The 234,925-nt window shown below is 37.0% G+C and overlaps 17 protein-coding genes, 21 long non-coding RNA genes and 1 other non-coding gene across 50 annotated transcripts; 12 read left to right on the forward strand and 27 right to left on the reverse strand.

Moving 5' to 3' along the window:
- Positions 1–1,259: 1,259 nt before the first annotated feature.
- Positions 1,260–37,758, reverse strand: tacr3a (tachykinin receptor 3a). Its single transcript, XM_032564195.1, has 5 exons — positions 37,089–37,758; positions 31,828–32,016; positions 29,114–29,264; positions 6,733–6,929; positions 1,260–6,301 (listed from the first exon to the last, which is right to left on the reverse strand). Exons 1-5 carry the CDS (start codon positions 37,454–37,456, stop codon positions 5,977–5,979), a joined length of 1,230 nt encoding a protein of 409 aa, XP_032420086.1. The 5' UTR covers positions 37,457–37,758; the 3' UTR covers positions 1,260–5,976.
- Positions 37,759–48,515: 10,757 nt separating this feature from the next.
- On the reverse strand, positions 48,516–51,850 carry cnga1a (cyclic nucleotide gated channel subunit alpha 1a). The gene is made up of 5 exons (XM_032564297.1): positions 51,669–51,850; positions 51,484–51,588; positions 51,158–51,264; positions 49,851–50,461; positions 48,516–49,760 (listed from the first exon to the last, which is right to left on the reverse strand). Exons 1-5 carry the CDS (start codon positions 51,848–51,850, stop codon positions 48,771–48,773), a joined length of 1,995 nt encoding a protein of 664 aa, XP_032420188.1. The 3' UTR covers positions 48,516–48,770.
- Positions 51,851–52,056: 206 nt separating this feature from the next.
- LOC116719516 (uncharacterized) lies at positions 52,057–53,819 on the reverse strand. The gene is made up of 3 exons (XR_004339199.1): positions 53,645–53,819; positions 52,248–52,352; positions 52,057–52,111 (listed from the first exon to the last, which is right to left on the reverse strand). It is a non-coding gene; the product is annotated as an uncharacterized LOC116719516 (long non-coding RNA).
- Positions 53,820–55,410: 1,591 nt separating this feature from the next.
- enam (enamelin) lies at positions 55,411–57,915 on the reverse strand. 2 transcript variants are annotated; one of them, XM_032561900.1, is made up of 8 exons: positions 57,848–57,915; positions 57,607–57,670; positions 57,486–57,509; positions 57,263–57,325; positions 57,097–57,135; positions 56,980–57,003; positions 56,837–56,902; positions 55,411–56,352 (listed from the first exon to the last, which is right to left on the reverse strand). In XM_032561900.1, exons 2-8 carry the CDS (start codon positions 57,658–57,660, stop codon positions 55,981–55,983), a joined length of 642 nt encoding a protein of 213 aa, XP_032417791.1. In that variant the 5' UTR covers positions 57,661–57,670; positions 57,848–57,915; the 3' UTR covers positions 55,411–55,980. The 2 variants fall into 2 exon arrangements, with proteins under 2 accessions (XP_032417791.1, XP_032417790.1); XM_032561899.1 differs by having other exon boundaries at positions 57,263–57,328; positions 57,848–57,914.
- Positions 57,916–65,526: 7,611 nt separating this feature from the next.
- scpp7 (secretory calcium-binding phosphoprotein 7) lies at positions 65,527–67,617 on the reverse strand. The gene is made up of 9 exons (XM_032561851.1): positions 67,482–67,617; positions 67,291–67,355; positions 67,003–67,047; positions 66,847–66,894; positions 66,710–66,751; positions 66,484–66,540; positions 66,238–66,396; positions 65,929–66,012; positions 65,527–65,794 (listed from the first exon to the last, which is right to left on the reverse strand). The coding sequence occupies exons 2-8, from the start codon at positions 67,342–67,344 to the stop codon at positions 65,974–65,976; spliced, it is 444 nt and encodes a 147-aa protein (XP_032417742.1). The 5' UTR covers positions 67,345–67,355; positions 67,482–67,617; the 3' UTR covers positions 65,527–65,794; positions 65,929–65,973.
- A 1,976-nt stretch (positions 67,618–69,593) lies between these two features.
- Positions 69,594–71,901, reverse strand: ambn (ameloblastin). Of its 2 annotated transcripts, none has more exons than XM_032564214.1 (8): positions 71,739–71,901; positions 71,486–71,650; positions 71,282–71,413; positions 71,105–71,161; positions 70,499–70,648; positions 70,359–70,394; positions 70,212–70,250; positions 69,594–70,075 (listed from the first exon to the last, which is right to left on the reverse strand). In XM_032564214.1, exons 1-8 carry the CDS (start codon positions 71,790–71,792, stop codon positions 69,767–69,769), a joined length of 942 nt encoding a protein of 313 aa, XP_032420105.1. In that variant the 5' UTR covers positions 71,793–71,901; the 3' UTR covers positions 69,594–69,766. The 2 variants fall into 2 exon arrangements, with proteins under 2 accessions (XP_032420105.1, XP_032420104.1); XM_032564213.1 differs by having other exon boundaries at positions 71,468–71,650.
- Positions 70,967–81,025, forward strand: LOC116720789 (uncharacterized). Its single transcript, XR_004339459.1, has 5 exons — positions 70,967–70,984; positions 79,945–80,027; positions 80,114–80,187; positions 80,625–80,669; positions 80,778–81,025. It is a non-coding gene; the product is annotated as an uncharacterized LOC116720789 (long non-coding RNA).
- LOC116720790 (uncharacterized) lies at positions 73,319–74,763 on the reverse strand. The gene is made up of 3 exons (XR_004339460.1): positions 74,512–74,763; positions 74,350–74,397; positions 73,319–74,238 (listed from the first exon to the last, which is right to left on the reverse strand). It is a non-coding gene; the product is annotated as an uncharacterized LOC116720790 (long non-coding RNA).
- A 2,019-nt stretch (positions 81,026–83,044) lies between the features above and the next one.
- LOC116720615 (uncharacterized) lies at positions 83,045–83,948 on the reverse strand. The gene is made up of 4 exons (XR_004339429.1): positions 83,801–83,948; positions 83,461–83,499; positions 83,244–83,346; positions 83,045–83,149 (listed from the first exon to the last, which is right to left on the reverse strand). It is a non-coding gene; the product is annotated as an uncharacterized LOC116720615 (long non-coding RNA).
- A 1,286-nt stretch (positions 83,949–85,234) lies between these two features.
- Positions 85,235–85,721, forward strand: LOC116719518 (uncharacterized). Its single transcript, XR_004339201.1, has 3 exons — positions 85,235–85,346; positions 85,479–85,552; positions 85,666–85,721. It is a non-coding gene; the product is annotated as an uncharacterized LOC116719518 (long non-coding RNA).
- A 102-nt stretch (positions 85,722–85,823) lies between these two features.
- On the forward strand, positions 85,824–86,174 carry LOC116719519 (uncharacterized). Its single transcript, XR_004339202.1, has 2 exons — positions 85,824–85,926; positions 86,066–86,174. It is a non-coding gene; the product is annotated as an uncharacterized LOC116719519 (long non-coding RNA).
- A 9,765-nt stretch (positions 86,175–95,939) lies between these two features.
- LOC116719517 (uncharacterized) lies at positions 95,940–96,896 on the forward strand. The gene is made up of 5 exons (XR_004339200.1): positions 95,940–96,067; positions 96,201–96,274; positions 96,388–96,438; positions 96,546–96,648; positions 96,788–96,896. It is a non-coding gene; the product is annotated as an uncharacterized LOC116719517 (long non-coding RNA).
- Positions 96,897–97,946: 1,050 nt separating this feature from the next.
- LOC116720563 (uncharacterized) lies at positions 97,947–98,242 on the reverse strand. Its single transcript, XR_004339409.1, has 2 exons — positions 98,160–98,242; positions 97,947–98,013 (listed from the first exon to the last, which is right to left on the reverse strand). It is a non-coding gene; the product is annotated as an uncharacterized LOC116720563 (long non-coding RNA).
- Positions 98,243–100,721: 2,479 nt separating this feature from the next.
- On the reverse strand, positions 100,722–102,749 carry LOC116719450 (perforin-1-like). Its single transcript, XM_032561964.1, has 2 exons — positions 102,205–102,749; positions 100,722–102,096 (listed from the first exon to the last, which is right to left on the reverse strand). The coding sequence occupies exons 1-2, from the start codon at positions 102,729–102,731 to the stop codon at positions 100,917–100,919; spliced, it is 1,707 nt and encodes a 568-aa protein (XP_032417855.1). The 5' UTR covers positions 102,732–102,749; the 3' UTR covers positions 100,722–100,916.
- A 6,496-nt stretch (positions 102,750–109,245) lies between these two features.
- LOC116720750 (uncharacterized) lies at positions 109,246–110,186 on the reverse strand. The gene is made up of 5 exons (XR_004339458.1): positions 110,075–110,186; positions 109,868–109,941; positions 109,704–109,754; positions 109,494–109,596; positions 109,246–109,354 (listed from the first exon to the last, which is right to left on the reverse strand). It is a non-coding gene; the product is annotated as an uncharacterized LOC116720750 (long non-coding RNA).
- Positions 110,187–117,047: 6,861 nt separating this feature from the next.
- Positions 117,048–117,570, reverse strand: LOC116720711 (uncharacterized). Its single transcript, XR_004339447.1, has 3 exons — positions 117,506–117,570; positions 117,296–117,398; positions 117,048–117,156 (listed from the first exon to the last, which is right to left on the reverse strand). It is a non-coding gene; the product is annotated as an uncharacterized LOC116720711 (long non-coding RNA).
- A 1,707-nt stretch (positions 117,571–119,277) lies between these two features.
- LOC116720673 (uncharacterized) lies at positions 119,278–120,176 on the forward strand. The gene is made up of 4 exons (XR_004339438.1): positions 119,278–119,420; positions 119,722–119,760; positions 119,875–119,977; positions 120,072–120,176. It is a non-coding gene; the product is annotated as an uncharacterized LOC116720673 (long non-coding RNA).
- A 1,722-nt stretch (positions 120,177–121,898) lies between these two features.
- Positions 121,899–125,291, reverse strand: LOC116720479 (uncharacterized). 2 transcript variants are annotated; one of them, XR_004339393.1, is made up of 5 exons: positions 125,273–125,291; positions 122,903–122,985; positions 122,743–122,816; positions 122,259–122,303; positions 121,899–122,150 (listed from the first exon to the last, which is right to left on the reverse strand). It is a non-coding gene; the product is annotated as an uncharacterized LOC116720479 (long non-coding RNA). The 2 variants fall into 2 exon arrangements; XR_004339392.1 differs by lacking the exon at positions 125,273–125,291 and having other exon boundaries at positions 122,903–123,004.
- Positions 125,292–129,824: 4,533 nt separating this feature from the next.
- LOC116719496 (uncharacterized) lies at positions 129,825–133,302 on the reverse strand. The gene is made up of 4 exons (XR_004339193.1): positions 133,175–133,302; positions 133,016–133,089; positions 132,652–132,696; positions 129,825–130,119 (listed from the first exon to the last, which is right to left on the reverse strand). It is a non-coding gene; the product is annotated as an uncharacterized LOC116719496 (long non-coding RNA).
- A 1,067-nt stretch (positions 133,303–134,369) lies between these two features.
- LOC116719498 (uncharacterized) lies at positions 134,370–134,721 on the reverse strand. The gene is made up of 2 exons (XR_004339195.1): positions 134,616–134,721; positions 134,370–134,544 (listed from the first exon to the last, which is right to left on the reverse strand). It is a non-coding gene; the product is annotated as an uncharacterized LOC116719498 (long non-coding RNA).
- An 827-nt stretch (positions 134,722–135,548) lies between these two features.
- LOC116719497 (uncharacterized) lies at positions 135,549–136,492 on the reverse strand. Its single transcript, XR_004339194.1, has 4 exons — positions 136,364–136,492; positions 136,205–136,278; positions 135,840–135,884; positions 135,549–135,731 (listed from the first exon to the last, which is right to left on the reverse strand). It is a non-coding gene; the product is annotated as an uncharacterized LOC116719497 (long non-coding RNA).
- Positions 136,493–137,558: 1,066 nt separating this feature from the next.
- On the reverse strand, positions 137,559–137,910 carry LOC116720749 (uncharacterized). Its single transcript, XR_004339457.1, has 2 exons — positions 137,805–137,910; positions 137,559–137,733 (listed from the first exon to the last, which is right to left on the reverse strand). It is a non-coding gene; the product is annotated as an uncharacterized LOC116720749 (long non-coding RNA).
- An 827-nt stretch (positions 137,911–138,737) lies between these two features.
- On the reverse strand, positions 138,738–139,681 carry LOC116720648 (uncharacterized). Its single transcript, XR_004339436.1, has 4 exons — positions 139,553–139,681; positions 139,394–139,467; positions 139,029–139,073; positions 138,738–138,920 (listed from the first exon to the last, which is right to left on the reverse strand). It is a non-coding gene; the product is annotated as an uncharacterized LOC116720648 (long non-coding RNA).
- A 1,056-nt stretch (positions 139,682–140,737) lies between these two features.
- LOC116719626 (uncharacterized) lies at positions 140,738–141,085 on the reverse strand. Its single transcript, XR_004339234.1, has 2 exons — positions 140,999–141,085; positions 140,738–140,923 (listed from the first exon to the last, which is right to left on the reverse strand). It is a non-coding gene; the product is annotated as an uncharacterized LOC116719626 (long non-coding RNA).
- An 852-nt stretch (positions 141,086–141,937) lies between these two features.
- Positions 141,938–142,919, reverse strand: LOC116720580 (uncharacterized). Its single transcript, XR_004339416.1, has 4 exons — positions 142,850–142,919; positions 142,691–142,764; positions 142,327–142,371; positions 141,938–142,218 (listed from the first exon to the last, which is right to left on the reverse strand). It is a non-coding gene; the product is annotated as an uncharacterized LOC116720580 (long non-coding RNA).
- A 425-nt stretch (positions 142,920–143,344) lies between these two features.
- Positions 143,345–143,930, forward strand: LOC116719456 (uncharacterized). The gene is made up of 2 exons (XR_004339180.1): positions 143,345–143,771; positions 143,838–143,930. It is a non-coding gene; the product is annotated as an uncharacterized LOC116719456 (long non-coding RNA).
- Positions 143,931–144,167: 237 nt separating this feature from the next.
- odam (odontogenic, ameloblast associated) lies at positions 144,168–146,871 on the reverse strand. Of its 3 annotated transcripts, none has more exons than XM_032561968.1 (10): positions 146,764–146,871; positions 146,601–146,666; positions 146,476–146,511; positions 146,346–146,393; positions 146,014–146,259; positions 145,845–145,901; positions 145,641–145,760; positions 144,581–144,604; positions 144,410–144,493; positions 144,168–144,334 (listed from the first exon to the last, which is right to left on the reverse strand). In XM_032561968.1, exons 2-10 carry the CDS (start codon positions 146,661–146,663, stop codon positions 144,299–144,301), a joined length of 714 nt encoding a protein of 237 aa, XP_032417859.1. In that variant the 5' UTR covers positions 146,664–146,666; positions 146,764–146,871; the 3' UTR covers positions 144,168–144,298. The 3 variants fall into 3 exon arrangements, with proteins under 3 accessions (XP_032417859.1, XP_032417858.1, XP_032417860.1); XM_032561967.1 differs by having other exon boundaries at positions 144,581–144,607; XM_032561969.1 differs by lacking the exon at positions 144,581–144,604.
- Positions 146,872–149,522: 2,651 nt separating this feature from the next.
- Positions 149,523–151,004, reverse strand: scpp9 (secretory calcium-binding phosphoprotein 9). Of its 3 annotated transcripts, none has more exons than XM_032562140.1 (9): positions 150,875–151,004; positions 150,773–150,787; positions 150,561–150,683; positions 150,415–150,486; positions 150,266–150,331; positions 150,101–150,178; positions 149,969–150,052; positions 149,834–149,884; positions 149,523–149,739 (listed from the first exon to the last, which is right to left on the reverse strand). In XM_032562140.1, the coding sequence occupies exons 1-9, from the start codon at positions 150,920–150,922 to the stop codon at positions 149,680–149,682; spliced, it is 597 nt and encodes a 198-aa protein (XP_032418031.1). In that variant the 5' UTR covers positions 150,923–151,004; the 3' UTR covers positions 149,523–149,679. The 3 variants fall into 3 exon arrangements, with proteins under 3 accessions (XP_032418031.1, XP_032418030.1, XP_032418029.1); XM_032562139.1 differs by having other exon boundaries at positions 150,089–150,178; XM_032562138.1 differs by having other exon boundaries at positions 149,969–150,178.
- A 3,825-nt stretch (positions 151,005–154,829) lies between these two features.
- sparcl1 (SPARC-like 1) lies at positions 154,830–161,611 on the reverse strand. 2 transcript variants are annotated; one of them, XM_032562010.1, is made up of 11 exons: positions 161,389–161,611; positions 160,512–160,567; positions 160,354–160,419; positions 159,047–160,042; positions 158,409–158,517; positions 157,346–157,467; positions 157,155–157,275; positions 156,937–157,073; positions 156,439–156,587; positions 155,660–155,808; positions 154,830–155,436 (listed from the first exon to the last, which is right to left on the reverse strand). In XM_032562010.1, exons 1-11 carry the CDS (start codon positions 161,594–161,596, stop codon positions 155,408–155,410), a joined length of 2,142 nt encoding a protein of 713 aa, XP_032417901.1. In that variant the 5' UTR covers positions 161,597–161,611; the 3' UTR covers positions 154,830–155,407. The 2 variants fall into 2 exon arrangements, with proteins under 2 accessions (XP_032417901.1, XP_032417900.1); XM_032562009.1 differs by having other exon boundaries at positions 161,385–161,514.
- A 3,377-nt stretch (positions 161,612–164,988) lies between these two features.
- On the forward strand, positions 164,989–169,496 carry scpp1 (secretory calcium-binding phosphoprotein 1). 2 transcript variants are annotated; one of them, XM_032562223.1, is made up of 9 exons: positions 164,989–165,226; positions 165,613–165,667; positions 165,891–165,935; positions 167,121–167,174; positions 167,361–167,387; positions 167,513–167,554; positions 168,332–168,373; positions 168,456–168,515; positions 168,606–169,496. In XM_032562223.1, the coding sequence occupies exons 2-9, from the start codon at positions 165,614–165,616 to the stop codon at positions 169,119–169,121; spliced, it is 840 nt and encodes a 279-aa protein (XP_032418114.1). In that variant the 5' UTR covers positions 164,989–165,226; position 165,613; the 3' UTR covers positions 169,122–169,496. The 2 variants fall into 2 exon arrangements, with proteins under 2 accessions (XP_032418114.1, XP_032418113.1); XM_032562222.1 differs by having other exon boundaries at positions 164,994–165,226; positions 168,603–169,496.
- Positions 169,497–169,953: 457 nt separating this feature from the next.
- trnai-aau (transfer RNA isoleucine (anticodon AAU)) lies at positions 169,954–170,027 on the forward strand. The gene has a single exon. It is a non-coding gene; the product is annotated as a tRNA-Ile (tRNA).
- An 873-nt stretch (positions 170,028–170,900) lies between these two features.
- Positions 170,901–173,712, reverse strand: aptx (aprataxin). 2 transcript variants are annotated; one of them, XM_032562220.1, is made up of 7 exons: positions 173,500–173,712; positions 172,816–172,862; positions 172,421–172,699; positions 172,242–172,301; positions 171,925–172,151; positions 171,444–171,547; positions 170,901–171,336 (listed from the first exon to the last, which is right to left on the reverse strand). In XM_032562220.1, the coding sequence occupies exons 1-7, from the start codon at positions 173,627–173,629 to the stop codon at positions 171,182–171,184; spliced, it is 1,002 nt and encodes a 333-aa protein (XP_032418111.1). In that variant the 5' UTR covers positions 173,630–173,712; the 3' UTR covers positions 170,901–171,181. The 2 variants fall into 2 exon arrangements, with proteins under 2 accessions (XP_032418111.1, XP_032418112.1); XM_032562221.1 differs by lacking the exon at positions 172,816–172,862 and having other exon boundaries at positions 172,421–172,582.
- A 1-nt stretch (position 173,713) lies between these two features.
- On the forward strand, positions 173,714–182,734 carry dnaja1 (DnaJ heat shock protein family (Hsp40) member A1). The gene is made up of 9 exons (XM_032562217.1): positions 173,714–173,821; positions 175,311–175,462; positions 175,561–175,753; positions 176,963–177,067; positions 178,288–178,515; positions 178,607–178,721; positions 178,941–179,056; positions 180,828–180,928; positions 182,150–182,734. Exons 2-9 carry the CDS (start codon positions 175,331–175,333, stop codon positions 182,381–182,383), a joined length of 1,224 nt encoding a protein of 407 aa, XP_032418108.1. The 5' UTR covers positions 173,714–173,821; positions 175,311–175,330; the 3' UTR covers positions 182,384–182,734.
- LOC116719654 (uncharacterized) lies at positions 182,529–183,508 on the reverse strand. Its single transcript, XR_004339237.1, has 2 exons — positions 183,205–183,508; positions 182,529–183,039 (listed from the first exon to the last, which is right to left on the reverse strand). It is a non-coding gene; the product is annotated as an uncharacterized LOC116719654 (long non-coding RNA).
- A 1,580-nt stretch (positions 183,509–185,088) lies between these two features.
- On the reverse strand, positions 185,089–197,804 carry LOC116719647 (WD40 repeat-containing protein SMU1-like). The gene is made up of 12 exons (XM_032562216.1): positions 197,675–197,804; positions 196,379–196,589; positions 195,369–195,521; positions 195,159–195,275; positions 192,782–192,904; positions 192,238–192,357; positions 191,871–191,987; positions 191,608–191,735; positions 189,540–189,666; positions 188,303–188,464; positions 186,841–186,993; positions 185,089–186,657 (listed from the first exon to the last, which is right to left on the reverse strand). The coding sequence occupies exons 1-12, from the start codon at positions 197,698–197,700 to the stop codon at positions 186,559–186,561; spliced, it is 1,536 nt and encodes a 511-aa protein (XP_032418107.1). The 5' UTR covers positions 197,701–197,804; the 3' UTR covers positions 185,089–186,558.
- Positions 197,805–198,625: 821 nt separating this feature from the next.
- LOC116719649 (perilipin-2-like) lies at positions 198,626–203,193 on the forward strand. Of its 2 annotated transcripts, none has more exons than XM_032562218.1 (6): positions 198,626–199,200; positions 199,355–199,562; positions 200,335–200,417; positions 200,491–200,743; positions 200,815–200,951; positions 201,963–203,193. In XM_032562218.1, exons 1-6 carry the CDS (start codon positions 199,177–199,179, stop codon positions 202,284–202,286), a joined length of 1,029 nt encoding a protein of 342 aa, XP_032418109.1. In that variant the 5' UTR covers positions 198,626–199,176; the 3' UTR covers positions 202,287–203,193. The 2 variants fall into 2 exon arrangements, with proteins under 2 accessions (XP_032418109.1, XP_032418110.1); XM_032562219.1 differs by having other exon boundaries at positions 202,092–203,193.
- A 289-nt stretch (positions 203,194–203,482) lies between these two features.
- rps6 (ribosomal protein S6) lies at positions 203,483–207,736 on the reverse strand. Its single transcript, XM_032562225.1, has 6 exons — positions 207,669–207,736; positions 206,975–207,106; positions 205,776–205,986; positions 204,962–205,108; positions 203,947–204,104; positions 203,483–203,616 (listed from the first exon to the last, which is right to left on the reverse strand). The coding sequence occupies exons 1-6, from the start codon at positions 207,672–207,674 to the stop codon at positions 203,521–203,523; spliced, it is 750 nt and encodes a 249-aa protein (XP_032418116.1). The 5' UTR covers positions 207,675–207,736; the 3' UTR covers positions 203,483–203,520.
- A 2,298-nt stretch (positions 207,737–210,034) lies between these two features.
- acer2 (alkaline ceramidase 2) lies at positions 210,035–221,247 on the forward strand. The gene is made up of 6 exons (XM_032563680.1): positions 210,035–210,462; positions 210,755–210,869; positions 212,650–212,791; positions 213,427–213,564; positions 218,501–218,638; positions 219,306–221,247. Exons 1-6 carry the CDS (start codon positions 210,349–210,351, stop codon positions 219,490–219,492), a joined length of 834 nt encoding a protein of 277 aa, XP_032419571.1. The 5' UTR covers positions 210,035–210,348; the 3' UTR covers positions 219,493–221,247.
- A 1,321-nt stretch (positions 221,248–222,568) lies between these two features.
- On the forward strand, positions 222,569–232,680 carry LOC116720347 (tetraspanin-5). Its single transcript, XM_032563550.1, has 10 exons — positions 222,569–222,993; positions 225,746–225,796; positions 226,693–226,839; positions 226,932–227,102; positions 227,231–227,356; positions 228,785–228,832; positions 229,844–229,960; positions 230,052–230,113; positions 230,900–230,945; positions 231,054–232,680. Exons 1-9 carry the CDS (start codon positions 222,910–222,912, stop codon positions 230,910–230,912), a joined length of 819 nt encoding a protein of 272 aa, XP_032419441.1. The 5' UTR covers positions 222,569–222,909; the 3' UTR covers positions 230,913–230,945; positions 231,054–232,680.
- Positions 232,681–234,925: the final 2,245 nt, after the last annotated feature.

Genomic DNA, 234,925 nt, shown 5'->3' on the forward strand with positions numbered 1-234,925 from the left:
ATTGACAACTTCAGAAAAATATTTTTATAAGATCGATGTGTAATTTCTCAGAACAGAAAAAAGCGGTTCTTTCACTTCAAAGCCAATGAATTTTCTGTGACAGTGCATGCAAATGGATAAAAACTGTTGTAAAGAGAACAAGGACTGCAAAGCCACACAGAAGCTGTTTGTCATATTCCACAGGAAATGTGGAGCAGCAAACACAACTTCTGCTGCCATCAAGGACAATTCTAAGCATCACTTACAAGCAATAGCAACAACTGCTCTCAGTGTTCAGGTAACATCAAAACCAGAGCATGAATGACTGAAGTGTTTTTTTCAAAGATAAAAAAGGAAGACGTAAATAATTTAAACTACAGCACATAAAGTGTTTATTTTTCCCCAGCAGCAGCGCTCAGGGAAATTGAGAGCTTTGTTCCCCAAGCTCTTGTCACTGTGGTGGGTAAGAGACAGTTCTAAAAATGACTGACACAGACCAGCACTCCTAAAATGCATGCAGCAGATGCTGATTTCCGTGGAACAATGTCCTTATTTAGTGATGCGAACCATGCCTGATTGCGATGCAAAAAATCCAAAACAATTCTTCTTAAAAATAAATACACCCATGTCACGTGAAGGAAATAATGTTCTCAATGCAATATATTAGGCCCAGAAAGAATTTAGAAAACGATTAATTCATTCCCCAAAGTAAGATAAAATAAATTATTTTATAGTAAATAAAACATTCATACATCCACTGAGAAATCTGTGTCTAAAAGCTTAAATCTCCATCTAAATGGTAAAGAGTAAAATGCCCCCAAAGGGAACTTTTTAGAGTATCTCTCATTATTGATTTACTTATAATAGCTTATTAAAAACCTGCAAGTTTTGTAAAAATTTGTTTTTTACATGTTTGTTAAAACTGTCACTATGCCTTGACAGTGTATTGTGAGACGTAAAATCTGTGGAAAAATCAAGCTCCACTGTCTTTTCCGTGGCCCTACAGCTAACTACAGAAATGCACCGTTCAAAGTCAGAACAACCAATCAGATATACAGTATATATATATATATATATATATATATATATATATATATATATATATATATATATAAAAAATATATATATTTTTAAAATATTGATTTTGTTTATACGTGGGAATCTAAACTACTATTACTAACACAACTGGGAAGGAAAAACATTACGGCTGATGGCATATGCCATTAAACATTGTTAGATGGTGTTATTTTCTTCAATTGGGTCACATTGCTAACAGCGCTGAGTGTCACAAATTTGGGTTTATTTGAACAAAGCAACTTCATATGCTTGTCCTAGGACATGTTATAGCCTTTACAAGCTGACACAGTTACAGTTTGAATTTATTAGGTAATCTCGTACATCAATACAGAGAAAACAAGAAATATTGGCACTTTATATGAGGTCAAATTGTATAATACACAACATTTGTATAATCTCAATTGTGACTACTTTATTGTTCAGGCAGAATCAATGACATGCATTTGTACTTACAGAATCGATCATCGAACCAACATTATTATACAGTTGTGTCACAGCAGTTTACTAGTAGAAGGGAGTGCAAATTAATCCATTACATATTTCTATTATTTTTTACAGAAAAACTGAAAGGAGGCATTAATTGGAAATTAGAAAGCAAGCTTAGGATTCTTCTTTATTAGACCCAACATTACAGAATTAACTTTCAATGATTCTTCAGTGGAAGTCCAAATTTGAAGAGTTAGGTGCTCTGAGATTTATAAATGTTGTGAATTACTACAATATCTCCCATTGTTTTTGATAACCAACATCAAATAATAATTACTTTACATTTTCTTTTTTTCTTCTGATACTGCAACAAGCCACAGCTATGTTGTATCGTACACATATCAAGACACATGTAAACATGAAACTATGCAGAGGACCATTGCAATAAACCTACATAAAGCAGAAAAGATTAATACTGTCTGATGCAAAGCAAATACAAAACATTTCAGGCTCAGTAAAAGTAGTATGATACAACATTGAAATTGTGTAGAAACATTAGTTCACCATTCCACATAATCATAATACTAATTCTATTTTAATGTAAAGCTTCACTCTACAATATAATTATTATTATTATTTATTTCTGAGCACTTGCTTAAAAGGATAATACAGCTACTTTCAATCTGAGTTTCCATTTATTTTGCAGTTTTGCAAAAGCAACATAAATGTTATTCAGATGAGATCACATGATTTATTGCATCACGGTAAAAAATGAGAACCAAATGAAACTGAGCTGAGATCAACACATTATCCTTTAAAAGCACAACAACAACAACAAAAAAAACAGTTACCCTTCAACAGATAGAGGCACATTGTACTGTACATTCCAACACATTTAAAAAGAAGGATGTTAAAATGCCTTAGAGGGCATATATCACCATATTTTAGAGCCAAATAACCTAAAAATATTTAATGTTTGAAACATGCATGAATTACCACCAGCCTTTCCACTGGCTTTTATTTTTAAAAACCCTCTTCTGAACTAAAAAGAGCCTTTTGAGTCAACTACAACAGAAAGGCACTATTGTGTATGGATGGTGACATTGGATCTGTAATGTGTGCAGACACCTAGAAGCCTTGAAGTCTGTCACTCTCTATGACTGCGGTCAGAAAAAATACTTTTAAGGGAACTGTGAGAAATGGGGGACGGTGAGGTTTGCACAATGCCTAAGTTGGTACCACTGCTGCCTTGCTACAAGAAGGTCCTGGGTTTGAATCCCATCCTGGGGCTTTTCTGCATGCAGTTTGCATGTTCTCCCTGTGCACATGTGAATTCTTTCCATGTACTCCAGCTTCCTCCCACAGTCCAAAAACATGTTAGATTTAATGGTCTCTCCAAATTGCCCTTTGGTGAGTGAATGTGAAAGTACATGGTTGTTTGTCCTGTGTGTGTTGACCTGTGATGGACCTGTCCATGGTGTACCCTGCCTCTCGCCCAATGGCTGCTGGAGAACAGCAGGTGTAGACAATGGATGGCAAATTGGTGTGTCAATACTTATAAAATTACAAAAAGAATGGAGTTAGCACTTTTTGTTAGAATGGTAATCTGTGGAAGTGTGGGTGAGCATTGTGGAACTAAATACAGGCAAAGACGATGAATATCTCCTCACCCACCAAAAACAAACAAAAACATCAGATGGGTAAAAATGGGTGATCACAGCTGTTGTTTGTGAGCACAATTTTTATTGGATAAAATAATGCTTTTTAAATAAAGTAAAAGGAAATATAGCGTTGAAGGAGATGAACTTAAAAGTTGAGTGGAATGAGACGTGGACCTTTTTGCAAAATATTAATATTAGTGACGTTAAAACCTTAGGAGTAAAGTATGGGATCTAATGCAAGAAAATTAAGACTCTCTCATAAACTCCATGACACGAAGTATAAAGTATTATGATGCGTCAGCAGTTTTCAGAAATGGGAGAACTGATGTTCATCAGCATTAGAGTGATAATTCCGATGATCACAGTATGAACAGAGACTATGTCTATCTAAATGCTTCTATATCTTGAGTTTTAACTATTTTGCATTAATGCTAGCATTCTACTCAATTCCATCACTCACCTGCAACATTCAATCTCTTGTGCTTACTTTTTTCTTTGTTCTTTTTTAAAATCTCGTTTATGGAGATTATAGTCATTGTGACCTACGAGTCTGAACACAACTAGGAAGAGAAATAAATAAAAATAATGGTATACGCCTTTTACATTACCGTCAATAAAAAGTTGAACACCTTCCACAAAAATGATCTGACAACAGCTTAGAAATGTAAAACACTCATATGCACAGAGCATTTCTATTTCCCCACATTCTTATGGTAATACTTTCATAAAGTCTCCAAACATTCAAATTTATGTTGACTTGTAACCATAATGTACAAAAGTAAAACTTCAACAAGTAAATCAATATAATATAATACAATAAAATCAGTGTTATCTTTCAGTCAAATAGTCTAACATGTTTAAAAAAAGAAGAAGCTGTTTTTGGTTTCTTTTATGTTTTGTACTGTAAAAAATGTATTGTGTGCATTCTAACATTTACATTAAAATTTGTTTATGTGACCTACATATTAAATAAAACAGATAATCTCCAAGTAAATTTTAGAATTCGGTCACCATAATGCTCCAAAAGTAAAATAAAAAAATAATATATAATATTCATTTTTATAAGATTTGTTACGACTGGCTCAGGGTCATAACAGAAAAAGGATTTATTAACAAAAACTATAATAGAATGTGCATGTCATTATCAGTGGCGTAATGCACATACTTGGATGTGCTGTATGTATATGGAAGTGCTAAGATGCAAAAACAAAGACGTATGTGAATGAGGAGGTGAGATGAGGCCTAGCAGCAGAGCACCACATGCATGAGGAAGCAGAGTGGGTGATGAGAGTGACAATGAAGGAAGAAACAGCCGGCCTTAAATATTCTGTGCTCTGGATTAGCAAATTCACAACCTGCTTTCCTATCTGACAACTTTCAAATAAGACCATTAGAGCCAATAAAACGTTAAAGAAGAAATCACACACAGGGTGAGTACAATCCTGTCAGACTAAAACACACACAGAGTAAAAAACCCATGGAGTCTAAGTGATCCCTTTCCTTAAGACTGCAGAAAGGTTAAATGTGTACAAAAAAGCTCATGTTATTTCACATCAGTTGAGCCTGATAGACAACATAATGTCTTCAGTCAGATCTAATCTATATGTAAACTTTTTTTCTTTTATTCTCAAATCCTTCTTTTCCCCAAGCGGCATTTTTACTTTGACTAATTGATTCTAATCGAAAAATAAAGCAAAAAATAAAAACATTGTGAGGTTTGGCCAGCTTTCAAACTAGATAAAAGTCTTTAAACGTGGTAAATAGGTAATTACTAGTAAAAAAAAAAATGAAAGAAATATCCAGTCAAGTTGTTAAAGCCAACATGTTTTACTGGATACAAACAAGTAGAAGAAAATATCAAAACTGCCCCAAGACTGCATTATAGTAAGTACAAAAATGATAGTAAACCTAAACATGAACAATAATTGCCCAAAAATCTTGTTAAAATTGTCTCACTTTTAACATGATTCAATATAAGTTCCAACTACTGAACTATTCATCTAGCATAAGACTGCATATACTAGTTAGTAATACTGCATTTGCAACAACAAGCCAAAACCATTAGGCTTTCTGAGAATTCACTGTAAAACCACAGAAAGAAACGAGCTGCACTTAACTGAGGAAATTCACTTCATTGGAAAACGCGGCTCTGAACTGGTTTGTTAGGTTTCCGTCAGTAAGACTATCCCTCAGCCTGTGTATTGATAAGCTGCAAATGAATACTAGATTTCACCGCTGGCTTTTTGACAGTTAGTGGGGCACATCCCGTTCAATTGTTACATAACCGAGAGTTAAACTCAGAGCCACATATGGAGTTAAGCAGAGTTCAGTCAACAGCTTTTCCACTGATAACTCTGCAGAGGCTTGTCCATGTGTGGCCATGCATGGCCACGGGGTGAAAAGCTGGAGAGGGTGTACTGTAAATCACATTATCTTATGGTTTTACAATGGCATGTATAAAATATTTCATTCTTACATAACTGCTAATATGTACTTTCAGATTACTTGTTTTTACAGGTTCTAATGCTGTGAGATTACTGTGAGATTTTTTAACTAACATTTGAACAACAGTGGCTATGTAAACATGCAGTCAGAACTGCATGTTAGGCTGAGAAAGTAGGCAGATGATTATGGTTTGCACAGCCTCTCTACAAGAGTCCACTTTTAATCCTAGACATACTGCAGTGTTTGAGCCAAGCTACTGCAGCATGTGCCTGTTTTTGAACAGCCTATGCTGCTTAAAGTTCTTTATGTACACACACAAACATTTATATATATATATATATATAGTATATATATTAGGTTTTTATGTGAATCTCAGCAAATGTGCTCTTCAAGAAAATTCCTCAATTTCGGCTTTCGGTGCGACCCCATTTTGTGATCCTACACCACTGCTACTGGAGGTAATGATCTCCGACTGGCGTGAGGTAACGTAGCTTCTCTTCCTGACAGGCAGGGAGTGCTCGCTTCCTCCTGCTCCGCCGTTGCCTTCAGCAGGGTCATAGACCACAACCATGGTGGTATCCATCCGCGTCAGCGTGTACATGCTACTCTGGCGCGTTTGGTGCAGTCGTATTGAACGTAATTCCAGCTCGTCGTAGCTGGATGCCTTGATGAAGGGGCACCAGCGAAATGCCCTCTTGAAGCCTGTTCGAAACCTGGGACCAGACAAGGAGAAGGGAATAATTGTTGACAATATAAGAAGGTGAAGCCGCAGAAGCTGAAGCACAAAACAAAATCTGTTTGATGTGCATTTTTGAGGCATTTCTTCAATAATATTGAAGCTTAAATTGTTTACTGATACTGGAGGCATGTAGCTTTCTTGGTAAGACTTTAAAGTGCTTTGCAAAAGTAATTGTACTTGTTTAACTTTTCAGTTAACTATTATGCTTCACTTTGTCCAATTAAATCCCTACAAAACACTTTCAAGATTGAGGAAGGCACATAAGAAATGCTTTTACGAGACCCTGTAGTTTATTCAGCCCGTGTTCCATAGTAACATGTAATTTTCCTGAAAAATAAAGGGTTAAAAGTTGAAGCTGAGTTGAAGCTTAAGTTATAAACCTTGAAATATCTTATGGGAACCCACCTGCTGTTGAGGCAGCAGTAGATAACAGGATTATACATGGTAGAGCTCATGGCTAGCCACAGCACTGACAGGTAAACCTGCTGGATGTATTTCCACTTCATCAGACGTTTATTGAGACCGGTTGCTATGAAGTAGAGATGATACGGCAACCAGCAGAGGGCAAAAGTCACCACCACAATGATCATCATCTTTACCACCTGTAACAGAAACAGAGGGCAGCAGTGAGGAACATACACAGTATTCTGCATGCCTGTAAAAGTTACAAATGAAAAATGGTTCATGTGCATCTCTCTAAGTCCATCAGTTTATCATTTTGGCCATCACTTGGACGATTGTAAGAAACCAGAAAAAAATTATTTCGTAAATTATAATGTTTGTTTAGTTTATTTAAGTGGCTGCACAGTGGCGCAGTTGGTAGCACTGTTGCCTTGCAGCAAGAAGGTCCTGGGTTCAATTCCCGGCCGGGGTCTTTCTGCATGGAGTTTGCATGTTCTCCCTGTGCATGCGTGGGTTCTCTCCGGGTACTCCGGCTTCCTCCCACAGTCCAAAAACATGACTGTCAGGTTAATTGGTCTCTTTAAATTCTCCCTAGGTGTGTGTGTGTGTGTGAATGGTTGTTTGTCCTGTACGTCTCTGTGTTGCCCTGTGACAGACTGGCGACCTGTCCAGGGTGCCTGGAACACCTCCCTGCCTCTCGCCTGGAACGTAGCTGGAGATAGGCACCAGCAACCCTCCAGACCCCATTAGGGACAAAGGGTGAACAGAAAATGGATGGATGGCTAGTTTATTTAATCTTTGTTTAATTTATTTGTCCCGCCATAACAGGGTAGCTGTCTGCAGTCAGTAAATATGAGAACCTCATTCCTGTTTGTCAGACAAGGACTCAAACAACACAAAACTCTTTTTAGAGATCGATTTCTCATTGTAAAAATCCCATGCTGACAGAATTTTACCTTAGTGACACAGTCTACATTGTGTCAGTTGATGGCAGCGGTGGAAGACACTTACAGAATGGGAAGCTTTGGGCACTCAACAAATGCTGTACTCATCTTTTAAGCTTTTCTTTCCCCTTTACCTCAGATGTTATTATAATCCATTTTGTACGCTGAAGTAAAATATAACAGAAAATGTTTGGACAGTGTTGTTAATTATTTATTTAAGTACACAATGTGCCAGGTCCTTCTAGACAACTAGTCAGATGCAAAACAGACCCACTCCTGCAGTGCTGCTTGTGTGTTAACATGACAGCATCAGTTGCCCCCGTGGACATAATACTTAATACTAATATCTGTCCTGGTAGATTCAGATGAAATTAGATCTCGCTAAATGCAACAATTCACCTTCTGAAAATTTGTCCTGAATTTTCAGATCTTCCACAGGTACAGCGCAAAAACATATAAACATAAGAAATTTATTCTATACCCTCACTATTTACTATGCTAAAGATGCACATTTCTCTACTTTAATCCTCACTGCCCTCATCCTGATTTTAAGGATTCTCTCATCCTCATCAGGCCGACATCCTCCTGACAAGAGCTCTTGCAGCTTCTCATCTTCATCACTACTTGATTCTAATTCACCTTCACTATGCCTATGAACAGTTTGGATTAGGTCTACTTTTTTTTGACAAATTTGCCTGTAAAGATCAGTCACGGATCGTCTTGAAGCACTGCGTGGGAATGCGGTCCTCGTGACGCAGGCTGGTTCTCAGAAGTGCTCAGCAGGGATTCTTGTAGAGGAACCACTAGAGACAAAGCAGCCTACTTTGAAATCCAAACAGTGGTCTTTGTTTTGAGTGAAGGTTTCAAAAAGGTTTATGGTTTAACACAAGTCATGTTGTAAACTGCACTGTGTGGCTCCATGAGAGTCATAAAATGGTATTTTATTTAGTTTTTTTGTGTGGACATGAAATAGAAGCACTCAGGACAATATAATCCAATGTTATGGGAAAAGGGATCAAAGATTTTAGGTTGACAGCTCACCCCACTTTTTTTTACAGCATTTGCAGTGAACTTTCACAGAAATACACATCTGTATATTTTAACGGACATGTGCCGTTTCAGTACGTGTAGCTCCAATTTCTGTTACTGGGAAAAATCAAGTTTGTTAAGACTAAGTTCTTTGTTTTTTCTTAAGCCACATCAGGCCTGACATTTTGTGTAGTTGTGACACCGTTCTGGAGGGGACCCTCAGAGGAGTCACATTAAGTGTTCTTAAGAAGGAGAACACTTAATGTTCTCCTTCTATGGATAATGCATTTGGCCCTGTCTTCATTTTTTTGTTTCCTTTATTTAACCAGGTAAACCCCATTGAGATCTAGATCTCATTTTCAAGAGGAACCTGGGCAGAAGTCTGCCATACACAGCAACCTGGTTACAAAATAAAACTAATTAATACATATGCACAAATCCATGTCATTGTTTAACCATGACTAAGCTTTTGCTTTTTCATCCTATACACTTGATAACAGGCTTGGAGTTTATTTGCTAAGTTTTTTTCCTAAGCGAAGCCTTAAACAACTGCTACTGCAGTTATTTATTTTACTTTTTTCAAGGAAAGTATTCCTAGGTCTGTACTTCTGTGTTCTTTATTTTTGTGTCTATGCTATGTCTTGTTTAAGCCCTAGTTGGTTGTGGCTGATCGGTATTCATACTGAGCTAGGTGCTGTTGGGGATATGTATATATATATATATATATATACACAGTATATATATATAAATTCTCCCCATTAAAGGGGAATTTTCCTCTCTGATGTGGTTACATCCATATGAAAGAAACCAAAGCCATAATTGTTTATTGTCCTAATATCTGAATTTCTGCAGGTTTCAACTTGGTCACTAATGGTCTGTACATTAGTGTACAGTCTTCAAATAGACATGGATTTCATGCTCAAACTATAATTCCTGATATTTATGCAGCTAATTTTGAGATTTAGTTATGAGAAAATTATTTCTTTTTAAGATTTCCCCAAGATGAAAGATGCTAATTATGGCACCCAAAATAAATGGATCAGCCTTGTGTGAAACCAATAGGCCACATAAACTAATGTGAATTTTCTCTGCTTACCATTCAGATCACAGACTGAAATGCCCTAACATTTAAAAGTCTGCCAGCAGGAGAAAGACAAGTCAAAACATTTTCAGTCTGAGCCTGAATACCTGATTGATAAACCCAAGGCCTTAACTAGGATATAGATTTGAGGTCCCCAGTGGTGTTTTTGCATTCAGGCAATCCCACAGAATTACAGCACCAACTTCAGGCCCCTTTCACTTATTGCCCCCAACACAAGGGCTGACATGCTTTCATCAAGGTATTGTGTGGAAGTATTGAGGTAAAATGACAGGTGGAAGCTGAACTACCATTAAAAACACATCTAAGCTGGCAACAGAGGCATTCACAGTGGGTGTGTAAAAAAGGAAACAGTATGTGCTGCAGTTTAATGAACAGTACTGTTGGCATCCAGCTGATTCTACGATGGCAGATTGTTCTGTGTAACCACATAGGATTGAATCACCTCATTTTGGTATGTGGGAATTACCAAACAAAACCAGCTTGACAAAAAATATGCTGCTTTTTGTGCTGATTATATTTAATAGTGTGAAAAGAGCTTTGGTTCTACTGCATTGTGTGTGTTGTGAAATAAAATACTGGCAAATAATTGGTTTACAAAACGTGAAAAAAAGTGATACATAAAAAACCTTCACCAGCTAACCTTTATTTATCTTTTACTAGCTAATAAAGCTACAACTCATTTTTGAGAATGTTCTGTCCCAACATAGTGTTTATCTGAAGCACTCATCCATGCTTTTCCAGTTCGCTCAGGTCATCTGCCGTCGGCCTTTTAAAAATACCAAGTGTCAGCTACAAAACCACCTTGCTTTCTGTGAACTGGTACAGCCAAACAGTGGAGTTGAATGTGCTCTATCACATCCTTCAATGCAAAATGGGGAGCTTTTACATGTTTCAACATAAACTCAGCTGTCTAGGATTTATTATTTCCTCAATAAAAAGAAAACCTCTGTTCATCTTTTTTGTTTATCTAAGGCAATTTCAATTTGTCTTGAGCTTAAAGAAAATCATCTTTTCACTCTAACCACAGAGCATACAAAAAATGTCTAAATATGTCTCAAGAGGTAAAGAAGCCATAGATTAACTCATAATCAAGATAAATTACATAAGATACTAGTTCAAACTGCAGTTTTTAAAGACATCAGTTTGTACATTAGATAAAATATAATTTATGTAGTAAGCATATAAGCCAAATGTAAAACAGAGGACAGATGTAAATCTCAAAAGCTATTTTGAAACACTGTATGCAGCCAACTCTTAAAACAAGATGGTCAATACTGTTGCCATGCAAGAGGTTTGAATTCTGGAGTTTTGCAAATGTCACAACAACTAAGGTTCTTAATCAACTATGGTCAGAAACAATTTATTTTGACCTGAACTGAAGTTTGGTGTTGCAAACTGACAAAAACTATATTCAGCATAGGTTTCTAGACAAGAAGAAAAAAAAGCTGCAGAAGAAGAGTTTTGATTTTGGAAGGAAATTATATGAATAAACAATGTAAAGGTTACTGTAAAGAATACACAGGTTTTAATGAAACTTAATAGGAAACCTCTGATTTTTATCCAATTAAAGCTCTCCTCACCAGGCCTTTAGTAAAGGTGGACAGCCATGTCTTGAAAGTTTTGAAGTTCTTCCCAACTTTTTAAAAAAAAATAATGTTTTAACACTGCTCTGTGACATGTTTGGACTGTATGATATTGTTTTATAGCCTCTCCGTGCTTTAAGTTTATCCACAACTTTACTCCTGACTTGTCTGCTGTGTATCTTTGTATTTATGATTTCGTTTGATCACCAATGTTCAAACGAAATTCGTGACAAGCCTTTCACAGAAGAGCTGGATGTATGCTGAGAATAAATGAATCACATAATTTACTAATTCAGAGAATTCCAGAGAGAATTGGATTCACTCAATTTTATATATGGGTTTAAGATTTAAGTCATGGTTGTCAGATTTCTATTTTTAAAATGTGTACAACCTTCCTTCAATATTTTATGTTGGTCTAACACAGAATCACAATAATACACACTTACAGTTGTGGTTTTAATGTGACAAAATGGGAGAATGTTCAAGGTGTCTGAATGGTTTTACAAACGATTGCACCTGTCGACCTCTAAGATGAAAACCATGACATTTTTATGGAGAGAGCAGAAGAGAAAAAGTTGTGAATCCTGTTGGTTCATCCCTCTCTGCAGAAGAGAAAGCTTAGGTTTGTTCATTCTTTTTCATGAGCTAAATTGATATAATGCTTAAGGACTCAAGGCACTTACTTATACACATATTTTGCCATTACCTATTTATCTGATTGATCTGGTTGATGTTTTGTTCTCTGGCAGAGTTGAATGTGTTTTAGCTTTATTTCACAAGTATAGTGTATGGGACTTGTTCCACTACTTTCTCCTGCTTTTCTGAAAACAATCATTCTTATAAGTTTAAAAACTGCACAGTTCTGAAGTTCCCATTAAACTGCACGACGCTCTTCAGATCAACTTCTAATTGATCAGATCAGTATTTCACCACTTTATTACTCTTTATTATTTCTTACATCTTTTTTCATGCAATGGCCTAAACTGTCCGAAGCATTCAACATTCTCCTTCTCTGTGTTTGTACAGCTAAAAAGGAAGTACAGAGATTATAATAAGATCAAGGCCTTGTTCAGGCCTGTTTAATTTCCTGTAGAGCTGGCTCTCAGAATTACAGTGTTACAATCTAAAGGATATAAAATCAGATTTCGATCTACTGCCTCAAGTCACATTTAAGGTTGCGACAGAAAACCCACAATTTACTTGTTCCTGAATAGTGTGACATGTAGCAGTTCAATATTTTTTTTTATTACACAGTTAAATTGAAATGAATTTATCTACTTTATTGTTCTCAACAAAGAAAGTAGTTTTTCCAATTAATGAAGCTACCAAAGACAAAGAAGAACAACATGTGCTATCTGAAATTAGAAAACCCTATAAGATGAAATTTTGCCTTCATTTTATGAGAGACTTCAAATTTCATCAAGCAATCACCAGCATTTCAATTTCACAGCAAGATGTGCCTTTCGTCAGGAAACGTGGTCTATTCAGTCAAAGGAAAGCAAACGATTGTTCAGGACTGTAGTGCTGTCACTTCAGCTGTGAAATACTAATGTATTTAAGAGGCATTAGTCCACATGACAAAGGGGAGGAGTTCATGGGTGATGGAGACATAAAAATTGGCTTCAAGTCCTTTTCTGAAAACTGAGCTCTACTGGTACTTTACATTTAGTCAGTTTAATTAACTTGCAGAAGCTGCTTCACTAATTATGAAATCTGTCCTAAGGGGGGAGATATTAAAAGTAAATATAGTGCCTTTACCTCTCTCTCACACACACACACAAAAAAACACCTCATTTTATTTGGGAACATTTATTAGGTTTTAAGATAATCGTACATTAGATTAGAAATTATTTATTTTGCTTCTATAAAATTATCAATGTCACAGCTAAAAGCACCCCAACAAATTCTATAAAATAAATGTAATATATTTTTTCAAGCTGATCAGCATTTTTAGGGAACTTTAATTAGAAATGCACAGAATGCTGTTCCCTATAACTATATGATTTGACACAAAGCTGTTTCTCTATTCAAAATTGAAAAGATTTGAGCCCATTCAAGTAGCATCTATGTTTTCATAGCTGTTTGCTAAAACCTTTTCCATATCTACAGTACGAACAATACTTAAAATATTTTAGACATACAGAGAGATGGTCAGAAAGGTCAAATAAATCTGCCAACACATGTTGATAGAGAACTACACTATTTTGTGTGAGATGATACCAGTCTGGTAAACAATGTACTTAACAAAAATTTGTTACTTATATCTACTAAGGAGGTCAATTATTTCAATGTGAACTGTTTAATGGTTTAAACATTCAAATTTAAGATGGTGGCCATTAGATAAATCACCATGACTTGTACTTGAAAGTAGTTTGCAAGAAGTCTCTAATATTCTTTATGGCCGGGGTATCAAACTCCGGTGTTTAAATGTGTCTCAGGTCCAACCCACCTGATTCAAATGGCCGAACTGCCTCTTCCTCACCATCGACACACATACAGATTTGATTATTTGATGCGAGTGAGTTGAAGCAGTGACACATCTAACAGCTGCAGTTCACTGGTCCACAAGGATCAGAGTTTAAGACCCCTGACTTATAAAGAGTTCTATCAGAGTCTTGTTGGCACAAAGATATGACAATATTTATGTCACAGCAGCTTCATGGTTCAGTGGACAGTAGAGGAAAAGGTTGTGCAGAAGCCTGAAGCAACATTAGCTCATAAACTAATATCCTAACATTGATGTTTTGCCATTCTCTTTTTAAAAATGAAAAAAGTGTGGCACAGCTGCAATCTTAAGAAGATATGGCCATCTACCTAAACTGACAGGCAGCACAAGTAGATATTTATTTACAGAGAAGCAGCCAAGAAGCACATGGCACTCTTGAGAAGCTGCACAGATCCACATTCCACAAATCGTTTATATAATAGTGGCAACAAAAAAGGCATCAGAAGTCCTATTTAAGGTTTGATGGCATGTCGAAGGCATCGCTGTGGTCGTACCAGTTGTGTGATGGATAACTAACAACCTTGAACGCATCATGCTCATATTTATAAATGTTGGTGGGAGAACCTCTGCCATGCTCGAGACCGAGGTGGAGGTCGACTTTCCAGCAGGATAATAACACTAATCATAAAGCCGAAGCTATGATGGAAAGGAATAGACCAAAGCATGTTAATCAACAAGAACTGCCTTGGCCTCATAGAAAACATTTGGCGATATTAATGCTCACAGTTTTTCTCTGTAAAATGCGACTGAACTTGAGCTTTTTTCCAAAGAATAATCACCAAAAGATTTTGTCCCTAGATGCACAAATGCTGATGGAGACACGTTCAAAGACTTAAGCAAAATGTGGTTATAGACACACTTCAGATTTTTATTTCTAAAAAATTTTGAAAACCATGTATAATTTTTTTCCACTTTACTTTCATGCACTAATTTGCTTTGCAAGTGTAGGATCCTCTGAATATATTTCTGTGCCTCTTCAGAGTGCTTCCTTGATCTTGCGATTAAATTAAATTAAATTCAGATGAAATGAGTTCAGTCAGAGCACAGAGAATAAAATATGGGTGGCGAACAAATAAGAGATTTACATACTGTGGAGCAGAACCCAGAGGGCCAGTGTCAAACATTCTTTTACTATGTTCCTGTTTTATGAATCCTAAAGCCAGTGATGATAAATTGTACAAAGAAATAAAAGGAAATGTCAAAGCAATATGTTGGTGTAGGTTGTCAGTCATCGAGGTCATGGCAATGCTGAATTTGAGGATCCTTCACGTCTCATTTGATAGACTTCAGCTCAGACTAATTCATGAAGTTTAATATTTAAAAGCTAATAATTAGACACTGTTAAGGAGGAAGTTATTAGGTTAGCTTAAACTTTTGGAAAAAGCATGGCTCTCCTCTCCTCCTGTTAGCCGGGTCGCGAGCGGATGTCGTCACAGCTGGCAAGGAGACGGCAAGGCACAATGACGTCACAGATCACAGAGTTTAATTCATACACAGCACCGCATGAATCCGTTAACAGAGCTGCAGAGGTATAAAGATATACAATTGATCACAAAATAAAACACACACAAGGGAAAACAGACACACACGAAACACATAAGACAGACAAAGGGCCCACGTGAAGAAAAGATGGAAAAAAACTCTAACTCTGTTTGCTGGCCTGGAATTTTTAAACAGAAGAGGAGTTTCCCTATTTAATATATGCAAAGAAGGCGTTCCGTTCTTTGACCAATTAGAGACCTTGTTCGGCCCCCCAAAGAACCCCGGAAACTCCCCTGATTACAGCTCCGATGTCTGGTTTTTATCTAAGTAAAGGCGGACCACTTCGTGCCCATCTCCATCCGACCCGGGCCGAGAGGCGCCAAGAAGTCTCTGACCCCTTTCGGACTGTAAATTTTATTGCTCTGTGTGTCAGCGGGGGAGGAAAGGGCCCTGCTTTGTTTGAATGTCTGCTATTGTGAGCTCCCCCATGCTCCACAGAAAACTGTTCCAAATAAAGTGTTGGCTATCCCTTTACACATGTCGTAAGATTAAGTGTATTTTTAGCATTAAATAATCATTTTCCTTAGCAACACTCACACTCAGGAATGATGAACAGGGATATCCTTAATTACTTCATTACTCTGTTGTAAAGCATTTATACTGTTAAGTGCCTAAATTTCTTTTATTGCTCTCTTTAGACAACCGCTTCTCCTAATTGTTAGAATTTGAACAGTTTAACCAAGTTCATGAGTTTGTGTCGTTTAAAACTTTGGGGTGGATTCATAGAAAACAATGCTAGAAAACGTGGTCATAATGAAGAGGTTATTACCCTTTCACAGACACATACACTGTATGTTGTATGTATCTGGACATAATGAAAGTGTTTTGGTCTTTATAAGAATTATGGGATGCCACCCAGAAATCAAACCATCAACAAGTGTGACCAGTGACCGCCTCAATACAAGCAGGAGCTTTGCTAGTGTTACAGTTACAGCAATATTAGCAACTGTAATATTAACAAACTGTTTAGCCGTTTCTACATTTAAAGGATGAAAGGAGAAGCTTCTCAGTCTAGAGTGTAGATTTATAGACCAAGCGACCTGAACCCTGAATTTGGCCCTGGTCACTTCAAACAGAAGTGAACAAATGTGGCACTTTTCTTTCCTGTTGAGTTTACTTAAGACTTTCGCCTTTGATTAGAATTAAGTAGTCCTGTTGGATCGGGCTTGGACACAGTGTTGCGTCAGGTTGGATTTTTTGGGGCCCGATTTAAACTCTATGCCATACTTAATCTTGTTCCGTTTTGTGGAAGGAGGGGCTGGCACACTTCCCAAAATAGATTGCACCAAGACAAAAAGAACATTATTTGGAAATATTGAAACAACACCTCAAGAAATCAGCCAAGAAGTCAAAGCCTGGGCACAAATAGGTCTCCTAAATGAACAATAACACCAAATTAGTCACATATAGGCTAAAGGGCAATAAAATCAGTTGTTGTTGGAAATATTTTATGCAGGTTTTGGCTATCCTGTAATAGACTTCATGAAATTCTCATAAGGTAATGCGTTTCACTTACTTATCTCATGGTGCCTACAGAAAGGAAGGAATGCCCTGACCTTTAGATTGATGATGCTTAACTGCTAATGCAGAGGCACATAAAATAACAGAATTATTTTCTCAAGGCCTCGCTTCATGTGAGGAAAAAAAAAAAAAGACAAATGCTTTAACTGAGCAGGCAAGGAAGTAATTTATCATTGGGAAAAGCCTGGTAATCTTGTGGAGATTGAAACATCTATTCAATGCTTAATGTAGCTCCCCCTCTGTTTCCCAGCAGTATTCACACCTTGAAACGTGACAAAATATATTTCACATGTTGGCTGGATAGGTAAACAACTCATGGGTGTCAATGACCCATACGACCCACAGGATGAGCAGGTGGGTCAGTGACACATGTGACTTCAATGACAAGTGTGAATGTCCCAGTAGCTACTAACCCGAAACGCCCTCTTTGTCCCACTAAACCAGCCAGGGACTTCAGATGTGATAAAGTATCTTTAAGAAGCATAGGATGAGGTGCTGCAAAACATCTGATGATAGAATTATGTAAAAATAAACTTAAATATACAATTATTCAAAGGTGAAGTTTGATCAGTAACATATCCATAATATTTTTGCAATGAGCTTTACAGAGACAGAAAAAAAATTCAAGAAAGTGACATGTCTAGACAAAGTGACAAACTACAGTTAAACCTGCAAGCTACTGTGCAAACTCTAAGCATGTATATCTCTGTGGGAAAAGCTTTACTTTAGGTGGAAAACTTATGCTACTATATGTCCATTTTTTGAAAATAATCACACACACTGCATTCACAACACAGATTGCATTAAGTAAATGGATGCAAATCCCATGACGTCCAGCAAATATGAACAATTTGCATGTATTTTGATGACTGTAACTCACTTCAGCAACCGACACAGCAGGTGCAGAAGTGATCAAAGAGTAGAGAACATTTATTTTTTCCCTAAAGACACCAGGCCATAAAAATATTGAGGCACTTCTGAAAATCTGTTCTACTAATGATGGGGTTGAGGTGCTGCCTACATGCAACGTGTGTACCTCCATCTAGAAGCTTACAAAGCCATGACATAATCATTTGGGCTTTTCCAAATCGTTTAAAGGCTTAGCAAACTTACAGTTTAGAAATGTGTCTCGTTTTTCTGGCATTTAGAGAACAGAAAGCCTAACTAAGCTAAATGATTCTGAAATGGCATTGCCTCACAGGAGAAACTTCCAAAAACAGGCCTCTCTGAGATCAAATTTGTCCATGAAAACATTTAATTTATTGGAATATGGCATAGCTTTCAGTATCAAGCGAAAATAAGAAAACATGAACCAAGACACTATATGACTTCATGGAGAAGGCAAATTGTATACGGCTCAAGGTCTTTCTGTATGTATTGAAATACAATGAAGTTAAAAGCAATAATCAAAGGAAAATTGCAGCCTAAATGGAATCTGGAAAAAACTAATGAAAGCAATAAAGTGTTTTGTATCCTTGGGTAAAGATAGGAGATGAGATTTTTTATATCAATCTTGTCTTCCGTGTTAGGTTCTTTAAAGCCTTCTGTATAATTATAAGCATTCACACTTAACAGACATTTTTTATGAATATCAAACATATTTACTATAATTAGATAATTTCAGCTTTGCAAATGGCAGTCATGGTCTAGGAGCGTAAACCTCTCACATTACTAGAAAACCTGAGAATTAATAACTGAGCTCAGAGCAAATTTTTTCTCTGAATCTGGGAAAAAATCGTATTACTCCAATTGGCATCTATCCTTTCCTTCCACAGATTAAATGCACCGGTGCCACTACTTTCATTGAAAAGGAAATTCACCGTTTATTTTAATTAGTTTATCTTTACTCCAGTTCTTTATTTAATTGGTGTGTTCTTCGTAACGAGGAAATGAGCCTCACCTTAATGAGGCTTATTCTAAATGAGTAAAAACACTAGGACACTTTTGTTTGTAAACAGAACCCTCTGAATATTAGGAAAGCCTCTGTCGCCCAGGGTTATAGCTTGCACTCATGCTGGTGTCTCACAGCAACATCTTCTAAATGTAAATATGAAATAGAGTCTTTCAACAAAACACCAGTTGTTAGGGTTCACTCTGAGCACAGACAAGAAACAAAGCTGAATTACAAGTTAGTAATTTAAAAAATATATATATATTTTTCATGCGAATTTTCTCAGTATAAGTGGCTGGCGCAGACACGCTGTGACATGGTGTTTGGTGAAATACCTGTGAAAAAAACAATCTAATTCTATCTATGCTTCTGAATTGAAGGCAAAAATATTTTTCACAGATTTCTAGAAAAATCAAATTTACCTGGAATTACTGGAAGCAATTCCAGATTGCATTAAGTAAATGCAATCTGGAATTGCATTTACTTAATGCAATTCCATCTTTCAAAGTTGCACTTTGAAAGATGAAAGTGCAGTTATAAGCTAAATTTAAGATTTGCTGCATGAGAAAGGCAAGTAGAAATGACTATGGTATGAACTTTTGTATTAAATGTCAAGGTCCTCACTGAGTAGCTGGACTTGAGTTGTTTGTTTGTGCAAAGCTTGAGGGGGGGAATGGCATAAAATAGTTCAGTGACACTTGAGAATCAGCCTGAGAGCAGAAAATGACATAAAATGGCAGAACCATGGTACTGCTGGAGCTCCAGAGATCCACAGCTCAAGTGGGAGAATCTGCTGACAGAGATGTCTCTGCCTGCTTTTTTTCCTTAGCAGGCAGAGACGACTACATGGTCGGTAGGAGGATGCAGGCAGTTTAATACAGGGCAATATCGAAAAAAAAAAACTGTGCGGGTGGTCACTTTCCTGAAGGCTAGCAACTCTAAACATACGGTTTAAATCAGAGCAATTCTTTTTGTCAGAATGACCCCTGATAATCTGTAGTAATACTTTTATAATGGGTTTCCATTAAGCTTTAGAGTGAGATGGAGCTACTTTACCAGAAAGAATGGGCAAAATAAATTTGTCTCTTGATGTGTAAAGCTGGTAGAGAAGTACCGAGAAGACTTCCAGCTATAATAGCAGAAAAAGGTGTCATGACTCAGGGAGCTGAATTCACATATATGCCTCGCACATCTTTATATATTCTTTTTCTTTTTTAGTTTTGAAAATCTAGTCCAGTTTTCTTTCCATAGAATTCTGTGCCTTTTTGTGTGTTGCTCTCCTATAAAGCGAAATACTCTAAAGTGTGTGGCTGTATAATGTGTAATATATGATTATAATGTGTAGTATATGATTTTATACTGATTAAAATACTCAAGCTTGTGTTCAGAACCAGTCAAAGTCATCCAGTATCATCTAAGACAATTAGCAGGTATAAATGTACATAAAACATCTCTGTTTTCTATCAACCTCCCTTCAACAACTAAATGATGGTGTGGATGGCTGAGTAGAGCTTTAAACGACATTTTCATAGATTAGTTTAGTGTCACTGCTGGGAGGAGGGAAGCAAAGTGAAAGGTGGAGTGGGAATGAAATTTGTGAACATAAAGGAACATTTTACTGAAGCTCTAATTTAGAAAAACAAAAACTAATGTCATTGACATGCTAATGAGTTTTTTAATGCCTTAACTTTGTACTTGGTTAGAGTATAGTCTGGAGGCTTGGCACGTTACTAGATTGATGTTTCTTCATTAATGCAGTAAATGAATACCCATTAGTTCACATGGAAGCAAAATGGGTCTGGCGATTAGTTTGGAACATTTGGAACGTTTCCGTTCCAAATCTTTAAACTCTCAGAGATTAAAACAAGAGAGACATGCAGTCAAATAAATTTAATAAGTTTATCATTGCACAAAAAAATTTGGAGCACTGTATAAATAACATTTACTTGAAACATCAACTGATTTAAGAATACCAGGATTTGTTTTAGTTTTTGAGAAAACAAAAAAGCATTTTTATTTATTATTTTTTATTCATTTATTATTTTATTTAACCACCTAAATATATTTAACATTCATTATATTGGCGTTGGTAACTGTTAGAATTAGTCACTTTTAAAGCATTTCTGATTAGTTTCTTTTATATGATTGCCTATGTGTTGGATTCACTCCTCCCATTCCGCTAGGGGGCTCTGTAGTTGTTTTTGCATTGGCTGTGGAGGGGAGGTGAAACAAGAGAAGAAACTTACGGCAGGCCAGTAATACACCGAGACTGCCGTTAGCTGAAGCTAACAAGCTGAAGCTACAATAAAAATCATATTCTACTGGCGTTCATGAGTGTTGCCCAACGTGGTGAGTTATTAATGCTGTAAGCTGTGGGGAGATTAGTTTTTTGTTATCTGTTCTAAGCGTGAGGTTGCTGAATTTGCTAGTGCTAATTAGCCCAATGCTAGCTGTGTTTGCTGCACTGATAGTTGAATGCCGATGTTTATTATATGACGAAGTGTTCTAAGAATAAACTGCATTATAACTGGTTAGTCAAGCCTAGCTAATAAATCTATGTTTAAGTTTGTGTTGATTGTATTCTGCAATACTAAGTATTGATGTTTTGTTTTTTCTTACTTTATTTACAGTTTAACCGGACGGTACGTCCGTGTAAAAGCACTCGGCAATAAAATTAACAGCAACAACGACTATCTTATGTTCTTTGTAAACACCTATTGATCCACTAAACACTAAACTAATATGTTCAGTGGATCAAACTGGACTGGAGACAGTCCTGTTCTAGTGAAGTTTGACTTCATTTCACAGAAATAAGGAATATTTTCTTGGAAAAGTAGCTGTCAGTCCGGCAACATAAGTCAGTAGAAAACCTGCAAGCATCAGTAAACTTCAGTGGTGGATTTAAAAATTGTTCATATTATTACTGAGGATGGTTTTTGAGCTATGAGTGAATTTCAAGCAAGAAAGTGCCTCTCCTTTTCGCCTTAGAGGACGAAGAGCCATGATTTCTGGCAGGCATTTTTTAATAGTAGTCTAGTTTTACTCTTTTCTGTGAATTAGATTTAATAGAGAGCAAAGCCGCAAGGCCAAATATTTAAAGTACATGGTTTGTTTCTATGGTATAAAATAACTTTTGGATGAAGCAACAAACCCTTCACCAGGAGTTGGTCTGTTACCCATGTGAAGTGTACAAAAGTTTCAAAACGGCTCAAATTTTCCGTCTACTTGACAAAATGTCAGAGAAACTATGTAAATAGTGAAGTGACTCACCAAAACAAACCAATTTACATGTTTCACATGAAGCTAGTGGTATAGATATCATAGCTTAATGAATTTACATTTCTGAATGTTAGTACATTTTATTTGTATAGCCCCTTTCTGCAACAAAGCATTTCAAAGTGCTTTATATCATTAAAACACAAAAATACAAAGTAGTAGTAGAGTCAACAATTGAAGAATTACATTTTGTCAAGTGCCGTCATTACACGTCGGATTGTTGATTAATGTTTCATTGATTACATTTCAAATTGCACATTAATCATCATATCATATTTGCAGCAGTTAAATTATTTGTTGCTTCTCTCATTAAAGAAAATCAAAGTCATATTTTAGGTCTTGGTGCAAATACTGTGATACCCTGGAGTTTTGGTAGTTTTACTTAATCTTATTTCATCTCCAGACTCTCCCACTGGTAAAGTTTAGAGTTTGTTTTAAGTGATTTTTGAGTGAATTGTGATAGTCAGAATAGTTTTTGTTTTTTTTGCTTGAATACAGCGTTTACCTACAAAAAGATAAAAAAAACAAAAATACACACACACAAAAAAAGAATTTAGATATATGGTTAGAATATCTTCCATACTCTCTGAAGCTGCTTCAGCTGAACTGCACAGAATTGAGCCTTTCCCCATGTTGGGGAGGAAATACTATCACAGTCACAGCAGTTTATTTCCAGGGTTCCTAATTTCTATCCCTTCAGCTTTCCTTCCCCCTGTGTCGTCTGTCTGTCCACCGCTGTGCTCCTCGGGGATGTTGTGGGGGTGTGGCATTTAGATACTGAAGCAGCGGTTATCAATCAACCTGGCCCCTGCAGGATATCTGCCTTGGATTTCTCACCACTCCTCTCCAAATTGCCGTTAAACTCTGTTGAGCATCACACTGGACTCAGTAGAGCTCAACTGTGCAGTGAACATTTTTGTGCTTTTTTTGATTGAAAATGAACTCTTATCTCTTGGGTTCAGGACCGCTGCCACTGCAGCTATCCTGCCTGGCTGTTTGCTCTCTCCACCATGTTAGTCTGCCTGCAATTTTCAGTTCACCCAAATCCTGGGCTTTTCCTGTGCAATCATCAGCGTAACTACTCCACACGGATGAAGCTATCCCTTCAAATACTTTCGCTTCATGGCGCACCAATCACATGTGCAAGCCACTGCATGATGTAGTGACAGATTTATTTGAGAGTAAACATCCAACCATTGTTGCTAAAATCTGCTGTGCTTAAAGTTTAAAATACGGCTTATTTTATTTTCACCTCTTGTAATTTCTGGTGCGGAGAATAGCTGGTTATGTAACCATCGCAGTTCATAATATTGTCACATTAGTGTACTTGGATCAACCTCCCTGTAAAGAAAAAAAACCCTTAGCCACAGGTCATTCATACAGTTCTATGCTTCATCACAGACATGTACTAACACCTGTCAGTAAGAAATTTACCATTACAGCCAGTGCTGCTTTGATAGTGGCACACATGATGGCTTAGCATTTTAATTCTTATGAGAAAAAAAATCCTCTTATGAATGTAATCTATTCCACCCATCCCCTCAAACACAGGCAAAATTAATCAGGAAGGTAATGGGCAATCAGAAATGTCTGCAGTAAAAGCTCAAACGCAGAACACCTCAAAGAACTGTTTTAAGACAGTTCATTAGGACTCCTTCTTAAAATGACATTTCCATTGCAGAGCCCCAGGCATGAGCTTAAAATAGAGCACCTGTGGCATAGTGATAGTGGCAGAGTGGATTAAATCAAAAGTGATTTTCTTTTATCCAACATCAGTGAGAATAAATAAAGGATGAAGGCTTCTATTGCTTCATGGAAAATAAATGAATCCAAGCAAGTGGAATTTGTCAGCATTGTGACAAAGTGAACGAATTCTGGCACTTATGTGGTAATATTTGCCTAATATTCTTTTCTCAATACCACAGGTATTCTTTCTTTTCTATTTAATGGTCTATAATTATCACTCATAGTCACTGATGAAGTCCATATGTTATTTTATAAAAGTAAAAAATATATACAGTATGTCAAAAGTGTATCAGATCCACAGGTTGGATGTTGGTCTGCTTAACGGTGTGTTCCCACTGAGGAAGGCCTTAAGGTACATCAGGGCAGAGAGAAGTATCTAAGAGAGCTAAGCAAGTTTACCTAGATTCAAAACTTTCTCTTTAGATTTAGGACAACTCAGGTGGAATGAAGCTTAGTGACAGTTCAGACACAACTCCAGAAGACCAGACAAAAATCCACTGGCACCCCTGAACCAAGATATCATCCAGCCACAATCCACATTGAAAGACAGTCTCAGATCTTCTACTCTGCCAATATAAGGAGTTGGCAACCATAATCTCTTTGGGTCTGATTCCTAATAAAAAGTGATAACTTTGCAAGAGCATAAAAAAATTGCACATGCAGTAAGCGCGAGTGTTGAACTTAATCTAAAAAGTTTGCATGTGCAGCTGATAGCTTAATTTAACTCCACAGCCTCTCACCCGCACAATCTCCTCCCATAGTGGGAGCCATGGACAGTTCTTTAAATGTAAGCTTCTTCAGCAGCCTTGCTTACCAGCCATCCTACTTGGACGTGTTCCCGTTAACTAATGGCTTAATTTTCTTCTCAGCATTTCGACAAGTTTTGTTGATTCAAATCGGGTATGTTGAAGCAGGGAAGCATATAAATCTTGCCAACTCACAATGCTACACATCACTGTGCTAATATAATAATTGATCTGGTTACACTGCAAATAAAAAAAAAAAATCTAAATGGATCACAGAAAATTTGCATTGGCGTTGAAGGACTTTAAAGGTAGAATGATAGTTTTTATATTTTGTGATGCACTGATTGACCGCTGCACCAAAATGGAGATTCTTATATGGAATTTTGCAGAAATTATATCAAATGACTATTTGCCATTGAGTTAATCACAAAAGATAAACTTATTACAGATTATTCAGGTGAAACAAAGGTGATTCCATTAAGCATTAGCAAACTTCCAACTTTTCAACACACAAAATTTTGCTGTCTGAACTAATCTTTAGCATTTTTCCTGTGTACTAGTTAGGATAATGATGTTGGTACTTGGCCCAAAGCACTGCTGTTTCTGTGTACTGCTGAGCTTCAGAGCAACTGAGGCACAAACAGAAAATATATCTGCCTAACCTGATCTCTTTCCGAACAAGAAGCCCCACAGTCCCTTATTCATCACAAAAAATTTTTTGTGAAACAGACTTTCTGTGGCACAGCTCATTATTATCACAGTACATTCATAGAAAAAGTAACAGAATGCCTGAAAGAAGTATTAAACAGAGAAATAAAGCTGATCAATATTATTCCACAAAGTCGGTAACAGCTGACCTGATTTCATCAGGCTGCTTTTTCCATTACCATCAGGCTCTGATTGTGAAGCTCTATCGCCTCTTGTTTGCAGTGATGCCTCCTTAGTAAATCTCATTGTACAGTAAGAATATATGAACTTTAGAGACCAAATATAAAACAGAGGTCATTACACAAGAACACCCAGAAAAACAAACTAGTCCTCTGAAACCTTATACAAAATTTATATTTTTAAGATGGTGAAACAATGAAATGTCAAACAGTACAGTGTGTTACACAAAACAAACTATTCTATTAAGCATCTTTGCAAAGGGCTTTTTGTTTTCCAGAAGTCATAGCTGAGAAAATTGTAAAAAAGATTTTTGAACTATTGCCAACTTGAAGAAATATTACAGTTTGACATTTTTCACACAGGGGCCTGTTTTAGTGGTAGTTTTTAACATTATATTGTCATGTTCCTTCAGTTTGGATTTGAATTTTTATTTCAGAGGTAAAATTTCAGAGTGGAACAAAAGAAGTACAGACTTTAATAGAGATTCAGTAGATGCAGCTGAGGGTTACGGTAATGACCTTCCAACGTTTCAAGATTGAAGTGAAGCAGGCAAAATGTTTGTGAGAAATTACTTTAAAAAAGGTCTGGTTGTTATAATGCTAATTAAAATTATTTGAATTGATTATCAATAATGAGATACAACAAAAAATATCTTTTGACATGCCAAATGCAATAAAATGCAAAGAAAAGCTGAAATTATTGTTTGAAAAATGTACATTTCTTTTACATTATTTTATCTTTTGAGAGATGCAGGTCTTTCCTTTTGTCTAAAATCACCCTAATAGTGCAGAGTGACATTAGACAACCCTGGAGGTTAACATCAGAATGTTAACCTCGTATTCTATGTTATTTAAAATGGCTTTAAAAGATACAGTTTGATTAATGTTCTTCAATGCATGTTCTGTTCTCCAATAAATGAGTCACAATGATTTAAAAAAATCTGCAAAATAGCACAGATAATTAGAAAAACCAGTGATAAATGAAGGAATCTGAACCATGAGACAGTACACAGATTGCCAGTTACCCAGAATATGAATCATTTTGACTGCTTAACTATATAAAACAAATTGCCTTTAGCAGTCATTGAATTTTATTTTTCTTTACAAATTAATTTACGTCACTGTAAGTCCAGAAAATAATACATGCCTAATTTGTTGACACTTGACAGCATTGCCTACTGTTGTTTTCTTCTTTCTTAAGCCTCTTCTGTTCAGAGCCTGAGTACTGACCTATACGTCTACCTATACTTGGCATATACTGCTGACACAAAATGGAATTAAATCAAAACCCTTTCCACAAGGAGCAGCACGCATGTCGAGGCACAAAATAATTTCTTGTCACTTATTGATCTGCTCAGTCTCTCAGCAAGACGTCCCCTGAGAACCATTCTCTAAAAACGTAATGGACACCATGAGGAGACGAGCAACGATTCCCAGAGAACATAAAGCGGGCATAGGGTGATAAAAGTTTTGACTGGATGGTGCCTTGAGACATTTATTATATTTTATAGCAGCTTTCTGTGACAGGCCAACACAAAATAATAATAAAATAATTGTAAACTGGAGAGAATAAAAGGCATCATGAAGATCTAGCACACAGCAGTCAGATCATGGATGAAGTGTTGGGGTTGTTAAAGCAGGATTAGGTAAAAAAAAAAAAAAAAAAACTATTAAGAGTAAAGAGCACTGCTGGCTAGTCATCCGAAAATGGAAACAGTATGGTACAGCAGCAAAGCCACCAAGATATGAGTGCAGAGCTGCTGCTAGTCCTTTGGGGTGCCTGAAGCACATATGATATAATAAATGATTTCATGTTCCTGCGCTAAAGCACATCTTGGATTAAATGAAACAACGTCACTCAGACCTCAGTGGGTGGAATGCTATAAGTCAGTTTATTTTTGTAAAACATGGTTAGCTGTTGCCATTTAACTGCTTATAAATAGATTTCTTGTTCAGAGATAAATAAAAAGAACTTTGAAATCAACACATAAGCAACTATTGATAAAACTGAATATCTATATGGTGTTCTGTTACTTTATGTATACAGTATATATGTATTACCACCTAGATATCACATCTGATTAAATAAACATAACTGACTGATGACTTAAGACACTCTTGGGGATTATCCCATTTTGCGGTGCAATATGCCAGCACTTATTGTGACTTCAGTATTGGGGCCAAGGGAGTCATGCTGCCGCTGTCAGGAGAGTGACAAGCAGGACTTTGTTGGACCTATGGAACATTTTGTTCAGTCACTAATACAGTATATTCAGACAGCTGAAATATATCATTCTTCAAACATTTCTATGCTTCCGCCATAAACTGACTTAGTCATTTACAAATATTCATGAAGCTTAATGAGCTTTATTTTTCTCTCACCACACCTAAAACATTCCCCTTAAGACACAAAACTAACACATTTGTTTTGAAGTTTTTCAGTTTTAATAATTGCCACAAATCAGGGTCCTTTATAATGTCACCTAAAATTTAATGAATAATAGATGTGATTAAGCTAACCAAAGAAAAATATGTTGTTTTTAATCTAATAGAGGACATGAAAGAACATGGTTTCATACAATGACTTTTAAAGAGAGAGTACAACAATGATGCTGAAAGTATGATTATTTGTTATCCTAATCAGGCTCCAGAGTCTTCTCACATGTGTTTATTCTCTGTAATAGTTGCCAACAGCTCCAGAATGAAGACATGTCTGTAAGAAGATGCTGACTCCTCAGGATAGAGGAGAAGGTGCTAGACATGCAGACAAACTCATAAACCCTGAAGACAGGCCTGTCCAGTTGCATCGACAATAAATGACAATCAAATAAGTTGGGGTCTGTTGAATTAAAGCTTTTGTTCTCTGAAATTTTGACAGAGCAATACCTGCCTCTTCAACAGATTTATGATTGCCATAAAGTGCCAGAGCCAACATTTGCACTTTTAGGTGGGAACATTCGTCATTGTGGCCTGCATTGTTAAATATTTTAGCACAGTCTACTAAATTACAGCTCTTTTTAATAGGCCTGAAAGGACGTGAGATGATGTATGCTTAATATAGCTGAAGCAATCAAAGTCTAGAATATACTTGGTGCAGTAATTTTTTTTAGTTTTAATAAAGTCTTAGTGCTTTTACATAAGATATATGAACACAATTAACGACGTAACAAAAAGCTTATATAGGGCCTTAAGGCTTAACCTTTAATTTTACTAAGATGCTTTGTATTCATGTCTTTATCTGTAGGATTGACTTTCATAAAACATGTTGCAAAAAAAGGTAATGGAGAATGAATGGTTTCAGCCACACTAGTTGCATTCAGACAAATAAGCTTAAATGCAAATTCCTAAGGGATTGTCCAGAGACCTGTAATTATTCGGTATGCTTGAATCATGACAAAATGTCAAAGTACTGCTTCCAAATATCTTGATCTTAGCTCACTTTATGATTAAAGATCAGAAGAGCAGGTTACCTGAAAGTTTGTTACAGGCAAATAAACACAGTTTATTCCCCGTTTGCAGCATTTTAGCTTTCAGTTGCGCTGCTGTTTGAAGCAACACAAGTCATGCTTCATTTCCATCTAAAAGCAAAAACCATCATTAAGCTTGCTTACCTTCCTTTTAGCTCTGAGCTGTCCATGATAATTGTCAGATGAGTCTCCAGGAATCTCACTACCCCACAGTGTCACCCCCACGATGGTGTAAGTGATGCCCATCACCACTAAGGGCAGCACATATACTAGCACAGTCACTATGATATGATACCTGAGGGGAAAGAAAGGAAATGTCACAGGGTGTAGGAGAACATAAAAAGTGTTCACGTTAAAACATTGCGGTTAATCCTTTGCAAGTACTGGCTAATCAGTTTAAGTGTAGAGCAATCACAGACGGCACTGCTACAGAGTGGTTACAATCCTTTTGAACTCAGCTCCCATTTCAAAATCTGCAATCCAATTTAGCAAGCCAAGCACCAAGAGAAGGTGGCGGGTGCGACAGAATTAATTTTGTTCCTGGCTTAGATTTTTTTTTTATGTTCCACTTTAAGCAGTAATTCACTCACAGCTAACAATGCCCTGTTACAGCCCTGATGAGAAGCTTACAAGACTTCATCTTGACCATAAACCCTCACGGTTATTTGATTGAACCAGTGACGTGGGGTGAGGCACTGCAAAGCTGGTGAGGCACTGACTTAATCATAATCAGATATACAAATGTAGACCACCTGCACCTGAAATTTCGCGCATGCGGACAACGCTGGAGGGCAAAAAGACAATTCTTTACATGCCATCCATAGTCGCGCTGCCGCGGTAGATTAATTCTGTTAACTCAATGAAACTTGGAAATGTAGATATTATTAATTTCGTCCTATGCTCCACAGCAAAGGGAAAACCCGTTGAAGTACAACTCAAAATTACGTCTTTCTCGCTTTCTGCATTTGAGAGTCTACACACACACACACACACACCCAGACTTGTTGCCATAGCAACTGACAACAACGTCCCTAAAAAAACAGAAATATTTCCCACGCAAAGAGCAGAACATTCAGTCTGTTGCAGTAGTATGGTTTTAGGCTTAATGTTTATTTTGCGATTATTAATAAGTGATTGCTGTGGTAAGAGGAGAAAACTATAAATATATCGCTGCACTTGACTGTATGGCTAGCTCGCTGTTACTGTTTCTTACTCTGCAGTTGTGGAGTCACAATGTTTGGGATCATGAGCGCCCCCTGCCATGAGGCAAGAGAACTGCCAGCCTCACCTCGAATCTGTTCTCTGCCGTTTCTGATCGCTCTTCAGCACACGAAACACGTTACACACACAGTTGGTGACAAAAAGCACTGTACATTATATACGTAAGCTAAATTATGGAAAATCAGTTCATATATTAAATGTTCTTTTGCCATTTTATTGGCGACGTACAGACAGGAGGAGCATGCTCCCACAGAATGGCAGCCAGTGCAGTTAGCGAGAGGTTGCGCAATCCAAGGTGAGGCTCAGCTTCCTGCTGCCTCACCAGCTTCTCTTCCGAGCATTTGAATGGGAAAATGCAAAAATTCAGCGATTTTGAAGAAAAAATAATCAAAATTGGTTAAGCTAAATAAAAAAAATAATACTTTACAGTACAAACCACAGGGTGAAAATAGCAATATAAATTATTTTATCATTATATTTTTCCATTATGACAGGTCTGCCTCACTTGCCTCCCCTAACCGCACCACTGGATTGAACGTTCCTTTTCAAGTGGCATCTTGATCACACATTTTTTTTATCCATTAAGAAGCTTCTGGCATAATTGCAGATGGATATTTGACCACTGTTCTTGATCATTTCTGTAGTTTATTTAAATTAGTTGGTTTTCTGGCACAGCTTTTAGGCATAGAGCACAAATTATTTTGAGTAGGGATTCTGATAACAGCATTTCCATTCTTAATACCAACATGGTCAGCTATTCTACAACTAGCTTTGATGACTTTCTTTATGCCACTTTATCAAAAACGATCAACCTCAGAAAGAAAGTATGAGAATAATCCATGATTCACCAAGTATAAGCTGACCATAAAGTGAAAGATGTTAGAATATGAGTGTTGTAGTGAAGAAAGTTTAACATCAAAGCAGTTCTAAATTAGATGGCATCAGAAAAAAAAGAACACTTTCAAGTAAATTTGCAGCTTCCCAGAAGGAGTTGTGAAACACCTTTTCAGAAAAACATTTATCAGAGGATACAATGGTTAAGCTATTTGAACAGGAAGCATTTGCTGAGAAGAAAAAGTTGATGCTTAAGTGTATTGGTGGCAGCATCATTTATGGTGTGTTTTCTATCAGTGCTAGTGGTGCATTGCAGACAGACGGCAAGATAATTAAGAAAGATGACAATCTTCAACATCACCTGAAATTATTAGCCAGATGGTTGAAACTTGGACATACAGTAAATGGACTTTCCAACGAGACAATGATTCCCACTGAACATAAAACTATCCTTCTGGTGTGGATCAAGCAAAGAAATTACCAATAAATTTAAGACTGTGCACCAAATACTTGTTTTTAATTTTAATTAATGTTGCATATTGTTCAGTCAAACCTTTGATTAAGATTGTATTTTAACATTTTCTCACAAGAAAAAGACAAATGTCAAAAACTAATAGCGTTATATGTCATCATATGTAATACAATTACATTCTTTCTACCAGTTTGATTAAAAAAAAAATAGCAGGTATCCCTATGGTGGTGGCTTTAACTCAGCCACCACCATAGCTCAAGCGGAAACCTTTAAACCTCTGAAAATTACATGGAGAGAAACAAATAATCTTTCTGAAATTATATTTCCTCACATAAAGTGGTCATCTGCCATGCGAGGCCAGGCGACATAGCAGATGGTTCTGTGCGGTTGAGCTCGAGTGGTGGAGAAATAGCACAGAGGGAAAGCCAGTACCACTGCCATGCTCCAGATACTGACGATGACTCCCATGGTGACCTTTGCTGAGAGACGGGGCTTCAGTGGGTGGATGATGGCCATGTATCTGTGGAAAGAAGGTTGGCATTTTTAAAGATGGTCTTTGTGCTTGGACACACAACATAGTTAATTACTGACTAATGGATTTAATCTTACTGAACTCAATGTTTGTTAATATTCCACACACAAAAAATTGTGTCTTCTGGAAATAAGAAATTTGTGTGAAAATGATAATATAATAAGAAGAAGGAAATTAAAACAGAGCAGCCTGTAAAGGACGTAATTTTGTAAGGTTTTGACCGGGTGGAATGACCTAATGTACCAGTTTTACTACAACTTCACTGAACTGTAAGGAAAAATGTTGGATCTGTTTGTTGTAGTTATTGTATGCATTGTCTGTTGTGTTGAGAAGCTACATAATTTCCATAAAAATGATTATTTCATAAGGTTTCACATGCAAGTTTATTGGGTGCAATACATCTGGAGTGTATTTTAAAACAGTGCTTTATTCTGTGCAGCACAGTGGGCAGAAGCACTGCTTCTCTTCTTTCAGGAAAATAAACGAGGCTTTCCTTTCAAAACATTACTGAAACTCTAAAAGTTACCAGTTACACAAACCCCATTTTGGACGCTGCATGATTTTCAAACTGCTGATCAAAAAGCTTCAGAGCTGCAAATTCAGTTTCACTGAGGAGGTAAAAAAATTGGCTTTTTCTCCGTTACCAGAGCAGCTCCCTGAGGGGCAACAACAAAGATGCTTCATCCAATCACAAGCAATTGTGTGAAACTACATTACACTGGCCCCAACACTAGATCCCTAATCAAGTATTTGCAGCAGGGTGATTTATGAACCAAGATTGAAAGACAATGTTGGCTGATGTGATGGAGTTGAAGGCACTGAGAAATACAGCAGTAGTTATGCAGCACCAGTATATGTTGAAATAAAATGCAGAAACACCTAGAAGCACATACACTGATTTACACAGTTTTTAGGCTGCAGGAAATTAATAAGTTATATTCACGAAGTAGAATAGCAAATATTTCTGAATTTGTAATTTGGCCAGTGGGAATGAAATATTCACGAAGACGATGTTGTGAACCTAGAACAAGTTACCTTGGAAGATACTCACTCTAGCAGCTAAACATTATGCAATCAGTTAAAATCTAAGTCTTCAAGACTCAACCCTGGTTTAGATTTTCACACTGGAAAACATTGCAGTAATGGTCCCCTTTTTTATCCATATTTTCTGTACAAGCCCTGAATTGGCAAACTATTGAATATTTATTACACTTTGAATAAGGTCACTGACCAGAAATTGACCCCTTTTCCTTTGGGATAGTGGAAAAGCAATCTGGATGGACTGAAAACAGCTGCAAAGTTAGTCACTTTTAGTCATGTTTTGGTCCAGTTCTAAAAAAACGGTCTATTTAAAATCAGTGACAAATTTGATGAGATGGGTTCCTTTGCTTAAATATTATTCGTATCGCAAATTTTATTCAAATTGTTTTGTTTACGGACATTTTTGTTGTCAAAGAAAAATAAAAGCATTTTTTTAAAATAAACATTTTAGTTTAAAGGTCAAATCGTCTTTGAAATGTTGATGCACATTTTTATTGGTTTAGCCGCTCCTGCTAAAAACAGAAATGGTTTAGTTTTAGCTTGAAATACTGATATTCTACAATTTACTGTTTTAATTTGAATCCATTCATTGATTTCCTTGCGAGATGGAGAACTTAATAAGTAAGTGCTGTTAAAATAATGCAATAGTTATACTTTTAGCAGAATTATTCAATGTTGCAGATCTGTACGTCCAGATATGTGTGTGAAGCTCATTAATGAACATTCTGGCTGACTAGGCACAAATATAAGAAAAAAAACTTCACATTAGTGACACTCCACAGCTAGAGATATCTTTCCCAAAGACAAAGTTTGTTATGATATCAAAACTTATGGTCATCTCAAATAATTACTTAAGGAGCATGAATTTCCATTTTTACATAGTGTCATGTTAATGGTAAAACATGAATTTAGCATCAGGACTGTGAAAAAAGCAACAACATCAAAGCAGTGAGATAATAATAATAAAAGGTATTACTGATCACAAAGTGTTCATATCGGAAGAATGTTCAAAATAATGATTTTGTATTCAGATCAGGACGAACAACCTTTTGCCTCTGAGTGTTTTGTTCAACACAGAGTAGAGGAGGAGAACTTTGTATAATTTGTGAAATTTACAGAGTTAGTGTCATTGTTTGGGATAAAACTTAGCTTTGTCCAAAAATAGTTTGGGAGCATTAGCCAAAGCATAAATTCAAAGCTGTGTTGGTAAGATAGAAACAGAAATGGTATCTGTTTGGGAAATAAATCTCATCAGAATGTGAATCGTGTAAAAGAAACATGAGACTTAACACACAAGTGGTTCTACAAAATAATAGATAAAGATGAATTAAGTTAATGTTTTGGAATGGCCAAGTCAAATTCTTGACCTAAATCCAGAGGAAAGGTCGTGGAGGGAACTGAAGCGGACGGTGCATACGAGTTGAAACTGTTCCGCACAGCTGAATATGAATATGCATGACTGATCAAGTTTCACTAGAAACTTTACATTGTAATGTTTTCAATATGTATTAGTTTTATTTAATTCTAAGTATCATCTACTTCAAACACTCATAATTAAGCCTATATTTATAAACAATTTAAGCATCACTATTTATGGAGGGAGTGCTGTTCTCAAGCTGACAGTATATGTATGTGCAATAACTTAGTTGCAATAAATAGTTGGAATGCCTGCTGTAAATTCACTCTTTATGCAAAAACTTGTCTTCTGCAGCAGTCCCCATAAAAGCGCCTGCCTGCAGAGAGATTGCAGGAAGGACAAATTCACAGATGATCACGAACTGTGGCTTCTGCCATTTCAAGACATCAGAGCGGAGACAGTGCCATACCAGGGTTAAGGAAAGCATGACCGGAGGTTACATCTGCATCATGTAGGCTAGGTCATTGCAATGTTCTCTTTCTCAGTAAACAAACTGTGAGTTTCAAGGGGCACTGCAGGCCAAAAATACCAATTGTAGTTGCAGTAGAGGAGCCAAAACAGGCTTTGCTCGAGGAAATACATTGTTTTGTGTCAAGGGGAAGCACTGTGCTGAGAAGACACCTCACACAACATCACAGCATGCTCAACATGCAAACTTAACAACACTGCTATTCCTTCTTTGCATCTTTTGTCTTCATCTTCAGCGAGTAGATGAAGCTTTCATAGAATAGAATAGAATAGATCTTTATTGTCCCCTATAGGGGAAATTATGATAGTTCAGTAATTAAAGCCCAGCTGAAAGTGTTGAATTTCCAAATAACTGGAAACCACAGAGCAATAAGAAACAGACGAAGAAGCAAGAAAGGAGAAGGAATGTGTGAAAGAGAAGAAAGGATGACTGCATGTGACAGAAAACAAAAAGCTTAGAGCGTTAAAAATGGGAAATATTTTCTAACATGCTGGCACAAACTCCCATTCACAAAGCTACTGATTCAGCCTGATTGTGGTGTAACAAAAATAAATATATTCTCAACTATTATTGTAACTATTTATTTTCTAATAAAAATCTAAAAGGTATGACATGCCTATGTATGCAGCCCACCTGACTTAAGATTTGTAAGACCACCTTCTGATATAACTTTGCTGATTTTTTTTATTCATTTGTCATTGAAACAAAGCTCAAGTTCAGTGAGAGTATGTGGTGAGCATCAGCAAGCATCAAGAATTGCCACATTTTCTCAGTTGGATTTAGAGCTGGGCTTTGACTAGACCATTTTAACTAATTTCTATGATTTCAATTAAACCTTCCCACTGTAACTCTGGCTCTTAATGAGGTTTTCCTGCTGGACGATAAACCTCTATTTATGTCTAGCATCAGGTTCTCTCCAGAGATCTCATGTATTTAGTTCCATCTACTTGACAATCAGCCAGTTTCCCTGTCCAAGTTGAAGGAAAGCCTACCGACAGTCATCACCATGTGTTGAGGCTGGAATTGTGTGCAGAGTTGGTTTTACTCCAAGCATAATATTTTGCACGAATGCCAAAGAGCAAAATTTCAGTCTAATTTGACCAAAGCAGTTTCTTTCACAAGTTCACTGAGTCTCTTACACCTCACAATCAAATGGCTTTGTTTCCACAATGGCTCTGTTCTTGTTACTCCTCCATAAAGGCCTTAATTGTAGAGAGCACAACTAATTGTTCTGCTGTGAACGGATTATAATCCCAAGATGTAAACCTTAATTGGCCAATCTTTCTAGGTGGACAACCATGACCTGCCCGGTCATAGCTGTGATGGTTTACATTTATACCATTCACTTTTAATTTTCAGATTACTGACCAGAAGCATAGAATAATTGCAAGCGTTATTCTATGCTTGCAATATTGATTTAAGAGCTAAATTTCCCAACAACTTGTTCCTGACCTCTCTGCTGTGGTTCTTGGTGTTTGTGATGTTGTTTCTTTAGTGATGCTCTTTAACAAACCTCTGAGGCCTTCTTGGAACAGCTGTGTTAACATGAATAATACGCAGGTGAACTCTAACTCTATGAATTCTGAAAGCAATTTGATGGGCATGGTTTTATTTAGGGGCATCATAGTAAAGAGTTTTGCATTTCTCAGTTTTCTTTTCGTTATAGAAAAAGGTAAAACAAAAGTAATAATTTACCTAAACTTCCAATTTGCTCAACATGTTATGTTTGTCTAAACCTCAATAAAACCACTCTACGTTTGTGGTAGCAATAGGGGAAAATGTGAAAAAACAAAACAAACAAACAAAAAAACACCGGAAAAAAAAAAAAAACATGAGGATGTCCTCTAGTGGAAAATAAACATCAGGGTGGCTAATGAAGAGAGCAAGAAGATAATTGGGAAGTTCAATTCAAACCGAAGTCTCGGAAAAGACATAAAAGCCGAATAAACCGCAGTTTATCTTCAAGAATTAAATACGAGAAATAATCAAGTCTAATTCAATTCAATTTTCTACCAGCCCTGGTGTAGCCCTGCATAATTAAATTTAATGCAACCATACTGGCTTATATACAACATAGACTAAGAATCACTGCATTATCTAAACTATTATTAATGTTAATTTCCATAGACCCACCTGTCCACAGCTATTGCAGTCATGGAGTAGATGCTTGCAAACACAGATGTCACTGGGAAGAAGTTTTGGAATTTACAGTAGGCATCCCCGAAGTACCAGTCTCCATGGGCAGCGTAGATAAAGTTTATCAAAGTGTTAAAAGCGGCCATCGACGCGTCCGAAAAGGCCAAGTTAAGCAGAAAGTAGTTGGTCACCGTCCGCATCCGCTTATGGGCGAGAATGATCCATATCACGATGAGGTTTCCAAACACGGCCACCGCCAGCACGGAGCTGTAAGCGACCGACCAGAGAGCGATGCGCCACGGCGGCTGCACGAACTGGTTGGTGTAATTCGATGTTACATTGGATCCGTTGTATGGCGTCCCCATCCTCCTCTGCTTTTATCCGAACTCAGTTAAGATCTAATCTATCAATATATGTTTTTTTTGTCCTTTAATCTATTTATTGAAGCGCAAAACTGGATTGGCAGAAGAGGATTTGCGCATAGGCGCCATTGCGCGCAAATTAAAGAGTCCCTATCTTCCTCGATGTCGGTCTGCAGTCGCTCTGGACAGCTCTCCAATCCGTGCGTAAACCAGTTGTGATCCGGTGCCTGTTGAATGTGGGTGTGAACTCACAGCCTCCTCCGTCCGCAGCAACAGGCGAAGTGACGCACAAGTGCACCGAACAGTGAAACAGATTGATCGATAGTTGTGTGGCTGCTGTTTCAAACTTCATGAATAACAAACAACATGAGCTGTCCGTCTCCGCAGTGTATAATCTGTCACGGAACACTGAGGTTTCTTTATCTCCAAAATGATGTTGTGACAGCAGCGTTCCAGATACAGGATATGAAGTGTGGCAGGAATACTTTTTTTTCTCTAACACACCTTTTGAACAGTTAATTGTGGTAGAAATCCTCTAATTTATTATCACAAAGTAAATTTACACCTTACACCTCGCTAAAGTCTTATTGATGTGAACCTTTTCACATAGTTACAGCCACAAACTAAACAATGAGTTCAGAGAAATTAACATACTTTTCAGAATCCTGGCACTTCTCTTTGAAATATCCTTTATTTATTCTTATGTAATATTCTAATTTTCTGAGACCTGAAATATGGATTCTCATTTTCTGTAATCCACAGTCTTCCAAATTAAGGTTTTGAAATATTTCATGCTTTGTGTAATGAATGTATACATCAGTTTCATTTTCTGAGAAATTGTTGAACTTTTTCTTGATAGTCTATTCTTTTGAGCTGTGCTTTTATGTAGGTAAGTAAAATCCATTTCAATCAGCCATGTTCAGAAGTCATCTAATTAGTAACTGGAGTCCATCTCAATGGAGTGCATAATTTCACCGAACACTGTTCAATCTATTATCCAGAAATGGAAAAAGTGTGACACAGGTGGAAGAATCTAACGCTGGCCAGAAGTCATAGTTGAAACAGCAAACATGTTGAAGGTTCTCTGATCAGATGAAACCAAAAGTCATCTAAAACAACATGTGTGGAGGAAAACTGTCATACTGAACAGACCATGTTAAATGTAAAACATGGTGGCAGAATCATGCTCTTTAGAAAAATTGGAAACCAGGTTCTACAATCATTTAATCAATCTTTGTGATATATTTTCATTTCATTCATGTCATTTATTTTCATAAAGTTAGGTGTAACACAAAGATTTAATGCTAAAGGAGACATTGAACCACGGGCCACACTAAACATGTCAAATTAAATTAACCGATGAGAACAAATTATAATCTTGATAATAAACTGTCAAAAGTGCTAGAAAATCATACAATTGTAGAAGCAGATAAACTGGAGTAGAATTGTTTATATCAAAGTACATTCATATGTCCAAATGGTCCAGTCAAAGTTAAAGACCAGAATTGAATTGAGATTTTGTTACTCTGTTGAGAATTATTGGTCACAGCTGTTCTCCAGCTGATCCACCTGAGCTAGTTTTCAAAAAGGAATGGGTAAACAATTTAATCTCTAAATGAAGAAAACTGGTAGAGACATAACTAAAAATATTTTCAGGTTTAATTGTAGTAAAGGGTGATGCTATAAAGTACTGATAAATGAAGACTTAAGACATACTGTATGTGACAGCCTTCAGGTACACATTTGTAAAAAACCTTGAAAAGCATGTAATTTCCCTTCAGTTTCATAATTATGCAATACCTTGACATGGTGTATCACACATAATTCCACAAAAATACTTCTATGGACATAAAGTGATAAAATATGAGCTAGTCCAAGGGGTTTAAAGACTTTTCAAGACACTGTATATATATGCAACTTGCAGTATCAATTTTAGTATGGAGCTGTCTTAAGACTACAACTGATGGTGGAGCAGGAGTGAAGTCTTTTCTGCCAGGGCAGCACACATAAACAAGCTGAAGTCCCCTACAGACACCAAACTGGTCACATTAGATAAAGGCTCTTCATCCGCCTACGTAGCAACCGGAATAAATAGTGTGGGTTACCAGCATTTCTTTCCAGGCTGAATAAATTCAATCAGTCAAGTAAAGCTTTTGACTGCAGCCCACAGGTGATTTTACTCTTTATAAGCCACATCAAGAAACATGCTTTCATTCAAAGGTGACTCGCAGTGAATGAGGATGTCAATGAAAGTTAATTTAAAGGTAAAAAGTAAAAATAATTTACTAATAATTTTGGAAGGTAATTTTTTACTCAAATCAAACATAAATTTTCAAAAGTATTTTAGGTAAAAGTTTAATTCTAACGTCATTACCTTTCTTATTTTGGTAAAAAATAAAATCCATCCATCCATCCCAGTTTTTTTTCTATAATACATTTGTTTATGAGAAAAATCCAAACTACTTTCATAGGTTTAGAATAATAATTTAATGTTACATTTTTCTTTTGACTGGTTGTAATAGCAAGATCCAAGTTGACAATCTACTTGAATCTGATTGTCAAGTTTTTTGCTCTCTTAAGCCACCTCAGGTTTTGCCCAAACTTGAAAAGGTTTTCTTCCTCCAAAGAGATGCAGGAACAACTCATCTCAGTGACATCTTTTATTTATCTTTTCTTTTCTTTAGATCAAGGGTCTCAAACTCCAGTCCTCGAGGGCCGCTGTCATGCAGTTTTTAGATGTGCCACAGGTACAAAACACTGGAATGAAATGGCTTAATTACCTCCTTGTGGAGATCAGTTCTCCAGAGCCTTGCTAATTACCTAATTATTCTATTCAGGTGTGGTGCAGCAGAGGCACATCTAAAAGTTGCAGGACTGCGGCCCTCGAGGACTGGAGTTTGAGACCCCTGATCTCATTGACAGCATATGAACAAACATGTGGTCACATGAGCAGTGGTTCACATGAGTAGTTCAGAGTAGTCAAAGAGTAGGTTGAAAACCCTTCAAATAGAAGAAATATTAATTACAAATAACAATGAGTTCATTTTAACTTTAAGTAATTTACTCATTACTCAAGTAATTATTTAATAATTTACTTGTAAGTTAACAGTGAATGAATAAAATAAACTATTCCAAACAGTGCAATTAATTTGTTTCCAAACACATGTAAAACATTGCATCAAACAAATCTATTTTGGTCTTCTGAATGCAAGTTGAATGATGTAAACTGAGAATAATGTCCATTCCTACCAGTGGTGTCTTTGAGGAAGCTTTCAGTTGAGGTTCTTTGTCTGAAGAGAGATCATTGTGAGCACAGGTGTGCCAAGTTACCTTATAGATTTGGCTGCTGAGCTTGAGAAGTGAAAGGGATGGGTGCGCTTGATTCTTCGTGAGGTGCATGCCAGTTGGGTGGAGATGGTAAACACATTCAAAAGTGTACCATTTGCTGTTTGAACTCGACACTGATAAAGAATTTGTTGAAGGAGCTAAATATTAATAATGGCCAGAAGGACCAACCTGAAAGACTTGGATTTCATCAACAAAATACCAATTATAATATGCAAGTGCAATTACTACAATTACAAGGAGGGATGATTGTTATTATGTCAACAAACATAGGGTGTACATGTTTTTGGCATACCTTTCTTTAACTGAATATAAACAAAATGTTGTTTTTTTTAAAATTGATTCCTACTTTGCATTGCTTTATCATCTGAGAGGTGCCAGTCTTATTTTTAACAGGCTTTTTGGTCAAAAATAGTTTTAAATATAAACCTGAATGTATCTGATATATTTATTTGTCTTTTTGCTGTTTAACTTGCCTCATTTCCACTCAGAAATACTGATTAAAAACTAGTCAGCCAAAAAGTTAGCAGATTGTTATACCAGTTTTATATTATTAAATTCTAACAGTTTTATTCACCAACTTTAACCTTAAATGGACTGCGTCTAACACAGACTTGTATTTCATGGGGTTATCATCAGCCAGAACATTTTACTTGTTTTGCAAAACCCAGTGCTGCAGGAACAGTACGCTTCTGTGGAAATTACCTCAGTAGAAAGCTACACAAATGATCCGGGCCATTAGAATTATACATTACATTTCCTTTCTGCAAGTTTAGTTTCTCTGTTTAAATCACACTTTGGAATTCCACCTACAGAATGTAACCAATTATGCTGGAGTAAAATGCAACTGCGGGAGGGCTCTGTTGCAGAAGCAAAATCTGTAATACCTATAATTTAAAGAATCACTGAAACACATCAGATGTCGGAATGAGAGACGCTGTATGAAAAAGGCAGATGTATATTCTGATCTAGCCTGCTTGAAAGAAATAGTATTAGTTGACGTAGATTCCAGATGAATTTCATAACAGAAACTTGTAACTTTGGGGTTTAATTGTTGGAATTTGTTAATGAAAATCACTGCTAGTCATAAACCAGTGCAGAGAATAAATATCACAAATAAGCAATTAGTCACACGTTTAGATGAAATGAATCCCTGCTATTTGTACGAAGTCTGGGACATGTGCTTGTGAACTGTTTGTGACAAGTTTATTATTTTTCTGAAATGTGAAATATGGATATATAATGAAAAAGTCCCTAATAGAAATACTGAGCCTTTATTTTCACTCCGCAGACTCAATTACTCCGATAAACAAAAACTAAATCACACATTTCTTCTGTTTTAACCCTCAAAGGTTTGCTAGAGAACATTAGTGAACAAACAGCATTATGAAAACCAAGGAATACAAAAGACAGATCATTTATAAAGGTGTGAAGAAGTTTAAAGCAGATTTAGGTCACAAAACAATATCCCAAACTGAACCTTTCATTCTCAAAATGTGGAAAGAATATGGAAAAACTCTAAATCTACCAAGCCATGACAGTCCATATAAACTGACAGACTGGAGATTGTGAGCATTAATCAGTAACTTCCTTTTGTCAAGAACTAATTTAATTGTTGGCTGCCACCTTAGCAGCTGGCCACTTAACAAACTCTACACTGTGCTATTTAAAGAACGCTTCTCAGCACTGACAATGCAGGAGCTCCTATGAATTGCCTTTTGCTTACTTATTAAGTTTGGCAACCTTCCTAATCATACAGTTAGCCACAGCACAATCATAGACAGCCCATCATTGTCTGTTCATGTAGCTATAACTCTGATAAGCTGAGATTGCCTCATCCTGTTTCCAGGCCCCTGCAAAGAGAGAATATATTAACAATCAGCATAATACGGCTTAAAAAGCAAATAGTGTATTACTGGTCTCTCACAGTCATTAGGCGCAGTTTTTATTGTTTCTGATACAATATTTGACAGTAGGAGTTCACCCTGGGTCACTGGGTTGATTCCCAGTCTGTCCGCCTCTGTCATTGTGTCCATGGGCAAGACACTTCCCACACTTTTCCTACTGGTGTTGGTCAGAAGGGCCAACGATGAGAATTGGCAGACTTGCTTCTGTCAGACTGACCCAGGGCAGCTGTTGCTACAATCTAGTAACTTATCATGATCAGTGTGTGAATGTGTGCATGAAAGGAAATGACTGGTTTCATTATAAAGCATCTTGGAGGGTCCAGAAAAGTGCTATATACTGTAAGTCTGATGACATAATAGGTAAATGTTCAATGTTCACAGGGGGGCAGAGAAAGAAGTGACAGATCAGACAAGAGGCTGGAGATAAACAAGGGAAGACGATACTGAACAAAATTGTCTGACAACGTGGAGAGCACAGGAGGAACAAAAACTGTAGCAAAAGAGTTAAGCGCAAAGATAACATTTGAGTCCATTTTGTCGAAATACCTGAGATTCTACAGACCTGTACCTCCTGCACCCTTTTTAATTAAAGAACTAATAGTAAGATAACATTTCAATGCAGTTAATGAGTAAGTATTCAGCTGTTTTGTTGTGTGTAAACCTTGATTGAAAAGGATCAGGAGATTGTAAAATCACAAAGAGGGGAACTTCATGTGCCATGGACCAGTAGGTCTCCATAGCGACAGGGCATTGAGAAAGTTGGTGCAGAGAATTTGGGGAAGTAGGTGTGCGTGCTCTAAGAGAAAACTTTTTCATGTTTTAAAATGAAATGCTATTTGCTTATTCTTCTCAATGAATAATCAAAGTTGATTACACTTTATTTGACGGGTTGTGAATAAGACTGTCATGACACCTGTCATGAACATGATATGACACCTGTCATGAACATGATATAACACCTTCATGTTCATGTCATGAACATGAGTAAGTCTTCATGAATATTTATGACTGTTGTCATAAAGGGTCATTCGGTAAATCATGACACTTTTGATACAAAGTTGACATTATTCAAAATGTCTTTGTTATGACAACTTGACAGTAAAGATTATGTAGCTTTATGTTATTAAAGCTAAAGTTTAATCAATAATACTTTTATAACAAATTTATGTCAGATCATGATTTCTTGGTTATTTTGTCAAGTTGTCATAACAAAGACATTTTGAATAAAGTCAACTTTTTTGTTTTTGATTTTTGTTTGGAGTAAATAAATAATCTACAAACAACTTCATCATCTTTTAAATTATCTAAATATATTGCAAAAGAATAACAAATAGTATAAAACCAATCATAAGTGTTGCAAAACAACAACAAAAAATTATTTTTAAAAGAAAATCCACCCTTTTTAATAGAAACAACAAAGTTAAATATTTGTTTGAGGCTTCCTGCCAAATCCTTGCCTGGCCATTGCTTTGCTAATGTGCACTGCTTGGAAAAGATATGATTCCCATAAGCTAATTCTAATTGAATAATTAGCTTCCAAGCCCCAGTTCAGAATGTGCCTTTGGCATTTCTCTCTGAGCACATTTCTTGCGAGACTATCAGAGCAGTAGATTTGACACTTCAGTCACATCCCTGTTGTCAGCTTTCGTCGGGTCTGCTTTAGTGCTCTGCCACAACTCGGGTCAGCGCTCAAGGCTATTTGCTTTGATTAACTAAAAATGCAACCAGGAATGGCAGTTTATTTGCTAAAGGAAGAATAATGGACCTCCATTATTTCCTAATTATTCGTTAACTGGTATAAAAAAGATATGCTTTTCTTGAAGAATATCAGATGTGAGCTTCATTTTGCAGTTGTTTAAGTGGGAATTTGTATAGGTTATAGTGACTATTGATCAACAGCAGACTGGCAGACAAAAATCAATGGGATGATGGCAGAGGACATAGTGGCACAGAACAATAATTTCAACACAAACTCTAAAGAAATTGCACAGACAAGAATTGAGCACACAATTGGCTTCCTGCAAACCGTGAAATAAATGCACTTAAAAGCATTTGCTTTAGGCCTTAATACTTGTTTTCTTTCAAGCATATTTTCTAGATGAATTGCAGTAACACAGTTGGTTTAAGCACTATTGATTTTTAAGGGGTCGTGTGAAGTGGATTTCAGATGACACATTTTGTTTAATAAAACTCCTATAGCATTTAATCTTGTTTAAAAGTTTAACTATCTTCTTTATATCATCACTACTTTTTATGAAAACTGAATCTTAAAGCTTGAACAGCTTGATGTGCTGTTTGTAAACCCACAGTGATTTAAACAAGCAGGTAGACTGGAAGTGGGAGTGGACAGGGAAGTGTTTTTAGATCAACACTAAGTTTTGTTTTATTTTCTAAAACATTTGCTTCAGTATCAGTGAAAGTGGGTGATAGTGGTTCAGGATAAGGCTTTATTAGTTAACTAAAATAAGATACAATTTAGAAGTCAGAGTTATTGTTTCTCTTTTTTTGTTAGGTTTCTCATTTCCTTTAAATTTGCCTTCTTGGGCACAACTTTTCTGTCACACTGCTTGTGTTAGAAACATCTCTGTGGTTTGGGGGCTTATTGTAAAACAAACCTCGTAGACTCAAGGATGTTAAAGTCTCAGTACTGAAACATAATAAGCTGATTTTTCACCATGACAAGAGTTGAGTAAACAAATGAAATGTGATTATTTTGAAGAAATCTTCAAATGTTTAGACTCCTGCAAATATCTAATTGAAGGAGATTTTCCCGATATGCTGCACAAAAACTGCTGCAATTGTGCCAGCTGAAGTATCTAACAGTAATCCTTTTGTGAGTGCCTCCTCTGTAATTACAACAGTGCTTGTATGAGTCACTTCAAAGATTGTGTACACACTGATAACAACTGCCTTAATGAGTATCTTGTTCAGGACTAAGCTAAATGGTTGCTTTCATTTTGTCAAAGCTATATAGTGTGTATCTCTCTCTCTGTGTGTGTATGTGTGAGATGGAGCCTTTATTGGTGAGAGACACAAAGAACAATTGATTACCTCCTTCTTATGCTTCACATGGATGTTGAAAGGTGTAAATACGTGTGCGCCCTTAACATTTTTTTTTAAATATGAGACTAATTCTATAGTTCTGAACAAGATGTAGAAAATATCTGCGTGTAGAGGATTTATAACTTTTGATTTTATAGTTATTTATTAAACCTTAGATGAGAAGGTTGGACGTTAACATGCATAAACATACAGTACATGCATGCATCAAGCAGCTCACACAATGAACTAGAGTAATTTGGTGTAAATTAAAAGTAACTAGAAAAGTTACATTTACAAAATATTACATTCATCAATCACATTGGTGGGTATACTTTGCTAAGATGAGGTTGGACCTCTTTTCAGATCCTTCTTTGTAACTGCAAAAATCATTGTAAATCACTGAATTTGACCAGACCTTCAATCATCAACAACCATGCTCCACTTAAACTCACCTGGATCCCATTATTCTCCATCGTGATGCTCAGTTTAAGTTTAATTAAAGTTTCTTCAGAAAATAAAGTGCTGGTGGGTTTTCATCTCCATGCCCTGCCATATTGTCTAAGGTTTTAAGCAGTTTTTGAAATTATTTTGCTGTAGAAAGGACCCGCCTACCTGATACAGAAAATGTTCACATTCCATATTACTACATCGGGAAAAGATAAAGTGCTTCTATGATAACCACAGTGTAAATGGGACACAATTATTTCTCTTTTCACTCCAAAACGTCAGCATTTTTGACTTTAAAAAATAATCAACTATAAGATTGATGCTGAATGTTTCAAATAAAATCTTTTTTATTTATTTATTTTTTTTAGTGTTAGTGTTGTGGTGCATTAGTCACACTCGCTGGTTGTGACCTGCCAGTACAAGCCATGTTCACAACAGTTCTCACATGAGCATCAGAGAATAATCACATAATTAGATGCAGACGTTGTCAACAGATTCCTATTTACACATGCATCAGAGAGCAGTGGACTTTCAGTGCATGAGACAAGCTCCCGCAGGTTTTCTGGACAGCTTATGAATAAGTGATTCCACAGGAGTTGTGTTGATGTACATTCATGTGGTGCATTTATGAATCGTGACAAAAATGTTGGAGAAAATGTAAATATAGCAATGTTCATGTCTGTATATTCTGGAAAATATCCTAGAGCTGATATATGTAAATCAGACCTTACCCATCATTAAATTGATAGAAAAACAACACAATTTAACCATTTGGTACCAACTTCTACTTAGAATAGATATGTAAGGTTTGTCTAATTTCCTGTTAATGGATGAGTGAGGATAATTTTTGTTTCAATGTTAATTTGTTAGGGAAAGTAATCGTTAATCATTCTTGGATTCGGTTTTAATTATGTATTCATGCTCTTGCCATACTCAATTAATTCCCTGTTGTTCATTACAATCTGTCCATATTAGTTAATTCCTCTGTGAAACCATTTAAGTTATTTCTTGTAGTCTCTTCTTTGCACATTGTGGTTCATTCTACTAGATAGCAGATAATAGTATCTGTGCTTATTTTTCACCTTCTGTCATAATTTCTGTTTTGTCTTTCTCCACAGCTGTTCCACGTTCCCTCTCATCTAAGCTCACCTAAATCCTACACCATTATATCTTTGCTATTTAATTAAGAAGACTGCTTATCTTCTGTAAGCCTTTGTATTTGGGCCCTTTAAGAACATCAGTATGACATTTTGGGCTTTAGTTCACTTAAACTTAAGGCATCTGCTAAATTATATAATTTCTTTGAATTATTCTGTGTTGATTTCTTAAACTTCTTTTTTTCCCAGCTGGTCTGAGTGGTAATAGTTGCTTCTGGTTTTCTCAAGGTGCTCTGTGTGCACCCATGTGTCACATACATGAGCAGAGTCTCAGCTGACAAATGTCATGCTGGAACATGCAGCTATATGCAATTATTGTTTGAAACATATTTCAAACGATAAATGACTCTTATGAGAAACAAAAAGTCTAATTTAAGGTGGAGAAATTAAAAATCTTCACTCCCGAAAGAAAGCTCTTATGCTAGAGGTGGTGCAGAATTAAACCAGCACATGTGGTTTTCATTTAGTCATAAAAACAAGAAGACACATCCTATTGCATCACTTGTAGCCGTCAACTGGGAACCAGTGGCTGCCAGACTGGAAGTAGTCATGGACGTTTGTGTCCACTTTAGCTGCCATCTTTTTCTACAGCTACCATAAAGCAGTCTCATGTTGTGTTTCTCTTAACACTGTCAACTACTACTGCCGTGCTGTATGTCCCCATCCAACACATTTAGCACAGATTTTTGTAGTTTGTGGTTTTATTTAGGTGAGAAAAGCTACCAGTTGCCATCAGAGCAGAAATGTGTTGAAGGAACATTTAAACATACCTAAACTTCAGTTCACTAGGATTTCTATGCAGGTACTGACTTTGACTTTTGTCTTTCAACACATTTTTGTGATATAAAAATGTCGGCTCTGAACTTAAGTGGTTTTTCCTAAGCAGTAAAGTGCTTTTGATAAAATGATCTGTCAAATAATTTAATGCAAATGCAGCCTTTTTGTCTCATTAAAATACAGTTTCACTCCCATCAAACACAGGTGGGTGTTTCTTACCTGCAACATTTGATGCATGAATCATATTCATCTGGTCCAACAGCACTTATACTCACAGCACTTATAAGGACGCCAGCTAGTGCTGCTGTGCTGCAAATAGCAGAAGGTCTTTCCAGACTCAGTGTACATGAAGTCTTTAGAAATTGACAAACAAATGACAACAAACGGAATAGTTGGACAAAATATAATACTGGACAATAACTAGTTTTATGGACATATCTGAGTTGATAATTTAGCAATCGTCTTTCCTTTATCCCTTCTGAGTTGGCCAGAAAGCCTGACAGGATGAATGACAGCAATCCTTTCAAAAATAGTCTTTCAGACACCAAATGTTTGTTTTATCTTTTACTCTTCTGTCTTATCGTCTTTTGCTTCTCCATCTTTTACTTCATCAGCTTTTGCTTCTCCTTCTCCACCGTTATCCTATTCTGTTTTTGTTACCTCACTTTTGTCTTCGTCTGTTCTTTCTTCTGCTTCTTCCATAACTTTTTCACCAGCTCTTTTCTCTTCTGTTTTTTCTTCTGTTTCCACCACGTCTTTTTCATCAACTCCTTTCTCCTCTTCTGCTTTTTCTTCTTTTTCCTCCACAACCTTTTCATCAGGTTCTTTTTCTGCTTCTTTCTCTTCAGCCTCTTTTTTCCCTTCATCTTCCTCTTCCTCTTCTTCTTCCACCTCCTCTCCACTCAGGCGCTCCAGATCTGTAATCCGCTGTCTCAGGGCTTTGCCAGTATTTTTGTAATTTCCCAAAATCTTCTTAAGCTTCACCTGCATCAGCTCCATTGTGCTGTACAGTTTGGTGACTTTCTCCTCCAGCTCCTTAACTTCAGGCTTAATGTTGGCGGGGTCCAAGTCTATGAGACCATCTTTCATCAGGATCTGCCGGCCTTTCTCCTCTAGCATGGCTTTGGCATCTGGATATTCGATCAGTGACTCCATCAGGTCATCTTTGGAAAGACAAAAGAGGTCAGAGTAGCCAATGCTTCTAATGTTAGCAGTCCGCCTGTTGCCTGCTTTACTGCCTTTAATATTAAGGATACTAATTTCACCAAAATAGCTACCACTTCCCAGCACTACAAATTGTGTAACTCCATCATCGGCAACAACTGCTAGTTTTCCATCTTTTATGATATACATCTCACGACCAATGTCACCCTTTTTGCAAATGTAGTCTCCAGGACTAAAGACCTGCGGACAAAGTTTGAGCACGAGTTGGATCAGGAGGCCTGCCTCACAGTCCGCAAAAATCCGAACTTTCTTCAAGGTGTCCATGTGAACTTGGATGGCTATTTCCGCTCGTAGCTTGTCAGGAAGATATCTCAGCACCTCCCTCTCATCCTGTGCCTTGCCGTTATTCCACAGGTAGTCAAACCACTTAATAACTCTAAGCTCAAGTTCTTTGCTGACTTTTCGAACCTATGAATTGAAAAAACAGTATATTGTTAATATCCCTTCAGGTAATTCTATAATTGAAGCTTCTCATTCAGACTTCAGTATGATATTCACCTGCATGTATTGTTTGATGTTGTCGATACGGGCCTGGAACTGGGCCTGTGCAGCATTCATATTGGAAATCATGGTGGCAATGTTTCCCACAATGGTAGCAAAGATCAAGACTCCAACTAAGAAGTCGACCACATGAAAGAGAAACTCTGAGTCAAGAGCAGGTGGTGGAGTTTCACCAATGGTGGTCAGAGTCAGTGTGGACCAATAAAGGCTGAATGCATATTTTCTCATAGGCTGCCCAAACTCAGGCTCCTCTGGATCATCGAGAGCTGGGTAGACCCAGTCATCAGCACCAAAACCAATCGACTTGGAGAATGAAAAGTAGAAGCATGCATTCCAGTGGATGATAATGAGAATGTACATGATTAGGTTTGCAATGCGGAAGATGTTTGGATAATTGGTTTTAGTCTCCGTCCTTGTGAAGAACTCCATCATTCGGCCAATTCTCAGCAGCTTGTTGATACGGATCTCGGGGTAGTGAAGGCCAAAGACAAAATAAAGTAAGTCTGTTGGCAGCATGGAGAGAACATCAAGACGAAACTGGAAGCTCTTAACGTAGTTATCTCGAAGCAACTTCTTATCTTTCACCATCAGGCCTTGCTCAAGATACCCTGCAAAGAAGGAGATGCAATACAGAAGCAGGGTCAGTTTTAATTGTAAAGTTTATGTATACCAAATATATATTTTGGTTACAAATAGTGCAAATGAGCTTCTCTTGTTTTACAGCACAGTAGTTGAGTTTGCAACTAGCACTGCGTAGTGCCGACCTCAGGTATAAGCAGTTTGTGTCCAGGATACATGAAGACAGTACTGTATTCCCTTCTTTATCCATCTGCCGTCTGTACCAGATTAATTGTGTTCATCTTCACCCGGGGCATAAGCCTATTCTAATAGTCAACGGGTGAGACTCGGGATAAACTCTGGACAGCTTGACAGTTCAAGACAATACCAAGACAGGAGCTTCTTTTATAGAAGACTCCAAATCGGGACTTGGGTGGCTTCTCCCTGTGTGTGTTTTCTAAATAGAACAAGGCAACAAGGAGTTGAAGTTAACCTGCAAGCAATGTGCCCCACCTCCTATCCATTGACTACTGGAGAAAGGCATCAGCCCCACAGCCACCGTAGAAAGCAAAGCAAGTATAGACAGTGGATGGATGAACAATGAAGGAAGAGGGTGCCTTTATACTCAACATAGAACACATTATCTTTATTATTTTAAATCTGACATTTAAACATTTTTTGACAAACTCTTTTTTTCTAATTTGGGGATTTTTTTGGTACATGAGAAAACTCAAGTTTGTTTTCACCTGTTCTGGTTCTGACGAACATATCCGCCAGGTAAATTAGATCAGAGCTGCAGTCCAACAAAACCCAGTAGAGAATGTAGTCCTGTTGCAGCTCCTCAAAGCATGCCCTGTTGGAAAATAGTAATAAACTGTTTATCCCCTTAACATCTAACAGAATAGAAATTGTGACATTCTTGACTGCTCTAAATTGTAGCTAAATCTAGAATTTGAGAAAGAACCTTGAAATGACTTGGCCTCATTTCATGCAAAAGTTAGATAGTGCCATTGAATAAACACGTGACAAGAAAGGACAATGTAGCAATGAATTAGCTAATTAGCTAATTTACCTGGCTATAATCATCGTCCAATTATACATGACTGGCATTGCAATGATGAAAAGCCAGTTGTAATACAAATTCCCTGCAGGATTGATGACGAATATTTCCTTGAGCCTGTGAACAAGCAGAAGAAATCATCCACCTGAACGAACATAGCAATTATTTCCAGATATTCTTCCAAATTATGAACCTACTTGTCTTTGTCCTTTTCCTTTGCTTTTTCCTTTTCTTTCTCCTTTTCTCTCTCTTTCTCCTTTTCTTTCTCTTTCTCCTTTTCTTTCTCTTTTTCTCTTTCCTGTTCCTTTTCTTTTGCTTCTTTTTCTTCCTTCTCCTTTTTCTTTTTTCTGCAAGATTCAGTGAAATGGGCAAAGACCATAAGATTTCCTCAAATGCTTGTGACATTTCTCAAGACTTTCTAATGTAAAATAATTACTCTTTCTTCTCCTTCTTGTCTTTTTTCTCCTTTTTCTTTTTCTTTTTTTCCCTGGTGAAAAAAAAAGTCATTTAACAACTGAGTCCACATGGCAAATCAAAGAAAAGTGAAGAGCTCAGACATATTTTCAGAACTTCAAACTGTACCTACTCTTCATTGTTGTTGTTATTCATGTTGGCTAGACAATTTGATTGAGGTGCACTTCTGAAAGAAACACAGCATGTTACACATAAAGTTAATTGATGGGAAAATCTGTTGTCTTGTTTCATTCTTATGATTTGCGCATTTGACTCAACAAAGGTCTGCCTTTGAGTGGTAAAGTATTTGAAGTATGACTTACAGGTCATCCTCACTTTGCTCTTCACTGTCTGTGGTAAGTTTGCAAGCTGTGTGACCTGACATTGCATTGGTGGACATGGTTATTACAGCAAATGTTTGATCTGCCCTGCAAAGATCAAAGAAAAGACAGACATTGATTAATGATGACTTAATTCAAACTTATCATGTTAATACTGGCTAATGAACTTTTGAATGTTAGAGTATGAAAAGCCTCACAGTTGTTCTACATGCCTTGAAACCAAAGCAGGGTGAAAATGTAACACTACCCAAAAAGTGTTGGATTTGAGATTACGTACTCAAGATGAAGGGATCCAAAATGGTATGCTTTACATTTATGCCAGTGGCGGAGGAAAGAACAAATTAAACAGCTACAAATTCTTAAAGGAAAACTAAGGGAGATCTGGAGCTTTTTCAAGAGGAAGATGAGAGACAACACCTGACCAAACAATGCAAATCTGGCATTGTTTGGCAGCTCTGCAAACAACGATCAAAGCAACCTGGACCTCCATTACATCTCAGCAGGACCACAGTCGGATCACCTCCATGCCACACTGCTCATTCATAAAATTCATAAAAGGAGTCTCAACCTAGTTTTGAGTGCATAGAAGAAAATATGCTTTTTAGAAACCCGATGTACATTAAGATTTGCAGTTGTAACATAACAAAATGTGAAAATCCTCCAAAGCCTTTAATTTAATTCCCTTTTAAAGCATTGCACTTCAAAGGAGCACTATCTGAAATACAGTCAAACAATGGGAATACCAAGCAGGAGTTTGAAGAAAAATGATATAATCGCACCACATTGATAATTTTTTTTACATAACCCTGTAATTATGAATTCATGTGTTTGGAAATCAGGTTACCAAAATAAAGCATTCTTCTTTCCTGGAAGCATTGACTGACAGGTTTTCAGATTTTTCTAAAAGTAATTTAAATCACAGAGACTTATCAGTCAAAAGTTTCTCTGTTTCTTGTTTTGCTGTTGGATTTTTAATAGCACATTTATTAAGCAGCACAAAACAGCAGGAAGGGTTTCCTTCACAAACTTATGCAGCAGAGAACTTTAAATTACAAGATTACATCTATACTCATAAATAACACCCAAAACAAAACAGAGAATTTGCATGTTTATTGTTTTGCCTGTATCATTTTACTCTTTTTCCAAAGTTTGTGATGATAAATTGGTCGTGATTCTGACCATGCATGACTATCTTCAATATTTCAGTAAAATCTTGTCTGACTCAATTTTGTGTTGGGCCACAAAAAATAACATTAAACAAAACAGAAAAGACAAATCATTAATATTGTACCAGTGCAGTGTAGATTCATAGTACTAAAATGTTTCATTTAATGTAGTCCATAATAATTTAGCATGTAGTCAAATATAGCTGATCTTACCTTTTCCAGTCCTTAATTTATTAAGTCCATTTCCTTTAATCCTTTTGTAACTTCCTTTTAACGCTAAATAAAAAAGATATGTCATGTAATAATACTATTATTAGTGTCAAGACATAGATAAAAATTGATACCTCTGAGTTTGAAAGTCTGAATGAGTGTCAATGAGTCTGAGTGACCCTCACAAGGATTTGGGGATTAGAGTTAGCTGAGAAAAGGAAAGACACCATCTTAGTTTGTTCACTTGTCAGTCAAGCTTTGAGAAAATGAAGTTAGATGATTGGATGACTCCTAAACCGTTTCTGTGTCAGTCAAATTCTCATTTTTATAATTTGCAAATATCAGTAATGCTCCTGCCATTTGTGAAATAGCATAGGATTTAGTCTTGCAGTGAGCTCATACACAGACACACACACACACACACACACACCCCTGCTGCTTCATCAGCATTCTCAGACATATCCTGTCCTGATCCTATTAGACCTGCACCAGCAGAACAGATTTCAGATCAGATAGATCTGCCCCCTTTAAATGCATAAGAAAGGTGGAGTAAAGTTGAAGCTGACCTCTGGCAGCACAGAAAGTTGGGCGTACATGGTGGCCTTCCTGTGGTAGAGTGGCTCACCCTGTTGGCAAGCCTGATTCTTGCAGCTTATTCCCAGTAAATATTGTATTTAAATCAAAAAACTGAAGTGCTTATTTGAACTTTATTTCTCTTCCAGTTTAACACAGAAAGAGATTTTAGGTTTGCAAATGATCATAGACAAAGGAGGTCAAATTTATTTCCATTTTTCTCTTTGACAGTTGTCAGAAAGGAAAGTGGGTCATAAGAGAAGGAAAAAAAACATGTGACAAAGGTTGACAGGTCGGGACTGGATCCTGTGATGGTTTCCTTGTTATTGGAGACCAAACTAATTTAAATTTCCTCTGCTGGTTTTTCCTAAAATCAGACATTCTCTCCGTAGCGACAACATCTGACAAAAGATTTTTTTTTTTAAATAAAATTCATTTTTAATTTTTTTTCCATTTCTTCAGCATTTTTTTGTGCAACGTAAGAAGGGTGTGACTATTTATTCCCAAATCTACTTTTGTGATGTCCCCAAGAAGGAAAAGTACAGAACACCCTTGATAGTGTACTTTGGGCATTTTGACAAGTCTTTACATACTTTTGACCAAAAACCATAAATGGAAGGACAGTGCCAGACAGCCTGACTCTCCAAACTGCATCTCCCATGTAGTTTGTGGATCTGTTGGTAAGTGGGAATCTCATTTGGAACATTTTTTATCCCGTGTAAAGTGTGTAATGAAGGGTTATGTATTGTATCAGCTGAGGCTCGGCATTTCTAGTCACTGAAGTGCATCGAAGCACAGAGTCTAACTGCTTTTCATGCCTTGTAAATTTCACAGTCTTGTGCCTCCAATCCTCTCCAGACTGTGGTCATGTTTGCTGCTTGTGTAACTTTTTATACCGCACTTTTTCTCCTCATGGAACTTACAATAATTTGCCTTATGAAGGCACTTCATGACTAGCCAGCTTTATCAATGATCTATTTGATCTTCTACATAAATGCCGTCAGTATCAGTTTCACAGTTGCCAAGTTAGCAGTCTCTAAAATCATTATTTAGCCTAAAATGTCAGTATTTAAAATCCTTTTTATTGCCTTCACCATCAAAATAACAAAAAAAATGCTTGAAAGATATTACGCTGTGTAATAAATTTATATAAAAGCTTTTGAAATAGAAATAATGATATCAATTAACCATAGTCATGTGGTGACACAGAAATATTACGTTTTATTAGGATTTGTCTTGTAAGAGATGGAGGAGTGTACAGATTCTCCCTCATATGAATAAAAATCACCCAAAATAAAACATTGAGGAGCCCCACCTGGGATTTTATTTTTATTCCAAATCAAAATGGTCAGACACAATTGTACTCAGTCTGAAAATATAGCATTATGACTCAGATAAAAAGTTTACATGGCAACATGTGTTCAGCAAGAATATTTGTTTTAATTTGTAACAATAAAATGTGGATACAGAAAAAAAACAAAACTTTTTCTGACATTTTGTCACTCACTCAGTGGACACAACTGAAAAATTGCAAACCAATTAACATTTTTTTGAGGAAAGAAATGTAAAAAGGGGATAAAAGAAAAATAATCCACATCAAGATTTTGGCGTAGATGTGGACAAGCAACATCTTTACTTATTCTTTTGTCATGGCTTCTTCCAATGTTCATCCAAGAAGCCTACAACTAAGTAAGCTAAGGGTGTTTCAAGCTCCAATTTTCTGTAAACACACAATACACCTTCGCAGACAAGGGAGAGGTGGATAATTACAGTGTTGCAAGGACCTCAGCAGCTGCTGTGGCTGCAGGAACATCAACAACATCAACGTCAGTAGCGACAGGGCCGGCCACATCGACAGGCACCTCAGCAGCTGTGTCCACAGGAACAATGTCAACAGGGGGCACGGCAACAACAACACCATCAACTGGTGCAACATCTGGAGGGATGTCAACCACTTCAGGTTCAGCAGCTGCTGCGGGGTCTGCTGCCGGGGCTGCTGTGGTGTCAGCAGGTGCGGTGTCCACCACAGTCGGCTCAACCTCCGCTACCTCCGTCTCTTCAGCTTCCTCCTCTTCGTCAGAGTTCAGAGGAGCAGCAGGAGCACCGGGCACTGCAATTCTAGGAGCGGGGTTCCCATCCTAACAGAAAAAACAAACAAACAAAAAAAAAAACTGTGTGAAGGCCACACCATATTTCAGAAATACGGTGTGGAATACTTAATGAGCAAAGGAAAATTAATGCAAAAGGTAATGTTCAAAAATGTTGGGATGTGCATGAGAAGTTTAAATTATTCTAAATGAAGTTGGCACACATTAAGTCTGGTAAAGTGCACACAAAAATGCATTTACTCCTAGAAGTTTTTAAACTTGGTTATATATGAACATACTGAATTGTTTAGCTATTTAAGTTTGAGGATGTTTATATTGACTCACTGTCCCACTTTGTGGCTAAGTGGAGAAAAACACATTATAAGCTACACCTATGATTTGTCTCCATTGAAAGTACAAACTGTCAACTGACAAACACATGAAAGTAAAGTCAGCAAAATGTTGAACACAGTCACTGTTGCAACTCGCTTAAAAACACAAAATATTTGGCTTAAAGTTTAGTCTAGAACCGCACCTCGGTTTCCTCGTCTGAGACGTCCTCTGCAGGGGCGGGAGCCAGCTGGGCTTGAAAAGCAACCACCTGAAATAGATGTTGTTTTCTCTCTTCAAATGGAAAGTCTTGGCATATAAATGTCCTAATGCTGTCGTCATACTTACCTCAGGCGCAACAGCTGAATTAGCCTTTCCAAAAAAAAAATCAAAAACCTTTTTGTTTATTAATTATTAGCTTATTATCTGTTAGTTTATGCAACGTTTTCATATGATTTAACTTACAGGAGCATCAGCAGCTCGAAGGAAGGGATTTGCAAGCCCCTGAAAAAAACAAAAAAAGCAGATTCGCACTTGAAGTTGATGCTTAATGCCACATTATCTAAACAAATTAACAAACCACTGATATTTATTTGTATAGGATGTCAAAAGGCCCCCCTTCTTCCCCCACCTGCTGCTGGTATAGCCTGTACATCTCCATCAACCTCAGGGCCTCATTAGCGTGTGCTGCAGCCTGCTGGAAATTTAGAAAAATACCAGACATCTCCAGACATGAGCTACAACAAAGCCAATTATTCCTCCCTCTCAGACACCCATCATGCTGTTTAGCTGACGACAAACCAAAGCAATCAGATCCAAATCGGAACTGAAAAGGAGGAGAGGAATCCTCTTACCTCACTACTCTCACTGCCTGGTGCCTGCAGGGAAGTGAAGAAACATTAATTAGTCTGGAAGAACAACAGTTTTTAAGCGTTAAATAAGTATATATCAAACAGTGAGACTGGCGAGACTTACAGGGGCAGCAAAGGTGGAGACCAGAAGGCACAGCAAGATTAAAACCTGCTTCATTGTGATGGCTGGTAAAGAAAAATGTAGAAAAGAATATAGAACATTTCCTGTTTCATTTACTTTAAATGAAAACAATGGAACCATTGCATATGTTTAAGAAATAGCTTGATAGAAGATCATTTGCACTATAATTCAGAACTGCAAAAGTATGTCAACAGTGAGCTCTGTGATAAAAATTCAACTCACCTTTTTTTTCCTTGGAACTGCAAAAACGTTAACACGTGCCTCCTCAGAGAGGGAATGAAGTCTACTTTATGCCTCCCATGGATGCCCTTTATATCCTCTAATAGCCAATCACATCCACTAAAGCATGCATAGCTATGTGTTTGAAGATTCTTACATGTCAAAACTTTAAAAAAATGGTATGTGGGGCTGAGGCCCTTGTTATTGTTAATTACATGCTGTGCAGGCTTGCTTAGCAAACATACTCTTCTTTATTGCCCTAAGACCAAATATGGAGAAAGTAGAAAGAGGGGGATGCCATATAGAAAACAGGGGCATTACAGACTGACTGAGAAATACAAACTGAAGTTAACTTTCTTTATAATGTTCATCTAAAGCACTGAGATAACATAATGTTCTTTACAAGACAGAGAAAAGAACTCAAAATGTGAAAGTAAACAAAACCAGGTGAATGAGATGAAATGAATAAGATGTTTAAAATCGGTTTTAAACTTGCAATGAGCCATTCATAAAATAAACTACAACAGAGGAAATAATTAAAGGTAAAAAAAATATTCAAAAGATAAATAAAAGCATGTAAAATTAGAATATATAAACAAAAAACTTTTAGTACTAAAGAGAAATGCAAAACTTGCGCTTCTAACCTAACAGTTATGAAACTAAAGTTTCTTGTAGTTTCATAAATATCAAAATGATATATGTCAACATCTACTTGAAGGATGTTTCAGATTAAGATCTAAAAGATAAGTTTTAGTCAAATAGAATGTAGTTCTGACATTTTTAATTGTAGAATTGGAATGCATAGTAATTCTACACAGTCTAAGAATAAAATCAAAAAGCCAATGTGAAGCTATTTGAGTGGACTGTAATTAACTCGGGTTAGGCTGAATTCAGATGTCTAATAGACAACTGGGGACTTTTTGTCTTCAAGACAGCCTTACAAGCTTATGTCCTTTTACGCTTTCACAAGCTATCTATGGAAAAGGAATGTCCTCATCATAACAATTTATGGATTTGATGAGAGAGTTTCCTTTAATTGCTGCGCAGACATCTCCCATCCACCTTGATGGAGCTTGAGAAGAACTGCAAAGAAGAATGGCTGAAACTCCCTAAAGAGAGGTGAGATAAGCTTGTGGCATCATATTCAAAAAGACAAGATTGTAATTGCTGCCAAAGGTTTAAAAAGTTTTAAGGAAAGGCTGTGAAAATGTGGGATCTTTTGGTTTTCTAATGTCTTTTATTTCTATTATCATTTCTGTAAAGAAAGAGATTAATTCGATGCAATTTGGAATAACAAAATGTAGTGAAAAACGTAGCATTATGAATACTTTCTGGATGCACTGTGACTATTTAATATATAAACTAAATAGTTATTCATCCAGATGGCTATGCAATAGAGTACAACTTTATGAATAGATCATTGCCTCAGTACAAACAAATCTAGAGCTGTCTTTGATGTACTCAAGATTTATTTTTTCGTTAGGATGTTCTAGTCAATGTTATCAAACGTATCCATAAGACAGAATCTGAACAATTACCACATTTTCACAGGCAGTAGGGCTATAATTAAATGTTGCTAACTTTATGTCACACAAATTGCGGCACATGAACAATATTTAAAAAGAAATCTGGCTGGACTGTGGAAACTGGTGTGTCATCAGGTTAACTGTTTACAAGCCCTTAAAAATCATGAGACATGTCTGGTTATGCCCAAACCTTAATTAAAACCAGTGCCAGCCTTTGTAGTGAAATGAATAAAATACTCTTAGAAACAAATCCCAAAATAGTAAGCCAAGCATAAAATGCAAAACTATTGGTTCTTGTATTTAGTGGAAGTTAAAGTATTTATAATCCACTGGTCAAAGGGCTGGTCTCTTGAAGTGACATCCAATGATAATCCATGTATTTCCGGGTTTTTAAATGAAAACGTTTGTTTAGCAGAAACAGTCAACATCTGAGGAGTTTGTTTTTCCCTGTAGTTAAAGAAACCTTTGTGGTTTAGAAAAAATAATAGCTTTGGAGGTCTTCATATTTATTTTTCTTTTCTTTTTTGTTTCAGATCAGATACTCTAAGATTTACTGTGTAATCTGTCAAACTTCATTCCAGACAGTCATGACTGAAATCTGCTGAGATAATGAGTTCCTCTGATAGATAACAATCACTTCATTAGTTCTTCAAAGCCCTTCTGTTCCTGTGACGCCACACTGAGATTATTTTGTGAGTTTAATGAGGTGAAGAAGACATTGTTGTCTGTTCAAACAGGAATATTTGTAATTCACCATCCTAATTAAACTCTGCTTTGCGCCACAGAGGGGCAATAGCATGCAATTCTCATTATTAGCATGCAATTCTCATTATTTGTCTTTTTTGATGCATGTTCTCAGAAAGAGATTTGTCGTTTAGGATGGTAAGTGAAGTGGGACATCAAATTATCATAATAAAATTACATTGTATATCCTTATGTGTAAAACGGCTCTCAAGCTAATATTTTTTTTAATTTTTTGTTCATTGTTTCTATAATTTTGAACAATATTTCTCAGTGTCACAGTTGAAATAATGTAAATATATATGTTTAACAGGAATATGCTACCTGTTTGATTGTTGGGGGTGTGTAAGGGAGAGATCTGGGGTAGGGGGCTGGATTAGCCATTTTTCCACTCTGCTTTAATTTTTTTTTATTGTTTAATTCAATAACGTTACTTAATGTTTCAATAACATTCCCTAAAAAGAAGAGGAACCACTTTGGGTAAATATTAAAATGCTTCAAATGAGCTTTTAACACTTCCGCTCTCCCTGCTGACAGATGTTAATGATGTTCCAGGAAAGAAAACATGTAAAGAAGAGACTGAGTAGTGTGAGTGGATGGCGCCTGTCTCTTTTGTTGGTGCGTTTTAAGAGGAAAGCTTTAAAGCCATGTTGCAACAGGCTTTTGTCCCCAGGGGGGCAGTTATTTGATGGATTTTTCCCTCGGTGGTGTTACGTTTTTATAACAGTAAAATTTCACTGTGGGGAAATCTGCTAAACCACTGAAACTGTTTGTATTAAGTGTGATATCCTGCAGCACACAAGATGTCAAATATGCTTTTGCTGTGTTGCGTACACCATGTTTAGAATAGTTTTAGTCTTTCAAAAGCATGTTGATATTTTGACTTGATAAATTTCCTTTGTTTTCCCATCATAAATTTGACTTGTTTTCTGTTTATTCAATAAATTCCAATAAACATTTTTGGTGAGAATCATTTTTGGCAACAGATTTTTTGTTTTCAAACCTCTAAATAGAAAAAAGTGAATAAGAATGACACTTTTTTAAGTAAGTATTATATGTTAACCTAATCCATCCTACAAAAGTATTCACACCAGTTGAATTTTCAACATGTTGTCATGTCACAGCCAAAAGCTTCAATTAGACTAGCACAGTATCAGACAAATATAAGGACAGTGAAGTGATGATTTTAAATATTTATTTATAAATGCAAACCTGTCAAGTGTGGCATGTATTTGTATTCAGCCCCTTTTATTCTAGTAACTGCCCCCAAAATAATTCCAGTTGACTTCAGAAAACACCAAATCAGTAAATTCACCTGTGTGTAATTTGATCTCAGTCTAAACACAGACGTTCTAAAATGGCCTCAGAGGTTTGTTAGAGAACAGCTGGACAGTGATCACCCCAGGTAGTTAATGGGCAGCAGTAGAGTATTTTTAAGTACTTTAAAAGTGGAGTAATATGGAGTACTCTAGTATCAATTGTGTTATATCCTATAAAGTTAGGTATTAAGCAAAATCCCAAGCTTTGAACAAATCAAGCATTTAAAAGCAATTCTGGTTATCACCCTTAACACCCCTGAGGGAATGTTTTTCTAAAGCAGGGGCAGGGAGTTTGTCACAGTTGATGGTAAGGGGCATAATAAAGGGCAAGACATGAAAAAAACACAGCAAGATGCTGAAAAAACGTGCTTGCTGAAAAACTTCATAAAGGGATGGAGGTTTATTTTCCTGGAGGACAACATTTTCACATTTCAAAATATAACTACAAAGAAATATTTTAGATCAATTATGTGTTATAATGTCTGTTCAGTGATTTAAGATTTTATTCGTTAGAAATGTAAACCTGGTAGACAGATGCCCCCAAAGAACTACAGCTCTAATTGCCTTATGGTGATCTCATAAAGATGCATGCCACACGTTTAGGTTCTGACTTCTTTATAAATCCCAACAAAATACATAAAATGATGTACCCTTAATGCGTAAAACATGTGGATAAAAAACTCAACGTGCGTTAAAGCCAAAACACAGATCTAAATAAAGATGCCTTTAGATTAACTCTCCAAATAAAGAGTAGTATTCACAGAAATTTGCTTAAAACTTTTTATTTTTAAAAAGAAAACAACAGTGAGAAAAGAAAAGGAAAGAACATAGACACTGTGAAAATGCAGCATGCTGGGTGTAACATTGTATCACAGTCAATAATTCTAAAACAGCTATTGTTATTAAAAAATTAATTTAAAGTCTTCTCAGGTATCTAGAGAGGTTATCAACATAGTTTGCTAATGTTCTAAAATGTTACTTCAAGCTGATTCTTCAATTTTACGTGTTTGATGTCGTTCACTCATTCACATTTTATCAGGTGCCTGAAAACACAGAAAAATAGCATCCAATTATTTTTTTATGCATATTTGTGACATTTTTTGTGAACATTTACTAACTGTGCAAAGTTAATTAGTGAAGTGATTTATAGTTTGGTCACCTGGCTTGTTTGGACAGGTTTGTGCTGCAATGGATCCTGCGATGGTTGTGCATTCACATCAAAAGCTGGCATCTAAGAAAAAAAAAAACACAGATACATGTGAAGCAAAAAAATGTGGAGACATTGTAGAAAGCATATTACTAATACTCTGCTCTCACATTCACTGGTTGCTGGGGAATTCCTTGAGGAGGAAATCTAAATGGGGGTACCTGAAAAAAAGCACATAACATTTATGTTTATGATGTATTTTGAGAGTAATAGGAAAAATCAAATAATAAAAAAAATCTATTACATTTCCCAGACTGGGCCCATTTGACACAGGAGCAGTGTTCTGAATTATCTGAAACAAAAATAAACCTGCTATTAGAATCATGCACTATACATATTATTAGGTTTGTAAGGATTCATTAAGTTACCCAAAATATTTACCTGGTTCTTAGCGAAGTCATAAGGGTAGAACTGCAAACATAAAACCACAAAACCACAAAAATGTTAATAGTCGCACTGTATGCCACACATAATATAAAAAGTAACAGATCAGCACATACAACTTCAACGCTCTGTCTGCCAGGAGGCTGTGGGATGGAGTACTTGATGAAACCGTACTGAGGGAAGGTCTGTTGAAACAAAATTAGTAAAATGTAAAAGCAGTTGTTGTCATAGTTTAGCAAACATACATGCATGTGAGAAAACTCTTACTTGTCCTTGATTTGTTCCAGCTGCACCAGTACCAAACATGTATGGAAGCTTGGTAAAACATACAAAATACACATAAATGATGTAAGTAAAAATTTAATAATTTGATTTTTACAGTTAAATGGAAACATAACATTAAAGAATTGGGACCTACAAATTCCACACTATAAACTCCTGGGCCTCCAGGTTGTGGGAAACCACCGGCGAAAGGTGAGTTAATCTGCATGAAAGTTGGGGAAAAAAAACTTTTATTGGTAAAAATTAAACTTCGATATTTATTTTCTTAAAGTTCCATCAAGCATGTAAGATAAAACTAAGGAGGAAGAGTTTAACAAACTCAGCACACCGTATGCATGTTTACCTGTGTCGCTGGAGCCCGGGGTCTAGATCCTGTGTAATGCGGCAAGTATTGGAACTAAACGCAGAAGCAGAAACATTTAGAGGAGTGAGCAGGACACTTTGTGTGATAGTTTTAAAGTTTTTGCTGTTTAAAATAAAATCTAAGACTTACGGGCACAGCACAGGCAGTGCCAGCCAAACATAGGCACAGGAAGATTGCTTTCATTTTCGCCCTGAAAACACAACATTCACCGTTGTAAAATCTATGAAAGTCACACAGGATGGTTGGTTTCTGTTAGCCAGGTATACATGTACTCACCCACTGCAATAAAAACAAACCAGAGAGAGAAGATGAAATGTTGAACTCAGAGGATGAGGTGATGCTAAATGATTGTGTTGTAGCTCAGAAAGGGCAGGTTTGACTTTTATAGGGTGTCCCTTCACCAAACAGTTAATTACAGTCGAAGGGAGTGAAGTCACCCAATGAGAGAGTACAGATCAGGTGTCTGGCCCACAGCTTAACTAAATGACCAGTGGCCCAATCCACTATCTGAGTAATAGTAGAGTCAGTTTGATTACACAGTCGGTGGCTTAGCACCTTCACTCACCTCAACCTGCATTCAGCCATATAGTGAGTGTTGGATTTCATAGTTTTATAGAAATCAGTGTATTTTCAAGTGATTTGGAATTACTATAAGTAAGATGTTGCAGAGTTGTTGCTCATGAGGTATAGACTTACTAATGAAGAAATCAGAATCGAGGTAAAACCTCTGCAGTTTACATGGCAAATTGCGATTGATACAACCTGTTCCAGCTGCGCCTGACAGGCACTTTAGTTTATACACAAACTTTAAATAGTGTTGCATAAATTTGTATTAGTGTGTTGTTTTATTTGTTCTGCGTATTGGGTTTTTAGAAAGACACAAGATGCAATTTTAGGAATATTTTTGAAAAATGAAACAAAACAAAATAAAGGTTTTTGTCGTTATTATGCAACAGTTTTATTTGTAATTTTTTTGTAGAACTCTGTTTATACTTTGACATTAAAGAGATTTCTTAGCATTTTTTTGTTTTCTTTTTTTGTCAAAAAAGCCACATTTATTGATCTTGATTGGGGTAAAAGATCCAAGGGATGAATAGTTTTAAGCACCATATACATAATAGTGCCATATAGTGGTATATGGCACTATTTATACCACTATATACCACTTTATACCACTATTTATAGTGGTATATGGAACTATAAATAGTGCCATATACCACTATATGGCACTATTTATGCTCCAGAGTCCTGGAGCTATAATTTGAATGACTGCAGAGCTGCTTCTACTTATAACATGATAAATAAAACAGATATGTTAACACTTGATGGTTGTTTGGAGATAAGTCAAAGATTTATTATTTATGGTTACTGACAGCTAACATTCCTACTCCTTATTAACCTGAAACTCACTTTTATGACATTTTATCAATCAGCAGTGTCGTTTCTGAGGTACAACAGTGGAAGAAGATTTACAGTGAAATGTTCTGTGAGAGACAAGCCATTTACCATGCGAGTAGAAGACATGTTTAGTCAAAAAATTTAAAATATATCTCCATGTCACCCATATTCTCTAAATTCCTAAAAGATATTAAGTAATATAGTAAACAGTGACCAGATACAATTTAATATCTACACCGCAAGTCTGAACACAAAGACTTGCTAAAAAGGAATCTCATCAAACAAAAATTCAGTTTTATTCAAACTATATAAAACTGTCGGGCCAATTCTTAAAGAAAAATCAAGGTTGTTACATACAAAAACCTTTTTATGTGAAATATTTAAGAACTTATTGATATTATTACTTACTTATTTTCCTATATGTAGTTATTAGTACAAGACAAAACAACACAAGGACACTGATTAATGCATTCATTTCATTTATTGTCTGAGCTTCTTAATAGAAAGATCACAAAGAGGAATAGTGGAAAATAGGACAATCATATTTCACAGCAAACCACTATTTTGCATTTCGTCACATTATATTTTTTATTTTGTTGAGGAAGAAAACAAAGCACCATCTGGACTGGAATGATGTCCATAAAGTGTAGCACCAAATTTGTTAGAGGCTATAAAGAGCAGCATCGTTGTCTGGTTTCTATTCCTCTGAGCTGGTTCCTGGTTTCCTCATCTTAAAAGAAAAAAGAAACAAACTAAGTCAGCTGTGAAAATAATTAAAACTTATGACACAAACGTTTCATGAAGAGTTCATTGTATAAACTGTCTTTTCCTTTCTTAAGTTGTGTGTGCCTGTGTGTATCGTACCTCTTTCTGCACACATGAGCACAACTGCTGCTGACTCAGACCTTTTTAGTCATCTTCCTCGTCATCATCACTGGGTTTGGCAACCTGAAATCACAGAGGCTTGTCATGAGCCAATCAGTAGGGAGGATGAGCCAATGCTTCTAGAAAGCTCAGCTAAAAATGGGCTCTTTTTTTCCCAAGCAAGAATAATTTAGTTGAATGAACTTACTCGCCTCTCCATCTCTTTAAATATGTCTTCTGCTGCTGTTATCAAAACATATGAAACCATTCAGATGTAATGTCCATATAGAATACTTAAATAGCTCTTACGGGTGCAGCGATGATAACAACAGGAGCAACTGGTGCTACAGGAGCAGCAGGGGCAGCAGGGGCAGCAGGGGCAACAGGGGCAGCAGGGGCAACAGGGGCAGCAGGGGCAGCAGGGGCAGCTGCAGCTGGAGCTGGCTGGTCAAATCCAAAGGGGTAGTACTAAAACGGAAGACGATGAAATGAGATGAGTACGACGACAAACATTCTGCAACAACTTTCAGTCAGGAAGATGTTAAATGCACTTACAATCTCATCGTCTTTGCCATCTGCCCTATGGATCTCCTGCTTGATGAATCCTTGGACCTTCCAGAGAAAATTCATTTAGGGATTAATATGTGCAGTTAAGCCACAGCAATGCAAGAACAACCAAACTTTTACTTAGATTTTTGTTCACAACTTCTTTTCCTCCACAATTCTAAGTACAAAGTACAAATGTGGCGCTGTTAACATCCAGCTTTAAAATGTCACTTACTGGTCCTCCAACATATTGCCTCTGGCTGTTAACTGGGAGCAGCTGAAATTGGAAATAGCCACAATTATCACATAAAAGAGTAATCGCCGGGTATAAATGTGTATTGAAAGGATGAAATAATAATATGCTGTTCTTACAACTTCCAGGGACCCCACTGGGGCTCCAGCAGGGATTGCTTGGGCCGCCTGTGAAGAATAGATCCACAATATTAACCTTCACACCACTGGATCATTTGTAAAGGAAGGAAAAACTATACTGCAGTTGCTGCGAAACATTTTTGTTGCTGTTTTTACCTGAGGAGGGGCATGGTGAAGGTCAAACTCCATGTACATCTGAGGCTGTTTTGTGGGAAATTCATACACACATTTATACAGGCTCATTACTATGCAAATCAAAAATAGTTGAGCTAAAATGCTAAAAAAAAAAATAAAAAATTTAGACATAGCAAGAAAATGATCGGAATTCATTCCTATTAGATAACATACTGCTTTGTGTAATTGGATTTTTAGTTGCTTGTGCTGCAAAAGTTTTATGTCAAAAATACTAAACAAATTTGAGGAACAAATGTGAGTTTCCCTTACAGGAGCACTGAAAGCCATCCCAATGATGCAGGCTGCTAGCAGAATGAGCTTCATTTTGAATTAAGCTGTGGAAACAATTATTTCTGGATTATTCCATGCTAGTATATTCAATACAGATCTTTTAAAAGAATAAAATATAGACATCATGCAACAAATCCTTCAGTAATTCTATGTAATTTAAAGAAATTTACCTTTCCTGTCCGTCCACTTGTGAGTACAGAAGTATTCTTGAAGAAGGATGTGTGATGAGCAGAGGGAGATCAGCTCCTATTTATTTGCTGACAAAACAAAGACCTTGCAAACTTTTGACAGGCATTGGTCATAAGCCAAAGAGTTTTAATTTTATGATCACATCACTGACAGCTCTGTGTCTGGGAGAAACCCCTTTAACACATTTTTGGCTTGGAGCACACATTTATGACATATGATCCTTCAGGAGCGTAATTTATGAGGTACAGAAGTGCAAGAACCCAGTAAACCCAAGTCCCAAGTGTGAAAATATGATTCTAATATGTAAACATTTTTATTCTTCTTAAATATCACTGTATTTTTTGTCAAAAACTAATGGAAATTATTGACAATGATACAATGATTAAAAAGAAAATCACTGTAAATAAATTGTTGAGTCTTTAAACATTATAAAAACCCAGATGACCCAGAGAGAACTCATACATGCTTGGAGAGAACAAGCAAAATCCAGGCACCAAGAGCTTAGACCAGTTTTGACACTTGTCAAAAGTCGTAGGTTCCTTGGTTTATTTAGGAAAATATGTGTTTTCTATCAGACTGATTTATCCACAGGCTCAAGTCTACTCAAACACAATATGCATATGTCACTCAATAAAGTCTGTATAAGATATGCATTTATGATGCGCATGCCCATCTATGTACGTCTCATTCATCTGTCCACTGTATCTGTTTTGGATTATTCAGAGCTGAGGATTATACTGATGGTAAATGGGCAACAGGTTATAGAAATCCCAGACAGGTCCATTGCTCAGTCGCCATAGAGATTTTCTAAACAAACCAACACACACATTGAAATTCACTCCTATGGTAAATTCTGAGTTGCCAATTAAGCTAATTTGTTTGGTTTCACACTGTGGAGGAGACCACAGTATCTGGGACAAACCAATAGTCATGCAGGAAGATCATGAAATTCCACACAGGTTGAACCTCCAACCAGGACTGGAACTGAAGGAAAACTTGAGGTGAGGCCTACTGAGGGTAAATGCCCTATCATCCACTAACAAATAGGTGTGTAATGATACATTCAGCTCACAAAATGAGACCAAAGATGAAACTGGGTTAACAAAAATGAGACATCAATTTTCATTAGACAAAAAGCAATTTGCTCTGCCAGTTTCAAGTGGTATTTAGTTTGATCATTTAAATTTACAATACTTTACAAATGTATCATTCTGTCTCATTTCAGCCAAAACCTTTAATGGGTTCGACTGAGATTGAAGCACAAACACAAGTAGGAAACACAAGTAGAGCACAACTGGAACATTAAAGGAAAATAATATATGGTTTGCACATTGTTTAATGTGTAAACCATTAAACAACTGAAAAGGTTTTGTATTCCTCAATTTATTTTGGGACACCCAAATGAAAATGCAACTAGGCCTCACAGGTTTGTTAGAAAACATTAGTGACAAAAGAACAAGAAATTCACCAGTGATAAAGTTGTTGATAAAGATGAGCTAGCTCATAAGAAAACATTAACCAAACCTTTTGACATCTCACAGAGTCCAGTAAGACCATTTATCCTTTTTCTGCTTAAGAAATAGGGTCCACCTTGCATTAGTCAATAATGTACAATCCCAGGAAAATAAATAGAGGTTTTGTGGTTCTAACATGACAAATTGTTAGTAAATCAGGAAAGGTTCTCAAAACTAGTTACCTAATAAAGCCCCAGGCTTTTAATTCCACCAGACAAAACTTTTTACAGAAAATCCTGTAAAAACCATCTGTCCCCCTTCTGCCAAACACCAGGCATGATCTGTATTAACAGCTTGCTACTACCTGAGGGAAGGAGTTATAGACAGACCTTTTCTTTTCTTTTCTTTTCTTCTCTTTTCTTTTCAAAAAGGAGTCAAACACCTGGAGCTACAAGAGCAAATAAAGGACTCCATATAAATAGTAACTTTTTTAAAGACTTCTTGTGAATTTTGCAACACATGGAAGTAGTATTGGTGTTCACCCAATCAAATTCTGACATAATGATGTAATGTGGAAATTAAATGAAAGCAGATAGATGAAATAGTAGCACACAGGACAGCATTGAAAGACAGAGTCAGTCTCTGATTGTCTTCTTTATTTAACATTGTATATAAAAACACCGTACTAAAGGCAAAAAATAGCAACAATGTTAGGCATATTCTAAAGACACCTTAGTGATAAATTGCTAGCCTTTTATTTTGCAGTTGATATTTTAAAACATCATGAGTAAGTGTTAGCAGCTGCTGCAGTTTTAAGCCAGGTTTCTCTGTGTGGGCCGGAGTTTGGGTCGATCCGCTGATCGGACTGTGGGAGTTTTAGGCACTGCTCTCTCCAGACCTGCAGGCGGGTTGTTAACATTCAGCTGTGATCCAGAGCAAGGTAGACCCTGTAATGGTTGGGCTCCAGAAGCTGAGGTCCCTGCAGTTTGTCTGGCAGCCCGTTGGTCTGGGTTTGTGATTCCGGCGAACTGACTCTGCGCCTGAACAGCTGCTGCTCCAGCAGGAAGGTTCGCAAGCATGGTGGGCATAAACATGCCCAGCTGGCTCAGTTTTGCTGCTATCTGAAACAGAGAATAATGTATAGATAATATAAGACACATGGAAGGAGAAGCAATTTTAGGATTTGGGATCATCAAGTTCACTGAAACAAAGTGTTTGCACATGTTGAGAGTCAGACAAAAATCTTGGCTGATTTACCTCCAGTTCCTCTGAGCTAAGACCTCCAAGTGAGGGATTCTAGAAAGCCATGACAGTTTATGTGAGATGAAAAATGATCTGGCAAAAATTGTGAAGCAACAAAGACTGTTTCATCATCCAAGCATAAAAACACCAATTCATATCTACCATGGGTTGCTGGAGCATGTACACGACTGGGGGATTCTGTGAAAGAGAGTTTGACAGTCTGATCATGCAGTTCCACTTTTAACTTCCAATAAAGTCAATATTTATTACTCCATGGGATCAGTCATGTCAAATTAAGGAACCTGTTGTTGTGTTTGTTGAGCTGCAGCCATGGAAGGTGCAGCTGCCCCTGCAGCATTTTCTGCTGGCAGCACTGGACCGTTGGTGAGCTGATTTATTGGAGTTTGAGGGAGGGGAGACTCAGAAACCTTCGGGAATCCATATGGGGAGAACTTTGCGGGAGAGAAAATGCATGCAATATTTAATTTGTGTTCATGACTTGTGCACTGAGTACACAAAGACTTGAACAGTACTACCTTGCTCTGAATTAGGAGGTTAAATAATCAGCACTTGCAGCATTATAATGTTAGTTGCTGTCTCGGCATCATAAATCAACCAGTAATTATGTTTAGAGACAGATGTCTGTATTTGCACAACACTGTCTCTGGTGAGAGAGTTTGAGGTTGTCTCTGGTTTCCTTTGAGAGCACTTGAAAGAGGGAAAAAAAACTTTCATTAAACTGTTGAAAACTGTTCAAGACACCCACAGGGGGAATCTTTCAAGTTAAAGTAAGTTGTGCTGGGAAGTTTTTTCTGAACTTCGATCTACGGTGAGCACATGCAATACTTGAAACTATGTGTGGGATATTGCTGAAGGCACAACCTGTGTGTTTGCTAATAATATCTTACCAGCTGATTGCTATAGGGTGAGGGGAATACAGGCATGAATCCGTACGATGGAAAAATCTAGTTAGAAAAATGGAAAGAACACAGACACCATTGGGATTTATTGTTTTAAAATTAGAAGGCAGAAAATCAGAAACCGTCTTCAATCCAGATTGTATTGTAAACGTTCTTATTTCTTACCAGAGGCTGCTGAGCAAGGGTCAGCTGGTTAGGTGGTAGAAATCCAGCGACACTCTGAGGAAGGGGCAACATCACTGGGCTGCCCCCTTGTGGAAACAATGCGTAATGCTGTAATGAATGTTGGTTGTTGGCCTGTTGTTGGTTGTTGGCCTGTTGTTGGTTGTTGGCCTGTTGGTGGTTGTTGGCCTGTTGGTGGTTGTTGGCCTGTTGATCCGGCTGCTGGGGATTTCCAGGCTGTGGTTGGTCCAAGCTGTGAGGAAGAGACGGGTCCATCTGAGCCTCAGGTTTCCTGATTGTGGCATCAACAGGTTGACTTCCATGATTGACTCCCTTCTGTGACTGCTGCAGAGGACGAGTTCTTGGACTAACCTGTTAAAGAAAATAATTAAATGTAGCATGTTCAATTAAGCGTTTGATAATAAGCTAACATTTTATTATTATCATTATTATTTCTTACCGGTATTGCAGGTACTATTATAGCCAAACATGAAAGCAGAAATATGATGAACATTTTTACGAACAAAGTGAGGCCACCTTTGCTCCCAGTTCTTCCCTTTCAGTCACTGGAAGCGTTTGAGTAATGTCACCATGGAGCCAAATAAATTGACTGAAAGTGAAAGGACAGGAGCAGACACTTATGCGTCTGTCAGAAGCTGAAATGACCAATCACAGCACAGAAAGAAAAGCTCAAAATCCACCTAATTATCTCCTGTGAATGAAGCAGTGAGCTGGAAACCACACAAATTCTCCTGAATGAACTGAATTGCAAGTTTTCTTTCAATTATGATGGTGTAACGTCTATAGAAATGTATAAACAGCCAGTGAAGAGTTCAGACAGTGTTGCTTCCTGATACTCAGGACACCTGTGGGTGTGGCTGATGTCACTGTCTGACTGCTGTAATTATCCTTAATTATGTATGTTATGTGTGTGACATGCGCAAAAAAGCATGAGAAAAGTTAGCCTTTCTGAAGTTGCTTAACCAGGATGAATTATGGCTGACTCATCCAAATCCAATTATAAATTCATTATGAGGTGTATGGACTTTTAAATTCCTGTAAAGTGCGGATGAGCCAATACAGTGATTGCAAGTACACTCAAAAGCATTAAAAGTTTTAAATTCATGTCTTTGAAGTAGAAATGATGAAAAGCTAAAGTATCGCTGTACATTAAACACAAAAATTGTGTATATTTAATGCCATTTATATATTAGAATCACATTATACCACATCACCTTTAAAAAAATTAATTAATAAATTGAAATTTGTATTTTTGTTTATGGAACAAATCTGTCTAAAGAAACCAATGAGAGTGGATCAATTTTTACTTTTTAGAAAAATAAAATATAATATTCTATCATTCTATTTGAGGTATATGGAAACAGTATAGTGCTGCGTCATTACAAATATATTTCTTTTTTCTTTTTATATTATTATTATTTTTTATTAATACCCATTGCCTGTTTTGTGTTTAATATGGATGGCTGACTGATGTTTGCCGCTTATGGTTTAGTGAATTGACGTTTTAGAAAAGGGGTGGGCTACACAGTACTTTTCATTTAAAATTTTTGTTTATGTCAATGGTGAAATATTCATTTAAATTAAATAAACAAACAAACAAATAAGTAACACGTGACAAAATATAACAGCCATGACGTCCGGGACATTATGAAAAGTTGAAAGTTATCTGGTGAATTAAGTTTTCATGTCTGACAGTCAATAAGCACAATGTCAGACTCCTCCTATGATCTTCTAGTGTGTTTTTGTTTTAGCATTTCCGCAATGGGGGAACTGTGTGATGGACTGAGTGTGTATAATCAGGAACTGCTTGTGTTTCTGTAAATCTCTGGAAAACTTCATTTGCTGTTGATGTGGCTCCCATAACATAGTAGCAGAGCAGAGAACATGGAGCTTCTTGAACTCGTAGTCAGTGAGATCATTGAGAAATCTAAGAGAGCTTGCACAGGATATAGCATTCTCATTTGATTTATCATTTAATGTTCATATTGATTCATATAAAAACTATAACTAAATTTTATCTTGGCAAATATCTTGTCCATTTTATTATATTTTATTAGAACCATAACACTTCACCTGCAGCACACAAAAGATCAGTCAGTACACAGTCATAAGTAAAAAGAAATATGAGTTCAGAAAAATTATGAAGATTAAAAAAAATAGAGAAAAAGTACATTCAAAATCAGATTTTTTGATAATACAGTGTTTAGGCACATCAAATTACATCAAACACAAAGTAATTGATTAGAAAAAAACACACAATGTATTTCAGTCAAAGTCTTTGGTATCAGCAGTGCGTGTTGGTCAGGAGGGTGATTCAGGAGAGCAGTATGACAGACTTGGCAGAGTCTGGCTTTTAGCAGCTTACACTCATCCCTTTTCTTAAGCAGTCAGCATTCAGGCTTGTCTGTGTGAGTTTACTGAGTGGATGTTACACTGGTGTGTTGTCAGAGTCTTCTCGTTGGTGGGTCCAGTCTCCATATGATTTTTTTCACCATATGGACAAACGTTATCAAGACTTTACATGGAAATACAAACAAAAAGTGTGATAGTTAAAATAAGTGCAATCAGCAAAATATAATAGGAATGGAAAGGAGGCACAAGAAACAATGAAATTGTAGCTAGTTCAAACTAATACATTCGTTTTTATATAAGCCATTCGATTCTGGTTTTGCCAATGGCCTCACCAAAATAAAACACCATTTTATTGATCTTATTGCAAATCAAAGTAAATAAATTCTTCCCATCTTTCTAAATATTGCTCGTGTTGGATTCATTTTAGAGGCTGTAGCTTATCAAATATCTCCTCGGGGGGTGACCGAAGTCGTGATTGCCTTTGTTGTCGTTGTGGCTTTTGTTGTTGTTGTTGTCGTTGTAGTCGTTTGTGAACACAGAGTCGGAAACAGAGTGCAGATAAGTGAAGGCAGGTCTACTGAGTTCCTCTGAAGCAAAAACAAACAAACAAACAAACAAAAACAGGAAAGAAATTTAGACAATACTGATAAATACTAAAAATGATCAAAATAAAAAGTTATTATTATAATATTAATTACCTCTTTACTGTCCGACTCACTGCTAGTACCGTGCTTACCATGGCACCTCTTCAAAAATTCACAAAGAGAAGAATTATTTCACTTTAACATATAACAGAAAAATGTTCAATAGTTTGCACAACTTCAAGTAAACAAAGCAGTGCCTAACAGTTTTGTACTTACAGTTGCATGGGCACTGATGCAAAGAATAATCATCAGAAAACACACCATCCTGGACTTCATGCTGTCTTAGTCTCCGTATCACAGTCGGGCTCGAGAATAAAAAGCTTAATGATGAATAAAAGATCACGCTCATCAACTCAGTCTGCATATGGGTGCCTTAAGAAACCCAATTAGCTTTTAAACAGCTCTCCTGTGTCGACATTGCCTGAAAACTTCACAGGTGTTACCTCATCTCTGATGTGTCAGCCTCAAGCAAAACCAACAGAGGTGTGAACAGAGTTTCGGCTTTAGGGTTGGGCTGGGTTTTTATAAGATTAAATGTCCACATCCTGTTATGCATCTGAGTGGATGTGTGAGAATGTGCACAAACACAGGCAGATAAAATCCATCTTCAAAGAAATGTTTCAGGTTTCAACGTTTAATGTTTGCATAACAGGAACTTTTTTTATCAGAGAAGAATTCTTAGTTTCTTCTTTTAAAGTCTGGAGCCGCTCATTTCTTTCATAACGACTCCATACTTGCGAAACAGTTGTGTTTGTTGCTTAGAGCTCCCTGAAAACAGTGCTGGCTCTGTTCTTTCCTAACATTATAATTATCTTGTTTATGGATGTATACATGTTGGACTTAGTCTATATTTTTTTTCTATTGCAGGTAATAAATATGACACACTGTTGCAAATGTTTCTGGGATTTTTTTGTCTGAGAGGCTCTCATTACCTTGGCGTAATAATATCTATCATGACATATCTGTGTCCCCTACAGTAAAGTCAGAGTTTTTTAATTGCCTGCACAGGTTTATGGTTTGAAGTAAGTAAGATAATGCATGGGTGTTAAGTCGTTTTTATCTTATTTTTTACAAAACGTATAGGGGTTTTTGCCTTTGGGTAAAACTTGACTCGACCTGCATGTGTAGAATATTTTCTTTCAACTGGAAAGCTGTGGGGTCAATTCCAGCCTCCTCCTGCCACATGTTGATGTGCCTCTGAGCAAGGTGAAATATTTTGGTGTAAAGGGCTTTGAGTGATTAGTATGACTAGAACAGCACTGCACAAATTCCATCAATATACCTTTTATCTAAACTAAGTTTTGACACATTTACAACAGATGTTTTTATTACTTTATGAATGAGTTATTTGCATGTGACTTTTGTATTTTGTAACTTATTTTCATTGTAATATATTGCAAACATAAGGCTGCCATCTGTTCTCTTGATGCTTAAAACATCCTTGAATTTAAACACACCTAACAAACCAACTTTGGATGGTTGCACTTTCATGAGAACCCTAAAATTACATTTATTTTTAGTTGTTTCTCAGATGTAGCTCAACAACTTGCTAACATAAAATGAAAGACAATGTATATTTTAAAGCTTCTGTTCAAATTCGAATTACCGTACACATTACATGATAAAAGACATTTATGTTATTTCATTTTATTCCTGAGCAAACGTCTTCAGAAACAAGAACAAAACAACGTGGAAAAAATAAAGTGCCTTGCAAATATATTTAAACTCCTTGGACTTTTTCTTGAACATTATTATGCCATAGGTAGTTACTTTAATTTAATTTATTATGATTTTATTGAACTTACCAACACATGCAGAATAATGATGGTGAAGAGAAAGAAAGACGATAGACAGTTTTCAAAATATTTTACAAGTAAAGATGACCCGCTTCCCTGGCCCTGGTGAAGAAAAGCATTCCCATAGCATAATGGGACAAGTTTTATTATTCACCACTGGGCTGTTTTTCTACAATATAATTTATACTGAGACAAATTATACTACTGCTGCTGGAAATTGAATTTCCCAGAGGAACTTTCCAGAGGGATTAATAAAATTCTACCTAAACTAGACTAAACTAAACCTCAAGGAATAGTTTGACTATTCATCATCAGATCAGCATTTGGAACATCTTCTGATCTTGAAGCAGAATCCCATCTGTTTCCAGTGTGGATTCCAGTTTTAGCTTAGAGGTGAACCACAAATCCATATTCAGCAGAGTAAATTTCTCTACTAAACAGCAAAAAAGTTTGTTCAGCCATTATGCTGCCATGTTTTCTGCTGAGCCCTTATCCTCCTGCTACGCCACCCAGTCGGTAACCTCAGCTTCCATAGCACATATCACACAGACAGCACATTAAACTGAAGTACAGTAAAGCTAGCTGTGTTTAAATGCACCAACCAGTTCCTTATTTCTGCCTCTGTTTTGTTGTAAGTTCTTGAACCCACTCTTAATTCCGACTGTGAGAAGAAAGAGATGAAAAATATGTAGAGGGGAAAAAATATGAACAAGTCTTATATTAATATCAACAAATCAACACAAAAACATTTGATTCGGGATTTCTATGGGTTTTTCTTATCTAAATGCCATGCATATTGCTTGATAACATAAACACAGCATTTTTTCTAAATGGTTTTACTGATTTTCATCACTTCCATATACTGCATTACCCATATACTTCATTGAGTTCTGAGTTATAAATGTAATATCTCTTGCATTTGAAATTTGTCTTCAATAAAAATGTGCACAGTGGGTGTGAAAAAAAGTCAATTAACTCACTTTTCACTCACAAACACATTGAGACCATGTGTATTCAACTTGTACTTTATTGAGGAAACAGCATGAGGAATTAGGAGATGTTATTTGACATATCTAGTGGGGAGAAAACAATCTTTATGTTGTAGCTGCCACCGTGGTAGTAGCTGCCACCGTGGTAGTAGGAGCTGCTGTGGTAGGAGCTGCAGTGGTAGTTGCAGCAGTAGTAGTGGTGGTGGTACTGGTGCGCAGAATCTGAAGAAGCTGCTGAAAGACATCCTCAGTTATACAAGGACGGCCAGGTTTACCATGAGGAGGACCATGGCCCTGAAACAAAAATCAAGGTCAGGTTTATTCAGATTCAGGAAACAAATTCTGGTTTAGTAACAGTGCTTCTCTACTCCAGTAAAATTAGTACAATAAACTTACCCTATCAAAATGAGGGCCCCCAGGTGAGCGCTCCTCCCGGCTGGATGCCGAGTCATCCTGTTAAAAAAGATAATAAAAAATATTTACAATTCTTCTGTAGTGGCTGCACCAACGAAAAGAACATTGATTCAGTCTTTTTAAATATCGCACTTACGGAATAAGCCAGAGTGAGACACAGGAGGCATCCCAGCACAAATAGTACCTTCAGCATTGTTTCACTGATTACCTGCCAAAATAAGAAAATAATAATAATTTTAAGATTACTATAAGTAAAAAAAATAACCAGTACCATGAAGGCACTGAGTTAATGTCTGACAGAAAAAATCAAATAGAAAACAAAATGAATAATTATAAAACAAATTTGCAATTACAGTCTTCTCTTCACAATCTGTCCCAGAGGAGGTCAAGGCAAATCTGATGGTGTGTTGGTCGGTAGAGCTTTTTATACGCATGCAGATGGGTGGATTTAAGATCCCTGGGATGTCAGGATGTTGGGAAATGATAACTGTTAGGAAACTGTCTGCTCAACATTTCAAGTCGTAGATGGAAATGTTAGGAAATAGGTGAAAGAATAATGAAACGTGAATGCTTTGGAAGATCACAAAAGAGTTGGGCACTACTGAACAAATTAAAAAAACATGTAACTGGTTTAGTGAGTAAAATATTAAATAATCTTTTAAATGAGTTAAGAGAAACGTAAAAAATAACAAGTGATATGTTGTCTTATATTTAATAGGGGGAAAAAAGCACCAAAAAAATGTTTTGCTGAAATAAAACTTGTTAAAGAGCCTTGTTGGAGTAGGTAAAACTTTTAAGTTTGTTTTTTTTTTTTGTAAAAATTGCTAAGGGAAAAAATTTAAATATTGCCAAAAATCTTTTACAAAAGTGCTCGATGTAACTCTTTGAACATTTCAAAATTAAGCCAAAGAGCAGTGTTGTGTTTTTTGGATTTGTCAGATCCAAAAACAGTGTTTTGTTTTTGTGTGTTTCCAAAAACACTCACAAAATTGAATGTTTTTGTGTGGACTGAACAACTGTGAAATTCTAAGTCTTTGCTTTTTTCTTTTCAAATAATTCAGTATTTAAATATCTATCAGAACCTTTTGCTATTAATCACATTATTTTTCCTCCTCATTTTTTCTCAGTCAATCGAAAGTGTCAGTTATGTGTCTACTTATATTACATACTTATGTCAAAGAATGCAGTGTGTAGAATTTCTAGGAAAGAAATTTATGCAATGCAATTTAGAATAAAACTGGAACATAACAAAAGTTAGAAAAGTTAAGCGTTGTGAATACTTTACAGATGCACTGATTTTTATTTATTTATTTTTTGTTCTGGAATAACAGAAGAACAGCAAATCATCATGGAAAGCCTTAAGTAAAATAAAAAAAATCATAGTCTGACAAATAAAAAAAGATACAAACTGAGCATTCAAAGGTGTTGTCTGAACTCGAGATTAATTGCTGGAAAGCAAATCTAGTGGAAAAGCTTAATAAGCTCTTTAAATGCTCTGTATTAAGTACTGCATCATCTGGTATTATGAGTGGTTTTAATATTTCCACATGTTTTCTTTCATCATTGCACATTTCTGTTGCTCTATGTCTTTTTGCAGAGCCAAGCTGTCAGGACATTTAAAGTAGATCATGGAGTGTTGACCAGATGAAAAAAGGCTAAATAACTTATGGTGTACTTAAAAAAAAAAAAAACGGAAATTAGAATCTCAATGCAATTATGGAGAGGGAGCGATGCCAGACAGTTTATGAAATAATTATTTAGTTGTGTCACTGAGTTGGCAACAGTGGGGTGAATATTGTTAACTGCAAAAAATTCAGACCTGACCTGGTGCGTCTGTCTGTCAATAACACCTTTCACTGCAGAGCAGAAGAGGACAGAGGCTGATTTTTAAACCTTTGCTGACAAAGATAAGATCAGCAGATAAGATGGTCTTCACATGTAAGTATCGGCCAATCACAATACCCCAAAATTAAGGAAATTGGCGCCCAGAAATCGACTGGTCGATAAATCAGTTGGCCAATAAATGTATCTTATTATACATCTTTTGTCTTTTTGAATAAAGTTGGAGAAATTTGACAAAAATCTGTTTTTTAATTTTCCTAAAATATGGATCAAACCTGCTATCATCCTTGGTATCTTAATAAGCTTTATCAATAAATGGGAGCAGACGGCTGCTGGTGATCATTTCTACAAGCACAAATGCAAATTCCACCGGGTGTTGCCTGCACTAAATGTAACCCAAAGGTCTGATGTCAACATACTAATTTGTTTCAACACTAAGGGACCAAGAATGAACCAATCTTGCGTTGTAATTTTCTGGACCTGCTGTGGATTATATAGAATAACATTGGATTGTGCTATTACACCAAACAGCTGTCAAGGTGTTGTTTCTGTGTCTAACCACACATTACAACCAGGTTGCATTTTTAAGTATGACAATTTCCCAACAGCTCTGATCCAGATACTGTATATAAGAGAGTCCAAATTTCAGCTCAGCACAACAACCTTCTTATCAAGTCAAGCAGAGAAGACGGTGATTATATGAATTTATGTTTCATTTCTTTTACTCTATAGAAACAATTTATTTTATTGATAAAGACTTTATTTATGTTCCAACAGCTGAAATCACTGCAGCCATGCTGAAGGTAGCACTTATCCTTGGATGCCTCCTGAGCCTCATTGTGGCTGCACCAGTAAGTGACAAAATTATAAGCAATTTTTTTAAGTGGACTTAAAAAATGTGCAAAGAAGTATAAATATGTAGTTTTGCCTGCATTTACTTTGCATTGAAGACTGCATGAACTCAGATTTCAGTCATTATACAAGTGTAATTTCTTGTTGCAAACCTCTGACATGTTTGTTCTAAAGTAATTTTTAAATGTTACCTCTGCAAGAAACATCCATGGTTTGGAGTAGGAATAAACCCAAGTTCAATATGACAGAAAATCTGTGAAGGGATTAGATTAGAAATTAGAGTGAAAAATGTGAAAAAAGAAAAATTGTAGAATAGAAATGTTGATCAGCAATTATAAAGAGTTTGATTTGATTTTTATTAAGAGGGATATGAATTATTTTTTACATTACTTTTTCTGTTGAAAAGTAAACAAAGGCAAATAAATATTTTTTTCAGATGGAGGACCAGCGATTTGCTCGCTCTAGATCGAACTCCAATGAGGTGAGAATATTTCTTGTCTCTGTAATAAACCACATATCAACAGCATCTACTGTATAACTGATGCACAGTTTTGCTAAATTTCTAACTATCTGTATGATTTTCTTACAGGTCTCAACAAACAACTTGTCCACCCTGCTATCCCTGCTTGCCAAGCTTCTTGCCACCACTACCACAACTACAACAACTACAAAAGCACCTACAACAGCAGCTGCTACTACATAAGATGGAGTCTTGAACATCAGCAAATTTGTCATGTATTGCTGAGAAAGTTATCTTCTTTTTCTTTTTCAGTTTTAAATACTGATTATCAGTCATGCTCAATAAAGTTTAGCAAAGAAAAAAAAATCCTGTGACAACTCTTTTCTTTCTTTGCAGACTCTGAATATATTCATATTGTCACCTTCCTAAACAATGGCCTTTGTTTTTTGTTTTTTTTTTTACCAGAAGTGATTTTGACAAAAAAGAAGTAAAAAACCCTCTTTCTTTCTGAAATATGTATTTGTCAAAAAATGACTTATGCCATTATTTAGGAAGGTGACAATATGGAGAATCTTAAAACACATTTTCATGAATAATTTACTTTAAACCTCCCTGTTTGTGACTGTGAATGGATGACAAGATGAAGAACCAAAGGGGAACTTTTTCTTAGTTTAATAATATTTCATTTCATCTGCCAGAGTTTGTATCAGTGAATAGCACAAGTGCTAAACAACCCTCAGTAGTACCTTTTCCTGAGAATGGAAACCTGTATGTTGCTAGAGAGTCAAACTAAAGGCTGATAATCCCTGATTGTCCATTTGACCACATGAATAATCGACTCAACAAAAATTCACAAGTGCAGCCTCTTAAACTGCACAACTGACGAGTGAGACCACACTTCTCTGAAAATCACTTGCTAGTCCAGCTGAAATATTTTCACAGTACCATGTCATTTCATACATTGTTTACTAATTAGTTTTTTATTGTTTTTAAGGAACAAAACATCAAGAGTGGTCCAATAGTGTTTTTACTGTTATTAACTAAATTAAGCACCATGTTTCAGCAGTAAAACTAAGCTAATCTGCAATATATTAACTATTTCTGTTAAAAAAGAGAGCAAGAGAAGGCAAGTATCCATCCACAAAGGGCTGAGTCTTGCCTGTGGTCCCCACAACTAAGTCTTGACTTTTAGATTTACATTGACAATGTAAATCTTTTTGAATCAGAAAGCAAAAACATGTCCACGTGATTAAAATGTACTCCAGCATACATTAGCCAATAATTGAGAACAGAGTGTGCAGACATGTCCATGTGTGCCTGTTTCCAATCACATTAAACATATGGACTTCTTTATTTGTGCAAGTTCTAGACATTTTGAGTCTGCCGTGGCAACCAAAATATAGCATAAGCATTCAGCTCACATGTGCTAGAAAAAGATTTATGTACATTTACTTATATACATATTGTGGAATGGATTTATCATGCAATAGACAAGGATTCTGGCAAACTATTGTATTGAGTTTTGGTGTAATATTTGGCACAAGTAATATGCTAATTCCACCAAATAACTTCAGCACACCTCCAACAAACAAAAGGTAAAACAAAATCCTTTTCTCAATCTTCTCTCATTGTTTAGCATATAGAAATATATTTGGTAATCTGTACTGAGATAAACCAAGGAAACTTTAAGATGATCTGAGATCAGACACTAAGAAGAAGATACAAATATGTATCATTGATAAAGTGACTGTCAGGAGTAGGTGGTTTGAGGTGGTGAGGCAGACGCGATGGAACCAGCTATAGCAGGAAAATGATATTTTAATGGTGAAAACAGTCCAACATAATCCAGAAAATCAGGCAGCATGACTGAGCAGAAGCCAGGGCTCAACGCCGGTAGCAACTGATAAAACGACTGGACAACACGAAGGACTGAGCGCACATTAGACAAGGACCCGACAAAGACACAGACACACAGGTGACACAGGGGGTAAATAGGGAACGAGAAACACCTGGGAGTAATCGAGGGGAGAACAGGACAACACGGAGACACAGAGACACAGAAAACTCGAAATAAACACACAGAAAAACACGGAACATGACAGTGACAGGAGCTGGACCTCCAAACCCAATGGTCAGATGGATGGATGGATAGATGGATGATGGATGAGATTAGATGAGATTTTCACTAATTCTTATACACTGAATACATGTGCTAAAAATGGAGTGAGAAGTAACAATAAAAGGACAATATTGTCATGTATGATTTATTAAGAGATAAATGGTGACCTGTACAGGGCGCACTCTGCCTCTTGACTGCTGGAGAAAAGCACCAGCTCTGCTCACCATATCAGACTGGATGGGTGGATGATTATTAAGAAATAACAGCACAGAGAGGATTTTCATTCTTAAGGTTTATTTGTCATGCCAACAAGCAGAGGGAAAAAATGTTTTCCTGAATGTTGAGTGAAAAACCTTTCTAGTCAGAAATGCTGGTTTGGAACCTGAAATGAGAAGAGGTGAAATAGTCACATAAAACTCAACCACCTCATCAGAAACAAGTTTAACATCGACTACTTCAAACAATAGGTCACTCACTGACTGGTCACTGTTAACATTCCAGGCTTTATGCTGCAGTTGCAGCTATAATTGCTTGTAGAAGAGTGATGAGGTTGGTCAGCGAGAGAGAAGTTGAGCTTGTCTTTAAGGAAATCAAGAAGATTATCAGGATACACACAACTGAGGCTTTTCTCTGTGATGATACAGTAACTTATGTTCAAGATTGTTTTAAACGTAAAGCAGAGAAAGTCCTCACCTCATCAGAGTCAGAACGGGCAAAGCGCTGATGCTCCATCTGTAGGTTGAACATATTCTGCTTTATTACAACAATAACACGATAACCGACAAACACTATAATTATTAATATTTATTAATAATTATATTATTATATTATACTATTTCTAAGCATTCAGTGATAATGAGAAATGGGTTAAAAGTAAGCAAGAGAAAGCAGTCACTCCAACAGAGTCAAAGCATGCAAAACTCTCCTGCGCAATTTGTAGGTTTAACACCTGCTTTATACTTTATTAGAACAAAAATGATAACAAAGATGTGATCGCTGCTAGTTTAATTGAATATAATAATTTTATACTTACAGGCACAGCCACAATTAGACTCAGCAGGCATGCAAGAAAAATGACTACCTTCAACATGGTTGCAGTCATTGTTCCTGACAGAGAAATAAATAAGTACAGATATATTCTAATTCAAGAAGGAGAAAATAAGAGAACGAATTGGAAGATCGTTGGTTGTTGATCCGAATGATCTTTCCTTTTATACCTTTGTAGGAGCAAATACATTGGTAAATCAAATCTTTGAAATCTACATTAACTCCTTAATACCAAAACAGTTATACGTAAGTCAAAGGATCAATGAGGACACTTTCATTATAGTTAATTAATATGTTGCACTAGTATAATTTCTCACTTTGCAAGTGTTAAGCCATGAGATGTAAGATAAAAAAATATATAATAATTTTAGTTTCAGGAGAATATGTGATCCAGTTATGACACTCCTTGGTAAAAAGTTACAAAACCTTGATATCACAATTTTCTTAAAAACAAATTATGTGACTTAGTAGTTTTGTTTCACAACACCCAGTGAAGCCTGCATTCTGCTTGTCATGTCATGTTTTAGGAAATAAGTTAATGCTGTGACTTAACCAGTGAAAAGATTTGCACACAGGCATGTAGAAGGATATTTTATATAGTAATTAACTTTCAAGGTAGAACTCAACATTATAAACCTTACAAAAAAACTATTCTGAAAATGTGAAACCTGCAAAACATTAGTAGATGCATATTTGGAACAGAGTTATTCGTTCTGCATCAATGTATAATAATGTCTTGATGTAATGTATGATTAACAGGGAATCTATGCAAAGAGACAATTCTAAAAGTTAATTTAAATAGAAGATGTGGCGTGTTAAAGTATTTTGATTTTCATAAATATCTTGAAATTATTACAGATTATTTTTAAAAACAAATATTAAAAACATGAAAAAGCTGTGATGAGGTGTTGGGTTAAGTTATCTGTAAGACATCTAAAAATCTGACCACTATCTAAAAATAATTCATCAATAAAACATAATTAAATAAAATCACTTATGAACTTTATCAACAACAAAGTGGCTGAATTTTAAATCTGAATAAGCAAATTTATGTGTTTATACACATAAACAAAGCAAAAGAAAGAGTAAGACAATGTTTTTTTTTTGACAAGCCACTCTGTGTTATGATTATTATTCTCATAAAAACCTGACAGTTTCCACAGAGGAAGCTCTCTACATCTATTTTAATATACACCTCAGTCATAAAACTTAGTGATGTTGAAAATCAGCTGCTGTGTCTCTTGCGGTGCACCAACAATAAGCTGTAACTGTTGTAATCACTGGTTCTTTCAACAGGTTTTCACAATGTTATTTAGACACTCAAATGCAGTTAAACCTGAATGTTATTAGTGATATTTGTCCACAATTGAATAACTTAAAATCACTAATTCTCAGCCACACCTTGAAGCATAGGAAAATTGCAATCACAGTTTTGCAACAATTCTGCATCTGTAAAGGTATAAAAGAGAAGCTCAACATCCAAAGAGCAACACTACATCCTCTTCTCTTGTCTCTGAGAAAACCTACTGAAGGTGTGATGACTTCTTGCTTTATTTAGATTATTGTTTTGGTATTTGTACAGTGAATTTCTTCACTGCTGTATTCTACTAACTTGTTCTTGAACATGTTGTTCAGAAAGTAATTTTGATCTTCTGTTCTAACAGGTAAAATCACTGCAACCATGCTGAAGGTAGCACTTATTCTTGGATGCCTCCTGAGCCTCATTGTGGCTGAAACTGTAAGTATAATATTATCATGTTTAAGATGATATCAATGAGTATATATGGTATATAGATATTATTACTATTATTGTGAAAAAGTTTACTGCATGTAATGTCAAACCTTGTGCAGATGGAAGAACAGCGTTTTGCTCGTTCAAGCTCTGGTTCTAACTCCAGAGAGGTGAGTGTTCTCTCTGCCTAACCTTTAGATTAAACCTGAGCATAAGTTACTGTATCAGTATTGAAAAAATCCTCTGCTACTTGTAATCTCCCTTAATTTCCTTAAAGAAAACCACGACCACGACTACGGTCGCAGGAGCAACTACAGCTTCATTAACTCTGACCCAGCTCCTGGCCCTGCTCCGACAACTACTCAATCAGTAATGATCAAGTGAGTGAAAAACACAGAAAAATAGTTTTTTGACAATATTGCTGCAAATAATCATTGATATTTAACTTAGTCTGTTTTTAGGAAGTTGTTGAGTTTTACAGAGAATCTATAACTGTATTATTTTCTCGTCTCATTTCAGATTCTGTGGCTGCTGTTTTAACCAGATGCCTTCTATTCACTCAACAATTGGACAAATATCATTCTTCACCAAGTTTTGACTAAAAATAAACATGTTCAGTGCAAACTTTTGCTATGTTGTCTTTCATTATATTTTGCATCCATCCATCCATCCATCCATTTTCTTCCGTTTTATCCGGGGTCGGGTCGCAGGGGTAGCAGCTTCAGAAGGGAGGCCCAGACTTCCCTCTCCCCAGCCACTTGTTCCGGCTCCTCCGGGGGAATCCCAAGGCGTTCCCAGACCAGCAGAGAGACATAGTCCCTCCAGCATGTCCTGGGTCTTCCCTGGGGCTTCCTCTTGGTGGGACGTGCCCAGAACACCGCACCAGGCGGGCGTCTAGGAGGCATCCTGACCAGATGCCCGAGCCACCTCAACTGGCTCCTCTCGACGTGAAGGAGCAGCGTCTCTACTCTGAGTCCCTCCTGGATGACTGAGCTTCTCAACCAATCTCTAAGGGAGAGCCCAGACACCCTATGGAGAAAACCCATTTCGGCCGCTTGTATCCATGATCTCGTTCTTTTGGTCATGACCCAAAGCTCATGACCATAGATGAGAGTGGGAACGTAGATCAACCAGTAAATCTAGAGCTCCGCTTTTTGACTCAGCTCTCTCTTCACCAAGACGGACTGGTATAGCGCCAGCTTCACGGCAGATGCTGCACCAATCCGGCTGTCGATCTCCATCTCCTTCCTTCCCTCATTCGTGAACAAGATCCCATGATGCTTGAACTCCTCCACTTGGGGCAAGACACCATCCCCGACCAGGAGAAGGCACTCTACCCTTTTCCTGCTCAAGACCATGGCCTCGGATTTGGAGGCACTGATCCTCCTCCCGGCCGCTTCACACTCGGCTTCGAACCGCTCCAGCGAGAGCTATATTTTGCAATTCACCATCAATACATGCATGTTTACTGTAAGAGCAATAGCAAAATTATGTTGAAGAACTTTACCTATCTTTAGTAATCAATATTGATATAGGCTTATGTATAACTGGAACTTAGGAAAAGGAAATAAAATTTAGCTTTTATTGATATGATGTATAAATGAACCAGGATGAGACATTTGAGTTACAGCAAGTGATCCCAGCTCATGCTAGAAAGCAAAACTGACAGAAAATTCAGAATTTTTAACATCAGAAAGCATCACACTCCAAGTGATGAGCTCAGTTTGTGCAGAACCTTTTTCTGTTTACAACGATTACAGCTTGAGTTGGCTTTATCAGACTAAATGCGTACCAAAAGTATTAGTTTATGTACAACTATATATGTTTTTTCCAGCACTGTTATACAAAAAATAATTTTAAAAATAGATATACCTGAATGGGTGAACTACAGAGTAAAGTGGGAGACTTGCAATGTCAATTGTTGATCCCAGGAGTTTTCAGCAGCTGTTTATAAGCAAAGTAGAGCAAGAGCTTAATTACAACAGAGACACTCCAGGAAGGAGGAAAAGCACAAGAAAAGACCTGTGAGAACCGTTTAGTGCTGACAGAAGTCTTACAGCTATGTATAAACTGTAAATAGATCATCATAACAAAACTATATCATTCAAGAGGGAAAAAAAGCATCCAACCAGTTTCACTCACGAGTCAAATAATGGTGTTTCTGCAGAACATGGGCAAGTTCCTTCAGTGTTATCTCAGGATGGATGGCAGCTTATGTTTATTATATTACAGAATCAAAACAGAAAACTGTCTGAATTAAAACTGTGTAGAAGTGAAACACCAGGCACAGGAACCTCCATCTCTCTTTCTCCAACCCAGAGTTGACCTTTTCATTTCATCAATTTTCCCAGTGATGGGTTTATATTCCCCTCTGCTGCTGTGTCTGTAATACTAAATTTAAACAATAAATCACTCTATGACAAACACCTTCCACATAAAATGTAAAACCTTCTACCCATTTTGCTCAATACATTTAGATGATTTGAATACAAATAGATGTGAGATTTAAAAATAAACTTTAATAAAAATGTGTTTAGTGTTTTTTTTCACTTCACGTGACAATTTCAAATTTGTACCTGAAATTAGAATATCTATGCAAATACGGAGAATGAACAATGCCAGATAACTTATGAAATAATTACTTAAGTGTGTCATTAATTTGTTATAACTGGAAATTACTACAGAAATAATTTATTAACTGTAGAATTAATTGTCTCAGTTGTATGCACTTATTTTATTCTGAAATCTAGAATTATTTAAGGAATTAATAAATTTATGTTTTTGTGCTGAAGCACATCATTTATTTAAAACTGTCAAATTCACCCATCAAACTCAGGAGGTGGGATTAGGGCTGCTTCTATAAACCCAGACATCTGATTGGCTGACTGAGACAGTTTCTTCCTAGTTATGAGCAAGGAGGTTGTATAAGGGGGGAAACGTTATGACAATTCTAAGGGCCCTGACCAACAGGGGGCCCTCCACAATTTATTTATTTATTCTTTGTTCATAGAAATTAAAAAAAAATTGGGGCCCTGTCAATTACAAAATTAATCATATTGTGTTTTCCAAGATTGTTTTTAGCTGTAAAAATTTTATGTTCCCCCTCCCACACCAAAAAACACACATCCATATTTGCCCTAAACACCAACCTGGATCTGCATGAAATGGTTCGTTCCTGCTTGGACGTGTTCAGCAGCAGTCAGTTGAAGACACAAACGATTGTGGCGGTTACTATGCTGCTAAGAAAAATGATAAAATCAGGTTTTAAAAAAAATTGAGAGAGAGAAAAAAGCAAGAGCGTCAATTTATAACCCAGTTTTTCTCCAAGAGAGGAGGGTAGTGTCATGAGGTGGTGTGTTGAGGTGGTGAGGCAGACGCAGCGGACCCAGGTATGATGAAAATGTTGATTTTAATTATAAATAAACCCAGCAACAGGTAGTACACACACTGACAACGGATAGACTAGACATTGACGAGGACCCGACGAGGAACAAGGAACACAGGTGGAGTTAAATACACGGGAGGGTAATCACAGAGACGAGACACACCTGGGAACAATCAAGGGGAGGACAGGACAACGAAGAGACTAAGGACACAGAAAACTCTAAATAAACACAGAAAAACACAGATCCTGACAGTACCCCCCCCTCAAGGGCGGCTACCAGACGCCCAAAAAACAAAAACACAACAAGGGTGGGCGGAGGGGCGCTGGACGGGGGGCCAGAGTCCAGAAAAACAAAAAACTACCCACCATCGTGGGCGGAAACACAAGAAGGGCCAAGAGTCCATAAACAAACAAAAAACTACCCACAGGGTGGGCGGAGGCAAAGGAGGCAGGAACCACGGAGGTGGTCCGGCGGTCGTCCGCGGCGGCGGGAACCACGGAGGCGGTCCGGCGGCCGTCCGCGGCGCTGGAGGCGGGAACCACGGAGGCGGTCCGGCGGCCGTCCGCGGCGCTGGAGGCGGGAACCACGGAGGCCGTCCGGCGGCCGTCCGCGGCGCTGGAGGCGGGAACCACGGAGGCCGTCCGGCGGCCGTCCGCGGCGCTGGAGGTGGCGATGAGTCCCGGGGGCCGCCCACAGACGGCGACGACGAGCCCCCCGAGGCAGGGTCTCTGGTGGAGCACAGGGGGTCTCGGTCGGAACGCTGGGGGTCTCGGTCTCGGGTGGAACGCAGGGAGTCTCGGTCTCGGGTGGAACGCAGGGGGTCTCGGTCTCGGGTGGAACGCAGGGGGTCTCGGTCTCGGGTGGAACGCAGGGGGTCTCGGTCTCGGGTGGAACGCAGGGGGTCTCGGTCTCGGGTGGAACGCAGGGAGTCTCGGTCTCGGGTGGAACGCAGGGAGTCTCGGTCTCGGGTGGAACGCAGGGAGTCTCGGTCTCAGGAGGAACGCAGGAGGTCAGGGTCTCAGGAGGAACGCAGGAGGTCAGGGTCTCAGGAGGAACGCAGTAGGTCAGGGTCTCAGGAGGAACGCAGGAGGTCAGGGTCTCAGGAGGAACGCAGGAGGTCGGGGTCTCAGGAGGAACGCAGGAGGTCGGGGTCTCAGGAGGAACGCAGAAGGTCGGGGTCTCAGGAGGAACGCAGAAAGTCAGGATCTCAGGAGGAACGCAGAAAGTCAGGGTCTCAGGAGGAACGCAGGGGGTCTCGGAAGGAACACAGGGAGTCTCAGTCGTCTCGGAAGGAACGCTGGGAGTCTGAGTCGTCTCGGAAGGAACGCTGGGAGTCTGGGTCTCGGAAGGAACGCTGGGAGTCTCGGAAGGAACACTGGGAGTCTCGGAAGGAACACTGGGAGTCTCGGAAGGAACACTGGGAGTCTCGGAAGGAACACTGGGAGTCTCGGAAGGTGCGCCGGCTGGAACGCCGGCTGATTCGGCCTCGGGTGCGCCGGCTGGAACGCCGGCTGATTCGGCCTCGGGTGCGCCGGCTGGAACGCCGGCTGATTCGGCCTCTGGTGCGCCGGCTGGAACGCCGGCTGATTCGGCCTCGGGTGCGCCGGCTGGAACGCCGGCTGATTCGGCCTCGGGTGCGCCGGCTGGAACGCCGGCTGATTCGGCCTCGGGTGCGCCGGAGCGAAGCCTTGGAACCGGCCGCGTAGGCGAGCCGCAGCGAAGCCTTGGAGCCGGCCGCGGAGGCGAGCCGCAGCGAAGCCTTGGAACCGGCCGCGGAGGCGAGCCGCAGCGAAGCCTTGGAACCGGCCGCGGAGGCGAGCCGCAGCGAAGCCTTGGAACCGGCCGCGGGGGCGAGCCGCAGCGAAGCCTTGGAACCGGCCGCGGGGGCGAGCCGCAGCGAAGCCTTGGAACCGGCCGCGGGGGCGAGCCGCAGCGAAGCCTTGGAACCGGCTGCGGGGGTGACAGCTCCGGAAGGCGACGAGGGGCCGGGTCCACCGGCGGCTCACGTCGCTGTCTCCGGGCTGACCGTGGAGGTGGCGGCTCCGGAAAGCGACGAGGGGCCGGGTCTGCCGGCGGCTCACGTCGCTGTCTCCGAGCAGACAGCGGAGGAAGTGGCTCCGGAAAACGACGAGGGACCGGGTCCACCGGCGGCTCACGTCGCTGTCTCCGGGTAGACAGCGGAGGTGACGGATCCGGAAGGCGACGAGGGGCCGGGTCCACCGGCGGCTCACGTCGCTGTCTCCGGGCTGACCGTGGAGGTGGCGGCTCCGGAAAGCGACGAGGGGCCGGGTCTGCCGGCGGCTCAGGTCGCTGTCTCCGGGCAGACAGCGGAGGTGGCGGCTCCGGAAAGCGACGAGGGGCCGGCTCCACCGGCGGCTCAGGTCGCTGGCTTCCCGGACGGAGGTATCGACGGGGGCCGTATCCGGGGGGTGCCAACACCAGCCTTGTCCCCCGGAATAGCTCCCGCTGCAGGTCGGCGAGGGCTTCAGCTAGCTCCGTCTCCTCCCTGCTTGATCTCTGCCTCCCTCCGCTCTGCCTTTTTGGAGGGAACCTCACTCCAGCTGGGTCCATTTTTTTAGCAGCCTCACCGTTCGGTATGGTCGGGTCCTTCTGTCATGAGGTGGTGTGTTGAGGTGGTGAGGCAGACGCAGCGGACCCAGGTATGATGAAAATGTTGATTTTAATTATAAATAAACCCAGCAACAGGTAGTACACACACTGACAACGGATAGACTAGACATTGACGAGGACCCGACGAGGAACAAGGAACACAGGTGGAGTTAAATACACGGGAGGGTAATCACAGAGACGAGACACACCTGGGAACAATCAAGGGGAGGACAGGACAACGAAGAGACTAAGGACACAGAAAACTCTAAATAAACACAGAAAAACACAGATCCTGACAGGTAGACTGTGTGAGATTATCAACCATTTAGCATAGTAAGTTTAGCTACATACTACTGTTTGCCTCAATTTCACTAGCATCTAATGAATGAAGGAAAAAAATTACCAAGATATTCATATATTTAACGTGTCCCATTTAACAGATGAGTCTGACAGCAGTAGCTCTGGCCCACGTCCCTCCGGACCCATCCTCTCCTGAGTGAAATTAAAGCTGCAGTTTGTAACTCTTATTAAAAAAAAAAAAAATTCCACATATTTATTAAAACTGTCATTATGTTGTGACAGTATGGTATGAGAGATAATCTGTGAAAAATCTATTTACTCTGTCAATCACAATCTCATGTGGCTGCTCATCCTTCCTCCCCCTCGCTATGTGCTATGCTGCAGCTAGCATAGCCTGTTGTAAATACTGAGTCTAGTTAGCATAGCTACCTGTGATGGTAGATAAACATTTTTTCTGTAATGATATGTTGTTTCTCCACCATTAGCACATTTAGCAGTGAGTGAATGAAGTTGATTGACAGCACTTAGACCCTCCTCCTGGTTCTGATTGGTTGTTTTGGCCGGAATGTTGCATTACTATAGCCAGCAATAGTAGCTCAGGGAGGAGGTGGAGGAGATTGATTTCACAGATTATCTGTCTCATAACAAACTGTCACCACATGGTGACAGCTTTAACAAATATGGAGAAAACATATGTTTTATTAAATTATATACTGCAGCTTGAATAAAATGCAACTACATAGCATCTTTTGAGAAGTCTGGATTGCTTCATGTATATTTTGCACGTTGCCTATGAATGTTGGTCGTGGGGAGAGATATTTCAGTAATCTAAAACTAATAGAAAAAAAAATAAGCAACCTACTTACATACTGTATGCGGACTGTTGGATGTAAATTTCATGAGCAGTAGATATTGTGCTAGTATCAGTATTGGACCAAAGAAAGCAAGGCAGTGCAAGCCTTTAAAATTGTGATGCTTTTGATGGGTCAGATAGACTCAAAAAATTGTAACAGCAGTTGCGTGGGAGGGGGCAAATACATTTTTTGCCAGGGGCCCAAGATTCCTGGCAGCGCCCCTGCGCACAGTAAGTCACGCGACGTCCAATCCACTAGATCGCTGAGTGGACTTGCCATTTATGTTTTACAAAGGAAATTTAAAAAACATTACCTGGCTGTTAATGCGTTGAATACAACGTGCAGCTGCTGCTGAGTTACATAGATGAAGGCACATAAAGAAAAAAAAGTTCAGGAAATATTGATGGGGACTGTCCCCTTCATGCCAGAGTTGGTGGGGACATATCCACACCAGTCCTTCAGGTAGTTACGCCTATGGTAATGTCTCTAGAATTTGAAATTTGTCTTCTATAAAAATGTGCACAGTGGGTGTGAAAAAAGTCAATTAACTCACATTTCATTCACAAACACATTGAGACCATGTGTATTCAACATGTACTTTATTGAGGAAACAGCATGAGGAATTAGGAGATGTTATTTGACATATCTAGTGGGGAGAGAACAATCTTTATGTTGTAGCTGCCACCGTGGTAGTAGCTGCCACCGTGGTAGTAGGAGCTGCTGTGGTAGGAGCTGCAGTGGTAGTTGCAGCAGTAGTAGTGGTGGTGGTACTGGTGCGCAGAATCTGAAGAAGCTGCTGAAAGACATCCTCAGTTATACAAGGACGGCCAGGTTTACCATGAGGAGGACCATGGCCCTGAAACAAAAAACAAGGTCAGGTTTATTCAGATTCAGGAAACAAATTCTGGTTTAGTAACAGTGATTATCTACTCCTGTGAAATTAGTACAATGAACTTACCCTATCAAAATGAGGGCCCCCAGGTGAGCGCTCCTCCCGGCTGGATGCCGAGTCATCCTGTTAAAAACGATAATAAAAAATATTTACAATTCTTCTGTAGTGGCTGCACCGATGAAAAGAACATTGATTCAGTCTTTTTAAATATCGCACTTACGGAATAAGCCAGAGTGAGACACAGGAGGCATCCCAGCACAAATAGTACCTTCAGCATTGTTTCACTGATTACCTGCCAAAATAATAATTTTAAGATTACTATAAGTAAAATAAAAAACAGTACCATGAAGGCACTGAGTTAATGTCTGACAGGAAAATCAAATAGAAAACAAAATGAATAATTATAAAAGAAATGTGTAATTACAGTTTTCTCTTCACAATCTGTCCCAGAGGAGGTCAAGGCAAATCTGATGGTGTGTTGGTCGGTAGAGCTTTTTATACGCATGCAGATGGGTGGATTTAAGATCCCTGGAATGTCAGGATGTTGGGAAATGATAACTGTTAGGAAACTGTCTGCTCAACATTTTGTAAAAAATTACCAGTGATATGTTGTCTTATATTTTACATGGGGAAAAAGCACCCATAAAACATTTTGATGAAATAAAACTTGTTAAAGAACCTTGTTGGAGTAATTAAAACTTGAATATTGCCAAAAATCTTTTAGAAGAGTGCTCTATGTAACTTTTTGAACATTTCAAAATCAAGCCAAAGAGCAGTGTTGTGTTTTTTGGATTCGTCAGATCCAAAAAACATTGTTTTGTTTTTGTGTGTTTCCAAAAACACTCACAGAATTGAATGTTTTTGTGTGCACTGAACAATTGTGAAATTCTGAGTCTTTGCTTTTTTCTTTAATAACTCTTAGGAAACTGTACATAGGTGGAAATGTTAGGAAATAGATGAAAAAATAATTCATTTTTCTCAGCCAATCGAAAGTGTCAGTTATGTGTCTACTTATATTACATACTTATGTCAAAGAATGTAGTGTGTAGAATTTCTAGGAAAGAAATTAATGCAATGCAATTTAGAATAAAACTGGAACATAATAAAAGTTGGAAAGTGAAGCATTGTGAATACTATACAGATGCACTGATTTTTTTTTTTTTTTTTTTGTTCCGGAATAACAGAAGAACAGCAAATAATCATGGAAATCCTTCAGTATAATAAAAAAAAAAATCATAGTCTGATAAATAAAAAAGATACAAACTGAGCATTCAAAGGTGTTGTCTGGACTCGAAGTTAATTGCTGGAAATCTAATCTAGTGGAAAAGCTTAATAAGCTCTTTAAATGCTCTGTATTAAGTACTGCATCATCTGGTATTGTGAGTGGTTTTAATATTTCCACATGTTTTCTTTCTTCATTGCACATTTATGTTTCTCTATGTCTTTTTGCAGAGGCAAGCTGTCAGGACATTTAAAGTAGATCATGGAGTGTTGACCAGATGAAAAAAGGCTAAATAACTTATGATGTATTAAAAAAAAAAAAAAAAACGGAAATTAGAATCTCAATGCAATTATGGAGAGGGAGCGATGCCAGACAGTTTATGAAATAATTATTTAGTTGTGTCATTAATTTATTAAAACTGTAAATAAATACAGAAACAATGGATTTAATATAGAGTCAATTGTCTCAGTTAAATGCACTAATACTGTTCTCAAAACTATATATACTTTAAGAGTTTAGACATTATTTGTGTTTGTACTGAAGCACATCATGAGTTGATTTAAACCGTCAGCTTCAGCCATCAAACTCAGGAGGCGGGATTAGGGCTGTGAGTATTACACAGAGATATTAATAACATAAAATAATTTTTAATCCAAAAGAAATCAGAAATCTGAACACTATCTATAAACATTTAATCAAGAAATGCATTCAAATAAAACTAATGATCACTATTTTATTTCACCACAAAAGTATCTGAATCTCAATTTGCAGAAAGAAAAATAAATCAAGTTTTAAGCAATAAAAAAAGAGTAAGACAATGCCATTTTTGTTGACATGCTGATTCAAGTTGTGATTATTATTCTCATAAAAAACTGACAGTTTCCACAGAGGAAGCTCTCTACATCTATTTTAATATACACCTCAGTCACAAAACTTAGTGATGTTGAAAATCAGCTGCTGTGTCTCTTGCGGTGCACCAACAATAAGCTGTAACTGTTGTAATCACTGGTTCTTTCAACAGGTTTTCACAATGTTATTTAGACACTCAAATGCAGTTAAACCTGAATGTTATTAGTGATATTTGTCCACAATTGAATAACTTAAAATCACTAATTCTCAGCCACACCTTGAAGCATAGGGAAATTGCAATCACAGTTTTGCAACAATTCTGCATCTGTAAAGGTATAAAAGAGAAGCTCAACATCCAAAGAGCAACACTACATCCTCTTCTCTTGTCTCTGAGAAAACCTACTGAAGGTGTGATGACTTCTTGCTTTAATTAGATTATTTGTTTTGGTATTTGTACAGTGAATTTCTTCAATGCTGTATTCTACTAACTTGTTCTTGAACATGTTGTTCAGAAAGTAATTTTGATCTTCTGTTCTAACAGGTAAAATCACTGCAACCATGCTGAAGGTAGCACTTATTCTTGGATGCCTCCTGAGCCTCATTGTGGCTGAAACTGTAAGTATAATATTATCATGTTTAATATGATGTCAATGAGTATATATGGTATATAGATATTATTACTATTATTGTGAAAAAGTTTACTGCATGTAATGTCAAACCTTGTGCAGATGGAAGAACAGCGTTTTGCTCGTTCACACGGTAGTTCTAACTCCAGAGAGGTGAGTGTTCTCTCTGCCTAACCTTTAGATTAAACCTGAGCATAAGTTACTGTATCAGTATTGAAAAAATCCTCTGCTACTTGTAATCTCCTTTAATTTCCTTAAAGAAAACCACGACCACGACTACGGTCGCAGGAGCAACTGCAGCTTCATTAACTCTGACCCAGCTCCTGGCCCTGCTCCAACAACTACTCAATCAGTAATGATCAAGTGAGTGAAAAACACAGAAAAACAGGTTTTTGACAACATTGCTGCAAATAATCATTGATATTTAACTTAGTCTGTTTTTAGGAAGTTGTTGAGTTTTACAGAGAATCTATAACTGTATTATTTTCTCGTCTCATTTCAGATTCTGTGGCTGCTGTTTTAACCAGATGCCTTCTATTCACTCAACAATTGGACAAATATCATTCTTCACCAAGTTTTGACTAAAAATAAACATGTTCAGTGCAAACTTTTGCTATGTTGCCTTTCATTATATTTTGCACTTCATCTTCAACACACTCTTTTATAGAACGTTAGAAAAAAACCTGTTGCACATATTTACTCTCCTTTTGTAATTTTTTGTGTATTTTAATATAAGTCTATGAATATATAGAAAGATTAATATAATTACAGATGACTTTTTTTAATCTTATTGATATGCTGTACAAGTGGACCAGGATGAGACATTTGAGTTACACAAAGCGATCCCAGCTCCTGCTAAGAAGAAAAGTTGACAGAAAATCCTTAGTTTTTAATATCAGAGAAAATGCAACACCAAGTGATGAGCTAAGTTTGTGCAGAACCTCTTACTGTTTCTAATGATTGATAGATTGATCCAATGTCACTGAGTATTTAGAGTATCTTACAGTGTGTATTTTCATGGCTGCAACAAACTGACTACCCAATTTTCTGTTTTAAAGTGCATCTGTGCGCTTCAATTGGCTGTAACAAAGCCAAGTTTCAACAAATTGCACCATTATCTCGCCAGCAGTAGTCTGAATTGAGGATCATTGGATCAATCTATGTTTGAAATTTCCTAATTTTTGTGAGCTTGGACAAATGGACCTTACCAAGCACCGCCCACAACCGGCCTAGAAAATCCCACTTGGCCGCAAGTCTCACAAACAAAGCCTCGCGGTGCGTTGTTTCTACTTCCACTTCGACCGATTCTCTGCAGTGTATTTCTGACTCGATTAGTGCATCATTTCTACCGGATTTTCACAATATTTCAGCTACTACAATGGACAGAGGAATTAAGAAGTTCATGTCATCTTTTCTGGATGAGATCAAGGTGTTTGAACCACGCGATGCCTCCGACATTGTGCACATCACAGCAAAATGCTTTCGCTCGATGAGCGAAATGGCAGATCCACACGGTCATCAACCTGAGTGTAGTTGGCCCCCCCACCTTCTTCAAATCAGACAAAATTGGTGTCAATCACCTCTGCTACGTTTGTGATGGTTTGTGCAGCAAAGATTTTCGTTTGTGTCGCTATCATTTTAAAGATATAACGAAATGTTTCTAGAGGTCATCAAAGGTCAACCAGCCCCCCCACCTTCCTCAAATCAGACGAAATGGGTGTCAATTAACTCGACCACTTTTGTGCTTGTTTTGTGCAGCAAAAAATGTTGTTTGTGCTGCTTTGGCTTTGAAGATATTAATGAAAGGTTAAAGGTCAAAAGGCCAACCAGCCCCCCCACCTTTTATAAAATCAAGCAAAATAGGTGTCAATCACCTCTGCTACGTTTGTGCTGGTTTGTGCAGCAAAAATTTTCGTTTGTGCCGCTATCATTTTAAAAATATAAAGAAAAATGTTCTCCACGGATCATGAGAGTTCAACCACTCCTGTGGCCCTGCTCACATTTGCAAAAATAAATACATTTGGTGTCAATCAACTGTGCTACGTTTGTGCTGGTTTGTGCTGCAAAAATTTTCGTTTGTGCAGTTTTGGCTTTGAAGATATCAATTACAGTTGAAACTTTTTGATGTCAGGCGTGTTGGTTTTGCTTTGAACATCTGACTGAAAACTTAAATCAGAGAAGCTTCTATGAGTTATGACTAACTCATGATCACAATTGTTTACAAATGACATTTTTTTATCTTGATTATCTGGCTTTACAATTCATAGCACAGAATATTCAACAAAATTGTACAATAAAAGCTTAATTTGTTTAAAGAACACTACATTCAACCTTTATTTTTTGTGTCACCAAGCGCTCAAAGTTGCCCTTCTGGTGCATGAAATGTTATTTTCGGTGTTATCAATGTTGAAAGATCAAACATAAATCCCTGTCATCTTATGTTCAGAGCAACATATGTCTAATTTATTTAATGTGAAAGATTGCTAAACATATACTTGAATTGAACATTGAACATCTTTTTAAATAAACTATGCATTCAATTGGTCAAAAATGTTAATATTCTGGTTACCAAAATACAAAACTACAAGAACAATGAAGGGAAGTGTCTTTTGAACATATATTTATATATATATATATATATATATACACTATATATATAGTGACTATTAGGTGGTCTTGCAACTATAAATTGACATTGCCATGGGATATTTCTCATCTGTTTTTAAATAGTTTTAGTTTCTATTTTTTAATAAGCAATATCTTCTGTCATGGGGCCTGCCATGTCTTGCACGGAGCAGGGTCGGCCCAAGCCTCCATCTGGCCCTAAGCGAAAGGGTTTGGGGGCCCTTCCTTGTTTCTGCTAACAATGTGGACTGGCTGCAATCAACAGTTAGACGATTAGATCATTCGCACACCTGCTATAAACTTTTTGCATCTCTGATGGATCTGTTTGCATTATATCCTATGCATATATAATATAGGATACATTTATCGGCCAGTCGATTTCTGGACGGCGATTTCCTTAATTTTGGGGGATTGTGATTGGGCAATACTAACAAGTGAAGTCCATCTTATCCCCTGATCTTATTTTCATCATCAAAGGTTTAAAAATCAGCCTCTGCCCTTTTCTGCTCTGCAGTGAGAGGTGTGAATCATGTCTGAATGTTTACAGTTAACAATATTCGCCCCACTGTTGCCAACTCACTGACTTTCTTCCTATGTTTAGCAAAATTTCAGACAAAAAAAAAATTGGTATCGGTCAAAATCGGCAGGTCAGGCTTTTTAAAGATTGGTGATCTGCCAGAAAACTGCAATCAGTGCAGCCCTACACACATATTTATGAAATTCCATGATTAAATTAATTTCTCTTAAGCTTAACTCCAAAGCTAAATTTAATTTCAGATTACCTGTCTCATACTGTCATGATCTGGTAATAGTTTTAAGAAATATGTAAAAAAAAAAATAAAGTAAAAGTTACATACTATGCAGCCTCAAAAGTTTTGAAAACAAAGTTGGGATTAATAAAAAGGGTTGTCATGTTCAGTATCCACATGATAGTGCTATTGTGTAACAACTGTTGTGGCACAAATAGTTTTGTTTATCACACTGATTTTTACACTTCTTTAAATCAAATAACCACTTGTAGTATATAGAAAGTCTTATTATTAATACGACAAATCAAAATTAGGCTGCTAAAATTGTTATATCTTTCAAAATTTCTAAAACTAGAACTGTGTACAGGATGAGAAGGATTACATTGATCTCTGAATTTTAAAGGAAGCCGTTGCATTAACACTAAAATAAAATAAATGTGGGTCTTTTTCATATTTCCAGTCAGATCTCCTACTGCAGGCTGAGGGATGAGATGGTAGACTTCAAAAATAACTATTTGGACATTTAGTTAAGTTTGCATCGCAATAATTGAGCACACAAGTTATAAATGCAGGTACCAGATTTGGATATCATTTTAAATATGACGAACATAATGGGCCAGACATTTGAGGTATTGTGCAGGTGAAAGAAACCAGATACTACCCCAACATGTCTTGTCTTAGTATTCCAGTCACACCTTGCAGATAAGCTGGCCGTCTTTATGTGCCAAGACAATTTTGCTCTGTAAAGATGTCATATCAAGATGCCATCTTGAAGATGGCATGCTAAATTTTGTTAAAGGGCCACTATTATGTGTCAGAAAATTGAACTTTCTACACACAATTAATTTTCCTTTTCTTGTACAGCAGAATTCAGACTCAGTACACTTTTGTCATTTTAATGTAAATCCCACATTTTTGATATACTGTGCAAAAGAATTTGAATATGTTTCTAAAAAATATGAGCAACAAATTTTTGTGTAACTTTCTGTTGATCATGTGCATTGGAGCTTCTTAAGTTAAAATATTTATTGTCATACTCAAATTACAACATGGAAGCAAGTGTTGTCTTTATGAATGCTTTATTGCAGTAATTTGCAAGTACAAAGGAAGAAACAGAGAGAGAAGTTATCAGTACAGATTATCCCATTTAGGCTGAATTTGCAAACTATGTCATTTTTATTCATATAAAAGTCAAAGACAGAAATGCTACAAGCAAAAATGATTCAAATCAAAATCCTTGTCATTTGTCCAGTCGTCTCACAGCTGGCCCAAACCTGGCTGAGGAGCAGATTTAGCAAACCTCTTATTTAAATCTCCAAGCAGAACCCCATTTCTGGAGTAGAAAACTTTAGCCAAAGACGGATCCATGGGAGAAGGAATGTACTCCTCACACCGGTTGCCACCAAGGCTTGGTGCACATTCAACTGAGTAGCTAAAATAAAAGGTACCATGATCAAACATGCAACTGTTAGAAACTATTCCTCTACGGAGATCAATGGAGCAGCTACCAAGCAGGTCCCTTTTCCAAAGTATATCGTCGTCATAAACCGTGAATGTCAGTTTGTCATGGCTGTTTACAACAATGGGTCCAAAATCAAATGACTCTGACCATTTGGGGTTGTCATTATTATCTATGCATTGAGTACGCTTTTCCTGGTTAGTATATTTAACAACCACTGAACCGTCTGTCTGAGAGCAACAATCACCATACAGTCCCTTAGCATAAAGATTGTACACCCTCAATGTTGCAAGACCTTTCCCAGCAGGACAGCAGTTTGACTTAATATTCTGGTTGCCGTTACACACACAATCACAGGGATCTCTGCTGTTGGATCTCTGTCCAATTTGACAGGATTCTGAACATTTTCTTACCACTGCATTGTCCTTAATATACTTTTCCACCTCTTCTTTAAGCCCACCTTTAGCAGGATGACCATCTGGCAGAATTGTGTGCAGAGGCTTCAGATTGTAACTCACGATGTCAGGTGTAGTTTTAAGAGACTCTTTCCACCTGATATGGACACTGGGATCATCAAACCCTTGGAAGAACACAACATCATTTTTGTCCCCACCAACAACTTCAGTGATACGTTCACTAAACTCAGTGTTGAAACTTTGACCATGGGTAAGTTTCTGTTTTTTTGCCTTACAGTTTTCATACATAGCCTTAATGCTTGCCATACTATCAAAGTTAACTGAAGCTTCAACCGACAGACAGTCACTAATTTCTGTTGCTGACAGCCCATTCAGGGATGCCTGGCAGGTTTTAAACGATGTTGTTGCTTTTATCTCCCCTCCTAGAACAACCTGTGTGATGTAATGTGTGCCATAAGTATCGATCAAATTGCGATATGGTAACCCAGAAGAATGTGGAGGAAGAGACTTCACAGCCGTTTCAAATTCTTGATGCAAAGGAGGGCTTGTTGTCAGTCTGTAGCTATGAAGGAATGAAAACAGATAAAACAAGTTACTTTTTGTCACAGTAATACTTTATGCAAATCAGCTTAATGAAAAGTTGTACAGTAAGGTCTGTCTTGACACTCACTTGTAGTAGTTACAGCTAACAGAATGGCAGGTAAAGGTGTAGCGGTCTTTTCTTGACTTTGCCATGCCAAATTCAGCCACCCTGGAATGGGAACCTCCAATAGCAAAACCAACTGAGGCAATAGGAATATTAAGACCGATTTTCCAGTCGTTGGATACAGATGATGTGGAACTATTGATGAGAGATTCAACAGAATCATAGACCATACTGGAGACCTTCAAATTGCATTTCGGGACGCTTCTCCAGTCCACCACAGAGACAGGGACCTTTTGTTTCTCTCCATTTTGGTAGCTGTTTTCGTACATTCTGCAAGTACCATTTCCAAGGTTCCATGTTTCAGTGTCGATGACATAGGCAGCTTTTCTTTGCATTTTGACAATGTCGAAGCCTTCTCCACCCAGGTTGTAGCCTGGAACAAAGTGAGCAGTTTTACATTGCTCTGGTGAACCAGTGAAACTCACAGTGGTTGAGAGACACAGAGGACTGAATGTCCAGGTCAGGAGCAAGAGCTGCAGAAGTCTAGTCATCTGTGAAAAAAATAATTTAAATGTTTAAATTGCATAGCAAAAGATTCACAAACATACACATATGCACAGAAAAATACTGCTTCAGGATTTTTAGTAAATAGCCCTATTATATGGAATTTGGAACAGCAAAAATTCCAGTTTAGGAGAAAGTTTTTAAAGTCTTACTCTGACAGAAGACTGCAAGCTCTGATTGTCTGCCTGGGGTCTGGCTGATCTTATACTATTGATGTGAAGGTGGAGCTTTTCTTATCAACTTAGTTTCACACCTAATCCACCCACATGGACACTTATGCAATTTATTTTCCTTACTTCTTTCAAACTTTAATAAATACATGGGGAAGTGGTTAATCAGTGTTCACATCTCACTTGAATTTCCTCTAACTGTTTTGCAACTTCCAACATTTTATTAACCTTTCTGTGCTGGTTAATAAAACAACTTGGATGGTAGTTATCGATTATTTTAGCATTCAAGTAACCTAGTGATTATTTTTTGGTTAATCGAACAGTAGATACTTTTAGTAAAACATGCCCCAATAATCAAGTATTTAGAATTTTAAAATACAAATTCACAGTACAACATGGCATGGCAAAAAACCCCATAAAAGCTTGAATTTATTGCCCAGAAAATAGCATTTTCAAAATATTGATTTTAAATTAAAGGTGCCAATACATTTTTGTTACATTTGTAAGAATAGTGAACAATATTTATGACAACCTAGCTTTATAGATCAACTTAAGAGTAGAAGAAAATGTCACTATAGTCAGCATCTCTACATGCTCAGAACTTAGACTTGCTCTGCCATTAGTACCTGTATTCCCAGCAGCTGAAAACAGTCGTTCTGATGGTGAAGGTGACAGGAATGCACAGAAAGGACTTTGCCTGTTTTGCCAGAGTTGGACAGCATCCTTCATCTGTTTTCCACCAAAGGAGTGGGTTTTATTTTGGATTTTCATCATAACTTGCACTTGAGTCAGATGATGATTGCCGTACATTGTCCAGGAACAAGTTTTCTTCTTGTTGTCTGCTTGTCCACTGGAGTTTAGATCATTACTTGTTTGCATTGATTTCTTCACTTGAAGGGTCATGGTTTGCACCATGCTTTGTACTTTGAATACTAATTCAGGAGGTAAAATTTAAGTCTCCTGAATCTGGGATCAAACACAGCAGAAATGAAGATGGTGTATGGGCATTCTGGTTTGAACACAAAGTCTTTATCCCGCCTTAATGTAATATCATGTCTGGAGGACCTTCACTGGTGCTGCTTGAAAGTCTGAACCCTTTCTTTAGGTTACGAACAAGCTGTGGGAGTGCAGGCAAGGTTGCATTCTTATCCACTCAGTAAAGCAGTTGCCCCCTCAAATGGAACAAGGGCCTGACTTAGTTCTTCTGCAAGACATGACTGTTCAGGTGTCAGATCTAGATGACTGTGTTTATCTTTGGGAGTTACTGTTGGATCTGACAGTGTAACTGGCCAGGAAAGCTGGTGCTTAACGATTGAACTGTGTCTCTTGTGCAAACCAACCCCCGGTTCCCTTTGGGTATTTGTCAAAATTTCCTCTTCCTCTTTCTGCAATATGCATGCTCCAGCTGGTATATTGCTTATCTGCTTTTGTTCTGTATCCTATGATAACAAGAATGAAGCCTGGTCTTATTAAGAGCCTCTTATTGTGTATTATCTTGTGAACAGGGTGTACTGTTACATCCCTACCAAAAACATGCAAGCAGCATAGTAATCTTAATATATGCTCATTTAAATGCCCTTGTAATTATTTAGTTCACAATGATGTCTGTTTAGCAGATTTCTTTTAGCAACTATGATTCACAACAAGACAAATTGAAGCTATTTTCCTGCAGACAAAAAATATTTTTAGCATTATTGTAGTAAAATATAGAAGGAAAAAAAGCAATAAATGACAAGAGGCTCATGAGATGCATTTCACATTTTTAGTCACTGATCTCAGAGTTGCATCCTTCTAAAAGCAAATTGCTGAATTAAATTGTATAATATAATCAGACATCTTGTTTATGAAAAGGTCATAAGTTTGACAGGCAATGCTCCTTAGAGGAAGTGTTTCTACAAAATGGTGCCAGACACATGCAAATTATCTTTAACAGCTTTAACTTAAGAAAACCACAAAAAATCACACATCTTGTTTTTGGTAAACTTTTAGCACTATGCACTTTTCACAATTTGACCTTACTTTTTAGAATGAAGAAAGTTGCCATTTCTGGTGTAGTGAGACTACTTAGTAAATAAAAATATTTCTCTTCAAAATAAGACCAAACATCTTCTATAAGTCACATAGTAAAGTGGAGTACTGTTGATGAACTTTTGCCTGTATTTATCATGAACTATTGTCTAAACCTGATCTTTCTTTAAATATTTTCTAAAACTCCATCTGCTTTTATGTAAGCTTTAATGAATGCTGTTTTTCTCAAACATCTTGATTATATGATTTTTAAACCATTATATTAAATTTAATCATGGATGTAATCTGAAAAGGGGTTATTACTTAACTGAAAAAAGACTGATACTTCTTTCTAGTATTTTATGTGTCTTTTTTTTATATCACATGGTACAAAATGCTACAATGGCTCAATACACAGTGGGGCCTGCAACCCTGCTGCTTATGATTTTCATACTTAAGATAATATAGCAAATGATACTAGCAAAGTCCAAACCAACATTCAGTTTCAATGTGATCTGGACAGTCAGTCAAACGCAAAAATAATTTCACAAAACAAAACTTTTCTCTTCAGGGGTTGTCACAGAAACTATCTGTCTCAATGTAGTCCTGTCCGCTGCGTCCTCCACACTAACACTAACTAACTTTATGTCCTTTTCCACCACTTCAATAAATCTCCTTTTTGGTCTTCCTCTCTGCACTCTTCTCTTTTACCCAGACAGCTTACTCAGTCAAAAGTGAAAAGCCATTGTGCTTGATCCACTCATAATACTATTTTATTTAATTAATTTTTTATTTTTTTTTACCTTTTTAGGAAATCTATTAAAATGAGCATGGTGTGACTTTAAATGTGCACTAATGCCTAATTTAAATAGGTCTGTTTTCCCTTGCATTTTTTTAACTTATCTAGTTATGGCCTTCTTTAAAATGTACTGGTTTCCTATGGTGTTGCAAAATAGTTTTGTAAGTGTGTCAGATTTTCATCTTTTAGCTTTGTTTGATAATGTATAAGCTTTTCATTGTTTTAGTATAAGTCATTATTCTTTATAACAAAGAACCCAAATCCATGATTCGGCCGGCAAATAGACCAGCAACTAGAAAGTCTTTCTAGTTGCAAGCAGTTAGTATGATCATTGTTTTTAAATTGTTTTTATTGTATTATACTTGTGCATATGTATTAATTGTTTTTATCTTGTAACCAGGTTGCTATGTATTGCAATTTTTTTGCTCAGGTCCCTCTTGAAAATGAGATCTAGATCTCAACGGGGTTTACCTGATTAAATAAAGGAATATGATGACCACACCTGATGCTTAACGACTGAACTGTGCCTGTAGTGCAAACCAGCCCCCCATAAGGTAAATAATGAATGAATTTGTATTTAAAGAATACATGCTTTTTAAACTCTTTGCAAATTAAAATCTGAAAATGGTTGCATGTAGCCTTCTTTGATGTAAAACTCAAACAGCATTTAATTCACCATATTGTCTTCAAAAGTCACCTGATCAGTAAAAAACAATTGTCCTTTGCGTCATTTAATCTCAGTATGAAGGCAGATGTTCTGTGAAGGCCTGAAGGTTTTATTTAGAGAACATTAAAAGCAACATGAAGACCAAGGAACACAGAAAACAAGTCAGGAAGTAACTTCTGGTGATGTTTTAAGCAAATATAAAATATAATGCAAAACAATATTCAAAGTTGTATCAGTGCTGGGTTTTGTGAGTAAATCAATAGCAACACAATTTCTGTGCCTATCAATAACTTCTGTGGTACATGTACCAAACTCAGCTTTGACTAGAGGCCAATGTCCTGATTTTTTTCTTTTAATATTACTTTTAGTATTATGGTAAAACTGTCCTCTTTTTCTATTCTCTATTATTCTTTACAAATTGTTATCTCGTGATGAAAATTTAACATGATTCTCATATCATAAGATTTTGCTTAGAAGACTGCAACATCAGAATGGGGATGTTTGTTTATGTGTGGTTGTTTCTTTAAAGATTGCACTAGATAAAGGCAAACTAGTCTCTGTACATGAGCAACAAATTCACACATTCTGCCTGTGGTCAGCTTTGCTTCTCTGTTTTCAGGAGATCATATCATCTCATATGATCAAACTTCTTCCTTGTAAAAAGGAAGACATGCAGCAGACTGGTCAAGGAGAATTTTGTAGAAAGATTTAAAGAAGGGTTAGGTTATAAAATAATATTCCAAGCTCTTAATATCAGACAGAGCTCCTTTCAATCTATCATTTGAAAGGAGAAATCATTTGAAATAAATGCAAAATTACCAATTTATGGCCGCCTAATATGACAATGCATTAATCAGAGAATGCCAAGTGGCCATAATGACTTTAATCATTCTATCAGTCAAGTTTATTTGTATCACACATTTCAGCAACAAGGTAGTTCAAAGTTTTACACCATAAAAACACAAAAAATACAAAGTCATAAAAGACACCAAACACCTGAGTGAAGTTGTCCGCCCCACCTTCTTCAAATCAGACAAAATTGCTGTCAAGCGTTTGTGCTACGTTTGTGCAGCAAAATTTTTTGTTTGTGCCGTTATCATTTCAAAGATATAAAGAAATGTTTCTAGAGGTCATCAAAGGTCAACCAGCCCCCCAACCTTCCTCAAATCAGATGAAATGGGTGTCAATTAACTCGTCGTTTGTGCTGCTTTGGCTTTGAAGATATTAATGAAAGGTTAAAGGTCAAAAGGTCAACCAGCCCGCCCACTTTTATAAAGTTAAACAAAATAGGTGTCAATCAAATGTGCTACGTTTGTGCTGGTTTGTGCAGCAAAAATTTTCGTTTGTGCCGCTTTCAATTTAAAGATATAAAGAAAAATGTTCTGCAGGGGTCATCAGGGTTCAACCACTCCCGTGGCCCTGCTCACATTTGCAAAAATAAATAAAGTTGGTGTCGTTTGTGCAGGTTTGTGCAGCAAAAATTGTTGTTTGTGCTGCTTTGGCTTTGAAGATATTAATGGAAGGTTAACGGTCAAAAGGTCAACCAGCCCCCCTCCCCCCCCCACACACACACACTTTTATGAATTCAGACAATATTGGTGTCAAACGTTTGTGCTACGTTTGTGCTGGTTTGTGCAGCAAAATTTTTTGTTTGTGCCGTTATCATTTTAAAGATATAAAGAAATGTTTCTAGATGTCATCAGAGGTCAACCAGCCCCCACACATTCCTCAAATCAGTCGAAATGGGTGTCAATTAACTCGAATACTTTTGTGCAGGTTTGTGCAGCAAAAATTGTCGTTTGAGCTGCTTTGGCTTTGAAGATATTAATGAAAGGTTAAAGGTCAAAAGGTCAACCAGCCCCTCCACTTTTATGAAATCAGACAAAATTGGTGTCTTTCGCTGCCTTTCTCCGTCTGAGTCTCTCCAGATTGAATTACAGTTTGGCTGGTCTTGGCTCATTCTTCTGCATCAAGATTATTCTGATAGCCAAACCTTTTTGCATTGTGGTAATATCAGCTTGCTTTTGAATCTGAATGTATGGATTGGTTCTTAAGAATATATTTAAAAATTATCTAGATTAATGTGTGCCTTTAGACCTTTAAGCAATTGAGGGGTTCAGGCATTTTTTTTAGCCTCAAAGGTTCAATCTAAAGAAAAGCTTTCTAAAGTTGTTGCAAATTTTAAAAAAAGCTTCAGGGCTTGAACTTACTAAAGAACAACTCTCACATTTTCTCCTTCAAATTCCTGTCAACTTGTGAACAATATTTTTACTGCACATTTGTTTCACCCTCAATGTCAAATGGACTTATCATTAAAATTATGGGAATATAGTACAGTTTTGAGCACACACAATATTTATTTATTTATTTATTTATTTATTTATTTATTTATTTATTAACTACTACTTTTAACTAGAAAAAATGTAGCATCTTTGGTGTTGCTCAAGTTACCGTGCAGCTGCCTTTCTTCATGCATTGAGTCTGAAAATGCCAACTCAAGCTGAAATCATTAGAAACCGAAAGAAGTTCTGCACAAACTGAGCTCATCACTTGGTGTTGCATTTTCTCTGATATTAAAAACTAAGGATTTTCTGTCAACTTTTCTTCTTAGCAGGAGCTGGGATCGCTTTGTGTAACTCAAATGTCTCATCCTGGTCCACTTGTACAGCATATCAATAAGATTAAAAAAAGTCATCTGTAATTATATTAATCTTTCTATATATTCATAGACTTATATTAAAATACACAAAAAATTACAAAAGGAGAGTAAATATGTGCAACAGGTTTTTTTCTAACGTTCTATAAAACATGCATGTGTTGAAGATGAAGTGCAAAATATAATGAAAGGCAACATAGCAAAAGTTTGCACTGAACATGTTTATTTTTAGTCAAAACTTGGTGAAGAATGATATTTATCCAATTGTTGAGTGAATAGAAGGCATCTGGTTAAAACAGCAGCCACAGAATCTGAAATGAGACGAGAAAATAATACAGTTATAGATTCTCTGTAAAACTCAACAACTTCCTAAAAACAGACTAAGTTAAATATCAATGATTATTTGCAGCAATGTTGTCAAAAACCTGTTTTTCTGTGTTTTTCGCTCACTTGATCATTACTGATTGAGTAGTTGTCGGAGCAGGGCCAGGAGCTGGGTCAGAGTTAATGAAGCTGTAGTTGCTCCTGCGACCGTAGTCGTGGTCGTGGTTTTCTTTAAGGAAATTAAGGGAGATTACAAGTAGCAGAGGATTTTTTCAATACTGATACAGTAACTTATGCTCAGGTTTAATCTAAAGGTTAGGCAGAGAGGACACTCACCTCTCTGGAGTTAGAACTACCGTGTGAACGAGCAAAACGCTGTTCTTCCATCTGCACAAGGTTTGACATTACATGCAGTAAACTTTTTCACAATAATAGTAATAATATCTATATACTATATATGCTCATTGACATCATATTAAACATGATAATATTATACTTACAGTTTCAGCCACAATGAGGCTCAGGAGGCATCCAAGAATAAGTGCTACCTTCAGCATGGTTGCAGTGATTTTACCTGTTAGAACAGAAGATCAAAATTACTTTCTGAACAACATGTTCAAGAACAAGTTAGTAGAATACAGCAGTGAAGAAATTCACTGTACAAATACCAAAACAAATAATCTAATTAAAGCAAGAAGTCATCACACCTTCAGTAGGTTTTCTCAGAGACAAGAGAAGAGGATGTAGTGTTGCTCTTTGGATGTTGAGCTTCTCTTTTATACCTTTACAGATGCAGAATTGTTGCAAAACTGTGATTGCAATTTCCCTATGCTTCAAGGTGTGGCTGAGAATTAGTGATTTTAAGTTATTCAGTTGTGGACAAGTATCACTAATAACATTCAGGTTTAACTGCATTTGAGTGTCTAAATAACATTGTGAAAACCTGTTGAAAGAACCAGTGATTACAACAGTTACAGCTTATTGTTGGTGCACCGCAAGAGACACAGCAGCTGATTTTCAACATCACTAAGTTTTGTGACTGAGGTGTATATTAAAATAGATGTAGAGAGCTTCCTCTGTGGAAACTGTCAGTTTTTTATGAGAATAATAATCACAACTTGAATCAGCATGTCAACAAAAATGGCATTGTCTTACTCTTTTTTTATTGCATAAAACTTGATTTATTTTTCTTTCTGCAAATTGAGATTCAGATACTTTTGTGGTGAAATAAAATAGTGATCATTAGTTTTATTTGAATGCATTTCTTGATTAAATGTTTATAGATAGTGTTCAGATTTCTGATTTCTTTTGGATTAAAAATTATTTTATGTTATTAATATCTCTGTGTAATACTCACAGCCCTAATCCCGCCTCCTGAGTTTGATGGCTGAAGCTGACGGTTTAAATCAACTCATGATGTGCTTCAGTACAAACACAAAAAATGTCTTAACTCTAAAAGTATATATAGTTTTGAGAACAGTATTAGTGCATTTAACTGAGACAATTGACTCTATATTAAATCCATTGTTTCTGTATTTATTTACAGTTTTAATAAATTAATGACACAACTAAATAATTATTTCATAAACTGTCTGGCATCGCTCCCTCTCCATAATTGCATTGAGATTCTAATTTCCGTTTTTTTTTTTTTTTTAAATACATCATAAGTTATTTAGCCTTTTTTCATCTGGTCAACACTCCATGATCTACTTTAAATGTCCTGACAGCTTGCCTCTGCAAAAAGACATAGAGAAACATAAATGTGCAATGAAGAAAGAAAACATGTGGAAATATTAAAACCACTCACAATACCAGATGATGCAGTACTTAATACAGAGCATTTAAAGAGCTTATTAAGCTTTTCCACTAGATTAGATTTCCAGCAATTAACTTCGAGTCCAGACAACACCTTTGAATGCTCAGTTTGTATCTTTTTTTATTTATCAGACTATGATTTTTTTTTTTATTATACTGAAGGATTTCCATGATTATTTGCTGTTCTTCTGTTATTCCGGCACAAAAAAAAAAAAAAAAAATCAGTGCATCTGCATAGTATTCACAATGCTTCACTTTCCAACTTTTATTATGTTCCAGTTTTATTCTAAATTGCATTGCATTAATCTCTTTCCTAGAAATTCTACACACTACATTCTTTGACATAAGTATGTAATATAAGTAGACACATAACTGACACTTTCGATTGACTGAGAAAAAATGAATTATTTTTTCATCTATTTCCTAACATTTCCACCTATGTACAGTTTCCTAAGAGTTATTAAAGAAAAAAGCAAAGACTCAGAATTTCACAATTGTTCAGTGCACACAAAAACATTCAATTCTGTGAGTGTTTTTGGAAACACACAAAAACAAAACAATGTTTTTTGGATCTGACGAATCCAAAAAACACAACACTGCTCTTTGGCTTGATTTTGAAATGTTCAAAAAGTTACATAGAGCACTCTTCTAAAAGATTTTTGGCAATATTCAAGTTTTAATTACTCCAACAAGGTTCTTTAACAAGTTTTATTTCATCAAAATGTTTTTTGGGTGCTTTTTCCCCATGTAAAATATAAGACAACATATCACTGGTAATTTTTTACAAAATGTTGAGCAGACAGTTTCCTAACAGTTATCATTTCCCAACATCCTGACATTCCAGGGATCTTAAATCCACCCATCTGCATGCGTATAAAAAGCTCTACCGACCAACACACCATCAGATTTGCCTTGACCTCCTCTGGGACAGATTGTGAAGAGAAAACTGTAATTACACATTTCTTTTATAATTATTCATTTTGTTTTCTATTTGATTTTCCTGTCAGACATTAACTCAGTGCCTTCATGGTACTGTTTTTTATTTTACTTATAGTAATCTTAAAATTATTATCTTCTTATTTTGGCAGGTAATCAGTGAAACAATGCTGAAGGTACTATTTGTGCTGGGATGCCTCCTGTGTCTCACTCTGGCTTATTCCGTAAGTGCGATATTTAAAAAGACTGAATCAATGTTCTTTTCGTCGGTGCAGCCACTACAGAAGAATTGTAAATATTTTTTATTATCGTTTTTAACAGGATGACTCGGCATCCAGCCGGGAGGAGCGCTCACCTGGGGGCCCTCATTTTGATAGGGTAAGTTTATTGTACTAATTTTACTTGAGTAGAGAAGCACTGTTACTAAACCAGAATTTGTTTCCTGAATCTGAATAAACCTGACCTTGTTTTTTGTTTCAGGGCCATGGTCCTCCTCATGGTAAACCTGGCCGTCCTTGTATAACTGAGGATGTCTTTCAGCAGCTTCTTCAGATTCTGCGCACCAGTACCACCACCACTACTACTGCTGCAACTACCACTGCAGCTCCTACTACCACTGTGGCAGCTACTACCACGGTGGCAGCTACAACATAAAGATTGTTCTCTCCCCACTAGATATGTCAAATAACATCTCCTAATTCCTCATGCTGTTTCCTCAATAAAGTACATGTTGAATACACATGGTCTCAATGTGTTTGTGAATGAAATGTGAGTTAATTGACTTTTTTCACACCCACTGTGCACATTTTTATAGAAGACAAATTTCAAATGCAAGAGACATTACCATAGGCGTAACTACCTGAAGGACTGGTGTGGATATGTCCCCACCAACTCTGGCATGAAGGGGACAGTCCCCACCAATATTTCCTGAACTTTTTTTTCTTTATGTGCCTTCATCTATGTAACTCAGCAGCAGCTGCACGTTGTATTCAACGAATTAACAGCCAGGTAATGTTTTTTAAATTTCCTTTGTAAAACGTAAATGGCAAGTCCACTCAGCGATCTAGTGGATTGGACATCACGTGACTTACTGTGCGCAGGGGCGCTGCCAGGAATCTTGGGCCCCTGGCAAAAAATGTATTTGCCCCCTCCCACGCAACTGCTGTTACAATTTTTTGAGTCTATCTGACCCATCAAAAGCATCACAATTTTAAAGGCTTGCACTGCCTTGCTTTCTTTGGTCCAATACTGATACTAGCACAATATCTACTGCTCATGAAATTTACATCCAACAGTCTGCATACAGAATGTAAGTAGGTTGCTTATTTTTTTTTCTATTAGTTTTAGATTACTGAAATGTCTCTCCCCACGACCAACATTCATAGGCAATGTGCAAAATATACATGAAGCAATCCAGACTTCTCAAAAGATGCTATGTAGTTGCATTTTATTCAAGCTGCAGTATATAATTTAATAAAACATATGTTTTCTCCATATTTGTTAAAGCTGTCACCATGTGGTGACAGTTTGTTATGAGACAGATAATCTGTGAAATCAATCTCCTCCACCTCCTCCCTGAGCTACTATTACTGGCTAAAGTAATGCAACGTTCCTACCAAAACAACCAATCAGAACCAGGAGGGGGGTCTAAGTGCTGTCAATCAACTTCATTCACTCACTGCTAAATGTGCTAATGGTGGAGAAACAATATATCATTACAGAAAAAATGTTTATCTACCGTCACAGGTAGCTATGCTAACTAGACTCAGTATTTACAACAGGCTATGCTAGCTGCAGCATAGCACATAGCGAGGGGGAGGAAGGATGAGCAGCCACATGAGATTGTGATTGACAGAGTAAATAGATTTTTCACAGATTATCTCTCATACCATACTGTCACAACATAATGACAGTTTTAATAAATATGTGGAATTTTTTTTTTTTTAATAAGAGTTACAAACTGCAGCTTTAATTTCACTCAGGAGAAGATGGGTCCGGAGGGACGTGGGCCAGAGCTACTGCTGTCAGACTCATCTGTTAAATGGGACACGTTAAATATATGAATATCTTGGTAATTTTTTTCCTTCATTCATTAGATGCTAGTGAAATTGAGGCAAACAGTAGTATGTAGCTAAACTTACTATGCTAAATGGTTGATAATCTCACACAGTCTACCCTCCTCTCTTGGAGAAAAACTGGGTTATAAATTGACGCTCTTGCTTTTTTCTCTCTCTCAATTTTTTTTAAAACCTGATTTTATCATTTTTCTTACCAGCATAGTAACCGCCACAGTCGTGTGTGTCTTCTACTGACTGCTGCTGAACACGTCCAAGCAGGAACGAACCATTTCATGCAGATCCAGGTTGGTGTTTAGGGCAAATATGGATGTGTGTTTTTTGGTCTGGGAGGGGGAACATTAAATTTTTACAGCTAAAAACAATCTTGGAAAACACAATATGATTAATTTTGTAATTGACAGGGCCCCAATTTTTTAAAAATTTCTATGAACAAAGAATAAATAAATAAATTGTGGAGGGCCCCCTGTTGGTCAGGGCCCTTAGAATTGTTATAACCTTTCCCCCCTTATACAACCTCCTTGCTCATAACTAGGAAGAAACTGTCTCAGTCAGCCAATCAGATGTCTGGGTTTATAGAAGCAGCCCTAATCCCACCTCCTGAGTTTGATGGGTGAATTTGACAGTTTAAATAAATGATGTGCTTCAGCACAGAAACATAAATTTATTAACTCATAAAATAATTCTAGATTTCAGAATAAAATCAGTGCATACAACTGAGACAATTAATTCTACAGTTAATAAATTATTTCTGTAGTAATTTCCAGTTATAACAAATTAATGACACACTTAAGTAATTATTTCATAAGTTATCTGGCATTGTTCATTCTCCGTATTTGCATAGATATTCTAATTTCAGGTACAAATTTGAAATTGTCACGTGAAGTGAAAAAAAACACTAAACACATTTTTATTAAAGTTTATTTTTAAATCTCACATCTATTTGTATTCAAATCATCTAAATATAGTGAGCAAAATGGGTAGAAGGTTTTACATTTTATGTGTAAGGTGTTTGTCATAGAGTGATTTATTGTTTAAATTTAGTATTACAGACTCAGCAGCAGAGGGGAATATAAACCCATCACTGGGAAAATTGATGAAATGAAAAGGTCAACTCTGGGTTGGAGAAAGAGAGATGGAGGTTCCTGTGCCTGGTGTTTCACTTCTACACAGTTTTAATTCAGACAGTTTTCTGTTTTGATTCTGTAATATAATAAACGTAAGCTGCCATCCATCCTGAGATAACACTGAAGGAACTTGCCCATGTTCTGCAGAAACACCATTATTTGACTCATGAGTGAAACTGGTTGGATGCTTTTTTCCCTCTTGAATGATATAGTTCTGTTATGATGATCTATTTACAGTTTATACATAGCTGTAAGACTTCTGTCAGCACTAAACGGTTCTCACAGGTCTTTTCTTGTGCTTTTCCTCCTTCCTGGAGTGTCTCTGTTGTAATTAAGCTCTTGCTCTACTTTGCTTATAAACAGCTGCTGAAAACTCCTGGGATCAACAATTGACATTGCAAGTCTCCCACTTTACTCTGTAGTTCACCCATTCAGGTATATCTATTTTTAAAATTATTTTTTGTATAACAGTGCTGGAAAAAACATATATAGTTGTACATAAACTAATACTTTCGGTACGCATTTAGTCTGATAAAGCCAACTCAAGCTGTAATCGTTGTAAACAGAAAAAGGTTCTGCACAAACTGAGCTCATCACTTGGAGTGTGATGTTTTCTGATGTTAAAAATTCTGAATTTTCTGTCAGTTTTGCTTTCTAGCATGAGCTGGGATCACTTGCTGTAACTCAAATGTCTCATCCTGGTTCATTTGTACATCATATCAATAAAAGCTTAATTTAATTTAATTTTCCTAAGTTCCAGATATACATAAGCCTATATCAATATTGATTACTAAAGATAGGTAAAGTACTTCAACATTATTTTACTATAGCTCTTGCATGTATTGATGGTGAATTGCAAAATATAGCTCTCACTGGAGCGGTTCGCAGACGAGTGTGAAGCGACCGGGAGGAGGATCAGTGCCTCCAATTCCGAGGCCATGGTCTTGAGCCGGAAAAGGGTAGAGTGCCTTCTCCGGGTCGGGGATGGTGTCCTGCCCCAAGTGGAGGAGTTCAAGTATCATGGGATCTTGTTCACGAATGAGGGAAGAAGGGAGATGGAGATCGACAGCCAGATTGGTGCAGCGTCTGCCGTGAAGCTGGCGCTATACCAGTCCGTCGTGGTGAAGAGAGAGCTGAGTCAAAAAGCGAAGCTCTAGATTTACCGGTCGATCTACGTTCCCACTCTCATCTATGGTCATGAGCTTTGGTCATGACCAAAAGAACGAGCTCGCGAATACAAGTGGCCGAAATGGGTTTTCTCCATAGGTTGTCTGGGCTCTCCCTTAGAGATTGGTTGAGAAGCTCAGTCATCCAGGAGGGACTCAGAGTAGAGCCGCTGCTCCTTCACGTCGAGAGGAGCCAGTTGAGGTGGCCCGGGCATCTGGTCAGGATGCCTCCTAGACGCCCGCCTGGTGCGGTGTTCCGGGCATGTCCCACCAAGAGGAAGCCCCAGGGAAGACCCAGGACATGCTGGAGGGACTATGTCTCTCGGCTGGCCTGGGAACGCCTTGGGATTCCCCCGGAGGAGCCGGAACAAGTGGCTGAGGAGATGGAAGTCTGGGCCTCCCTTCTGAAGCTGCTACCCCTGCGACTCGACCCCGGATAAAGCGGAAGAAAATGGATGGATGGATGGATGGATGGATGGATGGATGGATGGATGGATGGATGGATGGATGGATGGATGGATGGATGGATGGATGCAAAATATAATGAAAGACAACATAGCAAAAGTTTGCACTGAACATGTTTATTTTTAGTCAAAACTTGGTGAAGAATGATATTTGTCCAATTGTTGAGTGAATAGAAGGCATCTGGTTAAAACAGCAGCCACAGAATCTGAAATGAGACGAGAAAATAATACAGTTATAGATTCTCTGTAAAACTCAACAACTTCCTAAAAACAGACTAAGTTAAATATCAATGATTATTTGCAGCAATGTTGTCAAAAACCTGTTTTTCTGTGTTTTTCACTCACTTGATCATTACTGATTGAGTAGTTGTCGGAGCAGGGCCAGGAGCTGGGTCAGAGTTAATGAAGCTGTAGTTGCTCCTGCGACCGTAGTCGTGGTCGTGGTTTTCTTTAAGGAAATTAAGGGAGATTACAAGTAGCAGAGGATTTTTTCAATACTGATACAGTAACTTATGCTCAGGTTTAATCTAAAGGTTAGGCAGAGAGGACACTCACCTCTCTGGAGTTAGAACCAGAGCTTGAACGAGCAAAACGCTGTTCTTCCATCTGCACAAGGTTTGACATTACATGCAGTAAACTTTTTCACATAGTAATAATAGTAATAATATCTACATACCATATATACTCATTGATATCATATTAAACATGACAATATTATACTTACAGTTTCAGCCATAATGAGGCTCAGGAGGCATCCAAGAATAAGTGCTACCTTCAGCATGGTTGCAGTGATTTTACCTGTTAGAACAGAAGATCAAAATTACTTTCTGAACAACATGTTCAAGAACAAGTTAGTAGAATACAGCAGTGAAGAAATTCACTGTACAAATACCAAAACAATAATCTAAATAAAGCAAGAAGTCATCACACCTTCAGTAGGTTTTCTCAGAGACAAGAGAAGAGGATGTAGTGTTGCTCTTTGGATGTTGAGCTTCTCTTTTATACCTTTACAGATGCAGAAATGTTGCAAAACTGTGATTGCAATTTCCCTATGCTTCAAGGTGTGGCTGAGAATTAGTGATTTTAAGTTATTCAATTGTGGACAAATATCACTAATAACATTCGGGTTTAACTGCATTTGAGTGTCTAAATAACATTGTGAAAACCTGTTGAAAGAACCAGTGATTACAACAGTTACAGCTTATTGTTGGTGCACCGCAAGAGACACAGCAGCTGATTTTCAACATCACTAAGTTTTATGACTGAGGTGTATATTAAAATAGATGTAGAGAGCTTCCTCTGTGGAAACTGTCAGGTTTTTATGAGAATAATAATCATAACACAGAGTGGCTTGTCAAAAAAAACATTGTCTTACTCTTTCTTTTGCTTTGTTTATGTGTATAAACACATAAATTTGCTTATTAAGATTTAAAATTCAGCCACTTTGTTGTTGATAAAGTTCATAAGTGATTTTATTTAATTATGTTTTATTGATGAATTATTTTTAGATAGTGGTCAGATTTTTAGATGTCTTACAGATAACTTAACCCAACACCTCATCACAGCTTTTTCATGTTTTTAATATTTGTTTTTAATAATAATCTGTAATAATTTCAAGATATTTATGAAAATCAAAATACTTTAACACGCCACATCTTCTATTTAAATTAACTTTTAGAATTGTCTCTTTGCATAGATTCCCTGTTAATCATACATTACATCAAGACATTATTATACATTGATGCAGAACAAATAACTCTGTTCCAAATATGCATCTACTAATGTTTTGCAGGTTTCACATTTTCAGAATAGTTTTTTGTAAGGTTTATAATGTTGAGTTCTACCTTGACAGTTAATTACTATATAAAATGTCCTTCTACATGCCTGTGTGCAAATCTTTTCACTGGTTAAGTCACAGCATTAACTTATTTCCTAAAACATGACATGACAAGCAGAATGCAGGCTTCACTGGGTGTTGTGAAACAAAACTACTAAGTCACATAATTTGTTTTTAAGAAAATTGTGATATCAAGGTTTTGCAACTTTTTACCAAGGAGTGTCATAACTGGATCACATATTCTCCTGAAACTAAAATTATTATTTTTTTTATCTTACATCTCATGGCTTAATACTTGCAAAGTGAGAAATTATACTAGTGCAACATATTAATTAACTGTAATGATAGTGTCCTCATTGATCCTTTGACTTACGTATAAGTGTTTTGGTATTAAGGAGTTAATGTAGATTTCAAAGATTTGATTTACCAATATATTTGCTCCTACAAAGGTATAAAAGGAAAGATCATTCAGATCAACAACCAACGATCTTCCAATTCGTTCTCTTATTTTCTCTTTCTTGAATTAGAATATATCTGTACTTATTTATTTCTCTGTCAGGAACAATGACTGCAACCATGTTGAAGGTAGTCATTTTCCTTGCATGCCTGCTAAGTCTAATTGTGGCTGTGCCTGTAAGTATAAAATTATTATATTCAATTAAACTAGCAGCGATCTCATCTTTGTTATCATTTTTGTTTTAATAAAGTATAAAGCAGGTGTTAAACCTACAAATTGCGCAGGAGAGTTTTGCATGCTTTGACTCTGTTGGAGTGACTGCTTTCTCTTGCTTACTTTTAACCCATTTCTAATTATCACTGAATGCTTAGAAATAGTATAATATAATAATATAATTATTAATAAATATTAATAATTATAGTGTTTGTCGTTTATCGTGTTATTGTTGTAATAAAGAAGAATATGTTCAACCTACAGATGGAGCATCAGCGCTTTGCCCGTTCTGACTCTGATGAGGTGAGGACTTTCTCTGCTTTATATTTAAAACAATCTTGAACATAAGTTACTGTATCATCACAGAGAAAAGCCTCAGTTGTGTGTATCCTGATAATCTTCTTGATTTCCTTAAAGACAAGCTCAACTTCTCTCTCGCTGACCAACCTCATCACTCTTCTACAAGCAATTATAGCTGCAACTGCAGCATAAAGCCTGGAATGTTAACAATGACCAGTCAGTGAGTGACCTATTGTTTGAAGTAGTTGATGTTAAACTTGTTTCTCATTAGGTTGTTGAGTTTTATGTGACTATTTCACCTCTTCTCATTTCAGGTTCCAAACCAACAGTTCTGACTAGAAAGGTTATTCACTCAACATTCAGGAAAATATTTTTTCCCTCTGCTTGTTTGCATGACAAATAAACCTTAAGAATGAAAATCCTCTCTGTGTTGTTTTTTCTTAATCACCCACTCATCCAGTCTGATATGGTGAGCAGAGCTGGTGCTTTTCTCCAGCAGTCAAGAGGCAGATGGATATCTGCCTTTGATCTCCATCAAGAGGCAGATGTAATTGACATGGTGACCTGTCAATTTACATTGACATCCATCTCTTAGTATATCATACATAACAGTATTGTCCTTTTATTGTTACTTCTCACTCCATTTTTAGCACATGTACTCAGTGTATAAGAATTAGTGGAAATTTTTCCATTCCAAAAAAATTCCTAATCTCATCCATCCATCTATCCATCCTTCCATCTGACCATTGGGTTTGGAGGTCCATCTCCTGTCACTTTATCAATAATACATATTTGTATCTTCTTTTTAGTGTCTGACCTCTGATCATCTTAAAGTTTCCTTGGTTAAACTCAGTACAGATTACCAAATATATTTCTATATGTTAAACAATGAGAGAAGAATGAGAAAGGGATTTTGTTTTACCTTTTGATTGTTGGAAGTGTGCTGAAGTTATTTGGTGGAATTAGCATATTACTTGTGCCAAATATTACACAAAAACTCAATACAATAGTTTGCCAGAATCCTTGTCTATTGCATGATAAATCCATTTCACAATATGTATATAAGTAAATGTACATAAATCTTTTTCTAGCACATGTGAGCTGAATGCTTATGCTATATTTTGGTTGCCACGGCAGACTCAAAATGTCTAGAACTTGAACAAATAAAGAAGTCCATATGTTTAATGTGATTGGAAACAGGCACACATGGACATGTCTGCACACTCTGTTCTCAATTATTGGCTAATGTATGCTGGAGTACATTTTAATCACATGGACATGTTTTTGCTTTCTGATTAAAAAAGATTTACATTGTCAATGTAAATCTAAAAGTCAAGACTTAGTTGTGGGGAACACAGGCAAGACTCAGCCCTTTGTGGATGGATACTTGCCTTCTCTTGCTCTCTTTTTTAACATAAATAGTTAATATATTGCAGATTAGCTTAATTTTACTGCTGAAACATGGTGCTTAATTTAATTAATAACAGTAAAAACACTATTGGACCACTCTTGATGTTTTGTTCCTTAAAAACAATAAAAAACTAATTAGTAAACAATGTATGAAATGACATGGTAGTGTGAAAATATTTCAGCTGGACTAGCAAGTGATTTTCAGAGAAGTGTGGTCTCACTCGTCAGTTGTGCAGTTTAAGAGGCTGCACTTGTGAATTTTTGTTGAGTTGATTATTCATGTGGTCAAATGGACAATCAGGGATTATCAGCCTTTAGTTTGACTCTCTAGCAACATACAGGTTTCCATTCTCAGGAAAAGGTACTACTGAGGGTTGTTTAGCACTTGTGCTATTCACTGATACAAACTATGGCAGATGAAAGGGAATATTATGAAACTAAGAAAAAGTTTCCCTTTGGTTCTTCATCTTGTCATCCATTCACAGTCACAAACAGGGAGGTTTAAAGTAAATTATTCATGAAAATGTGTTTTAAGATTCTCCATATTGTCACCTTCCTAAAAAATTGGCATGAATAATTTTTTGACTAAAGCATATTTCAGAAAGAAAGAGGGTTTTTTTCTTCTTTTTTGTCAAAATCACTTCTGGTAAAAAAAAAAAAAAAAAAAGACAAAGGCCATTGTTTAGGAAGGTGACAATATGAATATATTCAGAGGCTGCAAAGAAAGAAAAGAGTTGTCACAGGATTTTTTTTTTCTTTGCTAAACTTTATTGAGCATGACTGATAATCAGTATTTAAAACTGAAAATGAAAAAGAAGATAACTTTCTCAGCAATACATGACAAATTTGCTGATGTTCAAGACTCCATCTTATGTAGTAGCAGCTGCTGTTGTAGGTGCTTTTGTAGTTGTTGTAGTTGTGGTAGTGGTGGCAAGAAGCCTGAAAAGCAGGGATAGCAGGGTGGACAAGTTGTTTGTTGAGACCTGTAAGAAAATCATACAGATAGTTAGAAATTTAGCAAAACTGTGCATCAGTTATACAGTAGATGCTGTTGATACGTGGTTTATTACAAAGACAAGAAATATTCTCACCTCATTGGAGTTCGATCTAGAGCGAGCAAATCGCTGGTCCTCCATCTGGAAAAATAATTTATTTGCCTTTGTTTACTTTTCAACAGAAAAAGTACTGTAAAAAATAATTCATATCCCTCTTAATAAAGAAATCAAATCAAACTCTTTATAATTGCTGATCAACATTTCTATTCTACAATTTTTCTTTTTTCACATTTTTCACTCTAATTTCTAATCTAATCCCTTCACAGATTTTCTGTCATATTGAACTTGGGTTTATTCCTACTCCAAATTGTGGATGTTTCTTACAGAGGTAACATTTAAAAATTACTTCAGAACAAACATGTCAGAGGTTTGCAACAAGAAATTACACTTTTATAATGACTGAAATCTGAGTTCATGCAGTCTTCAATGCAAAGTAAATGCATGCAAAACTACATATTTAAACTTCTTTGCACATTTTTTAAGTCCACTTAAAAAAATTGCTTATAATATTGTCACTTACTGGTGCAGCCACAATGAGGCTCAGGAGGCATCCAAGGATAAGTGCTACCTTCAGCATGGCTGCAGTGATTTCAGCTGTTGGAACATAAATAAAGTCTTTATCAATAAAATATATTGTTTCTATAGAGATAAAGAAATGAAGCGTAAATTCATATAATCACCGTCTTCTCTGCTTGACTTGATAAGAAGGTTGTTGTGCTGAGCTGAATTTTGGACTCTCTTATATACAGTATCTGGATCAGAGCTGTTGGGAAATTGTCATACTTAAAAATGCAACCTGGTTGTAATGTGTGGTTAGACACAGAAACAACACCTTGACAGCTGTTTGGTGTAATAGCACAATCCAATGTTATTCTATATAATCCACTGCAGGCCCAGAAAATTACAACGCAAGATTGGTTCATTCTTGGTCCCTTAGTGTTGAAATAAATTAGTATGTTGACATCAGACCTTTGGATTACATTTAGTGCAGGCAACACCCGGTGGAATTTGCATTTGTGCTTGTAGAAATGATCACTAGCAGCCTTCTGCTCCCATTTATTGATAAGCTTATTAAGATACCAAGCATGATAGCAGGTTTGATCCATATTTTAGGAAAATTAAAAAACAGATTTTTGTCAAATTTCTCCAACTTTATTTAAAAAGACAAAATAAGGTTGATGTTGAAAACATCGCCAGGCATATTGATGGCGATGTGCTTGAGTATTTTTTTTTTGTTTTCTAGAGGGTTTTCATAGCTTTCATGATAGTACATGTAGTACTATCAGGTATTACATCTACCTGATAGTGGTTGGCAATCATTTTTTCTGCCACTTGCATGTTGATAAAAAACCCACTTCTCTTGTGTCTTCTTCTCTTCTGTTCTCTTCTTCTCTCAAAATGTGCATTTTCTATTTTAGACAGTGAAACATATTACACAAAAGCATGGAAACAAATATAGTGGCAGAGACACAGGCGACATTCAGTTTGGATTTATGGACACATCATTCTCGTTATTTAATAAATAATTACTGTATCTCAAATTAGTTTAGTGCAGAGATGTTCTGTCATTTTTTTCAGACTGCATGCAACAATTTTAACACAAGTCAGTCAAATTTCTAATGACTGACAAACATTTTCTCATTAAATTTGGTGCAAGTTCAACCTGGCATTGCTGCAGATTAGGAGTCCTGACTTGCATTGTTGTCCCTAAGCTTAATCACCATATGATCACATACTAACTGCCTTTAACTTTCTTATTTTAATAAAAATATTGATCTAATCTCTTTATATTTAGTTCAGCATGCAAACAACGGCTTAATGATGCCTTATATTTTTTTTGAAAATTTGTGAAATCTCAATGTAATATTTACCCTATTAGCAGGGCTGGCCCAAGCCTCCATGGGGCCCTACGCAAAATCTGGTTTTGGGGCCCTCTAGTTCTGTTAACAATGCGGACTGGCTGCAATCAGCAGCCCAATCATTAGATCATTCACACACCTGCTATAAACTTATTGCATCTCTGGCAGTGCTGTTTACAGTTTATACTGTAAACAGCCAACTGATTTGTTGACCAGTCGATTTCTGGGTGCCAGTTTCCTTAATTTTGGGGTATTGTGATTGGCCGATACTTACATGTGAAGCCCATCTTATCCGCTGATCTTATCTTTGTCAGCAAAGGTTTAAAAATCAGCCTCTGTCCTTTTCTGCTCTGCAGTGAAAGGTGTTATTGAAGGTCTGAATGTTTGCAGTTAACAATATTCACCCCACTGTTGCCAACTCACCGACTTTCTTGATATATTTAGCAACATTTCAGACAAAATAAAATTCATATCAGCCAAAATCAAAATCAGCTGGTCAGGCTTTTTAAAGATCGGTAACCAGGGATCGACCAGAAAACTGCAATCGGTGCACCCAAACTTCAGATGAAATACATACACACATATTCATCACAGTCTTTGATTAAATAAATTTATTTTAAGCGTTACTCCAATAGCTAAAAATGTAATTTATACCAGGTGGGTATTTCTCCCCCGGAATGTGGACCGGTACCGGTACTGGACTGATTCTGAGCCTTCACATGATTTTAACAGAAGTTTCACATAACTTAGAGGTTGAGGTAAAAAAATAATGTTTGTTTTAGCCACAAAATGATTATGCTCAGCAGCAAACAACATATCTCCAACTACAGCATAGAGTAGCTCATCGATGTAGCAGCCATGTAGCCTGATGTAAAAACATTTTGCTAGACAATGTCAAACATTGAGAAGTTTTAATTGTTGTTATCAAACACAAAAATACCTCAGAAATATACAGAGCCAACCATGAGAATCAATTCATTTAAAGTTTAAACTCAGTTTCACACAAACACAAAGATGCTAGCATAAATGTTTGACTGTTGACTATCAAGCTAATTTTCTATTAGCAGCTTTACAAATATTTCACATTACATTACACATTAAAACAAGCCTTTATCTTGACTTTTTTTCTATTCTATCTCCTTTCTCCCTCCCTCCAGGATAAATAATTTTTTGAGACATTGTTTTGCTTACTTAACTTCTGACCGGAGCTTTGGACGTTTGGATGCTCACTGCAGGGCAGCTCATATTGCCGGAGAAGAGTGCGGTACCTACTGCGACCACCAGGGGCCCTTAAGAGCAATTTATTTGTTTTTTTATCAATAAAATAATAATTTCTACATACGTTATTGTAAAAACAAATCACCTCATGGTGAAATTGTGTGTTTTTGATATTATTACAAAAAAAAAAAAAATCAGCTCCATTGAGGGGGCCCCTTAGTGACTCTGGGGCCCAAAGCGGCTGCTTAGTTTGCTTATGCCCTGGTATTAGAAATGTAAATTTTAATTAATGACCGAAGAAAAAAATTAAAAAAGAGGTTTAAATCTGTTAAGGTTACATTGACTCAAAGGGTTTGTTTGTCTTTGTGACGAGTATGTTAATGCTTGTTTATCTCTGTCTTCATACTGCTGACTCCTTTATTAAATATTGCACAAACCAGGTTTGGAGGGTTTTCTTCTGCTTAATCTGAGCTGGAGAACAACATTGGGAAACAATTGTCTGAATAGACATTGACAAGCTTTGCTTTTATTTCTATTTATTAAAAATGTTCAAACATTACAACATAGTTGTCTGGGGTAAAGTGTAAAAAGTAAGTAAATGAGTGTTACACTTTTGAATAAACAGAATTTGTAATGTTAGCAAAGAAATTATGTCAAAGAAGATATAAAGATTCAGAGTTCTGCAACTTTTGGATCTTGTCTAGTTTTTACCTTTTAGGTGGATATTGTTTTGTTACTTTAACCATTTTTTTAAAACTTTTTATTTTCAATAACTGTTTTTTTATCAACACATACACATGTCCACCCCTGTCACAATTCACATCTTATTTACGCAGACCATTCCAGACATTTAACCCACACCAAGCAAACTGGTCGTACAATTCCAGCTCTGCCAAAAGTCTTCCAGGGAATGTTGATGGAGGAAACAGTCCAACAGAGATACATTTCCTTCAAATAGACATTGGACCCGTTAAGAGACACTTATATTCATCAACATCCATGGATATATACATTACAATAATTACACTTTAGCCATTTTTAGGCCTGAAAGTCGTTTGACTCAGCTCTCAAGTTCTACAGTGTGTTTGTTTTGTTCTCAAATTATCAGAAGTCATTTAAAGCAGCTTTCACAGACTTATGAGAGCCATTAATAAAAAAAAAAAATCAAGACTGGACTACTGTAAATCTTTACAGTCAAGAAGTCCACAAAATGCACTTAAATGCCTTCAGCTGATCTAAAATGATGCAAATTATAAATACATTTTTGTTCTGTTTTGACTTCCTTTCACTGGCTCCCTGTTAAATCCAAAATACAATTTAAGATTATCCTTCTCACATATAAAGTAATAAAGTTCTGATTGTTCCATAGGTCCTAACAGAGCACTTTGCTCTTAGACTGTAGGTTTACTAGTGGTTTCCACAATTTTTAAAAGTGCAATGTGATGGCAGATCCTTTAGTTTTCAGTCTCCTGTTTTGTGGCAGCTGCCCTTGCTTAAAACTTTACTGGTACATAAAATTTAATGTTCTGTAGAGACAGTTCTCCCTGACTCCTCTTTTCTCATGAGCCACTGTAAGATGTTAGTTTATCTTGAGCTGTCTTTGTAGTTTTGCTGCTGTATGCTTACCCCAGACTTACACCTCATCCACTCTGCTTCTCTCTGACTCAAACTCTGCAGTAAGATTCAAATTTCAACTCAAAACATTTTTTTCCGGATGCTGGAGAAACTGTGCTGTCAATCTACAAAGATCACACTGCACTAACAGAAGAATGAAAAACACAATTTTTTAAAACACAAAATTGTACTGGTTATTTCTTCAAATAGGTGTTTTGTATCTACAGACAAGTTTGTCCTTTAGTAATTCCAAAAGCAGCTGCACAACTGGAAACAGGTGAGGACCAATCTGCAATGTCAACAACTCATTCCTCCTTCTCAACACAATCAATTGGCTCAGAGAAAAAGATCTCGGTCACACAGCCAAGGCAGAGGACAATAACACCAGTACTGCAGCCAACCAGCCAGAACAGAGGAGACTTTCAATGCTCTGACATTGGGGATTGGCTACAGGAGACAGTTCAGAGACCCTATTATATGCCTGAGGGGGCTGTTAACTAGCCATATCACTGTTCTAATATTATTTGGACTGAAGACATCCAGGAGACAACAAGCCACATTGAACATTTTTAATATTTTAGTAAGACATTTAATATAACAGCAATAATTAAACCCTACCCCCACTGCCACTATTCAGCCTCCAGCCGCCCATATGTACACATCAATCAGCATCTCTACTGGCATCCCACCCATTGCAATGACCACTGCAACAGCCATATCCTACGGCCTGCAGCACATTTCTGAATATTCGGTCCTCAGCGTCCGGCCTACAGAGAGGAGAAGGCGCAGAGCTACAATACACAGGTTTGTAGATTTCTTCATTTAAATTTATAAATGTTTGTGTTATTTTTGACAGGTATGTTTTGTGTGAGTTTGCAGTGAAATAAATATCCACATTTATTCTGAATGCTACATATAACAACATGTGAAATCGCTTTTGTGAGGTTTTGAGTTTTCTGTGTGTTTATTTTGGTTTCTGGGTCAGTTGAGTCTCTGTGTTGTTACTTGATTGCTCCCAGCTGTGTCTTGTTGCCCTGATAACTCTCTGTGTATTTAAATCCACATGTGTCTCTTGTTTGTTGTGTGATGTCATTGTCTCTAGCTGTGTTACCAGTCGCTAGCAGTGTCTGAGCTCTTAGCCTTCTGCTCACCTGTTCTGCCTGGATTTTGTGCTTTATTCTTCATTAAACCATTATTTTCTCTAATACCTGGGTCCAAATCATAACAACTTTCCTAAAACAGTTTTTGTTTTGGTTCAAAGATAATTTTGAATGTTATAGACTATTTTCTCATCACAGGACACAAGAGGGACAGAAGTTCATCCAACATGATGGGTGGAAATACTGGTGATGCCTGGAACAATCATAGGTAATGCCTATGACTGTCCAGTTGCTCCACTGGTGCTGCTACAATTTCCATCAGTAAATGGCTAAAGGAATAAATTGAATTGATCATCACAGGCACATCCTTTCACAGTCTTTAGAGCAAAAGTTGAAGCTGTATCTGAAGACTTTCAATTTTGTGCCTTAAGTGGACCTTTACCCAGAGTCTCTCAACCTTCAGTTGTCATCTCTGGTGTACTGTCCCTGAGTGTGGAAACAACATTTCTATCACTCTTAATTCTTTACAAGATAGTATGAAAATTACTGTACCTCCCACGCTTTTTTGTTGCAAGAAAAAACAAACAAAAAAGAAAATGTGTGAAATGACATTGTAGTGTTAGCATATTTCAGCTAAAGAGTGGTTTTCAGAGAACTGCAATCTCACTAGTAAGTTGCAGTTTAGACAAAATAAGAGGCTGCAGTTGTGAGCATTTCTTCAAACGATTCTTCATGTGGTCAAATGGAGTTTTTTCTCTCTGGCAATGTGTGACAAAGTGGTTCAGTTGTGTTCACCACTTGTCCCTTATTCTTATTTCTGATACATTTACTATTGGTTGAACTTGTTTATTTTGTTTCAGAGTATATTCATGGTATTTGTGTTTCTTTTTACTTACCATTGTTTGTCCCTTGCAGATCTGCAGCAGGGCAGGAGTGTGGGAGGGGCCGGCCCAGTTGTTCCTGCTTAAATGGCTAGATGATGTCACTGATTGCCTTGCTGGGTTCTACCAATTAGAGGGTTTTCTTTGAATATTGATCTGTTTGTTTTTCTTTAAAGTAACTTTTTGAGTTATCTTACAGGGTTTATTTTGCAGACCATTTCATTATGTAGATGAGTTTGTAAATTAGATTAATAATTGTATTTTTGTTTCTGTTTAGACTTTGTTTTTTTGCTGTTTTTTACCTGTTTAATTGTGGCTTGGTCCACTCATGTGCAGGTGTGTTGCCAATTGGCTACACAAAGAGTGTTTTTGGGAAGCTCAAGAGAAAAGGTGGTTGTCAGAGTGTGAAGAAGCAAATAAAAATTAATCAGAAGACTCTGGAAACTGGTGGCTGGTGCTGTTCGTTTTTGTTCACCTTGTGACTCCTTGACCACACTATTTTACACAATGACTTGTTTTTATTTTCAATAAAATGTCTTACTCAGACATTAGTAAGACATTTTATTGTCTTACTAAAAAGACAATAAAATGTCTTACTAGTAAAACATTTTACTAATAAGTAAAATTAGTAAAATTAGTCAAATTTTACTTATTAGTAAAATTTTACTAATGTTGTAGGTGCTCCACATGGAGCTAAGCAGCTTCATATGGAGCTAAGCACATGGAGATGCTTAGCTCCATGTGACATTCACTATTAAAGTCCATGACAGATGTTTAAAAATGTGATGAAACTAAGTAAACCTCAAAAACACATATATTTGAAGTAAGCGGTTCATAAAAATGTGTTTGAAATTTTATAACCTAATTGGATTCTTCACATGAATGTACACAGAGGCTTTAATGATAGAAACGAGTCATCATAATTTTTCTTTTTTTGCTGAACTTTATTGAGCACAAAACCAAACATGACAGCAGGTTTGATCCATGATCAAACTTCCAATGATCTTGGAAACTGATTTCCAATATCATTGAAAATTGAGAGTGAAAAACAATGACAACTTTCTCAACACATGACAAATGTTCTGATGTTCAAGACTCCATTTTATGTAGTAGCAGCTGCTGTTGTAGGTGCTTTTGTAGTTGTTGTAGTTGTTGTAGTTGTGGTAGTGGTGGCAAGAAGCCTGAAAAGCAGGGATAGCAGGGTGGACAAGTTGTTTGTTGAGACCTGTAAGAAAATTATAAAGACAGTTGGAAATTTAACAAAACTATACATCAATTATGCAGTAGATGTTGTAATTTTGTGGTATATAACAGAGGAAATAAATGATTCTCACCTCATTGGAGTTTGAGTCAGAGTTAGAGCGAGCAAATCTCTGGTGCTCCATCTGAAGAGAACAAAGAAATTCAGTCATTCTGCAGTTGACTTTGACTTCAGTAGACCAAATTAACTTCTTACTATTTCATGTTTAGTGGTTTTACGTTTCTGTACTTGCTAATACACATACATGTCACCTGTCTCATTTAACAGAACCTTTACAGCAGCCATTGGTGGCTTTCCTTTCCAATAAAATCTAATTGTCAGCAAACAGAGTTTAGTTGAACAGAACCCTTGGAGGAGTACAAAATACAGTTCTGCTAAGAAATATTTTTACTTTTTTTCTATTAATTTCTTTACCATAACACAATCAAGAAATGAAATGGGAATCTTCTAAATGTCAATGTAAAACTGTAAAACTGTCTCTAAAATGATCTGCTTTTGTTGACTTTTTCACGTAAAAAATTATTTATGCTATTCAATAGATTTTACAGCAATCAAACGCTTCTTGAAATTGCTTGCCCTTATAATTGAGGTTCAAATACTACATGGCTTACATGTGCAATAGGTGCTTGAAAACTCTATTAGAAATTAAATGAGTGCTAATAAATGTATTGAGATGTATGTGAAACAAGAAAATAAACTGCTGTCATGACGCACAAGAGGAGAATCAATATTCACTGCAAAGTAAAATTAAAATTTACATATTTAAGCTTCTTTACAGTCCATTAAAAGAAAAATTGCTTGTCACTTACTGGTGTAGCCACAGTGAGGCTCAGGAGGCATCCAAGAATAAGTGCTACCTTCAGCATGGCTGCAGTGATTTCAGCTGTAGGAACATAAATAAAGTCTTTATCAAGCAAATGAATTGGTTCAATTGTATAAAGAAATTAAGCATAAATTCATATAATCACCTTAGAGTCTTCTCTGCTTTGAATGACTTGACAGGAAGGTTGTGTTGAGCTGAAGTTTGGACTCCATTTATATAGAGTATCTGGATCAGGGTGTTGAGAAATTTTCCATTTTAAAAATGCAACCTAGTTGTAATGTCTAATCAGGGATTAGATACGGAAACCACACCTTGACAGCTGTGATAACATGACCACATGTTTCTTTTTTTACATAATCCATAAATCCACAAAATTACAGCAGAAGATTTTTTCATTCTTGATCCCTTAGTGTTGAAACTAATTGATGCCAGACCTTTTGACATACATCACAGGCAACACCCAGAAGAGTTTGCAGTCAGAGATGTCCACTCATGTTTTTTTTTAAATGTATTGCAAAATATCTAGATATTTTCTCTTCAATCAGCTTGAATTGTATTATGAAAACTTCTGTCATGTTTGTATCAATAATATTCAAAATGTTATAAATGGGACAGCACAAGTGCAAGTCAAATCTTGCACATATGCAGTTAATTACAGCAAAAGTTCATGTCGTTCCTGAAGTCTTTCATTTCAACATTGAGTTGGCCTCTGGTGTATTGTTACTGAGTGTGAAAACTTATTGTATAATCATTCTTAACTTTTCTCTTGCCTTGTTTTGTTGCTAAATAACAATAAATTAATTAGTAAACAATGAATGAAGTAACATTGTGGTGTGAATGTATTTCAGCTTGGCTAACAAGTGGTTTTCAGAGAAATGTGGTCTCACTTGTTGGATGTGCAGTTTATAAAAAAAAAACAAGAGACTGCACTTGTTCATTGGATAATTATTCATGTGATCAAAAGGACAGTAAGGGTTTTCTATCTTTCATCTCTCAATATGACAATATGACTTGTTTTTATTTTCAATAAAATGTTTTACTCAGAGCTGCTTAGCTCCATGTGACATTCACTATTAAAGTCCATGACAAATGATTAAACATGTTATGAAACTAAGTAAACGTCACCCATCTGTTTATCATTTGCCTTCAATTCACAATCAAACACACATATAATTGAAGAAAGCGGTTCAGAAAAATGTGTTCAAAATGTTATAACCTAATTGGATTCTTCACATGAATGTACACAGAGGCTTTAATGAGAGAAAAGAGTCATCATAATTTTTCTTTTTTTGCTGAACTTTATTGAGCACAAAACCAAACATGACAGCAGGTTTGATCCATGTTTCAATGATATTGGAAACTGATTTTAAAATATCATTGAAAATTGAGAGTGAAAAGCAATGACAACTTTCTCAACACATGACAAATTTGCTGATGTTCAAGACTCCATCTTATGTAGTAGCAGCTGCTGTTGTAGGTGCTTTTGTAGTTGTTGTAGTTGTGGTAGTGGTGGCAAGAAGCTTGGCAAGCAGGGATAGCAGGGTGGACAAGTTGTTTGTTGACACCTGTAAGAAAATCATACAGATAGTTAGAAATTTAGCAAAACTGTGCATCAGTTATACAGTAGATGCTGTTGATATGTGGTTTATTACAAAGACAAGAAATATTCTCACCTCATTGGAGTTCGATCCAGAGCGAGCAAATCGCTGGTCCTCCATCTGAAAAAATTATTTATTTGCCTTTCTTTACTTTTCAACAGAAAAAGTAATGTAGAAAATAATTCATATCCCTCTTAATAAAAAAATCAAATCAAACTCTTTATAATTGCTGATCAACATTTCTATTCTACAATTTTCCTTTGCTGATCACTCTAATTTCTAATCTAATCCCTTCACAGATTTTCTATCATATTGAACTTGGGTTTATTCCTACTCCAAACCATGGATGTTTCTTGCAGAGGTCAAACCATCTCAGCATAAAAAATAAAAAAAACCTTGAGAATATCTGACTTAGTTCTTCTACAATATTGTCACTTACTGGTTCAGCCACAATGAGGCTCAGGAGGCATCCAAGAATAAGTGCTACCTTCAGCATGGCTGCAGTGATTTCAGCTGTAGGAACATAAATAAAGTCTTTATCAAGCAAACAGATTGGTTCAGTTGTATAAAGAAATTAAGCATAAATTTAGATAATCACCTTAGAGTCTTCTCTGACTTGAGTGACTGTCCCACAGGAGGTTGTTGTGCTGAGCTGAATTTTGGATTCCTCTTATATACAGTATCAGGATCAGAGAAGTTGGGAAATTTTCCTTTTTAAAAATGTAATCAGGTTGCAATGTCTAATCAGGGATTAGATACACAATCCACACCTTGATAGCTCTTATGTGTAATAAAATTGTTCAATGTCATAATCCATAATAATTCCATTAAATTACCACTGTTTGCATCATTCTTGATCTCCCAGTATTCAGACAAATTAGTAAGCTGATGCCAGACCTTTTGATTAGAAATGAAGGGCCTTTCAATACAGGGAACACACATATGTGTTTGTGTTCATGAAACACATCTGAACACAAACACATCTGTTTGTGTTTGTGTGTATCTAGATATTTTGCAAAAATATCTAGATATCAACTGGTCAATCAGCTTGAATTGTATCATCAAATTTTCTGTCATAATTTTGTGTTAAGAATAGTAACCTGTTATTCTGATGCTTTATCTAAGTGATTATTAGGTTGTCTTTTGAAATATTTGATCTGACATGCTATAACATCTAATTTAGTTGCAAGTACACAACAAAGCAAAATTGTGAATCTTAAATTGTATTTAATATTATTTTTTTAAAACAATAGATTTGGTGTCCCCTCCAATGCCTTTAGTAAAAGCATCACTGAAACTGCAACTTTGTATAAAACAAAAAAAATAAATTAACTAAAGGTCACTTTAAAGAAATATAAGATCCAGTTCATTGCTAAATATCTTCAATTCAATAAATTGAAAAAATAAATAAAAATTCAAGTTACTAGTACTCTAATTTAGAGTAACTTGGTGAAAAGATGGAACAAACTGTCTGTTGGATTTTAACATGTTCATTTGTCATCTCCTAACGCAACTTTGCACTTTTCAAAATGTCAACTTTTCATGCTTTTTAATGTCCTTTTGAAGAAGTGCTAAAGGTAATTGTTGTGACATTTGCAACACAAAATGCTAGTAACATACTTAATCTTAAGAAATACATGAAGTGGCAGCATCACCTTTTACGGGTAGTCAGGATTGTTGTATTTACTTATCTATTTATTTCGTTCTATGCCATATTTCTGAATGCAATATTATTAAAATTGAAATTTGAGACAGATGCAAAATCAAGGAGATTCACATTCAATTGAAAACAATTTCATTTGACAAAATTATTTATTTATTTATTTATTTAAAATGTAGTCAAAGCAAAGAATAAGTTTCAGTTAAGTTGTGGCAAATATTCCCCCAGGCCTTTTCCCCTCAGCAGTGATGTTTCTTCTTTCCTCGTAACATCTATGGCTCAAACAGGAAGGGAAAGCTGCCATTACCCTGAAGAAAAAAAAAAATTAAGTATGGGGAAAAAATTCTCAACAAATAGTTTGCATATGTGAATAGAGTACCTCATCAGTCCCAGGACCAGTTGCATCACTGCGGGGATCAGGGGGAACAGTGGTGGACTCTTTCTTAGGCCCTGCTGGCCATGTCTGGCAAAGACCACAGAGAAAGTTACGGAATGATACATTTTGAGAGCAATTGTTTAAAACAGAAAAAAAACAAAATAAATATTTTGCAAATATCTAGATATTTTCTCTTCATTCAGCTTGAATTGTATTATGAAAACTTCTGTCACGTTTTTATCAATAATATTCAAAATGTTATAAATGGGACAGCACAAGTGCAAGTCAAATCTTGCACATATGCAGTTAATTACAACACAAGTACATGTCGTTCCTGAAGTCTTTCATTTCAACATTGAGTTGGCCTTTGGTGTATTGTTACCGAGTGTGAAAACTTATTGTATAATCATTCTTAACTTTTCTCTTGCCTTGTTTTGTTGCTAAATAACAATAAATTAATTAGTAAACAATGAATGAAGTAACATGGTGGTGTGAATGTATTTCAGCTTGGCTAACAAGTGGTTTTCAGAGAAATGTGGTCTCACTTGTTGGATGTGCAGTTTATAAAAAAAAAACCAAGAGACTGCACTTGTTCATTGGATAATTTTTCATGTGATCAAAAGGACAATAAGGGATTTTATCTTTCAGCTCTCAATATGACAATATGACTTGTTTTTATTTTCAATAAAATGTCTAATCATTTGTCATGGACTTTAATAGTGAATGTCACATGGAGCTAAGCAGCTCTGAGTAAAACATGTAATGAAACTAAGTAAACGTCAACCATCTGTTTATTATTTGTGATGATGATGAGAGAAAAGAGTCGTCATAATTTTTCTTTTTTTGCTGATCTTTATTGAGCAGAAAACCAAACATGACAGCATCTTTGATCCATGTTTCAATGATATTGGAAACTGATTTTAAAATATAATTGAAAATTGAGAGTGAAAAGCAATGACAACTTTCTCAACACATGACAAATTTGCTGATGTTCAAGACTCCATCTTATGTAGTAGCAGCTGCTGTTGTAGGTGCTTTTGTAGTTGTTGTAGTTGTGGTAGTGGTGGCAAGAAGCTTGGCAAGCAGGGATAGCAGGGTGGACAAGTTGTTTGTTGACACCTGTAAGAAAATCATACAGATAGTTAGAAATTTAGCAAAACTGTGCATCAGTTATACAGTAGATGCTGTTGATATGTGGTTTATTACAGAGACAAGAAATATTCTCACCTCATTGGAGTTCGATCCAGAGCGAGCAAATCGCTGGTCCTCCATCTGAAAAAATAATTTGTTTGCCTTTGTTTACTTTTCAACAGAAAAAGTGATGTAAAAAATAATTCATATCCCTCTTGATAAAAAAAATCTAATCAAACTCTTATTAATTGCTGATCAACATTTATATTCTACAATTTTCCTTTGCTGATCACTCTAATTTCTAATCAAATCCCTTCACAGATTTTCTATCATATTGAACTTGGGTTCATTCCTACTCCAAACCATGGATGTTTCTTCCAGAGGTCAAACCATCTCAGCATAAATTAAAAAAACAAACTTGAGAATATCTGACTTAGTTCTTCTACAATATTGTCACTTACTGGTTCAGCCACAATGAGGCTCAGGAGGCATCCAAGAATAAGTGCTACCTTCAGCATGGCTGCAGTGATTTCAGCTGTAGGAACATAAATAAAGTCTTTATCAAGCAAACAGATTGGTTCAGTTGTATAAAGAAATTAAGCATAAATTTAGATAATCACCTTAGAGTCTTCTCTGACTTGAGTGACTGTCCCACAGGAGGTTGTTGTGCTGAGCTGAATTTTGGATTCCTCTTATATACAGTATCAGGATCAGAGAAGTTGGGAAATTTTCCTTTTTAAAAATGTAATCAGGTTGCAATGTCTAATCAGGGATTAGATACACAATCCACACCTTGATAGCTCTTATGTGTAATAAAATTGTTCAATGTCATAATCCATAATAATTCCATTAAATTACCACTGTTTGCATCATTCTTGATCTCCCAGTATTCAGACAAATTAGTAAGCTGATGCCAGACCTTTTGATTAGAAATGAAGGGCCTTTCAATACAGGGAACACACATATGTGTTTGTGTTCATGAAACACATCTGAACACAAACACATCTGTTTGTGTTTGTGTGTATCTAGATATTTTGCAAAAATATCTAGATATCAACTGGTCAATCAGCTTGAATTGTATCATCAAATTTTCTGTCATAATTTTGTGTTAAGAATAGTAACCTGTTATTCTGATGCTTTATCTAAGTGATTATTAGGTTGTCTTTTGAAATATTTGATCTGACATGCTATAACATCTAATTTAGTTGCAAGTACACAACAAAGCAAAATTGTGAATCTTAAATTGTATTTAATATTATTTTTTTAAAACAATAGATTTGGTGTCCCCTCCAATGCCTTTAGTAAAAGCATCACTGAAACTGCAACTTTGTATAAAACAAAAAAAATAAATTAACTAAAGGTCACTTTAAAGAAATATAAGATCCAGTTCATTGCTAAATATCTTCAATTCAATAAATTGAAAAAATAAATAAAAATTCAAGTTACTAGTACTCTAATTTAGAGTAACTTGGTGAAAAGATGGAACAAACTGTCTGTTGGATTTTAACATGTTCATTTGTCATCTCCTAACGCAACTTTGCACTTTTCAAAATGTCAACTTTTCATGCTTTTTAATGTCCTTTTGAAGAAGTGCTAAAGGTAATTGTTGTGACATTTGCAACACAAAATGCTAGTAACATACTTAATCTTAAGAAATACATGAAGTGGCAGCATCACCTTTTACGGGTAGTCAGGATTGTTGTATTTACTTATCTATTTATTTCGTTCTATGCCATATTTCTGAATGCAATATTATTAAAATTGAAATTTGAGACAGATGCAAAATCAAGGAGATTCACATTCAATTGAAAACAATTTCATTTGACAAAATTATTTATTTATTTATTTATTTAAAATGTAGTCAAAGCAAAGAATAAGTTTCAGTTAAGTTGTGGCAAATATTCCCCCAGGCCTTTTCCCCTCAGCAGTGATGTTTCTTCTTTCCTCGTAACATCTATGGCTCAAACAGGAAGGGAAAGCTGCCATTACCCTGAAGAAAAAAAAAAATTAAGTATGGGGAAAAAATTCTCAACAAATAGTTTGCATATGTGAATAGAGTACCTCATCAGTCCCAGGACCAGTTGCATCACTGCGGGGATCAGGGGGAACAGTGGTGGACTCTTTCTTAGGCCCTGCTGGCCATGTCTGGCAAAGACCACAGAGAAAGTTACGGAATGATACATTTTGAGAGCAATTGTTTAAAACAGAAAAAAAACAAAATAAATATTTTGCAAATATCTAGATATTTTCTCTTCATTCAGCTTGAATTGTATTATGAAAACTTCTGTCACGTTTTTATCAATAATATTCAAAATGTTATAAATGGGACAGCACAAGTGCAAGTCAAATCTTGCACATATGCAGTTAATTACAACACAAGTACATGTCGTTCCTGAAGTCTTTCATTTCAACATTGAGTTGGCCTTTGGTGTATTGTTACCGAGTGTGAAAACTTATTGTATAATCATTCTTAACTTTTCTCTTGCCTTGTTTTGTTGCTAAATAACAATAAATTAATTAGTAAACAATGAATGAAGTAACATGGTGGTGTGAATGTATTTCAGCTTGGCTAACAAGTGGTTTTCAGAGAAATGTGGTCTCACTTGTTGGATGTGCAGTTTATAAAAAAAAAACCAAGAGACTGCACTTGTTCATTGGATAATTTTTCATGTGATCAAAAGGACAATAAGGGATTTTATCTTTCAGCTCTCAATATGACAATATGACTTGTTTTTATTTTCAATAAAATGTCTAATCATTTGTCATGGACTTTAATAGTGAATGTCACATGGAGCTAAGCAGCTCTGAGTAAAACATGTAATGAAACTAAGTAAACGTCAACCATCTGTTTATTATTTGTGATGATGATGAGAGAAAAGAGTCGTCATAATTTTTCTTTTTTTGCTGATCTTTATTGAGCAGAAAACCAAACATGACAGCATCTTTGATCCATGTTTCAATGATATTGGAAACTGATTTTAAAATATAATTGAAAATTGAGAGTGAAAAGCAATGACAACTTTCTCAACACATGACAAATTTGCTGATGTTCAAGACTCCATCTTATGTAGTAGCAGCTGCTGTTGTAGGTGCTTTTGTAGTTGTTGTAGTTGTGGTAGTGGTGGCAAGAAGCTTGGCAAGCAGGGATAGCAGGGTGGACAAGTTGTTTGTTGACACCTGTAAGAAAATCATACAGATAGTTAGAAATTTAGCAAAACTGTGCATCAGTTATACAGTAGATGCTGTTGATATGTGGTTTATTACAGAGACAAGAAATATTCTCACCTCATTGGAGTTCGATCCAGAGCGAGCAAATCGCTGGTCCTCCATCTGAAAAAATAATTTGTTTGCCTTTGTTTACTTTTCAACAGAAAAAGTGATGTAAAAAATAATTCATATCCCTCTTGATAAAAAAAATCTAATCAAACTCTTATTAATTGCTGATCAACATTTATATTCTACAATTTTCCTTTGCTGATCACTCTAATTTCTAATCAAATCCCTTCACAGATTTTCTATCATATTGAACTTGGGTTCATTCCTACTCCAAACCATGGATGTTTCTTCCAGAGGTCAAACCATCTCAGCATAAATTAAAAAAACAAACTTGAGAATATCTGACTTAGTTCTTCTACAATATTGTCACTTACTGGTTCAGCCACAATGAGGCTCAGGAGGCATCCAAGAATAAGTGCTACCTTCAGCATGGCTGCAGTGATTTCAGCTGTAGGAACATAAATAAAGTCTTTATCAAGCAAACAGATTGGTTCAGTTGTATAAAGAAATTAAGCATAAATTTAGATAATCACCTTAGAGTCTTCTCTGACTTGAGTGACTGTCCCACAGGAGGTTGTTGTGCTGAGCTGAATTTTGGATTCCTCTTATATACAGTATCAGGATCAGAGAAGTTGGGAAATTTTCCTTTTTAAAAATGTAATCAGGTTGCAATGTCTAATCAGGGATTAGATACACAATCCACACCTTGATAGCTCTTATGTGTAATAAAATTGTTCAATGTCATAATCCATAATAATTCCATTAAATTACCACTGTTTGCATCATTCTTGATCTCCCAGTATTCAGACAAATTAGTAAGCTGATGCCAGACCTTTTGATTAGAAATGAAGGGCCTTTCAATACAGGGAACACACATATGTGTTTGTGTTCATGAAACACATCTGAACACAAACACATCTGTTTGTGTTTGTGTGTATCTAGATATTTTGCAAAAATATCTAGATATCAACTGGTCAATCAGCTTGAATTGTATCATCAAATTTTCTGTCATAATTTTGTGTTAAGAATAGTAACCTGTTATTCTGATGCTTTATCTAAGTGATTATTAGGTTGTCTTTTGAAATATTTGATCTGACATGCTATAACATCTAATTTAGTTGCAAGTACACAACAAAGCAAAATTGTGAATCTTAAATTGTATTTAATATTATTTTTTTAAAACAATAGATTTGGTGTCCCCTCCAATGCCTTTAGTAAAAGCATCACTGAAACTGCAACTTTGTATAAAACAAAAAAAATAAATTAACTAAAGGTCACTTTAAAGAAATATAAGATCCAGTTCATTGCTAAATATCTTCAATTCAATAAATTGAAAAAATAAATAAAAATTCAAGTTACTAGTACTCTAATTTAGAGTAACTTGGTGAAAAGATGGAACAAACTGTCTGTTGGATTTTAACATGTTCATTTGTCATCTCCTAACGCAACTTTGCACTTTTCAAAATGTCAACTTTTCATGCTTTATAATGTCCTTTTGAAGAAGTGCTAAAGGCAATTGTTGTGACATTTGCAACACAAAATGCTAGTAACATACTTAATCTTAAGAAATACATGAAGTGGCAGCATCACCTTTTACGGGTAGTCAGGATTGTTGTATTTACTTATCTATTTATTTTGTACTATGCCATATTTCTGAATGCAATATTATTAAAATTGAAATTTGAGACAGATGCAAAATCAAGGAGATTCACATTCAATTGAAAACAATTTCATTTGACAAAATTATTTATTTATTTATTTATTTAAAATGTAGTCAAAGCAAAGAATAAGTTTCAGTTAAGTTGTGGCAAATATTCCCCCCTGGCCTTTTCCCCTCAGCAGTGATGTTTCTTCTTTCCTCGTAACATCTATGGCTCAAACAGGAAGGGAAAGCTGCCATTACCCTGAAGAAAAAAAAAAATTAATTAAGCATGGTTAAAAAATTCTCAACAAATAGTTTGCATATGTGAATGGAGTACCTCATCAGTCCCAGGACCAGTTGCATCACTGCGGGGATCATGGGGAACAGTGGTGGACTCTTTCTTAGGCCCTGCTGGCCATGTCTGGCAAAGACCACAGAGAAATTTACAAATTGATACATTTTGAGAGCAACTGTTTAAAACAGAAAAAATATATATATATATTTTGCAAAATATCTAGATATTTTCTCCTCAATCAGCTTGAATTGTATTATGAAAACTTCTGTCATGTTTGTATCAATAATATTCAAAATGTTATAAATGGGACAGCACAAGTGCAAGTCAAATCTTGCACATATGCAGTTAATTACAACACAAGTTCATGTCGTTCCTGAAGTCTTTCATTTCAACATTGAGTTGGCCTCTGGTGTATTGTTACCGAGTGTGAAAACTTATTGTATAATCATTCTTAACTTTTCTCTTGCCTTGTTTTGTTGCTAAATAACAATAAATTAATTAGTAAACAATGAATGAAGTAACATGGTGGTGTGAATGTATTTCAGCTTGGCTAACAAGTGGTTTTCAGAGAAATGTGGTCTCACTTGTTGGATGTGCAGTTTATAAAAAAAAAAACAAGAGACTGCACTTGTTCATTGGATAATTATTCATGTGATCAAAAGGACAATAAGGGTTTTTATCTTTCAGCTCTCAATATGACAATATGACTTGTTTTTATTTTCAATAAAATGTCTTACTCAGAGCTGCTTAGCTCCATGTGACATTCACTATTAAAGTCCATGACAAATGATTAAACATGTAATGAAACTAAGTAAACGTCACCCATCTGTTTATCATTTGCCTTCAATTCACAATCAAACACATATATAGTTGAAGAAAGCGGTTCAGAAAAATGTGTTCAAAATGTTATAACCTAATTGGATTCTTCACATGAATGTACACAGAGGCTTTAATGAGAGAAAAGAGTCATCATAATTTTTCTTTTTTTGCTGAACTTTATTGAGCAGAAAACCAAACATGACAGCAGGTTTGATCCATGTTTCAATGATATTGGAAACTGATTTTAAAATATCATTGAAAATTGAGAGAGAAAAACAATAACAACTTTCTCAACACATGACAAATTTGCTGATGTTCAAGACTCCATCTTATGTAGTAGCAGCTGCTGTTGTAGGTGCTTTTGTAGTTGTTGTAGTTGTGGTAGTGGTGGCAAGAAGCTTGGCAAGCAGGGATAGCAGGGTGGACAAGTTGTTTGTTGACACCTGTAAGAAAATCATACAGATAGTTAGAAATTTAGCAAAACTGTGCATCAGTTATACAGTAGATGCTGTTGATATGTGGTTTATTACAAAGACAAGAAATATTCTCACCTCATTGGAGTTCGATCCAGAGCGAGCAAATCGCTGGTCCTCCATCTGAAAAAATAATTTATTTGCCTTTGTTTACTTTTCAACAGAAAAAGTAATGTAGAAAATAATTCATATCCCTCTTAATAAAAAAATCTAATCAAACTCTTTATAATTGCTGATCAACATTTCTATTATACAATTTTCCTTTGCTGATCACTCTAATTTCTAATCAAATCCCTTCACAGATTTTCTATCATATTGAACTTGGGTTTATTCCTACTCCAAACCATGGATGTTTCTTGCAGAGGTCAAACCATCTCAGCATAAAAAATAAAAAAAACCTTAAGAATATCTGACTTAGTTCTTCTACAATATTATCACTTACTGGTTCAGCCACAATGAGGCTCAGGAGGCATCCAAGAATAAGTGCTACCTTCAGCATGGCTGCAGTGATTTCAGCTGTTGGAACATAAATAAAGTCCTTATCAAGCAAACAGATTGGTTCAGTTGTATAAAGAAATTGAGCATAAATTCAGATAATCACCTTAGAGTCTTCTCTGACTTGAGTGACTGTCCCACAGGAGGTTGTTGGCTGAGCTGAATTTTGGATTCCTCTTATATACAGTATCAGGATCAGAGAAGTTTGGAAATTTTCCTTTTTAAAAATGTAATCTGGTTGCAATGTCTAATCAGGGATTAGAAACACAATCCACACCTTGATAGCTCTTATGTGTAATAAAATTGTTCAATGTCATAATCCATAATAAATCCATTAAATTACCACTGTTTGCATATCTTCAATTCAATAAATTGAAAAAAAGGGGAAGAAAATTCAAGTTACTGGTACTCTAATTTAGAGTAACTTGGTGAAAAGATGGAACAAGCTGTCTGTTGGATTTTAACATGTTCATTTGTCATCTCCTAATGCAACTTTGCACTTTTCAAAATGTCAACTTTTCATGCTTTTTAATGTCCTTTTGAAGAAGTGCTAAAGGTAATTGTTGTGACATTTGCAACACAAAATGCTAGTAACTGTCAGGGTTCCTGTGTGCGTGTGTGCGAGTAACGCATCTATTCCAGCGAGGATCTTGGTGGAGAGCCTGGGCAGCCTTCACAGGTGGAGCTCATTGGCCTCATCAGAGTGCTGGGGATAAAGGAGCAGCAGAGCCTTCACTCAGCGCTGGATGATTAATGTCTACTGGTAGTCATTCTGGCCACCTCTTGTTGTCGGCTATTTTTAGCTTTTGATCAGTCTCTTGAGAACCAACCTGAAGTTCATAGTTCTTGTTTTTGCTTCCTTTAGGTTTTTGTCACTGGATCTCTCTAGAAGAATCAGTTCAACTGTTTCCCCTCCTGTGAAACTCCCCAGCAAGTACCAACCTACCTGCCTGCTCCACCATTCCCCCTCATCTCCGCACAGGACCCCTGGGCACCTTTCTTCCACGCTTCACCAAGTCCATTCAAAAGTAAGCTTTTTACATTGCATCTGATCAACTCATTACAGGCCACCAATAACCCAACTCTCATTCCAGACGCCACGGATCGCATGACACTGCCACTCCCTGATACATCAAGGAGACCTGTAAATTGTTGCTTGTTGTTTGAGGGAAATAAAACCTATACCTAATTGAACTTGTTGATTTCTTCATGTGGGTCAGAAGATTAAATCCGAACATGTCAGTAACATACTTAATCTTAAGAAATATATGAAGTGGCAGCATCGCCTTTTACGGGTAGGCAGGATTTTTGTATTTACTTATCTATTTATTTTGTACTATGCCATATTTCTGAATGCAATATTATTAAAATTGAAATTTGAGACAGATGCAAAATCAAGAAGATTCACATTCAATTGAAAACAATTTCATTTGACAAAATTATTTATTTATTTAAAATGTAGTCAAAGCAAAGAATAAGTTTCAGTTAAGTTGTGGCAAATATTCCCCCAGGCCTTTTCCCCTCAGCAGTGATGTTTCTTCTTTCCTCGTAACATCTATGGCTCAAACAGGAAGGGAAAGCTGCCATTACCCTGAAGAAAAAAAAAAATGTAATTAAGTATGGGAAAAAATTCTCAACAAATAGTTTGCATATGTGAATAGAGTACCTCATCAGTCCCAGGACCAGTTGCATCACCGCGGGGATCAGGGGGAACAGTGGTGGACTCTTTCTTAGGCCCTGCTGGCCATGTCTGGCAAAGACCACAGAGAAAGTTACGAAATGATACATTTTGAGAGCAACTGTTTAAAACAGCAAAAAACCAAAATAAATATTTCACCTTTTCTGTCTGTACCTTAGAGCCCTGCTAAAATAGAAGGTGAATTACAGTTAGATCAGCCGATTTCAAATGTGTATGCGCTAATCACAACGCAGTTTGCAAATTATTAAAAAGCACAGAGTTGATTCAATAAAGAAAAGACGTAAAATTTCCTAGAATTTGTATTTCAAAAAATACATAATTTCTGTTTCAAGCCTGAAGTGCATAAAATGTTGCTGAATAGATAATATCTCCTTATTAAATAATAAAAAAAAAAATCACACTTTAGTGTCACTGGATCATACATACTGCAGGTAAGCATTAGAAGAAGTATAAGCGAGTGGTCAAAGCTGTCAGTGGTGCACCAAGCAGACAGATTAGCTGTCTGGTTGGTTTAGTAGCCAGACGTCATTACAACACACTTACCACATCCACGCTGCTCTGACTCAATAGACTCAGCTGTTATTATCATTAAGCCTTAGCGTTGAGTAATCTAAGTTTATTGCTCAAGCTTTTAATTCAAAGTGATACACACAGTAAAATGATTTCATTGGTTTAATTTAAACCACAATGACCACTGAATGATTTTCTAAGAGAATCATAAAATTAAGGTTATCATAGCTCCGTAGCCATGCATTCTTGGTCTATGTTTATGTCCTAGATTTGTTGTCCTTTTTCATTATTCCTTGTTGTAAAGCACTTTGTGATTCTTTAATTGCGAAAGGTGCTACATAAACAAATTTACTTCCGAATTACAAGAAATCTTATTTGAATAGTACGTATTTCTACATCACCTTTCCCAGATAACAGTAAAAATATAGTAAAAAGCAGCAAAAGCAATAAAAATACAAAGAAAGAGACATTTACTAAGGTGCATCTTAACAACATAAAATTCTCACAGCAGGAAATGTACCAGTCAGGATAAAATGCTTGTTTAAAAAAGAATGTCTTTTTAAAACACCAGTAGAGTCCAACGATCATAAATAGTTTAGGAGTTAATTCCCCAATCTTGGAATATTTATCTATTCACAAATATACAAATATATATATATTGGAAGGTATTTTCTTTTTTAAAAATTACCTGCAGTGGGAGTTGTGGTCTTTGTGTGGTTCTTTCCAGTTTTTGCTGTCCATTGTTGGGCAGAACTGCAGTGTTCCTCTGCTGGGCATAGCCATACCGGGGTATAAAGTAAGAGTAGCCCTAAAAAAATAATAATAATAATTAATCATCTAAATTTTAATTAACATGATGCTTACAAATGGGTCAGGTTGTGTAAATAAAAACCTGCTGTCTGTGAAGCTGTGGGAATCCAAAAGATGGATACTGAAACTGTGGATACATCTGCAAGAAACATTGAAATAAAAAATAAACTCTTATCAGTGTGGAGATCCTTGCGTCATGTGCATTGGTCAAACAATCTAATTGTGTGATCCTTAAGTTGTTGGTCTGTTACCTGGACCGGGTTCTGGGCTTGCTGAGGACCGTTGGGATTGTTGGGGTCTTGTGCTGGTCCAAGCTGGTCTTGCTGCCCGTTAGGGACAAGCATGGGTGTTAGCTGGTTGCCTTGGTTGGGAAGCAGCAGCTGTGGCCCCTGGGGACCAAAAGGACCTGCCAGCTGGGGGTTCAAATTCAACACCTGTGGGGTGAGCAAGACGTCCGGGGTTTGCTGCTGCAGAACATACTGGGGTAATATTGAGCCCTGGAGAAAGTAAAAGCACATTTTAATCCATTGTTTTAAATGTAGAGAACAGGAAAACGGAAATGTTTTAGCAGCTTTTTAAGCACCTGTGTTTGTCCAAGAGCTGCAAGAGTCAATCCATTCAGTCTCAGGATCTGATCAACAAAATGGTGAAATTAGATCAACTTATTTCATTTATTGCATAACAACAAATGCAGATATTTAAATGTGATTTACCTCATTGCTGTTGCTTGCAATAATTCCAATCTGAACCTTCAAGAAGACGTGCAGAATATTTAATCTAATGTTGAAATAACATACTTTGTTCTTGTGTAATAATGTTGGATCTAATTGAAACTCACTGGCAGAGCAAGGCTTGACCTAAGAAGGCAGATTACCAGAAGGGCACTTTGCAGCTTCATCATGTCCTGCAGTGAGCCAAAACATGCACATTTTGTTAAAGGTTCATAAAATACCAGTCGCCTCAAACTTCTACAAAATCTGGGCGTGTCAAGCTCATCTTACCGTTGCTCTTCTCTTCTCTCCCTTTCAGTGTCTGCCTCCTCTTTCAGGTTCAGATGCCTTTTAAATTGTCAGAATGTGAGTTTTAATAGTCCACTAGCAACGCATCCCGACAATATGCGGTCAGAATGACAGACATTTCTCATGACAACAGACTCAGACACTTACAACATAGAACTGCTAAGTCTGTCATTAAATGTAAGTCATGTCTCTGAGCACCATGACATGCCCTGTGTGGAGTTGTTCATAACTCCGCAGAGATTCATAATCTCTGACTGTGTGTACTTTCTACCTGCAGCGATGACAGAATCTGCAGACTGTCTTAGTTTTTTGCATCTCGTTGACACTTTTTCATATCTTCGACAAACTTACTCAAGACGCTCATTCTCTTTGTGATTACATGCATGTGTTAACACTGGTAGCATCTAATTAAGTGCATTAGGAGGAACACAATTTTTTGCATGTCATGAGAAAAAAGGGAGCAGAGAGCTCATGATCAGACATTTGAAAAAACATTCGTGCCAGGTGGATAGATCCTGATGTCTAAAGGACCACAGTTAATTCTGTTACAGTAGATCCTGTCTGCAGATTTATCTGCTATACCTGCTTTATCCTTGTTAGAATGACCCAGTTAAAATCTGGACGTAAATCCAATTGAGGACCTTTAGGAAGACATGAAAATGAAAGTTCACAGATGCTTTCCTTTGCAAATAATAATGGTCTAAAAGTTCAGTCTTTAGATGTTTAAAGCTGTTAGAGAAAAGACTTACAGCTGTAATTGTAGTTCTGTAATGCACAGTTCAATTTGTGTGGTGACTCACACTTTGATTGAAACCCAATCAATTTTCTTTCCAATTCAGATTATGCACTAAACCAAACGTGTGACTTTCACACATTGTTATAACCACAAACTTCATTTTGAGGCCGTGGCATAGTGCAAAAGTTGCAAAAGTACACTTTTTCACAGTCCTTTAAATAATGGTTTCAATCAGCCTTCAGTAAAAAGGCTTTCGGCCAGTCTCTGGCTTTCCCTAGGAGCATTTCAGTTTTCTATTTGATTGATTTTATTTCATATTGTAAATCCATGGATTTTTTTTCAATTTGATCTGTGTTCTGGTTTATTTCAGTTTGGAGTTTTTTTCGGTTCTCAGGACAGACCATGTCCCAGTTTTATAACTACCATAACTTTCCCTCATTGCATATCAAACTGTATAGCATTTATTTGTAGTTCTTTTTGACACACTCTCTTAGCTATCTTTCATGCTGTATCTCACCTCAGTTTTATTTATGACTTGCCCTGTTGGTTTATGTTTTAAAAAAAAAATGCAGCTTCAGATTCTTTTAAATTCACATTGAACTTTTAAATTTAAAGTTCAATTGTTTTCAAAGCCCTTGTGTGTAATGCATTTTTAGTTTCCATTTTGGACCTTTATTCAAAAAGGTCCATCTAAGCAGTAACATTTCAAGCTATTCTCACTTTTTGGGCTGCTGGAAGTCCTAAAGTTTGTTGAAGACAGGTAGAGGTAGCTGAATCAATACAGATATTTCAGTGGAATAGGCTGAGCATTTCTAAACTATCCAGTTTTTTTTTTGTTTTTTTTACAACCAACCAGTTATAAAACCTACATGTTGAAGTTAAAACCTAAGTACACGTTGGAGCACAGAAAGGAGTGCAGAAGAGAACAGGTATTAAATTTCTCATCTGTGATATAATTGTGAAATCCAGCATTATGGCTACAGCTTCATTTTTATTTTACTGATGCTCATCTTTAGCAAAGGCTGTGAGATTAAATAGATCAAAAGACAATCACATACACTTTTAAAGCAAACGTTGTGAAAACTTTACTACGGTGGTCAGCTCTTTAGCCAAATGCATTAGGGTAAGAACTTGATTAATATGACGCAGCATAAAGCAAACACAGAGGCGGCCTTGAACAAACACTGTAAAAACTGGGTTTGGACCAACTCTCAGTGGTCCAAACCCAGTGTAGCATTTCTGAAGAAACATGTTTATGTTTGAAGGAATAATGTAGCTTGTAAGCTTGCAAATTGTCACTGACAACCTTTATTGCCTTGCAAACGTATTCTAACTCCGTGTCTTTTACATTTTGTCACAATACAGTTAATACTCAATTTATTTTATTGGAATTTCATGTAAGTAACATCAAATTGCAAAATAGAAGAAAAAAGAATGAATGTTCCTTTTTTTTTTTTTTTACAAATAAATATGAGACGTATAGCATACTTTTTCTATTCCCTTTACTTCAGTAAGCCTAAATAAAATCCAACCAGCTGCCTTCATGTCACCTAATCAATATCAATAAATAAATTTGTGTGTAATTAAATAATAAGTCCAGCAGTTATGGAGGATGGACACCAAATACTCCAGATTCATGTGATTCTTTTTAATTTACTGTTATGTTGGTCAGGCACATACCAACAAAATGTTTTGAAGTTTGTGTACATGACCCAATGTGAAAAGGGATGTGAATACTTTTGCATCCCATTGGCCACATGCCAAACAAACACTCTTGAAAATGTATGTAAGCACAACATAGAAGTATTTTAATTGGTTATCAATACAATTCTACTCTTCATTGTCATGTCCTGATATTATACCCTTTTATAAATCTTGTAGCTATTTCAGAATGATAAGTTCTTTGAGTTTTGTTTTATTTACATTAAAATGATTTTGCCCTTTAGATGGCAGCAATGACCAACAACTAATAACTCATAAATGAAGCCAAGTGATGAACTGCTTGCTGATTTCAACATAATTTCTTTATTGGAAACAAAGGTACAAAAACTGATTGATTTTGTTTTTGATTCAAATCATGAAGATACAGTACATAGAGTAAGACAACATGAGACGCCTCTTTGTGCCATGGTGTAGGATTTTGACATATTACCAACATGAACTTAATTAGCATCCTTATTGTTACAAGGAGAAACTGTTGTGGACTCAGTGGGACGTGGAATCTGTAGGCATATGTAGGAAACAATGGAAAACTTAATAAACGTGCATGAATGGGCTCACAACTCAAGAAAAATCAGATGAAATTCAATGTTATACCTGTGTGTCCACGGAAGACTTTCCTGCATTTTCAGATTTCACAGTCTGACGCTGCAGAGAAACATTTAAACCCATGAAATACGTACATCTCACAGACACTCTGAGTTCTACTTATGCACATTCTCCACTTCTTACCCTGAATCTTCGGAGTGGATCAGGCTGAACCAGAGGCTGAGCAGGAGGCTGAGCAGGAGGCTGAGCAGGAGCTTGAAAAGGAGCCTGAAAAGGAGCCTGAAAAGGAGCCTGGAAAGGAGCCTGGAAAGGAGCCTGGAAAGGAGCCTGAAAAGGAGCCTGAAAAGGAGCCTGATAGGCAGGCGGCTGCTGCATGACACCACCAGCCATTCCCTAAAACAAAACAGAAAGTCTTCACAATTCTAGGAATTTAATCCTAAAATAATAATATCTGATCTTCAGAGAGAAGTGAATGATTACCATTTGAAGTTGCTGAGGAGGATTCATTTGGGCCATTTGAGGAATACCCATCACTGGGAACTGGTACTGAACAAGACAGACAAAAATATGAGCTTTAAAAGTCTGAAACCGCAAAGGGGAAGTTTTGTGTCATTGTTGCGACTGCTAACCGGATTGACTGCTGCAGGGAACATGTTAGGAACTGGAGCTCGAAGAGCAAAGGCAGGGAGTCCAGGAACAATCTGTGAGAAGAAAGATGTTCAATTTGTCACATATCTTCATATTAGAGTAACAAGAGATGAGCCTGTGGACTAACCTGAGCTAACTGGGGCTGCCCAATTAAACCAACTCCACCACCAGCCATCAGAGGGGGGTTCAAACCTCCTCCCATCATCCCATTAAGCATCCCAGCATTCATGGCTGCCAACAGTCTCGCGGTCTGCAGAAAACATTAGATTATTTTTTTCCAGTTGTCTTCGGCCTCCTGATAAGTCACAAATTATGCCTACATTCATGATTGTTTCTCACCTTGCCCCCGCTGACCTGCAGAGAATGAGACAAGATATTACATGACTGTGCAACAGAAAGTCACCCAAACTAAACAGAAAGATGCAGACAAACTACACTTACACTGGAGGTGACTGCTGCCACAAACACAGCGAAGAGAAAAAGCTTCATTTTAGCACCTTGAAATCTGCAAAAAACACTCTTGCTCCAAATATTGGAGGACAACTATATCTTTCTGCTGTGAGAACACCTTTTTATGTGTCCCAAAGATTATTATGAACCAATTAGAGAGAAGAAAACTGGTGTTTTTGTACTTTGTATCTGTCACCTGCGTGTCATGGGAAGCTGTGAAATGACATCTTCATTATGAAAAGCTTTAAGGAAGGGTAAAAGTCACAAGTTACTATTTTTTTTTTAAGATTTTACCTTGGTAACAATTGTTCTCCAAGCAGGTGAACGACCACAGAGAGATGACAGAGGATTTTGGTGTCTCACATGGAGCTTTAGAGGTTGGTGGAAGCCACTGACTTACAAACCAGTAAGATCCCCTTAATTAAATGTTGTGGATTGTGGTTATTGAAGAAAAACATATGACATCATAATTGTTTTGTATCTAACCATGAAAAACTAATTTAAATGTCTACTTACAGTGGATTGCCAAATCATTTATATCTCTTGAACCTTTTTATTTTTGTCATGCTGTGACCACAAACTTCAGTGTACTTTTTGTGACTTTAGAGGTAATGCAAAATTGAGAAATAGAAAAAAATGTTTTTTGTTTGGGGGAAGGTGCTGGGAGACCAATTTGTTTTCATACCCGTTTAATTTAATACCAGTAAATAAAACCAGGAGAAACTAAATACCTTCATAAATCAGCTAGACTCCACCTGTGTGTAATTTAATCTCAGTCTTACTGTAGCTGTTCTGTGTTGGCCTGAGGAGTTTGTTAGATCATTTTAGAGAACAAAAACATCATGAAGATCAAGAGACACAGCAGACACTTCAGGGAGAAGTCGATGATAAGATTAAAGGTGAGTTGGGTTAAAAAAACTAGATCCCAAGCATTGAAAATTTGAGCGAGAATTAATTACTCAACCCATCAACAAAAAAAATGGAAGGAGGATTGCACAACTGCGAAGGCTCGTGGTCACTCTGGAGCAGTTGCAGAGATCCAAAAGTCAGGTGGGAGAATCTACTGACAAAATGGCCTGGCCTTTCTCTGGCAAGAAGAAATGCCATGCATTTCAGGGTTTTCATTAGAAAAATATTAAGAAACAATGTATTTAAAATATCAAATAAAATCTAAGATTGGGGATTTTGTTTGTAATTACCTAATTCATATTCACTTAAGATGAAAAAGATGCATGCAATTTAATTTCTCCATTATAAGCTTTGAGATGAATTCATTATTTAAATGCCAATCTTGCCAACAGCTTCACATTCATGTCACCAGGATCAGACCGTATGAAACTTTACATCTGCTGTTCATCTCAACATGCTTATAGACATTGATGCATTTCCTGTGCATAGCCAGTGCTTTTTTTTTCTCACACGGAGGCTGTCTGGGAATGGTGTCTTTGCTGCTGACTGCGCAGCCCACAGTAACACACATAAACACCATGTGGGGAGTCTGGTCTGGACATTTAATCACACACTGCGGTCGTGTTCCCGGTGAGGAATATTTTCTTGCTTGGATTTTTACATTGTGAAAAATGGTATTTCCCAACTTGAATATGATCATTTCTCTCATGTAGGAGATTGGATTGGTTGTGTTCAACCCGTCTGGTCTTTAATTAACAACACAAAGTTTCTGCGCTGAGCAATGATGTGAATGTTGTGGCATGTTTTCATGCAAGCCAAATGAGCAGGTTTCAGCCTGGGAATATACTGGAAATAGGAGTTTGTGTCTATATTTACTCAACTCTGACAAATAAATAACGGCAATCTTTGGCTGTTTGCATCATAATGGTGGTGTATGTTCTTTAAAGTTTTATTTACATGGATATACTTTTAGAGCCAGATGAAATATAAATAAAACAGTCGGCAAAGTCAGAGAACTTCAGTTTTTAATCATTTTATTGACCATTTGTTACAATAACAATTATTTTATGAGGCAAATCTCTGAATGCTGTTAATGCAACAGATCTGTGTTGTATAAAGATTGAATAAATCATGAGAACAGCATGGTCTCATTACTGCTGTTTCTCCTCTGTGTCCATCCCGGAGCATTCTTCCTCCTCTTCATCGACGTCAGCTTTCGTTATAGGAGGCTGCGTCCCCCTGAGACGAGCTGCCACCGAACGCAGAAACCTCAGTCTTCCTCTCGCCTGCGCACCACCGCCGCCAGCAGCAACGCCCAGTTGCTGCTGCTGCTGGTTGCTGGGCCCAGCCACTGAGAACAGCTGCACTTGGCCAGGAATCTGCATGGGAGGCTGAGGGTCCGTTCCGGCGTTATTCTGGGGTGCCACAGGAAACAGCATCACTGGCATACCTCCAGCTTGTTGAGCGATCTGCAGATTCCCATTTGCTCCGCCGCCCTGTCCCACAAGAAAAGTCCCACCCTGCTGGAGAGCTGAAATGGGAATAAGCTGCTGCAATGGTGGTTGACCGGGATTTCCAACTGGCTGGATAAAAAGTGACCCACCGATTTGGACTAAGCGTGCCATGATGGCCTCACCAGCCAGCGGAACTCCATTTTGAACCCCAGGATTGGCAACATTCCCAGCGGCTGCAGCACCCCCTCCATTGTTTTTGAGAAGCGCCTCAGCGCTCCCGGAGGACACACCACCCTGCACCACAATGGCCAGAGTGGGAAAAATAACCCACAGCATGCAGAACATGTTTAATGTCAGCCACAGAAGACGGTCGAGCAGGTACTCAGCTGAGTCCTGTTCGGCTTATATAGAGAGGCACAGATTCAGAGGTGAAGCAGAAACAACCAATCAGAATCCAATAATTTATCTGAAAACAACAACACACTGCTATCACCATGACTAAGGTTTCTTCTTTGGGTTTGTTGCTTTACAGAGAACCATTATTTAGGATTAACTGGCAGCCAAAACCACGGATGAGTGACTTGCAGTTTCAAACCTATTGTTGTTGAAGACACACATTAGTGTCATGCAGTCGAACAGAAAACTGAAAAAATGTTCAAGTATATTGCCAGAAACAGGATTCCTTCTTAACAACCTATCAGAGATGGGCAAAGTAGCCAAAAATTGCACTCTAGTAAGAGTAAAGAGTAGGCATGTAAGACCAAAAAGACTAATTAAGTTCTTAGAAACTGCTCATCTGTTTTGATCATTCAATATTTAACAATGATATAAACAGATGTACAAAATTTAAAGTTATGTGCATGTTCTGGTATTTTAAAGACTAAAATAAAAAAAAGTAATAGAAACAAATAACATATTTACAAAATGACACATTTTAAGTGGAAGAAACACTTCTTCATATTTTATTTTCATTAACGTCTGATACTAACACCTATTGCAGGTAATGTGTACCTTTTATGAAAGGGTAAAATACTTCCAGTAGCAATGCATATTCACTACGCTCAAATGGCTCATCAGCCTCAGCAGATAGAAATCAACATTAAAACAACAAAGCTTGAGTAAAAACAAAAAGTGTCACTTTAACATAAATTGCATGTTTCATTAATTTTATGTTAAAGTATGTTTGTTCTTCATTCAGTGAAGTTACTCACAGTGGGTTGAGATTTTACACAAGTTAACATATCTGTGCTTCATTATAATATTAATTAAGAGTAAAAACTATAGTGTAGTAAAACTAATCCTGAAATTAGAACTTTCAAAAGCAAATTCTGATTTTACATGCAGTCATGAGGTCTGATGGAAAAAAGTAGCAAGTAATAATTGTTACTTCAAATGAGGAAGTTCAGTGCATTTTTTGTTACTAAAAGTCTGTTCAGTCTTCTCTAGATAAGATAAAAAACTGACTGCAGCATTTTGTTGAGATAGTGGTGTAAATACAGCATGCAAGTCTGAGCATTAAATTTGAAAAGAAAGCTTTCAATTATAAAAGCATACACTGGTGCCTACCAACTGGGACCCACCCAAGTGTGAAAACAACTTTATTTCAGGACATCAGAGAAAATAACAGCTTTTCAGTAATGACAGGATGCAGAGAAATAGTCTGTGATCTTTTTGAGATGTTTTTTTTTTTTTTGTAACCAATTAAGCTTTTACTCAAAAAACATAAAATCGCAAGACATTTACTAACATGTTACGTGACACAGATACACATTTACAGTAGTATCATTACATAAGGGTTTGAAATTACACTAACTTTAAGTAATTTTAATGATTAATTCTACTCTAATTCACTCTACATATATTATTTTAATCTCAGCATCACAAAGTGTACAATCTCTTCTCTGTTAATGCATAAACTTTACCCCCGTGTGGAATGCATTAGAAAACAGTATTTGGACAACACTAGCTAAAATCAAATATAACATTCTCGGAAATAAATGTATTGCTCTAAGCTACAAATTCCCTAAAAATAATTAATTGACCACCTTCACCCTAATGCAGGGTAACAACAATGATTACCAACACTCTGCTATTCCTTGTGTGGAAAATGTCTTTAAAAGTTTCCAAAATTCTCAGTGGGAGGTGAGAGCAGAGGTGAAACTCAGAAAAGCAGGTTGACGTCCACATCCTCTGTGGAGAAATAGGTTTACAGAGAACAGTGAGCCGGACTGATATATATTGACATATGTTCATGTATTGACAATTAGCTGGAGACAGGATAAACATATATTAACATTTGGTAAAATCTTCACCCTACCTGTGATTAGACCATAATCATAGGTAAAAAAAAAATAATTAATAATATTCAAGCTCACAGTAAATGATATAGTTTCATAAGTGGTAATGCTCTCACCATCTTTGATGCCAAAGCAGGAGGTCCACTCTTTCAGGGTAACTTGTTTGTCCTTGTCAGCATCACACTCCTGGAAGAAGACAGAGGTGCAGTGCTCCATCGGCACCAGGGGAACCCTGAGTGGGGCCAGCTCTGAGTGGGACAGGGACCTGCACAGGATGAGCAGCGGGTGGATTTTCATCACGCTGATCAGATATAGTTTAAGTAATCACATGTTTTTGTTGTTAATGCAACAAAAAACATTAATAACATAAACGTGTTCTTTTCTTTTGTGAAATACACAGGAACAGTGGCTCTCAAAAGTGTACATCTTACCAATTAGAAATTATACAATAGCAGGATTTTACATAGTTGTAGGGAAATACAAACAATTTGTTAAAAGAACACAAAAAGAGATGCATTCACCAATTTAAAATGTCAAAGGCAAATTATTTTTGAGCGAAAGAATATTGAGAACATATGAAGAAGCAGCTTTGTTCATAAACAATAAAATCCAGCTTTTGTTTTAAATGTAATACCAAGATTGGTAGTAATTTTGATTAAACTGATCATCTTTTATTGTGAATTATTTAACAAAATGGATTCCTAGCATACACTATGTCGGGATTACTTAATTAATTCAATTTGAAATAAAGACAAATATTTCTTTGTTTAATTTAGACCAAAGAAGCAAATACTACAGAGTATTTTTCTTTATTTCTAAACCCAAACTTTCATTTCGCTTTTGGAAACATTTGTCCCAATTAGCTGTGAGTGAAGCATGGATGGTGAAAATGTACCTGTCAGAAGGATGCTGGTCCAGCTGAGCAAACTGCCAGTGAACCGGATATATGTACATGTTGTAGTTCTTTTCAAAGTCCTGCGCAAGGAGCTCAACAGAGTGATTGCCAGCGTGAAGACGTCTCTCGTTTTCAAAAATTTTCTTCACCTTCAAAAATGAAACAAAAAACAAATACATTTCAAACAAACAACAAATCTACAGCTGATGTTTCTCATAAAAAAAATGTATAGAAAATAAAAAAAAGTCAGTTACAAGGTCAATAAAAGCAACATAAGTCTGAATCAGGTGAAGGTTTTTATGAATTTTTCAAGGTCTTGCTATGGTCTGTTAACATTGTTAATACCTGCACTATCCTAGTATGGGCAAGAAATGTCAAAGTGTGGTGGTAAATAATGTTTTTTACTAAGAAAATGCTGGTCTAAAATGAAAAAAAAGATACATTCAAACTCAAAAAGAGAAGAACAAGCTTCCATTACAGAAAAGTTGTGTGTCTTACTCTAAAACGCTGTTTTGGGGTGAGGAAGCCCGGGGAAATGGAGTCATGCTCATAGAGCTGCAGAAGCACGTTTTTTAGCCAATCTCTCATTCGCAGAGGAAACTGGACCAGTTCATTCTTCACACACTGAGGAATTACTGAGAGAGGAGGACACACAACAAACAGTTCAAAGGTTTCCCCCAAAAGTTTTCTTCAACAGAGACCTGCCTAGTTCTCACATTTGCATGGGCCAGTGTAGTCCAGATGAAGCTTGTAGCCTCTCTTTGTGCCCTCCAAGTTACACTTAGTAGCAAAAAGCTCACACGACGTATCATATGTTTTGTTATCTGTCCCACAAACCTGAACAGACATAAAGACCTTTAATGATGAGACTCTCCAGTTGAATCAGTAGTATTTTGCACATACTTACATGTTCAAATGTATGCATGCTGCTTGGGCACTCTAATGGGTCTTGACACACACATCCAGGTTTACTATCCGCATCCAGTTTACATGTCTTTCCTCGCTTGCACCGAAAATTGTCACATGGATCTAGAAGAAAATGCAAAAACTCCATTTGTTAACCATACATCAGAATTACAACAAAATGGCTTATTTTATGGATGGTTCTTCTTGTGGAAACCAGTGAGCAGTTACTGGCTGCATCACCTACATTCCTCTATCATTAGAGCTGGTACAGTCATTAATTTCATACCCATCTGTCTGATTCACTCCTTAAGCTATGGAGCTCCATATTAATCCTGCAGAACTTTGTTTTGGCAGTGACTATGAAGCCATGCAGGCACTATTCATGTGGAAGTTGGACCAAAGTGGTCCAGTCAGCAGATTCCCTGTGAGACTGTTGGGATAAGGCATTAGTCACTGGGTGGTGAACACTGCTGGTCAGAGACCATGGAAGACATTTTAGTCCCCAGGATAAACACTGTTCATTTTATCTTCCATCATTATATATTTTGGTTTTTAAAGTTTCCATTTAAAAGTAACTCAACTAAGTTTATCTATCAAATTTATAGTGTCAACCACTTACAATTAGCCGTTTCTTAAGACTTTTGCCTTTGTTTTAAAATTTATAAAAGCACTTTTTAGGTTATACATTATCCTCTTGGATTTTTGTCTTTAAAGTTAGAAGTATGGATTTACATTTACAATAAGCACATTCACCAGGTGTCAAAAATATAGCTGAATAAAAACAATGGTAATTCTTATAATTTAATTGAAGATATTTCAAATTACACTAATTTAAATTATAAGTTGGTCTGATCTGAGAAGCCTATAAAGAGCACAAGGCTCATTTAACACACATCTGGTCTGAGCCAAATCCGTATGTAGTATACCATATAAATTTGCTTGATGGGAAATGCTATTTCTTACTTCTAAGTTGTACTTCTTACAACTTAGTTGTGATTAACATCAAATGAATATTATAATTTTTTTCTTTTTTTATGAAAAATAATCAAGCATTAAACACAAACCTGGTGGAGTTCGTGAAAGATGTATGTCCCCACTCGAAAAGGACCTGGACCGAGGATACAAATCCACTGACCCTCTGATCTGCACTGGATTCACCCCCACTAAGGGACCCTAGAGAAAATGATACGTAAATAAAAAAGTAATCATAATGCTATCTACAATAGCATCATGTTGTGAAATAGCACAGCACTGACAAGTCACTTTTGATGACAATATAATGGGCAGATTCATTCTTTATCTTTTAAACCTTGATATGGTAATGCTATCCAATTTCCTCATGAATCCTCACTACTGACTGGATCAGAAAGGGGGTTCTATTCACTTTGTGTGTACAGCTGTATTATGTTCCTAACCACAGTTTTAGTTGAATTAGCTTTTTTATAACTTACACCTCTGGCAGTTCTACATAGACCTGTGTTAGATCTGCTTGTTTCCTTGATTATGCCATAGGATACTCTTTGCTGTACCTTTATATAGTAGGCTATTTTTTAACTGAAATTTGCTATCTGAATGGTCAAAATAAGAGTGATAAAACCCAGTGTCTCTCAAGCATTTATCCCAAATTTTTTTTCTTGTGCCTTACTGAATAGAAAACATTGGTTAGCCACCTTAAGGACAGCAAATTTACAAATACTTTTACCCATTTTCCGTTCCATTTCCTCTTAACTTTGTGAACTACGTTCTCAGTGCTGCTGCCCTCAGACTCCTCACTGTTCAGTTGGCCCTGGTCTTGTATAGGATGTGTTTCATTCCTTTGTGGAGAGTGCTTCCTGGGTCTCTTGTTTTTCTTCTGTTTCCTTGTCTTTCTCTTAGAGAAAGCTCCACTGTCACTCTCATCCTTCCCTTCTTCCTTTTCAGACCGTCGTAGACCAGAAATAAGCCCAACGCTGCTTTGAAATTCTTGATGGTCCATGGTTGCCTCTGGTTTTTCCTTACTGGTGTGTTTTTCTTTTGATTTGGTCGATGAATCCTTGCTCTGATCAGTCATTTCTTCCCTGTCTCCTGCTTCAGGGGATGGCATGTCTTGCATGAGAAGTTCTTTCTCACCCACCTCTTTCTTAGTATATTGAAGATCCTTTTTTGATGGAGACTCTTGGTTTTCAGTTGAAGGGTTGAGATCTTCTGATTCCACCTGAGTAGGTATTAATATTCCATTGTCAGTAGCATAATCAAGGTTCACTGGAAGTTCTGATTCTGTGCTGCTCTCTGTTTCCTCCAGTAAGCCCACCGGACCACTTCTTTCAGTTAGCTTGAATGCAGGTTTTTCAGCCTTATCTTTTGCTTTGGCCTCTTTTTCTTCACTATCTTCTTTCTTTTTTGCCTCATATTTTAACATTTTCACTGCTTCTGAACTGTTGTTAGCTTTCTTTTCGTCCATCATTGTTACCTCATCTTCTATTTCTTCTGCTTCTTCATCTTCTTCTGCTTCCTTCGTCAAAAGACCTACCAGTTCTTCTTCACTCAAAAGCACTGCTGTGCGTTTCTCAATTTTTTCTTCCACTTCTTCTCCCTCTTTGTTGGTATTAGTATCATATGCAGAGCTCACTTCCTCATCTTCCGGTTCCTGACTGCTAGTCTCAATGTTGGCCAAAGTGGAAGAGATCTGTGGCCTGTTGCCCTCCATCGTGATAACATCCTTAACCAGGAGAGAGAAGAAAACATCCAATTTACAGTGCTTTGCAAACATATTTGTGTTGTTTTCAATTGTTCACAATTTATGATGTTACAACCACTAACTTGTATATTTTAGTGGGATAAAATTATATTAACCAAAACAAAGTAGTACCAAACTATTAAAAATCTCATCTATGGCATGCATTTATATTCAGCTCTTTTACCCTGATAATCCTGAATACAATCCAGTTGAACATTTACCAAGAACATTGCAGTGTTAAAATATCTGATGGATTTTTGCTCAAACCTGTTGTGTTTTGTACGAGAGTTTACCTTTTCTGTGGCCGAGTGTGACGTCTCCTGCATTCCATCTTGTTTTCCATGAGATTTACATGTCACCTAATCATAACAGGAATATTGATAATTCATCCCCATATTTTTTTAAAACGTGTCACTTGATAAAGAAAGGGATGTAATACTTTGCTACTCACAGATGGAGCAAACGTTGCACCTAGAAAGAAAATGAATATCAAGGAGACCCTCATATCTGAAACATCACAAAGAGTGGAAACTTTTAGTCAAAGAAACAAATTGAAATTCACAGCAAAGCTGACTTTCTACAAGACTTCAACTTGTATTTTGTTTTTCCAGATTAAAACAGAATGCTGCATATGTATGCAGCCAGCAACTTGGTACTCCACTGTTGTCACAGCTACTGGCCTAGTAGATAGGCCTCACTCTCAAAAGTCACATTCATGGGTAAAGTAAACAGCAGAAGCTACCAGACTGGAAAACGTTGACTAAATCAACAAAGTGAGTGCCAGGACGGAAACAATACAGACATCAGTGGATCTGTCCAGTGGAATTAAAGCTTTGTGGCTGAGTGAAATAAGGCTGACACATGGAAAAGCAACAGGGGTATGTGTGTGAAAATGCATTAAATGTATGAAAACTCTACTTATATCACCTAGTAAACAAAAATACACCTCACATTATTTCAAAATGAGCATGATCTTGTTTGAAACTATTCAATATAAAATGTGTCATTGTAATTTGTGTGAAATTTGTGCATTACTCCATATATGTAACTTTTTATTTTACTATCAACAGTATATTAGTAAATTACAATGTTAATTGTGCATCAGCTGTGCTGTCATGCACAAAAGCATTACCACAAGATGTGACTTTCAGTGGAATAGCAAAGTCCACCAACCTTTCTTAAATGAGGTAACATTTTAACAAGGCAAGAGGCACTGAAAACATCATTCAGCAGTTTCACTTAATGTTTTTTAATACCTTCTTTTTTACTCACCTTTAGACTGCTTTGAAGAAAAGAATCACAAATACTTGCAAATAGATTTTACCTGCCTTTTGCTGGAACAAGGAAATTGAGAGTCCTGAAAAAACACCAGAACTTGCTGATGTTGAACCCGTGAAGCTGTCCTTTTGTATGCAATGCTGCACTCACTGTCCTGCTCAAGCTGAAATGAACACAGGAGTTGTTTTTTTTTAAGGTCCGGGATGCCACTGCTTTGGGAGGGTCTTTGGGTTGCACACAAAGGTAACATGGGGGCATCCGAAACTGAACCTAAGCTTGGTCAACTGCCTAAAAAATGAACATTATTTTCTCCAAGGCACAAGAAGTTTAAAAACAGTTTATGTATGTTTTCATTTCACCTGTAGCACATAGGTACATTAAGTAATGTAATTGCCAATATCTCATCTTGGAATAAAGTGTATGTATGTTGTTTCATCTTTCAGTGTTCCTGCTGCATGAAGTTTTTATATTTTGTTACATTAAAACCGCAAACATCAATATATTTATGCTAATTTTATGACTAGTGGTGCAAAGTACTCAATACCCATCCATCCGTCCATCCATCCATCCATCCATCCATCCATCCATCCATCCATTCATCCATTTCTTATTCCCACTTGTTCTTGTAAGGCTAAGTGGAAGATTATAGCCATGTTCATGCAGACTGTCCATTCAATCCTCAGTGAGCTCAAGGTGGTTTACAAAGAAGAATGGGAAAAAGATCAGTGTTATATTAGCACTATTTTATGTTGGTTTGTTACAAAAATAATAAAATACATGGACGTTTGTGACTGTAAAATGTGGAAGCAAGGTAAAGTTCATCTGGTCTGGATTTTTTTGACAGAATTTAGTCGAACACTGCAAATGTTGGCCACTAGATGTCACTGCATACCAAGACTGTACTCCTGAAGAATATTAAGCAGCATTGACAGATGACGGAAAACAGGATGGAAATAATCTTTAAAACCACTCCCAGAGCAGAACCTGCAGGTACAACTATTGTTTTGTGCATTTGTTTAGAGAATATGCCTCAGATGGCCAAGTGAGTTTGTAAAAGCAATGTGTGTGGTTTAGAAAAAGCTGCTTTACGCAAACAGTAACAATTTAACACCTTCATCTAATGCTGGGTCATTACAGCCAGAGCAGGAAAACACTGTCGGGGATAAAAGAACGTGCAGCCGTCCCACTGACTGGGTTTAACAGACGATACAGGAGACTTACATGGTGAAAATAGGTAGAAGATTAAATGATTGATAAAAATGGTATTCTTACAAATTTTTTATGCGTATCTGATTTGTCTAGCCTGTATACTGCTTTGAAGAAAACTAAGTATAGAGTATAATAAACTTATTCTATGCTCATTTTTGTATGGTTAATCTTTGTCTATTTTTGTTACTGCAGTTTCTCATTGTAATATTTTTAAGTGTGTTATGCGCTTCTTTACAGCTCCTCCTTATTTGCATATCATCAAAACTGTTTTTGATTCAGCTGAGTGTCCTAGTTAAAAATGGCTTGGCTATTTTCCTCAGTAAACCAATTTGGCCTATGTTTCATGGAAAAAATTCAAGTACAGAACCTTTTGTTTTGACCTCTCATCATGCTCTACCTTCAGATTTATGCCTCTGTTCAAAGCAACTGCATAACATCAATTACTGTAGGGATTTTAACACAAACAAGTCTAAGTTTTAGGAAACAATTTATCCAGTGTATTTTTACTTGCTAAGGCAATTACTTCTGTCACTGATTGTATTTTTACATAAAAATGTCTCTAATATTAGTGAACACCCTTTGTGTTTTCTAAGTTTTCTCCCAGCATCAGACACCATTTGTTATGAATCCATAACAAAATGAATTTGACAAAGAGGTCACTGCAGCCAGCTATGGTTTCTTGCCTACTGGTGACATTTCAGCACACAAAAGGGTTACAACACATTTTTAATTTTTATTTTCAATTAAATCTTAATTTTGCCGTTTTAAATTATATTTACACAATTTCACAAGGAATGTATAGCAGACATTCCTATACTGGCCAGTCTTTAAATCTGAAATGGAGAGATGGATGAATACACCTTCTAGAGAATGAGGCAAGGAATAAGCTTCTTCCATAAGGGCTACACTCACCCTTAGAGATGAAGGGTGAGGAGTCAGGTTAGGTAGCTCAGGTATCTGATTAGGGCTCTCCCAAAACAACTCTCTTTGGGGATTTTCTGGGATTGAAGGATGAAATTGAGGCAAACAATTCTTTGCTAGACTCATTATCCGCAAATCGGAAATGGATGAATGGAATGTGGTATAAATTTTACTCAAAGAAAACTTAAATTCTATATTTTCCAAACATTTCCACACCGCACTAGAACACTAAATATAGCAACATAAAAAAATGTATCCAAACACTGAACCTTGTGGCGCTCCAAAACTTTAGAAATAAAATCTTTTCTATTAAAACTTTGCTCAGTACGTCGCAAATTGCTCCACAAGTAGGCTTTATCGACACAGGATAATTTTCAAAATGCATAATAGATCTGACATAATTTACACACTCAATATCCGTTTTGATTTGCTAAAACGTTAAATGATAATGCATTTTGTTCTTTTAAAGGGATATTTACACAAAGCAGTTTAAGAGTATCAGAACACGATATTGAGAGAATGAATACAAATTTTCATCTCTTCCATTAGTTACAGCACAAAGATGGAAATCCCTCATACATATATGCACATAAGAGAAGGTTCCTGTTTTTCAAACAAGATCAAATTAAACACAGAGTTCTAGTAATAAAGCCCATATAGGCTTATTATCTGCACTCACTGCAGTAGGTGTGCGGTTGAATACGATGGCACAATATTAAAACTCTGTCACCTTGGAGTGAACAGACATTGCTGACGGTCTGTGTGCCACAACATGCATCAATCAATCTCCACCCCACTCCTGCCCTGTGGTTTTAGTGGTTTTCTCCAGACTGGTGAACATCCAGGCTAATTGCAGGTTTCATCCTCTCAAAAGAAATCCAGTGTGGGGTTAAACATGGGATTTTGTTCACTTATTTTTGGTCTAGCCATATAAGGACATCCTGGAAGTAATTATGAGCCTGGGGGAGAAAAAAATAGAAGGGCTTCCATTGGGACTTTGTACTGTAGATGCATTATTTTTAAAAATTAGTCATATTTAATAGTACATACCTTGCCCTGTGTACTGGCTAGATATATTAGTCCTAAGAAAAGTGCCTGACTTTTGCAAGGCTTTAATCCTCCTCACAATTTTGTTCACTGATACAATCAATAAAGAAAACACAAAAATGTTGCTTTTCCTGTGAATTATTCAGGTAGCTACTTGTAGCCCACACTTTACCTCTGCCTTGTGATTTATTATGCCAAAACAATCAAAGCTTCAGTTGGAAAATTCACCGGAAACAAGCATTTGCTGCACTGAGCTGCTTGTCCCTCTTTTTCTCTCAGTGGGTGAGTTTGTTTTTCCTGCAGACCACAAACCTATGGTTTGGTAGACTAAATTACATTTCTCTTTAGACATGAGAGGGGGCGGAGGAAATTTATGAGAGTGAATGTGTGTTTCTTTGGCCCTGCAATCATCATCATCATCATCATGCCAGTCTGAGTTTGTTTTCAGCTCACTTTCTGGAACAAATACACCTTTGTGTGTCTGCTACACACACAGAGAGAGAGAGAGACCCGGAAGGAAGTGATGCAATGAGCCCAATTAAGGAATCATATATACGGCGGTGTTTTGGGGTGTTGTAGCATTTCCATACATCGTGCATCAACTACCAACTTTGGTACGAAGCTCAGAACAGGCATTGGATTTTACTTAGTGCCGTTGTCTTTACTATACCTGGATTGCTGCTGAAATCTCCTACACAGACTGAATCTGAGGTATAAAAATTTAATTGATCTTCAATTTACTGGCATTATTTTTGACTTTGTGCTTTAATATTCAGCTTTCTTTTTAAATAGTAGAAATAATTTATTTCTGGTCATTTCTGATATCTGTGCATTTGTTTGTTGGTCAGACTTGGTTCTGTCTCAAACATGTTTTAAAGTCAATGCTGCTGAGCTCACATTTAGATTTGCAGATTCAAGATGTTAGTTTATTATTTCTTATTTACTATGTTAAGGCTTGCCAGTAAATTAAAATGTAATGGATTGGAACTGAACCTATCTTTTTCGCATGCAGGAATGGCTTCCGTAATGAACTGGTGGGAATTGGTTGCAGGGATAAACACTAACTTATTACTAACATTTGTGTTCTTCTGTTGCAGAATGAAGCTTATCATTATAACATTTTGCCTTATTGGAGCAGCTTTTGCTAACCCAGTAAGTATAAAACTCATTTAAAAAAAATCAAAACTCTTGAAACAGGCCAACATTTCTGACAACATTTACTTAATGTTTTGCTTTTAGTTTTTAAAAAATATATTGTGTCAAGAAAACTGAAATAAGAGAAGAGATATTCTGAGATATCTACTCAATGAAAAAACAGGAACCTTCTGAATACCTGAGTGTATGATGATGTCCCTCTTTGTTTTGTTTTTTACAGATTTTACACAACATTTTGGTATCAACTGAGTCTGAATCAAACTCTGTAAGTAATATTTCCACCCTTCTCCCTGAATTTAATTACCCTGAACCCTCAACCTCCCCAGAGATGCTTGACTGTTTTTACTACTAAATGTAAATGTTAATGCAGTTGGAATCATCCCTCCTAAGTATCTGCTTGCACTGTTGCTATTTAGGAGCAACTATGCTTAGGGGCAAAGTGACTCCTGATATAAAAAATAATCAAACTTTATCTTTAGCTTATTAAATGCAAGAAAAGCAGCAGTAATACCAGTTACTCTTTGCTAAAAAGGCTAAAACCCTTTGTTCATGCTCCGTCAGTGAGCTGAGGAGAATGATCAGAATCGCTCTCTGCATCAAGAGAGGCAGCACATAAAAGCAGCAGAAAACTGTATAAGCAGATTATACTCCAATATTAAACTCAGGTTTTAACTGAGTTGCGCTGATTCAGAGTGTGTGTGATATAAAGGATGTTTTCCAAACATCCTTTATATCACATTATTATTTAGAAAATAATGACGTGAATTTTGCACTTCTATTTACAAAAACCTAAGATAAAAATATGCAAGATTGGGTAGTAATTAAAAATGTTTCCCTTGTAAATATATGTAGCTTACATAAAGTCCAGAAATATTTGACATCTTGAGTATCCAATAATTCAAATGAAGGTAAATGAGTTTGGGATGACTGAAAATATAACGCTGCAAAATTAGACCTTGAATATGAAATACTCAGCACCCTCCCGTCATTAAGCTCCACCTACAATGTTCAGGGTGATACTAAAAGTACTTTTTCCACTTTCCACAAGAACTGTCCCAGAAAAAAACACTTAATGCCTGAAAAAGTGTCCTGAAGCAGGAATACATTTTCATGCACACATTTAATCAGAATTGTGTGTTAACAGTGCTGTGAACAACTTATCTTAATGGGCATAAAAATGCTTCTTCGACAGAGTCAGCAGGAAGGCTAACAATAGGTGTGGTACAGACCTCAAGACAATTCCCACTACTGACATTATATTGTTTGCAAGGATGCATATCTGTCTCCAGACATTTATGCAGCAATAGCTCTGCCTGAGCCTGAGCTTGTCAAGAAGGAGGTTTTTAATGAATGTTTTGGTTGTTGATATTACAGTCATGATGTGTAATTAAATCTAATTAAAACTACTGGGGTGTGTGCTCATATAGGTTTCTTTTTTTTTCTTTTCCAGACTGAAAGTTTGTCAGATTTAGAGTCTTCTGAAAATAACACATCAGAGCTTCAGGTAAATATATATATATATATATATATATATATATATATATATATATATATATATATATATATATATATATATATATATATATATATATATATATATATATATATATATTATTTTTTTTAAGTTCACAAAAAACATTCTCCATTTTTAGTTAAATGTGGTTGTCTGTTTTTACTCTTTGGGATACAGAGCTCTGAGGAAAACACCTCCAACCAGGTGAGATATTTTGAATTCCAGAAATGAGCTTGATCCATGAAGAAAGTGTATTTTGCATAATTGATGCCACATAACTCTAAAACATTTTGAAATGATGTGCTATAAATGTGTCTCTTTGTAAACAGAGTTCAGAATCTGAATCAGTAGAATCCACTTCAGAGGACAAGGTGTGTTGGTCAATCATTCATATTCACTGTCATCAATTTCCTCAATGTTGTTTATGTTTCATACATTCAGAGTTAAAAGAAAAGTGCAAACCTCAAATCTTGGTAAATGAGCCAGAGAAACAACAAATGAAACTATATAAAGAATCTCGCAAAAGATTTCAAACAACATACATTTTTTTCAGGGTTTTTTTCTTTCTTCTTTTGACATGATGTGATAGACAGATAAAAAGCAGGGCTTGATTGTATGTGTTTCTATTGAACCACCCAACTTTAAACTTCTCCATAACTTTATTCCTCATTTATTGGTGTACTCCTTGTCATGCATAATATGGTTTGCTTTCTAATGTCTGCTAACCAACACCCACAACCTCCACAAAACAGCTCTGAGAGTAAGTTACTCACTGGTCTGCGCCATTTACTGTTTAAGTGCATAATAAAGGCAGTTTGGTTGCACAAAATTTTATTTAGGAGCATGAAAGTCTAGGGGACAAAAGAGAAGAATAGCAATGTTTTCAAAGATATTAAACTCCTTAAATAATTTTTCTTCCATTTGATAATTATGTCCTACTTTGTGTTAATCTATCACATCAAAGCCAAAAAATATAAATTGAAGTTTTGAATGTAACAAAATATAAAGAAGTTCAAGGATTACTTTTGCAAGACACTGTGACTCATAGAAACACAACCTTTGCCTAAATTAAACACAAATATAATGTTAGTTTTGCTGCATTACTATAAAACATTGTGCTGACTACCTAAAACTGTCTTCAAAAACAGACGTCAGAGGAGAGCGACAGTCAGTCGGATGAGAGTGATGGGGTAAGGGAAAAAGAAAAATAGTCGCCCACTAAATCTTCTCCATAGCTGTCAATTACTCATACATTTCATAATCTCTGCTCAGATGGACTCCATGGCTGAAACCAAAGACAACAGCATGGGCAGTGAGGAGAATGTTCGAAAGGTTGTAGAAAACATATTTTACGTTCTTGATTTTAAACTAAACCATAATTGCACCGATGTAAACCTGGGCTTCCTTTAAACCCTGCAGCAGAGTTGGGTGAGAGTGTTTCCAAGTGTCATCAAAGAAGGAAGTGGAGAAGACAACACGAGCACAGAGGTCACAGGTCACCCAGGACTCCTGAACAATGAGCTGAGCGGTAAACAGCCAACTCACACCAAGAAAGTTCAGATCCGCACCAAGCAACCTCTGTTGGAAAAGTCCACCGACGGCAGCGACGCCACCAGCGACAGCGCAGACGCCAGTGACAGCAGCGATGTTTCAGCTGCTTCAAGCGACAGCACTGACAGCAGCAGCAGTGAAAGCCAGGAGAGCCAGGAGACAAGCGACAGCAACGATAGCAGCACTGCCAGCAAGAGCACAGAAGACAGTAATGCCAGTGACAGCGCCGAACTGGAACAAGTCAGGGCCAAAAACTGTGTGAATAGTACGCAGAGCTGTGAAAGTGAGGAGTACTTTCTGCAGAGTATAGGAGATGATGCTCATTCACCGAGTGAGCATCTGCTGGTGCCAGACGAGGATGACAGGGAACTGAGTCTCAGGAGATGATAAAATGCAACCTCTATGTTTGTCATATCAGAGTTTTACTTAATGACCAGTTAAAAGACTAACGAGTGTTCAACTCTGAACATTGATTCTGCCATAATGCGACCTGCCGCTGATTCACTAAGTGTAAAAAATTACTGTGGTAATATAGCCTACACATATATTTTGCTTTGATAACATGTGAGAAATAAAATTAATATAACCATTGTATTCAGGACTGTTGTGCTGGCAATTAGACCTGCACTATTACACAGAGACAATGTATCAGTACGCAGGATCTTGCATTTATTGAAATAGAGATCTTTTTTTGTCCATCAGTCAAGAAATTCAGTAAATATGCTACAATGTTTTTGTCTAATAAATTCTTTAGGAACATACTGTACTGTTTTCCCTTAATTACGCGCAAAACAATGGTTGCTAAGAGGAAAAATGTGTGCTAAGCTTTGTGATGAAGCTTTCATGTGGCAGCATAAAAAGATAAATATGGAGTTCATTGCAAAAGTTTTGAAATCCCTTGAAATTTTTTACTACAAACTTTAATTTATCTGAATCAAAATATACGTCACTAGGCAACACATATCAATGGATAATTTTGAAGCAAAATGAAATGAGATACAGGTATATCATTTGTATTTGTCTTAAAGACAATCTGAAAAGTGTGACATCCATTTGCACTTAGCTCCACCGCAGTGAAGTTAGTTTCAAGAATGTTTTAGGGCTGTAGTCCTGCTGTAAGGTGAACCTTCAGCCCAGCCCCACGTCTGTTACAACCTAAAAATGTCTATTTACCACAACATTCAGCTATTTAAACATATATTTGACTACACCACAACATGGCCGGTTAGCTCAGTTGGTTAGAGCGTGGTGCTAATAACGCCAAGGTCGCGGGTTCGATCCCCGTACGGGCCATCTCTAACTTTTCCCTCCTTTTAAAATGCGTTTTCTCATTTATTTAATTTGAATTTAAACAGAGTGACGCAATGGTCGCATTAACTTCAGAAACTTTTGGCTACGGTCTGTACCATTTTTCCCCTGAAATTGCTGTTTGGAAATGTTACCACTAGAGGGCGACAACGGCATGTTTATTCTGTTTCCCTTTTGAACGAGAATGTACAATGTATGTATCTGTCTTGTTCAACTACAGTAGGTCCTAGGTTTAGAATAATATTGCAAGAATCATGTATGTAAATGCAAGTTTAAGGATGGTATTATTTTTACTTCTTAATTCAGTCATATTTTTTAGCAAGGTTCTGTTCACTCTCCAATCGAGTAGTTGTCTGGGGTTAAAAACGCACTTCGATATACAGCACCCCCAAAACAAAATTAAGCACATAGAGAAAGATAGAATCATTAGTTGTCATAATAGTAAGGATAATAAAGCTCCAGTGTGTGATCATTACTTGCAGTTAAGGCTAAATTATCTTATTTGATTAAACTTGGTAAATAAGTATTGTGAAACTGGAAATCACTCAATTTTTGTGATGGTTGCAAAGTAAAGAAGTGATGTAAGGCCAAATTGTAATGAATTTGTATGCATTTGCATACATTCTGAATATTAATAAAGCACCTCTTAAAAGTTCTATTATTATCTGACAACTATAAATGTAATTTTTAAAGCACAGCACATCTGAAGTAATACAAATACTTTTTTAGATTTTCACTGTGAAAAACAGCAAGTTAACTATAGACCTAAAGCATTTCAAACGGCCAGAACTTCTTCCTTAAGGATGGCATAAAACTGTTTTCTTTCAGAACATAATACAGGAGTTGAAGAAAAGTGTATAAAGTCTCTAGAAAACGTTTATTGCATCAGAATGAAGAACTAAACCTATCTGAAAATGAAGTGTACAAACAAAAATAAAGTTAGAGTGGATCAACATTTGACTTAGGACTGACCAATGCACTCTAGACAAGCATATTTTTTTGTACATTTTCAAAACTGTACAAAACAAGTGACAAGTTTTCAACTTGCATAATTACAACGCTTAACGCAAAACAACATTTTAGAAAAATACACTAAACACCATTAAACATGTGTTTACTTCTCTGTTAAGGTCACATAATTATCTGGGAAAGTGAGATTTCAAGTGTTCCTTCAGAGAAGGTATTGTAGGAAACTCTTTGTGGCACACATGGCAGCGGAGAGGTAGTTTCAACAATTCACTGGAACCTTCTTTAACAGTGACTTTTCCACATGTCTCAAGCATCTGAATAACATCTGTTGGGGGGGAAAAATAGATTATGCATTCTTTCAAATACTGTAGTTAAGCTATTAAACACAGTGAAATATGCAGAAAATAGTAACAGACATAAATGTATTCCCACCATCAGAATCAATGAAATACTCCGTTGTAAAAGAGTTCCAGTGCTTCTTGTTCTTCAAGCAAGGAGAGTCAAAGTCCTGGCTGATCACATGGAGGTGGATGTGACTGTAAAAGAAAGTAAATAAGTATTTCTTTATCTGTTCAATCAGATCAGGCATTAACATAAATATCTTTTGTGAACAAGAACATGTTGGTGAAGTTTATGACCAACATGAAATGTATATTTTCCTGATATAATAAACTAAAAAGACATTTCAAGATTTCAAAAATTGAAGTGTAGAAACAGAACACTGTTTGTAAAGGCCGAGAGACATGTGTGTATTCCAGTAGACTTTACAAGTTTATCTAAAAATATGAAGCCAATATCATGTAAATAAACAGCTAATGACTGAAAAAAACAGTCATTAGCTGTTCAGGTTTTTACTAACAGCAGTCACATTGCTAGGTAACAGGAGTACCGTAATAACACAGCCTTTGCTTACCTCATACTTGGGATAGCGTGGTAACCTGACCGGAACCGAAGTGTGCTGGAATCTGGGCACTGCTGGATCATGCGGTCAGCAACCTGCTGCATGTGTTTCAGAAGATCACAGTGCTCTCCACGCAAAGCCTTCAGGCTGGGAATCGACTGCCATGGAAGGACTAACCAGTGGTAGCGAGCTTTGGGGTATTTGTCTGTAATCACAACAACCTTATCATCCTTGTAAACCTGAAAAGCAGAGAAAGTTTCACTTCATGGTACAAATTAGGCTGTGGGAAAGCATGACAGAGGTTTTACACCATTTTTTAAGGTACCGACCTGCATCTGAGGATCTTGCATTGAAGTTTTCAGACCTTGGCTCCAATGTCCGACATTTTCCTACAACAGATGAGGAATCAAAATTTTTAACATTTTATCTTGTTAGATGTTCAACAGACTGCAACACAATCAAAATAATAAAAGCAACATCTTAAGCACAAGGACATATTTTTTCTCACATTTGTTTTTGTGTTTTCTGCATGACGTACTGATGGAGAGCCATTTGTGTTCTGCTTAGGAGCTTTTAGAGTCTGAACATTTTTCTGGCCATCACTGTTCTCCGATGTTTGCTCTCTTGGACTTTTGATGCTGCTGTGGTGCCCAGAGAGATCTTCTTTGAACTGTATAGTGTACGGGTAAAGCTGATTAACAACATGGAGCGTCTGTCCAGGTTTTATTCTGACCTCACTGCCTTTCCCCACCACCACACGGTCTACTGAGGTGGGGTTTAAGCCCAGCTTTAAAAAAGAAAAAACAAAATTGTGAAAGTAAGAATTAGTTCATAAGCAGTAAAGGAATTTTAATCCAAAAAATGTTTCAGCAAACGTGATGAATCAAAATTTTGCAGTCTTACCTGTTTAACTTTGACATAACCTTTGTTGCACTCAGCTTTCAGTTCAACTGGGAAGGAAGGGATAGCGGTCATTTAGGTAAAGCTCAATTAGAGAATGTGTCTCTACATTATTATCACTATACCTTCACAAAACATAATATAGGTGCTGGACATTTTCCCCATTCACATTTTGTACATTTTATACTTGACTTGAAAGATATACAAAGGAGCCATTTTCTATAGAACATTTAAAACCCACCTTGACGGTGGGTAATTGTTGGGAGATTATGTCTAACCCAATTCCGTCCACTTTAATGAAATATGGTTATGTGACTCCAACTCCAGCAAAAAGCTGTTTAAAGTTATTAGAGATTATGACCCCTGATAGAACCAAACTATAAATACAGAAACACAATCCCTAAAACAGTCACACTCCTCCCTAAAAAGACAAGTCTTTCCACCTTAACAGGTGAAATGCATGAGAGCCAATAAACATAAATAAAGAAAAAAACATTTTCTTAAAATATTTACCACCCCACCATTTCCTACTTTACCTGTTGCCCACTATGCTGTTATAGGATTTTATTACTGACCCAAATACCTGGCAGTGATTGTTACTACTTTTGCACCAACATGTTTATCGAGTAAGTAGCATTCTAAGCAATATAGCACATTGATGCTAGCATGCAAACTGATGTTGGGTACCTTGCTGCCGAGAGCATTTCTTGTCTTTAATTGTCGTTTCTGGGCCTCGCCCAACAACAACCGCACGTAAATGAGGTAACGGGATTGGTTTATGGGTACCTTCTTCACTGACAAGCCAGCAAATAGGCATTTTATCATTTTTTAAAATCTTTTTTTACCATTAGCAAGATATACGTTGCAGTCCCCGCTTGGTGATGACTGGGCTAACGTCTCGCGAGATTATAACGTGAACTGGGCTGGTGTGTTTTCGCTTGGCACGCGGGTCAGAAGATTCTGGAAGAAAGGCTTTCTGTGAGGCTGCCGCTTGTTGTCTTCATTTAAGGTTGGAAAACAGTTATTATCACACGTTTTATTTCTGTCACTGTCAGCTGTGCTTAGCTTGGTCAAAGGCCAGATGGGCATACTAGCTAGCAGTTTAGATTTGACCTGGTCAAGTAGCTAAATTAGCTACGAAGGGCCTCATCAGTTTCAGTTTATGTGTCGATCCAACCAGCGGTTTAACCTGCGATTGTGTGGAAGGTTAATACTCAGGCACATTAAATCATATACAATCGTAGAAAAACACTTGTAATTGCCCAGGAATCTTTCTTCTAAAAAAAAACCCAACCCCAGCTATATTATATCTAGGAAATACTCAAAACTAGTTTCACCAATGTTGTTATTATGAATCGAAACTTAAGCCTTAATTGGCACCCAGATTCAACCTAACGACTAGAGACCAGTTTGGCACATTTTATAATTCGCTTAACGCGAAACGTGTAACGTTTGTTGATTTATGAATACGACGACCAATAACTACCAAATCATTCATGAATAAATCTTGTCATAAACAAACGCTTGCCAAAATACAAAGAGGAAATCAATTTGTTGTGGAAATTATTTGCGTTGTGTTGTAAAAGAAAAAAAAAACTAAGGAGGACTTCAAGTATGCAAACGTTAAGTTGCAGCATTTTAAGGCTAAAATTCCCTGAAACATTACCAAAAAAGGCTTCATTTCTAACTTTCTTATGTACTGTTACATGATTTTTCTACAAACTTACATGAATGGGTTGATTTTTAGGTGCAGAATAACTGTCCTTTTATTTAGCCCAAGCTTTCACATTCCTTACCATGAAGTACGATATTTTTTTTCTTCCCCAGTTAAAGTGGCAGAGAAAATTCTGCCAGGTAAAACAAGTTGCTTTTCTTCAGTATGTTGTCATTTAGGTATGGCTTTGAAATAACCAATACTTATTAATTATTAGTTCATATAATATGATGGTTCATGTCATCAATTTAAAAATGTAAACAAAACAATGCTTCCCTGAAATGTTAAGCAGATTGTTGGGGGTAACAGTTTTGTGTCAGTGTAACTGTACTCATGAGATTTAGCTACTGGAATAGAAGGGGGAAAGCATGTGTTTAAAGGCTTAAACTTGGTTATTTCACACAACAGTTGAAGTTTCTGACAAGAGTTCAAATGTTCATAGCAAGTTGTGTCCAAAAAAGCCCCACATTGTTTCACTCCCTGTGGAGTTTACTAGCGTTTAAAACACTTGGAACAGGAGATGGTGCTGTGTGTACTGGACTGCCTGTTGTATGTGGGTATTTTGTCTGAGCTGGAAGAGTTGAATTTGTTAGGTTCTGAAGAGAAACACTCAATTTAAACTACGAGAATTTAATTTTTACCAAAATTGTCTTTTGAAATTCTCTTAAAATTTTTGCTTTGATGTTGCTATGCACTAACAGACTAAGTTAATTTCATTGGGTACTTCAAGATATGATTCTTGACACTTATGGGTTTTTTTTTTTCTCTTTTTCCGTTTCTTAAGATCATCTGAAAGAGGCAACGATGGTGAAAGAAACAGGCTTTTATGACACACTTGGTGTGAAACCCAATGCAACTCCAGATGAACTTAAAAAAGCCTATCGCAAATTAGCCTTGAAGTATCACCCTGACAAAAACCCTACTGAAGGGGAAAAGGTTTGTCCCCTTGATGTTGTTATCAATAACCACAGCAGCTGTGGCGGTTTTTTAATCTTGTTTTTTTTTTTTTTTTTGTAATTTTTTTTCCCCTGAAGTTCAAACAGATCTCGCAGGCATACGAGGTTCTGTCAGATGCCAAGAAGAGAGAGGTGTATGACCGTGGAGGTGAAAAGGCTATAAAAGAAGGAGGAACAGGCGGCGGCAGTGGTGGCGGTGGTTTCACATCACCCATGGATATCTTTGACCTATTTTTTGGTGGAGGTAGTCGAATGCACAGAGAACGAAAAGGTGAGAGCAAATGTTTGGAAAAACTCACAGTGGCTCCTGAAGACATGAAGTGAATGCTGCGTAGTATTTCTAAATAATATACATCAGAATTTCTATTAAGAGAAAGGAAAATAATGTCGAATATTGTATAATAATGAACAGTACAAATAAAAAAAGTTAATTTATCTGCCAGATAAAGGTGGTTGGTGCTGATATGTACAATGGTATGCAGAATTGGGCAAACAATAGGATTCTTATGTAATGTAGTTCATAACATTTGCCACTAGAGGACAGAGCAGGAAGGTTAGTGCCACTGTTGCCTTCAAAAAGTTTCTTGTATTTATTTTTAACTTTTAGTAATTCCCAAACCTGTCATATTTTCTTCCTTCTGAACATTAAGAAAGACGAGTGATGAACCTGTCAGATGTTTGAATGTGCTGCTTTTTCATGTTGAGAAACAGGAGCTATATTTTCTGAAAGTGTTCCATCTGGCATTGTATTGCCCCTCTCAAGATATATTGTCATGAAAATAAGATGGTGCTATGCAAGTCATCAGTTTTCACTATACTGGGAAGCAATAGTGGATTCATTCACACATAGATGTTTGGTAGAAAACATGATGTTGGCTGAATCTTGGAAGATAAATTAGAAAAAACATGAGGAAAGGTTGTTCCTTGCTCTCTTTTTTTCCCTTCCACTTACTTATGCATTGAGTTTTTCTTGGTGGTTGCATTTTATATGCATAAAACCAAACCACTGTTGAAATAGCTTCTGTATATTTGTACTAAATGTTCGTACTTATACAATTAAAATGGGCTGAAAATTGATCGAGAACGCTGTAAATTTGAGTCTGGAAAGTTTAGAATAATAAAGATGCGTAGAGACCCTGGTAATAGTAAACAACACACCATCACTATAAAATATTTTGTGAATCCTCTCTCAACAGAATCATGTAAGAATTTTGATGGGTTTTCTTACAACATATCAGTCTAGTGAACTGACCCTCGAAAATTGAAGAACAAAGTGGATTTTGCATACAATAAATAACAGATAGTAATCAAAGGTTGGTGACAGATCTTTAGATGATGTATCTAAATTGTCTAAAATATTTTCCAAGTTATTGCCCAAAATTAAGCCTTTTTATGTAGATATTAAGGTGCATAATTGTTGTGAATCTTATACCCAAAGCCTGTGAAATGTTTTACAGTGATGTGTTTTATTTCACCACAGGAAAGAATATAGTTCATCAAATCACTGTGACCTTGGAAGATCTTTACAACGGAGCAACAAGAAAACTTTCTGTACAGAAGAACTGCATCTGTGAGAGATGTGAAGGTAAACACTTCTATAGTTTTAAGTCCTGAGGTTTGCAAAAATATTCTTATTACACACAAAGTAGTTTGTTTTACTCATTGAATGATGGTGTTTGTTTACTGTCAAAAACTAAAGCAGTCATTATTATTGACAAAAACTAATCCACTATTCCACATGTGGCATGAACTTAACATTTTTTACGGTAAGACTCCAAATCTCTCAATCAAGATAAAACACCTTTCTTCTATAATGTTAAAAGTACTATTTTATGAAGATTAAAGAAGTTAGGAATTAGAAGTTAGATTTTTTTATTTTTTCTTGGGTCAAAAATAGTGATTTAATGCTTAAACATTTTTCCCAATCTCATAAGACAAACATTGTGTTGTCACCAGAAATCATTTCATAATTCTTAGTGGATGTCATGAGCATAACTTACCCAGCAGAGCAAATAACATTTAGGTAGCGATGTTTAATAACAAAAAGAAAATCCTTAGTAGCTCAAGTTTTATATAAAAGCTAGATGTGGTGCTGAAAGCCTTTTTCTGATGCTGCGGCGGATCAGCATTCACACAGTCGCCTTCACAAACTGCCCTTTTCAGATTCTCCGTCTGCTATAACTCACAAGCTCATGAAATATTGTGTGCGTTTGAGGTTAATAGCCATATTTCATCTACAGTTGTGTCATCACTCTGATGCAGAATGACCTTTAGTTTCTACCATGTCTCTAAGGTTTACCTTTGGCAGAGAATCTGTGAAAACATCAAAAAGCAGGGATGTTTTCAGCAGGCGAATCATTAAAACACACAAAGGAGTCGTTATCTGAGGAAAAGGTTGAGGCTTCCTCCAGCTCCTCGGTGGCCTGTGTGCTTCTGGAATGATGGAAGTTAACTGTTAACTGACTCACATGTCAACCAAGTAATTATTTAAAAGGTTCTTTGTTGGAACAGGTTCAAAATGTTGAATTCAATTAGTATGGCAACAACCTTTTAAGCCGGTGACAAAATGTTTTTCTTGCTTGTTTTTAATTCCTGAGCTGCTTGTAATAAAATGTTGAAAACGATTCAATTCTACTTCACACTTATGTGCTAATATATGTTGGTACATCACATAAATTCCCACAAAATCCATTTAAATACATGATTATTTAAATGCCACTCCTATCCCATGTCAAGAATGTGCTTATTTTTCCACAGTCCTGATGATTTTTTTAATTTTTTATTTGTCCTTTTCCTCCATGGCAGGTCGTGGAAGTCGTAAAGGAGCTGCACAGATGTGCATGTCCTGCCATGGCACGGGTGTGCAGGTACGCATGCATCAGTTGCTCCCAGGTATGGTGCAGCAGGTTTCCACTGTGTGCCACAACTGTCAGGGACAAGGACAGAGAGTCAGCCAGAAGGACCGCTGCAAAACATGCGCAGGACGCAAGATCATGCGACAGAAAAAGATTCTGGAGGTTCACGTTGACAAAGGTGTGACTTAATGAGTCTGTTTAAAAACCAAAAAGTGCTGTAAAGTTGCTGAGACCGACGGTTGAACTTGTGAGCTGATGTTTTTCCACAGGAATGAAAGATGGGCAGAAAATAGTTTTTCATGGTGAAGGGGACCAGGAGCCAGGGCTGGAACCAGGTGATATCATAATCGTCCTCGACCAGCAGGAACATGCACTTTTCACCAGGTACAAAACAAAATAGGAAAAGACATGTTTTTCTGGACATTGTAGGTTAGTTTAGGAAGGTTTACATTATAAGGCGTTACAACAATATGTATACAAAATTTGAAAACTACATAAGTCAAGACAGGAATAGTAACATGTTATTTTGTCTTTTAATGTGTTGTCTGCTCAGAAACATCAAAATGAAATGACCTTAGTTGCTAAAGTTGTTTCTGTCCTCAGGAGAGGAGAAGACCTGCTCATGTCGATGGAGTTGCAGCTGGTTGAGGCTTTGTGTGGTTTTAAGAGGCCGGTTCAAACACTGGACAGCAGGACTCTCCTCGTTACGTCTCATCCAGGTAAATGTACCCATCAAACACACAGCAACCTGGATTTCTCGGATCGCATATGACGATCTGGTTTAATAATTGAAAATGCAATTTATTTAGTTGTTTCTAAAGGGTTTAAGTTGATCAACCTGTGGGAGTTTGTAAAGTATTCAAGACTGGACTGGATTTACATGGAAATAACTGTGAATCACCTGGGGCCTCATGCATTAAGTGTGTGCAGTTTTCACACTAAAACGTGGCGTACGGAAAAAATTAGAAAAGTGCAGCGCACAAAAAAAATCGGATGCATAAAGCCGTGCGCACGCACGTGGCCGCGCACCTTTCCTTTATAAATCCTAATTTGCGGCAAATAGAGCGCAGCTGCTGGTCCGCTCTGTCGCCTCCATAAATACATATGTAAATTAGTATAAATACCCGGAAGTCTGCTACCACGTTAAGCAATAACCATGGCAACGTCCTTGTTTGAAGCAGTTTATTATTTATGATAATAATAATAATTATATATCTTATTTAAAAGGTACTTTCTGGGCACATAATGTCACCTCACAAAAATAAAAATAGATTTTAAAGGAAAAAAAATCCAAATTAAGATCGTGCAAATGCCTGTTTGAACAGTAGCGCGTTCAGCCGGGATTTAAAGACAGAGCGTGTCAGAGAGTCCTTTGAGTGGGGAATGTGGACGTTTATTCTAAATAGTAGAATCATGTGCATGTGTTGTACATTTACAGAATAAAGATGCTGTATGTCCATAAGGCGCATTCACAAAGCGGGCATGGCTCTGGCTCGACTGAAGGATGACTGCAGCCGGACCGGTACCGGTACCGCACGGCTCCTTCTTTAAGTTTTGCTCAGAGATCCAGGATCTTGATCAAGGATCAAGATCTTGATCAGGCTGAGCAATCTAGACGCTCATAGACCATCATCAACATTTCTCAGCAGATCAATATGATCTCTGAACAAACTCTCCCTCTGAATCCTTCCATTCTCCATGTTCTCCATCAGAGCCAAAGAGCTCCTCAATTACGCGGCTCACCTTTGCGCAGCTACTTATATACGTGTGATTGCATACACACCTTGATCACCTTAAAAATAGTCAAACCTGTTGATTATTTTTAATCAGCAGGTTGGAGTTAATCTGCTGATCCAACCCTGTTTTCTTTTTTTAGTGAGAATGAAATTACCCCATAGATGTATTTCATGCGCTTCGGCGCACGGACCGAAGCGTTACATCTTTATGAGACAAAAACTGAGGAAAGTACTATTTACATTGGAGTGAGGTTTTCACATCCTTTTATTTTTATTTTCTTTATTTTGTGTGCGTGTTATGTTGTTGTCTGAGGATAAATGCGGTTCAGTTTCATCATTTACGTTTAAACAATAAAATATTAAAATCATGAAAAATGTCGGGTTTGATGCTTCTTGGTCTAAATAACACCGAATGTAGTCAGAATTCAGTTTATTTAGGTGAGTTTTGACACTTCGTAGTTTGATATTGTCCATAGAAAAAGTTTGTGTGGCTGCCGCACATTTTCATGCCAGCGAAAGTGTGCGTATATTTACGCACACTTTGACCCAAAGTTCATTTTTACACATGCCAACTTGTGCGTAAAATATGGCGCCGCACATTTTTTGTGCGCACGCACGCTTTGTTCATGAGGCCCTGATCTTCTGTAGTAGAGCAGCAGAAACTTATTCATTGTTTCTGAATTTTATTAAAGACTCTTGATGGAACATCCTGTCAAGTTTGCTATAGCCAATCTCCTTCTGTTTCCAACTACAGGGGAACTAATCAGGCCTGGAGACACCAAGTGTGTCCTCAACGAGGGGATGCCTATGTATCGCAGACCTTTTGAGAAGGGACGTCTTATTATTCACTTTTCGGTAAGAGCTGTAGGATTTTATTTTCACTTCAATAAAAGCAGACTAATCCTTCCTGCTCCTTGACAGCAGACTGACACAGCTCTTCCAGAGCATCAGGCAGTAAAAAAGGGCTTAATATCTAACTAACATAGATATTAGTTAGATATTAACAGTAATGGTTAGTCATTCCCCACAATCATTAGTTATATGTGTTATGTTCATATAATCAGGTAAATATGTTATTTTAGTTGTTCTTGTTTAAAATCTTTGGACAGAGCTTCACGTGTTCATTCTCCCTGTAGGATTAGAAACTCATTGGCTTCACCAAACTGGGACAGATCACAATGTTTAAGCCTCGGCAATATTTTTAACAACTGTTTGCGGTTATTGCTGTTACAAAAAGCAATATATCAATTAATATCCTAGTAAATTAAAACAACCTTCGTCATTTTCATTCGCATAGAAATGTTCCATTTGTTTGTTTTGTTTTTCTTGTTTGTCTCTTTCTACCAAAGACTGGATGAGGCAAGGCTTAAGTCTGGTGCTTTGGTGTCAACTAGCCACTTTTCTTGAATAAAAATGTTGTTTTTGACAGAGACTTCAGTATCACTTTATTTGTTGTTTAAATTGTTTTATGTATTTTGGATATTTAATTTTTCTTCCAGTTCCAGCATTAAATGTTTGTTTGAAATTAAAGTTTATTTCTCTTTTAGAGAGAATACTAGCATTATGCTATTGCTATTACATTATTTAAAAATGATCTCAAAATAATGTTACCATTTATCACAATAACTTTTAACATTAGTTATTCTGACAGGCCTACAGATTATGTCATGCTAGCTTTAGTTAGCATTACCATCGCTGCTAAGGTAGGAGAGGCTCAACTTGTGAAGTAAATCAATACTAAGATCTTGAGCACAGAAAAACAGTTGCAGTAGTTAATAATATCCCTGTTTTGAACTACCCTGTTTGCATAATCATTGCATCTTTTCACTATAGACTGGTCAAGAATAAATTAGGATTTTATTCATGTGAAAATGACACATCTGAGGAAATATCTACAGTAATTCCTGTTTGAGTCGTACAGGATTTTATGTGACCGACGGGAGCAAAGTAGAGCATAATTGCAATATAGCAGGGAAAAATGTTTTGTTTTTGTTTTTTGAAGGTTCTCAAAACAACAATTACAGAAAGTGTGTGTAAACAGCCTCCCTGAGTCAGTGCTCTGCTCATGTCCACTAGGTGGTGTTCCCACCAGCCAATTTCCTCCCCAAGCACAAGCTGAAGGAGCTCGAGCGTTATCTCCCCGGAAAGATAGACACAGAGCAGACGGACAGCATGGACGAGGACCTCTACATCTACGCTGACCTGGAGGACTGTGACTTGGAGAGCAGAAGAAGACACAGACATCAGTACTACTACATGGACGAGGACGACTACGCCAGCACCGGGGGCGTTCAGTGCCACGCGTCTTAAACCCCAGCTTGAGACTCTGCCTTTTCCAAAATCCCCCATTTCTGATGCAATGCACCTTGTTGAAAGTTTGTGCACCTTTTCATCCGGTAACTCTGTCTTAGTTTGAAATTCCCCTCTAGCTCAGTCTTAAGAGTCCTGGCTCACACTTTTTTTTTTTTTTTTTCACCCAATTGGTTTTGGACTCGGTGTTGGACTGCTCATTCCTTATGGGACCATATTTCAATTCTTTCTTCTTCTTTTTTTCTGTAGCACTGTGGTTAAACATGAGGGCTGATATCACAGTGTCTTTAAAAGAAAAGAAAAACTCTACTTGCATTTACACTAAAACCGATGCCAACATTCATTTTAAAATGTTTTTTTTTTTTTTTATTGTGGTGTTGCTTAATCTGTGGTCGTGAACAGCTCGTTAATGACTCTGTTAATTGTTTTTGAGGACCCACAGTTCAGATGGAGGACAAGGCAGATTTATGTTGATACTTGATACTTTTTTTTTTTTTTGCTGGTTTACCCTTTAAAGGGCTATTTTAAAACATTTCTAAACAATCTTAAAAATATGACTGGAAGATGTGAGTTTGAAGAAAGGGAGCAGTACTGTTTTAGGTTCAAGCCACTAAATTGTAGATATTTCAAACTAATATTTAATTTTAGTATTTTACCTCTGGCGTAGTCGTCCTCGTCCATGTAGTAGTACGCCTCGGGATTCCCCCGGAAGAGCTAGAAGAAGTGGCCGGGGAGAGGGAAGTCTGGGCCTCCCTTCTGAAGCTGCTACCCCCGCGACCCGACCCTGGATAAGCGGAAGAAGATGGATGGATGGATCTTACCTCTTCTGGGCTCAATTACTGTCTTGGGTTGGATATCGGACTGTTTTCTATGTGAAATTATTTTACGAAAGAAAACAATTTGCAGATGTTTAAAACCTTCCAGTTCCTTGAAAGCAACTGTTTTCTGGACAATTTGAAGATAAATTGGTAATGTTAATTTATGTTCATGCTGGTAATATTTGTTACAACAGTTGTAAAAAAAAAACAAAACAAAAAAAAACCCATGGGTATAAAGTGCCTGTTGTACCTACATTGTCAAAGAAAGATTAACCAGTGCCAGAATCCTCTCTGTAATTGCATGGTTTTGAAATCAGAAGAAAATATTGCATTCACATGTGGAACTGAGATGAAAAGTCAAAGTAGAACGTTGCATATTTTGATGTTTTGATGTTGGTATCGAAGTTGATTGTGTCTTATTCTTGTGCAACCCGGTCAGATCCAGGGAGGGATTTAAGATGGGGGAGTTTGAAGTGTGTGTGTCTGTTTCAACGCCTTATCATAACTCAACTTGAAGTAACTTGATTATGCAGGTAGTTTAAGTGATGATCTTTTCCCTGAATATTGTATGACCGTTCTGTTCGGGCACCTTCAAGAGATCTGCTTCTGACAGCAGGTCTGTTTCTGAAAGTCTGAGAAGGTAAAACTGAGATAAGTTAACTCGAGTTTTAATTTAACTTAATCGATGTTTGGACCAAGAATGTTTGTGATCATGTTTTGTTAATAAATATCATTTTGGGGTCTGATCTGCGATGATATCTGGGAAACTTTAGTCATGCTGTAGTGCTGGGCAAATGTTCACAATGGTCACAAGCTGGTGTGAGATTTTCAATGTACAACTTTGAGTTTGAATTTCAAAGACTCATGATATTAACACAAACATTAAAATGTATAACATCAAATTAATTTCAGTCAAGATATAAAAAGCTACCTTCTGCTACTAAACTATTACTGTACATTCATTACCACATGAGCTATCTTGGACAAGAGTGATGGATTCTGATCCTCTGGTTTCCACAACACACTTTTACCATCAAGAAATCTTTCTTCTTTGTTGAGGAAAAGTGTGATGGGCTCCTTTCATTAAGCTAGCAACAGGTGGGGGAAGGGAGGTGCACTGTTAGTCTACACTCCTTACAGCCATCTCATTAAAAGGACAAACTAGAAAATGAATGACGGGGAACTTTTACGGATTTGAAGAAACTTTTTAGCAGCTTGATGCTGGGAAGCAGCTAACAAATGTTACCCAAAAATACACAAAGGTTTTTGACAGAAATAAGCATTTAGGAACTGTTGGCAATTTTAATTTAAATCCAAGATAATTCAATAAAAAGTATATTCTGTGTGAGGCTTCAAGTGCGCGTTGGCTCCCCCTGCTGACATGGATGCCTAAAGAAGTGGCTTTGTTTGCTTGTTCCTTTCTATGGTGTTATATTTGCGCCCCCACCTGGGCACGCAGTGTGATTAATGTGAGCACATCGTTGTGAATCAACTATTTATGGTGTGTGTGTTTAAAGGCTGTGTTACATCTCACATTCGCTCAATATTTATTCTGACTCAACTCTGATTCTCCTGTATGGCAAGCTGTTGGTATCAATAATAGCCTGTCAACTAAAACATTTGAAACCATAGCCAGTGGGATTCACAGTTGTGTTTGTGCAACCATTTTGTAAATCGTAACGTGTAGTGAAGTAAATAATATGATTATATCACCAGTTATTTTAATTAACTGTATTTTAGCACCCCATATTACCAGCTACATGTTTTTGTCACACAAATTCAATCAATTATTTGATCCCATATGTGGATTTGTGCTCTTTTCCAAATTCTGCCAATTCTGTTGAGAAAAGCAACTGAACTCTAATTACAGAACAAACTTGACACCAATTTGAGTTTACAAATAGACCTTAAGTGCAGCAATTTTGAATGTGTGAATTTATTTGTACTTCTTTTTTCTTCCTGTGGCAGACTGTATGATATTCACAATATAGCAAATATACAAAAAATAGAGTGCAATGACTTCACACTACAGTAACAAATAATCACACATAATAAATAGTGGACAGTCTTTTACCTGCGGGCATGTACATGTATGCATGCACAGGAAAGTACAACAAAATGATGCTGCAATCGCTAACGGAATACAGACTGGAACTCAGGTGAGTTCTGCCGTTTTTAAGCATGCATATCTCTGAATCATTCTAGATCCACTGCAAGGCGGTGAACTGAGGTAGCATGCAGATAAATCACAGAGAAAGTTAGGGTGGGAAGGGAAGCATCTTTACAAACCAAAGCCAGGAAAGCATCAAATACCTGATATTATTTATGCCCAAACATTAGGCAGTTTCTATTGTAAATAATCTCACAACAGTTCACCACCGTGCATTTTCATGTCTGTTAGAGACAGAAGAGATGAGAGTGTTGGATTCAAGTGGCACTAGTGAAGTTGGACTCACAAAGAGCATCATGAAGGTCCTAGGCAGAGTTGACAAAGCTCACATAGCTGTCAAATGGTAAGTTTAAATATATATTTTTAAATATTAATAACTAAAAACAGTTAAAGACCTAGCCTAACCTTAAATATTAAGGCAAATAAGAAATACATGGTTGATTCTTTAATTCTGTATCCTGAACTTCTTGCTTTAAAAATGTAAAATTCACTTTAATAAAACTTGTATCAATATAAAAAAGTTTAAAACAAACACCATATTACTCTTAGTAGGATGGTTCAGGATTTTTGAAGTGATGCTTTCTTAAAAGCAGAGATGGATAGTAGCTAGTTACATCTACCCAGTTATGATTACTTGAGTAACTTTGTTTGGGGAGAAAAACTGTTATGGAATAATTTTACTACTCTGCCCTTTTTACTTTTACTTGAGTAATATTATCATGAAGCATCACTACACTTACTTGAGTAACATTTCTCGCTACACTACCCACTGAGTAACTTCACTAAATGAAGAAAGAGTATGTTTTTACTAAATGTGCACCAGACACACCTACAGCTTATGTTAATGTGAGATCTTCTGTTTGTACTCAAACATTGCTTTTCTAATTCTATTTTCTATCTTCTGATTTTGAAGGTCAAGTGAGCATTCAGTAAACACAATACATTGGGAAGAAGGACGAAGTCCGCTTTGGTTTCACTCTTAATCACCTTTAGCTTTATCCTTTCGGATGAATCTAGACTTATAATAAATGAGGATGAAGTTGTTGAACTGCAGATGAGATATTGGTGTAGGATTTTTAAAGAAATTCACATAAAAAATTCTGAACTATCCCTTTGAGTTGATCTGAATGCTTTTGAACTTTGCAAACAACTGCCTAGCTCCTCCACAGCAGGATGCAGGTGACAGCTTAAGGTTTCCACAGCCTTAACAGGCCATCCTCGCTGAATGTGGCAATCAGGTTCTCATGTGGGTGGTGAGCGATGCCAATTACATCTTTGTCGTGAACCTGTGGGTGCAGAGAAATGGAGATCAATAACCATTCTCATTTCCCCCACCTACAGACATCCAGCTTCCCTAACTGCACTTGCTGAAAGACGTTAGCACAACAATGAGACAGCAAAATAGGGAGTCGAGGCTCACTAACGGTTTTTCTCAAAAATAATTGTTGGGTATGAGCAGAGGGGCTTACAGTCAGCGTTTTCTCCAGCCTCCCTGTCGTGTAGTTAAAACAGTACAGCACACTGTCCTCCCCCACACAGTAGATCCACTCCCCGTGGGGTGACACGGTGCAGCACACAAAGTCTGCTGTCTCTGGCTGCTCTGAACAGAAAGTCTTCACTGTCTGAGGAGGAAGAAGGAAGGAAATTAACTTTTCCATAACAACCACGCTATAAATTGGTAGGACTAGATGAGTGAAATATTATAAATTGTTTTAAATGTTAACTCCTCTGTCACTTTAGGGGATAAACACTGTTTAGAACAGGTTCACTAAAAAGTTAAAGCTTATCGAAGTTTGTTTGATGTTCTGCTTTCCTTGTAGAAGTAATTAAAAACCTTAAGATGTCAAAAGAAGATCCCGCAGACACCTGGGAGGTTGGGCAAACATAACAGATATCTTTAATAACTATTTTTTTATTATTTTTCCCATTAAGTGTTTAGTACACAACTTTGTTGAAAGGTTCAATACTTTAATGGTCAAAAGAACTTTAGACAGTAATTAGATTTTAATTCACTCTTCAAACTTTTATTTTCTTTAATGGAGATGACAGAAGGGCTGTGACACACGACTGTTGTATTCCTAAAGACAACAGTAGATTGTGGCAGATTGTGGAAAAGTTCAAAAACTGATTTAAGTTTCTTTAATGTATGGAAAAATAAAATTATTTTCAAGAATAGTTATGGTAAATGGACTGAACTTAAATAGCGCTTTTCCAGTCATTTTGACCACTCAAAGCACTTAACAGTAGAGTCACATTCACCCATTCACACTCATGCACACATTTATACACCAATACACAGATCGGTAGGCAATTTGGGGTTAAGTGCCTTGCCCAGAGGCACATCGACATCAAACCTACAACCTTCCGATAGCAAGACGACTACTCTGCCCACACAGCCACAGTGTATTTTTATTTGCTTTTTCACTGTATAAATGTTGTATTTAGTTACCTCTGTCCATTCACCCATGCTTGCACTGGGAACTCTTGGGAAAAGGTCTTGAAAATTAAGAAATATCAATGCTGATATTATACAGTATTTGTTGAAACTCTGAAAATATGAGATGCTGGAGCCTTTCTGGACCGCTACATTTGTTTACTTATCTGTTTTCCTTGCATCGATTTTAAGCTGCAGTTTTGTTAATTAGGCACTTTCTGTCACAAGGAAGGCATCACGACCAGATAACAAGTATTAATCTTCCAAAATTCTACACGCAATATTGGCAACTTGTGTTTTAATCTCCCCAGCAATTTAGCAGACACAGTTTCTTCTTTGTGCATAACTACCTGTGTTCATTGAGTAAGACTCAATGCCTTCATTGTAAATTGTAGATATATTGCATGTTGAAAAAGTTCTAGCAGGCTGAAGAGAGATGTTTTCATCATTGATTTTTTATTTTTTTTTAAATCCACAAAGTCAAATGATGCTCTCACCTGGCCGTGCATGTTCATGATGACCACTGTGCTGGAGTGGTTACACACCACAAACTCCTCAGGCTTTTGGGGAAGAGGAATCACATTGTTGACTGGGACTTCTGACGTCACTGACTGGGATTTGAACGTGTGAATGCATTCGCAGGAGTTTGTGTTCCAAATCTGGGAAGAAAAATTTTCCATATTAACACTTCTAGTCAGAAGTTTACAGGAACTCATTTTTGTCATAAACACATTTGAACCAAACACAGTTGAGTGACATTTTTAAAACAAGAACTGGGTGCAAGTGTGAATTACTTGCCGGTTTTCTCTAATGCAAACAGGGTCATAATTGTGCATACAGGCTCAGATATATACACACACACACACACCCACACACACACACACACACACACACACAAAATGTCCTTTAGCAAGTTGCAGAGAAGCCACACACGTTCTGCATCCATCAACAAAGCTTGGTCATAATCCTGCCTGAATATTTAACCACTTTTCTTTTTAAGAGTGGTACATTTAAGTCAAGTTATTTGGTTTTCTTACAGCTATTCAGTGGAGTTGAGATTGGAGTCATTTCAATGGCTTAATTAGCCAGCTTTTCCATTCCAAAACCACTTTATTCCAATCAAGTGTTTGACATTGTTGCCCAGTTGGAACACACAGTTAATTAAAAGTGTCTACTTATGATTTGATGGGAAGCTGAAGAATTTGGAAGAAGTTCTTCGTTACTCCACCACTGCAGGGCTGGCAGGGAAACAAACCCCATCACCTTCTAACACCTTCAAGCTTCATGGTTGGCACAGATCATTCAGCTTAAACTCTTAATCGCTGTGGTTAAAATACATCCATTTTCCCTAATCTGTCCAGAAAACTTTTATTCAGAATGACCTGAGGAAATTTGTGAACTATGCTAACTCTGCCAAGCAGAATTTTACCAGGAATCTAAATAAGTGTGTGGACAATGTGCAAACGGTCCAGACCAAATATTAATTAGGTTGTATAAGTATATTTAGGGATGTATTCATAAATATCTACAATAAATTCAAACTTGTGCATCCAACTAAAAGTTCCTGAAGTTGTGTGATGTAAAATCATTCCTTTCTGTACCAAATCATCCTTAAAAGCTCCAAAAATATTATATCTATGCCCCGGATGATTGTATAACTTTTGACAGGAACCATAAATTACATCTAATATGGCATAACTGAGTGTGGACCCAGACCGTTTATGTAAATCATACCTTAACAGTGCCATCGGCTGAGGCACTGATGATGTGAAAACCATCCTGAGCGAAGCACGCATCGTTTACAAACGATGAATGTCCTTTTAACTCCCTCAGCGTCTTGCCTGACCTCAGCTCATGGATTCTGAAAATGATGTTGAAAAGTGAATGACACGAAGACTAAAGCGATGACTACTTTTATTTTTTTTAAAAACCCTCTGTTTAACTGGAGGAGCGGATTATTCTTGAAAGCAGATGAAACGTGTAGCCACTGAGTTATTTTTAGCTCTTGGTGAGTGAATGGGTGCAGACGAGCTAAACCATGACAAAACACCTCACGCTTACTGATTCACTTTGTCTCCTGGAAAGGAAGACTCGCTCCTAGTGAGGAATTTTCTCGACTTCAGGATCCGTGAGGTGGAGAAACACGTTGCTGCTTTGTGCCTGAGCGCATGGTACCTCAGCTGCACCCACACAGCACATGTACCTCCACCTCAAGGCTCAGCCCACACCCCCCAGGAGTCAGGAATAACATTCAACCCCTCAAAATGAAAGGAGAGTCAGTGTTCGCGTGCAGGGGAAGTCTGGAACAAGCAGAATACTTTGAAGGCACTGCAACTTTGCAAATTTGCTTATGCAAGTGGATTAAAATAGGTGATTACAGATGCTAATTCGGTACTTTGAAAGTTGTTTTTGTGTAAAGTGTATAGTTACTTTAGTTTGGATTCATATTTACCGAAGTTTGAAATGCAGGAATATGTCCATTTATGTTATTAATATGCATGTAGTCTGTTACTTCAGAAAAGAGTCAGACATTAAACCACAGCACCACAACTGAAGATCACTAACATCTTGAATATTTTTCATCTGTTTTTTCCTAGCTTGTTGCCCACCCACTCTTTTGTTTCTTATGAATTTACAGTGGGCTGTAAAAGTAAACACTGATAAAAAAAATAAATAAAAAAGCACCCATCTTCCTGCCGTCCTTCATGAGCCGATGCCTATATGTGCATCTTCCAAACCTTTATGAATCATCTTTCAGGTCAGTAAGATCTCTCGATTTCCTCCCACTGCAGACAAACCTGCTTCTGCACAAGACTCCAGAAACTGAACAAAGCTCCCACCTCATGTTTGGTTACTTTAGGAAGTCAGTTTCAGAATTAAGGCTGTTGTAATGACCAAGTTTTAATCACAGACATCAGGATCATTCCAAAGAACAATGCTTATCTGCTCTATTTCAGTTTTATCTTTTTTACACATCTACATTTACCAGAATTCATTTTCAAATTTAGTCAACATTTTCTGCCATTAGATGTTATACTTTAAGTGTTATGTATATAACGCACAAGCCTGCAATATGTACTGTATATACAAACACAACATAAAAATTAATAAAATAACAACTAGTAAATATGTCTAAAACATCTCAAACTAAAGGAAACTTTTAATGCAGTGGTAAAAATGATTATTTTTTAAAATATAATGCTCAGTGTGCTATAACTATTCAGGAGGGAAATTATCCTTAAATATTTTTTTTTTTACAAAATTATTTGTCAAACAGTTACTATTGCCCTTTTGGTACCTACTTGATAAAACCTCTTTTTACCAATGGAGAAGCTCTTATTCTTTTCTCAAGGTTGGAGTTTACTGGGAGAGATGGATCTTGATCATCTGACTAAATCATTCCTGAATCATTCCCGAGTCCTGAATCCTTTTTTAAGTTCACCAACTGGCAGGTGTTGCATAGGATGTAGGACAGAGATGATGATGACAGAAGATTGATTTTGGGGGCTTTGAAACCTTTATGTGATGATTTTGCTGTATGGTTTAGATCAATATCCACCAGGTGTTTTCTTTTTGTATTTTAACAACTCCATGATGACATATACTCTAAAAATGTCCCCAGGGTCTTTTAAAGACAAATGACCCACAGCAACATGGGTACCCCACCATACTTAGCAATGGCATGGAATGTTTTCCACATATTCATCCAATATGAATCATACAATAATTTTAATTGCACTGCTTAACTTGTCAAGTCAATATAGATATGTGGTAGCTCACTGTGGACGCTGTGGTATCCCACCTTATGGTTTGGTCAAGTGAGGCACTGAGGATGTGGTCGCTGTCCTTTGAAAAGCTCAGACAAGTCACACCTTTGTTGTGAGCATTCTCGAACCTTCGCACACACAGGCCACTTTGGATCTTCCACACCTTTCTCATCAATACACAATGACATATTTCAGTGTTTTAGAAACATGCATATTTTCTATTCAAATAAACATACCAAAGCTGAGACTCAAACAAGAAGACATCAGTTGGATTCTTACACTGTTTGACCAAACTAACCTTAATTTTGCCATTCTGAGCTCCTGTGGCGAGTAGATCTACATCTTGACTGAAGCACATACTCAGCACAGCATCGTCCATCATCATGAAGCTTTCTTGGGCCTGATACTTGAGATCCTGCAGGATGCCATTTATACACAAATGCACAGCACACACAGACCCATAAATAACAAAGGAACATTAAAAACACACACCTAAAGCATACCACTAATCACGAGAATGGTTTTGAAATTATAATCTTGATTTCTTTTATTGTAAGAAGTTGGGTAATGCGTAAACATCATTCAAACAAATGCAAAACAAATTTATTACTATTCATGTAGCAAAATTAAAAGGGAATATGTCTAAAAATGTGAAAAACATTTACCTTACAAATTTTTCCACTGTTGAAGTTCCAGAACACAATAAACCCATCCACTGATCCGGTGATTAAATACCTTCCATTAGGAGAGAACCGGGCGCATTCCACGTGTGAACGTCGTCCAAACTGCATATTTAAAACACATAAAAATGACATACGATGCCTCTTCCACAACAACAGTTTGCAGCATATCTAAACACAGAACAAAAACAAAATTTAATATCAGTCATCCTCAGGGAGAAATACATTTCTCCAGTGCTCTGCAGCAGCGTGGGCTGACCATTCTTATCACTTTTGTCACTGGAAAGCAATAATGAGCGGTGCCTGCAGCTAGCTAGGAGCTAGCACTGAGAACACAAACTGATTGGAAGAGTTGTCCTGAGGTGAATAAGGCTATTAGTTTTGTGTCAGAACGACTAGTGGATGAATTCACTTATAAAACAAGCTCACATTGACCACAAATTGACCAGAAAGCACAACTTAATATATTTATTGTCCGAGCAGCTTTCCTATGGACCAATACAGAAATGTGCTGATTTTTGTTGATTACCTTTATGTGGCGGTACAGCTGAGATGGAAACCTTTCTTTCTCCGCATGCTGCTCCTTGTTTGTCGATGTGTCGATTATCATTTCAGGGGAAAGATAACCTGGATTTATCTGTCGCTTCATATACTGCAACAAGGAAAACAACACAAAACTTAAAGCTGTAATACCATATAGGGCACTGGAACCCCTCATGGCTGTGTGCTCAGTCCGTTGCAGTTCACACCACTACACGAGAAAGAAATTATCATTCAATTTGAATTGGTAGGACTTATTCATATGAATTATTGGCCAATGTTCAGGGAACACATTAAAAAAAGCTAGAGGACTGGCTCATAGATAACAACAAGGTGCTCAACATGTGAAAAAATTAGATGATCACTGACTTTCGACTCATCTACACAGCATGTAGATGAGTCTACATGCTGTGTACCCATGAGTAATTCTCATTAAATTCCTCGGTTCACAAATGTCTGATCCTTTTGAAGGAAATCACCTGGACCCTGAATCAGACACTAAAATAGTTATATCTTCCAGAATCCTCATAACATCCTACAGAACAGGGGTTCAGAGTGTGTTGCTGGACAGTATCTTATCATGGTGCTCCGACTGATACATGGTGGACAATTCATTTGATCTAATTTGATTAAGAAACTAATTACATATTGTCTTAATCTGTGGAGTATCTCCCAACACGACTGATGAATTAAAAATCAAAAATATTGCTTGTGATACATCTCAAGTATCTCAAATATACTATGTTTTAGGAGTGCTAGGAGTGCTGACGTGAGCTTGGCAATTAAAATTACCCAATATCTAAGAAGTCGAAAAAGAAACAATTTTTTATGTATAGATTTTCCTTTGAATTTGAAACACAGTCCAGCTTAGAAAAAGGAAAAAACACAGTAACACTTAACATTTTTTAAATAAATGCCCAGTAAGCTGTTTTATTCACATAATATAGTCTACTTCAGCTAAAGATGAAAAGAGACTGTTTGCATACTTCTGGATCCATTCAGATGCAATTAAAGTCAAGCATCTCCCAAAATAATAATAATAATGACCCAGTCCTTCAATTTAGTACCAAAAAGGTATTCTTGAAATTTAATGTAGCGTTCCAGGGCAGAAATCAATGAAAGTAAGTAATTTTCAGTGCAATTTGACATTTTTAACCTTTTTATTTTCTCCTCAGGTCAGACAGATTTCACATCTCCAATGCTACCAGAGCTTCTCTTAAACCTGCATAACAGATCTACTGTTATATCTGTGTTTTTTGTTTTCTAGCTGAGAAATTTAGACAGTTTAAGTGACTCCATTACTACTTTGTAGCTTCATTTTTTGTAATAATTTTGTTATATAAGGCACAATTGCTATCTCTTTCATACAATTATTTTACTATATTTTAAGAATATTGATTAAATTACAATAGTTTTCTTTTTTTTTAAGTATTTTAAAGTGCTTTGAAGTAGGCTATGTGTATGAAAACATCTCCTTCCTTGGACAAGTTTAATTAAAAGTTTTGATCCAAAGACTAAGAACCTTTTTTCCACAAGGAAAAGTTCTGATCAGCTGTGCCACGTGAAATCATTTGTACATCTTTTGTCTTGGTTTTTTGGACATTACCGGTTGGCCTACCTACAAAAATTCTTGAGACATTTTCTCTGCAAACTGTCATGATGTGCGATTATGAAGGTTGTGAGGGAGACGCTGTGGACCCAGGTTGTTGAGAATGAAGTGATGAATTTAATGATGAAACAAACAATAATCCAAGTGCAGGCAGCACAGAATGAGCAGAAGGCTGAGGCTCAAAACTGGTAGCAACTGATCACAGTAGACATCTGACAAGACGACAGACTTGACATAACAACTAGACAGATCAGACAAAGAACCGACAAGGAACACAGGTGGGATAAAATACACATTGGGTAATCAGGGAAATGAGACACAGCTGGGAACAATCAACGGGTAGACATGACAACATAGAGACTAAATTAACACAGAGAAAAACCCAAATCCTCACACAAACATTTCCAAGAAGAAACCTTTCCTGTACAGCTTCCTAGAGACTGTGTTCCCTTAGCATCCAATAGAAAACCCTCCTGTGGATAAACCCGGAGGGTAACCACTTTCTATTATTTGTCCCTGTGTAGCCCCAGCTGGAGTCCAAAAGTCATCTCTCTAAACATTCAAGCCTAGATGACATCCAAGGTAGAAGATGACAGAGGTCTTTAATAGCAAGCATAGAGGCACACACAACAAGTCCTATAACAGTAGGACAAGATAAAAAAGGACAAAGGCGAGGGGAAGCGCACATCAATAACGCAAATTCCCCTGGCATGTAATTAGAGTGAGTACTGAGAAGAATATTGATCCCTGAACTCACGCCGACTTGTTCCAGGAGTCCAATGAGTCGAGAAGGAGGCACCACACTGACCTCTCTTGCTAAAGCCTCAGCTATGGCTCTGCGCTGCTTCTCCTTACTTCTGCCCTTTGGGTACGCCTGCAGTGATAGAGAAGGGAGTTTCAGCTTGGACATCACACCTCATGCAAATTGTTTTTGCTTGAAGGTAAAACACTATATTTATTTTCTAACCTCTCGAGGGTCAAAGTAAGGACACGTCAGCAGTTTCTCCAGATGGGCGTACCTCTCTGGCTCGGTCTGATTCAGCAGGATCATTGGGTCAGTTTGTCTGAGGAGCGAACGGGCTGCACCCACCTCCCTCATTTCAATGAGCTCCATTACAACCTGTTGAGAAGATCGCTGGTAATCGGAGACGCTTTTACTGTGTCTTGAAAAAGAACTACTGCCCAATGAAGGTTTTCATGTTGTGTCACATTACCATCACAAACATTTTTGTATTTTATGTTGTATACCAACTCAAAGTAGTGCATAAATGCAAGGTGGAATGAAAATTATTCATCATTTTAATATTTTTTCACAAGTAAAGCTCTTAGTCAATGCTTTGTAGAACCACGTTCCAAAACAATTACAGTGTCAAGTGTTTAGGGAAATGTCTGGACATGCTTTCCAAATGCAGAGACCGAATTCTTATGCTTTTTTCACCTGGCTTTACAGTTTAGGTGGTCAGCATAACTTTGTTTGGAGTTATGCTGTTTCATTCCATGATGGAGTAAACATTTCTCCCTAGCATCTTCAAACTTTAGAAGTTTTTTTTATATATAACTTAACACTGTTCTGAACTTCCCCACAATTTTATCCATTATTGAACACCTAGCCATGTTTACTATCAAAACCTCTGAGGTCAAATTGAACAGTTGCTTCTATACATAGGGTAAATTACATACTGCAACTGGCTAGCTTGGATTTTAATTATGAGTATCAAAATGAAGGGTAATGAAAACAATTATTTGATGTTCTTTTCAGGTTTTTATTTTGTGATAAATGTTTAAAGTCATGCATTTTTCTCCTTCTAATTCATAATTAAGAACTACTTGGTGTCGGTCTGTCACATGAAATCCAATTAGAATACATTGACTCTTGTGGCTAAAATGTGGCAAAATGGGAAAATGTTCAAGACACCTGAGTATTTTTCAAGGCATTGTAATACACTCAGGTTATCTGCTGAGCAAACTACAACTCACCTGTTCATAGAGGTCAATCAGTGTGTTGTCAGGCAACTTGAGAGACTCAATGGCCAGCAGAACAGAGTCCCAGTGGCCCCTGTTTATATCCTCTATAAAGCTCTCGATGCTTTGCACTGTGTTGAGAGAAACTGTGGTTTCTTCCTGTAAGGTCATCAGCGTGCGGTAGAGGTTATTCTCCTTGAGGTACTGCATGATCAGACGGATCACACTGCAGACACAGAGAAGACGAATGTCTAAGCACTTTAAACATTTTCCTTTATTGATTTATTCACACAATACCACGGACTATCATCATATCTGAAATTCATTTGATACAAGTGACTCTTTTCCAAACATGTGGATTTGTGTCCTATTTAACGCCATCTGCTGAACAAGAATCTACTTCATCACTTTTGCCCAGAAACATGCACCTGCAGGCCATAGAGTATAAGTATACCTGTCTCACCTTTTTAGCATTTTCTAATATCACAATGTACATTTTTGGAGGTTTTGTGATAGGTAAACACAAAGAAGAACACAATAGTGAAGGAAATGGATATATTGTTTTCATTTCTTTTGTGTGAATGAAAAAAAGTTTTAATCTCCATGCTCAAAGCTGGTAGACATACCCCAAAAAACTCAGCAAAAACTTTTTATATTTCTTAACAGTAAAAACATAAAAACTTAAAAATAATGTATAATTTCCCTTTGTCCTCACACTTATTTTGTATTTTGTGTTGGCCCATGACATAAAACCCAATAAAATGTAGGCTACTGATGTTAGTGCATCTAATATGACAAAAAGTGTGGGAAAATGTTCAAGGCATATGACTATAAAGCCTCTAAAACATTTCGTGAGTACATCTAATATATCCTCTGTAAGAAAATAAAAGCAATGCACAGTACTGCCATCATGCATACAAATTACCAAGCGCAACACAGAAAGAGAAAAAAATCTACATGGGGAGGAGCAATTATTAGATCAACAGGCACATGTGGTTCATGGATGCAGGCTGCCAAAAAATAACCAATTCTCTCCCAGTGTCTGCGAAACTTAAAGATCAACTGGCTTTGTGCAAACATGTGAGCACAAACGACCATTTCTGCAGTGTTGTTGTTTACACAAACATAACTATGCAGTATGAAAAGAAAATACCATATCGTTCTTTTTTTTCCTAACTGGCTTTAAATATTACTACAAGGTAACACACGAAATATAACCAGGAATTATAAGCTTTTCTGTGTATTCTCTCGTGATATAAATGTACATTTTCTCTTAATTTTTCATGCATTGAAGATCAAGAGTGCACTTACTCAGTGGGCTCCAGCTCCACAGCCATGTTTGGGATGTTGTCTCCTGCTGCTGCCGCAACGGACTGACGCTGTGGAGGCTTGGCTCGGAGCGCCTCTCGCTGGAGCCACGTGAAGACGGCGGGTCGGAGACCACCCACCGCACGTGCCGTCTCTTGCTTTTCGTGTATGCTTGTCTCGGGAGGGGAGCGGCGGTCCCAAACGTGGGACTGCCCCCGGCACGCACACAGGAGTGTCAGAGTTGCGCCTCCTTCACTGTGACGCAAAGAGATTTTCTACAGATGTTTTCGAGCACGTTGAGTGCGGGGAGAAGCGGGATGCGGCTGCTGCAGTCCCAGCAACAACAGCAGCATCAGCGCCTCAGACAGATCCTCGTGGCTTAAAGCGTGCGGCAGCAGGAACATTATTATTCCAGCACTAATCGCTCTAATGGAAAACCCCACCATCCCTGTCCTGTACGTCACCATGCAGAGCTGGATGCACCTGTCCTTAATGAAAGGGTATTCTCTCAGAGGTTGTTTTGGTCTCATAACACACCGTGAGTTTTAAGTCTCAGTAAACTGATTATTCATCATCAAGGGGTCACTTCACCGAGAGTATTTATTCTAAGTTGTTTACTTCTGCTCAGTTATATTTAATCCACAACCACTTAAAATCATGATAATATCAGTGTAGGAGCCATATATACTTTTTTGGAGCTTAATACAAAATGTTATTTGTGTTTATGTGTATTTACTCTGTTATTTGAAAAAGATAAGCGTCTTAATTGTATTGTCTTTGAGCTTATGACATGGTGCCTTTTGATTGGTTAGTGACTAATTAGTTTATGAAAGACGAAAGTACTTGCTCTTTGTAGAAGTCTGGCACCTGGAGAGTAACACAGTCTTTTGACCGTCACTTTCTATTTGTTTTGAATCTGTTTGTTATTTTTATGTTCTTTTAAGTTAAGTAAAGACTGAAAGATGACCGTCGGATTCAAGACCTCTTTTTTCTAGAAGAAACGTGTCGCGTATGAAAGAGCTTTAAGGGGCTAGACTAGTGAGAGCTTGCCGCACTTACAATCAGGAATCAGGATCAAGGAGTTAAGTTATTTGAAGCTGAATCTAATGGGGAAAGTTCCAACAAAGGTTCAAATCTCGTCCATCAGCTGTAATGTTATCTTTAAATCTAATATCCTCAGAATATCAAATATTTCAGAACAGGTCTAGCACCGACAAGTCATTTATGTCCAAGTTACTTGAAGAATTATAGCTAGTTAGTCCTTTGACCAAAGCTTACGAGCTTCGATTGATTAAGATCTCGCGAGATCAGGGGTAGACCTCGCAACAGGTGAGCACTAATTGATGACACCTGCAGGCTATTTGAGTTTGGGCCTTGATGTCAGCAGCATTTCTGAACAATGAGCTTCTTGTTTCTTTGAACCGTTTCCCAAGCAGGTAAGGTGTTCGTAGAAAGATTCGGTTTACGTGACAACTACATTTTTGGTGTTTGAAAAGTGCAAGAAAATGCCAGTGAACAATAACAACCAGGTGAGTGCATTAAGGGAAACTGTGGAAAAAGACAGGAAAAAGTTCATTAACATTACGTTAATGAACTTTTTCCTGTCTAAACGTTTCTGAAACCATGCATTAAATGTCGTTAGTAATTGTGCTGATTTTAGATTTGTTCTTTCATTTTAATCAGAAAGTAGTACCGAATGCAGCTGCCCGGCTAGTCAAGCTGCCCGTGGTTCGCTCAGCCTGTGCCACCCTGTCGGTCCTGTACAGAGATGCTAAAAGCAGCAACCCCAGTCTGAGATCCATGTGCGAGGCGCTGGAGAGCGGTGTGACCGCCCTGAGCGCCGCGGCCTGTACCAGAGCCTCGCCGGCCATCGTTAAACTGGAGCCACAGAGTGAGTCCTACCACGACTGGTTTACTGGAACGCTTATCATCTTTAGGTGCGCAGTGGATTAACCCTGAAGCTAGACGTAGGCTATTTCTCGACAGGCTGATCTGAAAAATTAATTTCACTACTTGAACTGAAAAAGTGAGACTTTTAATTTATAGACTTGAAAGAATTCAAATGTTATAGCCACAAACATAAAAATGTTAAGTTGTCTTAAGATATTTTTAAGACTGAAATGATGTTGTGTAAACTTATTTGGATTGTCCAGCAGAGACACCGACATTGTCCACAAAGAGTAGGCCACAAAAGTCAAAGCTGAAAAAAGCTGGCTGCCCAGTTTTGTCTAAGAATATTAATAGAAAGCTGAGTGGAATGAAACCCTAGAAAAAGGTGCAGAAGGTTTTAATTTTCACCTACTTTAATCCTGAAATAAAAGGGATTGAGAGGGGAGTTACTTTTGTGCTTCATTTATTACCCATGGAGGCAACCTTTTTAAAGATCACGTTGCTGCGCTGCATATAAACAGATTTAACATATTATTCTGTGTCCTCATGCCAATCACCAGCATCAGGCTGGATTCATAACTCTAAAGCATAATGTTTACTAATGCTAGATGATTGGTTTGAGTCAAATATTGTTAACCAAAAGTTGTTTTTTTTCTCTGTTCAAGTTTTGTACTTTGAAGCGGTGCAGTAGCAATGTATCATGACCAAGCAGTAAATGTAAATTTTCTAGAGAAATGCTGGGTATCGTCTTTAAAGCACTCGTTTCTTTTCAGTCTCCATTGCAAACAATTTTGCCTGCAAGGGCCTTGACTGGTTGGAGATGTCGTTCCCTGTTCTTCTGTCCCCGCCAGATCAGGTACTTATTTAAATGATTGGCCTGGTTCTTCTGAAAGAGTGATCATTCTAATGAGTTTGACTCAATCACACAGGTTGTTGCTGCTGCCAAGAGCAAGGTAAATGAGATTAGAGATGTGGTGTGCCTTGCTGCCGGTGGGACAGTTGTGACAGTGCAACACACTGTCACATGGGTGATCAGCAGACTGCACCAGGCAGACAACAATGAGAACCAGTCAATGGTGGAGAGAGCCATCAGCATGGCCAGTATGGGACTGGACTCAGCTCTGACTATGTCGGAGGCTTTGGTGGACCAGGTGCTCCCACTGCCAGAAGAGGAGAGAATAGGCAAGTATCAGAGTCTCCTGAGTGGCAAGTCTTTCTCACTTCATTGCCTACTTTTGCTTTTTTGTCCACAGAAAAAGAAACCCACTTGGTGGAGGGTTTTGAGGCTTCGGTCCGTTCAGGAAGTTACTCTGGGCGCATGATGAAAATCACTGCTAAAGTGTGTTGGAGGACCTACCAAATGGTTGGCTCAAAAATCCACTTTGTTCAGGTGTGCTGTGAGTACAGTTTGATCAGGAAAGATGTTTGAGTTTTATAAAAGTTAAATATTGGAAAAGGCCTATCCTATTGTGAATCTTTCTAACTCTTGATCGTTTGCTTATTTTATCACAAAGACATTTTTATGAAATACTTTATTACTTTAGGGAAGGGATCAGTCCTTGAGTACTGCAACTTTTGGGTGCATCTCTGCTCCTACACAACTCAATTATCTCCTTGGGATCTTGGCGAGTTTTGTAAAGGTCATTTGATTTAGGTGTCTGAGTAGAAATGCATTCAAAAGTTGTAGGATAATGGCCCTCAAGCAATGAAGTTGCAGAGTAACTTGAGTTTTGAATCCCCCAGAGTTCCTATTGGTGTCTTGGCTTCTGAGGTTCTGTCCTTGATGTCCAGTTGGTTTAGGAGGAGAGCAATGTTTGCAGCGGTGCATACTCCTTCTGCTTGAACAATGCTTTGTGGATTATCGAAGGCACAGGTGTCAAACTCGTCCTCAAGGGCCGGTGTCCTGCAGTTTTTAGATGTGCCACAGGTACAAAACACCGGAATGAAATGGCTTAATTACCTCCTCCTTGTGTAGATCAGTTCTCCAGAGCCTTGCTAAGGACCTAATTATTCTATTCAGGTGTGTTGCAGCAGAGGCACATCTAAAAGTTGTAGGACAATGGCCCTTGAGGACCAGAGTTTGACACCCCTGATCTAAGGCTTGGTATATAACAAACAAACCCTACGTTAAACCTTAGATTTCTACCTGACCTGTCTAGATGGTTTTGTTCACTAATTTTCTTGAACAAACCTCAGAGGCCTTCACCACAGGGCTGCATCTATGCTGAGATTAAATGACACACAAGCAAATTGTTTTCCCATTTCAAGGCAATTGCCTGCACCTAATTTTTAGATTAGAGAGTGGAACCCAAATATTCTTTGGAATACCAAAGCAATACCTGTACATGACACAATCAGCATTTCCTCTGTGGCTGCTTAATATTTATTCACCATTCAACAGATCACAAAGAGACCCACCACTCTGGTTCAGGACCTTCAGATGAGCTGTCAGACTCTGGTGTGGAGCCTTCACGGGTTACCCCAATACTTTCAGCATCAGGTGGTTTCTGTGTTTCTCTTCTTCAACCAGATGTGCAACTTGGGCAGTTCATCATCCCATCAGGAACATACTCGAGACAGAAGTCACTTCAGTGCTGCTGAAGGTTCACCACTCTCCAAGGAACTGGGCCGCTCACAGAGTACCCCAGCTTTAATGAGAATGAGATCCACCAAGTCGTCTGTGTTTGAGAACGGCTGTATTGTGAAAGGATGTGTTCGTCGTTAGTTTTGACTTTTTGATTCTGGATTTAAACGATATGTCAATGTATTAAAAGATTTGAAGCTTCATAAAACTTGATTCTTGTTTCTGTAGCTCATGTTTTATGTCCAAAGATGCACCTGTCACATTGCAATCAAAAATAAATTGAACTTGTGTTAAAGTCTAGCTTCCTTAAAGGGTTAGTCTGAAATTAAGTATTTCTGAGTGTTTATAAGAATAAAATCATTAAACTGCAGAGTGGTGGGAGAACAAGAATTTCCAAAATTAGGTTACTGTCAGATTTGTAGTTTTGTGAAACACTTAACATAACCTTGATTTCTAAGCTGGTACCATGTAGGGGTGGGTATTGTAAAAATCTTAAGTCCAATTAACATTTAAGAACTTTAGAAGTCTGTTGGCACAAATTTGAAAATCAAATCCAGTTTAGTGATGTATCACTCATTCTGAAAAGTGCACTTAAAATTCTTATTTGTGGGGCTATCTTTGCCAAAGACTAATGTACCACACTAAGGTACAATGTACATGTAAAAGTAATGTTTATGGTACAGAATCAATGTTGGCATCCCACATGCAATGGCTAAACCTTCACACAGATGTTCAAACACCTTTGCAGAAGAACAGCAACTTTCATCCCTAAGGTTTAGGGCTGAAAAGTGATTAGAGTATACAGACTCAAACATGCCTGTTCCTGATTACCTTCAGGAAAACTATCCAATTAAAGTCTGATTAGCTCTACAGTGCACTGATAAAGGACCAACCCTATCACTTACCATCTTTTTAAAGCTGCAGATACTTTACTACAAATGATCAAGTGTAAACTAAATACTTAAAAGGGGAACCAAATTTTTATTTTTGCCATTTACTGTATGAAATAAGCTTAAGTGGTCAGAATGTGTCCTTTAACCAGTTGTCATAATACTCAATTACCAAATTAATTGTTGCTGCTGCCCTACTAAGATTGTGCTTAATTTAATGGAATAAGCTGAAGAGCTGCAGAACTGTTTCAAACGTGACAATGGAGATTGCAACACCGAGGAACTCTTAGAAATTTTGTTTATGTTGCACCAAGGGCCAGTAAGGCTCAACTAGTTTATAATCAAATGTAGAGATACTTGTAATCAAAGACTCAGTTTTCATAGAATCTCAATGTATAAATCTGGCATTTTCTATCAAGACACCACGTGCAACACAAATCACAGCAGTTATTCAGCAAAACGTTACTTTATTTCATTTGAGGATTTCACTTTTGGCTGGACTCTGACTTGGATGTGGATGCCCTCAGAGAAGAAAGGCGGCGCCTCTTGGCGATCTGTTCCTGACGCTTCTCCTTGGCCTCCTGTTTTTAAGAATTAAAGAAAATTGGGTTTAAATTTGAACAAACAATTTTTTAAAAAATGGTTGTGGTGTTTTAGACATTCTCAGAAAAAAAAAAAAAAAAAAGTTTTCAACAGGAATCAAAGATCCAACCATAAGAGTTCAAATGTAAAATGCTGACTGTGGGAATAGTAACCGTCTTGTCATTATCAACTTTATTTTGACTTCAATATGGACACACTGTCCTAGCAGAGTTTTAGGAAAACAGTAATAATCCCATTACTTTTTTTGTAGTTCTGAAGCCTGGATCGATTGTAGCATTTTTTAGAAAACATTTGAAAATTGAGCACACCTTCATCCTCTTAGCCAGCAGCTTGGCATACTCAGAGGCCTCCTCCTTGTTCTTCTGGGTGCGTTGTCTCTTGAGGGCAATGCGGCGGCGCTTGTGCTGCAACACACGAGGGGTCACCAGTCTCTGGATCTTTGGGGCCTTAGTTCTTGGCTTCTTGCCTAAGAGAGGAAAGTAGCTATCAGAACCACTGTCTTGAACCACAGTTCAAGACAGAAAAAATGTGCTACTAAAGAATGAAACAACAGAACTGCACTTTTCAATCATCTTTAAAATCACTTCAAGTGAAAGAATTCAGAATATATCCAAACATTATTCTCCCTTCACGTCAAAGTGAGGTAGTCGTTTCAATCAGAAGTTTCAAAAGAAGTTTGTTTACCCAAAACTGATCAGAAATCTGCAGGTAATTGTGCTGGGTTATGCAACAAAAATGTTTTAGGAAAATAGGAAATAGGAAGAGGAACTAGGGAATACAGCAGCTTAGAAGTAGTTATGACTCCCACCTTACAATATTTAGAACAACAATGAGAGGCATGAGCAGCAGCACAAGATCATAAAATGGCTAATCCAAAAATGTTGCTGTAACTGCAGCATTGATAAAAGCTAAGCAGTGCAGAGAAACTGCTTAGCTCTGATAGATTCAAGCTCTTACTTTGGCCTAACATCAGTGCCTCTATGGTCAATTTTATCAAACTATAAGAAAGCAGCTCAGTCACAAAAAAGCCAGAGTTGGAATTATACTCCCTTTTCTACTTTTTGAAAGAAAACATAGAAATTGTGATGGATCCCAGATTTTTGCAGTACTAATGTTAAAAAAGAAACTACAATACACCTATACAATGTTAAAGATGTACCAAAAGAAGGATCGTGCAAGAGGATATCTCAAAAACAGAAAAAAGTATAAATGAGAGGCTCATCCAACAAATTTAACAGCAGAAACCCTCCTTTGGGTGTTGTTGATTTACAAGCCATAATCTCCATGTAAAAACATTCATGCAGGCTTGGACATAACTTTCACCTTCTTTAGTCAGGGGTCTCCTCACGACATACTGCCTCACGTCATCCTCCTTAGCCAGGTTGAAGAGCTTGCGGATCTTGCTGGCTCTCTTGGGACCAAGTCGGCGAGGGACAGTGCTGTCGGTCAACCCGGGAATGTCCTTCTCACCTTAATGAAATAACATCAGAACGTGAGTGAAATCAGGCAGCAGAGCAAATTTTCAGTTCTACAAAATCTAAAACAGGATATGCATACTCAACTCAAAGACTGAAGGGAAACAATAAGATCATGCTTTCTTTCTTTTTTTAACATGGCACCAGTTACAAGGTATTGTTTACTGACAAGATTAGATTTAGCCATTTGACAGACCATTCATTATCTGTTTTTTGACAACAGATTTTATATTTTCAGCTCCGAAGAGTAGGATAGATAAGCTCTGCCTTCATATATTAAGGGCAAGAACAAAATAATTCAAACAATACAAAGTTCCAGATAGTCAGTTCTCCTGAGTGCAAGAAATATGAAACAAAACACAGAAGATCTAAACATTTCAATTTAACACTATAAAAACTGTCCAAGTTGTCACAGTGAGGAAGCATTGCAGTTCAACCATCCACTTTCACTGGCTCTGGTCGCATCTGGAAAGCAGCTCCACAGTTACTCTGGCAACACACTATCCCCTCTAATTTGACTATTAATCAGTCAAAAGAGACTCCTTGGTGTGCCATCCATATATGAAGCAAGACATTGACCTACATAGGCTAATGTTACTAATACAGCATGAATAATAAAAAGCTTTACACAGTTGGGTTTCCCTCCACCAGTTGCAGGTTACCTTTCTTGACGATGACCAAGTTCAGGACGCTGAGGTTGGCATCAACGATGCAACCCCGGACAGACTTGCGCTTGCGCTCACCGGTCCTGCGGGGACGGTAGCAGGAATGGCCCTTGCTGAGCAGCAGGCGCACACGGCCATGAGTTAGTACCCCCTGCTTCATGGGGAAGCCCTGCTTGTCGTTGCCGCCGCTGATGCGCACCACGTAACCCTAGAAAAAAAAAAACAGTTTTTAACATATGCAGAAGAAAAGAGGCAGTTTCCTTTCAGAATGTCCTAATCCTATACGATTCCTAACAAAGAATATCACTAATCCACAACCAAGAGTTTTCACAAGTCTCTAAATTTCAGACTTAAACCCTTTTGAGAGTCATTAAGTCAAGACCAACATAAATAACAATTCAAGTTAAATTAACAAGTTGAATAATTTGGGTTGGAGTTTTTTGACTGATATGTGGATCTATTACTTTTGCAGCCAGACTATTTACACTTCTTCACTTAACAGTACATGGAGAGCTTCATAACAGTCATCTTTCAGTCAAACATTAAAATCCCTAATCAAGTCACACCTAAATATACAAAACTATGTACAAGTTTACTTTGTTCATAAACCATGGCCATATTTAGGATTTCTTAAAGCGTTAAAATTGAGATGTTTAAATGTGTGATGCTGACTTTCAGATGCTATAAAATCTGCAAACCTGATCTTAAATATAAAAAGTAAATTCTGATAAACACAACATTATTTGTTGCTCCATTCCAATGTAATCCGCATTTCCATCACAAACTAGAAGAAATGCTTTTTTTAACAAGAAAAAATATATATCAATGTAACACTGCACAAAACAAAGTTTGTCTTAATGACAGAAATGCTAAACACCTTTATTCTTGCCAATTTGCTACAGTCAGCCACTCAACTAAATCCCACCTTACTCACTAAACTGTAGTGTCTAATGCCAGGAAGTCATACTTCAAAAACATGTTGCGATACATCCTGCAATCCAGATGTTCCATTTATTGCAACAAGTCATTGGGAGAGCACAGCCGTTGCAAATCTGCCATGGGTAACGGGACTGATCGCATCTGGAAAGCTGCTCTACTGTTGCTCTGGCAACACACTGTCCCCCCTTAAAGACTACAGATCAGTCACAAGGGTCTCCGGTGTGCCATGATGATGTGCAATGGACAGAGAAACTTACCTTCCACTCATCTCCCAAAGGGTCAGCAGCCACCTCAGTGGCCATACGCTTCTCATAAAAGATGCGCAGCTTCCTCTCATCATCGACTTCAATCAGCTTCTGGCAGCCGGTAGCAGGGAATGAGATGTTTAGCTAAAAAGCAATTTGTAACAAACAAGTGTTGGAGCTTTTGACCATCATACAGACGCATAGACAACATGCAAAAACTACATGTGATGATAACTAGGATAATCAATAACATGAATGAAACTTCTAAACATCTGCGTTAAATATGTTCTAGAAATAGTGCCACAGTTTCAATTGGCGAAAGAGTAAAACAGAGGCCTGTTAGCTTCTCTGCCGGGTCCAGTTCAAAGCTGAAAACACTAGTTGTGTGTACTCTTTTCAAGAACATAACCAGACTATTGTATTAAATTGTTAAAAAGCGTGTCTCCCTAGAAACAATAAAAGGAATTTCACAAATCATTTTCAATATAAGTAGTTGCACGCTGTACGGCCATGTTTCAACAGCTCACTTTCCGACGGGCTAGTCAGCTAGCTCTCATCACAATCAAAGCTCATCCTCAACTACAAAGCCACAATACCTGCATTAAACTAAACGTTTTAAAAGTTTAAGATGATGGCTTTATTTTAACTAATATATTTTAACGATACTAGCTTTCAAAAACAAAATAATAGCAACTCATGGTTGTACCTTCATTTTGCCAAACCGACCCAACGACGGTCCGCCAGGGGAAAGAGGCAGGATATCCGCTCCGTGATCTCACATAGAACAAAGTAATCTCGCGATAGCTAGATCGCAGTCATGAACCACCCTGCTAACAAGTCAACAAAGTAAATTGAAATAAAAATAAAGTCATTTTATGTTATTTTTTTACTATTTATCATCAATAGACGTCAGTCTTAGAAAACGACAAGCGTTTAACATTTAAATCTACATAATCTGAGGTGTAATGCTGCTCTGTAGCGACACATTAACACATATAAAAGTACAGGCAACATTAAAATCATACAACGTTATATGATTCGTCACTTTTCTCTTTACCTTTTAATAAATTATTGACACATTTATGTAATAATAGGTTTTATTTATTTATTTGTTTTCATTATATTTCAACCTTTTATTTTACTTTTGTGAAACACTTGATATGCAATATGTAGAAAAAATATGTTTTTCGAAGTGCAGTTGAAGTAAAAAAAAAATGTTTGTGTGCACAAAACTTTGCAAATAAAGCCGATTTTGATTTGTTACCAATATGCCTACTTAGTTATATGCGTATATATTTGCGAATATTTACTTTTGACCCTCAAAATTAATTTAAAAAATAATGATGAAAATACTAAGATAAAAATTTGATTCAATATTTTCTGTTTTTATTCATAATGATTACTTTAGCATTCATTACTATTGTCAGTATTTGCAAGAATATAATGCTACAAACAATATTGACCACTGCAGGGCGCCAGAGAGTAGATTAGCTCATGACATTATAGCCTGCAGAAGTTGGAAAGTATTCCAATTAATAAAATTAACTTAAAATGGTTGCAAATGTTTAAAAGGGGATGTGAAGTGCCTGAAAGGGCTCAGACTTTCTTCATTTGGCTCTCCACTGGGATCAGTGGTCACAATATCTCTCAACCAGTGATGTCAGTAACACTGACATTATTTGATAATGTGACATTATTTTCTGCATTGTAGAAATGTAATGGAGATATAATGGCGTCTGGAGCTAGCAGTTGATCGGTTATGGATATACTACAATCAAGCTGAGGATTGTCTGACTCCCTATGCACACAGAAAATGTACATTTTAACACTATTTGTGGCTTATGATGGCATAAAGTATAATAAATAAGCTCTTTGCTTGCCTATATTCTGTATTGTTCAATAGACTAAGAGACTGCTAGGATTTTTTCCTCTACATGTATGGGAAGCACTGTGATGCCACGACGCTGCGACATATTTCAGGATAACAGCTGACCGCTGACAGAAAGTTCTTAACACTGAATGTATATATATATATATTTGTATATTTGTGTACATTTCTATATATTTATTTAACCCTATTTAAGTAACCTGGTTCTCTCATCCATTCTGGTTCCCTTCCATTCCTAGGAATTATGTGACCATTTTGATTTCTTTACAGGGATTTTTTTTCACAATCTGTTGAAATAAAAATGAATACAGTAATACCAGAAAATCCTGGGAGTTTGTCTTTGAATGTGAAGGTTCGACTTGAAGATTCATTTGAGATGACAGAAAAAGAGACAATATTAAACATCAGCAACAATGTTTTCTCCAATGTTTAAAGTTGTCCAGGATGTTTAATGTTGTCCCCAATTATTTCTTTTATCTCCAGTGCTTAACATTGTCTATGATTTTCAAGGTTATATAAGGTTAAATTGTCATTAGTATTGCTATATTTACTGTATCTGGAATGATTTGCTTTATCTCCACTGTTTAACGCAAAAGGAAACTTTTCTGGAGATGAAATTTAACATCTGCTAAACATTGGCAATAATGTTAAACATCAAGGAACACGTTAAGCATTATGCTTGATTAAATAAAAAAACCGGGGACAACGTTAAATATCCTGGATATTAAGTGTGAGATAAAGTTAAACATTAAACAGCCACGATAACACTCAAAGAGAGAGAGAGAGAGAGAGAGAGAGAGAGAGAGAGAGAGAGTGAGAGAGAGTGTGTGTGCGTGTGTGTGTGTGTGTTTGTGTGTGTGTACTGGTGAGGATTTCGGCCATTGAAAGAATTATTATAAAACAGGATTTTTTTTTCCTAGTAGCTTTAATCATCTTTCGTAATTTACAAGCGATTTTACATAAGCATGACAAATTGATCAGTTTCACAGCTGTAGCGGAAGATTGAATTTATTAATGACGTTATATACGTGATTATAAATTATAAGTTATTACGATAGCAACTCACTAAATAAACCATATGCTTTTCTATGTTTTTTTTTTGTTTTTTTTTTGCTGTTGTTCAATCATAAGAAAACACCAAACACTTCCGGTTTTACCGGAGAAGGAAGCAGGGAGGAGTGAGTCCTCTTGCACAGTGTGAACACTCTTTGAGGCCAGAGTGAGCAGCTGTCAGAGGACGGGGCAGAGCGTCACGAAGAGCAGAGAAGAGGCTTTGTGGAAGGAAGGACTGAGTGAAAATGCAGCACTGGAGCGAGTCCCGACATCAACACTTGTCCACAGTCCGACTCAGGATCCAGACTTTAAACTGCTAGCGTGTAGCCACCGAGCTGGCTCATACCACTGACTTTCCCCCGGTTGTTGTTTTGTTTTGCTCTAATCTGCTGGAGGACCACAGACTGCACAGCGTTGCTGTCCACTCTACAGGACTAGTCCAGACATGAGCAACGTTAACCCGATTTTCTGGGACCAGTTGCAGGCTGGCAGCTCCGATGTCGACTGGTGTGAAGGAAATTACCTCATCTACCCCAGCATCGCTGAATTTTACAACACGGTCGGTATGAAGTCGCTGTCGAGTAAACAGCGTTTTGCATAATGCAGTTTTGTTTACAGTCGGGGCTGCTCTGCTTTCGTTTCGCTCTGTCATAAACTGCCTTCTAACACTTCATCAACACACCACCGTGTTACCAATAATTAAGGCTCCTATGAGTTAAAGAGACTTTTCAGAAGTTAATCTGCTTTAAATATTCTCCTCTCCAGTTCAGCTGCGCTCAAGGACCCAGTGGGCAACATGTTGATTTGATGCCATGGTGTCGTTTCCTCAAAGCGTTGTTATTTCATTTCAGATCAGCAACATCTTGTTCTTTGTTTTGCCTCCTATACTGATGTTCCTGTTCCGTGAATATGCCCAGCATTTCAACAGCGGGATCTACCTCATCTGGATTCTGCTGGTGGTGGTCGGTAAGTTAATGACCTCCTCTACTTCATAGTGAGGATGAGCAGCCCAGTCAGCTTCAGTGCTTTTTTTTTTTTTCTTTAAAAAAAAAAGAAAATTAGCAAATAGTTTTTGTTTGTGGGGTACAAACAGAAACCACAGGTGGAAAAAAGCAGCTTCTTCTCTGTTATTCATATCTGGTAGGCTGCTGAAAAGTCTTTTGGAATATGCAGAGTTATCTGCTTAGTCTGCCTCAGTGTCCTCTGTGTGCCGATGTAATCTCAGACTGGCAGGATACAAGTTGAGATCAGAACCCACATCCCAGGGTGGGGGCATTTCCACCATCTGCTCCTTGATTAATCTTGTCTTCTTTGCTACTCAAAAATCATTTTGTAAACGCAGGGAAGCCTTGATAATGTAGCTGTGCTACAAACTATGCCGTGATACTCAGTCACTCTTTTATATTTGGTTCTGATGGTGTGTATGTGTTTCTCTAGAGAATCTTCTTTAATCCAATTATTTAAAAATGTAAGCTGGACAAAATACTGAATTGCAATATCCATGTACGCTATATTACAATTTGAAATGCCTGCAATGTTTCTTGGAAATTTAGCATTTTAATAATAAACTTGACTTCCTTAATGAACTTTCACTGACTCTGGTGTTCATGTATATTTTTAATTAATAAAGCTCACAAAAAATAATTGGCGGCAGGATATAATTGTTAATTTTCAAAAGTGAACAATTAAGATCAGAGTTCAGCACAAATTTATAAAAAACACTTGATGAACATACTGATCTTTGTCCAGTGGTCTGAGGTCCTGTTGCCTACTAACACAGATGAAGACAAAAGGAAATGTGACTTTAGATGTGATTACTGCTGCAATCTACATGATTAACGATTCTGCTCAGTGTTTCCATGGGATTTTTTTCTCACAGTCTGAGGTCACCTCTCAGGAACTGTTGAGGGGAGGGCTGGGTGGTTCTGGTTATCTTTGCTGACTATGCAACCTGCGTGTTTTCAAACAGCGCTGAGAGAACGAGGCACCCCACTCACACACAACGGCTCCATTCACTGCTGTGATCTATAAATCAGACATTCATTTTAACAATATTTGCTTAAAAATGAAGCTATGATCTACTAACTTGATATTTTGATCATATTGATTTCCTTTTCAGAACAAGACGTACAATTAAAAAAACATTTGTAAATGTTTATACTTCCAACTACATTATTTTTAACCCCCCTCTTCTGCAGTTTATTAGAGCCACTTTGTTTACAAATGAGCTGAAAAATGTAGTCTCTAAAACACTATAAATTGTACAATTTGCCTTACAGCTAAAGGAAAAAGAAGAGACCAGGAGGCATTTGGTTCCATTTTTCAGAAACAGGGCAGATTCATAGGCTAATAGCAAGCAGAATTTAAGATTTTTTAGTCACTCTTTTTATTTCAGTGTGTAGTATTATTATTAGTATTATAAATAATATAAAAATATATAAAATAAATAATAAGGGCACTTATTATTTTTATATATATACTGCATAAAGCCTTAAGGAGTGTTCATTCAGCTGACAGTAGGTGTGCAGCAACAGGTGGGGAAGGGGAATTGCGACATTACTCAGTCATTCTGGATCTTTCTCTAGTATCTTATTACAAGGACTTTAAACCATAGGGGCAGATTGATGAGTATGTTTTGAAAATATAATCTTTTAAAGACCTTTCTTTAATCCTTAACCCATACCTTGGTAGAATCTTTGTACAAGACTAGATAATTTATTTATCTTTGCGAATTTCTTTCTCACAGGAATTGGGTCAACGTATTTTCATGCCACACTCAGCTTCCTCGGCCAAATGCTGGATGAGCTGGCCATTCTTTGGGTCCTCATGTGCGCCATCGCCATGTGGTTTCCAAAGAGATACCTGCCAAAGATGTTCAGGAGAAATCGGTATGTTGATCATTCCAAATGAAACCAACAGGAAGCAGAAACACGGTTTGAGATGTAAGGAAAAGGCTAATTGGTTTATTTATCTTTTTTAAGAGACAGAAGTGGAGTTTACTATGGGTCATTGGCTTCTCTTATGATGCATTTACTGTTATGACTCATTATATCTAAATATAGGCACATCCAAGATAGCTGACACCAGTAAAAGCAGCATCACATGTCTGTACTTCTTGTATTGTCACAGAGACTTGATGGCAGCTCTCCTGCTGCAGGCTGTCGCTTAACATTTCCTCTGCTTATTGCTCATCGGCAGCTGAACCAAGTGAATTATTTGAATGTAGTGGTCTTTCTTTTCCTCAAGCAGGTAAAAAAGAACAAGATTTGGCTAAAATCACATGGAGAGAAAATGAAATGACAGCAAAGCACAATGTATAAATACAGTAAAAGGTCTAATTTATTATAACACAACTAGAGTAAATGACCTGGATTTGCTTAATACAAGTGAAATTATTTTGTTCATAAAGGACTAACAGACAGGAATGCATTATCAACACAAACTACAAGTGAATAAACAGTTCAATCAGGCTGCCATCCAGAGATTTTCATATTCTTGTTGCTTTTTTTGCTTCTTTATGTAGTTTAAGGTTTAAAATGGTCATCGGCATCCTGTCTGGGATCACCACCGGACTGGCCTTTGTTAAACCTGTGGTCAACTCGCTGTCGCTCATGACTCTGGGCATCCCCTGCACAGCGCTGCTTATCACTGAGCTTAAAAGGTGAGTAGAGACTATCTGATCCCAGCGTGCATTACACAACACGATACAACGAAACGTGAACCTTCTGCTCTGCATGAGTAAATCAGAAACAGAGTAAAATTTGTATGAGCAATAAATGCTACATAATATCTCAAAGCAGTGTTTCTCAACCCTGGTCCTCAAGGCACACTGCCCTACATGTTTTAGAGGTTTCTCTGCTTTAATGTGCCTGATTCAACTGATTGCAGTTCAACAAACGCCTGTTAATCAGTCATCAATTGAAATCAGCTGGACTGAAGCAAGGAAATACCTAAAACATGCAGGGCAGTGTGCCTTGAGGACCAGGGTTGGGAAACACTGTCTTAATGAAAATGACTGGTTTTGTTTAGGCCATTTCTATCGCTGACTCATTTCCAACTCTAACTTGTTTTTGTGTCTGTTACATTGTTTCTCTACACTTGTGAGTCATGCTATGAGTGTGCCGGTTTAGGCATTTGCCATTCAAATTCAAGCTGCAAAATATTTTTTGAGTTGTTCCTGTTATTCCTAAATTTATTGCCCAAGATTTTTAGTTGAAGTCCTTTGTTCCTGTCATAAATCTGTCATAAAATGTTTTGTTATTGCTGTCACTATTGAATCAGTATTTAAGCAGAACGGAAGCTAATAATTTTCAGGAATTTGTCTATCATTTGCTCATTGTTTCCTTTAAGTAAATGTGGTCATGTGACATTTCATAAGATTTAAGATCTTATGAAAAAAAATTAAAATTACACTTAAATTAGTTTCAAGATTTGAGCATTTTTCTAATTTATTTATTTGCAGTATCTACTGTAAGTACCGTACATGCATACAAATGGTTAATGGCACACAATGGAAATACATTAGGATGAAATAACAATAGGTGGGTGTTGAGTGTTGAAGGAGGCACAACACTCCTTGGGTTTAGGAGTCTCTTTATGCCTTAATGATTTATAGATCAAAAGTTAAATGGCTAAAACAAACAAAAAATTCCTTCAAAAATAGACAAATGCTGGACTGAAAATGAGTGAGAAAAAATCCTAAAGAGAAGGAGTGAAACCTCCTGCAACCCAGAAGAACCATTAATCAAGACTTCTTAGATCTAGGAACAAGACTTAAAGGACGACTCATCACTATGGCACAGTGCCGTATGTAGCAATAACACGATGAGGTCAGAACAGTAAGAAAACCCTAATGGCTTCACCGTCTACAGCACAATAACTTTTGATCTTCAATCTCTTGCAATTTTAATGTTGAAGGCATGCATTCTTATCCCGACTAATAGATTATTTTTATGCTCATATGTCCCTGAAAACATTTCCAACAAACTCCTTGTTTGTGTCAAAGAGAGAGCCTGCGTGAGAGCCTCTAGGCATTTCCTCTGTCTCAGTATCTACATGTTGTGCTTTTCCCCTCAACACTTCCAAGCATCAGTCCTGAAACATTAGGTCACCTATTGTTTAATTTCTGGCTAATTCTTGACATTACTGCAGCACCAGTCATCTGTTGAAACCTCTTGTTATTTTGCAAGACCAGACATAGTTCCTGTAGCCATGGCTGATGGACTCCTGCCCTCAGAAAGAACATACTGTTTTGTTGTTTGACTTTTCTACACTGTGACTCTTGGCCCCCCTTTGACGGAGTTCCAGCTGCACAAAAAAACAAAGTGCTCGGTGTTTTCAGACGGACAATATAGCGCTTATTTAAGCTGAAAGTGTAAAAGCAGAAATTCTAGTCAAGAATTTTGCCATGAAATGTGTTGTCACTATCAGGGAAGATGAAGAAATGATGAAAAAAAAACTGAAAATAAACATATGTTTTACTGCACACTAAAAAATGAAAATAACAAAAAATATATTACATTAAAATTTAAAACTATAGACAAATCCAACTTTTAGTTTGTCTACATTACTCTGCATTCTTCAAGAATGGAAAATATATCATGATAGGAAGATTTTTTTGTTGCAGTATTTAAGCTGCAGTGGGCGTGCCATTTGTGAAGGCCATTGGGGGGTTCAGTTTCCAACCTTGAGACCTTTGCTGCATTTCTTTCTCTCTCTCACTGCTCATTTCCTGTCTGATTACGCTGCAACGAAAGCCACTAGGAAAACAATTTTCAAACAAAATAATTTCTGGTACACTAATTGCTACCTTAGCATTGAATACTTTGTCTGACCCCCCTGTTGCCAGTAAGACAGCACTTAGTCTTCTATAACATTTCATAAGGTTGGAGCATACAGAGAGAGATCTTCAACAGTTTTTCTAATGATGTTTCTATATCATCCTGGGTTCTCTCATATTCAGTCCGCTAGCAGAATGCATCAGACTTTGAAATGCAAAATTGCAGGTATTTCAAAAAGTTTAAGATGCCACACAATCTACCAAGATTAATGGTACTTTTGAAACAAAAAAAAAAAAACCAACAGGCTCCACAGATTCTACATCATAAAGTGAACAGTTCCCATTGGCTATTTTCAATATTAATATTTTGTTTTTCTTTAAGCATTCCAAAAGGTTCTGTAAAGAAAGTTGTAATTTAGATATTACCTTTAAAGTTGTGACTTTGGATGGGAGAGCAATAAAAGCAGGTCAAGTATTTCTGCTTTTCTCTCTGTCTCCTAAATTCTGCTGACTTTGAGTTACAAGAATAGTTTTGGGGTGTTTGGAATCAGAGCACTCAAACAAAGTTCTTCACATAGCTTCAGTTGGGCTCTTGACATTAAATATGCAATTTATAGCATCATTAATAGAAAATATTTCCACTAGGTAAACAACTCCAAAGAGTTGCACTAAATAAGGTTTTTTTCTTTCTCAAATTCTCCAGCACATTCAGCGATGCTTCCTCCAAACGGGACTCCTAATTCTGTCGTTTTTTATCTTCGTTTCTCCTGCAACATGAGAGGACAGCAGATATCCTGCAGCCTGCTGATAGTTTTCGTTGGCAGGAAGAGGTGTTAGCCAACCGAGGACAATCTGTACATTAAATTATAGAGGCTAAGGGGCGCAAAGCTTTAAGAACAGTCAGAATTTTCTTCTATGGGAATACAAACATTTAGTGTATATCTGAGCTATAATGATGGTTTAATGACTTTTTCCCTTTTTATTCTACCAGTTCCTGTTGCTAATGAGACACCGTTGCGCCTTTCCTGTTTCCTTGAAACGGTTACATAACATAGAGACACTTTACCAGCAAGGCTGATCAGCTGACATTTTTCCCTTCATAAAAATGTAGGCAGAAAGAGTCAAGTAATATAGATTTTTCTTTTTGCCACACTTTATGCCCGAACCACCTCAGCTGACTCCTTTCAAAGCGGAAGAGTAGCAGCTCTTCTTCAAACTCCGTCCCAGGCGATGGAGCTCTTTTCCCACTACAAAGATCCTTTTCATTCTAGCTTGAATCCAAGATGTTTTTCTTCAGTCATGATCAATTCATGACGGCCATTAGTCAGGGATGGGACCTATGAACGAGTGACTGTAAACATTTGCTTTTCAAGGCAAATAGGGTCATTTTATAACATAATCAAGTGACTATGATACATTTAGTTGTTTCATCAATATTAAGGAATTATTTACAAAAACAGTCTACTATGTCTTGTTGAAAAGTTACTTGTAAGTCAGCTTTGGCTTATTTTAAGTGCACTAAGATATTTGCACAAGGAACTTGACCAAAAATACCTAGTAAGTGATTTCTGGTTGAGAACTATGGCTTCAGATTTAGAGGAGCTGATCCTCCCTCTTGCACTAAGAACAAGAGGCATCTTGTGCTGAAAATGGGACAATGCTTTGGTTAAACAAGGACCTGTTAGCTCTTAAGAACATCCCCAGCACCACACACACAAACATGGACATAAACGCTCTACCAGAACAACAAAACTCTTGTGGTCTACTCAACCAAACTCACAGCTAGCGCTGCAATTATTTCAGTACGCACAATAAGCCTCAATGTGAACAAAGGTTAAAAACTGAAACCATGTTTCAAGTGCTTTTTGACTCCTCTCTCCTTGAAACAATGGCACCAAATAAGGCACCAGTGAAACAGTGCGACTCCACCAGAAGAGAAGCTGAAACACTGTCTTTGCCAGCACACTGCTGCGTCATCAGAACAACTCTGTCACAGTCAGGCCTCCATGTCTCTGCCTCAGTGTCACAAGGATTTCTAAGGAGGACAACACTAAGAATAGCTTATCAGTGGCACTCTGGATTAGCACATCTTTGTAGGTCAGGCGATGTTTATTTACGTCGGGATTACATACAACTTTCCCTCTTAAACACCCACATGTGGCAACATCAGGGACTATTTAAGACAAAAACACCCTTCTTATTAGACACACAGTGAAATATTTCTTCACCATGAAGTCACAGTTATACCAGAGTGCATCCTCGATGGTTTTAATACGTAAATAATATGGTCTGTAAGAGTAAATTAAATATAACCTCAAGCAAAAAAAAACCCACACAACACATCCCACCATGTAGTGGCTCATGTACTTATTTCTTACTTATTAGTTATTTCTATAACAATAGGAAGCAAAATGGAAAGGTTTATGGAAAGTGAGTGCACCCGAAACTCTAGATTTTTACAAAATGCATAATTAAATTTTTCACACAGATAGACCATTTATAGATTTGTTAGAAATTAAACCAAGATAATTATCAACATTTAGAGTGACAGACTCTGATAATTGTTGCATTAGATGTAATTATTAAACTGCAATGGAAAAATGACTTGCTCTGTAGTTGTATGAAAAAGTATCTGCATTAATTCTGAAGCGACTGACTGGGCCGTTGCTGTCCATTGATGTTGTTTTTAGCCATTTTATTTTAGATTTGCAGGTTTTCTTGGACAAGCTTCACACAAGCTTTTATTCTCTGAGAGTGAAACATACCTGTGTGTGTGTGTTCAGCGTCGCACACATTTCTCATCTCACTCTCATTGCAGGTGTGAAAACTCGCGTGTGTTCAAGCTCGGGCTGATTTCTGGGATCTGGTGGGCATTGGCTCTGCTCTGCTGGATCAGCGACAGGATATTCTGCGAAATGTGGTCATCGGTCAACTTCCCCTACTTACACTGTGCTTGGTGAGCTCAGAGTCAAGTCGGAGAACTCATACTGTTTATTATTTGGAAAATCAAAGTTAATCAAAAATTTAAAGACTAATTGCACTAACTGCACTAAATGATCACCCTGAACACACCATCCCAATTGTAAAACCTGGTGATTCTCTGAGGGTTGCCTTTTTGATGAGAAGATGCAAGTAGCTAAAAACAGGCAAGAAAGTACAATAGAGGCTGTAAAATACTTGAGACTTTTTGGAGGTTCATCCTCCAGCAGACTGAAATTCAACTGAGAATTTGTGGTGAGACGTGAAAGTGTATGCTCACAGATGGTCTTCATCCAATCTAAACTTGAGTTGTTATACAAAGAAGAAAAAGTCAGTTAGTCGATACGCTTCTATTCAAAACTCATACAGACATACCACAGGCAATTTATTTTGCAGTGGATTTTATTTTGGAGCATCAATACACCAGACATTTCAGATTTCAACTTGTAAAACAAATAAATAAAAAAGAAAAGTTTAAAACCGATTTTCCTTTCAGCTCAGTTTTGCAGTACTTTATCACAGTAAAATACATTGACCTGGTTGCCTTTGCAAGGTTCTTTAAGAATGTCAGAATGTTAGACTGTAAAGAAAAATGCATTGTTACACTTAGCATTGTCTTACTGATACTGCTACTGCTCCCACAGGCACATCCTCATCTGTCTGGCCTCCTACTTAGGCTGCGTTTGCTTCGCCTACTTCCACGTGGCGACCGAGGCGCCGGAGCAGGGGCCGGTCATCATGTTCTGGCCCAACGAGAAGTGGGCCTTTATCGGCGTGCCGTATGTTTCGTTGCTCTGCGTCCACAAGAAATCGTCCATCAAGGTGACTTAAGGTGGCCTTAGAAGGTCTCAGCTCTACACTTTTAACACCAGCATGTTATGGCAGGCCATCTGCGAGTCGTGTCGCCCCCGTCGTGTTCTTTTTGATTTGACCGGAAGATACGATGCACTTGTCAAAGAGTATAAACTTTTTTCTACTCTGGATTCCTCTTTGAATCCCGACAGAGCAGGGATTTATGCAACTCTGATGTCATTAGTTTGTGAAATATGATGCAGGGTATCTCCTTACATAACATATCAAAGCCAACAAACCTTTATAGTGTTCTACACCTATACTCAGGCTTTGCATGAGATATCGTGTAACCTTCTCAGAGTGATAGTGTTGCAGTTATCTATCTGTAGATTTTCTAAATGTTGGAAGACCTCAGTATTAAGCGTTATGCTGCCTCGATAATTATTACTATAGCAACTCGCTGGTGCCAGGTTTAGTAACAATAATTTCACCACCTGTAACTATTACAAAATCAAGCCAATCACAGAAGACTCTGAAATTATAAGCTGGTTCTTAACAAGAACATAATTCACACCAAGCCTTAGGCCTCTTTTTACCTGATGTGTTCCTTACTTCAAGCATGCTACCCTGATAGTAATTTTGCAAAAATATCAATGTAATACTCAGTTATTTTCCAAAGAACATGATGTGTTTCCTTTATTTGTATATAAGGTGGTACCTTTAATTGTGGTGAACACAGCATATTGCCAAGAAACAGAAATAAAGAGTTAGATTTTGATATTAGAACAAGGTTGATAAAATATTTTCCTCAAAAATTTGTCTTGTAATGTTAGTATTTAAGAGTTAACCAGGTTTATTATACTTAATTTCAAATTTAGATATTTCATCTAGTGGCTTCTCCTCAAGGTTAAGGCAATATAAAATAATGCAAAGACATTTCAGCCAAGATATTAAGATATAAAAAATAGAATAGTAATTGCGAGTGAATGTGCATTGTTTCTGTAAGTTTGTTTTGGCACCTATGAGCCAAGTCTAATATTTTTTTTTTAACTTTTTCCATTATACCAAAACTATGTTGGAGTCATTTTTGAAAAACAGCCAATGTATGAAATAAAGGGATGTATTTTTGATGTTTCTAAATGAAATGCCAATCCCAAAGGATAAGAAATGTTTACGTTTTTTATGTCAACGCCTCACACTGTTTGACTTTTCCCCTCGAACTGCATGCAAAGATTTTGAGCAACTAAAGATGTCGAAATAAGTTGTGCAATCATAAAAGGTCAATGAAGGGTTATAATTTTCAAAAACAAAACAAAAATGATTTGTCGTTAACCTAAATCTGTTTCTATTTCCATTTTACAGTGTTTCTGCTTTTTGTTCTACTAGACTTTTTTAGCGAAACCTTAGGGAGGATTGATGATGTGAAGAGATACCAATAGTACCTGCAGTGTAACGCACAACCCGTTGAATAATACAGGTGGCTGAAAGTGATGAGTTCATTGTGTCTTGCAGTGAAAGTGAAAACACTCATGCTATAAGAAGCGAATCAGCATCACATTAAGCAGCCAGTGTAAAGAAAGCAGGGCTTTAAATGATGCGTTCTGTATTGTGATGCTTGACAATATTGTTATTGGCTCAAATCTGTATGAATCTCAGTGTTTCTCCACTTGCATTCTCAATACAGATAAGTTGCACAGAAATATTTATTTTCATAAATTATCCTGTTTTGTACACAAATATTTGTAGCAGATTAGAGTTTTGATATTTTCTGTAATAAACAAAGCAAATTTTGAACCTGGCTACTTTTGTTTTCATTGTCCAACTGCTGACTCATGAAGTTTGAATATTATGGTAAATGTAAATAAGTTACATTGTGGTTTATTTTCCTATAACTGAGACGAGCCTTTTGACACCTTTTGTAAATCAGGTTAACAACTCTACAGTATTCTCTACTTAACGACAGTTAAATGAGATAACAGAAGCTGCCACTAGACGGCGGCGTTGCTACGTGTTCGAAACTCTTACAACTTAATATTGTTGATATAAATTCACTGAATCATTACAGCCTTAGGATTCTTACAACCTACACTGTAAAGGTTTTAGTGAATCTACTTTCTTTTACGGTACAATAACAAGTTGCTTACCGTAGTATAACACTAAAACAGAAAACAATGAGCTCAGATGGAATAAAGAACCTAAATTCTGTATTCCTGTCAAAGAAAAAGCACAGATCCACTTTATAAGAAAACTCCCAGAAGATTTACTGAGTCATATGATTTTCAGTTTAAAGTTACAATCCGTCTTTGTAGGACAATGTGTTCTTTGTTAAAAAATAAAGTCACAGCTTGAAGTAATAACCCAAGTTATGTTTTTATTAACAACAACAACAACAACATTAGTAATAAGAGTCACTATCAATAATTATAATATATATTATTATTACTAATTATAATATTATTAATAACAATAATAATACAATAATATATTCCATTCCATATTCTAACACCTTTGTCCCTAGTGAGGTCGGGAAGGGTACAATAATATATATTAATAATAATGTAATTATTGGTGATGCAGATAACATATTATCTGTAATAATAATAGCTGTTATTATTATTATTATTATTATTATTATTATTATTATTATTAGTAGTAGTAGCAGTAATAATAATAATAACAACAATAATAATAATTCTTAATACAGATAAGTTTATTATTATTATTATTATTACTGCTACTAATAATAATAATAATAACAATAATAATAATTACTATTATTTTTGTTATTATTACTACAATTATTACTATTATATAATTATGGTTTGATGATTTGAAACATTTAGTGCGACAAAAGATAGCTATATAATTATGATGATGATGATGATTATTATTAATATTATTATTATTATTAGTAGTAGTAGTAGTAGTAGTATTATTATATAGTTCAAGTAAATTAGCAAAATATTACAAAAATAAGACATTTGGGAACAATATTTATAGACATGAATACATATTTATGATAATATCCCACATTAGACCGTGGGCCCAAGAGGAAGTCCCGCCCTCTAAAACACCACCATAATCTGATTGGCTCTCAGAAATGCCCCTCAGATGACAACCGCTATGTCTTTGGTCTGAACTACGGGTCAGCTGGGGGACCACCATCTCTAACCAGGCTCTCACAGTGGACTCACTCAAGCTGTCCTCTTTGTGTGTCCTGAGTGGGTATGTTTGGACCGTCGACAGACTGACCGACCGCCCTCCGCAGCTCCATCTGCGCCTTTTCTCCGCGGAGACGCAGAATGATGCTTCCAATGAGCCGCTGAAATTTGGAGCCATTAAAAACATTAAAGGGTGTTTCCACCCAAGCCACCAGGTTGTTGTCAAACATCAGAGAAGCGTCGATGCGAATCCTCCCATTGGTGCGGGCGAGACTCTGAAACCGAAGCCGTCCAGATGATGTCAGGGAAGCATTTCAAAGCTCAGGAAGTGAGCTGCTGCATCAAGTATTTCATTTTCGGATTCAACATCATATTCTGGGTGAGTCCCGTTTGCTGCCCAGACCCTCTCTCTAATGCACTGTGTCTCTCGCGGCTCTCTGAATTGTGTAGACGAGCTGTTGGACAGAACAGGTTTTTATTCTCGCGCACTTGCTCCCTTTGTCACCTATCAGCACGCCTTCGCTTTTGTTGGATTGCGGCCGCAATGATAATGTTTTTGCAGGGAAAAGTGCGCTCAGACCTGTCAACATCTCTGGTAGTGCTGTGCAGCAGCGTGGAGCTCCCACGAAGGAAAACAAACACATCATGCAACACTTCGTCGTGGGCCTCCCGGGTTAAACACCACCTTACTCAGTGCTGTTAGGTTTGAAATCATACTGGTTTTATTAAGATGTGTTGATCAGAAAGGGTATTTATTGACAAGGGAGATGAGAACTGGATTCAAAATGACAATATTTCCCCTTTAGATGAAACCTTTGGTTCTATCAAACGAGTGTCTATGTACAAAGCTTTCCTAAAAACTTAAATATGACAGTTTTCCAACTGTAATTACTGTTTCTAATTATTTCATAAATATGAATTTGTTGAGTGTGTGCTGTCTTAAAGATAAAAATATGGCCTGCATTTGTCTTTTGCCTAAGAGATGACCTACTGCAGCTGTTACAACTGCAGATTTGTGAGGGATATTTCTACCAGCTATGCACATCTGCTGATTATATTTATTTATTTTTTTTATCAATCTTCTTTGCAAAACAGCTCAAGCTCAGTCAGAGTGGATGAAATCTCTGTGAACAGTTTTACAAGTTTTATAAACCACAGATTCTCAATTGAATTTAAGGTCTGGACTTTGAGTAGGCCATTCTAACGTACGATGTGCGCTTAGACATACACATTTGCATTGCGATTTTGGCTGTATGTTTAGGGGTGTAGTCATTCTGAATACAACTGCAACAATTCACAGTAGGCAAACAGACAATTTACAGTCTGTTTGTGCAATATTGCAATAGCCATATTTTATGTATCATGCATCAGGTGATCAGGTCTGGCACCTGATTTACCGTTTTATTGGCTGAGATTCTAAAGCTCACAGAGAACAGCGATGACATTTTTTAGTGATAGAAATAAGTCAATAAAATGCAGCTTAATGCAAATCATATCTATGTTTTTACTGTTCGACCTATCTTAACATTGTGTTAAGGCAGATGTGACCTGTTTCTTTTTCCAGAGCGTTTGTTGACCTAAATTCACACATTGGTCAAAAGGTGTCCAGCAGACTTTACATTTAACTACAAATCCCACTCCAAGAGACATAAATCCCCTAAAAATATTCACTTTGAAGTATAAAGAATTTTTTTTCTAACAGGCACATTAACACTGTTTCTAATGAACTTATTTTGAGGTGGATTAATGAATCTAGAGTAAACTCTTCATTAAATTGATCTGGGAATCTGCTGCTAATTTATAATGCTCCACCATCTGAGTATTCCTCTTTGGTTTTGCTCTTTTATATCTTTTAGTATTTTTTTCAATCAAATTCAAAAATGCTTAATTAAACCTAAGTGGCAATTAAATAAATAATAATAATTTTAATAAATAAAATTGGTATCTGAAAAATCAGTAGCCAGGTCAGACCTAAAAGAAAATCGAAAGTCTGTATCAGCCAGGAAAAGCCTCATCGGTCCATACTATGTTGGACAGTGCTGTAATTTTTTTAAACACAGACTTGCAAAAATATGTTTGTTTGACTTACCATATGGAGAACTTTATGTTCAGAAAACAGATAAATAGCAGCTAGGTAAAGCCCTGGGACAGTGTGGTTTAGATGGAAGATTTAAATGTAATTTACACAAAGAGTCACTTCCGACTAGCATCTCTTTTTTGAGGAGACCTGGCCAAGATGGCATACAATTATTATCACCATCCATGTTCTTGAACCTAAACAAAAAATCATGCTAAGGCCTATAAAAACCCTTAAAATCTTGATAATTATTGTTGGCTTGATATGTTGATAACATCCTCTGGGATTGTATATTTAGGCTCTCTTGGATAACATAAAACCAGACACAATGTAAACAATCGAGTTTATCAGTGATTAACTCCACATATGGTAAATGGCCTGCATTTCTACAGCACTTTATAAAGTCAGAGGACTCCAAAGCACGTTCAGACAATTAACCCATTCATACACACACTTTCACTCACAAATGGTAGCAAGCTCCATTATAGCCAAAGCTTCCCTTGGGCAGACTGACAGAAATGACCACCATCAGCAGGCTGTCATCATCACCCTCAACAATAAATAATCATAATATGTCTTGAAGTTATTCAAAATAATCCATCCATCACCCATCCTTTCTTCGCCTTATCAGAAATCAGGTAAAAGAGGCAACAGGTCCAGGTGGGAGACCACCGCTATTGTAGTAGACAATAATTACCACTCAATGTTAAAACTTAATGCCATGAATGTGATAATATGCTTAATTACATGACATTACCATGAGATACATCTTAATACACCAAATCAGGTAAAAAATTCTCGGATCCAAATCCTTGAATTTCTGCACACTAGGCAGGAAGCTTTCCTAAACGCCCATCATAAAACAGTTTAAAGATGCTTCCTAACGTGGGAGCTTCCTGCTGATTCTGCAGACTGGGATGGGAAATATGTAGCCGTGGACCACAGCCATAAAAAGTCTGTCTGTGTTCTCTTTCCGTGTGTTCCTGTGTGATGTCTACATGTTGTAGTCAACACTAAGTAACCCCTCTATTTTCCGGTCTCCCCTCTCTTTCAGTTCCTAGGAATAGCCTTCCTTGGCATCGGCTTGTGGGCTTGGAGCGAAAAGGTGGGTGTGTTACATATTTAGGAGGCAGAAGTGGAAGTAGCTAATCATACAAGTCTTCACACCCGGCAACATCTGCAAATAATCAGCAGATTATTTTTCTTTAATTTCTCACTTGTTTCCGAATGGCTGGGTGGAATGTAAAAGTGGCCTTACTGAATAAGGAAGGAATGTCGTGTTTTCCTGTGAGACATCCTGAAGAACAATGAGAGGATTTGATCCGATTCATTTTGCAGACTGATTCATTGTGCTGTACTAATGTTACAGTGGGACTCTGAGCGCTCAGCCATTTCCACACTTTATGTGAAGAACATTTATGAATGTACTATTAGTACTTGTTCATAAAGAACATATTGTTGTCATGTGAAGGAATTTGCCACTTTAAGTTAGCAAAGACCCAATATTGGGCTCAATCAGTGGGTACTTTTTTTCTCACAGGCTGTGACAATTCTGCCTTCTTGCCAGGATCTATGAAAAACACCAAAAATATCATATGCTGACAAACAATTGTATTTTAAATCCAAAAAACTTGATTCCTTTGGAGTAGTCAGCTAAAAACTTGGTCAACAGAAGGACAACAAACCCGTCTTTGCTGGGTTTGTTTCCTGTTTGCTAAAGACATTTAAATGTTGTTTATCTCTAAGTAGCTAATTTATCTGATAGTAAGTTTGCAATTTTATTAGCCTAATTGATAAATTTGTTTTTTCATTTTTTTATTGAAACTGTTTCACATAACCTTAAAGATATTATTGCTATAATCTCCTCATTCAGGATCATGATCCTCTGCTTCAGTGGAAGTTACATGCTATAAGTTTGGGAGAAAGTGTTGCCTTCAAACAGGCCAAAATTACAGCTAAAAGTGAATCTCTAATGCTCACGAAGTTGTGCTTCCTCCCCAGGGTGTTCTCTCCAACATCTCATCCATCACTGACCTGGGGGGTTTTGACCCGGTGTGGCTCTTTCTCGTGGTTGGGGGAGTGATGTTCATCCTCGGTTTCGCTGGCTGCATTGGAGCGCTCCGGGAGAACTCATTTCTTCTCAAGTTTGTATGTTGCCTCCAGGCTTGTTCGGAGATTTCGTTCCACTTTTACTTTCCGCTTATCTTGATGTTAAAATGGTGACTGTTTTTGTATTTTAGTTCTCAGTGTTCCTGGGTATCATCTTCTTCCTGGAGCTGACCGCAGGAGTTTTGGCCTTCGTTTTCAAGGACTGGATAAAGAATCAGCTTAACTTTTTCATTAACAACAACATTCGAGCTTACAGGGATGACATTGATCTTCAAAACCTGATTGACTTCACACAGGAATATGTGAGCACTAGCTTTTTTCAATCCCTTCTCTGATTTCTCCCCGATACTATTTGACCCTGTATTGATCAGCGATGTGGGACTTTTTGACATTCATCTCAAGTTTTGTTTACATCTCTCTGACCTTGCAGTGGGAGTGCTGTGGAGCTTTTGGAGCTGATGACTGGAATTTGAACATTTACTTCAACTGCACCGACTCCAACCCGAGCCGTGAGAAATGTGGAGTGCCCTTTTCCTGTTGCACCAAAGATCCAGCTGTATGTATTTTTTATAAGCATTCCTTAGTCTCACTAGTAACACATAGCAATGAGCACAGTATGTCGATTCTTCTCTTAAGAGTTTAAATGAAGTAGGAAACATGGTCAGTGGAGGCCATGTTGTAAAAGTTTTCCAGATGACAGAAAGCTGCCTGACGATGTCAGCTGTGATGGCGATCTTCCAAAAGGAAGTTAAAGCGTCAATGTTTATTTCCCTCAGACTCAGCATACAGGAAAGTTTGAAAGAAGAAGGGAGGAGACCTTTACCAAGGATTTTTTTTTTAGTTTGTTTTCATTTGGACAGAAAAACACACTCCTACAGCTGCTCAGTAAGCACAGCCTTGACAGCAAAATATTGCAGCAAAGCACTCTTTTTAATGAAAGCGGCTGCAGGACCTGCTGTCCCGGCAAGGCGGTGCTTTAGAAAAGCATCATGGACATATTCAGCAATAAGTTTCCTGGAGTGATACTCGGACTGACGGCTAGACTCAATCATTTTTAGTGATATAATTTATGCATTTGAAACGTGTTTTGATTCATATTTCTGTCACATTTTGCTAAAATGAGCTTTGCTTGTTCTAATGGTTTTGATAAAACTGTGATGATAAGAAAAGGGCTACTACAGATCATGCTTTAGCTTCGCTGGAAACAAGTTGTTAAATCATTCAGAAGTCGAGTTTGAAGGATGCAGGGACAACCAGCAACAATGTGGAAAATTGCAGATCACTGAATAACTCTTACAGTTACTTGGTTGTTACCACTAAATATTTTCTTTCTTTGCCAATAAAAACGTAATTCTAAACATAATTCAACACTTGAGTTGACAAGATGTTAAAGTCTGAATGAATAAGTCATGTTCTAATTGTTATTTATTTTTACCTCTAAGTGGATAGTCTCAAATTGACATTTTAATACCATGAACTATTTAAAGTTACATGCTTATGACCAAGTCATGTTTTTTGTGAATAACCTGTAGGTTGCGTCGTTCACATCTTTAGAGTGTAAAAGCTTGGATTTTACTGACTTGAAACTGTTAAAAACTTCTGAAAAGCTCAAATAGTTTTTATCCATATCAGTTGTAAGGAGAGAAATATGCAAGTAAATTTAACATTTTAAAGTTTCTCTCTTTTTTTAATAATCAAAGCTTTAAATTGGTAGCACAAATGATATCCTTTTAACAACAGCCTAAATAAGTGCTGGACAGCTTAATAATAACTTTAAAAGAAGGATATTTACAGTTCTTGTTTATGTGTTTTTTTCCCCCACCTGAATTGACTCACTTTTTTATATAGTAATAAATCCAAATTTCATAAGAATAATCGTTTAAACATACATTTTCCCAAAATCAATTTGTTTTCTCTATTTCCATTCAAATTGCAGCGATATGATTAATTCAATTAAATTGTAAACCATTTCCTTTTTTCACAGGAGGACGTCATTAACACTCAGTGTGGATATGACATCCGTGCAAAGTCGGTGAGTTGTAAACACAAACTCTGAACTACAGGCAAGTCCAAATTGTCCATGGCTGTAGTATCATGGTTTGGGAGTGAATCTGGTAAAAACAACTGCGGAGGGAGCTAAAGCTCATCATCCATCAGGTGGAAGCACGGTTAGCCATTACAGGGACGGTCTCATTGCTCTAATGCCAAAAAATATGTAGTTCACGATTATTTCAAAGAGTATAAGAGTCGAATGTGCCAATTTTTTTCTATTAAAAGGAAATTAACAAAGGTAATTACTTTTTAAAACAAAATGATACTCTTTTTACTTGTTTCATTGTCTTTGGTAGCCGCCTCTCTCATTTCCTATCAGACCTTCTTGATCAAATGAACATGTATTTTAAATCTAAATCCTCCAAGCTTATAATTTTGTTCTTAACTGTAGAAACTATAGTGAGATATTCATAAAGAAAGCTCTTGTGGCAATAAAAGTGTAAAGGGCAGAGTGTGAATGGCTCTCGGTTCTTTGGCCCCAGGCGGCGTGAGCTCATCGGCAGCTCCACCCTGGTCACAATAATCCTCTTTCATTTCGCTTCCAAACTCCTCCGTCTTCAAAATGAAGCAGCTGGCTCTCCATCAGTACTCAGGGCGGCGTGTGGTATTACTCACACGGCAGCAATGCAATGCAAATTGAGCCTCACGCCCCCTCCCCCCGTCATTAGCTTTGGCTGTTCTCCATAGCAGCAAAATGTAAGGGGAAGGCTCTGTTTGTTTTCCTGGCCTTGCATTTGAGCTGCAGTGGGGCAGTTTTAACAAGCCTCAGAACAGGAAAACAGTGAGCTGAGTTATTGTTAACAAGTGGGGAATATTAGAGGGATTTCATTCAGAAGGAGACCAAGAGATCAAAATACAGCCACGTGCTCCCATCAAAGGTAACCATGACGTTAAGGATTACCAAAGAACATGCAGACCCAACAGTATTTCTGCATGAAATAAGAATCAAAATAATTCACGGTTTAACTCATGAATGTGTGTGTTTTCTTAGGACTCAGAGCAGAGAAACTTCATTTACATCAAAGGCTGCGTCCCACAGTTTGAGAGGTGGCTTCAAGACAACCTGACGGTGGTGGCGGGCATCTTCATCGGAATTGCATTACTGCAGGTGGGGAAGTGTGTGAAAAAAACCATCTTACATCTGATGTGTTCCTGTCTCTAATATCATTCTAATCTGGTCTGTTTGTGTCTGTTCTTAGATATTTGGGATCTGTTTGGCACAGAATCTTGTGAGCGACATTGAAGCTGTGAGAGAAAGCTGGTAAGTGACAATAGTTCATTACAAAAAAGTGGGATGTGAGTTTCAGCCGCAGGACTCTGAGCTGCCTGGACAAATTGTTCCATAGCGCTCCTTAATTATTGGCACCCTTGGAGAAAATATGTCTTAAAGTTAACCTCAACTTTGGTGATATTATCATCCTTCTCATTGTTCTTGGTGACACGATGAACATTGTTTCCCATCAAGCTTTGCTGGTCACAGCTCCAGATGTTTTTAACTTATTTAGGCACAGATCATGGCATGTACATCATATGCTTCTCATTTACGCAGAGTAAACGTCTTGAATGCGCCTGTACTTTATTGGCACGTTCTCTTGAGTTTCCCATCACGATTTTGAAGAGTGGATGAGAGAACGGGGCAGCTGTTTCACACCAAACATACTTACTGGGTTTGTGCAAGGTCTCAAAAAGTCATAAAAAATAATCCTCTTAATTATAGACCTTAGCCAGCCTTAAACAGGACCAGATTTTCACCAGGTCTTAACTTACTTTGCGTTGACAAAACTACAAATGCCACGAAGAAAGAGGATCAGTAAGGCCACTTGGAAAGAGTTTGTCTCCAGACAGCACACTGTCTTAAATTTGTATGTTTACATGAATAAAATCAAACATTTGTGCTGCATTAAATAAGGTCTATATGTATGTGTTTTAGAAGAAAAAATCAGGAAGGGTTTTTAGCTTTGTAATTATGTATTACTTTGTGCTGTTCTATTATTTGCAAACCTAAGGAGGCATTGTTCTTTTCACTCTGGCTTCTGTTTGTGTGCAGTCTGTTCACCTAAGACCTACACACAGTGGCAGGAGGGATGCATCAGGTAAACACAGAGAGATTAAGTCTCTCTGCTTGCATTGTATTCGCTTGATTTTTCCCTTTCCGCCCTACGTGTTTGGACTGACATTTTCGTTTCGTCTTTTCTCTGCAGGACTGAAGTTTGGACACCATCAGCCAAGATTCCACCAGTCTCATGTAAATAGTTCATTACAAATTGATACGAGTCGTTTTAAATGAAATGCTATTTCTGAAATCTGTTCAGAGCTCTGATGCAGAGCACCATAAACAGTCTAATTCATCCCCATACAAGCGGCTCTAAAAGTAAAAAGATTGCATGGAGGAGCTGAGGAGGGAGGTGATTTGTGCACAAGGAACTAAAGTGAGATTGAAAATGAGTTTTTACCGCTGCAGCTTGTAACTGCTGCATGGAAGGATTGTGCGCAAAGATGAAAGAAGTTCTGGAAATGCACCGCATGCCGTTTGCCTTCTGATTTATCACTGGCTCGCCTAAATGTATTTGATTTAGTATTTCACAGTGTTTATTGAATCATTACACTTGACTTGGCTGGTCGGCACTTTGCTCAGCGTTTAATGGACTCTGCTCTAAGCTACTGTGACTTTAGCGAAGCGTTTTCTGTGGGATTACAGCGTCATGTCACCGATTAGCGTAAAGTTTAAAAAGCTCAATAGCGACAGAAAAGGTCCAAATGCTTGGATGCAGTGTGTAATCCAAATTCAGCTTGAAGCACTTTAATCATCATGAAACAGTGATGAAGTTAATTTCAGCGTTTTGGTTTTATTTCCTCTTTCCTTAATTGGGAAAGAACAACTGGAGATATTTGTGAGTTTTATTTTCTTTCATTTTATTACGAATCACTTATTTCCACTGATGAAATCAAGCTAATTGTGATAGAGATGTTGGCTTATTACTGCTACTTTGATATCGCCTGCTTCAGCCGGATGTTTTTAAAGTAATTTCTCAAGTGCCATAATTAACTGCATGCTGATTCCCTTCTCCCCTTTAACAGCATGTAGATGCGATTTATAGCCGGCTCATAAAACTCTCCAGCTTTTCCACCAGCAGTTTTGGTTGAGGAGAATATTGAAATCAGTCTGCGCCGGGATACAGTTGTTTCTGTGTTTGCACATAAAAAGTCCTGTCATGCTCCAGCAGCGGGTTTATTGGAAATCTTCCCTCTGCTTTGAAATGATTTGCATCATAATGGGCTGAACTGAAACATCGTCAGACAAAACTGTCATTTCGAAACATTTGTTTCCTCAGTTCACTGGACTTCATGTAGATACTTTAATAAACCAGAAATGGTTTTTAAAAATATAGATTTTTTTCTTTTCAATAAAAGCTTCTGATTGTCTGTGTTTGCTAATCACATTATTTCTCACCATCTAGTGCCATATTTGTGATCTCTGCTTAGAATCTGTTTTTATTTTTTGTTTGTTTTCTATGTTAGTTCTTGTAAATATCAAACGTCTTCTTGGAAAACAAATAAATACTTCCTCATTCAACTCTAAGATGTTGACGGAAGTAAAATTGCTAAGATTCTTAATTTTGGCTGTAAAATTCTGTATTTTGACTTGAATACAAAAATAAAATTTCTGATGTATGTTTCTCATAATAATAGTTATTACCCTTTAAGGGTTAGACGGTTCCTTTCATAAATGTCATTTGAAAGATGGTGCATTTTCTATTCCCAGTGACTTTACATTGTAAAATATGTAAATGTTTGCAAGCATCTGAATAAATGTCACCTTGTACGTTTTCTGGGTTTAGTTTTGTTGAGATTTTGTGCTCGTGAGGAGGACGGGAATGCAGACAGGAAGCTGGAAAAGAACAGTTTTTAAATCCTTTTGACCAAAACAATACCAAGAGCAAAACAGGATACCTAAAAACCAAACCAAAACATGGCATGAGATTAGGCCAAGCCAACTGGGATAAATTTGGATTGCACACAGCAATATAAAGTAGTACAGTGGAAGAAAAGGATACATCATTTTTACTAGCTTTACAATTACTGATATTTTTGTATACCTTTTAATTTTTGCAAAATTACTCCAGATCCTGTCCATCACCTTAGATGGAGGGAATATATGGACATAAACTTTCAGGTTTTGCCAGTTTCACAACAGGCTTTGTTGCCTGGGTTTCAGCCATTTTTAAACATGAATATGCTTTGATTTCAACCCTTTTATAGTTGCTCTGGTTCTATTTAACCTTTAGTTTACCAGATAAGTTGACTGAGAACAAATTCTAATTTTCAACAACGACCAGTACAGGAAACATCTAAACATAATACAACAGAATATCACACAGCAGAAGAATACCATCAAACACAAAGAAAAAAAAAAACGACCTAAAGAAAAGCATCCCCATAGCATGATGTTGCCAACTTTTGTCACCAACACCAGCATTCAGGGAGATGTACTGTACAGTGTTAGTGTTCATCTCCAAATATGGGATATTCACATATTTCAGTTCCTCCATAACTTTCTGAGATGTTCAAAGCTTTTGGCTATTGCCTTATAACCAACTCTGCTTTAAAAGTGTCCACAACATTATCCCTGAATTGTCTGTTGTGTTCTTTTGGTCTTCATGAGGCTGTTTGTTCACTAATGCTCTCTTAACAAACCTCTGAGGCCTTCCGAAAACATCTGTATTTATAGTTAAGATTAAATTACACACAGATAGACTGTATTTACAGTCAGATTAGGTGGCATCTGCCTTTGCCAGATTAAAGGGGGCTGAATACATATACAGTACAGACCAAAAGTTTGGACACACCTTTTAATTCAATGAGTTTCCTTTATTTTCATGACTATTGACATTGTAGATTCACACTGAAGGCATCAAAACTATGAAAACACATGTGGAAATATGCACTAAACAAAAAAGTGTAAAACAACTGAAAATACCCCTTATATTCTAGATTCTTCAAAGTAGCAACCTTTTGCTGTGATTACTGCTTTGCACACACTCTGCATTTTCTTGATGAGCTTCAAGAGGTAGTCACCTGAAATGGTTTTCACTTCATAGGTGTGCCCTGTCAGGTTAATAAGTGGGATTTCTTGCCTTATAAATAGTCATGAAAACAAAGAAAACCCATTGAATTAGAAGGTGTGTCCAAACTTTTGGTCTGTACTGTACATGCCACACATATATTTGAGGTTGTAATGAGAAAAATGTAAAATGTTCATGGAGTACTTTTGTTTCTTTGCCTATATTTTTAGATCCATTTAAACATTTTTCTTTATCATTTTCTTTCTAAAATATCTCCATCACCATTAGAAACAAAATAGTAACAAACATCATGGCTTGCATTTTCTTATTAGTATGTTTAACAAATGAGCTGTTTTCCTTATTAATGTTAATGAGTGTGAAACATTACTCTCTTCTTCCACCTAGTGTTTGAAACAAATATTTCTCCGATTTGCAGTTTTGTTATCCTTCTGTTCTAACAAATGACAAATTGGTCAAATGGAAGTTAAGCAAAGTTAGATCCTTAAATTAAAAATGATAAAATATATTGTTATTATAATAAAATCAATTAATTATAATATATGAGCATTGCAGGAGAAATATTAAATATTTAAAAAATGGCTACTTTTTAGGATTTTTGAAAAAAATATGGCTCAGAAGAGAGAGCACTGCATCCTCCCTCTGTTTTTCTGTTTCTCTGATCTGCAGCCATTTATGTGACAGAGAGGAAGTGGTTGAAGGCTGGTCTGTGGTGGAAAACTACAAGGATGCTATTTTTATTTAACCTGTTTAGGAAATGTAACTGCAGTGATTGTTTTTTTTTTTGACACAGACACACAGACAATCTTCAGTTGAGATAATGTGAATAAAGCGTATCTGCTATGTTGTGCTATCAGGGAAATGATTGAAACGTAAGCTTTGACCTTTGGCCTGAAGCTCTCGTAATATCTGCTTCTTTTCTGACCTCTAAAGTGAATAATACCACGCTCATTCAAACTGATGTAATCATACTTTTCACTTGAACTGACATT

Source organism: Xiphophorus hellerii, chromosome 5 (genome assembly GCF_003331165.1).
Source record: "Xiphophorus hellerii strain 12219 chromosome 5, Xiphophorus_hellerii-4.1, whole genome shotgun sequence".
Classification (NCBI taxonomy): Eukaryota; Metazoa; Chordata; class Actinopteri; order Cyprinodontiformes; family Poeciliidae; genus Xiphophorus; species Xiphophorus hellerii.

Bases quoted from the DNA above. Each gene is read 5' to 3' on its own strand.
- LOC116720347 (XM_032563550.1), top strand. From the start codon at position 222,910: ATGATGTCAGGGAAGCATTTCAAAGCTCAGGAAGTGAGCTGCTGCATC. The intron at 227,357-228,784 runs GTATGTATTTTT...CTTTTTTCACAG, and splicing joins GTTGCACCAAAGATCCAGCT to GAGGACGTCATTAACACTCA. The intron at 228,833-229,843 runs GTGAGTTGTAAA...GTGTTTTCTTAG, and splicing joins ATGACATCCGTGCAAAGTCG to GACTCAGAGCAGAGAAACTT.
- dnaja1 (XM_032562217.1), top strand. From the start codon at position 175,331: ATGGTGAAAGAAACAGGCTTTTATGACACACTTGGTGTGAAACCCAAT. The intron at 175,754-176,962 runs GTGAGAGCAAAT...ATTTCACCACAG, and splicing joins AATGCACAGAGAACGAAAAG to GAAAGAATATAGTTCATCAA. The intron at 177,068-178,287 runs GTAAACACTTCT...CCTCCATGGCAG, and splicing joins CATCTGTGAGAGATGTGAAG to GTCGTGGAAGTCGTAAAGGA.
- acer2 (XM_032563680.1), top strand. From the start codon at position 210,349: ATGAGCAACGTTAACCCGATTTTCTGGGACCAGTTGCAGGCTGGCAGC. The intron at 213,565-218,500 runs GTGAGTAGAGAC...CTCTCATTGCAG, and splicing joins CTTATCACTGAGCTTAAAAG to GTGTGAAAACTCGCGTGTGT. The intron at 218,639-219,305 runs GTGAGCTCAGAG...CTGCTCCCACAG, and splicing joins CCCTACTTACACTGTGCTTG to GCACATCCTCATCTGTCTGG.
- tacr3a (XM_032564195.1), bottom strand. From the start codon at position 37,456: ATGGGGACGCCATACAACGGATCCAATGTAACATCGAATTACACCAAC. The intron at 32,017-37,088 runs GTGGGTCTATGG...TTCTTTCCACAG, and splicing joins ACTGCAATAGCTGTGGACAG to ATACATGGCCATCATCCACC. The intron at 6,302-6,732 runs GTGGGTTCCCAT...GTCTGGTCCCAG, and splicing joins TACTGCTGCCTCAACAGCAG to GTTTCGAACAGGCTTCAAGA.
- ambn (XM_032564213.1), bottom strand. From the start codon at position 71,792: ATGTTCATCATATTTCTGCTTTCATGTTTGGCTATAATAGTACCTGCA. The intron at 70,395-70,498 runs GTTCCTTAATTT...TCTCTTTCACAG, and splicing joins CTCAACAAACACAACAACAG to AATCCCCCAGTCGTGTACAT. The intron at 70,251-70,358 runs GTAGATATGAAT...ATGGCTTTCTAG, and splicing joins ACATGCTCCAGCAACCCATG to AATCCCTCACTTGGAGGTCT.
- aptx (XM_032562220.1), bottom strand. From the start codon at position 173,629: ATGCCTATTTGCTGGCTTGTCAGTGAAGAAGGTACCCATAAACCAATC. The intron at 172,302-172,420 runs GTGAGAAAAAAT...CATCTGTTGTAG, and splicing joins CAGAAAACACAAAAACAAAT to GAAAATGTCGGACATTGGAG. The intron at 171,337-171,443 runs GTGGGAATACAT...CCCCCCCAACAG, and splicing joins GTATTTCATTGATTCTGATG to ATGTTATTCAGATGCTTGAG.
- rps6 (XM_032562225.1), bottom strand. The intron at 205,109-205,775 runs GTAACCTGCAAC...TATTTCATTAAG, and splicing joins CTTGGTCATCGTCAAGAAAG to GTGAGAAGGACATTCCCGGG. The intron at 204,105-204,961 runs GTGAAAGTTATG...TTCCTCTCTTAG, and splicing joins GAGACCCCTGACTAAAGAAG to GCAAGAAGCCAAGAACTAAG.
- cnga1a (XM_032564297.1), bottom strand. From the start codon at position 51,850: ATGGTCTTTGCCCATTTCACTGAATCTTGCAGAAAAAAGAAAAAGGAG. The intron at 51,589-51,668 runs GTAGGTTCATAA...GCTTGTTCACAG, and splicing joins AAGGAAAAGGACAAAGACAA to GCTCAAGGAAATATTCGTCA. The intron at 51,265-51,483 runs GTAAATTAGCTA...ATTTTCCAACAG, and splicing joins TGGACGATGATTATAGCCAG to GGCATGCTTTGAGGAGCTGC.
- scpp9 (XM_032562138.1), bottom strand. From the start codon at position 150,922: ATGAAGCTTTTTCTCTTCGCTGTGTTTGTGGCAGCAGTCACCTCCAGT. The intron at 150,332-150,414 runs GTTAGCAGTCGC...TGTCTTGTTCAG, and splicing joins TCCCTGCAGCAGTCAATCCG to TACCAGTTCCCAGTGATGGG. The intron at 150,179-150,265 runs GTAATCATTCAC...GTTTTGTTTTAG, and splicing joins CTCCTCAGCAACTTCAAATG to GGAATGGCTGGTGGTGTCAT.
- sparcl1 (XM_032562010.1), bottom strand. From the start codon at position 161,596: ATGCCCCCATGTTACCTTTGTGTGCAACCCAAAGACCCTCCCAAAGCA. The intron at 160,043-160,353 runs GTAAACTCTCGT...CTCCTGGTTAAG, and splicing joins CACACTCGGCCACAGAAAAG to GATGTTATCACGATGGAGGG. The intron at 155,809-156,438 runs GTACATTTTCAC...CATCCTGTGCAG, and splicing joins GACCAGCATCCTTCTGACAG to GTCCCTGTCCCACTCAGAGC.
- enam (XM_032561899.1), bottom strand. From the start codon at position 57,660: ATGAAGCAGGTTTTAATCTTGCTGTGCCTTCTGGTCTCCACCTTTGCT. The intron at 57,329-57,485 runs GTAAGAGGATTC...CTAAATTTCCAG, and splicing joins CAGGCAGTGAGAGTAGTGAG to CAGGCTGCAGCACACGCTAA. The intron at 56,903-56,979 runs GTAAGTATGACG...CATCTATTTCAG, and splicing joins ATTCAGCTGTTGCGCCTGAG to GTGGTTGCTTTTCAAGCCCA.
- LOC116719649 (XM_032562218.1), top strand. From the start codon at position 199,177: ATGCCAGTGAACAATAACAACCAG. The intron at 200,418-200,490 runs GTACTTATTTAA...TCAATCACACAG, and splicing joins TTCTGTCCCCGCCAGATCAG to GTTGTTGCTGCTGCCAAGAG. The intron at 200,744-200,814 runs GCAAGTATCAGA...TTTTGTCCACAG, and splicing joins GCCAGAAGAGGAGAGAATAG to AAAAAGAAACCCACTTGGTG.
- LOC116719647 (XM_032562216.1), bottom strand. From the start codon at position 197,700: ATGGCTGTGGAGCTGGAGCCCACTGA. The intron at 195,276-195,368 runs GTTAGAAAATAA...CTATCACTGCAG, and splicing joins CTTACTTTGACCCTCGAGAG to GCGTACCCAAAGGGCAGAAG. The intron at 186,658-186,840 runs GTAAGCCCCTCT...CTGCACCCACAG, and splicing joins GGCTGGAGAAAACGCTGACT to GTTCACGACAAAGATGTAAT.
- scpp1 (XM_032562222.1), top strand. From the start codon at position 165,614: ATGAAGCTTATCATTATAACATTTTGCCTTATTGGAGCAGCTTTTGCT. The intron at 167,175-167,360 runs GTAAATATATAT...TTTGGGATACAG, and splicing joins ATAACACATCAGAGCTTCAG to AGCTCTGAGGAAAACACCTC. The intron at 167,388-167,512 runs GTGAGATATTTT...CTTTGTAAACAG, and splicing joins AGGAAAACACCTCCAACCAG to AGTTCAGAATCTGAATCAGT.
- scpp7 (XM_032561851.1), bottom strand. From the start codon at position 67,344: ATGAAGCTCATTCTGCTAGCAGCCTGCATCATTGGGATGGCTTTCAGT. The intron at 67,048-67,290 runs GTAAGGGAAACT...CCCACAAAACAG, and splicing joins GGATGGCTTTCAGTGCTCCT to CCTCAGATGTACATGGAGTT. The intron at 66,752-66,846 runs GTAAGAACAGCA...TTCCAATTTCAG, and splicing joins CAGTGGGGTCCCTGGAAGTT to CTGCTCCCAGTTAACAGCCA.
- odam (XM_032561967.1), bottom strand. From the start codon at position 146,663: ATGATGAAGCTGCAAAGTGCCCTTCTGGTAATCTGCCTTCTTAGGTCA. The intron at 146,512-146,600 runs GTGAGTTTCAAT...GTCTTCTTGAAG, and splicing joins GGTCAAGCCTTGCTCTGCCA to GTTCAGATTGGAATTATTGC. The intron at 144,608-145,640 runs GTAATTTTTAAA...CTTCTATTTTAG, and splicing joins GACCACAACTCCCACTGCAG to CAGGGCTCTAAGGTACAGAC.
- LOC116719450 (XM_032561964.1), bottom strand. From the start codon at position 102,731: ATGACTAGACTTCTGCAGCTCTTGCTCCTGACCTGGACATTCAGTCCT. The intron at 102,097-102,204 runs GTGAGTGTCAAG...ATTCCTTCATAG, and splicing joins GTTAGCTGTAACTACTACAA to CTACAGACTGACAACAAGCC.